The sequence below is a fragment of the Aspergillus novofumigatus genome (assembly GCF_002847465.1).
Source record: "Aspergillus novofumigatus IBT 16806 chromosome Unknown P174scaffold_1, whole genome shotgun sequence".
In the NCBI taxonomy this organism is placed as follows: domain Eukaryota; kingdom Fungi; phylum Ascomycota; class Eurotiomycetes; order Eurotiales; family Aspergillaceae; genus Aspergillus; species Aspergillus novofumigatus.
In genome coordinates this window covers 4,163,394-4,378,742 of record NW_020194274.1, presented here as the reverse complement: position 1 = coordinate 4,378,742, position 215,349 = coordinate 4,163,394, and the positions used below count along the sequence as shown (strand labels likewise).

Here is a 215,349-nt window from a genome sequence, read left to right as displayed (position 1 = left end):
CTCCCCAAATCGGCCCCATTTTAGCAAAAGTTTATGAAACTCTTTTCATCTGAGGATCGTCTGATATACATAACTCTGAAACAGGGACGCAAGTTCTATCGTTATATCCACCTGTGGTTGCAGCGCCATACTTTCTTCTGTTCCAAACGCAAACTATGTCACGTTGATTTGACGATTTATACACAAGTGTCTACACGTCTACCCCTTAACTACGCTGGCGCTTTGAACCGACAGCTATATACCTAATCTCCCATCTTCATCATGTCGAAGCCACTTCAAGGAACTGCAATCATTACCGGGGGCAATGGGACCCTCGGCTCAGAGATAGCTATCGCTATCGCCAAAACGCAGCCTTTCGTGCACCTGCTGCTTCTTGCGCGCGATATCAGAACCGACAGCGTGAAGGATCTGCTACAGAAGATCCGCCTCGTCGGGCCTAGATCTGTCGAAGTGGCCAAAGTCAACCTGGCCAGTTTCAACTCGGTCGTCAGCTTCTGTCAGAATACTGTGGAGAGGGTCCGAACTAAAGAGATCCCGCCGATAATGCTCCTGGTCAACTCTGCTGCCATGGCATCTTATGTCAGCGATCCAGTCACACCGGACGGATATGATCCGGTCTACCAGGTTAATTGCATTGCACCGTTCCTGTTGACGGTCAGCCTACTTGAAGCTTTCCGAGCCGGTAATGGCACGCCGGACGGGGGTGCCAGAGTCATCAATATTGGATGCTCTGCTATATCCAATGGCTCGTTGAACTATTTCGACGACAGCCCAGACAATGCACCGAAGCCTCCCGGCACTCCTCTGAGTGCAAAGGAAGGGAATGCTCGGTTTGGCAGCAGTAAGCTAATCATGAGTGCCGCCATGTATGCATTACGGCGGAGTCTGGTCCTGGTAAGTTTATTGCTAGCTTTGCGCGTGTGAGTAGCCGAACGATACTGACAATGCAATACGTAGACTGGCAACATGTCACTCAACATATACACTCTGGACCCAGGAGGATTGGAAGGGAATAGCCATCTGACGACAGATGCCCCCTTATCGGTCCGAATGGCACATTCAACCCGGTCTAGCCTCGGGCCATTCCTGAGAGTGTTCTCCAAGAGCGCTATCAACAAGGCCAGTGTTCCAGCCAAGGTCGTTGCGAAAGTCGCATTCCAGAGAGAAACAGTGGAGCTCTGGGGCAGGGAGCGCTATTATATCTTGGACAGCGACTACGAGGCCGGATCCGTCATTTTGGCACTGCGAGACCCGCCCCTAATGGATTCACTGCTAAAGAAAATGTTGCGACAGGTCGAAATTGGTGTCAAGGGAATGGGCTCGCCAGTCTCGAGGATCTCGCGGGTGCACGGCAATTGAAAGAAAAGTTCTTTAATTTGTATTCTCCGAGTTGATTCCTTTTTCTTATTCGTCCTTCTTTTATCTGCTGCAACACATGGCGATCACTGGCATCTGGTTTGGCATGAAGCATTCTTCGGGAGTTTGCCCTTGGGACAGGATAGGTATCTTTTTCAATGCTTTGCGTTATGTACATTATAACTGTAAAATAATTGGAACCTGAGGCTTGGCGATAAGCAATCACCAATGGTATTCTAACTTGCTCACTTCGCTGCGGAAAATAAGTATGTTGCACGGCCGCAAACGTCTTTGACGGTTGTACCTTATGTGTCCGGATGGGGCAACAGTGGCAGTGGACGGATGACATCGAATAATCAAGGCGGCGAAACAATTCGGCTGGACAGGAATACTTGGCCTGTGGTTTGGTTCTTGATCCAACCAGCTTTCCTACAGTACCTTAGTTTCACGCTTGTCTAGCACTCTCATGCACCTAATTAGTCTCCTTTGTTGGATTGATTAATTAATCTGAGGATACTACATTGATTTTGTGTTTTAAGTTAACCGTTCTTATATCGAAGTTGGCCCCTCCGGGACTCCGAAGATCTACATACCGTACGCATCCTCAATTCCACCCCTTCGCAGCCAAATCGCGACTACTTGCGTCTCTCCGCCTTGACACGTAATCGAGGCGGGATTTGAGCCACTGCCGTGCTGGTGTTCGTTTGTCTGCATCTCCAGGATCGAGGAGCCTTCTGGTTCCTGTGACTTCTGGATAATTGATCTGCGCCTACACATGCTGTGATACCCCGAGAAATGAACAGGCATCACGCCTTTTCCAATGGCTACTCTGCCTACCCCCGCGGGCAGAGCAGAGCATTTTCCATCTCTCCTCATCGGTAAGTGGGCTTTGGTTCCGTCATCTACGCGGGATTGCATTTCTGCAGATATATCAGAGTAGCAGACACGATTAGCGTTCTTAATTCGGGCTGATTTCTTGTCTGCATTGCTAGTTTTCAACCACGTCCGCAATCTGCCCTACGACGACGAAGACTGCTCATCCAGCGGCTATGTCTCATCGGTGGCATCTCTCTGCTAATACTCGTCCTCATCTTTCCTTCATGGCGCGCCGCGATTCTTCCCACATTATCGCTTGGACTTATACATTCCAGCGAAGATATACAGCTACAGACTGTCCGATATTATGACCTGTCTAAAGTACAAGGCACGGCGCAAGGATGGGAGAAAGGGGAGCGTGTACTCATGTTGACCCCTCTCCGAGACGCCTCGTCGCATCTGCCAATGTTCTTTTCACACCTCCGAAATCTCACCTACCCTCACAACCTCATTGATCTAGCGTTCCTGGTGTCGGACTCGAAAGATGATACGTTGGGAATGCTGACGCGTATGCTCGAGGAGGTCCAAAACGATACTGATCCCAAGATGACGTTCGGAGAAATTTCGGTCATCCAAAAGGATTTTGGGCAGAAGGTGCAGCAGGATGTGGAAAGTAGACATGGGTTTGCTGCACAGGCGGGACGGAGAAAACTGATGGCCCAGGCGAGGAATTGGCTGCTGAGTGCTACTCTACGTCCGACCCACAGCTGGGTTTACTGGAGAGACGCCGATGTTGAGACTGCTCCTCGCACTATCCTGGAGGACTTGATGCGACATGACAAGGATGTCATTGTACCGAGTAAGTTGTACCGTCTCGATTCCTGCGATTTTCGATCTAATGGGCGTTGCAATAGATGTCTGGCGACCACTCCCCGACTGGTTGGGTGGGGAACAGCCCTATGACTTGAACTCATGGCAAGAGTCGGAGACGGCTTTGGCTCTGGCTGAAACGTTGGACGAGGATGCGGTGATTGTAGAGGGATATGCGGAGTATGCTACTTGGCGGCCTCACCTCGCCTACCTTCGCGACCCTTTTGGAGACCCCGACATGGAGATGGAGCTGGATGGTGTCGGAGGTGTCAGTATCCTAGCCAAGGCAAAAGTGTTTCGCTCTGGAGTTCATTTTCCTGCCTTCAGTTTCGAGAAGCACGCTGAAACTGAAGCGTTCGGGAAAGTAAGTGTCGTCTTGATTCCTTGTGCTGTGCGCAAAATGCTAAATTTCACTAGATGGCTAAGCGCATGGGATTCTCGGTCATCGGTCTTCCTCACTACACGATCTGGCACCTTTACGAACCTAGTGTAGACGACCTTCGACACATGGAAGAAATGGAGCAGGAGCGGAAGGCTAGGGAGAGGGAAGAGAAGGAGCAAGCTGAACGAGCTGAGCGCATGAAGGCCCTCTTCGTAGAACCCGGGCCGCAATGGGATATCGACAAAGCCTTCGTGGAGGATTCAATTCAGATTGAGAAACAGGAGGCCGGCCAGACCAAGGCCGACGGAGTGACAGGGGCAGCAGAGGTTAAAGACGTGCAGGATTCAATTCAGATTGAGAAACAGGAGGCCGGCCAGACCAAGGCCGACGGAGTGACAGGGGCAGCAGAGGTTAAAGACGTGCAGGATTCTGCAAGTCACCCTGTCGCTGCTTCACCAAAGCCAAGTGTCAATGCCGCGCCAGTCGTGCGAGGAAGACCCGGGGAGGCGGAGCGGAGCATCTAAAGGCTTCCGTCGTCAATTTGATCTGTATTGATCTGCGCATCCTGGAGCCAGTCGAGCTGTTCTCCCGCCAAACCCTTTCTTTCCATGATCATCTTCCGGGCCCCCGGCACAGCTTCTCCCGGATCTTATCGTCATCTTCACTGGACACCCTGTTGCCTGCTTTTCCTTGATGATCAGGGGGCCTGTCATATGATACTTCCTGCATACTAACATCATGCGTCCTCATACTTGTTTGAGATGCATCAATCGCTGTACTGGTTACAGTGTGGTTTTCTTCCCTGCCTCCGGCCGGGCTGTTCTGCGGCCGGGCGCTTTTGTAAATCTACATAGACTGTTTTCTTTTTGCTTCATTCAGCCATGTCTTACTCCATCATATAGTCCAAATTTCGCGAGCTGGTGTGATTTCAATTAGTATGTTGGCTGCTTTCGAATACAAGAACAATCAGCGAAGAGAATACACAAATATTGCACATAAATCACTACCTACCACCTAGGAAAATCCGGTGAGCAATAAGAGAGGTACAGGACTTCATATTCCCATACCAAAGATGTTCTGGAATCGTGGATCTGGGTCCCTCATTAAGCAATGGTCTGTGCGCCCATCATTATCGCGGACATGGCGCGTACCGCGTTCAGGAACTTTTTGAATCCTGCTGTACAGCGTACCTCGACAGTTACACCCATGAGAACCACACATTACGGACGCTCTTCAAGTATATCTAACCGACAAGTAACTACCTTATCCGAAGCGACAGGCAGAGCTTCGAAGCGCCAGCGGCAATAAAACACCAACCAGCATGTCTACCCAAGCCGCCCGAAGCATCCTCTTCACACACACATCCCCCAGCAAGGGTTCAGGTTACTCGAGCTACCCTCAGAACTAGCGGAGCTCCTCTCTTCAAAAGAAGCACCAACGTATTTACCCCCATTACTTCATTCGTACGAGGAAATGCCTAACGCGTCACCAGCCTCGAGCTCAAATCCACCTCAACATCACACCTCCCGAACTCAAGCACGGACACCGAGAATCACGATTATGTCAATCTATGCACTCCGAACCAAACATACCGCATCCGTCAAGTCCAGTCCTCGAACTCGATCCATATCCTCCAACCGAGCGATGGCGACGCCCAGCGAGGCGACATCACCATGGTCGGCGCGGACGACGAGATGAACCTCGTGGAGACGGTCACCACAATCGCAAAGTGCGGGTCCACGCTGGAATTGCATACTCCGGCGGCAGGGTTCTCGGCGGTTTCGTTCCTTGAGGGAATGCTGACGGTGTATGATGGGGGTGAAGGGAGTGAAGATGTGGGCTTCGATCTAGAGCCGGCTGAGAAGGAGGGTGTCATACGTCGGGTTTTTGAGGATGTCCCCGTTTCGGGGGCGCAGTGTGAAGCCGGTTGGATTGAGATCTGCGCCTTTGTGCTTAGTCGGGCGGATAAGGGCGAAGTTGCTGCACGTTGTTGTCGGCGGCCTTCTGCGAGAGCGAAGCTGGAGGTGTGGAAGAGGGTTCTTGAAGGCGCGGTGCTGCAGGGTATTCGTCTCGACCAGCAGTTTCTTGTGTCGGATCTGTGGAAGTCGGTGCTGGACGATGGGGCCGAGGAGCCGTTTCCGCGGGCGCTGTTCGAGGCTATCGTTAGGAGAGTTTGCGAAGCAGATGGTCAGGCTCAAGGGCTTGTTGACGGGGACATGAAGTGTGAGTTACTGCCATGAAGACTTGGAAAATGGTCAATGTCTGACGGCGATACTCGCGCAGGGGCTAGCATCGACAAGGCCAGGTGCACACGATGGGTCGGCGAGACGTATCTGGAGGCTATGGCGCCTGCTCAGGGTTCGGCAATTGGGCGAAGCGAGTTCCTCAATGCTTGGAAGGATCATCTTCCTGATTCATGGCGGGATGAAGTGGCATTGTCCAAACTGACGGTATGTGTCCGGTTATAGTCAGCCAATTGTCTTTGTTTTGAAGCTGATTACAGAGTACTGATTTCCTACAGGAGAACTCCTACAGGCATCCAGACCACACAACAATCTACTTCGTCGACAACATCGACAGACATAAGATCAAGAAGAATATCTCGACAGATGCCAATACTGCCGCAGCTGCCAAAAAGTCACGAAACTGGCATGAACTGTTCAGAAACCAAAAAAGACAGAAGAATTGAAGAACAAATTCTATGTTCCATTGACATCTCTCGTGGACTTGTCAGGCTGTATCAGGCTCTATCTCTAGCGGATTCTTCACGAAGAAAACGATGACCACCCGGAACGAAAACATGAAACATGGTAGAAGCCAACATCTTTCAGCACCAGGCATACTTCTCGTTCCAGAGCCATTCGACCTCTTCGCCTAGGCCTTGTGCGGCGCCTGTCCACCTCAAGCTGGCGATGCTGCTTTTCTCTCGGTGAATCAGCTCTGCTGGGGAATCTAGCATGGCAACTGCCTTCTGCAACAGCGGAGTTGGATTCCAACAATCAACCTTTGCCATATCCCATTCGTGAGCCTCGAGTTGAGCCCTCCTCAGGATAGCAGCCATGGCCTTTGCTGTCGCTTCAGTCTCTTCCGGCGTGGTCGGTTCATCATACACCCATCGCAAAATGAACAAAGTGTTGTCCTGGGGTGACTCGCCGAAGTTCCTATTCCATGCACAGTACACTTGTGCCTTGTCCTCACCAGCACCCTTGATTAGCGGCGGGGCTCGGTCGCCATGAAGCTTCTCTGCATAGAACTCTTCCCTCGCCCAGTGCCAAACGAAATGGTCAAAGTCCGGAAGGATTGCTACGTGGGCGACTGGGGTCTTCTCGGAGGCAGCACGCAGGGATTCCCGTTCTTTCTGTAAGACTCGATCGCTACACATGCATTTGCGAACGTCATCGGCAACCAAGGTTCTCGCCTTTGGTAGATTTGCCCGTGAGGACAGGTCATATTCTTCCCTGGAGATAGGTGGAAGAGAGATGTGCGAAGAAGGAAACGGCTTCCACCCAAATTGCGCATAAAAGTTCTTTCCGATATCCGAAAACAACACGCTGAAGAGTGATCTACTTCTGGGCTCGTTTTCCATTTCCCACGTCTCCAGCTTCGTGCACAATTCCTGCATCATTCTCTTGGCGTAACCTTTGCCTCTGTGTTCAGGTCGACAATAGACGCTCCCGACTCCATGGGTAGCAACATCTTCCACCTTGCCGTGGTGAGCCAGCAATGCCTTCTTCTTGTATGTCTCACAAGAACTCAAGATCGTCCGCTGGCCTGCTGGCTCCCTACGGTCAACCAAAAGCCAACAGGTCAAGCCATCCTTAACCAATCGCTGCTGATACAAATGGTTCTCTCTTGCGATGTACGTCTCGACGTCTAGACGGCCCTTCCACGCTGCACTGTTGAGCCTGATGGACTTGATCCGTTCCTCTGGTGTGGCAGGGACCAGAACCAGCTCAGGCGAATCTCCTGGCGGCAACTCCGTGGGGTTAGCGGCAATCATTGTGTCAAAAGGCGATTAATTGAAAACACTCAAGTGTTTTTGAGCCGGTACCGAACAGGAAACTATCAGTTCTTTGAGTAATGACTCATTCAGTCCGTTATCATAAGGCGATGCACTAGTTACTGATAAGATAGACGACCAGACGCGGTTGAAATAGTTTGGAAGACAATGCCAATGAGGGCGAAATCTACGCACCGGGCCGGTCTGGGGGTGATATAATGAGCGGCCATTGTCCTACATTCCCATGGATGTTGTTTCCATTTGTCATGATTCCGATGGCAAGCGATGGCAAGCGATAAGCGCTCTAGTTGGAGGCTGTACCTGCCTGTCCTGGTCATGACGTATGGGGCCCTTAGAGCGGAACGGAGCAAATGCGGAGAGGATTCTCCATAACCCCCTAACTACTCGGACTCCGTAGTATGTACCAGAGTTATTCAGGACAATCAATGTAGACTATGTAGGTTAGGGCACAGGGTAGACCTGGGTCTGATGACCAGCGCTAGTTCGTCTTTGTCCTAGTCACACGCCCTTCATCGTGAAACATGCAGAGCCTATCATCAGGGATCATCCAACTCCTCGTGAAGCAGGAATACCATTCAGGATTCTGCTTGCTGGCATTGTCCAAACTACCAGAGTCCTCAAATGACATAACAATGAAGAAAATGTAATCGAGGACCGAACCCCAAGGGACTCGCAAGGGAGCTGTTAATGACGACACTATTCCTAATCGGACTAGCTTCCCTGGGAGCTCGAACCAAGGTCAAGGCCCCGCTAGCCCTCATTGGGAAAAGCAGATAAGCTCCCGACCAGAAAACGAGTCCAGCTTCGAGCCCTGGAGCCGTTCGATAGATAGATGCTTGTATTGCACAAAGGATGTGAAACTTTTTGACATTTAAGATCCTGATCTCTACCAGAGAAGAGCTTTTTCGTTCATAGTTCCATCATGGCCCGTGTCTCACCCAGGATTAGAACAGCTGACAGGCGGTCTCATACTGCCGTATTGAATCACGTGGAGCAGGCTGTCTTACTTTTGGAGGAGTGGTTGTTCGTGCCTTAAAAGATACACGCCCTGTCTTTGAAGTCTCTTCATATTGACGGCACTGGGCTATTCGCCGTGCTTGAGTTATTCAGAGGATCTTCATGGGGCCTTGTACGTGATGCAGCAGTCAAGTCCATTCCTCCTCGAGCCTTCGCCCAACCAGCGAGATTGTTTGGCCCAGGCTTGATCAGATCCTCAGTATCGAATCGAAGCGCTTCATTCGATGTTAGAGGGCAGACAGCAGAATTCCAGCTTAAGGAAATTTGGCAACAAGCAGTACGCATCAGCTTGAGGAATATTGAGTCTTCGTCTTGATGTTAAATGATGATGGTCTCTTGAACCTGAAGTTCTAACACAGTAGGTGCTGACTTTCCTTGGAGCCTCAGGCTTATCATCTCTCCAGTATCTCCATTGATAGAAGTCCAATTGCTCTATTGTTCCTTTTTGGACATTTGGCATCTTCTCTCCTATCTCCTTAGTCTTTCGTATAGATCACTGTTATTGTCATTCAAGAATGAATAATAATTAGTTTGCAGGACCGCCCGGTTTCGCGGAGGTCGATGTATTCACTTCGGCGTCCTGATTTCTTACCAGCCTCCATCATTGGCCTCATAAAACTTGGGAAACCCAGCTCACATCTGTTGTTGAAGTCTTTCTTCCAGCCTTCAGACCAGCCCCGATCTTTATTGGAGAACTCCTGGTGTTCATGCCCTCCTCTCTCTCCATCTCTCTCCGTACCCTCGCTTCGACAGAACTTCTCTACCTTCCTTCCACACTTTCACATTTCTGTCTAAGCACAATCTGCACGTACTTGCAAAGTAGAAAACTTTTTCTTATCTATCTTCTAGCTGTACTGTTTAAACTTCGATTGCTCCTTGCCTCTTTTCGTTGAGCCAAGATGGCCCAGGTCTCCATAGTTGCCGCAGAGGCTGAAGACAAATATGCCCTCGACCATGACATCCAAAGCGAATCAGGCTTGGAAGATCTTGCCAACGATTCCTCCTGGGACTCCGATGTACAAAACTACGACTGGGACTCTGACCGGTCAGACGTGGACGCCACTCCTGCTAGACCTGCGAAAAGGATAGCTGTCAATCGTGATAAGAACGCCAATTTCATTGACTTGACTGAGGAGCCATCCCTTTCAGTAGGAGGTACTATGTCAACTCCAACAATAGCTGCGCCTGTCTCACTCATGGCGGCCGCTCTCTGTCAATACTCTCATGATACAGCCGCATTGTCGGTACAGGTTATGGAACTTTTTCCAGATATCTGCCACGAATATCTGAAAGGACTTCTATCTCGCTATGCGGGCAACATATCTCACACTGAAGCGAATGTGGCCTCTGAAAAATTGATGGCCACCAAGGAGATGGTGGTCGAGGAAATCTTGGCCAACCCGTCATATCCCAAGAAACAGCTGAAGAGAAAGAGAGAAGAGACCAAAGACGATGCCGAAAATAAGAAATGGACATCTATAAACCACGACGGGGAGCTTTGGTATCAGGAAGCCGCGTAAGTATTCATCTGTGCCGTCTTCGACGTATGAGACTTGTTCCAAAGCTTACAACGCTGCTCTAGGACGTACCTACTCGGAGACATGTTCCCCTTTGTACCAGATTCTTACATCCGCCAGATACTCAGGGAGAAGAAGAATCTGTTTTCAGCTTGCCAAGCTCTGTCAACTGCAGAACATGCGCCTGCACCTACTCGGCGGCCTTACGACAAATTGAAACGGGCAAGAGTCCGCAGACATAGGGATATACGCTTGGACATATACAATCATCCGGCCTATGGAGAGTTGCAGATGGAAGTGAAAGATGCCAAGCTAAAGCTTGCCAGGGATGCTGGTAAGCTTTTCTGTCAATGTCAGCATGAGATTCGCTTGTTGCTGACCAGTGCATACAGAGCTCGTTCACGATCAGAAAAGGCAAGAAGAGGCCGAGAGAAGGAACCAAGAGCAGCACGCCCGAGCCGGAACTCTAGTAGAGTGCCAATGCTGCTATTCTGATGTTCCTCCAAACAGAGCCATAACATGCGAAGGAGAGAATGTTCATTTCTTCTGCTTCTCCTGTATCCGCAAGTCTGCAGAGACACAGATTGGCCTCATGAAGTACCAGCTTCAATGCTTTGACACTAGCGGTTGTCAGGCTGGCTTTCCCCGCTCCGAGATAAAGGAGGTGCTTGGATCTTCGATGATGGCAAAATTGGATGCTCTCCAACAGCAAGACGAGATCTCTCGTGCCAGCATTGAAGGGCTGGAAAGCTGCCCATTCTGCGAATTCAAGGCCATCTGCCCTCCAGTCGATGAAGACCGGGAGTTCCGTTGCTGCAACCCATCCTGTGAGGTGGTCAGCTGCCGGTTATGCAAGGATGTCACTCATGTACCCAAAACGTGCGAAGAAGCGAAAAAAGACAGGGGCGTTTCTGAGCGCCACCTGGTCGAAGAAGCCATGAGTGAGGCTCTGATTCGCAATTGCCCTCGATGCAAAGTCAAAATCGTCAAGGAGTTCGGTTGCAACAAAATGACATGTCCGAGTTGCAGGTGCTGCATGTGTTATTTGTGTAAGAAAGACATTACCCGCGAACAATATGCTCATTTCGGCTATGGTCCCAACGCCTGTACCGTCGAAGATGATCCCATGCGTGACCAGAAAGAGGTCGAACAAGCACAGAAGAAGACAATCGAGGAGATTCGGGCAGAGAATCCCGGCCTCAACAGTGAGGAACTCCAGGTGAAACTTCCGGAGGCGAATAACACAAATCAGAGAAGGGATCGGGCGAGGGCTCCTTTCCACTTTCATCGAGAACCGGCCTTTAATGTTATTATGCAAGCTCAGCGCCAAGCTCGGCTCGAAGCAAATCAACAGCGTGCACTGGAGCGAGAGCGACGGAATCCCTTCGCGCAGGCCATCGACGAATTCCAGGGATTCTTGGATGCTATACAATTTCCTGCGTTTGGATATCACGACATGCCGAATGCGATCAACAATCCCCTTCCGGTCGGCCAACCCCATCACCTTAACGCTCCCGTTGAGCATCGTGCTCCTGCAGGAGCAGGTTTGGCAGCCATCATACCCGGCTCTGGACAACCGGCGGGAACCGGTCTGCGCAATGATCCTTTCCTCGTCGACGACCCCGTGCGGATGAATCAGAATCAGAATCAGCCCGCTGGATACGCCCCCTATGATCACTACTTTCCAGCTCCGATGCCTGCGCCTGCTCAGCGAGGCATCATGCCTCCTGCTCCGCATCACCTGAACGCAGATCCGTACGGCAACCAGTACATTGGACAGCAGCCACTACCTGCTTACAGAAACGACTTCTACCCTTTTTTCTGAGCATGCCACCACCTCCAAGGAGTCTCTTCCCTCGGAAAAAGTTGACCTAGTCGCGGTTTTCTCAAGAAAAATCCAAATTCAACAAAACGATCCAGAGACTCCCTGTCGACGGACGACAAGCGCCTACGCGTTTACGGCTCAACTCCCCACTGGTTTTTGTGTGGCTCCTGCCTTCCTGTTTTAGAATTCGTACGTTTCATTTCCTACGCAGCTTGTGATTTTCAAATCGACTCGCCTTAAAAAACTGTTCTATACCCCCTATGTACTTGCCTATCCGTCTACTTTCTCCAGCTACACAGTGTTTTCCCTGGTCTTTTTAAGTTTTTAGCTACTACCTCCAAGCGCAGCGATCTGATTAATATTCCTGGCTCATACTGCTTTGTTCCCCCAGTCGATGGAAACCAGCGTATTAGGTTGAAATGTCAAATAATGATGAAAATCTTTACCACTTTATGTACTCAGTTGTGTAGAGTCAAACAGTAGTATCAGTGCCCCATGTCAGGTAACTACGGCGGATAACTTTGTACCCGAAGACTGGGTAGACTGACACGTATCCGTACACCTGCACTTGGTTGACGGTATATCGTGGCGGCGTTGCTATCGACTTTTTACTATTTTCCATGATATTTGTATTGGCTAGGATCATCTGATAACGCAACTCCACGCAAGAGATGAGAGAAGTACAGAAAGAAAATGGTATGGAAGGTCGAGACAATGATAGAAAGGAAAAATAAAAACGTGATCAAAGAGGGAAAATGATCTGAGAAAAAGAGAGTCAAAAGACAGCGAGAGACAAGCGAAAAAACGAGGAAAAATAATGAGAAATGGGAGAGCACAGTAAAGAAATGAGAGATTTGAGCTGTTCTATGTAAATGCCATGCGAGTCCCAGAAATCGTCCGCGCCCCATTTATGTATTTGCGCCACTCTTTTCAGACGACAGATATTTGCCCTCATCCATCATGTATGTTCGATCATCGGTCACGCTAATTCAAGAATGAAATGAAAAGGAAAGAGACAAGAAAAGGATCACAGATGGAGAACAGTAAGCGCAAGGGGAAGGAATGAGACACAGAACCCTAAGTAGACAGACCGATTAAAGCATCAAGAGACAGGCAATGCAATTCATGGCGGATGTTCGGAATCCACTGGTTCATTAAACTTCTGTCGCGCCTCTTCCACCCATAGTTCCAACCGAAGCTCGCCAGCTTCTACGCGTCGTACGGGTACCGTTTTGGCCCGACCATTCGACACTTTGGGGGGAGGTTGATGCAGGTCGCCGTTTTTCGATTTGGAAACGGAGTAGGGAGCAGTACACGACCTCAGGTGAATCTTCCCGGGTTCGGCAACAATCCAGGTCTGTTCTTCCTTTGTGGTGCCAGCCGGAGGTAATGCATCCTCCCGAACTTCGATACAGACGGTAAAGCTGAACTCGTCATCTCGAGGCAACGGGGTCAGCCGGGCGCAAGCAGAGGCCAGTCTTGCGAGGCAAGCACGGAACTGCGCTTCAAGGTCCACAGTTGTAGGAGCGGGACCCCGATCGGGAACGGGGACACCTGGCTTGGATGAATCTTCTTTTCTGTCTTCAAAAGTTGTATTGACATCTCCGGCAGAAACACGGGGGAACCCCGACAGATCAAAGGCATATCGTTCGAGGGGCTGATTTGTGCGGAGAGATGAAATGATGATACTGACAGCGGTGATAGTGCCTTTCAAAATCTCCGTCCCGACCGCAATTGACGCATCATTGATGTAGTCACACACCTTTGGGTGACGAGATTGTCGCACTGGGTAGTTGTAGGCCCGGACCGGTAAAAATGTTGCTCGTGGATAGACCGACCGAAGAAAGAGGATTTGGTGAATTGACACGGTGAGAAAGTTTGTGAAGGATGCCGCCAACGCAGATTGATTGTTTGGCATCGACATGGGCACTGTGACCGGAGCGGAGAAGGTGGTCATGGTGGTGGTCGCAGTACTGCTCTCACTGGCTATCGGCATTGCCGTCGAAAGCTCTGGTATCGTCGTTTCCACGGGAAAGATGAAGTTGACGGTATCTCGATTCTGAGTGTTGTTCCACCCTGAAGCTAATCATCGCTCTGCCTTGTGTTCAGACAATGTGTCAATCACTATTTCTCTGGCCAAATCATGGGAAATGACGTGTAGATCTGCCGAGTTCGAGTTGTCGCGACAAAGGACGGGCGGGGATGATGTGATATCGAGCAGGAAAGAAACGCAAACAGAACTGAGATATGAACACAGAAAAAGCAAGACCGTCTATAATAGAATACAAATTTTTTTGAGAGAAGACAAAGGAGAAGAGAATCAACGTGTTGTATGATGTTGAAAGCGTTGAGGAGGGGATGGCGGCGGGGGGAGGAGGGGCTTGGTGGTGGTTGGTGGTTAGGTTAAGTCTGAAGGTAAAGATTGGGAAGCAGAGAACGTGGATGACTGAGAAGGAGCAGGTGAGGAGTCAAGAAAATGAACATGAGTAAGTAGTAAATAACTGTAATGAAAAGAAGAGGTCCTTTTTAGCCTGTATTTTAGTGGGCAGAAAGATATGGATGACATGGAGGGGAGGGGCGGGAATAGTACGGAACCTGAACAAGGTGCAGAGTACGAATAGGTATTTCATGGGGGTCATTGATACTTACATACAGACAACAAATTTCGAAGACAAGGGACATGCAAAGAAAGCTCAAAACATTGGCATGTACTGTACTAATGGACTCGTCGATATCGTAATATAGTCGAATGGAAAGGGTCGAAAGATATCAATCAAATAGAAAATGATTATGACCACACAAGGGTGAAAATAAGGAGATCAAAGAGATATAAGTAGTGGTTCGATGACAACGAGAGTACTCAAAAAGGCGTTTCTGTCTTGTTTCGCTTCGTTTTTAAGGTACGGGAATGCCTCTTTTTGTAATTCCTGGTTTTTTTGCTGTTGTTTCCAGGTTCAGTTTACCCTGTACCCCCACTAGTTCGCGTTTGCTGAAAAACTTCAAAGATACTTGGAAAGGAGTATTATGCACAGATTGAATGTTGGCTTTCTAGAAAGGGCAAACAAGGGGTCCTCTTGTACCCGTTTGAACGTGGATAGATCCGTTAAGTGGATGACTTAAGAGAGACCCTTTGTGCGATGGAGGTGAGAGGGAGGGAGAGTATGAGGGCTGCTGCTCACAGGGATGTATCGGAATTAAATCAATCTGAGCGGCTCAGGCCCAATATTAATGCAAGCTTAAATGCGCCACACAAGCGAGAGTGGTAAAAGAAGAAGGCGAGGCGAGAAATCAAGTCAACAGAAAAGAAGGAAAAAAGTGGTAGGCAAACATTCTGGAGGGGAAAAGGCGCGGAAGGTCAACTACCCCAAGCCATCACGTGGTTGCGTCATGGGTGTGGGTGCCTTGCAGAACAGCTTGAACAGGAGTCTCAACTCCGTACTCCGTACTCTGTACGCACTTGACTATGGGCAGAAAGTAACGGAGGACATATGACTCGAGCTGACAGAAGAAAGTGAGTGTTGCTCCTGACCCAAATCTCAGTCCCAAGGAAAGGTCGACAGGAGAACCATTCCGTTCATATGGTCAACAATTGACCTATCTTATCTTCAAGCGAGATGATTATATTATTACATATTATACATTAGCACTTGTATATTGAGGTCAGCATTGAAGACAATATCCATGATCCGTCCAGTGCTGCTCTCGAAGTCCTCATCTCGAAAACTCTTTCGTTCTCCACCAGAATCAAGTATCGGGTGGCTCAACCGCTTAACACGCTCTGGTTGGTACACAGTATGGCCTCCATGGCGACTGATGGCCGATCATCTCTGTTAAAGCAAAGCGAAAAGACCAGGGCATTAGTAATCCCGCAGCAGTAACATCACGAGATTCAAAAGTTGGAATGACAGGAGAGGAACAAGGACTTTTGAAATGAGATGTCATCACTGCTTCCTAGGCGCGGTTGATATTCAACTGCATCCTACTGTTCAGACTGCTCATCGCTGTATACGAAGATCGAATTCTCCGAGCTGCTCTATTTGAGGTTCACAAGAGCAAGTCCACCGACAGGGGTCCTCTGGGTTCTAGCATGTCATCAGTATCCTCCTACGTCATGGCATGTATGTATGATGTTGCTTAAATTCTTTAGTCCTCTTTTCTTTGGCCCGTCAGCCTCTGATCCTAGCACCGTGGCGGCGACGGATGAAAAAGTACTAATGGCTAATCTTTTCCGCGTCATTTAGGTGTTCTTTGCCTGGCTAAGGATGGATACCTACTACGTATCTGCTCGGGTAAGATTGGGCATTGATCTATGGCGATCTGTGCAGTAAAGGTACGTACCTGGCTACTCACCTTACTGTAAGATCAGTATTTGTACTGTTGTACATTACGCTTTGCTACCTCCGGCTGTCTATTCTATCTTCAAAAAATGTGCTGTCCTGTACATTTGATGATTTCTATGCTTTAAGCTTATTTACTTTATTCTCCATCTCCTGTGTCCTGACTCCTGAGTACTCTCTGTTACGGCTTCATCTGCCTTTTGCCGCCTCTTTGGTGCCCTGACAGCTGTGTAAGAAGTGCGATTGTCTCCACATAGGACAATTCACCATTCCTACGGCAGTAGATAATTTAACTGGATCAATTTGCCAAGAGCTCCACTAATGATCAGCGTCTCTGTTTCCAGGGCTCTCTGTCTTGTGCTGATAATATCATCATTTCATTTTTGGTTTCTGATATTTCCATTGCAGTATCTTCAATAATATCTTCTTCATCAAGTTCCACAGCACTCTTCTGTCAACGTGTATCCCAGTACACAAGAAAATCTGCATGATAATCCCTGTCACACGCCTGCTAACTCCTATCGATAAGTTACTACTCCGTGTAAGTGTTTTAGTTTCTAAGTAATGACCTCCTCCGTTGAAATATTTGTGTTGGCATATTGCTACTGGGACAACAGTAAGTATGGAGTTAAGATACATAGCGCTTAGCGGGACAAGGAAATAAGGCAACTAGTACGAGTATCTAGTAACTCGTCGGTCCACAGTAGATCCTTCTCCACAATAGATTACAGGTAATAGAATGAAATGGCAAGGGTGGATTTCTCTACTTCGACTGTTGCACTGCAGCAGTGACAAAGGAGACCATTCTTAAAGAATATACAGAGTAGGCGCTTTATATTATACCAAGGACAAGATCCTTAAAGACTACTTTCTACCCGAAAGAGAGAACAACAGACTGTGATGTCGGGGATTGGGAGTAGCCATTGTCTATCTCCATTGTGCATTACAGTGGTGTATACAGCCGTCGAAATTTCAATAATTTGCAATTACCATAATAGTCGTTATAATGATTGACTTACTCACCGCCTCCCCTTTTGCGTTGTGTGCTTCCACCGTCTTCTGCCCCTCCTACGCGACAGAAATGATAATCATTCGCGTCGTATCAACTAATATCTTCAACTGCAGGTCAATTGCAGGCGCCATTGAACAGCAGGCGTTTCCTCTGTAGGTAGCTGCTCTGGGGCCTTAGCTACAACTGTGGATTCTCTTCCGGCAGCCTGCACTACCCCTCAAATCCCATCCGTCATGGAGCAACAGCTCTTGACACTACTTGCAGACACACAGTCGCCAGCGGCCGACACAAGAAAGGCCGCTGAGCTTCAGCTTCTTCGCCTCTATTCCAATGAACAGTTCCCCCTCTCTCTCGCCGCCATAGCCTCTCACGACTCCGTTCCTACCAACCTTCGCCAGTCCTCCCTGTCCGTCCTGCGTACCTTCATAACGGCCGCTTGGTCGCCGAATCTAGACGAATTCAAGGGTCAGGTTCTGATCAATGACACCAACAAGGCTCAGCTCCGACGTATTCTGTTGGAGCTGGCCACCACTGCGGATGTGCAAGAGCGGAAGGTCAAATCGTCTGCCAGCTATGCGGTCAGCAAGATTGCCAGCGCCGATTTCCCTGATGAATGGCCAGAGCTTCTCCCGTCGCTGCTTCAGGTCATCAACGATGCTAATAGCAGTGCGGGTGCATTGCACGGCGCGTTGAAAGTTCTGTTGGACCTTGTCGACACCGGTTTCAGTGAGGAGCAGTTCTTTGGTGTTGCCCGCGACCTCGTTACCACTCTCTTCAACATTGCGACTAGTGAGTCAAGAAAGCCGATGCTGAGAGCATTGGCCGTTGCCGTTTTTCGCTCTTGCTTCGATACCCTGGAGATGGTGCTTGAGCAGCACAAGGTGGCAGTCAAACATTTTATGGATGAGGTGCTGAGCGGCTGGTCCCCATTCTTCATTGAGACTCTGAAGGCCCCTTGCCACAGGCCCCCAGTGAGCAAGAGGAGTCCAAAGAGGGAGAAGTCCCTTCTCAATGGAGGGGTATAATTGGCTTGAAATTGCAGGTGGTCAAGGTAGGCTGTCTCAATAACTTAGAGACATCTCCAACTGGTACTGACGACATAATTCTTCGCTGTTAGACGCTTATGAAGATTAGAATGGTCTTTCCCGGCCTCATGACAGCTCAAAGCCCGGTCTACTTCTCGACTGTCTGGACAGAGCTTTCCAACATTCAGTCTGCTTACCACGAGTTCTATATTCATGACGAACGACAGGGCCGCTTAGAAGATGTTGACGGACTCCCTTACACGCTGGACTTCCTTGTGCTGGAAGAGCTTGATCTGATTCAAGCCCTTCTAAAGGCACCACCAGTCAAAGCTGAACTCCAGCAGCAGTTGCAGAACGCTGGTCAGGCTGCAGCAACTGCCAGTTGGCTTCCAGAGATCTTGAAGCTGGCCAGTTCATACGCCCAGATTACGACTGAAGAAGAAGGCTTGTGGGACATTGATGTGAATCTCTTTCTATCGGAAGAGACCTCTGTCACTGCCAATTACACCCCCCGAACCTGCAGTGGAGACTTGGTCATTAAACTGGGAGAATGGCTCAAGGTCACGACTGTTGAGGGTCTCCTCGCCTACATGAACAATCTTTTTGCCGACTCAACATCGACGTATGTATTCCAGTTACTACTAAGCTTGAAATCGCTAACATAGTTCTGGCAGATGGAAATCTCGCGAATCAGCTTTGTTCATTCTCAACCAGTTACTGCGAGACTTCAATGAAGTCTCACAGCAGGTATCTTCCGAGTTGGCGAGTGGCTTCCACAATTTCGTTACGTTCGCTATCCAGCAAGAAGAGGAATTTCTGCGAGCTCGTGGTTACCTTGTGGCAGGTGTCTTGGCTCAAGTTGCGAGCGACGCATTCCAGCCTACCGCCGTCTCCTACTTTGAAGCGACCCTCAAGGCGATCGCTGAAGACCCCTCGGAAGTGGTCAAGGTATCCTGCATTCGGGCCCTCCAGGATCTTATGGCTTCTCTTCCTGCAAGCACTACAGTTCCACTTCAGGTTCCCGTTATCAACGCCCTGTCGGAGTTCATCGCCGCGCACGACCTTCAGGAGCCATCTGAGAGCGACGACCTCAAGGTCACTTTAGCGGAGACGATCCGCGATACTATCATGGTTAATCCAAGTGTGGTCTTGTCATCTGTTGCCATTGATGTCCTGTTCAATATAGCCAGCAATGGGGCTACGAATTTCCAGCTGACAATGATCGTTACCGAGGCGTTCGAGGATATCGTACAGTCTATCTCCGAACAGGGTGCTGATGCTTTCATTCGTCTCTGTGAAAAAGTGCTCCCCTCGCTCATGGGCGCGGTTGATGTGGGCAACCTCACTCAGGAGAATGCTCTCACAAACTTTGCGGCTGATCTCCTGCGCGCCTTGACGGAAGGAGCCCTCCAGCCTTTACCTGCCGGATTTGTAGAGACTGTCATGCCCAAGCTTAACAGGTTGCTGTTGGACTCTTACGATGCTGAGCTAATTCGCCCTGCCACGGAAGCGGTTCGGCACATTCTTTCACATGACTTTGATCAGTTCGTGGCCTGGCGCGATCCCCAGACTGGCAAGGAAGCGGTTGAAATTGCGCTGATAATCATTGATCGGTTGCTGGGCCCGTCGGTCGACGATAACGCCGCAACTGAGGTGGGACAGCTGGCAGCCGAGCTGGTCGAAAGAGCTGGAGCCGAGAGACTTGGCCCTTATCTGCCACAGTTGCTCCGCGCTGTAGCTCAGCGTCTTGCCACAGCTCAACAAGCGCAGTTTATTCAGAGTTTGATCCTTGTCTTCGCCCGACTGACTCTAATAAACGCTCGTGAGGTGGTTGACTTCCTGGCGCAAGTCGACATTAATGGTCAGAGCGGACTGCCAATTGTTTTGAGCAAATGGCTCGAGAACTCGGTCAACTTCGCTGGATACGACGAGATTAAGCAGAACATCATTGCTCTGGCTACACTGTACAACCTCGAGGACCCCTGCCTGGCTCAAGTGCAAGTCAAAGGTGACCTCATCATTCAGGACACGGGTCGCATCAAGACTCGGTCGCAGACCCGCAACAACCCAGACCGCTACACGACGGTGTCGGCTCCGTTGAAAATTATCAAAGTGCTCGTCGAGGAGCTGGCCGCTGCATCCGGCAGCAAGGAGATTGATGCAGCTACCGCGGCCGCTCTAGAGGAAGAGGATAGCGACGACGATGGTGAATGGGAAGACATTCCCAGCAATACGCTGGATCTCAGCCTGGGTGTCACCAAGCAAGAGCTCATGGCCTTTGGCGAAGGTGGCTCTGAAGGAGTGTTTGGTGTGCGCAAGCGGGATGACGAGACTCAGGCATTCTTGCTGGACTTCTTCCACAATGCGTCCACTAAGCCCGGGTTCGAGCAACTGTTCGCCGCGCTAACTCCCGACGAACAGGAGAAGCTCCGCAGCTTGGGCTGATCGGATGTCTTCCCTTTTACCTTGTCTATTTCTTTATTCCCACATAATACGGTCAAGATTCTCGAGGACTACTTGACCAGACTTGACGACGTTATGTATGTAGCTGCTACTGAATAGACCCGTAGCACGGCCAAAAAGCGCCGGCTCTCGTCCGGTTATTATAAATCCATTGCAACACATGTATGCATTTAATACCCATGTGGCACTCGCACTTTGCGTTCCAGGAGGAGTTTTTGTTCCTTCTGGACGTAGGGCGCCGAGATGCATGGCGTACAAGCAGCGAGGGGACCAGTAGCCGGGCAGTGGTACTGTATGGCTGCTGAGTGCTGGCAGCACAACGGGCAAGAAGTAGTATGCACTCGGCATCTGCATGCAAGTACTTTTGCTGTTTCTGTTTTGTTTTGTTTTAGTTTGGCTTGGCGCAGGATTAATATACTTTGCATTCTCAGCGCCGCTGGGAGAACCTGAGAATGGGGTTAGGAAGAGACGGGGCTGCAGTGACGCTCCTTTGAATCGTTATAGCCATGGAGAGGGCCGATGGGAACCGCACTAGGTACATCGGGAACGAATCTACCGATATGTCTCCAAATATCTGTGATCAGGATATCTGCCATACCAAGAAAGCACACACTTGCTCGTTATGTCCTTCTAGAAGGCTGCCAGGCTACACAGCACAAAGCTTCCGTGCTGGCTGTTGATCAGGATACGCAGGAGTGCCTCATAGTCTAGTCTAATTTTCACTTAGCCTTGTTGATGTTTCTGGAGATAGCACTGGTGGAAGTGTGCTGCCCGTGTCGCTCACATCCAAAATTCATCCGCCCCGTGAAAAGTGTATCAGCGAGGGGTAGTCCGTATTTGATGTGAGTTACCAAGCTGCCGGTGCCATAACATAGACTAGATCATATCTAGATGGTAGATAAATACTCTCTGCTGAGGCAACCCACTTGACGAATGACCCATCATACGGAGTACTCAACTGTAAGACTGTAACTCTGAAGGCGACCCGACAAGATGGCTGATCGCCTTCCAGTGAGGGAATTTGATTGGATATTTCGGCCCAGATCGGCTCCAGCCGTGCGGGGCTTTGAGTTTGGTTGCGGATTTGGGATTTGGAACGGGACAGTGCGCTTACTGCCTGATTACCAGGTAGTATCTAGTAGGTTTCGGCCATGTGTTCTGTATTTTGTGTTCACTGTTCTCAAAGATGAAGAGAGACTACATTAGGATGATTGCATTAAGCTAACCTTGATGTTGGGGAGGTGGTACAACAGTCAATGACTCAGATCTCAGAAAAAATAGATTAGACCCAAGGGTACTGCGTAAGAGGGCACATGTGTACTCTGTACTCCGTCAGTAAGCTACGCCATGACCAACATTTGGCTTCTGCAGAATGGGTTTAAGCCTGATTAGGCGACTAGGCCAGACTCGTCAAAAACATCCATCCATACAGAGCGCAGTGCCCGTTCCCAGAACCACAGCGCTGGCTCTCCGGAGAGTCTAACGGACGCATAACAGTCCCAATAGCACACCGCCCGAATCACAATTGGAAACCCATCGTCCTCTTCCCCGGGCCTGGAACCCCCTGCAGCATTTTCCTTTTGGCGACATCGCTTAGTCTTGGACTAAGGTACCTATCTACATATTGAATTTAAACCATATTAATATTACTGGGCTTGTTTGGTTATGGTTTGTGGTTTGCTGTCGTTACTGTGTTTTCATAGGTCCTGCTGCTTTCTCCTTCCAGGATCGCCCTCGATGAGGAGCTCCATCCAGTCTGGCGGATGTCACCTCACTCTGTGCTCCGTAATTATTATTGCTACTATCTCGATTGATCATTATTTGAATTGGCCTCCATATTTAACCGGGGCTGTGTCCACCATCTACTGAAGTCTAGCATCCATTCTCATCTGGTTCTCCTTTTCCGTTCTCATAATTTCCTTCCTTTCATACTTGAGGAAGCTTCGTCATAATTATCGTAGAGATGTCGCGTCCGAATCTAGATGAGCATATCCTGGTCGATGTAAGCTACCACTCTCCTTGATCTCATGTGCCTGTCTTTACTTGGGTTCTCGCCTACCCCGTTGCTTGTTTTGTTTTCCCTGGAAGAAGACATTTGCCTATATTTTGCGGCCAACGGGCTGTTGTATGCAATGTACCATGGCTGTCGACTCTTTTGTCGGCAATAGCCTGCATTTCTTTCCACTGCAAGGGAATTCATAATGACGACGAATTTTGCGTCTAACTGTGGATTTGTCCTATTTTATTTTTCTATCATTCTGCTGCTGTTCATGTTACGACCATTGTATCAATTACCCCTCATCCGTCACGGATATCCCCTCTTCAACTCCCCAAACTTACGAGCTGAAACTAACCACTCATCCCCAGACGAGCGATGAAGACTCGCTATGTGACGCTCAATCCATCATTGACTCCAATTTCAGCCTAACCTCCACAACCCGTGACTACCTCTACGAGAATGGCCGCCGATACCACGCCTACCGACTGGGTCACTACCCAATGCCCAACGACGAGGAAGAACAAGATCGGCTAGCCTTCATGCACCATCTCTTCAAACTGCTCGTAGGAGGTGATCTCTACCGTGCCCCGATCCTCAATGACGGGCCACCGAAACGCATCCTCGACGTAGGCACAGGGACAGGCATCTGGGCGCTGGAGATGGCCGATGACTTCCCCGACGCAGAGATCGTGGGGACGGATCTAAGTCCCATCCAGCCGAACTGGGCACCGCCCAACTGTACATTCAATGTCGACGACGCCGAGAGCGATTGGACGTTCACGCCTGCCGAGGCGTTCGATTACATCCATGCTCGGAGTCTGGGCGGGGGCATTGGCGATTGGAACCGGTTCCTGCGCCAGGCGTATAGGCATACGAAGCCTGGGGGGTGGGTCGAGATCCAGGAGTATGAGACCTGGATCCGCTCGGATGATGGGACGATTCAGCGCGCGCCTATGCTGCTGGACTGGCAGCAGAAGATTGATGCGGCGAGTACGCGATTTGGCAGGCCGATGAACGTTGCGTCGAGTTTGGCAGGGTGGATGCAGGAAGTGGGGTTTGTGAATGTCACGGATGATTCTTATAAGGTATTTCTATCTTTCTCACTCTCTCTCGATGTGGCTAAGAGGTTGCTAACGACTGGCTGTAGTGCCCAGTTGGCTCATGGCCCAAGAGCCCCGGTTGAAAGAGATAGGGAGAGTGGGCAAGATCACACTGTACGAGGCCGTAGAGCCGTATACATTAGCGCTGTTTACTCGCGTGCTCGGCTGGAGTGGCGAAGATGCGCAAGAATACGTGGATAAAGTACGCGCGGACCTGCTGCGCCCCGATATACATGTCTACGTTGTGTACCATTACGTGTATGGACGACGACCGGCGAACAGTTGATGACGGTCTTATGATGATTACGAATAATTACGGCTCCATTGTATATAGTCCGAGAAAAAGTTCTGTTCCTATATCCGGACGTCATGGTCTGTTCATTGGCTTGTTAAAAGATACGATACGCCTCGGTGTCATTATCAGATGCACGAGTACTTGATTCCAGAAACGCTCCTATGACTTTATCTGGTTTCAAATGTAGCTGAATCGACAGACGACTTTAGCCCTGTAGAGAATATCCGACGCCCTCGCCCGTCCCGAGCGCTATCAAGTTCGCCCTCATCTTCTCCGCTCGCTCGCCAATATCAAACGCAGCATCCTCCTGGTGCACCCACGAACCAACACCGTGCTGCAGCACCGCAGTAGCCCGAACCTTCTCATCCGCGTCGGACCCTGACGCCGACACCTTCAACCCAATGCTTCCATGCAGCGTCAACCTAGTTTCCTCGACTCCCTGGGGCTTTGCCTTGTACACCCCCGATGGAGAATATTACTATCATAGAACACCGCATCCCCCGGCCGAAGCTCCACCACCAACTGACCCGGCAGTTCAGGCTCATATGGCCCAGCACTACGCTCCGTCTCCGTGCGTACCCGCCGATGCGACCCCGGGACCACAATCAGCGAGGAATCCGGACACAGTGCCAGATTATACTGCGCATGCGACTGCCGGCCCTGCGGGCTCTTGGCCTGCAGCAACCGTATCTCCTCCTCTGGCGATACGGTCTCAGGAATATCATCGCGGTGCCAGCGGAGCTCGAAATCCTTCGTTTCCGGCGCGACAAGCAGATTGAATAGTTCCATCACCAGTGGCTCGGTAGCGTCGATCGATGACCCTGTGCCCTTGACTCCGAGCAGCTCCTCCGCGACCGCTAGGACCTTCCCGGAGAAATAGAACCGAGCGAATTCCGTGCGGCCGGGCATCTGTGGGTGCAGGAGGTGCTGGACGCCCCAGATACCGCCTTCGGAGGCGGGGGTGCTGTTTTGGGCCAGGGCGGGAACTGCTTGGGGACGGTGCGGAAGTGAGGCCATTGGCCGTTGCGGGCGAGGGTTGTTGCTTTTGTAGCGATGGCGCGGAAGTGCTCGACTTCTTCGGCGGTGAGGAGCGAGGGGATGACGACGAAGCCATCCCGTTGGAGTGCGTCGAGGTAAGAGGTTGAGCCCGTCATTGTGGTAGATGGTTTTCCTGTCAATGGTGGCCCTGTACCGAATAAAGAATCTGGATGGAGTAGTTGATGTTTAGCTGTCGGGTGGGGTAGGTTGAGCAATCAGCTTATATGTGTTGTTGGAGGCTGCGTGTGCAGACTCATGGTATGATTTCCATTATCAAACAATGTAGTATATCAAATACTACCTTGTTGAGTCCCATGCCACCCTACATGCTAATCTTTTGTGATCTTTACTTGTCCATAACATTGTGTGGAGTCGACTCATGATAACAATCATACAATTGCTCTGAAAATAATAATAAGCATCAGCCCCGCGGCAGAAACAAAGCGGGGTTCTATGGTTACATTGGTATGACTAAAGCATGAACTGTGAAGTAAAGAAGTATCCGATAGAGAATATCAACGGCCGTGGAGTAATACGATCTACCAGACTATCTGCCTCTCAGTCAGGATTGAGCCGAAAGATTTCACCATCGAAATTTGCTGCGTAAAATACATTGATGATCATCATTTAGCTGGCTCAACTCCACTTCCCAGCATCCGATGGATAGTGGTGATGATGATCAGCAGGAGCGAGGACCGTCATAGGAGTTATATTTAGATCAGTCTAAAAAGTCGCCGGAGTTTTTTTTACAACACATATCAGACAGGACGAAGCAATCGCAATCTGTCGGGCTTGTTCCTCATCTGTCCTTCTACCTTTCCGTTGTACATCTTCCTATTTTTTCTACGGTAATAATGCGAAATGGGGTGCAAGAATGGAATACCCTGGTACTGTTGTTGGAGTCAGCCAAGGTAAATTACTAGCAGCAACCCCCCATGGTCCCAGTTATACAGCTGTGCTCCATATTAAGGCACCTACTGCTGTACTATGTTAGTCTAAGGCATTACTAGTTGATACTGTGGGTCAACAGAATCAGCTTGCCCCTCCTTGCCCTTGGGTGTCTGTGTTTTGTACTCCCTACGTCGTATTCCATTATTACCTATTGTTTACTGGTCTGGTACAAATACGCTCTGTCATTTCATAAATTTTCAAAAAATAAATAGGGCTGTCCTAGTTCGAACTAATTGTTGCCCAGTAGGCTAAGAAATTGTTCTCGCAGCTGGGCTGATGTTAGCGGGGCAACTGAAACAATAATCCGCAGCTTCAGCTCTGATCTCAGCTGTCATCATCGTCTTCTTACATGCAAACTAGTCAGGCAGTTTCTTGTTTTCCTGTTTGCATCTGAGGACGCCTTCCGTCTGATTGTTTTCTTTCCATATAATAAGGACTAGCCGAAAATTTGAAACCTGGGAGCACGATAGAGATACCCCGCGCTTTCGCCATATTCTCTGGTGCCTTGACGCCGTTTGTCTGTCACCGAGGTACAGAGATATATACACGTTGTTTGGGCCATGGCTCGCAGAATGAGTCTGGGCTTCAACGCCCTCATTGTGGTGGCATTACTACTGGTTTTGCTACCCTCGCAGGTCCATGCCTTTGGTGCTGGCAGTATGTCCACTTTCCCTCGTCTGCTTGATCACATACTGTTGTTCGTTGCTAAAATCAATTAGACATCGCTTCTATCTCAGCTGTTGAAGGCAAGAATTGGCGACATGGCGACATCGAAGATATGCTCAAGACTATTGCCTTTATCAAAGGCCACAAGTGGACGTCTACTATGGTCAAGCGCGTTTATTTTGGAAACTGGCTGCGCGATTAGTGAGTATTTCTTTTCTTTGGGTTGTGAATGCAAAGGCAGTTACTAACTTGCTTCTTAAGCTCTCAGGCAATGGACGTCGGTACCTTGAAGAGCCTTCCCGCCGATACCATCCGCATCCTGGTTTGGATCCTTTCTTTCTTGAGTTTCGGTTATGCGACGGCTGAGTTTGAGGTCACCTCCGAGAGACTCGGAGTATATCGCCCGGAGGAGCATATTGAGTATGTCAATCCCAAGTTGTGCTCGATGCGTCTACGTCTTTGTACTGATGCTTCTGTCCGACTTTTGTAGCAACCCAAAAGACTATGCCGATAATCAGGATGCACGTCAGTACGACGCTCGACTCCGTGGCCCCATCCGCCAGGTTGAACTTGACATCGACCCGCAGACTGGTATGAAGAACTACATCGCGAACGAACGAGGAGACTGGGCTACGAGTACTGCCTACATCAAGTATAGTCTGGCGAGGAGCATCCACTACGGAAGGTTGTATACCAGCGGTGGACACCACAAGGGGAAGGAGGAAGACCTTTGCGAGGCTCTGCGATGCCTGGGTCAAGGTCTACATACTCTGGAAGACTTTGCAGCGCACACAAACTACTGTGAGCTTGCGCTCCGTGAAATGGGCTTTCGAAATGTGTTTCCGCACACCGGCGCAGCCACAGAAATGAATATCCGTGGTCACCATGTGTTTCCGCTCGTGACAGGGACCTTTGGTATGGTGGACTTCTTCCATTCCGTGCTTGGGGAGGCTACAGATCACTTCACCCAGTCAGAGGTCAATGAGATGGATATCGCGCTGGGGGATGCTCAGGCGAATTCCTCGGCTGGATCTCTCTCTGCTTTCACCGGATTGTTGGGCAAAATCCCAGGGACAAAGGACCTCGTCGCCCAGGCTGAGGAGCTCAAACGTCGCTCTGAAGCTCAGCAGTATTCCAACCAGCACAGTGGCCAGAGGACGGGATATGCCCACGAGACATCGCGAGGATTAGATGATTATGGCTCGGCCATCGGTCGCGACCTGGGAGAATCGCTCAGTAGAGCTTCGGGCCCCAGCCAGCCCTCCACCTCCGGAGGCCCTGCTGGACCTGGTTTGCCAGGAATGCCAGACTTTGATCCCAAGAAGACCGTGGCCCAGATCTACCCCATTCTTCAGTTCAGAGATAATGTGGTGCGGAAGCTTTCGTCGATAATTGAGAAGATTCCGGGTCTAGAGACGCTGGTGGACAAGGTCATTGAGACACTGACTGTATTCGTTATGTCACTTCTTGCTCCGTTCATCCGTCCCATCATCAACTCCGCTTCCAATTCGTTACAGGCTGGTTCCTCGGGCGTCATTGATGCCTCTGGCAAGCACCAATTTGAACCATGGACGGATCCTCACTGCACCGACCCCACCCACTCGATGCTTTCCAAGGATCACTTCTCCAACATCCTCAACGAACCCGCTGGTCGAGTCGCCTCAGCTATCCTCAAGTATGTCGCTCCTCGGGTGTTGTACGCCTGGGAGCATCCCGAGGTCCCGGAACAACAGGTCCTGGACGACTGCCTTCGTGTGTTCCACCATCCTGCCCTGCGCGACATGCATAATGAGGCACACCGGACCATGTTTGAGGCCGTCCAGAATTGGGCTCACTCCAGGCCGGACCGAGGTGCAAGCCTCAATGATATTCTGAGCTCTGAGGGTGTCAGGACGGGCAAGAACAACGGCGGCGAGGTCGGACACTCGCATGCCAGCAGCGGCTTTGCTGCATTGGGAGGTAACAAGCCTAGCCATGCCGCTCACCAGCAGCATCCTACCCACCAGCAGCCACATCCCCAGCAACAGCAGTCCTCCTCCCTCCCCTGGGACAAGCTCTCAAAGCTCCCCATTCCAGGCATATCCAATCTGAGCAAGTTAGAGAGTGCCTTCTCTAGTTTCTTGCCGGGCGGCTCATCAAGGGAGGAACGTGTTGAGCATGCAGCTCCCCAGCATCAGGCTCCATTCCAGCACCAACAGCCTGATCGTCCATATCAACCACATGGCCAGCAGCCTTACGAATCACACTCCCAGTCACATCATCCCCAGTACTATCAACCGCCTCCACAGCAGCATCCCGGTGGTGGGTACGGTGAGCCCCATGATGGCTACCAGAGTAACCCTTATGGGGATCAATATGGTCACCCACCTCCGGGTCCTGGCTACAGGGCCCCGGAGCATCAGCACCAACACCATGAGCACCACGAGCATCATCACCAGTCACATGGGGCCAGGGACATCATGGTTATCCCGGGTCAGGCTATGACAATAGATACAGTTCTGGATATTGATGCCAATAAGTTGCGATTGTGAGGAGGGTGGATCGATATATAGATCGATCGCTCATGGCGGGAAATATATTTTGATCTCTTTACGAAGATGACATGTGTACTAGCCTTTCTACCTCCCAGTAAAATTGGAAACATATTAATGAACATCATCAAAAGACGTATTTATTCAGATTCAAACCCTCAACCGGCGATATCCTACATGTGTCGGAATTACAGTATGATCACTATTGTTCAACGGAAAATTCTCGACGGGAATTACCCTCCGTACATAAGGTATATAAGAGGACTGCCTTTCAACAAGCGCCGCCGGGCTAGCTCAATCGGTAGAGCGTGAGACTCTTAATCTCAAGGTTGCGGGTTCGACCCCCGCGTTCGGCTCTTTTTTTGCTTCGTATTTTGCCCCTTGGTATTTTTTTTATCGGTAAACCCTCTTTCCAGCTCCCGCTCTGTCTATAAGCTAGACCATCGCCGTGTTAGAACAAATTACGTATACGGTCCGTGTTATGTTTCTATGAGTCCATATGTCAGAGGTAGATCCAAAACTCCGAACTATTAACAGCTACCATACACGAGCATGCCATGACACGGAGAGGTCCAAGTGCTATTAAGCTCTCACAGACCAGCTGAAGACAAATGGAAAACAAACGACCGCCGATGACGACCAGTCAACTCCGAAAAGAATACTATATACAAGCATCCAGTGCAAGGTGAATGTCAGACGTTGCACAATAACCAAACCGCTATCCAATGTCATGGCTCGTCATAAGAGTATTATATTATATCATTATCATAATTTGCATGTTCAATGGAACAAGCAAGGACAGGAGGTCATAGTTTGGTACCCTCCCGTCCGCTATCGCTCGGTCTCCGGGGTCTGAGCAACCCTGAGGATGGACCAGGCGTAGACGATCCTAGCTGGCCAGCCCTGCTCTCATCATTGCTACTGCTGCCATTATTTCCGCGCATACCAACAGCTCGTTGGCCCTGGTGTAGGCGAGGATTCATCAGCCACTGGATCTGCATGCGAATACTGCTGACAGCAGCATTTGTGTGAGCCATGTCTTCCTTGATACGGAGACACTCATTCATGATGGCCATGCTGGCGCGAGCGTCTAAATCGGTGATTGCATGTGAAAGCTGACCAACTTCTTCTCGAAGAGACTCGTGTAGGGCGAGCAGATATGTCGTAGTGGCGGCATTAGAAGATATTGCACTAGAGTGATCAGCGTGTGAGGGATTACTCGATAGGTGCGGAGGGCTTGATGACCCTGACTGCCCCGAAGAGCTTAATCGTGTTTCTGTGTTCTGTCCAGGAAGGGCATGCGAAGCATCTAGTAGAGTAGAGCGAATGTTGGCTATCCCGTCCTCAAAGATCTCATTTCGCTGCTGAAGATGGCGGATGGTCAATTCCAGAGAGTCAAGCCGGGCATTCTGAGCTTCGAAATAAGGGCCCATAGCGATGAGTGGACAAGTTTGTTCATGTGTCGACAAGTCGGCCCGCTTGACTTTAACGGGGCATCCATATTTGGATGCGGCACATGCATGTATTGCCTCCGGGCAGGTTTCAATATGATCCCTCAACACTTTTCGAAAGACTGTTGTTTGGCAGTCGGGACAGGTTGTTCTCAAGCTGGGGCATAATTCCTTTACATGCTCCTGGATAAACCGGAAAAGAAACACGGTTAACTACAATATAAGACGATCGTCGGGGCATAGCACGAACCTCGTAATCCTGCTCCATCACCTCCTCCTCACAACGAGAGCACTGGTGCAGCTCATGCATGCATTTTTTATCGGGACTGAGATCCTTCTTCCTGGTCTTCTTGTCGCAAAGTGTCCCCGGGCAATCCATGAGCCTATACCCACAATATTTATCGACATGAGCCTGAACATGACCTCTCGGTACAATTTCCTTGCAACCCTCGCTCGAAAATGGGCACTTTACTCGTACGTCGTCGCACATATTTATCAACAGTCGAGGTACATTGAGGTAGACATCTAGGGTCGGCGTGCGGCAGCTCGGACATGTGAAATCATCTCGACCAGCGGCAAACGTGGTAATAGCGGAATTCAGGCATTTTTGACAGAAAACATGGTCGCACTGCAAGCGGACCGGTCGAATAAATGGACAGTGGCATATCGCACACATAAGATGGTCGTCATAATTCGAGACATACTCCAGAGCACGCAGGTCAACGATCTCCTCGCGGTCGCAGCTCGACTCCATCATCAGAAGCTCCTCGAGGTTCATAGTCGGCAAAAGCGTCCGGTATCTGTCACTTTCAGTCAAACGGCTCTGTTTAATAGGCGCATGCAAGACACCGCAGCGTTCAGGTATGGGGGTTATCGAGAAATGATCGTCTCTCGAGTTGCCGTGGAGGTCTGAAGATGAAACGATAACTATGACAGCAACCCATCAGGGTCACACGGTGGCTGCAGTTAGATTGAAGATCTCTGTGATACGTACAAATGCTGGATGAACTTGAGGCTTGCAGACGAGGCGAAAAAGGAATGTTGAGAAAAGGACTGAAACAGCGTCGGATGGATGGAAAGAGGGTGAGGACCAGCGATTGTCCATTATTATTGCGGGGGTAGATGATGCGGAAACGGCAGATCAATCCGTCGCCGGCCGAGAAGGCCTCATCCAGTCCATCATCCATCATTATCAACCACTACCTATCCTCGTCAACAAACGTACCCAGATCGCGACGTTTCCCCCTTTCACTCCCACCGTCTGTATCCACCGTCAAATCGGCTTCTCACCGACAGAGGCCCCTACGTGACCTGTCGCTGACGCCTGCGCCGCGTTCCTCCTTTCGCATTCCATTCCCCGGTACTCAGCCTCAGACCGTCTCCGCATTATTGCCTCATCAGCGCTGGGGTGTCCCGGTCTCATCCTCCAGGCCTCCCACGGTCGTTATACCTGTCACATACCTCGCCCGAATCGGGACCGCAACCGCCGTTTCAAGATGCCGAACCCATCTCAGCTATTCCTCCTTGCTGATCACATCAAATTGTCGCTGTTGGAGCGACAACGAGCGATCTCGCTGAATCTGGAGCCCAATAGTCAGGATGGAGAAATCTCCCGCTCTTTAGAGTCTCTACGGGAAGGCATTGAATCGGTAGAATCGGAAGTATCGCGTCTGGAGGAAGCGAAGGATGATGCCGCCACTGATCTCAAAGACCAGCTCCATCATCTGCAATCACAATATCGAGACCTTTCATCCCAGTTTCACGAACAAGACGATTCGGTCTTGGACTCGGGTTTCAGTAATGTCAAGAAGTCGTCTCCCGACCTGAAACAGCCTATTCCACAGCATCCGCCTTCCAAGTCTGTCCGATTCATGGATTCCGCAGCTGAAGAGGCTGATGAAAATCGTCGCAACCTCTTTCAGCCATACCGCGACTCTCCTTCTCCTCCAAGTCCGGACCACTCCGACATGTCCAACCAACAGATTTTCGACCATCACGCTGAGACCCTCCGCGAGCAGGATGAGCAGTTGGATCGGCTTGGGGAGTCGATCGGGCGACAGCACCAGCTCAGCATTCAGATTGGTGATGAGCTGGAAGGACACGTCGCACTTCTTGATGGCATGGATGGCGATGTCGACCGGCACCAGCGACGATTGGATGGCGCGAGAAAACGGCTGGATAAGATCCGAAAGAGGGCGGGCGAGAACTGGAGTATGATGACCATCATTGGTCTGATTATCATCCTAGTCATTCTGATTGTGATCTTGAAATAAGCGGCTGGCATATATATCCGGATCGTCTTATGGCTCATCTCCCACTACACGAATACTTGCTGTTCTAATATATGACCTGGTGTTTAAGGCGAACATGGCGTCTTGTGTGCTTCTCTGTGGACGTTTGGAACTCCCCCATACATGGTTTCCAAGCCTCCCTGGTGCGTTAGATGGGGTTGTCTTACCTCGAGACAATTTATTACGCTCCTTGACTGATGCTTTATCGATATCCCTTTGTCGTTGATATAAACTGTTGATCTGATAACGTTCATCGTTGCATTCATGGCATATTTTCTTAAAATACACGATAACATGCAAATTCCCATGAACTACTGAATCCCCCAAAACCCGAATGGAGAGTCGCCTTCCACAGCCAAATCACTAAATAAGAGGAATCTATTGAGACTTGTTCACAGGGCCACTCCTGTTCGGCAGATCCTTAGTGCGACTTTGGAGTGATTCGAAGTCCTTATCGTCGCTGTCAAGCTCGCCGCGGTCCGCCTTGACCTGATCTCAATTATCAGTCAATGTTCAACTACCAACGAAATCAATTGGCCCTTACCGATGCCTCACTGTTGCTAGCAAGCTCGCCCTTCCACTTGGCCTTGCCCTCCTTGGTACTCTTCAACTGATCTTGCTTCTCAGCCTCGTAGTAGGAGTCCAGATCATCGCGGTCTGCGCTCTCATATTAGTCATTTGCAAATTGAGGAGCAGATAGAAGGATGAAACTGACTCCGGTCCGACTCCTTCAAGCCCAGGCGAGCGGGGGAGTTGTGGAAGGCCGAGACGGCCCTGTAGCCTGGTCTGATGGCCACGCGGGGGCTGATCGATGCACGTACGGAGGTGAGGAACGACATGATGATGAGGTGTATGACTCTGCTTGGGAGGCTTGTTAGCGTACGCCTTTGCTGCTATATGAGCGATATAGTCTAGTTGTGTGGTGCGAGTAATATCCCAAAGCCGCTGTTCGCCATTGAACGATGGGAGGTAAGAGTATGGAATATTGCTTCAGTATCAATGGCTCTAACCCACCTTCAAGGTGAATTCGTCAAAAGACAAATATTTACTCTGCTTGCGTCGGATATATACTAGTAACAAAAGATGAATGTCACTAAATCAGAAGTGAAGCACACATCAGTAGCGGGAAACGAGACGACTTTAAAAGTAAAAGCGAGAACGCATACGCAACGCCAAAAGAATGCCATCCACCTCGGCCAAGCTTGACTGGATCCCTCGGGACGATGGTAATCACGATAATTATCACTGCAGCAGAATATGTGCTCCCCTGGGTCTTCTCCATAGGGGCAAACGAAAATGCCCACATCTTGCGTGTGGGTGTCAGTGATGACGTCACTGCTACTCAATCGACCAGCCATTTGGGATGGACTGGAGAATGGACGAAGGGAAGTTCATCATTAGCGATAATCTGTCACTCTATCTATAGCAGTCAGTTTGTTCTGGTATGGTAAGTAGATGCTCTTGTAGTCTAGTTATGTCTCTGGCTGAGAGCCATCTTTAGATATGTTCTTTTGCTGTTTAAACTGATAACGGCGATATATCCTGTCGGCCCAGCATCCTCAAACACCCCATCTATCCTGCTCTTTAATAATGTGCAGCGTCTGGCAAGTAACAGTATAGGCAATGACATCATGTATATGGGCCTGGAACTGGATTTCATGTCATGCTCCATGCATCAAGGCCCATATATTGTAGAATAGCCTCTGCAATCCCCATTCCTAGTACAATCTACACACTCTTAACTCCTAGACTTGCCGAAGCTTCGAAATGCAATCGCTCATGCCTTCTCCTAGCTGGTCATCATCGACATCGTTTCTCGCGGCTAATTAATTCCAATGTCGAGGTTTCGACAATTGTTGGACCTAGTTGCCCGTAGCACACACAAATCGGGCATCACATTCTCCTGCGTTGCTAGCCCTTCATACTCCCAATACCAATTACTGATCCGTACGCGGTGGTGACCTGATGCATGCAATCGACCGGCTCCGTGCCAATAACCTTGACCCGGGTTTGATGAAATAGTGCTTTCACCACTGTGCATGGGACGGGCCTTGAATTCGGCAGCAAAGACACGACCAAGGAGAGAAGGTGAGAATGGCAGCTTGAAGAGAGCCTTTTGAAAAGAACCATACATTTGATGATGGTAAGTACTCTTCGGGAGAAGTTATGACAGAAGTAACATCCAACGAACCAACATGGAAGCATAGGTAGAGAAGTTTAAGAAGTGCAGCATCGACCAAGACACAGCAAGGGAGCGAGACCTTTTTTTTCTTGAAAGGTAAGTGCGGCAGGTCAATGGCTTCCAGCCAGAGACCATCTAGGCCAGTTGGTCAATTGCAGCGGAGCAATGAGCACCGCCAGACTCCGACTCTCAATCAATTTACAGGAAGGAGAAGAGAAAATCCAAAGAAGCCAAAAAGAGAAAAATAAGAAACATTTGCAAGGACATATGGGAACAACGCCCGACGAGAGTATGGATGTCACCGACAGAAATCCCAATCAGAACCAAAGATATCAACCCAACAATGCAGACGTATATCGTTTCCGCCTTTCTAATCCCTTTGAAGCATGAGTATTCCGTCCCGCCCAAAAATCAATAACCCCAATAATAAGCAATATCCGAGGATGAATCGGCAAACTGAACGTATCTGACACAGTCGCCATAGCACACCGAACAGAAGCAACTCCGGACCATAGACATGGAAGCGCCAAGCCGCGCTTCTATCATCATCGCGGCCAAACCCCTAGGCCAAAAAGAATAGCTTTCCCTAACCGGAAGATAAAACAAGGTATCGTGTGTGAGTGTGAAAAGAATGCAAAACTAAAGTCGAATCGCAGGCGCCGTCGCTCGCAATAGGATGAAGCATAGCAGAGAATCTAATAGAAGTGCTGTAGGTCGTCATCGGAGAAAAGTGTATATACAGAAGACACTAGTTTATCCTCTTTAGGTTTCTTGCGCTCGTAAAAGAAACTTCGGTTGAGTCGTGATAAGATGCGATGGCCGTATGGAAGTAAGTACCAGAAGAATTATAACCGGCGGTTAGGGAATCGCGATGATGCAGAAGCTGAGACAGCAGAAGAGAAAACATGTGCCATGACCGGAGGTCTCTGTCACTGACATGGCGACCGGGCAGATAGCAGTCATCACCACCGCCGCTGAGCATTCTGCATCGCACCAGGCGAAATCGACGTGGGCGGGCTGGTCAATGTCATCCCGGTGTTAGGATTGACGATGGGAATGACTTTGCGAGTGCGAACCGCCGACGGCTGTTGGAAGCCCATATTAAGATTACTGGTAACCCCTGAATGCACGAACGAATTGCTAGATGCGGGAGACAAGGAGATGGACGGCGTGACCTGTTGGACAGGCTGAATCTGGTGCTGAAGAGGAGACGAGTCGGGAGAACCGCTAGAGAGAGACGACCGATCCGAGGAAGCAGAGTGAATTGAGTGTAGCTGTGATTTCGAGTGTTAATAAAATGCCTCGAACTTTAGCTGGTTGGAGGGGTCCTAGGCGCTCGGCCAATGTCTCGAGGGAACGGGAGGTCCGAGAACCGGGCTGTCATAAACATACATCGTCCTCTGTAAGGAGACCCGGACAGAACTCCAGGTCGTCGTCCAGGTCGAAAGACCGTCCAGCTTCAAACCGTGCGCGGAAGGCAGTCACAGCAGGGGCTTCGGCAAGTTCTCTCATACTTTTCACACCGCGGAATTGACGTTGAGCATTCTGAGAGGCCATCTTTGGCCCTCTACGGGAGCGGCCATTATGATGGTTGTTCGATGATGGCATGTGGCTAGTAGCACCCTGATGGTGATGCTGATGGTGATGCTGCTGGTGATGGCCGTAGAAGAAGGTAGACATTTTGATGTAATCCGTGGTGGCGAATAGAGGGACGGAAGTATGTTGACGTTACTGACTCAGTTTTTCGAGTTGATTTCAGAAAACAAGCACAACTCGATACCTGAAGACAACAATAATGTTTTCAAAGGCGAAAGGAAAGGGTATAGACGGAAGAGGACAGTTGAAATGCAAGTATATAAGACAAAAGATACAAAGGGGATGTAGTAATGATAGTACTAAGGAAGAAGAGTGGGAGTGAGAGTGAGAGCGAAAGGTCGGGTCGAATTTGTGTTTTAGTTGGTTGTGGGATGGGGAATCATGAATCGATGGGCGGGACAAGAGGTAGAATAAGAAGAACCGGGAGCGAAGGAAAAGGGAAGTCGATGCTCGGAGCGGACGGAGGCAACAGGCCAGGAGGGGCTGCAGTTGTTTTGCTGGGGCTGAGTGAGTCCTCAATCCTTAGGAGCTGGTGGAGCCCTTGCAAAGGCAGTACCAGATCAGTACAATGTTTACCATACAGCCAACCTGGCATGTAATAATGAAGTCAGTCCTGACGAGGGATTGTATGGTAATATCTTCGTTCCACCTTCGGCGCTAACAAGGTCACGCAGCACTCTTAGGGCAACCAGAATCCAACCAGAATCCAACCAGAAGTCCGTCCGCGGTATCTGAGTGGCAAGGTGGGGACTAGGAAGCGAATGGTAATCACTTAGAGGGAGCTACAAGTGGAGACAAAACAGCCACTTTGCATAAAAGCCAATAGTATTGCTTTAATTTTGCTAAAAGCGGTTAGTAAGTCGCCCTAAGTGACGTCTTTTTAGTTACAGGCTAAACTTATTATGGTAAATTTATTATCCTCCCGGTCTCTGCACTGAAATCTGGGTTTTCTTGATTGGGCTTAGCTGGCAATCCTGGGGTCGATGTTACGGAGTGCAGCTGTGGACGGCAAAGACCAGGAGAATTAAGGTAATATGTTATTCTGCCATTTATTTTCCTGCTTCCAGGTTGGTATGTGTATGACTGTAGGTATGAGCATCAGTAAAGTTTCTGCTAATAACTGTTATTCGTTAAATCCAGAGCCTGAAATGGTGCAGCAGCATCAAAAGGTACTTTGGCACTCTCCTCATGTAGACTTCGCGGCAGTCAGTACCTGCGCATGGGCTGCGCTGATGGATGTACAGGTACCATTCTGTAGCTTTCATGGAAGTTTTAGATCCTAAAAGCTATTATTGACGTCTGTTATTGTCCTTTGACTATTCTGGACGATTAAAGAAAGGAGAGAGAATGTAAGGTAAGGACCGTAAGGTACTGGTATGAGGTCCATTTCCGAAGACAGACAGGCATGCGTTGCAACTTGCAACCCAGAAAGCAGCAGCCAGCAAACGCCATTAACCCTCGATATCTGCGGGTAATGATTGCACTCCACCAATCCTTTGTACCTGGATTCGTGGCCGTCATGCTCGGCAAGGTACCATGACTTAATTTCACTCGAACCGTGCCATCTAGTCCTGGGGTAGCCTTAGCCTTGGATATCTGGTCAACAATAACAATGTCTGCGCATGCAGACAGACATTGTTCGCCGGAGATCCAGAAGGAACCCTTTTGGCACCAATTTGAGATATCCTATATGTCTTAGAGGAGGTCTTGAGCGGGTACCTTGCTGTCTAAGTAGATTCGACACAGCTCTTCCAGGCTCGAAGCAGGTACCACATTCCTTCCAGAATCGGATGGGATTAGCTGCCGTTGGAGTTGACCAACCATCGATAAGTGTTCATGATTCGTACAATCGACCCAAATTTCGAACATGCGTCTTGTTGGTAACCAATATCAGAATACGAAGAAGATCGTCGCAAAAGGTTGTACGGGGTTCTAAAATTAATCAATGCCCATCCTTGGATACTCCATAGAGAGAGATGTCTCAACTGATAAGAGCAGAGAGAATCGATTCTTCGAACAGAAATGTGTAGAATCATGCTGATTGTGGCAAACAGAAAAACATCTTTCCATGGCGGCTAATGAAGCACTTCACAGTGGTATATCTGCTCAAAATACAAACGGAGTAGGATCATGCATGCCATCGGACCATACAACCCCTCTCCTCTCCTTGCGCTAATGCACATGGACTCCTGGGGATCAGGATGCGTTTCTTCTTGTCTCTCCTGAGTGCATGGTTGGGCACCAGTCTCATTGGTTATTGGTGCAAACGCTCCCTCCTGCATAATGCATGAGCTGTTAACATTTCAAATTTATTAAGTCCATGTTCTCAGTGATGAACTCGGTCGCGGGTAACTAAGTGTAGGGACTCTCCAAGTACTCCAAGATCATCTCACCGCTTCTTCCATCATTTGATTTGGGAGTCTTACGATGGGAGTTTCAGCCTTCCTAAGGCTCTTTATTGAATGTGAGGGGTCCCAAGACAGGATGAAAGAGTTACCCCTCACACGGTTCAAACCTTGTTTGCTATCCTGCTTGTACTGCATATCGTTATGATCAATCCATGGCGATTGTTCACTCCATCCCTCTCAAATCCAGCTCTGACGTATTCGAGCCAATTTAAGGTGACACAGTGGGAGGTATCCACCTGTTTCATCAGAGCTCAATGCCATCCGTTTACTTTCCATGGCGGATGTCCATCAAGTCGGTTCTGTCGTTCTCAACATGCGGCCTGCACTTGGACACTGTTGTTCTTACACTAACAGAGCAGCTACCCTGATTCAAGATATCTGCGAACATAACTAGTATTTTCCGGATTCGCACGGCCTACGCTTCTACTGCTGCGTAGAAGGGGCCGCATAAATGTGTTCAACTCGAAGCAAATATTCTCAAGGACCATCCAAGGGTGATTCACACGTCTCACTGCCCTTCGGGGCGTTTTCAGCTCGGGAAGATGACAATCGCGATGGCAGTGACGGAACATGATATGTGACTGAAAGCGCAGCATCTTGTCAATGATCTTCTGAATGAATGAGTACTCCCTGTTGGCGGATCACTGGCTAGCGACCATTGAGATACATGGTCTGCTTCAGCTAGCAGTTGCACTCGATCAGCCAACTAGGCTAATCGCTTCGAATAGCCGGAAGAGCAGCCATTGGAACCAAATGAAGATACCAACTCCTTCAGAGAGTTGTGGGAGTAGAAGGAAACTCTTTAGTAGCAGTTAGCAGGGAGGGAGGGGAAAGGAGGCACTTTCCAGCTCTTCAAGATACTGTAAAGCTAGCAGGGTATGTTCTAGTGGTGATCGCCTACAAAGCAACAAGTCCATAAGGGCGCATATAACTTCTTCTTATCCGCCCTGTGAAGGCTAGGTGGCTTTAGTACGACGGAGCAGACGAAAAGCCCTGCTTTCCACACCCTGGGGCCCGCAAGTGCTAGAACATTGCTAAGCGAGCCACGAGATGATCTTAATTTGCATACCAAAAGCTATGGGCTAATCATGTCGAAATGAACGATATCTTTGAAATAGGGATAGTGAGCTTTAGAATCATTTTACATACTTGCGAGTGAGCAAGTACAGAACGAGTTTGTGGGTATATGTCCACGACCTGCTAAATGACCGAATAACAGAGTATGCCAAAACTGCACCTAGAACATGCAAATGCAGCAACTGAAGACCTTGAACGCCATTTCAATGCCCGTGAAACTAAGATTAAATGAAGACTTTATCGTCATTTGTCCAGATTTTTGGTTTTGACCATCCGCCCAAGTAGCTCCTTGCAAGTCTTCTCGCTGTACTGCTCCCAAACTTCATAAAGAGACACCAATTCCTGGGTGCACTCAATGACACCTTTGATGTCGACTTCACTCTCAGCAAGCCAGCTGATGAGTTTCTGTATTTTGGGAGGAGGCCCGGAACCAGTCCGGTCTCCTAATGCAGCCAGCACATTCATTCCACCATCCCTCATTGCGCCGGCGAGGACGGGCGCCGCAGACCCGTGGAAATTCCCCGAACTTGGCTTGAAGACGACTGCGACAATAATAGCCATGACTGCAATGACATGAGGGGCATATAGGAGAGGTAGGTCCGTCAGGTAGTGATCATTGATCACAGACCATGCAAGAGCAACCTCATCCGACGTGAGTGACAGTTCGGGCTGAAGCTCTGATAATGTTCGATATGGATGGTGCACAATGAGTTGCGAGTTCATCTCTGATATCAGGGAAAATTCGCATTCGCCTAGTTTTGAAACATCCGGAGTAATGAATTCTGATATCTGTTAGCGATGGTATGCAAACCGCAGGTCGGATGCTATACCTGGCCAGAGGCTCCGGGCTTCACCGACAACAAAACGGATATGTTGCGGACACTCTTCCATTTTGCAAGAGAGATAAAAAGCAGTCGTAAGAACGAGGTACGGGTTTGTATGCCTGATCTCATTCTTCGTATAGAATCGCTTGATATACACTTGAGCGGTTGCAAGAGCTTGCTGTCTGGTTGACATTCGCTTTCCAAGCTTTATAAGTTCTGCTTGTAATCAGCCCAATCCTATTCTTAAGACACATATATGACTCGCTTACGCTGACTGAAATAGATATTGAGTAGTCTCTGGTCCGGTAGGGGGAACTGGGAATGAGCAACTTTATCGCTTTCACGAAAGATTTCCCGAATTTCCGCTAATTTTTCTCTTGTAAACAGCCAATGTCGACGCTGCGTTGACGCCCAATAATTGGCCGCCATCTCCGAATCTGTGATCGAGCACCTGAATATTGCCTTATTTCTTCAGGTTGATAGATTCATCATGATGGCACTAGGGACAACTGATATGGGCATATCACTCGTAACCAGAGACCATATGGGTCGACTAGACACAGTGGAACAGCACAGACAAAGCTGTCTCGAAGGATCACTTGAGCTCAAGTATCCAAAGAACGATTCTAGGTATATCAGACAGCAAGAGATCTCGCATGCCGACGGCATGCAGTTCATCTAATATGCCGTTTCGAACATGTAATCGGGGGTGGAATCTTTCCTAAAGGGGACTAGTAGGGTTGGGCCCTCTGGTCCCGTGAACCGGGCCGGAACCTGCTTTTCTTCCGGCTGATGTCGTAAGGAAAGCAAATCATCGCGGCTGGATTTCTCATGGAGAGTTGTGTTGGGCTTGGTTTCATTAACAACTGCAATAATAATGCACAGCATATAGCGGTTTTTTCTACATATTGCAACATCCACGGTTTCGATGCACCAGTCATTGCGAAAATTTACGAACCACTGCCCTCACAGGGAAAGCTCCGATCTTAAATTTCTGTGACCTCTCTGAAAAGAATGACGGGTCCTCGGCTATAGTCGATAAACATCGAACATGGCAATCGGCGAGTCCAAAGATGAACGTGACCAAAGAGTCGCAAAACTCTGGGAAAGCCTGGACGTCCAAAAAAAAGGTCAACTCGATATCAATGGCTTAAAGAAGGGGTTCAAGAGGATTGACCATCGTGAGCATACTCCCTGACCGGATCCCGTGCGCCTTGAGCAGCTGACTGACCTGGGCTATCGCAATTTTGACAGCTCTGAAAAATGCGGATGACATGATACGAAATATCCTGCAGACGGTCGACACCAACGGCGATGGATACATAGACTTCTCTGGTAAGATCATACGGACTTTGTCAGGAGCTTTTCTCTCTCCTGTTGCAAACTGGTTTAATGCCAGTTTTTTTTACCCGCCTAATGATGATTAGAATTTCGAGCCTTTGTCGACCATACTGAACACGGGCTATGGCGACTGTTCGAGAGCATCGATCGCAACCAAAATGGAGTGATAGACAAGAACGAACTGAGGGCTGCCTTTTCTCGTTCTGGGATCACATTGTCTAGCGCTAAACTAGACGCCTTCTTTGAGGATGTTGACTCCAACAAGGATGGTGTCATTTCATATCCAGAGTGGAGGTACGTGCATCAAGAGTCAGATGAAGTTGCTAGTGATGGCTGACCGTTCAACTTCAGGGACTTCCTTCTATTTCTTCCCGCCCATTCGCCATCCGACCTGCACGCTGTTTTCTCATATTATACGGCCACGGGCAATCTAAACCCGGAAGGAGATGTCCACATCAATGATCTGCAGGGTTTAGGTACAGACCACTCGTTTCTTACGCGTTATCTTTTGGCCATCAAAGACATTTTGTACAATATCTTCCCTGTGCACGCTTTGACAGCCTTGGTTCCATCAGCTTACGCCGAAGCCGGCGGGACGTTATTGTTGGGCGCCGCATTAGAGCATGATTCTCTCCCTTTAGACGATGACTTCGAGTTGGAGTGGCTGCCCATTCCCAGGACTGTCGCCATGTGGATGTCCTTCCGATATTATGAACAGAAGTTGACCGAGAACACTCCTGAATTAGGTTATTTTCTTGCGGGCGGGATCGCAGGCGCCGTATCAAGAACAGCCACCGCGCCTTTAGATCGACTTAAAGTTTATCTTATCGCCCAGACTGGCGCGAAGAAAAGCGCTGCTCAGATAGCGAAGGATGGTGCTCCGTTGAAGGCAGCTGGCTGTGCTTCCAGGACACTCGTCGGTGCGGTAAAGGAGTTATGGCGTGCTGGGGGATACGGAGCTTGTTTGCCGGTATGTTAACTGCTTCTTGTGTCACGGAATCTACTGACAGCCAGAAGGAAACGGCTTGAATGTCGTTAAAGTTATGCCCGAATCAGCCATCAAATTTGGAGCCTATGAGGTATGACATGATTGTCCACCAAGGCGACTTTATGGCCAGCAATTAATGACGTGATGAATAGTCCGCAAAACGTGCCTTCGCTCGTTTTGAAGGACATAACGATCCTAAACGACTCCAGCCTACGTCGCAGTTCCTGTCCGGTGGATTTGGTGGGATGGTGGCCCAGTATGTGACGCTATCTCCCCACGAAACAGTGTTGTCTAACAGTGATGTAGATGCTTCGTCTACCCTCTTGATACGCTCAAATTGTAAGTCCTGGTGGTCCAGTAAGAAAATTCCACTTTAAAGCTAACTAACCCGTCTTAGCCGAATGCAATGTGACACCGTCGAGGGTGGCTTGAAAGGCAATCAACTCATCGCAGCTACTGCTCGGAAAGTGTGGAACAAAGCAGGCCTCGTGGGCTTTTTTCGTGGTTTGCCTCTAGGCCTCATTGGCATGTTTCCTTACGCCGCCATCGATCTGTCAACCTTCGAATATTTGAAACGCGTTCTCCTTGTACGGCAGGCCCGGATCAACCACTGCCATGAAGATGATGTTCCCCTCAACAACTTCACCACAGGAGCAATCGGTGCTCTGAGCGGCGGGTTCAGCGCTTCCGTTGTTTACCCACTGAATGTCCTTCGTACCAGACTACAGGCCCAAGGCACTGTACTCCACCCCACAACATACACCGGTATCGCTGATGTTGCGCGAAAAACACTCCAAACCGAAGGCCCCCGTGGCTTTTACAAAGGGCTTACGCCAAATCTTCTCAAAGTAGCACCCGCCGTGTCGATCAGCTACGTTGTGTATGAGAACTCCAAACGAATGCTTGGACTGAGATAACACCTCAGACCACCGGTCCGAACAGTCGCTCTTCGCTTCTCGCTATCCCTTCTAATTTCTTCACTTTTAGAATATTTTGTCAAGATACCCATAAAGCCAAGTCGCCATAAGTGGCAAACCCTTCCTCCCGGTTGGGAATCCCTCTGCCTGCCTTCTCCGTTTATCGGCTTTTGTCCCATCTAACCATTCGAACTCTCTCTTGTTTCTGAGCTTATATTTTGAGCATTGACATCTCGATGCGACTCATGCGACTCATGGTCCACCGCTGATGGTCATTTGGGGACGGTTTTGCATAGCGACCACCCTAGCATGGCAGGGCGTCGCATGGTAATGCATATGGTGGCGTTTGTCCATATTTGTTGCATTCTCTTTCTTCATTCTTGTAAAACCAAGGATACCTGCGGGTCCTACTGGAAAAATCTGGAACAATGTATCTACAGTTCACGCTCCACAGCGTCGGCTCTGACTCAGATAACAACAGAAATAGATTATCTGTCAAACAGACTTGAATTATTCTATCCAATTTGGAGTATGCTGTGGCACGTATTCCCATAAGATTGTCCATCAAATACAGTAATAGATCCTTCATTTACTGTCGTGCAGCAACGGCTCTCACTTCTTCGTCTTTAGGAAGAATATCTGGGACCGGCCCGACAGGAGTAATAGCGAACTGATTGATCTGCTTATGACTCTTTGTATAGTGTTTCTTAATGTGCTCAAAATCCGTCGTCTCCCGGAATGCGGGAACATCCCAGTAAAGGTGACGCACCCAGCGATGAATGGCTGGGTAGCCGGAGCGAATATCACGGATGTTGCACTTGAAATGCTGCACGTAGACAGGGTCAAAGCGGATGATGGTCGTGAAAAGTCGGATATCGACCTCGGTGATGGATGAGCCGAAGAAGTACGGGGAGTTGGCGTCTTTTGAGAGATGGGCTTCGATCCTGTCGAGGGAGGTGAAGAGGGTTGTCACAGCCTTCTCGTAGGCTTCTTGGGTCGTCGCGAAACCAGACTTGTAGACCCCGTTGTTGACGTCGTTGTAGATCCAGTCGTTGGTGGCGTCGATCTCGCTTCGGAGAGCGGGAGGATACAGGTCTACCTTCCTGTATTTTTCGGGAAGGAGATCATCGAATTCGTAGTAGAACATGCGAATGATCTCAGCGCTCTGTTCGAATGTTCAAATCAGTAAGGGTTTAGGCGACAGGGGATACAGTGGATATCAATGTACCTCATTGCTCACGATCCGTTGCGTCTTTTTATCGAATAGCACTGGGACGGTGAATCTGCCAGTATAACTGGGATCATTGGAGAAGTATATGGCACGCAGATGCGTGAAATCAGGATGCAACGGGTCTGGGGTGACGTTCTCTCCTGCAACCTCTTCGTCGGCTTTTGCAAAGCGCCAGCCTTTCCAGCAGAAGATATTAGCTTCGTTTCTTTAGTGGCTTCGAATCTGAAATCCATACCATTTTCGCCCAAATGCCAGTGGACGGATGTAAACGAGATGATATCCTCAAGACCCTTGAGCTTCCGGGTGATCAATGTCCGGTGTGCTGCGTTATGAGAAGGGTGTTAGCCGTCGTGTCTTGAGCTTGAGCAATCGGAGGGGTCTTCAAGAGAAGCGCACCCCAAGGACAGGCATATGAGACATAAAGATGATAGCGATCTTTCTCCGGAGGAAATTGAGCGCCAGGCTGCCTGGAGATGAAGTTGCGGAAAACCGATTGCTGCCGCTTGAATTCGCCGGACTTGTCTTTGGGGTCCACCCAATCGGTAATTTTACCTGTAATGCCTGTCTATTTGGCAAGGAGAGTATGTCAATCAAGAGCCCTTTGAGACATGTTGCATGAGATTCGAGCGCTTACGGCCATGTTGCGGATTGGAAAGATAGGTTGTCTGAGGATATTGGAGCTTCCGGGGAACTGCGAAATCCGGTAGTTGTTATGGACCTCAGGATATGCCGCGAGACCAGTTGGGTTCGGGGGAGCGCAGCAAGCATGAGATATTACCGAGAATTTCAGTGTGAACAAAGAGAGGAAATGACGCCTTTAATAGATAATGGGTTGCTATCTTGATGGACCACTGAATTGGGGTGCGGGGGACAATGACGTTTTTGCTTACTGAGTGCTTACGGATGGATCGCATAAAGTCTGACAAAGCTTCACTGATAGAACGGCTCCTAGAGGACCCTCATTTCTATCATTACTACTATGTGGAAGTCAGAATTATCACACAGTTTAATAATGACAACGAATTGCGTATTTTTGTTTCTAAATCGGTGACAGAGTGCTGTAAATCAGACTTCTAACATAGGTCGTGTCCACATATCGGTTTCTGCGCTGGAATTCCATCTACTTCTGAAGTTTCACCATAACGTAGGGAATTTCAACATCCTCCTCGTTTTGATCCTCTGCAGTCACCTCAAAAATGACGTTCTTCTGGTGATCCGGGATAGGCTTCTTGCTAATATGCTCCACGAGCTTGCTCATCCTAGGCAAATAATGTTAGTCGATTTTCGAGAGCGATGTGTAAAGGGTGATACATACTTCAAAGGAAGTCGGTCTTTGAGCTTAGATGGGGCGTAAAAACTGGCATACAGCAGACTGACGCCGGAGCTGACCATGCTAATCTCCAAGCCCAGGTCTGAGAAATGCTTGAGGAAGTCTTGTAGAGGAATGTCGTCGAGTTCGAAACGGTCCCAAAGTCGATCAATGGTCACCTCACCTTGCTTGCCCATATACGTGCCCTTTGGACTGGCTATGGGCTCACTGAAGCCAAAGAACGGGAGAGCGAGGTTCACGAAGCCGTTCTTGTATTGCTCAATATCATCCTTGCCATCGATGATCTTGTACAGCTCCAGAGCAACCAAGCCTGTCACCAATGCGGTAGTTGTGGCAATGGCCGGAATGATCTTACCGGCAATAAACTTGGTTTTGTGGCGGTCGGCCTGGGGAATATCATAGTTGTCCGCGCGGAGGTTGCTAGCGGCGGTGATGAAGTCGATGTGGTAGTTTGTATCGTCATCCTTCTCAAATTCAACGGGGTTCAAGCGGAATCCGGAGAGGGATTCGGGAGAAGGCAGCGACTCAACGAGGCGCTGAGTCTCTTGACTGTCATCAAGGGACGAAGACTGCTGAGCATTCGGGTCGGGCTCATTCTCATCGGCCTGAATCTTGACGCCGGAACTTGGTGTAAATTCAGGAATGATCATGTTGTCCACAACCTTTCTGTAGTACTCTTTGTCTACCCCGGGGTTCTTGATTCCATAGTTAAAGGCGTGGAGATTTGCGCCGGCAACGATGAAGGCTAGGTGAGTTGGGTTCGAGCTATCGAACTTGAGGGGCGTTGGGGCTCGCTTCGGCCCAGACCAGAAAGGTTGACCGGAAGAGGTCTTGGAGTCCCGGGGGAAGTTGTAGAGAAGTTGCTGAATTGCATTGTTGTACTGGGCCTCAAACTGCTGGCGAGCCCAGACAATGCAATCATCAAAGGAAGCTGGCTTGTTGGTTACCAAAAAGTCCCGGAGGTGCTCCAAAGTTTGCTTCTCATTTCCAGCCTGCTTGAGCGTCTGCTCGATGTAATTCGGCTGGGACAGATACAGGTTCACAGCCTCAGGGGGCCCGACAAAGAAGGTCTGGAAGAGATCCCGTGCCCAGGCAATTGTGTGTTCAATTCTGTTGGGGAAGCTCTTCAATGTGCACATCGGGAACGACTTTTCTGGGGGATCCTGAGAGCTCGAGTAGGATTCGGTGATATGGGGCAGAATGACCTGAGTGTTGCCCTTCGTACCAAGGGTACCGCTTTCAAGAAGAGGTTTGCGGAAGAAAACACAGCGACGATCAACATAAGTTCTTGCGTCAACGTTGTCCAGGGCGTTGGTCACGCCATCCAGAGCTTCCCAAAATTCTTCGTTGAAAATGTGTTCGGTGTCGGGTCCTACTCGGTCTCGAAGTGTCACGATTTTACCGTTAAGGTCGGGGTTCATCGCCTGTGCCGCAGCAGAAGCGCAGTCACTCTTGAGCTTCCCAACGTCTTTAGAGCGGAACAGGAATTGTCTGTTGAGGTTGCTCCTTTCGATCTGATCCATGTCGGTGACGAAGATCTTGCCCTTGGGACCAGTTCCAAGGCCCATCATGGCCCAGTTCTTCAAAGTCTCACACCCAATAGCTCCCGCACCAACAAGGAATTGAGTGAGATTGGCGATCTTGTCTTGAAATTCCTTGCCGAAGACAGCAATTTGCCCGTCGTAGCGAGTGCCAAGTGGCTTACAGCTCTCTTCGGAACGGGTGACAGATGTCGGCAGCGACTCCAAGGAGTCAAGGTAGAGCCATTGATGAATGGGATTGAACTTTCCGGAGACGGCTTTCAGAACTTCCTGAGCTGCAACACCTCCAAAGAAAGCGGCCAAAGGGTTGAGATCTCCGCGAGCCTGGTAGCTCAGCTCTCTAATAATTTTCTCGTCCAATTCCACCTTCTCTTCTTGGCTTGATGCAAGTTCATTCGCAATCTTAATCACTTCCTGGGCATCACTGTCATTGTGAGGCCGAGGGAATTGACCATCATGAGCTTCGGCGAATTTGTGGAGCGCTTGAACTCCGATGTGTAGCTGCTGTGGCCGGTCGAACTTGGCAAAGTCAGAGACCATGACCTCAGGCTTCTTGAGTTGCTCGCTGAATGGCTCGAAGTCGACGAACTTAGGCATCTTAACCTGCGTGAAGATACCACCGCCTTGATACGTGCCTAGGCCCGAGACGTCCCCAATTGAGAATGTATAAGGACCCTTGACAGTGATTTTCCGTGGGTCGCAATTGTTCAGCCCTTCCATACCCTTGACTTCAGTAAATGTCACGTAATCCCCGTCTTCGAGGCCATGGCGAGTCTCGTCCAATGCAGAAACCAAGCCATCTTCGTCAATGTCGGCAACGATACCGCTGACTGGCTCTTCGCCCGTAGCATCTCCAACGGTGAAGTTCTTCCCAAAATCATTGAAGATGTATCCAAACAGGCCAAATGTGTCGGTGATGGTGATATAGATGCCGTTCTTGTGGCAGAAGTCAGCGATAGCAAGCTGTTCCTTCAGAGGGGTCGTAGTGAGAACCACTGCCTGATACTGTTTCAGTTGCTCGAGATCATCCACCAAGTTGCTACCCTTATGAACAGTAACAGGCACGTACGAGTTCAGCTCTGCGACCCTCGGAGCTGTTACCTCGGCCCTTGGTTTCCCGACCTCTTGTGGTTGAAGGAAGAACTGTGAGGATAGGTCGGAGATAACGACTGGGGCAGGATCGTATAGCGTGAGGGATTTCACACCGGCAAGGGCAATGTTCTTGGCTGAAAGAGGGCGTCAGTCGTTGACCGTACTTCTCAAACCAGTTATTGTACTCACCAATCTCCACACCAAGACCCTTCAGACCAACAACAAGAACATTCGAAGAGCCCATACGCTTCATAGCCTCGTGGCCGAGGACGTACCTATAAAGCAATAAATATGAGAGAATTCCATTAAGGCGGAATGGGATCAATATACAGTTGACGACTGTACAGAGACTCATCGATGTCTCCCTGTTTGATCTTCTCCACCGTTTCCTGGGGGTTATCAAGCTGCATATTGGAGTCCTAGAGGCATAAATACTCAGTACTCTCTCCGTGCCGCAAAAGATCAGTGATCGTTGATGAGATAGCATACCGTCATGATCTTCTTCTCCGGCGGAGTTGCTGCTTGGTCGCAGGACGCTCTACGCTTTGCCAGCTTCGCAGCGTCACGAACAGGTAGTTCTGAAGGAATTGTGAAGGATTATAGGTGAAAGTCTTGCCTCCGAGCAAGACTTTCTAGCAGTATTAACTCGTGTCTACCACTCCTGGTGCAGACTAAAGAAATGCGGGAGCGCTTAGAACGTCGCTCAAGGTGGTAAGTACAGCTAGAAGGAACTTTGCAAAGCTTTCAGTCGAAGTCAAAAATGTGTCGTCTTGAAAATTTTGGAACAGTCAAGGTAGATGATGGATTTACAAAGCAGAGAATCGTGGATGACCAAGCAAAGAGGCAAGAAGGATGTCTCTCTCAGTTGGCGACGTAAGAGGGACAAGCTGTTGATGGCTGACTCAGCAGCTCCATGAGCTGTGATTGGCCATAGCCCCGCGAGGAGGACCTAGGATAAGGAAGCATTGCCAGTGGAACCTCTGACGAAGAGGAAAAGTACCTAGGAGTGATGGTGATGACAGCTGCGAGGGTGGATTCAGGCTGCCATGATGCGTATACTGGATGATTGACTCCTCCCAGCGGTGCCCACACTCATTTCTTGAGTGACATTGATCTGGCTCCTCCACAATCTCCGCGGTCACATCAGTCTCCGACGACGCGTCGTGAAACTCAGTATCAGGACACGCACTTGACCTTACTTTTGTTTTTATGTGTCGCTACGAGCTTCTGGGCCGAGGACTACTGTATTGGCAGCGTCGAAAGTCCAAAGCAGATACAAAGCCATCATCAAGGTCGGTCATACTTGTAGGCACAACACTCTCTAGGCCACTTCCTCTTAACCTTAAGATAGTGGACTCCAGGCAGAATGCTCCACGAGATCCTACTCTCACTCTCAGGCCAACCGTCCCCTCTCTTTGCTTTCAGTTCAGAAGAAGATGTCGTCTCTGAGAATACTTTTCCACTGTCCCCTCCGGAGAGAGCCCTCCTCACATCGCTCGCCCGTTTGAGTAGACTCCATGCCAGACTTCGAGAGCACACGTCTCTGATATCATCTTCACATCCTTCGACCATCTGCCGTGCTGTTTCCTCAGCTATAAACGCACATCATTTAGGAGGTTTTCAGAGGAAGATTTTGGAAGTCGAGAAGGCAGTTTTGGCCGAGGATAGTGCATATGTTGGCGGTTATGGCATCGTACCATTGTCAACCATCGTTGGGGAGTTTTCGCCTTGGACGAGGCGATTAGAATGGCTATGGGAGGTTGCCCGCTTCGTTCTTCCCGAAAACAGGACTAGTAGTGCACATGGTTGTACAGGCTCCGCCCTGATTGATTACCTTCGAACAGAATCCCAAACGGGCTATCTTGACCTCGAAGAAATCGCGCTGCACCTGATCACTGTGGCCGAATCTGCTTGGATGAGACAGCTATCGACGTGGCTACTGTATGGAAATCTCCCGGTCTTCGGGAAGGGTGACTTTTTCATTCAGGAGGATAATTCGAGCCAAATGGATGATTCGTCCATTGCAAACTTTGTGATGCAGACAAGCCTGCTCCCAAAGTTTGTTTCATTGCACACGGCGTCATCAATTTTATTTATCGGGAAGACTTTGAATCATATCACGGCGAAGCGGAAAGGTGCCACGACGGGATCGTCTGGTTCTGCGGCACCGCCAGTCACCCTTCAGGGAGAGCATATTGCGCACCTCGCCTCGTTGGGTTCCCCAATATCAGCCTCAAAACTATCTAGCGCGGTAGATTCTATTCGCTTGTCTTTGTCACAAAGTGTACTTTCGAAGCTACTGCCGTTACCCAAGATCCTCGAGATTCTTTCTGTGCTGCATGATTTTCTTCTACTGGGGCGCGGTGAATTCGCTACTGCACTTGTGTCTCATGCTGATGCCAGGCTGATTGAGCGACATCGAAGACCCGAACTCCTCGCTGGCCGGGTCAGAGCGCAAACCGAGCTTGAAGGACTTGTCGTCAAAGATGGGGATGTAATACATGCTCTGGCACACACATGGGCCGAGCTTTATTCTCTACAAAACGAGGAAGACCCTGTGGATGAGTCTCTTGATCTTGCCCGAGACCTTGTTCGCTTATCCATTACTGACAGTAAGAGTGGAAATACGGTTGCACCGCTCTCAGACGAAATTGGAAGTGATTTAGTAGCGGAAATCTCGGACGTCTCATTTGAGGACCTTCTTTTCCCAACGCGAACTTCCCTCTCGGTAGAAGTACGAGCACCCCTTGACCTATTTCTATCGACGTCCGATATCGCGGTTTACTCAAGGATTCATTCATATCTTTTGGGCATTCGACGCGCGCAAATACGAATTAATGATCTCTGGAAGCACTCTTTTCTCCGAAAAAGTTATCCTTCTCCATGGGGCCCACCACGAAGCAACACTCCCTTTGGACAGAGTAAGCTTAAGCTGGGAAGGCAGAGAGACAATATCCGACTTAGTCAGATGAGACCAGTATGGGCAACGAGTAGTGCTGCGCTCTTCGTCTTATCAGAAATTGGTAGCTTTTTCCAGGGTGAAGTTGTCAATGGCTGCTGGCAGCACTTTCGTGAGTGGATTCAAGGTGGACTGGCCACTGCCACGTCCTCGACGAGCTCTCGACCTGGAACATCTGCATCTCTGAAGAGCAGGTATAGCGACAGTCCAATTGAAGGCAGAGTGGATATCGATCGCTCAAGTCAGGCTGCGCCGCAACGACTCGACCCCGAAACTCTGACAGTCGCCCATCGTCGCTATCTATTTTCGCTTGTTCAGTCACTGTTCTTGACAGATAAACCATTCACCGAGGCCCTCCGATCCCTACTTGGCTTGATTGACCATTTCATCGCACTTATTATTCGCCTAGAAAGTGTCCAGAAGAATATGGACTTGGAAACAGACGAAGGTGTGGTAGACGCCTTGGCCGACTACCCCAGGGAGGAGACAGAGTTATTGGAAGCATTAAGGACTGCGCGGATGGAGGTCGAAGGGGGAATCAGGGACGTCGTCGCTCGCCTGCGAGACATTGATGACAGTCGATCGGGAGAGGGACGAAAGATGTTTGACCTTGTAAAGCATGCTCGCGCTACCCCGCTCGCTGACAGACAGAATGGCAGCGGCGTGAACGCTCAATTCTGCCAATACTTGCCGCGGAAAACAGCCGGGGTTGATCAACTTCTCATGAAGCTGGACTTTGGGCATGCCAATGGAAGCCTCGGACCTACAGCCCCTGTCGTAGGCGACTTCCTTGAGATGCAGTAGACCGCACGCTAGTCGTTTCTTTCTACTCTGAGCTGACCGCTGGTTTGCATCACTGGCGCTTGGCCGTTTGTGCCGAGTATACTGATCCTTATTCACCCTGTCATTCCTCGACTGTGTTCCTTTATAGAGATATAGGAGTACATTTTGCTATGAATGTATGAGATAGACAGCCAGTCATGTGTGCTTTACTTATGCCCAGAGAGCGCCTCGAATCCGTATATCTCTAATATGGATCTAGCTTGCTCGGCATGATGGACCTTCACGCCGGCTAGATCATGAACCAACATACCTGCTTACTGGCTATTGCAGATGGCGTGTTGGTGCAAATCTTCCAATTCCACAGAAGCTGTAGCTCTGACTGGGTCATCACTCATCACCAATCTGTCAGGTCTTATCGACTTTCAGCTGAATCATTTTGGCCCAACAGTGTTCATAAAATCATTACCTAGTATTCTTGAATAAGCACGATGTTCTCTTCTGACCTGCAACCCAAACCTGTGTTCATCTGTTTTCAAGAGACAAAGGGAGTACAGCAATGGAAGTTGCCCGAGAAGACTTGAGAGTCAAATGTAGTGATGCTGCTACTTACTAGTTGTCTTACTGCCATTGTTCTGAAACCCCTCTTTCCTGCTTTACGGTGTAGGGGCTTTTGCTAATCGCTAAGGGCTGTGGAGCTTAAGCATGGTGTGAATTTTTCAATCAATTCCTTCAAGCATGACGTTCATGGGGAACTCCCTGTTGTAAACTTCCAGAAGTGCTAGAAGCTATGTATGTCTACACTCTCCAAAGCCGAGGAGATGATTGGAGGGGATTGCATTCCGCAAAATGTCTGGTAGAGCTAAAGAGCTGCTACATAAAATACGTACTACCTTATCAAGTTATCAGTTCTTATCTTAGTTCGCCTCTTTCGCGTTAAGAACTTAAAAGGGTCCGAGATTCTTAGTACTGCTACTCCAGAAATGCTCCACTTTGGCGATTTCTGGGGCAGGAATAAGTCTGGAGTTCAATTCGCAATACTCTACGTCACCACCGAGCAATGAGTCGAATTATCGCAGAAAACAAGGCAACTTTTCGGGTCTGGTCTATAACCCATCTATGATCTCTATGAGAGCTCAGTATGAATTGCATAGAGTTTATGGTTATCCCCAATTGACAATTTCGCAGGACATGATCATCCTGCTGGAGCAGGACTAGATAGTCGATATGTATACAGAGGTATACAGGAATCAAATTGAGAGTAATATCTCCAGGCCCAGTATCTCGGACTCCCAGTTTTGGACATCCCGTGCAGCTAAAGTGGGCCATTCCAGGAAGAAACATGGACAGTCTCCATCCCTTCAATCTACTGATCACGTCTCTTACCGTCTTCGGCAATCAAGTAACTCCAAATGAACAGAAGTCACGATCCTGGCCCGAGTCCGTCGCCTCGAAAGCTATGGCAAGCTCTATCTCTTGGCGCCTGTCGTGCGTTTCCAGGGTCATCGTACCCTGGTTGTTCCCGGGCGATCCTGTGTCTGGGTCATATTGTATCATCGTGAAAGCAACTCTAGAATTTCTAGACTCTATCAGGGCCATCACGAGGCCATCTTGCTTTTTACCCCTTTGCCTTGCTTCGCCCGTATCAATGTAATATCATGCCTCTGTCTCAAGGATATAAACTTTGGACTCTTCTAGTATGGACCTCGAGTTATGTAGAATCTTGAAGTGTGCAACAACTGTATGCTGCTTGTCTTTTGACATTTTCCGTGGTCAATTGTTTCTTACCTCTGCACCTTGTTCTCGATTAATCCTTTTGAAAACTTTGATCAAGTCATGTCTTTCACTCTGACGCGGTCGCTGACCGCAGTGCGGTCATGCCTACCCTGCACTTCGCTTCATCCATTCCTACGATCAACATATTCCACCACGACAAACGAGCAACACATCCAGAGAAAGCTTCCCCTGGTGAGACCACATCGATTCAAAGAGTTTGATCTTGCAGACCGCGTCTACGCCGTCACCGGTGGCGGAAGAGGCCTGGGGCTGGCCATGGCCGAAGCGCTGATGGAAGCCGGAGCCAAAGGTAGAGATAATCCTCACTTGAATTGGAAATAGACACCATACACCTGAGCAACCCTGCTAACCTCTGTCACAAACCAGTATACTGTCTAGACCGCCTCGAGAAACCACACCCGGAATTCGAAACCGCCAAAGGCCAAGCCGAAAAGGAATACGGCGGCGCCCTGGAATACCGACGCATCGACGTGCGCAACGAACCAGAGGTCAACGATGTCTTCGCCGAAATCGCCTCCCGCGATAAGCGGCTGGACGGCCTCATCGCCGCCGCAGGCATCAACCACCTGCAAAGCGCCCTGGAGCACTCCCGGTCGGCCCTGAACGAAGTCATGCAGATCAACTACAATGGCGTCTTCAACTCCGCGACCGCAGCAGCACGCCAGATGTTCAAATACCAGCAGAAGGGGTCCATCCTGCTCGTCGCAAGCATAAGCGGGCTCATCGCGAACAAGGGCATGACCTCGCCCGTGTACAACTCGTCCAAGGCGGCTGTGATCCAGCTCGCGCGGTCCCTGGCGATGGAGTGGGGACGGCAGGGGATCCGGGTGAATAGTCTCTGCCCCGGACATATCCTCACGCCCATGGTCGAGCAGGTGTTTGAGCAGAATCCGGCTGCCAAAGCCATCTGGGAGGCGGAGAATATGCTCGGTCGGCTCGCGTGTCCGGAGGAGTTCAGGGGGGCGGCGCTCTTCGCGCTCAGTGATGCCAGTAGCTTTATGACGGGGAGCACGATGATCATTGATGGTGGTCATACTGCATGGTGAGCTCGGCGATCTTAATCACTGCCGGGTTTCGGAGTAAGTGTCTTCTGATTCCTTCCTGTATTTTTATGCCTCAGGGCAATCGGTTCACTGGGACGAAAGTACATGAGTCTTGTCCTTCTCTTGTACTATAAGCGACTTTCTTTCCGTTACGCTTCTTAGCAAACATATCAATAGTAATATTTAACTGGACTAAATACATACCATGACTTTTCAAGTACCCCAAGTGGTAGATGCAGCAGCAAAAACGAAACTTGCCTCATAAAATATTCACAAATCTCTCTTCAACACTATGATTGAACTGATTTCCATCCATAAGACCCTGTCGCGTCTCCATCTCAACATCAGCATCTTCTTTGCGATCCGCTGCACGATCCCCCCTTTGCAGCATAATCCTCAGCACGAACGCAAGGACAGCCACCACAACCATGAAGAAAGAGCACGTCGCCATCCCACGCACGTACCACGGCCCCTCACTGCGCGGGTACAGCCTCGTCCCGAGTAACGGCCCGCACTGCCCGATGAGGTTGAGGATCGCCATGCTGGCTCCCTTGCCTTCCTTCGCGGGGCGGTTATCCATCGTCCAGGTGATGATGAGGGTGATGGCAGAGAAGAAGCCTGCCGTGGCGGGGTAGACGCAGGCGTATCGGATGAAAGTCTGGAGGCCTGTGGATAGGTGCGCATGGTAGTAGCCTGTAGCTGCGATTGCGAGGTAGGCGAGCGAGGATATCAGCGCGTGGACTATGAGGTAAGGGCTTCGCGTTCTGTGACGGTCGGATAGGTAGGCTGTTGTAAGCACTACCACGAAGGCGATGAGGTAAGGAGGTGCGCAGAGGGCTTGTGCGGAGAGGGAGGAGTAGCCCATGCTGTGAAAGTGTGAGCGTATTGATCGACAGGGGTTTTGATGCCAGGGCTTACTCTTCTATGATGGTGGGCAGGAACACGGGCATAGAGCTGAAAGCGACATTGCAGCTGAAGAACATAAACTATAGCAGCTGCATGTCAGTTCAACCCAAGGCTGGAGAGATATGGCTTCCACAAACAGCTGTCACATAAGATTTGGGATCCGCCAACGCCTTGACGACTTCCCTCCAATTGAACTTCCTGGAATCGGGCCCACGATAGTCAGATCTGCTCTCTCCCAGCCGCAGCTTGGCTACCATTCTCTCTCTAGGCTCAAGAAAACGAGCGGTCTCAGGCGAGTCAGGGATCAGTATCCACGCAAAGACCGCAACAAGCACACTGGGAAATCCTTCGACCAGGAAGAGCGTCCGCCACGGTGCAATGGGGCCATTGCTGCTGACCTTGACAATCAGCCATGCGAGACTACTTGCGAATGAAGTCGCCAAGGGAGCCGCTGAGATAAACAGTCCGTTTCGTAAAGCGAGTTCTTCCCGCTTGTAGAACAGGGATAGGTAGAACGGCACGCCAGGGCCAAATGCCGCTTCCGTGATGCCTAGAAAGGCTCGCAGAACCACAAGGGTGCTGAATGAAGTAGCCAGTGACTGAAAGGATGCAACGAGACCCCATCCGCATACACACAGGGAGATGTAGATGTGCGGAGGAACAACCCGGTACATGAGGGTCATCCACTCAAAGAGGATATACGTGATGTAGAAAGCTGTCAAAAGCCATTCATACTGTGAAGATGAAAGACGCAAATCATCCATGAGTCCAGCGATTTTGGCATTTCCAATATCCGCAAGCAGTCAGCTATTTGATGTACTGTTCCGAAACAGTGAACAACTCACTAGAACGATCCAGGAACGAGAGCAGGTAGAGAAGGGCCAAGAATGGAACCAGCTTGCGGTCAAACTTCTTCACGATTTTCTTTTCTTCCGCTGCCGTGTACTTTGTACCGACTACGGCCCTTTTGGGCTTCGCTTCCTGGTCGTCATACGAATCGTAGCCTTCATCTTGGCCCTCATCGTCGGAAATGTAGTCCGCTTCTGCGCGAAAGTCCGTTTGCAATCTCAACGACCCAGCTGGTGGCCGTTTGGAACTCGAAGATACATTTTCATTGTCGGATGCTCCGGAATCTGGCGTATACTGCGCGCTAGCCGGTGTCCCTGTGCTGGAGCTATTGGATGCTGCCTCGGTCGGCTGCAGATGGTAGGAGGCCATCTACGGAGTAATCAATGTATGAAATGTCTGTGTTTTCTGGCTCAAGGATCCATTTCCTTTCGAGGATAATCTCGGCAGCCAAACAGAGATATCCGAGATTTGTGATGCACCAAAATCTATCACTTATCATAAGATCATCTGACATTGGAGGGTCTAAACCTGGTGGGATTAAGTACAGGGGTAGACAGGCACAAGGCGGTGCACGTGGCACACACTAGGAGAGATAATTTGCGCCAAGGACAGATGCTGCACGGCTAAGATCAGATCCACCGGCATCCTCTATCAAAGTATCGGGGCACCGGAACTCATCACGGAGCTGTGGACGAAGAAGGGCCGGCCTTCGATTCGCGTCGTGCCTCGGATATTGGTCATTGACAGTGGCCTGAGAATAATCCGGTCTTCACACTGCGACTCAATAGTCAACACTCAAACGTTGGTGCGACGGACGATTGATTGACGAACCATGAGTTAAGAAGAGGCATCACCTTCAGGAACCATGGGACTCCACCGCCGAGGTCTGTAAGAGTCGATCAGGAATCGTGAACGCTTCTTAGGGCGCAAGAATTTGGGGGCCGGGGAGGCTTCTCATCGAAATGGCGCCCTCGACCACCTGTAAGAGCAGTAGCTTTATCTCTCATGATGGCAAACCACTTTTCAAGGTCCGGAATAGCCTCATGATCCTTCATATTGTTGGCACGAAGGTATGTCAGAGCATTTTCGGCTGAGTCTCGCACGAATCGAACAGTGTTTAGATCGCTTGCTGTCTCCTTTCGTCTTCTGTTGATGTGTTCATCTCTGGCTTTGAAGAAGACGTCAAGAAGCCGCTCCACTCGACTTTGGACGCTCTCGTCGTCCCTCTTTCTTTTCAGGGAAGCTTTCGTATCTGCTTTGCCGGCATTGTAGTTTTTCATCGGCTCTTTGCCGGCCATGCGGGCTCCTTCATTCCGCCCGTTCCCACGATCATGTTTCCGGGTATGCGCTTTATCGGGGACAACATTTTTTCCTTCAGGCTTTACTTCACGAAAGTCTTCGGTCAAACCTTTGGTATCTTCTGAGTGAAGGCCAGACTCCTTTGTCGGCTCGCTGCTGCTGGCGGTAATGGCAGGGACTTGTCCATCCAACTTCAGGGTAGGCTCTTCAGAATTGGGCGACTCTGCGTTGGGAAACGTCGATGAGGGCGCTGAAATCATCAAACACGCAAGTCAGTATGATTGAATAAAGACTAGATAACAATTACTGTGGACAAACCTTTAGTCAAAGCCCGATGCAGCCCAAGACGGTTAGTGGCCACATTCAGACTGTGCGAAGTGTTGGCAATAGGCACAATCCCCAGATACTCAGTCAGGTAGAGCTCAAGGACACTCAGTTCCGCAGGCTCGTCTCCATTTTTTGACAGCGTCAACAGAGCTTTATCGTAGATGGTGACCTGACCATCATTAAAGTCCTGAGAGCGGCATCTGGCCAGTGAAACCTGAAGTCGGACAGCGCTGACGAGGAGATCGGATTTCTCAGTGCTTCTGAGGATATCGCGGAGGACAGGACTGGGACATTTGATCTTGAAGTATTTGTGCACGAGCTCATCGACCTTCCTTTGCAGGTTAATTCCCCTACGGCGGCTGCTCTTAGGGGACGAGTTTTCTGGTATCCAGGATGAAGCCATTGTGTCTCGAGATGCTCTTAGGGAAGGTTGGTTGGTGAGTCTAGAGGAGCTATGAGTACAGGTCTGATTGAAAGTAACGAATAATTAGATGAAGACCAGCTCCATGAAACAGACTGAGTGCTGTGTTGAGGTCGTAGCTCAGGTAGGAGATGAAAGGAGAGATTTGGTGGCTGTGGAAAGCGAAAGAAGATTTTACAGACAAGATGTGTTTCTCACAGATCACACATGGCTAGTGGGAGAAAGCAGATGCAATTGACTTAGAATGAACAATGAGACGAAGCCCTGGGACCCATCCTTATTGAGCAATCTACCCCAATGCTCAAGGCCTTACACAACAGAAGTCTTTGGAGGCAAACCTCTGTCAATGGGGACACTTTCCTAAAAAGGATTATCAGGAACTTTTGGTCAAATCAACATCTCTCTAGCTCATATTGTTCATATTGCTCACTCAAAAGGTATTGACTGCATCGATAGTTTACCTATTGCCTGACACCTTTCAATCAATAAGCCTCGTGAAAAGTCAATAGGGAATGAAAGCATCATTTTCAAAAATATAATTTCATTTCGTAAAAAGAGCAACGCAGAATAGTGAAAACGTATCCTATAAGTAACAATGGCATTATGGGATTAGTACGAACTGCAATGGGTCATGATTGACCTTGAGGCAAAATATCAAGTCAATTCCAACATTAGTTCATTCGCAAGCCAATGCTTAATTCCGCTCTCTCCAGATCTTCTCGATCTCATCAACAAGGACAGAAACCCTGCTACCTCTTCCTCCTTGGGCACAGTCTTTCCACACGCCGTCGTCACGGACACACCACACTTGCTCATCTAGCCGGACGGTACAGCTAGTTCTGACACCAAGCGCCTCGCTGTACAGGGCACTCTTGCGGAGCAGCGCGATACCGCTAAGGGGATCCTTGTCCCCTCCGTCATGGCCAGGGTCATCGTCCTGCTGGCTGGCACACTCGTTCAAGGCATCAAAATCGATGCCATGCTCCAAAGCGCATTGCTCGACGAATGAGCGCTCTGGGATCTTCTCATAGGAACTGATCAGGCAGTTGGCGAAGCCCAGGGAGCGGATCGTTGGGGTGCGAAGCATGCTTCGTCCCTCCGGTGGGAAAGGGAGGTTCGCAGCACAGAGAATGAGCATATCCCCTATGCATTCAGCAGGACCATGTTTGCATACTACATCTGTAGATTTGTTGGATACACTGTAGTTTGCTTAGCCTGCGGGCCAGTTCCGTCTTCCGGGCAGGAAGGTCTTGCACTAGCTTACCTTGCAATGAATGACAATCCAAAGTCTACTTTGTCGCTGATCTGCTCCATGACAGGAACTACCAATTTTTGCAGACAATCACGGGCGTCTGGGCATTTGCTCATGACGTGAGCTTCCAGCAGAACTTTGTTGTCGACCGCTGATACCTCAGGCTTGTGCTCCATCAGCGGCACCACATCACCGCTCGTGAAGGGCGAAGCAGAGAAGCCATCATCCACCGTTTTCGACGAAGGATGACATGAATGCAAGAAGAATTTAGGGATAGGTGTAGGGAACCAGCTGAGAACACTAAAAAGAACGAATCCAAGCGATATGACCATCAAGGAACGCCGCAGGAAATGGGATGCTGGTCGGTCGCGGCGGGAATGGCTGGAGGCAGCCTCAGCAGATTCGATCGCGCCAAGATCATGGAGACCTTCCTGATGATCCTGAAACTGTATCTTCTCCATAACTATCCGTACTTCACCGACTCTTATCGACAGGTATGTTATAATTGATGCGGGGAAGAGGTTAGATTCGGAGGCTGTGGGGGAAGCAGGGTCATTGACGGATTAATTAATCGATCGATGTGACTGTGGAGGCCCGTAGAGAGCGTCACTTGAGGACGGGAGCACAGAGTTGTGTACAATCAACGCCTAAAGCTAATTAGCGGCGTTGCAAGGCGGCCATTACCACATTCATTATTATTAGGCCAACTGCTAACTACCGACTCCTGTACGCATTATCTCATGGATCAAGACTGCAAGCCTCAACCTGTTCGTGGATCCTTCGATCTTCAACTATCTTATTTCTTGGCAATTGCAGGGGCAAACATCAACATCATCATCTTGGAATGCTCGAATAAGCTAGAGGCCAGATGCCACAGCTCTCAGTAGGCATGCAATGCTTGAATGACACATACCCCTGTTCGCGGTCCTATATTGAGATTGCAACGTTGTATCTGTTTAGATTAAAGCATACCTTAATATTCCTAACTAAGGCCCTGGCTCAGGTGTTACGTCGCCTGCTTCGGGGCACCCAACACCTTATGCAATAATAATAGTGACAATATCTGCAGATCCATCGTCTCATGTCAAGTTCGGCCGAAATAGTGCCGAAAACAGGCCATGGATTGGCTCATCAAAGCAACCAAGAGGCAGGAGAAGTCCTCCATTTTACATAAAAGCGTCATGCAACACTGACCGCTGCCTCTAGTGAAGAAAAAAGGACATTTTGGCTTATCGACTTCACCAGTAGGCAGCACAAGGTAGATACACAATTTAGAAGCCCAACTGTCATGCTTGCTGACACAAGCGGTATTGGTGATCAACAAATAGCAATTAGATACGCATTGAGAGATGGTTCCCATAAGCGAAGAGATATCTCGAGATCGTTGGAGGCTTGGAGCTATCGGCATCGTTTGACGCCCTATAGGCAGCTAGATCCTTGGCCTGAGCCCACGTATACGAGCATTTGGCTAAATCATCCCTGCTTATTCCAGCAACCAGTCACGGATCCCAGTATAATAAACCTTCGGTGCTATGCCTGGCACCATAATAGGGCATTCAAATGAAATCATCTATTCTGAGATCCGCACCACATCAGAAAACAGCTTCCCAATCCGAGGTCACCACATCAAGGGCCATGGCGGAAGATGTCTAGCCAGGCTTGTTCTCTGCTACGTTTGTAGTCATTAGTATGCTCAGATATTGACTAGGACATACCGGAATGGCCGAAACCCAGATTACCATCCGTGCAAAAGTCGAGACTCATGGAGAACAACAATTCCTTTAGCTTGCATCGGTTAAGCCAAAGCCCGAGGCATTTCCGAATGGCTCCAGTACCATGCCGCTGGCTTCAGCACTCAGACTTTTTGCAGTTCCTTTAGACGTCAAAGGTTGTCGCTACCGCTCAACACGGCACATCTGCACTTTTCGTGGTCATGCCTCTCATGACTAGCAAGGCACGACACTATTGATCATACTGGACAGAAGGTCGATAAGCTGAGAAAGTCGCCTGTGGTGAGCAGCTTCAGTGGGGACTGTATCAGAATGGCTCATGATGGTATTTAATAATAGTGAGCTGCTCATCCCCAAATCTCAAATTATGCAGCGAGATGTGCGCATCCTGTCGCAGATGTCACCGGACAGTTGGCCCAACTCCGGTGGCTCGAATGACACCAACGTCACTCCGATCTCGGAGTCTCGGCAGGGTCTAGCTTAGACACCAAGAAGCGCGATACGTAGTCTATGCGGGCGTGATACATTGCTACTGCCAACCAACTGGTACCTAATGTGATCACTGTTATTGCTATCGACCGGAACGAGGACTCTCAAATCGCAAGCCGACTATCGCATGTTCACTGAGAGAGCCAGTCGATTTTTGAACGGGATGCTAAGACGTCCATGAAATGGTTTAGGGCAGAAAGTAAAAAGAACCGATCGGGAGTCGTCAGTTGTCACTCAGAAATAGCATGTTTCATCAGGGACCTAAATCATAGCGCCATTGTGATCCACATGTAGAAGCCCTGGGTACCCTGGCGAATCGGGGTACTCAGTCTTTGAGATTCGAAGATAGAGAGACTCGATTCCTGGTCTCAATGCGGTCTTACAGGCAGTGGATGAAAAGAAATTTGGAGACTGGTCGCAGTGGACTTAATTCTTGATACTAACACGGAGTACTGATAGGAAGTTTGCATAATTGTAAGGAGACCCACCGTTTACTACCACATGGCTTCTTTGGGTTGATATAGATAATCCGTGCTCGTGTCCCGCAGCCAGTCTCAAGTGAGCAGTAGCTCGACTGCTCCGTAAATATCTAGTATTGCCGGCGATTTAAAGTTTTATATTCCTTTTTCTTTTCGTCTCGTGCTTTATTGGCTTTTCAACCATCGTTTGAATGGAGAAAGAGAAGGATGTGTCGAACCAGTGGGACCGCACTCAAGGAGGCCAGTGCTCCGGGGTCGTGAAGGCGAGAATAATGCTCTGTCCAGAGCTGACTCTCTTATGAAAGTCTGGGGATAGAACAGATTATCATAGGGGTAGATGGAGGAGTTGTGAATAGGTACTGGCAAGCGGAGAGGCATCAATATGAGGGAGATGACTGGACGGCGGAGAACTGGTAAAAATGGAAACATCAACAATCAATCAAACAATCAACAATATGCTAAACGATGAAGAGAGCGTATTTACCACTGTAGGTGTTAATCTAACCAGTGCCGGAGAATATCCGAGTCATCCACGGTTGTCGTCAACCACAAACGATGTCCCAGGCTGTCATTGCTCGGATTGATTCAGCAGGGTCACATCGTCTCGTGCCGAAGGTCGCATTTGCTCCATCTGCAGCGGCTTTGAAGCAAGTGAAGCTACTACGTACTACTCCTCCTAAGATCTTCCATCTTTCCCACTCTTATTCCTCTCCACCCCTCCCTCCAGCAGCACCGCACCGTTGAATAATTACCTTTCCTTTCCTTTTCCCGTGTTGTGGAGAATAATGGCTTCGTATCCACTGGCTGGTCCTGTTTAGACCCTTTTCTTACTCCCTCTAGCTAGTCTGTCTATACTTAATAGCCCTTTCTTTCCACATCGCATAGTCGCTTTTCCGACATAACCAGCTTCTGCCTCAACTGTGGAGAATCAGTGTTGATCACGTCCACATCTAAGGTATTATTGAGGATAGGTAATTTATTTTCCCCGTCCTTGTCTGTGCCAATAGTTTTCTCTTTTTACGCGCAATGACTATCCTGCTCTGTGGCCACTGCCCTTGCCATTATTCCTGCGGTTCCCGCAGATCCTTGCTGTCATTGGCACTTCAGGATGTTCTTGGGATTTAGGCAGTCCTCGCAACTTGCGGCTCACTGATTCCCATTTTACAGATACAAATCTTGCTTGTCAACTTACTCCCTTGATCCTTCGCCCTCGCACCGGAGCTTCCCCTTCTCCGCAATAGCAGCTTCGGAGGACCCGTTCAGATCCATGCGCCTTGACGATCAAGCCTCAATCCTGTTTCCAGCTCAAGCTCCTCATTTGATCGACCTGTGGCAATCCAAAGGAGCGGAATCAACAAGACCTGTCCCTGCCATTGAGACATGCGCGCGCTGTGCATGGCATAAACTTAAATACCTACATTCGCATCCTATGAGTCTACTCGAATGACCTTTTCCGATTTCATGCATTTCACTTGATCGGGTCATTTCGCATTCTCACACATCCAGGAGATTTACAATGGCACCGATGAACGTGATGGAGGCGGAGAATAGCAGGGATGAGGAACATGATATACATGAAGACACAATCGACGTCGAAGAGGATGAGGAAGAAAATGTGTCCGAGCTTGATCCTTCACAGAAGGAGTACCTAGAGTACCAACGTAGGCTTGATGATTTCCTGTCGCCTTTGGTTCTTGACGAAGCTGTCCTCTACAGACTTGCGCGTCGCTTCTCGAGCACATACCGCCACCTAGCATTACACTCTGACCAGCAGTTTTTGCCCACTCCCGTCACTAGACTGCCCACCGGTCTTGAGACCGGTCGTTATCTGGCTATTGATGTTGGAGGAAGCAATCTGCGAGTCGCATTCATTGAACTGTTGGGGGAAGCGGCCGACTCCGATATCCGTTCAACAGACGCGTCGGAAAGATCAAGGGATACCCTTCGAAAGGCACAGAGACAAAGAGTCAAACGAACACTAGAGAAAGCATGGCCCATACAGGAACATTTGAAGATGGATAAGGCGGAGGACCTCTTCGCATGGATTGGGGACTGCATCGCGGAAGTGGTCGCCGAAAGCTTGACATCGGACGCCACGAAGGGCAACATTCCCCAAGAATTAGACATGGGAATTACGTTCAGTTTTCCTATCATGTGAGTATCCTTGCCATGAAAAGTCGTGACCTGTTATTATTTTCTCTCGGGTGACTCTGGTGCAATTCCGTTTGACTGACAAAGTCATACAGGCAAGAGTCGCTCGCGGAAGCTACGCTGATGCCGATGGGCAAAGGGTTCGCTATCACCTCGGACCTCAATCTTCGTAAAATCCTGCTTCATGGTTACGAGAAGCACACCAGACGTCCTGACGAGGACGAGCCCTCGAGCAAGCGCCGGAAACTCTTTGCACTACCTAAACTGAAGATCGCCGCTATCACAAATGATGCCGTCGCTACTCTTGCATCTCTAGCTTACTCCGTCAAGTCCCTGCCCAACAGTCGTGTCGCAATGGGTATCATTGTAGGCACAGGCTGCAACGCCACTATTCCCATGAAGCTTGAATCTCTACATGAGTCTAAAGCGGAACATGTCAAGTCAAAGAACCCGGAAGCAAAAGAAACAATTGTCAATACTGAATGGACCATTTCGGGCGCCGCCCCTCCTTTGAAAGAGCTCAATATCATAACCAAGTGGGATGAAGAGCTAGACAAAGCATGTGCACGTCCTGGGTTTCAGCCCTTCGAGTACATGACCGGTGGCCGGTACATCGGAGAACTCATTCGGCTGATACTCTTTGACTACCTTACGAACATTGTTGGACTGGAGAAGAAACAGCTCCCCGCAACGCTCGTCCAGGAATATGCCCTGACCACATCGTACGTCTCAGACAAAGTCGCTCGCCCACAACGTGACGAAGATCTCACTGCGGAACTGAACCAATCGTTACCTCCACCCGAGAGTAGCGAATGGTGCTGGGATGCTTTGACTGCGGGCGCTTTTCGGAAGATCGCTCGAGTTGTACAGAGTCGATCTGCCGGGTTAATAGCTGCGGCAGTGGTTGGATTACTCGCCTGCGCACAAGAGATCGAGTTGAAGGTGGACAGCAATGAGAACTCACCGCAAAGTTCAACTGCCGCGTCGCCTCAGCGCAACGGTAGCGCTAAACTGCAGGCCATTTTGAACGAAACTACATCCTCGTCCTTGGAGGCAGGCGCTGCTAGGAATGGTCAAAGGCCGATTGTTCCAGTTCTACTGCCTACACAGACACCTGCAGATTGGCAGTCGGGCCCTGAAGAGCTTGTTGTTGCTTACACTGGCGGGATAATCCAACACTATCCCAATTTCAAGGAGACGTGTCAGCAATACATTGATCGGCTGATCATGAGAACGGGTCCCCAGAAGAGCGGTAAATCAGTATTTCTGCGAGAAGCTTCAGATGGAGGAGTCATCGGTGCTGGCGTGCTTGCTGGAATGGTCAACAACGGTTAGAAATGCCTGGTTCTCCAGTGAACGTTCAAAATGAAATTTTTAACGAGAGATTATGATTATCATGCGGTCTAAATCTATTTCTCGAACTGGCGCTATCTGCAGGAGCCTCGGTTATCTTGTTTTCCGAGATAGAGGGATTTTGGTGTTACTTTTCTATCCTCTGTTCAACAGGTCTTAAGAGTGAATTATTTGCTCCATCCTTTTGAAGCTGAGTAATTGGACTCATCGAATTTTCATTCCCAGCTTTGAATGCCGGTCTCCAGAGGTCTGTATTATGACCGTTTCTGTATGCACAGTTTTATTTTTGGTAATGAACTTCAAAGACGGTTCTTCCTCCTCGATCTTCTCAAACCAGCCCCGCAGGATGTCCGGGTTTGCTGGGGCGATCCTCCTCCATCATCCATCCAGACGTGATACCGAGTCTGAGGACATGGTCACTGTGGATAGTCTTCGCGAGACCGGGATAAGGCAATCGCAACATTGTCGTGTCAAGATCAGATTATCTCTGACGATACATAAGCCGATATGGAGTAACTGCAAGCGAAGGGGAAGCCCCGACGGTGTATGACTGCAATCCATCTGAGTTCAAACAACTGGTGGATACGCCGCAAAGCATATTTCACTCACAACAGCCTAAGTGAATAAACGATGCTATATGGCGCATATCAGACTCTCGCCCCTATGCCCAAGCACGCCAGGTCAGAAATTCGTGGACTTGGCCAGGTTTGCTCGCTCAGATGTAGCGAAACATGTTGTTCCGAACACTCCGTTTCATGGCGGTTGGTTTGCCATCCTCATATTCGATACCCGAGGCCCCACCCTCACCAGACATCTGCTCGAGGCGTTCACGAAGCTCCTCGTCCGCTTGAGCAACACTTTTGGTCATTTTGGGTTTCGATTCCTTGCTGCCGTCGCGGACCTTCGGCGGATCCTTGGACGGGTTCTGAACTTCGAGGAACTTTAGCAATGAGAGACGACAATCGCTTGGGGTACATCATGCACGAACCAGTTTTAGCATCTGACTTGGACGACTTTTGCGCCGTGTAGGATAAGAGCCGCTTTCCAGAGCAGAGGCGTGATGTACGCACACGCAGGCATCCTGCCATACACGAAATTCGTTGTACATTCATGATGTCCCATGTGTCAAGCAAAAGCTTTTTGAGATTCAGTTCCATCAGAAGAAGTAGATATTCCAAGTTTTTTACTTTCTGGGGTGTTATTCTGTTGACACTGATGTAATCATCAATACTCCGTAGTGATGTCAACGTCACATGACATTGCGATTAGATTATCACGTGATGGTTGTCCCCGCGATACGCTTCAACCGGCCCAGCCCGACTCTCACTGATTCAGCTTTTCGCCATCCCCTGACTTGATCGCTCACATTTAAATGACAACATGAGTGCTCAGGCATACTATGAGTTGTATCGCGGGAGCAGGTACTAGACACTCAGCAAAAGCTGTGTTACTTTTTCACTAACCATTTTACCCAGTCTCGGTCTCTCCCTTACCGATACGCTCGATGACTTGATCAACGAAGGCCGGATTGAGCCCCAGCTCGCCATGAAGATTCTCTCCACGTTTGATCGTGTTATTACAGAAGTGCTCGCGGATAAAGTGCGCGCAAGGCTTACGTTCAAGGTAGCTTCTTCCGTCTACAACTTGCCCGACTGATCTAGGAAACCGGGAATAGAACTGCTCTTGTGAGAACATTGACGGTGACTAACTTGCCCTTTCTTGTTCTGTAGGGTCACCTGGATACCTATCGATTCTGCGACGAAGTGTGGACCTTCCTTATCAAAGACGTTACTTTCAAGTTGGACAACCAGACGACAGTGACAGCAGACAAGGTGAAGATTGTGAGCTGCAATAGCAAGCGCCCTGGAGAGGCGTAAACACCTTCTTATGGATTTACTCATGGCGTTTTACTGGGATATTTTACTCGCCAGGCGTTTTCCTGTACAAGATGTCACCATTTGATTTGGCTGGGCACATGGTTTTCTTCATCTTTCGGGTTTTATCCTATCGGCGTTGGGGCAAGAACTAGATTTCGCATCACGAATACCTCGATAGTCATATCAAATCAAGATACCCTGATTCATCTACCTTTCTCCTTTTGCGATGAGTGAAACTTGAGTTGGCCCGCAGTTCCCTGCCACTTGCTAGATAGACTAAATACCAAGTGCGGAGAGCGGGGCGGAACGCCTCCCGCGCTCGCTCGTTCATCGATTGCGGAGCCAGAATTATAGTCAGATCTCGACATCGAAGACCTGACAACACAACGATACAAGCTCAGTGATGTCGCGTTTCGTCTCGGCCATAATCTTTAAGGATACGGTTCAATATGCCTCGGACTCTTCCATGGCTTACAGGCAGTGGTACCAAGGCCGAGGACGCAAAGAGTTCACCGCGTCGACGTGCAGTGAAGCACGAAAAAGGTTCGGACCACAGCGCTGAGGAGACTCCGAAGGCATCCAAGTCTACGTCTCGCAGAGAGAAACGAGATTTTCTTCGGTCTTGTAAGCAAAAGGAGACACTGGGGGTGTACGAGTCCTTTCTGATAAGATTTACGCAGCGCCGAGTCCTCCTACGTCTCCTATCCAGCGATGCCCCTCAGAAGAGTACGCACTGCAAATCAGCCCGGAGATTGGCGGAACTTTACTGATATGCAAAACACAGATATTTGATTGAAGGGTTCGACAAGGATGATATTTACATGATGGTCGAAGACGAGTTCTACGCCATGGCGCAGACGTTCACCAAGCACCTCCACTATGCGGAATACGTCAAACGCAAGAAGGAGGCAAAACTCCAAAACGCAGCAGCAATTAAAGACCTTGCCCGACCTACTGATGGTGTCACGCCGAAAAGCGAAGAGACGAAGAGGAAGGAGGCGGCCGCCGCCCTCTCAGCCCGTCAAAGGGCGGGCTTGGAGAAAATGGAGGGTAAGCGGCCGCAGCTGGACTCTGATACGGAGGAAGACGATACGGATGAAGACGATGGGCTTGCGGGTACCTCGCTAGGGTACCTTATGACGAGTCCACGGAAGGCTCGGTCGCTAGTAGGCATGCAAGGTGTCAAATCGTCCACTAGGGCGGCTGCTGGGTTTGTCCAGGCGTCTGGTTCGAAAAGGCAGAAAACGAATCCTGATGCGCATACCCATTCTTCACCCAAGGCTGAAGTTGAAGCAGTCGATCATGCGGCGGATGCAACTGCTACAGAGGATGACGACTTGGACGTACAGATCACCAAGACTTCCACAAGACCGACAGCAAAGAAACATTCTATTGGATCAGATCCCAGCTCACCGGTCTTAAGGACCAGTTCTTCTACTCCTCAGTATACTGACAATGACGATAGAGGAAAAAGACCCGTCCGCGTTATTCATAGAACTCCACCGTTGGGTAGATCGAGAAGAAAACTATTCTTCGATGACTTTGACGAGCTACCAGAGCCGTCAAATCCAAACCCTTCGGCACATGGCCGGCTCAAATCTCACACAGCTAATAATACAAAGGATCCGAACGAAAGTGGTGTAAATTCGAAAAAATCCCGTCTCAAAGAAGTTCCGACATTTTTGTTTTGAACATAGAACAGCGACAATCCCAATCTCCTAGAGGTATCCATTGGCGACATGCTTCGAAATGTTCAACGATCTAAGTCGGATTCAACATCTTTGTCAAGCGAAATCATCACTCATGGCAAGAAGACGGGCCCACGAGTTTAATGCTCAGCCTCCGGACATGCTCCTTGATCCTGTCCCGTGTGGACGGCTGACGCTGAACTCCCTTGATTGTGTCCTTCTCTAGTGCCGAGCCATGACTATGCAATGTCAGCGCGCTGGGTAGAAAGATCGTCAGAACTAGTTTCAATATTATGATTTAGCAATGGAACTAACTCATCGTCCGGGAAGAAGTTTGGCAGCTCTTCTTTGCGGAAGTTCGTTGGTGGGCCCTGCGGGCAATGTCAGAATTTCACTCGAGGAATACTGAGGGCTTTGGACTTACTATCTCCAAGACCCTATGTGTCTTCTTCTGAAATGGTGATTTCGCGAATCGGAGAATCTGTCTGAAGCACTCCATAGTTGGGACAAGTTGGTAATACAGTTTATGGGAAAGAAATGGAAAAAGAGTGCTGAAATCCGGTTGATCGATATATGCAAAGATTTTCGCGACGAGAATATCAGAAATGATGCAAAAACTAGCGGCAAGAGGGCACTTTCGCAGGCTGCTTTGAACGAATGACGTTTATACCAAACGATGGACTTTCGACTGAAACGCTTGAAACAATACAAAAATTCACGATAAATGAAGGACTGGTCGATGCTCTATGACATCAAGGCTATGGATTGGAGTCAGAAAGTCGAATTTGACATGGACATGGTGCATTCATATATAGTGAATGCCCTCTTAAGGAGCTGCAGCCTACAGTATGGCCTTGTTTGACGGTTTCCGGACTGCCGCAATGTAGGCTAAGCTGATCGGTAGTCTCTGTGGAACGACGAGCATTGCGATAGTTTCGAGGGAAAACTTTGTGAAGCGCGCTGTCACACATTCCTTTGGCAGCTGTCCCCTCGCAGCAGTGCTGCATTTGCGGGTTTTACCTGGGTGACTTGTCCCAATAAGACGGCCTCGACAAAGCCGTGGAATTTTCTGCCAGAGAGTTCTTGGGCTGTTCTTGACGAACTCTTCCTCATTCGATCTTCGCCGAATTTCGATGAAAATGCAGGGCAACAAATTTGTCAGGCCTTGCATACTTACACCGCTGTCATCGGCTCCTTGAAAGCGTGTCGATAACACTTCTACAGCAACAGACTTCCGCGTCTGGTACATGGACTGGATACGTGCAGCAAGCCCCCCTGCGCCTAGATTCCTGAGTACGCAGTTGTCACTCGCTTTGTCTAAATCGGTTACCGATTTGCTGGGCCTTTATTCCTAACTCCAGTGGCTTAAATCGACCTGTTCCAGTCCAACGTCCCAGATGTCTCGGAAAGCGGCATTATGCATATGCACCGTTTGACGTGCACAGAATGTGCCATCGCGTCTCTACGCTGATAAAAATAAGCCCATAGCGATAACAGCCAAAGGAAATTTGCCTGATACCTTTCCTTTACTTTGGAAAGGTCGACTTGTCTGTTTCTCAGTAGCATTGCGCTCATCATAGGCGCGCTCGTGGCACTATGCAGTTTTCCATCATCCAGGGAGCTGCATTAAACAGTGTTTCGTCGCTCGTAACTATTGCCGTTATCGCGATCAACATTCCTATGTCAGTCCATTTTCCGCCTCCACTCCTCCACAGGCGACATTGTGTGAGGGTCGGACGAGTCCAAAATTGGGCCGAAGACAGCACAGCACCACTGGACTCCTAACCTCCTTCTCTCGTGTACAGTCGTATGCTCTATGGGCGCTGCGCAATCCAGAAGGGGGGAACGAGGATTGTGCCTACGAATGTACATATCCCTTGCTTCAGCAACTATGCGGCCGCAGAGGCCCCCTCCTCAGCATTGACATTCCTGTCGCCCCATCTGGTCGATGAATTCAAACGTCTGGTTGACTGCAATTTGGATTATTTCTTGCTTTCGATTGGCCGATGGGAGGGATCCGCCTGCCTAAAGACTGTAAAGGAAGGTCTCAAAATGGAAGCATCCAATTATCCCTTGGCATGAGCAAAATTCCTTCGATGTCAAGGGAGATTGCAGTAGATATGCCCTCTGCTTTCTCGCCCTATCATGACGGTTATTACGGCAATTGATGGGAGGTTGATAATTGTCCTGAATGCAGCAGCTGCCTGGCACTTTTACTACGCTTCTGGCATCGCTACCTCAAATCCTGCATCTTCGGCCGTATCCTAAACCTCGCGGGAATTGAGATAAACTTCACTGGCTTAGCCGCAGAATTCAAGAGGTCTACCTCTCTATTCGGTGCGAAATCAGCATGACCCTTTTGCCGTTGGCGCGCAATCCTCACAGTCGCCCCGTGACAGGAAATAAAAGACAGGCGTGCCTCGTGAGGGTCGAGATCTTGAATAACCATTTCTCAATTTCTTGACCATTGACTGAGAGTGTCCAGTGATATTTATTATTACCTGGGTCTATATCAATAGTTCGCCGATAGGGCCTGACTCTTGGTATTTCGATGGTAATGGCTGTCAAAGGATAACAAGCCATGTATGAGTTATCTATTTTGGATAATCCTTGACATGATAGCTCTTGAGCTTGACGAATTGCTCGAATCCGAACCTGCTCAGCGTGACACCACGACCTGAGTTCTTCCAACCAGTCCATGCAAGGTCCTACAGACATGTCAATCGTCATCTTCGATGGAATATAAACCAGAGAGTGTGTGCTACTTACCGGACTAGGGTAGTCAGATCTGTTGATGAAGACAGTTCCCGCCTCGACTTGCTCAATGAGCTCCTCAGCCTTAGGGACATCCTTCGTCCAGATGCTTGCAGTGAGTCCGAACTCGCTGTCGTTCATGAGCTTGACTGCCTCCTCGTCGCTCTCAACCTTCATCACGGGAAGCACAGGGCCAAAAGTCTCCTCCGTCATGACACGCATATTGTGATTGACGCCCGTCAGCAATGTGGGCTTAACGTAATTACCATCGGCAGGGAGACTGTCGAACGTCTCGTTGGCAGGCGTCTCGTCCCGAGCACCCTTGTCGATCGCCTCAGCGATATGCGCCAAAATCGTTTCCTTAGCGCGCTTCGAGATGACGGGCCCAATCTGCGTCGTCTTCTCCGACGGATCCCCAACACGATACTTGCTCAAAACCTTCTTCACTTCGGCGACGAACGTCTCGTAGATGTTCTTGTGGACGTAGACCCGCTCAATCGCGCAGCAGCTCTGACCACTGTTGAAGATTGCCCCATCAACAATCTCCGCCGCCGCCCACGCCGCATCCACACCGTCCCGTACATAAGCCGGATCTTTGCCACCGAGCTCGAGTCCAACACTGACAATGCGATCTGACGCGGCCTTCTGAACCGCCAACCCACCAGCCACAGACCCAGTGAAGCAGATATGGTTGATCTGAGGGGACTGAACAAGCTTCTCAAGCATCTCCGGCGCTCCGCAGTGGAAATACTGGAGGACATTCTCCGGAAGACCAGCCTCAGCAAACGCAGCAGCAACCTCCTCCACGACCGTGGGCGTCTGAGGCGACGGCTTCAAGATAACAGCATTGCCCGCCAGAATCGCCGGAATCAAGCTGTTGACCAGAACCAGGTAGGGATACTATGCAAGTCACCGTTAGTAAGACTTCGTCCCCTCATTGGCACACTCAAACAGAATTGGAAAACCGCAAACATACATTCCACGCAAATATAATCAGCACAACCCCAACCGGCTTCCGCTTAATAAACCTCTTGAACCCCTTCTCCTCCTCCCCAGGAACAACCCCCTCCTCACCCAGCACCGAGGGCGCAATCCGATTCAAATACTGACTGCGCTTCACCGCCGTCGAGATCTCAACACCGGTGTACGAAATCGGCCGCCCCATCTGCTCCGTCAACTGGTGCGCAAGCTCATCTTTCCTCTTCCCGAGGACGGCTAGCGCCCGGTCGACAATCTGCTGTCGTTGCTCGAGGGTTGTGGACTGCGAGAAGGAGCGGAATGCCTCCTGCGCGAGGTCGGGGATGCGCTTGATTTCATCGGTGGAGATGCCGGTGCGGGTGAGGATCGGGCGGTTGGTGGAGGGGAGATGGTTGTGATGGTTTCTGCGGACATTGTGTGTTTCGTCTAGATTATGCTGGTTCGTATGTACAGGTCGGCGGGAGAGCAGTCGGGAGGAAAACTAAATAGTACATATATCGAGGGGTATCTCGGAGCGTTATCTAAGTATGCTGGAGGGGTGTCCTGTCACGTTATCGGGTGGACCTCTCCACTGGTGGCGGGATCCACTAATTTTTGGATAGTCTCCGCCGAAAGGGGGACTGATATCTATATTCCTGTCTTTGATGGCCCGAAACATATCCGGGTGGCGTTGCTAAGGTACCTGACGATAGGATTTACATCCTAGGAGGAAGAAATAGACATGTTCACTATCTCTATCAGCTTATCGCAACGTCGCATACAATTATACTACAATAGCATTTCATCAACTACGCTACTCGTCAAAAGACTCTGCTTGGAGGTTCTGGTAGATTTGTAACTGATAGTCTTCAGTTGTACCGAAGAATGGCATCAGATTAATTTTCATGAATCATCTCTATACAAAATTCTAGACGACGTCTTTCCTACTGACTGCGCACGAGACGTGCTCCCGCCCAAGTGTAAGGATAGTTGTGTTGATACCAGTTGACACTTTTCGAAACGGTCAGTGCAAATTCAGGTCGATATGACAGGAGATAACTTACAATGTTGTCCGCCCGGCGATTCTGGGATGCGTTGCCCACGAACCACCCAGGACAATGTTGTGCTTTCCGTCAAAGAAGTCGGCTATTTCCGGTTAGTTGAGTCTATAGAAATCCGTCGAGGTCAACAGCTTACCTGTATAACCTGGATAAATATCCATGGCCTTGAAGCCATCATGTGGCGTTAATGGCGTGCTGGTCCATTCCCAGACTCCTCCGAACTCGCCGTGACCGGCAAGTCGATCGCCGTTCTGGATGACCGGGGTAGGGTGCCAGTGCTTGAACCCAACGTTGCAACCGTGGAGGTCAACAAATACTGGCATTGTTCTTTGGGAAGGAGGTTGGACTGGCTGGTGTTCTGGGGTCCGAGGCTTATCCTGGTGGATCTTCGAGTGCCCGTTCGTCATAATATCACCGTTAGTGCCGTTAACACCGTTGGCACCGTTGACATTGTTACTACTTTTTGTCAGACGAGGCCAAGTTTCCAAACACAGAGTAGAATATACGAACCTTTCGTGACCTGATGGGTCATGTCTTGCCTCCTTCAGCTGAGCGGAGTAGTTGTAGATACTCTTGACCTCCTCATAAGTGGGAAGTCTGCAGCCCACCCATTCGGCGTATTGGGACAGTTCGTCATAGGAAGCCATAACAGGCCAGTCCTGCGCGAATTCAAGCGGAACAGGTCCAAATACGGTACGGACAGCGAAGTTGTCTATGAAATCCTTCGTGGCTTGGCTGCTCTCCAGAGTCACCCCCTTGGAGATTGGATAATTCTCATCCGAATGGGTTAGGACCCACGACTCTGGCCGCCGGCGCTGACGAGTCGCTTGCAGATATTTAGCATATTCGCCGTTTGTTATAGCACGAGCCTGTGCTTCGAAAGCACGAACTGTGATCGTTCGCTGAGGTTTCTCATTGTCCCATCCAAAAGACACATCAGGCAAAGATCGTTCGTCTGTATCGTCGAGCCCGATGGATAATGTCTGTTCAGGTATAGCAAACCATTCATTTGGTTTCGCGTTCGCTCTGGCCTGATGGAACAGCTTTTCAAAATCTGGTCTGTCTGCAAGCGGCGGTGGGAGGGTCTTGTCACTTTGCAAAAGCATATAGAGGAAGGTCTCCAGGTGCATTGCTTCATGCTCGAAGCCAATCCAGAGTGCTTCCCCAAGGCAGCGGTTGCGCGTTATGTCATCCCTCTGCAGGACCGATTCAAGCCTACTTCTGACTCTGCCCTGATAATCCAGAATCTCAGCAAGGGGTGGCCATTCCTCAGGAATTTCACTATGAGAGTGGCAGTGCTCGGGATTGTCTACGTCGGGGTCAATCCCACGCTCGAAAATCTGTCGATAGTTTCGTGGTTCTGTCGGAGAGCCACCAAGAGCCCGTGTCAAATGGATATCTAACAGAGCAATCAGTATCATGCTCATCGACATCGACTAAAAGGTTCTGGGATACCGACCCGTGAATGTGGGGATGTGTCCAAAGTAGAAGATCAATGCATTGCGAAGCTTGATAGGTTTCGCGAGGAGTTCCTCTCGGGGCACCATGGTCTTTGTAACAGTGTCCCAAGCGGTCCACAATGACTGGAATTCCTTGAAGCTCGGAACTGGATTGGCAGCATATTCGGACGGTTGGCTGGGAAGGCTGAGGGTTGGTGGTGACAGCAGATGGATATCTGTCAGTGAATGGTATTTCATTAGTCGACGCTTCTCCCATAATTTCTGCTCACAGCGCTGCGGGAGGCAAGGATCAACTTACGGTATTCTTCAGAGCTATTTCCAAGCTCCTCACAAAGGACGAGGTTCGCATCCCGCCAGAGTTGCTCCCGTTGTTGGGGGCTATACTTGGTTGCCTCCTCAAAAACCAATCTCTCGCCTTTTTGTAGAAGTACGCCATCGATCGTAACATCCTGCTTCGGGGAGTAGAATGCTCGATGTCGACCCCCGTCAGCATCATAGTCTGTCACCACCTCCCATTCAGAAAGCTTGAATGCCTCGTATCCAAGGATGGCATTCGCATGTAATAACCCATTCTCGTAGAACCTCTGGGTAATGCCCTTTGAATCGTTATATGCCTTATAGACCTTTTCCGGGTCCGTACAAGCATCTAGCCCGATAATCATCAGATCCGATGGCTTGAGCAGCCGAGCAAATTGGGCAAGAAACTCTGCTGCACCTTCACGACTGAAATTCCCAATTGAGGATCCCATGGACATCACCACAGTGGGACGCTGTAGGTTCTGGGGATTGCCCAGCCAGGCAAGGGCATCATCATAGGTCCCGTGAAGACCGTGGAGATCAACATGAGAGTACTCGTCAGGTGACACCTCGGCAAAGGTGCGCTGTAGCTCTGACAGGGATAGATCCAAGGCATAGTAGTCGACGTGCTTTCCAGTCCGCTCGAACTCTTGGAGAAGGATCTTTATCTTACGAAGGTTCCTGCACAGGTGGTTAGATACAGAAACCGTCGGAGTATTCTCCGGAACAAATCGTACCCACTACCCAGCTCCAATAATTGTGCGTTCTCGGGGACGCGTTCCACAATCTTCTTGGAGTAGTTCTGCAACACTTCGATTTCCGCGTTGGTCAGGTAGTACTCATCCACGTAGGTGATTTCTTCGAAGAGCTTAAGCCCTTGAGCGTCGTAGAGTAACATGGTGGGCAGTGATTTTGGAGTACCCTCGGGAGGGTTGAGGCCCTTGCGAATCTCGTTCACGAGCGAGAATTCCACGTCATTTTGATGTATATCGACAATCTCGACATTTTTCGAAGGGCACGGCAACGGGACATTCTGAGTATACTTTACAAAATTCAAGGGACAACAGGAGGAAAAGGAAAGACGAGAAGGATGTTCTCGGAGTAAAAGAATGAAGAATTAATTCAGATTGATATAGGGAGATTTCGACCCTTGTTTCGACAGAAGAAGAAGAAGTGAGTGAGGGGTACTGGAGGGGAATGCACTAGTTTAAATGACAGAGCTGAGCTGCTGGATTAGATGCAAAAAAAAAAGAAATAAATCGAGGGGAATTGGACGGAACATTCTCCAGGAACAGGACTACGAATAGTAAAATATGATGCAGCATGATGATTAGTCGGGGTGAGGTAGAAGGGCAGCTCTATGGGCCAGACCTCGAGCTCCTGCCCGGATGTAGGGGTAAGCATCGCCAGATCCAGCATCATCATCATCATGTTGGTTGCAGGGAACACGATAGGCCGTCCCTGAATAATACACTTCAAGCTAACAAATGAGAGACTGAGCTATATTGATGCAAACACCCCGCACTAGGCATCCTCTCTCTCACTACAAACAAGAGAGGGAATAATACCAAGGAGCCGCCAGAGGCGAGGATCGCGAATTGGATTATCAGATGGGGATGGAATGGGGAAATCCGCGAGGTAAGGTACGGGTCCGAGTGGTGTGACGTCGACAGCCATCCCACTCTTGCAGTAGTACCCTGTACCTGAGCGTATACCATCCCTGCAAGTCTTTAATGCAAGTCACAAAAATCACTATTGAGTTAGGCCGCCTGTTTCCTTCCATAATTTTGATGCCCTTTGCACCCGCGACTTCGAACTTTCTCTCATCACTTCTCAACGACGCCTTGTTTCACCGTCGTGCTTGGTGGAAACCCGACTCAGCCGGGGGCACTACGCAAGTAGTGACTCATGCAAACGGAAGTATTTACCCTGAGTAGTAACGATCCTGTCGTAGAACTGGGAGTCGCGTCGTTCAACAATCCAACCATAAGCGCGCAAGCTGCCATGGCTGCAATCCCGGTGGGGACAAGAGTTAAGATGGATGACGTTGGTGAGTTTGCATCTGGTTTGCACCGTTTGTCTGTCCCACTTTCTCCATATTTATGCTGTTTGTTAGGTTTGCTAGTTCCACAAATGTCCGTACTCTGTGGATCCACAGCGCTAGTCATCAACATGCTTACAACTTACAGCTTCTTCAAGTTTCTGGGCAGGATCCAAGATAGAGGTAGGTATTGGTAATCAAACAGCTCCTTGCAATATTGGCCATTATGTGAGAGAATTTTCAGCCGCCAGCAAAAAGGCTGGAGAGCCACAGACGAATTGGCGAGCTGCCTCAGGCACGACTATCTCACGTGACTAGCGCTTACAGAGTAATTTGTAGAGCTTCCTACCAGGTTCTCTACATCTCCCCTAAGCACTGCCTTTCCTTATGGATCATACCACTAGCCAATGTGGGGCACTGGATAACATTTCCGTAGATGAATTTCTCGAGGAGATTCCACGATGATTCTTGTCATCAAACTGGGGTCGTGATGATAGTTTTCTTATTGTTCCTGTTTCTAATATCTCTACTTAACAAGGGAATATCACTAAGTCTCATACTGTCATCAATCTGGTCCATAGCATAGGCCGTTGTGCAACGACATATCCAGCAAATGAATCAAAAGACGCCAATCGATCGTCCAACGTCACTGATGGAGAAATCCCACGCCCAGCATGCAACAAGCATACCGCCCACGCTCATCATGAAAGCCATCAAAACATTCACAGCATTATTATCCAGCACATCCCATCCACTCTCGACCCGCCGGCTCTCATGATGCGGCTCCGTGGCTCGCCCTGGCGACATGCCCCTCGAAGTCCCCGTAGCCCGAGTACCCTTCAACGCGGCAGCATTCGCAACCTTCTCGGTATTGCGGAGGTGCACGCTCCCGTCAGTACTGCGAGAGAAGCCTGACACCGGCGCCGTGCTGCCAGGTCGGGCGGAGGAAGGATGGACGAGGACCTGCTCCCGCATTAGACATATGCGAATGGCCGTGACAAGCATCGAACGGAACATACCTTTCCGCCACCAGTGCCCTCGACAATCTTCCCGCTGCGCTTATCCACCACGCTCGCCTGTAACAGCCCACCCAGGATACTGTCCAGCACGCTTCCCAACGCGCCCCAAACCGTCACAGCCAGGATCCACTGCACGCGACTCACCGGCCCAGACGCCTCCCCCGGGCAAAAAGGTATGAGAATGACCGACGTCACCGCAATCGTAAACGCCCCCAGCACACCAGCCAACAACCCCGTAGCCGTAACCCCACCGTTCGTACCGGGCGGCACAACCCGGAGCGTAGGCGACGTAATCAGCCTTGGCTTCGACTTGGAGAGGATCCCCAGCTCAGAGGAAAACGTATCCGCAGCGACAGCAGCGTAGTTCCTAAACCGCAGTCATCACATCAGTACAATCACCAAACCCCAGCCATTGACAATCAATAAATCCACAGGGCAAAAAACCATACGCCACAATCCCCACAACCAAGACATCCCCCGCCCGCCGACCAAGCGAGAAACACTCTTCCTCCTCCTTTGCGCCACGGGCCAGAACCAACGTATGCAGCAGGACCAACACCGTCGCGACGACCGAGTTCGCCAACACCTGGATATGAGTGCGCTGGCCCTCGCCGCCCTCGGCGCCCGTCGCAGAGAGTGTAAGACGAGCCTTGACCTCGTGTTTGACCTATCGCCCGCACCGCGCGGAATCAATCAGTCGATTGCGGAAGAGAAACGGGGGGGGGCATATCGAGGTGACATACCTTCGTGACCTTCGATCCACCCAGATAAAACACCGCGAGGAGCGCAAAAGGCGCGGGCCATGGATGTACGACGTGCGCGATCGCAGTCAGGACTGCGGCGACGATGCCCAGTGGTGTGAGGGTCTTGCGGGACCAGGCGCGGTGGGCGAGCGCCAGGACGGCGGGGACGGCGATGATGGGTTTCATTTTGTGATGGTTGACCCTGTTGTTGCTCTATTGAATCAAGTATGATAATGTAGTTGTAGAAAGCATGGTTGGAATGAAGGGTGCGTAAGCTGTTCAGCTGAGAAATAAGCTGTCGAGTAATCATTTAAAATCGAACCGGATTACCCCATCCGGAGTAGCGGATCTCAGCTGTCAACTGGCGTCATCCCGGCCAGCTCCACCCCAGAGATCGATCTATGGATAGCTTCAACAAGAAAGTCTCTCATCTTCATATTTCAACATTATCTTCTAGCCAAAGATCCATTCTGGTTTTACTGCCAGAAATAGTGATGCACATGTATCATTCAATACCGAGGATCGATATGTATATAACTGCTTTGAAAATCCAGTCTAGGCTAATCGACACGACCGGTCGCTAATATAAGCAAAGTGACCACGGTCTAATATACATCTACACATACAAAAGTGAAATCGGCATTCCTCCAAGATTAAAGCCCCAAGGGTATAAAACAACCTAAAATGGCTTATTAGCCTGAAGATCTCCGTGTGACTGTCGCCCCTCCAGGATAATACCGGCTAAATGGTGCCCAACGGGCCAACACAAGGATAAAGCCGGACATGGGTCGGAGTTCCCGCGAACTGGCAGGCAATACACTGCAACAGTAACACCCTCGATTTACGCGTCCTGCAAGTCAGCGCACAGTCAAAGCGTCAGACGACGAAAGAAAGATCGTCTCATAGATGAAACCCCCGTGTTCATTGACCTCACAGAATCGCCATAAGCCAGCCGCTACTGCAGCATCCTTGACCGAACCCAGTTCTTCATCGCGAACAGCCCGGTTGATGTCGGCATAGCGGACCTCAGTCTTGTCTTCCTGACTTGCATCCTTTGTGGTCCGCTTCTTCTTGCCAACATGTGCGTCAGGGTGGTACTGTTCCATGATATGCACATAAAGATCCTTAGAGACGTTCTCCGCGAGCCAGCGCATGATCTCACGGCCCTCGTCTTCTTTCCCCGGCATGACCAGATGCCGTAGTAGTACCCCTTTCTTCGCGATGCCGTCGGAAGTAAAGGACAGGTCGCCGACCTGCCTGTGCATCTGCTTGATGCTCTCCTTGGCGGTTTCAGCGTAGTCATCTGCCTTGAGCAGCCGCTTAGACGTGCTGCTCTTCCATACCTTGAAATCAGGCAGGTATATGTCCACCAATCCGTCCATCAACTGGAGAGACTCAAGCGAGTCAAATGAAGACGTATTGTAGATGATGGGAATCTTCAGGCCCATGTCACGGGCCGCCAGGATCGATAGAGCCACCTGGGGTACCACGTGTTCTGGCGTGACGAGGTTGATATTATGCACATTTCCCACCTGTTGGAGTTTAATGTACCACTCCGCCAGTTCTTCAGGGGTCAAGTCGAAGCCGTTCCGCTGGTGCGCAATATCCTAGTTCGTGTAATGTCAGCGACAGCCTCAACGGTGTCTGTTTCAGTCCTCCCGAGAACGTACATGGTTCTGACAAAAGACACAGCGCAGATTGCACCCAGAAAAAAAGACAGACCCGCTTCCATGGTATCCCTGTATACATGGCTCTTCACCTCGGTGCGGCGCAATGACATTGACCTTGGCTGTTTCCGCGCCGATCAAGCACACCCCCGTCTCTTCGTATCGATTCACGCCACAACGGCGAGGGCACAGATTGCAGTTCTGGAGATGAGCGTAGGCGAGGGACCGTTTCTTTGCTGCGTCCACGGAAGAAATAAGTTGATAGCGTGGGATATATTCGTCTAGGAGAAATTGAGGTGGGATGCCGAGGAATCGTCTGGGTATAAGGGGTGACAAAGGCGAGCCCCAGCGGACTTGGCGAGGAGCGAAGGGTCGTAAGGTTCTGCTGAGGCTTGCCATGATGATATTTATATCAGATACTCCATTTCCGGACGTGCTGGTTGAGGATGCTTAATCTTAGCGAAAAGGTGGAAGAACAAAGCTTAGCGGAGCACAGGAGACAGTGCTTATCGATAACAACCAGTGGCGTCATAACGGCCTGAGGCCGCAACTGGAGTGCAGTAATCGAAGACAAAATGGCCATGGTTTGATATTACCGTTACGAGCTTCTATGCTTGTTATCCAAAGATATAAGATGGTCGTCATAACACCAGGGGTTACATTCTGATTTGAACTTGGTTTCCAAAATCCGCTGCGTTGAACAATAGATATGGCTCTGCGTATTCGTGTGTACAGGGTATGAAACAACTCAAAATCCTAAGTGTACAGGTATTGGTATCCCTCGACTAAAGATTGAAAGCAACAATAAGATGTGTGGGTACTAATCAGGGTAATAACCGTTGTATTTCATCGACAGTCCATAAACTCAAGGTGCTCATGCCCGTTCTCTGCGAATCACCACAGCCAACTGCCGGATCGTTCGATTGAAGAGAGAGGCGGATCCAAGAGATACCTGGCGATGAAGACAGACGGACAGAAATGGAGAAAGATACGGAGGAAATTGTAAAAAAAAAAAAAGGTAAACATCCAAGAGATATGGAGATTATGTTGGATAAGGAGATATTCCACCAGGTCCAGTCGCTTCCGTTTGAACTCCCAAACCCAGGCCCGTGGGCCATGTCCCCGATGATGATTCCCATGGTATCGCATCACGTCGTCACGTTTGACTGCTGAATATATAGACTTTCGAGAACGCCAAAAGAAGAAGAACGAGCGCCGAAACACGAGCTCAATCTCAGAGCGCAAGACCACTGCCGTCACCGGTCCAGCGGTAGAGAGCGAGCACTTCCCGTCTACGTTGCTGCTGTTCGCCAAAGTCCTCGGGTAGGCGCCCGCGAACCTGCGCGAGAGCCGAGCGCATGACTTTGCGGAAGGTTCTCTATAGCAGAATGGCATTAGTATTCGAGGTCCAATCCAGAAGAAATTCCACTGCCGAAGCCTACCTGATATTCGGTATTGAGCGTCACGACGCAAGCTTCATGCGCCCGAACTATAGTCTCACACGCCCGGACCACACTTGGACTTGCGTCACCTTGTAATTTGTCGGCAGTCAACAGCAGCAAGAAGCTGCCCTGCAAAAGATAGATTCCGAAGAAGAACGGCATGAAGCTGAGATCCGGGTCATACTCCAGAATTTCTGCAGCGGCCTCCGCGGCGCCGACCGCATGGCCCATTGCTGCAACAAATGATTCGGAAGAAATCCAGAGATCGTTGTCATCAAGCAGATTGATCGGATCCCATTTACCTGCCAAGAGAATATGAAGAACATGCATGATATGTGTTCCATAGGCGACCACCATCTTGGTGTGCACGATTGACTCGTTCACGCGTGATTCAACTGTGCTGCTCGACCGGCCCGAAGGACTCACATGGTTCAGATGAGACCCTTCCATAGCAGCCTCAGTCTCTGCCGCGCCCAGAGCGAGACTGCTAGTGTATCGCGTCTCGAATTCCTTGAGGCTCTGTGCATACACATCTAGTTGGCGCGCAATCTCGAGGACCTGCGCCTCGCACTCGGCACTGTTCCGAAAGGCAAGACCAAACCGTGGATGATTCCTCGCCTGCTGCAGGTCGACAATCTCTCCGAGTATCGTCATCAACGGGAGGAAGTACCCAAACATGCTATGGCCTGTACACTCGACTGGAGGCCCTGCCTGGCGATAAGTGGCGAATTCGCCGGCCTGCCACAGGTCATCATTCATCGGTTGCAAGAGTCCCTCGCATTCCTTGTCTAGCAAGGTCAGAGGACGGTTGTAACAAAGCGCCAAATGACGGTCCGTCGCGTAAAGTATCCACCAAAGACGTCGGCGTTCTTCTCGTTCCTCTTCGGTAATGTTGATGACGGTGCTTCCAGGGCCGTGGCCCATGGACGTGATGAGAGGCGGAGGATGCCGCTTTGAAAGATCGGCGTCTGGGTCCCCGTCTCGCTCAGCATCGGGCCGTTGGTGAGGAGTGTTTGGTGGCAACTCGCGGCCAAGCTTCAACTCCCGCGCGAGAGACCACGCCGCTGTCCACCAACGCATACTGGCTGCCTTGTATTCGCTTGCAGAGATGACTGTCGCCAAATGGACGTAGGTGGCCACGTCGTCCACGGCTCCGGTCGCGCTACTTTGAGCACCCAGCTGATCCATCGAGACACCGAAGCCACCTAGAGCGACACCGTTGATGACCATGTTTGCAGCATAGTTGGGCGACGTTTCCCCGGGCGCAGGGCCGTGGATCAGCGGCCTGAGTAAACCGATAGTCAATTCGAGTAGCTTCTGGCAGACTCTGCCTCGCGCTGATGGAGGCGATGTGAGGAACGGGGCGTCGCTTGTCTGAGCTGCAACCCAGAGCATACTGGCCAGGAGGCCAGGTGTGCAGACTCTCGGTTTTGTCGGATGAAGGAAGGATTGCTTTCGGAAAATGTACCCAACCACATACGGCGACTGGGGGGATAGGTGAGACGAGGAAGAGCTAGTGAAGTAGACGTCAAGGAGATCGCAGGCGAGTGACTGGGGAATAATAGACGCAATGTGAGGCAAGACAGGATGCAAAACGGGGTATCTCAATGTCGTAGAAAACGAGGCCATGCTGAACGAAGGAAAATTCGCAGGAGATGGAGAAGGAAGAGGTAACCAGCCGGGCGACTGAGCTGGCGGAGAGAGCCCGAGGAACGAATTTGGTGGATTTTCTGTAGAACTACCGAGGCGGAAGTGGCTGATCGAGGTCGAGTTCGGCTCTTGTGGATTCATGAGCGAATATGCACTGTCATTGTACCCGCCGTTGTATCTGTGATGGGGCAGGATGGAGGACGGGGAGCGAGGGTTCGTATGCGAGTTATGTAGCATATGCAGTGATTGGAGTTCTGGTACAGGCATCGAGGGTCGGCTCGAGTCGTTCAACCCGTTGTAACCATTCAGAGGTAAGCCTTCCAGGCCACCGCCCATGGACGGCTGAGAATGGGGTGGCAGATGTTGAGAATTCTGCATACCGACCATGCCTGATGTCTCAGAGTGCTGTGCCGAGCCATTCAGATTCCGAGGCGCGTCAAATGCCGAGTCATATCTTCCATTGAGCGCCGGTCGCCTATCCGGAGAAGTGTGTCCTCCAACCATTGCTGCATCTTCCTTGCCTGAGTTGCCATCCGGCTGTCCAGGAGTTGTGGACGCCGCGGCCGCCGCGGCGAGGTCCTTCTTTGAAGCCTTTCCACGCTTCTTCCGTTCTCGCGCGTATTCGCAGGTCAACCCGAACTCTACTCATTACTGTCAGTATGGCGCGCGATCTGCAGTACAAGTTTTGGGTAGCTGTTGGGAACTCTACCGATACAATGAGCGCACGGGTTCTGCCCGTCGCATTTGGTGCGTAGCTGATTGCATTGGTCACAAGCGCGACTGATTCTCCGTCGAACAGGTGCCGAGGCCGAGTTTTTCCTGATTGTCGAACGAGCCTCGACGAGGGGATCTCGTTGTGAAGGATTCTTGAAGCTGGGGAGGGAATGATTGTTGTGGTGATTGCCATTATCGATTTGATACTGATCCTTAGGCTTGCCCATAGAGTCTGTAGCCTCGCCGCCGCCTGCAGCTTCTCGCGACATTTGCAGCTGCTCGAGCGCATACTGCGAACCCTCTGCCAGGGTGTCGAGCCCGGAAGTTTGTGATTGCGCCATTCGATTCGAAGAAAGACTGGAAGAAAAAGGAGAATAGGAATGAGGAAAATGCTGAAGTGAGGTGGTTGACATCCTCACGGGTGAAGCAGAGTAGCCGGCCTCTCTGTAGACATAGAGACGGAGAGAGGACCGCAGCAAAAACCTGGAGATGTGGAGAAATTCAAGGGCCCGAACGGCCCCAGAAGTCGATGTCGGAAAACGAAAATAGCGTGTTGAGAGCAATCGGATCGGCAGGATTACCACTTGATAAACTGAGCAGCAGCGCTGACCGTTGCAAAACAATCGCGCGGGGTGAGATGAAGAGGGGAAGAAGGTACCGAATCAGCAAAGTCAAGAGTTCAATGCCGAAAGACCACCAGTCCGTGATGTGAGAATAGAAGAATAATAGCTAAGGCAGTGAGAGAGGAGAGTCGGCTCGGAGGAGAAATAGTAGATAATAATTAATTTAACGGACGGAGAAGAAACGAATCAAGACACAGAAAGCAGCTAACCAACGAGATCCCAGTTAGTCCAGTGCCAGTCAGACAGGCAAAGGAAGGATCAGCTCTATAGCGCTTCCTGGAGGAAGAAGAAAGGCACTAAGAACCATGAGGGCAAAAAGCAAAGATGGAGAAAAACGAGCAAGAAAGAGTAAGAAGTGAAAGGAAGGGAAGAAAGGCTGAAATTTGAATAATAATAATAATAATAATAATAATAATTATAATTATAATAATTGAATGAATGGGGGAGGGGAGAGACAGACTACCATAGACTAAGACTAGAGGGAGCCCCAGGCTGGGAAGTTCCGGGGATGTAGACGAATCGAGTATGGAACCACCATCAACCAAGGGAAATAATAAATGCCTTTGCCTGGGTCGAGTTTTAGCGAGGAGAACTAGAACTGGAACGGGCCACAGCTCGTGCTGGTCGGCAGTGGGGAAAGACGAACGTGCAATCTTGGTTAGGTACGTAGTACTTACTGGCCTTATTATTAGCCAGTCAGCGAGGGGAATTCTGAAGTGAAGGATGATGAGGAGAGTTTCATGTGGGAAAAGACAAGTTCTTAGACTCGATGAGGAGTGGATTTGATGCAGCTGTGTAGGGACCCTTAGTATCGACATTAATTCCAGGGTAAAAATTCCACACCGGCCAGAAGGGAAAAAAGGCGGGGAAACCGAGAGTGAGGGTACTTAGTACTACTTAGCCTACTTCGGAGACGGAGTAAGGTACTCTGTAGTCATCGGCCTGCTCAGTCTTTTCCATGGTCATGTTCCCTTCGGACGGGTCTCCGGATCGTCAGAACAATCACTGCAGTACCAGTACCAGCACCAGTATTCAGAGATTTATTCAAAATAAAGAGATGGTACCGGGGGTGGCATGGTTATTTACTGGACCGATGAGTAGAAGCCGTCGAAGGAATAATATCTCACCCTTACCAGGGGTATGATTCTGAGCATACTAATATCTACACCACTGATCGCTGGCAAACACGATGATACGAGACCTCAAATTCACAAAAATCACAAGCTCCTACTCCAAACTTCGCTTAGAAGAAGGAGAAACTTAATCGACGATGATCACAGAAAAGCATAAAGTACGTAGACTAGATAATTGATACTATGACGGATGGTCTCCATTCCCCAAACTTAGCCCTAGATGTCAAACAAAAACAGTAGCGAAGCCCAACGATGTCAGAACGACGCATCGACCATCTCTAACCTCTGTACCTTGCCTTACTCCATACCTCCCTATAGGTAGGTACTTACAAATTCTCCAGGTGCCTGAAATGCGTTCCAGCCAATCCTCTTCTCCCCGTTGCAGACTGCATGCATTACCCGTGGAGTTTCTGCTGTAGGGTGTAAGCACCCCAGGTCAGGAGACATCCATAGATATTCTCTCCCCTGTTCTGATGCACAAATCAAATGGACAACCAAAGCAAAGAGGACGATCTGTCCTCATGATGAGAAGGAGTTGAGACCTTTCGTAGTTGCCACTGTCGCATTTATTCTAGTTTCATTTCATTTTGTTTTTGTTTTTGTTTTCTCATTGACTCCGGGGTCCTTCCCATTAGTCCGAGCCAGACCCTGGACGACAACCATGATGGACTAGGTATGCATACCCCCGACGCACTACTTGTACAAATGCCGGACTGCACGTCGCCACTGCACAGTCCTTAATTGGCCAGAGTCTTCCGTGCAGGATAGCAGGATACGGAATCCATCCAATCCAGGATCATTTCTGATCAAATCAAACTACCGTAGTCCCTACTGCATACCTGTGTGCCTTTTCGATGAGGGTAATTGTTGAAGCGTTCTCAAAATGCCGAAGCCTGCAGCCACACTGTTACCTCATGCGTACTCAGCTCTGGTGTCTCCTTCGCTAAATCTGGCGATACGCGGAAGTAAACAATATCCTGCATAACCTAACCATCGAGTCATGGACTTTTTGCTCTTTTGCCCTGGGTATACCGATACCCCAGGCCGAACTCAAAATCCTCCCTGGTGGCGTTCGTATTCTGCCTAAATGACCCCGGTCCGGCCAAGTCTGGGACACGACATCCCATCACAGCCATTTCCATATTGAGACAGTACGTATATACCATTGTCACCTTCTGTCTTTAGTGTGCTTTCAGAAGAGGGAAGAGAGGATAACGATGACAAATGCATATTGATATATACAAGCAATAGCTTTCCAGGTCATGTTATACTGTACATTTTCCCCATCATAATGCGGGCATCCATGAGATAATATACAATGAATAAGATGAAAAGGGGGAGAGGTGCACGCCACAAATAAATGTACATCGGGATATCACAATCGAATGATAATCAGCTCTCAGCATATGCAGGGGAACAGAATGAGCAAACGCCGTCAATAAGCGCAAAGAGATCTGCCCTCCCCATTGCTCTTTTTGCTTGTCTTGCTTTTAGTTTCATGAAAGCAAACGCCACCCAAACGCCAGCCCAATGCGTAAAACTCCTGGCAAGTCACCAACACAGACGTCTATGAAAAGAAATACTGGCTGTCTCGAATCCGAGTTAGATCCCAGGCACCCTTGGCGGGAACGTCGCGGAACCGCAGGGGTAGCCAGAGCCACACATGCTGCCGCGCCGCCTTTTTCTTCTTCTTCCCTGCACCGTCTTCTGCCAACACTTCATCCTCCAGCTCGGCCCCGGTGGCTTTGTCAGCCTCGCCGGCCCTCGGTTCCAGGTCCTGAAAGTCCGAAAACAAACTCTCGATCGCAGGATCCGACGTGTCGATCCCTAGTCCCGGCGTCTTCCGCTCCGCTGCGGCCAAATCCTCCGGAATATGTCCCACGGCTGATTCACCGAGCGAGCTCGCAATCGCCAGATCTTTATCGGTTCCACCAAGCTGTTCGAAGACGCTACCAGCCGTGACCATGGCGCGACCCTGCGCTTGCAACTCTGGGTCATCCGACTTCAAGAGCTGCTGCCTCCTGTACTCGTCCAGAAGCTCCTGGATTTTTCCCGATTTCTTCTTCTCGCCTTTTCGGAAGGCACGAATCGCACGTCCGATCTTCGTGCTCGCGTCAACCTTCGCAAGGAACAGGTTCTGCCCATACCGAACCTGAAACTCAGAAGCGAGTCTCCTGATGATATCGTCCGAGTGCATACGAACAAAGGCTTCCCGAAGGATCTGGTTCATGGAGTCGACATCACACGCGTGCGTCCAGAACGAATCGTGGACCGCAGAAAAGGTCAAGCCGGCTTGGTTGCAGGCGTTTGCAGACATGATCATGTGAGTGGCATCAAGAGAGTGGATGAAATTTGGCGGAAAAGCCTGTAACTGTTTCCGCTTCGAAACCACGTCTTCCGAATTAGTATCGACGATACTGAGATCCTGAAGAGTTGTGGTGATACGCCGAGCCTTTCGCACGCGGTACGGCTGGACCACAGGCAGTCCAAGAGGCGTGGTCCAGATAACTGTAGACCTAAATCTCTCAGACGGATCCTTGAGCTTCGCTGCGGATCCACCTGAAGACGAAGGCGTCAAAGCCTCCTTCGCAATTTGCTCAATCTGCTCGGGGGACAGTGACGTTGTGATGCGACTCGCGCAGTCTCCAAGCCAGTGCTGGATTTCATGCGCCCCATTGAACATCGTACCCAAAGCTTCGAAGATTTTGCGGGCAATGTACAAAGAACCATTCTTTTTATCGTCGTAGGACAGGTCGGGGTAATGGTCGATAAGTTGCTTGCGGACCTGCCTCATGGCTCCCATGAAAGTGACGCCGTACACATTGGTCATGACTGTCTGCTTTACAATCTTTCTTGTAATTCTTCCGTCAAGGATCTTAGCGATAGGGTGACCCTGGGCCGCCTCCCGCGCAACTTCTTGTTTGACGAACTCGGCAACACCGGTGTAGACGTCGGACGGGCGATCGGATGGTTCGAGATTGACCTGCTGGGCACCGACGCTATCACCTCCAAGTGCCGCATAATGCTGCAATCCATTGCACGAACCATCCTGGTGGATAGGCAAGCGGGACGGGTACTGGGTCGGATCCGGATGGCGAAGGGCATTTCTTAATTCACAACAGGCAGCTAAACATTGCCAGGGATCTTCCGCCTTGAGCCACCAGCGTCTGCCGTGAAGACCCTTGTCCGCCGAGTCAAGCACATCGTCCAAGTGATCCATGGTAAATTGTTCACGCTCAGACATGCTAGCCTTGTCAAAACCCGAAAGATTCGCGATCTGAATCTTTAACCACCTCAAACCACTGGCTCCCAATGGCTTCGCCTCGCTAAACAGCAGAAGACCTCTGGAGTTGTCTGCACCCATTTGATTAAGATACGGGGGAAGTGGGTAAGCACGACCGCGGAAGTCCATGTTATGCGGAAGGTAGAAGGTGACATTCCTGTACGCACGAGCGAGTTCCATTTGAAAATTCTGGAAACACCGCATCGAGTGCAATCCAGATCTCCTGTTTTCAACTTCGCGTACCAGAGTATCCCATTCCTTTTCAGCGTGATACCCCGCTTCGGGAGCTGGCTTGGGCGGAAGTGGTAGGTCGGGTTCTAGAGGAGCAAGGTTTGCGACCGCCTCTCCAGAATTCCATGCTTCGAGCATAACATTGAGGACGTCGCGATTGATGGTCCACCCTGTGCTGCCAAGATTATCCAAACCCCGGCGAATGTCCTCAAGGCCGTTGTTTACCAAGGCAGTCTTGATGTACGTGGGTTGGAGACTTTCACCGGGTGTCGTCCGCACAATATCGGATTGATACAACAAGAAACCCCCTGCTTCATGCCCTTCCAGGGTCGGGGCTTGCAGACCATGGGCAAATGCCGACCGAGAAGATCGGCAGTCGGTTCTTTGGCGATAATCTGGACGATTGCTGGATGAAGGTGGAGGTAGCCCGTACGCCTTCCCCAGGTGATCTGATAAGCATGCTGGAAGGCGGGTTGCATCGTGACCGTTTTCTTCTTGGTTTCGGGGTCTTCCATAGTCACCGGTGCCTTACCGACCTCGAATAGCAGACTCATCAATACCGCGCCGATCTTTGCAGTCACTCGTGGCGACCACATGATCGTCGCATCCTCTTGCTGCATCTTCTGAACGAGCGCATGCCATTTGGCACGACCGTCCTTCTTCTTGCGCCCCGCGAGGAGTTCCTTCAGTGCCTTGAGTCGCCGAGAGTCTGCGCCTGCTTCATTTTTGAGGGCAGCCTCCGCTATCAATTCATCCTGAAGATCTTTACCAATCGTCGAAACAACTGCAGAAACCTTCAAACCCTTTTCCATCCCACCGCGGCTGAAAGTAGACATGACAGCCAGAATGGTGAGCGCTGCCAAAGTGTCTGTATCCAGACATCGCAAGTACACGCCATATTCGCAGCGCTCTTTCTGCTCAAGAGTGCGAATGGGATTTGCCTCCGCTTCAGCAACAAGCTCAAGTTCCTCCTTGATCCTAGCAACGAGGCTAGAGTGCCACTCGGTCATAATGGACCCTAATTTCTTCCCACCAGCGGTGGCATCAAGGCCCAATTTCTGTCTGTTATCAAACTCCTGACGCCAACGATCCATAGCAGACCGTATCGAGTCAGCTTCCAGTTGACGCTGTTTGAGTTCATCAAAAGCCTGCTTCTGTTCGGGGTCGGTGGGCGCCGAGGAACTAGATTCGCTCAGAAAGAGGGAGAGAGATTGTTTGAGGGAGGAAAGCCCGAGACCCTTTTGCTCAACCGGTCTAACTTCCGCCAAGTTATCCATCTGCGAGCTGACGGCGACAGCGGGTGTGGGTTCAGATCCAATACTGCCGATGGCAACGCGTTGAAGGTCAGATGAGCAGATCTAAAGTAACCCGAAGAATCAGTAACTAAAACTGAAGGGAAGCACCGTAAGTAGATGTAAAGTACGAACCTCTGAGAGTTCTCCGAGCTCCAATTCCGAGAGAACAGGGACTGCCAGCACTTCCTCCTCGATATTATCCTTCTTGGCGAATTGCCAATATCTTCGCACTGCTCTGTCTCGCTTCGAGCCATGAAGCATGCGAAGTGCCATCCGTATCATAATTGCATATGTTGTTGCGTCCGGTTTCACGCCCCCGTTTGGCATATCAAGCTCAAACCACCTCTGCATCGGCAGTACCATATTATGCTGCCTTGTAACAATCATGTGTGATACCATCTTTTCCAAATAGCGATTGTGAATAGCCAGGTACTCCGATGAACCGACAGGGTAATGTTGTCCCAATCGATTAATGAGCGTAGCAGCCCGATCAAAGCGTCCAACCTTGAGAGACACATCCAAATTGGCCAGCATTTCATCCTCATCGCCGCCGATCCCTCTCACCTTCCGCAATACTTTGGGTTTCGTTTGTAATGACTCGCCCACGATGATCAGGGACGAAGGATCGAGTTCTTTAGCAGGCAGCGAAGGGAACAGCTGAGACCACTGCTGTGATGGGTCATAGAAGTTCTCTGGCGCATAAAGTGAGTCGTCGAACGATGCATAGGATCCTTGGTCGACGGCAGACTGATCGGCGGCAGTGGCAAGAGTCCGATTGGACTGAAACGAAGGTCGACGAGATTGTTCTTGTGGAGTGGTCACGGATGGACTTGCCAGCAATGCCGGTTTGCTGGAGTTGGCATGGGATCGCAGCGCTGCCACTGAAGGCAGTAGACGGCGTCCGTTCGACTGTCGCAATAGGCCGATGGCATTTTTCTGGCGAGCGACTCGGGACAACATGATGCACGAACACCGCTAAACGAACAGACAGACAGATAAAGAATGAATTATAAGGCAGTAAATCAAAAGATAGAAGGGAATCGGAATAGAGTATAGGATTAATGGCAAGTAAAGCGCGGATTCATTGGAGACGGAGAAGGCGGCCTGAGAAACGAAAAAATCAGACCAGATGGGAGAAAAGCGACTCTGCCAGGCGGACTGGGACAATCCGAACTGACAAGCCGTCCGGCAGCTCTTCTCGGATAAAATGGAAGAACGACAGGAAGAGGAATTGAATTAATTATGGGATGAGGGAAGGAGGATGAAAATCTGCAAAGAAGCAGAACAAACTGTCGGCCGCCTCCAGGAACACGGGAGCCCGGAGAGAAGAAAAATACCGGCTATTCCTAATCAGTTGGAGCGATGGGCGATAAGGCACGTGAGCTGCTACTTGGGTGGTAATTTTTTAGAGCTTCGTGATTGGGCGGATTAAGGTGGCAAAGATACTATGGAGCCTATCAAGGGGAGCATCGATAAAAAGATGATCTATAGGAAGCCACAATGGTTATTGTTTCGTTAGGGTTCTTTTGATCTCTTACGAATAATGTCGGCTCGTTTGTGGTTGCGACGGGAGCAATTGAATATTTCCTGTTTTTTTCATGTAGTTATCCTCAGCGAAAGTGCATGAGAAAGGAAGTGATTGAGGAGTGTCATACGCCTGGCGATTAATACCGCAGGTAGGTACTAGGTGTCTAGCCTTAGTGAGCTCGAAATACCACTTGTTGAATGGTCGAGTTATCCGAATTAGAAGATTAGGACGTAGAATAGCGGTAGCCACTCTATGATCCATAATGGCCAGGTTCTACAAATGGAATATTTATACATCGTGGCAATCGTACATTAATTCATCCCTTCAAGTGCAATATCGACGCTCACCCTTGCGCATTGACTCCGACAGAGCCAGCATGTTCCTTTTGCCTCTTCCGGTTCTGCTTCATCGCCCATCCCGTCATCTCTGGTCGAGCTGGGTCGATACGTGGTGCGCTCATCCTGTCCAGATAGTCTTCGCTATCAATGGCCGCCTCAAGCTGCGGAACATTCTCCAGGTCCTGCTGGATCATGTAGCTCTCGTACGTCTGCCATGCTTCCTCGGTCTGGTTGAGAATAAGTTAGCACATCTGGGATTCTCCCGGTATACAACAGTCGAAAGACCAACCTCTGCATCCACCCATTCATACGTAGTCCACTTCTCATCTTGCATCTTCTTAAGCAGTTCCAGGTTGCCCGCAACCATGACCGCTTCCGCATCCTCAGCCGCCTTGATCTTCACGTCAATCGCGCGAGCCTCAGTCTGCTCCTCCTCGCCCTCTTTCCGGGCCTTACCCCTCCCCTTCGCAGGGATCTCATCCAAGGCATCTATATGATGAAGCTGAGGGTGCAACTGCACGACAGCAGAAACAGGAGACAGGTGCAAATTCTCTGCAAATACCACGTCAGCAATTCCTCTTCATTGCAAGACACAGGAATAAGCAAAGGGGGACCACCCACGTCCACGGAACGCCGCAAGCATGTACACCGGGTCCCCATCCTCAGGACCCTTAATCCGCCCTCCAAGCGTCTGCACCCGCATAATATCAGACCCCTCCTTGCTATCCATCCCGCCCATTTCCACATCCACGTTCCCCTCCATCTTCACCTTCCCGCCGCCCGCAGCAGCCCCCGAGCTGAACCCGCCAGCCAAGCCGTGGGAGCCTCCATCCCGGGCGCTGCGGGACCTTCTCATGGCATCGCCATATCGCTGTCCCTTACTGACATCGTAGTTCACTCGTGTCTGGATCGGCACATCAACCTCCACGAGACCGGTGTTCGGCTTCAATCGGAACGCAGTCGGTTTCTGTTCGTGGCCCTCGTCGTAGGGATGTTCGGCGGATCGGTCTAAGTACTGGAGAACGAATCTGGAGATCTCGGAGTCTGTAAGGTACACATCGTAGGATGCGATGACGGGATCTGAGTCGTCCATGAGGGGTAAATTTGGCGGGTCAAATTTTCAAAGGGATTGATGCCTGGGCGCCCCGGTCACTGCGGAAATAAAGGACGATGTGTCCAGAAGTTCAACCAGACTAGAGGAGAAAAGAATGTTTGAACGGCTTCTCGGATGGCTCGAATTCCTGATCTGCAGCTTTCTACATTTGGAGAAGCTTGCAAAAGTGACTGCAGGATAAGCGGCAGAAATTAATTTTTGGTTGTACACCGCCTACTGTATGAAGCGTTGGCCTCACCTATCCAAGAGAGACAATAGATATGACCTTTGAAGGCCAGTTACGAAAGGGACTCCTGATTCATTAGTTCTTTACGCCAAGCGACGCAATTAAAGATGTATTTTGATCTAAAATGCAATGCAAAGGACAATGACAGGTTTATCTGGAGGCATGACGAGCATATCTCGGAGCGGGACATTTATCATCAAAGGTAAAATCAAAACAGTACGCGTCCTGTTATCCAACAAGGAGATTAAGCGTAACTTTTCATCATCATTCACTCTTCGTCCTCTTCATCCTCTTCAGCAACCTTTAGATGAGGTTAGTAACTGCTCAGAAGCCTTAAGAATAGTGAGTGATAGGTCAACATACCCCTTCGTGGAAGTTGGTGCCATCCGTGGTCTTCTTGATGACGCCAGCCCGGATACACCAGTCTCCGAAGCGCTCCGGAGTCTCACCGTCGGTGTTGCGCTCAAGTGCGTACCGCTTGAGCAGAACCTTCATGATCTCAAGGATCTCATCCTCCTTGATAGACTGGCGGTACAGCTTGTTAAGACGCTGTCCGTGGTAACCACCGCCCAGGTACATGTTGTAGGCACCGTAGGCCTTGCCGACAAAGGCGACCTCGGCGAGCCAGGGCCTGGCGCAACCGTTCGGGCAACCGGTCATACGCATAACAATGCTGTCACGGGCCAAGCCAACTTCTTCAAGGGTCGACTCCAGCTTAGAGATCAGCACAGGAAGGTAGCGCTCAGACTCCGCCATGGCCAGGCCACACGTGGGGAACGCGACACAGGCAGAGGAAGACAGACGCAGACCGCTGAAGGAGGTGTTGTCGAGCTTGTGCTTGGCCATGATTTCCTTGACAGCAGGCAAGTCCTCATCCTTGATGTTGGAGAGGATCAGATGCTGGTTACCTGTAAGACGGAACTCTCCCTTGTCGAGCTTGGCCAATTCACGTAAGCCCGAACGCATGGTGAACTCAGCTGTGTCCTCGATACGACCGTTCTCGATGAAAAAGGTGAAGTGGTTCAAGCCAGTCTCATCCTTCTGCCAGCCAAAGGTGTCGACATTGGAAGCGAACTTGAACGGGCGGGGCTCGGCAAAACGCAACCCATCGGGAAGGAGAGCCTCCACCTTGCCCTTGAAGGTCTCAACACCCATGTCGTCAATGGTGTACTTGAGACGAGCGTGCTTACGGTTCTTGCGGTCACCGAAGTCCCGCTGAACGAGCATGATCTTCTCACAGACAATGTGAGCCTGATCAGCTGGTACGTAACCAAACATACGACCGGTCTGAGGGTAAGTCTTCTTGTTGTTGTGAGTTGCACCCATACCACCACCGGCGAGGATATTGAAGCCCTCAAGGTGTCCGTCAGCACCCTTGATGGCGATCAGACCAATATCGTGCGCATAGACATCAGTATCGTTGTGAGGAGGGATGGCGATGGTGATCTTGAACTTTCGAGGAAGGTATGTGGGACCGTACAAGGGCTCGTGGTCCTGAACGGCATCTCCTGCCACTTGGACCTTGTTGTCGTCATCATCCTTCAGCCAAATCTCGTGATAGGCGGTGGTGGAAGGAAGCAGGTGGTCGCTAATCTTCTTAGCGACTGCGTGGGTTTCGCGGTGAAAGTAGGAGAGCTCGGGCAGAGAACTGCACATGACGTTACGGTTGACATCACCGCAAGCAGCAATGGTTGTCATGAGGGCCTTGTTGATAGCACGCATGGCGGAACGAAGGTTGCGCTTGATGACACCGTGGAACTGGAAGGTTTGTCTTGTGGTGAGCTTCATGGTCTCGTTGCCGTATGCGCTGCTGATGTCGTCCATCTGAATCCATTGCAAAGGAGTAGCAACACCACCAGGAAGCCGGCAACGGATCATGAAACTGTAGGCTGGCTCAAGACCCTGAGCCTTGCGCTCATCACGGACATCACGATCGTCTTGCATGTAGGTGCCGTGGAACTTGGTCAACTGTTGGTCACTAGCGGAAATGGCACCAGTGGTCTCATCCAACAAGCCCTCAGCAATGGTACCGCGCAAGTAGTTAGACTGGATCTTGATGTCTTCGTTGGTCAGGGGCGCGGGCTCCTCTGGAAGACCTTCAACTTTGTCGACACCGAGAGCTTGCCAAAGACGAGGCTCCCACTCAGAGTAGCCGGTTTGGTAAGCGTCTGGGTCCTGGTCATCACCGAGACCAATATCAGTGAGCTTGCGGCCTCCGAGGAAAGCGATACGCGCGTCGAGATCCTTGGCAGGCTTGTTGTAGTAGATTTTATCCTCCTTGCGAGGCCAGTAGTGGCTGTCACCAAGACCAAAGACAGAGTAGTTGATAGTGGAGAGATCCAAATCACCAGAGTTCTTGATGACTTCCCAGAGGCTGCGACCGTTCTGAGGGAATTCACCCTGGCCAGCAGTACTGGTAATGAAAACCACATTCTCCTCGGTCGCAAGATCCTCAGCCGGGTAATCATCCATGGCCATGACCATGGTCTTCAGTCCTCTAGCACGACCCCGGTTTCCGAGACGCTTGGCGAGGGTTTGAGCGTTGCCGCCATCAGAAGCAAAGAGGACTGTCAAAGGCGCTCCAAAAAGACCCTCAAGCAGCTGCTCATACGAATCCTTGGCCTTACGCTTCTGTAGGGCGCGGACTTCAGTGCCGTATGATTCGGAGAGAACAGCAGAGAACTTGGGCTTCCGGTTCATGAGCTGGGTGAGTTGGTTGTCTCTGCGAAGGAACTCCTCGAGCTCCCGTCTGAGACGGTCGGAGTCGAGAGCGAACTTGGGTTCGCCTTTCGCCTCATTCTCGGGGTTCCAGCGGTACAAAGGCCAGTACCCAAGGTCAATGGCCTTTTTCGTTTCTTGAAGAACAGTGAGAGCGGAGTCGTTTTCCTGGTTGTAGGGCAGATAGGCGACAACGACCGAAGGACCCTTGAATTGCTCGGCCTCGGCCATTGCCTGGAGAACCTGCGTGTAGGAGCCATAAACGGCAACAGAGGCGACGTAAGCATTGCCAAAGTTCATGGCGTACAATCCGATATCCTTCTTCCTGCGAGTCGGATCGGCGGCAGCACGCTCCGAGTAAGGTTGGGAGTCAATAATAAGCATGTTGACATTCTCTCCGGAGGCGAGAACATGGTGTACACCAGAGTTGCCGAGATCGTAAGCCCACGCGTCGGAACCGATGAGCCATTGGGACTCTTCAAAAAAGAGCTTCCTCGACTCAAGGAGCTTTTTGGCTAGCTGAGACTCGTCCTTGGAGAGAGTGTCAATCACTTCAGAAGCCAGCTTGTTCGCCTTTGAAGCGTCCTTGACATTCAGCGCCCAATTAGACAACGAGGATTTGGAGGAATCGGAGATGAAGTCAGCGGACTTTGAAGCTTCTTCGACCTCGCGGACGAAGCGCTGACGGCGCTCCTTCCTGGCGATCAGCGAACCGAATCCATATTCAGGGCTCGCGGCGATAGTGAAAGAAACGCCGGCATCCTGAGAGCCCAACTGATTGGCAATGTGAAGACGCTCAGCAAATAGTTGGTTCAGGATCTTCAGGTAGGCGTTCTCAACGTGAGGCTGCTCCAAGGAGGGCTCAGCGGCGGGAACCTTGGCGCTGCCGATCTCGAGGTTCTGAATAGGGGAGGAAGAGTTCAAGTTATGGACGATACCGCGCAGTGCCTGAACTGCAGTAGAAGGCTCGACATATCCAAGTCTGTACCCAACAATTTGAGGGGTCGGTCTGCCAGCAGAGGGGTCAAGCTGGACAATAGATCCATGAATGAGGGACCCCACTTGGTAGTCTTGCGAACCTGCTCGAGAACGGCAATCTTCTCGACAGAGCTCGGAATGGAATTCACAATCTGGCCTCCGATCCAGGGACGGTAAAGACGAGCAGTGATGAGTCCGATGTTCTCTAGCTCACTGTTGGCTTCCGCCTTTGCGAGAACATCAACGAATACTCCGGTAGAGCCAAAGATGAAGACGGCCGACTTGGCATCCGAGGGTCCAGTGTATTCAATCGCGCGGTAGGTGCGTCCAGTGCTCTGGGACAGAATCCTCCAGATCTGGGCGGTCCACTCGAAGATGTCGGCAGCGCTGACTGGACGGACGGAAGCGGCAGCATCAACGGTTGTGGCGGCAGAGCTGGTGGCATGGCTGTCCGTGCTGCTATCTCTCCGTGACGATCCGACGGATGAGTTATCAACACTGACGCTTGAAGGAGTCTGGGCTGGCGGCGCGAGGGTGGAAGCAATGCCACCTTGCGCAGCGGAGCTCTCCGCAACTTCCTCAGACACGGTGGCTACACGACCGGAGTCGGCATATAGTGTCTGTGCTCCAGACTGGGACGCAGTGCTTCTGCCCAGGTTGAGCAGAGACCTAATAACGTCCACATTTTCCGCTTCAATGGCATCCTCGTTTGCGGAGTTGGCAGGATCAAAGAAATGAATGACACCCTTTCCGGATCTGTGTGCTAGAGCATGGGCGGTAATGGCAATATCCTGTGCCTCATGGATTGTCTCGGAATGCAAGAAGGTGAAGCCACACTGGCGTATCGAGCTGATGACGGAGTAATCTGGGAATGGGGAGGGCTCCAGGGCGACATGGATGACAATGGGAGAGTTCGCTAAGCGGTATAGGTGAGGAACGGACGAGAGCAGGACAGAAGAGCCGGTGACGACGGAAACTGCGTCGCCTGCCTGCAGTGGATGGAAGGCAGAAAGTAGAGGGTCTTCATTAGAGCGTACCGCTACCACCTGTCCACAGTGTCAATCATAATTCTGCAAAATCTCCATGACTAGGCATGTTGCGAGTTCACTCACCTCGGGTGCAGATCTAGGGAGGATGCTACGAGCATTGCTCGCCTTCAGAGCCTTGAGGGGCTTTGAGAACAGAGAATCTGTCTGCAAAGATGGCTGAACAGAGAGGATAGTGTCGCTGACAAGGTAGGCAACTCGTGCAGCTTTTTTGAATAATTAGCTATTGATCGTAGGGAGAACGTTCCATTTGGAACATGACAATCAGCATGCATTGGAAAAGAAGAACTAACCTGCTTCCGCAGCAGATGAAATGGATGCCATATCTGGTAGATGTGCACTGCGCTCTTCACTGCGCAGAAGGTGGGATGAACTATATGTGCAGAAATGTAGATATCACCGCATAGGGCGACTCCCACTCAATGCAACCTTGACAGAAGAACAAACAGAATATGCGGAAGGAAAGAAAGGCACTCAAATGAGATTTAAGTAAAAACTCTCCTACTTCTTCACAATTATCTCCCAAAAAAAAAGCAGACAACGGGAAAAAAGGCACTGAGTACACCGTCCTCTCCGCCATCGGGGGTTGGATCATCAGCCTTCTGATTGGGCTACGATCACGACATCGATGCAAACACTCATCCGGCCCAGGAGCAAACTTGCCGTTTCGGTGGAAGTGCGGGGTCCCGTGACTGTCAGCTCGAGCACGTCAGTTTTTCTTCCTCACGTTTTGACGTCTTGGCGACGGTGTTTGAATCGGTCACCGAGCTAATGATCTGACGAGAAGGACAGTCAACAAGTATCGGGATTCTGTTATTTTTGAAGCAGAGCTACTGTCCGTCGTTGTCATATATCTAGTTTAGACTAGAGTAAAATGAATGTCTAATAGTGGAATTCTCTTAAGTAACAGACTGAAACGCTGAGATTCTTATGGATGATTAACTGTCGCGCCTTGCTTATTCTGCACAGTTCGCCGCTACCAAGGTGCCTCAGGCCAGTCTCTCGGGCGAGAGCTTGGTGTCATATCAATAAATCAGGAATCAACTACTAAGGTAGTGACTGGATGACCTCTCTCATGGATGCCATCACTTTCAAAACAGATTGGCTGCTTGGTCAGCTGCTGCGAAGTTATATGCAATAAGTTTGAAGACGGAAACTGTCTCAATTGATGATGATGAATTTCTCAAGACGCCCATATTAAATGCTAAACCCATATCGTTATGAAATATACAGGGCCTATACTCCCGAGCCATCCACAGCCGAGGGAACAGGCGTCCACCAGAGTAGATCCATGATCCCCTCTACTTTCTGATTCCACGTGTCAGCACCAATTACATCCGCATGCCATATCCGAGAAAACCTGACCCGAACGCCTCTTCCATTGAAGACATCATCAAAAGCGAAGGGGAAAAGACATGAATCATCAAGCAGTCACCCTAGAGCCCAAGTCCCCACCCAACCATGTTATGTAGATCATTTCGGCATATAAAATAAGTAACAGGAACAAATAACGTCACAACGACTTTGAGCCAAGGGTAACAAGGGATTATCAACAGTGGCGAGCCTTGTCGGACTGATTCTATACAAGGACAAGAGCGCAACGAGGGCCGGCCACGACCCCTAGCAATTAGGCAGGACGTGGGGTGGCAGGACCAGATGACATCACGTGTCACTATGTGAACAAAGTGTGCCGGCTGCTAGGCAGCGATATATGCTGGTAACCGAAGCGAATCACCGGCCGTCAGTCCAGTCATGCATCTTCAGATTCTCCGGGATCGGTTGCTGCAGTGCGGCGGCCTGAACTGTGGCTTGCGAGGGCTGTGGAGGCCCGGTGCCCGACCGGCGCCTTCTTTCTCGTTCCAAAGGACCAGGAAGCTCCTGACCGCGAGCACGAAACTTGCGACCCATGCTGTCCAACCAGGCACCGTCCTCGTCTTCGCCCAGCCAGTAACTGCGACCAAGGCCAATCATAAGGCGGCCAAGCTTGCCCTGCCAGCCTTGACCATCAGGACTATATGGCGAGAACGGCTCCCGGTCGATATCAGCAACACTAGCAACGCTAGCAACGGAGGTATTGCGGCTGTGCGTGGGAAGCTGTGTGTGGCGGGGGATTGCGATGTAGAGACGTAATGTCTGGCGGGCAAAGGCGAGCATGACGAACACGAAGTAAATGCGGATAATCCATAGCAAGCAGATGAACATAATGCTTTGGAAACTCTCGGGCTGGGTGACGGCGTTGGTGAGGCCGTCCGGGCTTCGTGCGGAGTTTCCATTGGTGGACGAGGAGCCGTATTTGGGGTTGGTGAAGCCGGCGGTTTGGGAGATTGTGTCGCTGCCCGGTCCCTTTGCGGTCCCGTTATCGTAGTGCTGTGAGATAACGAGGAACCATGTCACACCGAACGCAGCTGTGTATGCGGCATTGATGACTGTGTCGAAGAGGTAGAGCCAAGCGAGGGCGAGGCACTGCAGGGGCGACTGCTTCCGAATATGCGGGAAAAGATATGCTGTAAGACCGAGCGCAATAAGCGAATAGAGGTACATAGAGAGCTGGACTGGCGACAGATGGTAGCCGGTCAATAAGGCGAGCAGGCCATAGAGACCGCTGATCTTGTTCAGCAGCAGGGAAAGTGTGATTAAAGAAGCGCCTGTCTCCAGGCTCATCACATAAAGAAATGTCTATTGGAGTCATTGTTAATTAGCATTTGCACACTTGACAGATCAGTCAAAAGACGAATGCAAGAGTGTTGCAGTTCCTTCGTTTTGAGGTCATGCGATGAAAATTGACGTACCTCTGGCCGCGGCACGCGGAGGAAACGGGTTGAAAACCCCATGATGGATGCCGCCGATGAGGTCGGTGAGGGAAACCGCTCGTGGCTCAAGGACGGCAGAAAGAGGAAAGGGAATGGAATGACAGAAGAAGATGATGGTAGAACGACAAGTCGGGATCGGATGAAGAGAATGAAAGATGGCAGACGAGGCTGGTGCTGGGTTGTTGGAATGCCCAACCTAAGCGGCTGTTGCACAGGGGCGGGCTTGGTTTTCCGGGCGATCCGCCCGCTGATCGCTACCTTTTCGTATTCGTTTACCAGAGGCTAAGACTACTCAAGAAGACCGTAATGCGAATAATAGTGAGCCCTGATTGAATGGCAATGATGACAACGACATTATTATCTTATTCTCATAATCCTAAGTCTTTCTCGACATTACGATGTGGTAGATAGAATTAACTCTTCCATTTTCTTGCAACCAGTGTGTTACATTATTTCCAATCTCAACTCCGGATGCATCTATGGTCATTTTCAGCGGTAGACTACTCTGTAGTTCAGTAAGAAACATCAGGCAACCTCTATGGCTTGGCATCTGCCACAAAAAGGGTAAACACCAAGTCACATTTAGAGCTATTTTGTGGTATTGAGTAGGACGGCTGTAGTGCATCTGAGAGCGAATGTTTCTGCCTGCCCGACTAGATGGCCAGAGACTGGATTCAATTGTACTTGAATGTATGAGGCTTGGAAATATCAGCCTCCTTTTGTCAATTGACGAGGTCAATGCACATCGGCACACACAAAAGGGGTGGATAATCTTCCAATAATGCCGACGCAACAGAAATCCTTGACGATGAGTCCATGGGGCAATGATACGCTCATATGATGTGCATGTAGAACACCATTCTCTGCCTTGTAGCAACCCGGCGATGACCACTTTGAGACCAACACACTGGAGAGGCGCAAAATTGAAAAGACTTCAATCTAAAAACGCTGTTCAACCTGAAACATGGAATGGAGAAGGCAATGTACATGTTAAGAATGGTAAAATATTATGGACAATCTCAATTATCGTCATTGAGATCAAATCATCAAAGGAGCGAGTAGCAATTATAGACAGGTAATCAAAAGGTTGATATAAAACTAGCACGCGCATCCATCGTTGCTTGTCGTCTCTCTGGGGTTGATGTTGACGTCGATCACTGTACGAAGAGGAGTCAGTCTCAGAAGCAGCAAGCCAACAGTTGCGGAAAATCAACGCACTTTGCGATTCTCTGTTTGCTTCACCCTCCATTCCGGGAAGGGCTTGGGCTATCCTCCTGAAAAGTTGCTTCACATTGTGGCCAACCTTGGCGCTAGTCTCGATGAACATCAGTCCGTTCTTCTTTGCCTCCTCTTCGCCTTGAGCTGTAGTCACTTCCCGCTTATCATTCAAATCGGTCTTGTTGCCTACTAGCACGATGATCACATCGTTGCCCCGCTCACCACGAACGTCATCAATCCACTTCCGGGTATTTTGGAATGACTTGGCGTTTGAGATATCATAGACGACAACTGCGACGCTCGAGTCTCGAATGTAGGAAGGAATCAGAGATCGGAATCGCTCTTGACCGGCCGTATCCCAGAGCTGGAGTCGGACTGTTCTATCCTCCAGATACATCGTCTAATGCGCGAGGACAGGTTAGCTAACCCGCATATTCGGTGATGGGCAACCGTAAAAGTATTCGTGAACCCCGACGCAAAATGTCAGTGAGCGTGGTGAAATCTACCTTGGACAGAAAGTCGATTCCGATAGTCGCCTGGTATGTGTTGTCGAACGAATCATACATAAATCTGGTAATCAGAGACGTCTTCCCCACTGCAAAATATGTCAGAAGCCACCCTTATCGTGTCTTAACCCCGTGTGATCGCTCCCGGAAGGTTGTGCGTACCGCTCTGCTCTCCTAAAAATACCAGCCTATCGATCTGTTAGCGATTGGGGTCAGAGGACAATACGCTTCCGCGCCGAAAAACACACTTGAATTTCTTCAAGGGGTTCGAATATGACCCAACCCCGGAGGAAGCCATGGTGAGTTGTGTGAGTGAGGAGCGGTGACAAGAGAATAAGGGGTAGTAGAGGTAGCCGCGGGTTCAGTCTTTATACTTCAGCGGGGATGGAAGAGATCGAGAAGAAGGACGCTAGGCTAGGGATATGAGAGTATAAAATCAAAAAGCTTTTCCGTTTTAACACCGATGTGGTCGCGGCCAGATCAGCCGTGCGAGTCGTTCAGATGGTCGCCTGGAGAGGAGCTTGATCCATGGGTCAGTCTGGGGTACGTGAATAGCTGGTCTAAGGTATCTGGCTAAGAGCCTGCCTAAGACAGACCGGCTTTAGTCTCTGCTTTGACAGGCTAGAGCCAGTACGGTGAACTACGAGCTCCGCCGACCGACGGATTAAACTCGGGCCGAACCACCATCTCAGCCGACTGACCTACCTGTTTGGTGTTTCAGCAAGACGAACTGGCGCCAAACAGAGCTCCAACGTTATCGCTTACCAACTATCTGCAGCTCTATTTGAGACCCCTGCAGCTTGATATTCTTATTTCGAGTTTACAGGCTGCGCGAAAGGGTTGAAGATCGCCATGGTCCTCTATTATGGAGCTGGGGCTGCAACCGTGTCACTCCTCGTGATAGGAGGGTGTAAGTACACCATGAATCTCGCGCAATGTCTGGATGTACTAACACGATTATCCAGACATGCTATTTCATGGTGATGGTGAACAGTTCAATGTATGAATTGATACCTTCGTTTCCCCTCCGCATGACCTGGTCTCGTTGACATCTCTTAGGTTGGCCACTTCCTCGAGTCCGTTTCACCATACGCCTGGGCAAATATTGGTATTGCTTTGTGCATAGGGTTGTCTGTTGTCGGAGCAGCATGGTACGAGCCGCTATACAACTTCGGTTTTGGTAGCATTGATCCTGTCAGTTACTGACCTACGTCATCAGGGGTATCTTCTTAACGGGCTCATCCATTGTCGGCGGAGGTGTCAAAGCACCACGGATTCGGACAAAGAATCTGATCTCTATCATTTTCTGTGAAGTCGTCGCTATCTACGGAGTTATTATGGCTATCGTGTTTTCATCGAAACTCAACCTTGTCGAGGGCGACGAGATCTTTTCCGGCAGCAATTATTACACGGGTTATGCACTCTTCTGGGGAGGTATCACAGTGGGCGCATGCAATCTGATCTGTGGTATCTCTGTTGGCATCAACGGAAGTGGTGCAGCTCTGGCCGATGCGGCTGACCCGAGCTTGTTCGTTCCCATTCCCCTCAGGTCCCACCTTCGGAAGCATGGCTAATAATGTAATGTCTTTATGAACAGATTCGTCAAGATCCTCGTCATCGAGATTTTCAGCTCTGTCCTCGGTCTCTTCGGTCTTATTATCGGCCTTCTGGTTGGTGGAAAAGCGACAGACTTCGGGGCTTAAGTTCGGCTTCCAACAACAGTCTTCTTCGACAGAAGACTTCTCGTGAAACGAAGCTGGATTCATTCGGACCGGATTCACTCGTACCAATTTTCCCTTTCTTAAATTTCTTGTTTCGTCCTTTATCTGTCTGTTATATAAAGCATTAAGGCGTCTGGATTTGGGTTGACTGTAGAGCTTCTCCGGTATGTAGAGAGCTGCATTGATGATTTAGCTGTTCGCTGTGGTGATGATGTCCGCTATGATGTACAGTAAGAGTTGTCCAGGATTGATGGCAAATTCAGATATCTGAGGCAGTATTGTTTCCTTTCTGGCGCTTTGTGAATATGCGCAATTAATGGAGGATTCCTTATCATTCATTTGTTTGTACTTCCGCGGAGCGTGGACCTATTATGACGGTAGTTGACCACAAAAGCGCTCCCCGCTATCTGAAGCTTCGTGATATATCTCCGATTCCGCTTATCGAACTACTTAAGAGGTAAGGTATCCCCGCACCTCCAACAAGCAACGAATTAGTCACGCACTGCAGCATTTACACCCAAGATGGCCGACGGCAAACTGAGGGCTGCAATTCTGGTTGTTTCGGATACTGCTTCTCAGGATCCATCCACTGACAAGGTCGGCGATACTCTGACCGCTTCATTTACAGCCGAGGGGTCGAACAGCTGGGACCCTCCCGTCATCAAGATCGTGCCAGATAATGTGCTAGATATCCAGCGGACGATCTGCAACTGGACAGATGGTCCAGATTGGTTTAACCTGGTTTTGATTAGCGGTGGTACGGGGTTTGCTGTCAAGGATAATACACCCGAGGTCTGTTATGCTGTTCTGAGAGACCCAAACGAGAAGCTAATGGCTTGTGTAGGCTGTATCGCCTCTCATTCATCGCCATGCGCCTGGCATTGTGTAAGCCGGCTGTCGAAGTTACTTATTATGGACTATGGATACTGACGGCATGACTCAGACATGGCATGCTTGCCGCCTCTCTTAAAGTGACACCGTGTAAGGCTGGAGACATCATTCTACTCAGTGCAGTAGCTGACCATTCCTTCAGTTGCGATGATGTCTCGGCCTGTTGCTGGTGTCAGAGACAAGTCGCTCTTGATCACGTTACCAGGTTCCCCGAAAGGAGCCAAGGAGAATCTTGAGGCTATCATCAAGCTCCTACCGCATGCCTGTACTCAAGCGGCTGGTGCAAACTCCAGAGCTCTCCATGCAGGTGGAGTCAAGAAGCTAGAAGCTGAAGCTGGTGTCTCTTCTCAGAACCAAAGCTCTGAGGGCAAAGCACAATCGCATGACCATCACCACCACCATCACCATCACCACAATCATGGGCATTCTCATGGTCATGGACACGTAGTCCCAAGGGCGCATACGTCCCCTTCGGAACGACCTCAGTCTAACGACCCGAATGCCGGACCAAACCGTCGTTATCGCTCATCTCCTTACCCCATGCTTTCGGTCGACGAAGCTCTCAAACTGATCAGCCAGCACACGCCAGAGCCGGTTATCATCGAGGTTCCTGTGACATCTTCTCTTGTTGGTTATGTCGTCGCTGAGGATGTCTACGCTGGAGAGGCAGTACCGGCCTACCGCGCCAGCATTGTTGATGGATATGCCGTTATTGCACCGGATTCACCAACGGCCGGGCCTAGTACCAAGGGGATCTTCCCCGTAGCCTCCGTCACTCACGCGAACCCAGGAGGGACGCTGTCGCCTCTTGAACCTGGTACCGTTGCGAGAATAACCACCGGCGCACCCCTCCCACCCAACGCGAACGCAGTCGTGATGGTAGAAGACACCGTCCTGGTGTCCTCGACACCCGACGGTCAAGAAGAGGCCACCATCGAAATCCTCACAGGCGACATCAGACCTCTTGAGAACGTGCGTGAGCCAGGGAGTGACGTCGCCCTAGGCTCCAAAATCCTCTCCAAAGGCGACCTCATCACATCCGTCGGGGGCGAAATCGGCCTCCTCGCAGCAACAGGAACCAAGACCGTCAAGGTATACAAGAAGCCCTGCGTGGGCGTGCTCAGCACCGGCGACGAGCTAGTCGAACACAACGACCCAGCCAAACTCCACGGCGGCCAGATCCGCGACTCCAACCGCCCTTCGCTCCTCTCCTGCCTGTCCTCATGGGGATTTCCCACAGTGGACCTGGGGATCGCGCGCGACACACCACCCACGGAACTGGAAAACGCCCTCCGCGACGCCCTCCGCGGCGTAGGGCGCGCAAGTGCCAGCGTCGACGTGATCGTCACCACAGGCGGTGTCTCAATGGGCGAGCTGGACCTGCTCAAGCCGACCATCGAGCGCTCGCTCGGCGGCACTATCCACTTCGGCCGCGTCTCAATGAAACCGGGGAAGCCGACGACGTTCGCCACGATCCCATTCAAGCCTTCGTCGCTGACGGGCTCCGCGCAGCAGGAGCGCGAGTCGAAACTCATCTTCTCACTCCCGGGGAACCCCGCGTCGGCGCTGGTGACGTTGAATCTGTTCGTGCTTCCCTCGCTGCACAAGATGATGGGAATGGGGCAGAGACAGACTGCCCCAGGAGTAACGCCTGCGCTGGGGCTGCCTCTTGTGTCTGTCACGCTGGCGCATCCGTTTCCGCTTGATCCTAAGCGCACAGAGTACCACCGTGCCATTGTCACTGCCTCGTGCTCCGATGGCCGGCTGTATGCCACGAGTACCGGTCTCGAGGGTGTTGGCCAGCGGAGCTCAAGAGTGGGAAGTCTTGCGAGTGCCAATGCGCTGCTGGTGCTTCGGCCGGGAAGTGGGAAGGCGGAGAAGGGTACTCTAGTGGAGGCTTTGATGCTCGGCAATGTAGTGCCGGAGGCCTAGTCTAAGGCGATGAGTATGCTATGAACTTGTATGGTAGTCTCGTGGCTAAGGTACAATGATACTCGGAATGAACACAATAAAGATTGATATTTCCTCAGCACCCCCAGAAGAGGATGCTTCACTGCAATACGCCAATATGTAGGTATCTCCGCCCAACGCCAATGCCAGTCACAGAGTCATTATCTCTAATCTATCAACCTTTATGTATCTTCCATCCCTTCTTCTTAGCCCTGAATGCAGGCAATGTCGATTCCCTCCCCTGCTCGCGGGCTACCTCTATGACGACAAAGCGAACAAAATCTGCTAGGATCCAGTAACTGCTATGCGCACTCAGCATGTTCAGATATTGAATGTTCAGTGGTCCACCACCGCCGGAAATGAAATAGTCTATTTGGCCGTTATCGTTAAGGAGTACCATGCGTTTTTCTGCAATCTCCTCCCGTGTGAAATCATGTGTCTCCATTTCCACGTTGGAAGGGAGCTTGGTAATGGTGGCAGGACGAATGGGCGCGGAAGCAGTAGACGTGCTCCAGCGAAAGACACTGCCGAAGGATTCCCAGAAGGAGGATGAAGTGCCCGGGATTGAAGCGGCCTTTAGAGAATTGGCAAGGTCAACGTCCACTGCGGCATTGACACGATATGCGATTGCTGATGGAGTCAACATTACACCCAATTGCAATGGCAAATAAGGAGGGGCTTACGGTCTGTAGTATGCATGATGTTGTAGAGATTGTCAACGGCCAAACAACCATAAGTGTCTGCCTCGCCTGCAACACCCCGAAGTCGATCTTCGCCTTCGTAGCCGGGCTTATCTCGACCTCGTCGTGGCAAGAGGTTCGCTGGAGAGTTTGTTAGCAGGTGTTCCGTAGAACAACCTGTGTAATCCATAGATCCAACGTACCTTTATTCAAGAGTAAGAAAAAGCCGACAGGACTACCACAAAGGAAAAGATTCTTCGTGTCAAACTCGAAAATATCATTGTGAACGCTCGTCGTTGCGAAATCAATGTCTGGTAGCTTGGTCGGCTGATGACTGAGAATATCAATAGCCATAGCGCTTCCTAGAGAGTGTGCAATCAGGTGCACACGACCGTGCTTCTGGAACCCGGGGTTGTTCTTGCACCACAGTCGAAATATTCTATTCGCTTCTTTGACAACTGCTTGAATCATCTTCGGCTTGTGATGTGACAAGTAGTAGGGAATGTCGAGCATGACATCACTGATCAACGACCTGACAGCCGGAATTGTCTCTGGCGTGATGTCGTTCAGCGAGAAATGGTTTGCAGTTGGATCATCAGAAATCTCAGACTCGAGGCTGACATCCGCCAGGGATAACGTCGATCGCCAATTGACGGGTAGGGCCATAATCCCGCCATGGCCCTGGCGCACATGATGCCAGACCGGCTCATTGTTGAGCTCCATGTTGATATTTCTGCGGAAGGCATTGATTGCATGCGTAAAATGGAAGCTCTCCATACGTTCCGATAGCTTCTGACCTATGCCATGGATGACCAACACCAAGTCCGTCGGAGTAGGTCGCGATCCTTCCATTGCACAGGCATAGCAGACTTGTCTACCATCCGTCCTGGACATCGCTCGCGACTGGATTCGGAGGTAATTTCTTACATCTACAGGACTGGGTTTAGATGGATGAAGCTGTTCCCATGAGCGACGGCTGAAGCCACGAACCACGGGTATTCCAATATGTCGACCTTTGCGAATCGAACTGAGAGGTCGCCTCCCTCTTGAAACTGAAGGAAGCAAGCTGGGTCTGAGAATTTGAGCATTCCTACCATCGACATATATGACACTCGAATTCAAAAAGGGCTTGGCGGCTTCAGCATGTGCAGTCGCTCCACCAGCAGCTCGATTTTCTTCAAACGTTGGCGAGTCAGAATCCGGACCCGCACTTCTTACCTGAGCGCTAGATCCAGGGCGTGAAGTAGGTGTGCTGTGGGATTTTGTATCGGGTTTCGGCCACAGTTTGTGCACGATTTTCATTTCCGCGTCGGCTCCGTTCTCAACGCAGCTGTTGAGTTCATCTTGCCATGTGTCCGTCCAGGGTTTCAGATAAATGTATCCATCCTCGAGCTTGTTGGCGAGCTCTGTCTCTACTGGAAGCATTGTGTTCTTGTAAAACCAAGTAGCACGCAGAACATTCGATTCATCATGAAGAGGACTCCAGTATATGGGTTTCATCTATAGGAGAATCAGCGCCGTCAGATCCTGAACTCGGCTAATTGAGGGAAATGCCACCTTTAGATTCGGTAACTCCACCAGGTGAAGTCGGGAAACACCGACGGGGACCTTCAACTGAGAAGTGTCCTCCTGATCAACTGCTCCAGCTTCCATTATAGGTCCTTCTGACGAGTTGTCTTGATCAACACTGTTTCTCAGGTCCGAGGGCTTCGTCGCAGTATGATGCGACCCAACGTGATAGGGTTCAGCCAGGATATTCGCGCTTCCACCCTTTGAGGAGACAGTTTCAACCGAGCGACCTAGGGGGCTATGTAACTGAGCAATAGGAGCTCTGGCAAACGGCGAGCCGCTAATGCTCGCATCGTGAGATGATTTACCCGGTAGACTTCCACCGTCGAATCCCCCCATTGATGGATTTTCGCTCGCTGAGGGTGTACCTGCATCGCGTTTTGCAGCATGGGGTTGACCGCTTAAGGAGAGTTCCCTTTGTCTCTGGTTGTGATTGTCCGACCCATCGTCCTGTGCAGAGCCAACTTGCGATCTGCTCCATGAGACACCGTCACCCGCCCCACCGACTCCGTCATGGGATTCTCCTCTGCTACTGTGAAACAGTTGGTCATTGGTAGACGAAGTATGGCCATTAGGCGGACTCTCATCAATCCCAGTGAGGCTTCCATCTCCACGGCTGCCTGTATGCCTACTCCGCTCCGTGTCACTGGCCGATTCCTTCCCAGGTACAGCTATACCTGCATTTCTCGGGATGCTTGAAGTCTTCTTTGACCCGGCCGCCCTTTCCTTCATTGTTTGTCGAAGATGCCGCCACGCTTCCTCGAGCGCTATGTTGTCCTTGACAGAGAATGGCTGCGGTGGTGCCCGTTCATTCTTCGCATTTTGACCGCTGGACGGCGGAGGCAGTGCGCTTAAGGGATCATCGATCGGTAGAGACGAGGTGTAGAAAAACTGCGCCCGAACTTTGGGCGGCTCAGATAGAGAGTACCATGTCGAAGGGTCGGGGTCATCGTCAGCCAAAAGACAGGTCGGTCCGTAGGTGTGAAGAGGACCAGCCATCATGTGAGATGTTCTGGACAGCTAGTTCCGTGAACAGAAGGTGGAAGCGAGTAGAGAAGACCTAAGCTATCATCAAAGAAAGAATCTGCGTGCACTAGAGTTGGAGAATGCCGGTTGATATGCCAATGCCATAGCATCAAAGCCGACACTCAATTTCCCATTGGCTGGCCTCGTGTCAACAAGGGGACTGGGACAAAGGAAAGCTTCAAAAGAGTTTAATGTCCGGCAGCAACCGGGGAGTTGTCATGATAGGTGACAGATCTCATTACAACTATTCTCAGAAAACGACAGGAACGATAAAATCGTCTGCTGCGAAGGTGAAAAGCAGTCGATGAAGCTGCGCGAGGTCATTTGCTTGTGATCCTACGCGGGAGCCTATGACGTCGGCCACGTGCTTGGGCATGTTCTGGGCATTGGCAAAATAAACACGGAGACCGCAACGTTCAACTATTCAGTTTCTTTGGAGAGCAATGCAAAGAGAACTCATCGCTTTGGTTATGAATTGAGGGAGAGCTCAGATAAAAGGTTTCTGTCAGATCTGAACGACTTTCTCTGTGCTTTGCTATAAGAGGGTATCGAAGAAAAGCAAAGCCACACTAAACAGAGCCTAATAACGTGCATGCCAACATCAGGTTGGAAAAGAAGAGAAAGGCACAAATAAATCAGAGAAGACCTCGGACTCAGGAAGAGTCAACGGCTGATCTACTCGCAGTGTTGTCCAGCCCACAACTCCACTTGTTCAACGCAATTTCAGTTTAGTGCATGAGCCGACTGCTTTCTGTGGGTCCGCTGCTGGAGCCTGAGAAGGTGCTGTTGCTTCGCTCAAGATGATAGTTCATCTGTCGGCGTTGCCTCATCAAGGCTAATGTGCTCATCTGAAGCTCTTCGAAAGCAAGTAAGGTGGCATCGTGCGCACCGAGCATGTCGAGGAGCTTGTGGATGTCGTGCATGTGTTTCCGAATGGCACTGTCCGGGGCGCAGAAGGTGCGGACACTCATCTCCTTCACCACTGCTTTCCAGTTGTGAAGATTGGAGTGTAGAAGGATGGGGTTGGCTGAGCTCTCTCCATCGAAGCGCAGTGTTCGGATGTTAGACAAGATCAGTCGACGCTGAGTGGCCTGATCGAACTGAAATTCGACGACCTGAGGTCTGTTCTTGGAGCCCCAGAAGTTGGTAACCTTTTTGATTGATTCCTCTGAGATACGGCCGGCTTCGTATTGTCGAACGAGGAATGTATTTGCGGTCACGCAGATCATAACTTCCATCTCCGAGTACAGTCTGGCCTGTGTAGGAGGGTCCAGAGAGATGGGGACTGCTGACTCAGGAACAATTCTTGGCCGGCGTGGTGCACCAGCGAATGCCTTTGGGTAAGCCTTTGCCATATCCTCAGCCTGTATATCATATTAGCGGGCCTGTACGTGATCATATCAAAAAAGTTAACTGTGAGCACTTACCATCTCTCCCACCTGATGCTTGATCTTCTTTCCGAAATCCCGGAAGATCTTCGACTTTTGTCTCTTGAGCGGCGTAGTGTTCAAGTCATCGGCGTAGCCGAGCCAGCCATTTGTTCCGAAAAGCTTCTTGTGCGAGGATCTCACTTGCTGGGTCGTGTCGCCGAAGCGATGACGATCAATCGAATGGAAATCACATATTTCCGTTATTTCGTTCACAGGAGACAAGGAGTGGTTGCTGTACCCTTCAAGCACAAAAGTGGCTTGCTGACTAGCGGGAATATCCTCGTCGTAGACCCTAACAGATGGTTTGCGCTGAATCCCTTTATGCAGAGGGACATCGAGCATTGCGGAAAGGTGGAGACCAGCAGAAGGCTCGGCGCAGTGGAGTGAAGGAGAAGATGAGATATCAAGAGGAGACGGTGGTGCAACAGTGCTAGCGTGAACTGACTGCAAAGAAGGGGATCTGGACTGAGTATCCAGAGAAGAGAGTGTGGTGGCCGTGGTATCAGGAGAGGTATTCCAGAATTCCCTGTACTTTTCATAGAAGGGATTGAGCTTGGCGATATCCTCATACGAGAGATGGATACTTTGGGCGATTAGCATATGCATTTCCGAATGGGTAGAGGATCATACTCAGGGCTCAGCATGATGGGGACTTCGTAGGTTTCGTCACTCATGGTGATGAAGCGGTATGTAGGATGGGAGCGAATTGACAGCGAAGTACTGCTTGATAGCAGAGACGAGATACTGTACGTGCAAAGGATTACAAGAGAAGGCAGATGCAGAGAGTCGATGTAATTTTCGAAAGAAGGTGCATCGAGGAGAAGAAGGTGTAGGAGACTGATATAGCCTCGTGGCAGTCAGCCTCTTATTGTCTATTGATAAAGGCATCCTCTCATTTGGCTGGGATACAATGCTATTGTCAGTGCGATGGGTCTATTCAAGACAATCTGCTCAGGCTAAAATGATTTTGCTTGCTAGTCGCTCTCGCCCTATTCAGGAAATCCTGAGGTGAATGAGAGTGGACTCGCAACAATAGCATTCTGTCCATTGCCTAAATGGCATTAGGGAATGCTTATTCGGAGTAAGGTTGTAGTTTGATTGTTAACTTTTTCTTCTTTTCTTTTCTCTTTATTTATATTCAACAACTTCTCGTAGCAATAGAACAATTCTATTGTCCCATATTTTGCTGGCATTCAGCGCTGAAATTTCATCAATCAACAGGAACACATTCAGGAAAGACCATATGCTCAGAGAGCTGCCCGGTCACAAAGAACTAGTGGATCCGCATTTCTTTCTCTCTTGTTGCCAGAACCGGATTATGACTAGGTAGTTATTGAGGGAAGTACCACAAAATCGTGGTTTTGGCCGTTGTCTCGAAGAACCAAGATGACGCCACGAGTTGACATGACTCTGACTTCTTATTTCAGTAATTTATGGACAATAGCAATGTGACCTGATATGTTCGTTCAATTATTATGATGTAGATCTGGTACAGGGGTAAAGCCATTAGGGCCCTTTGCCTTTGAGTAGAGATGAATTCAGTGAGCTTCAGGAACTGCTCAGTTCCCACCAAAGGGCGCACTATTATCGAATAACACTTACAATAGATCCAACGAATACTAATGGATGTAGGCCTTGAGTTGCACAATCTGTACTTGCCTTGTGATTCATGATCTTGTAAATGCCCCAAAACAACAAGATGACGTCTGGAGTTCTTTAAGCGAAAGCGAGTCCAAAGTGAGCTTTGATAACGATATTCACTACGCATCTAAGATATGTATACCTTATTTGCTGTGAGCAAGTATTCCTATCTCCCGATGGCAGGAGACCCCAGAATACGACAGCTGGTAAGGAGGATGATGCAGAGATCTAGCAACTGCCACTGGATTAGCCGCGAATATCCAGCAAGCCGAACTCCATGCGGTAAAATGTCTCCCTAAAACGCAAAATACTCCGGGAAGCCGAACCACAATGCCTGGGGAAGAAACATTAGTAGAAAACACGGCTAGAGAGCTGCTAAATGTATGTTAGCACACGCCATACCCGCACATCGTAGAGAGGTAGGCGGTCTTCGGAAGTTCCCTCTCAATGGCCAATGGAGATGCCAGGATTGAGGGTGAATACCAGTTTATGTGTCCATATTCGGTCGATCCGATGCATGGTAATCGAGACGGTATCTCAAGGACGTCCGTGAAGGTTGCCAGTTCCCATAGTGCGGCCATTGAGCGGCATCTCGGGATCAGACGCGATTCCACTCAAGGCTACGTAGACTTTTGCACCGGAAATCCTCCTGAGCGTTAGGCCAACAGACTATAGAAAAGACCAATCGGGTTCAAGCTCCTCAGAAGTTATAGATATCCTTCGAAGCTCGAGCAGCTCATACGTCGTTTAGCTGAAGTAAATGGCAATAAAGTCGGGATTTCCATGGAGCCAATCAGAGACAAATGGTAAACCGCCCAGAAGTCCCGGGCGACGCTGCCGAGGGGTCCTAGTCACGTGAAACTCTCCACTTGCCGACCTCCTAGCCGCAGCCAGGGTCAGAGACTCGGAATGGACCACGGCATTCCTCCATTAGTCACCCCTGCTAACCACTCACCATCTGCCTTCCGGCCTCCCCGCAGACCCAGCTCCCATCCACGCCCGCACGTCCCGCAATCCCCAATTACAGGGAGTCCCTCTAGTTCGACTGCTGGACCAAACCCGCCTGTGCGTTGCAGCTTAGGGTCGCTTATGACTTGCTCTCTACCATCCAGCCGAAACTGAATGCCGTTGTGGTCCTCCGTTGCTTGACACTGTTCACCCGCTACCTCAGCTGCCTCGAATTATATATGAGCGCCTACTACCCTCTTGGAAATGGCTTATTTTACTTCTCTCTGTCTTTTCTATCTCACCTACTTAGATCCAGGATTACTCTTATACGGGTGATGCTGTGCTATTGATTATTAGCTATACATACACTCCTTGCTTGGATACGTCATTGGCGGACCCTCAACCTCCTCCCGCAAATTCAACAGTTTAAGGATATTCAAGTCAATTGACCAAGATGGCACACAGCCAAGAAAAATATGACATTGTCATCGTGGGCGCCGGCCCTGTTGGAATTCTGCTGTCTCTCTGCATGTCCCGCTGGGGCTACAAAGTGAAGCACATCGACAACCGCCCGGTGCCTACCGCGACTGGCCGCGCCGATGGTATTCAGCCTCGCTCAACGGAGATACTTCGGAACCTGGGTCTGAAGCGTCAGATTATGGCTTACAAGCCAGCTAAGGTGTATGATGTCGCTTTTTGGGATCCTCTTCCCGAAGGCAAGGGTATCCACCGCACCGGAAGCTGGCCTAGCTGCCCTCGGTTCATTGACACAAGATACCCTTTCACTACCCTCGTCCACCAGGGCAAGATCGAGAGAGTCTTTATTGACGAGATTGAGAAGGCTGGCACAAGAATCGAGAGACCCTGGACAATCATCGGTTTCAAAAACGACGGCGCGGACAAGAACTATCCCGTCCAGGTGGCGCTCAAGAGCATTGATACAAACGTTATCGAGACCGTTCGCACCAAGTACCTCTTCAGTGGTGAGGGCGCTCGCAGTTTTGTCAGAGAGCAGCTCGGCATCAAAATCCACCATAAGGATCCCATCTCTTATGTGTGGGGCGTCATGGACGGTGTCGTGAGAACAAACTTTCCTGATATCGAGGTAAGGACAGATTTTCACCCAATAGCGGGAAAATGGCTTCATTTGCTAATTCGTTTTATAATAGACTAAGTGCACCATCCACTCAGATGCCGGCTCCATCATGGTTATCCCGCGTGAGGACAACATGGTCCGTCTCTATGTCCAGATCGCCTCTTCCTCCGATCCCGACTTCAACCCAAGAAAGACCGCCACTGCTGAGGAAGTCCAGGAGACGGCAAAGAAGATTCTCAAGCCATACACTCTGGAGTGGGACCGCGTCGAGTGGTACTCTGTTTACCCAATCGGTCAGGGTATCTCCGAGAGATATACACTGGACGAGCGTATTTTCATGGGAGGCGATGCCTGCCACACCCACAGCCCTAAGGCTGGTCAGGGTATGAACACAGCGTTCCACGATGCACTCAACATGGCCTGGAAGCTCCACGCCGTCGAATCTGGATTAGCCGACCGTTCCATTTTGAGCACGTACGAAAGCGAGCGCAAGGACATTGCTGAAAGGCTGCTGGACTTCGACAACAAGTATGCAGCCCTCTTCTCCAAGCGTCGCCCAACAGCCGGCGAGGTCGGATCTGCAAGCCACACCCAGGCCGTTGCTGGCGGTGAGGAGGATGAGTTTATCAAGACCTTTAAGTCTTCCTGCGAATTCACCTCCGGATACGGCGTTGCTTACAAGCCCAATGTTTTCAATTGGAGTCCAAGCCATCCCGCTCAGTCGCCTCTGTTCAACATCCCTGGTGTTAAACTGACTCCTGGCCGCGCCTTCACCCCTACCACTGTGACCCGCTTGGCGGATGCCAACTTTGTACACCTCGAGCAGGAAATCCCTGCAAACGGAGCATTCCGCATCTTCATCTTTGCCGGTAAACAGGCAAATACCAAGAAAGCGATCACGGACTTTGGTGCCAACCTTGAAAAGGAGCGATCATTCCTGTCTTCTTACCGCCGCATCGATGAGATCTCTTTCTTTGAGCGCCATCTGCCTCACTCCAAGCTGTTCTCTATCTGCCTGATCTACGCTGCTCAGAAGAACGAGGTTGATGTGGAGGCCATCCCTCAGATCCTCCGCGATTACCACCACCACATCTACGCCGATGACATTCCTGACGTGCGCGTGCCTCTCGCCAAGTTTGCCGCCCATGAGAAGCTGGGCTTCGACCCTGAGAAGGGGGGTGTTGTTGTTACTCGTCCTGACAGTCACGTTGCCTGCACTGTGCAATTGGTGGATGGCAGCGGCACTGTTGACGCTCTCAACGCCTTCTTCAACTCCTTCTCCACAAAGCCCCTTGGCCAGGACCAGCAAAGCCGTCTGTAAGCGGAATTATTCTGTTGAAATCCTGTGTATCTTTGATTTTGTGTCCATTGTCTTTCCTTTCTGTCTTATGATTCGTTCCGGACGAGCGATGACGATTTGCATTACTGGCGTTGATATCCATGTATCCGCTTTTCTTTTCACTTTTAAATAGAAGATAGCCCAAAAACAAAGCTTTCAGTAAGATATGAGAATTCCAGCAGTGGTGCATGTAGGCGGTCAATCTTATCAGTACGACCGTACCTAAGGCAGTGGACCGAAGACGATGGAATTTCTAGAACTACATCACGCACAGAACACACCCACCTAAAGACTTCTGCATCGCATTTCTCCCTCGCTAGGTTCTGTTTAAGAAAAAGGCTGATAAGACTCAAATCAAATCAAAATGCTTTCGCTTCTCCTCTCTGCTGAGCTTACAGGGTAAGATAACACAGGCGAGTTACATATATCCTTCATCCTTCCCTCGATTTTGCCTTTTCTGCCTATATCACTTTCCCCGCACGCATCATGACAGTAGCTCATCACTGAATGTAGGGTCACCGACCTTCGGCCAAAGGACACGGAGCAAGAGCCATACTTTTACACCTTCAAGGTACAATGCACTTCTTGCCGCGAGGTGCATCCGAACTGGGTCAGCTTCAATCGCTTTGTAAGTCTGCGTAGCACACGACACCCCTCTTACAAACAGTGGTGAGCAACTGTACTAACATCTACCGATACAGGAGCAACACGAGATCCCCGGAAGTCGGGGCGAGGCCAACTTTGTGTGGAAATGCAAGCTTTGCCAGGTTGGTCATTTCCTAGCAATTATGTGCTCGGTTTGCCTTTACGAGCCATCTCGTCTGTTCTTGCGGTCGGTTCTACGGAGACCGAAGCAGATGATGAGATACCGGATGTAGGCAAGCTTTTTATAAAGCTATTCGTTAACCATGTTTGAATCAGAAAACCCATTCCGCTTCGATCGTCAACGGTCCGCATGCCTATGAAGGAGATGAGAAGCGCAAGGGCAGCAAAGTGATCGAGATCGACTGTCGTGGACTGGAGTTCACGGAGTTCAAGCCTGATGTAAGTTTATCATCATTCCCTGGGCCGGGCTAGATTTCTGACGAGGCTGCGCAGGGAGATTGGGAGGCAAAGGGCATTGATTCGTCCACGCCTTTCACTGGTATAGATTTGTCCGAGGGAGAATGGTATGATTATGACGAGAAAGCCGGGGAGGAGGTCTCCATTAAGGAAATCAGCTGGCAGGTGGGAAGAGGTTGAGATGTATTAGCCGACGATTTTACGTCGAGGGGATTATTTCTGTAGCATTCTGTGTCAGTATCTTCATTCAGCTCATTTCGAGCTTTCAATTCATTTGTCACGTGGTGAAGTGCGTCTCTTATGTAGAAGCCTGCGGCGGACACAGTACTCTTAGTCGTCTGTTCCTCCTAACAACGGGTAAGAGGACCATGAATCGGGTAAACTAAAATCAATTCAAGTTCCAGTCATTGACTTGTTTATTTCCATTCAGTCGACTTCTTCCCCTGTTGCTCAAGAGATGTTCTCAAGGCGGTGATGCAACTCGCCACGTGATTGGCTGAGAGCCGCGTCCAGCAGCATCACATTTTCGCGGTCTGGGACCTTCAGAGGTCGATTGGGCGTAATGCGGTAGCTCCAACCACTTTTCACCTCAACACGCGACCAGTCCAGCACTTTCAATTCGGATACTTCGTTCTTTCCAGCTGGTCAAGCAAGACTCCTTACACACTATACATACCATCCCCTTTTTTTGAAGGGCCTCCCTGTTTCGCACATCCGGATTCCTGGTGAATCAATCTCAAGGCGCTCCACATCACAACGATGAGTGTTCGTTCCTCCTCAATTCTTTCATTTGCCCGAGATTCGCGGAATCTGCTTATTGACATGTATTGACATAACTGCAGTTCCAACCAGTTAACCCCCGGCCCTTTCTGCAAGCTCGGTACGGCTTCTCAACTTACCCAGTTCCCCTCCGATTGCGCTTTTATCGCTATCCAGTACGACCGAATGAGCACACATGATTTCTAATACAGCATTCTAGGGTCGGCACTGAGGTTATCATCCGTCTCAAGTGGGGTCAGACAGAGTACAAGGGCAAGCTGGAGAGCATCGATTCGTACATGAATGTGCTCCTGAGGGATACGGAGGAGTTCATCGATGGAAAGAACACGGGTACACTTGGCCTTGTGCTGATTCGGTACGTTTTGGGACTGCGGAGCTTGCATTCTCTTTGCTGAAATGTCCTGACTGACACGAACTAGGTGTAACAACATTCTCTGGATGGGATCGGCAGACAGCGTTGAGATGACGGATTTGGGACTACGATAGAGAAGAGAAGGTGTCAATGGGCGTCATTGATGGAATACCGACTGAGGACGAGGATACCTATACCAACCGGAATCGCTCCTGAACGAGGCAAATGTCGCAAAAACGAGGAAGGGCTATACACCAATTGATTAACAGGTCTACGGCAAGCCTCGGTCTCTTGTTTATTCTCTGATCTCTCTGGTACAAGGCGTTTTTAACCACTGCTTTTGAATATGATTTGCAGATTCAGGCTGGACAGAGAACGAGAGACCTAATGTGTGGCATATTAGACATGGGCTTGCTCTAGTCAGTTCCTCCAGTTATGTATGGTAATACCATCATATAATCGTACGAATAATGCGAAGCCTCTGGACATCTCTCGACAGTAAGTAATGGCTGGATGATAAGTTCACTCGTGCTTCCAATGGTGCTGTAGCTGCAGATCTCGCTGGTATTCGGCTGGAAGATCTACACAGGATGTTCTTGACCATCGCACCAACGTGCGCTAAACCACCACCAGGTTACTCATCTCGACCTGGGCTTCCAATGTGCATACAAGGTTCACGTTTCTCCAATACTTCTTAGATGTGTAACGCAGCCTGTGCTTCAACTAAGTCTATTGCCTTGGACCACGGAGCGCTGTCTGCCACTTCGGTTGGAGTACGGTTCTGCGTGTAGAATTCCTCCAATGCATCAAGAGCTCTGAGTGAGACCTTACCGACATTGATAGCGTGTCTACTCGATAGGCGTATGGTTTCTGTGTTTACATATCAAGATGTCTAATGGCGCATTCATTTGCAGTGTTGGAGGGTTTCTTGATATTCATGGAATATTCCACCGTCAAACGGCATCGTGCAGTGCTCGAGCAATTATGTTGAACAGAAAGGACGAGCCAGTGAACGATTCTACCAGAATCCTGGGCATGACGAATTGCAAGCGAGAGCAGGGCAGGAAGTTGAAATACCACTTGGATCATGAGATGTTATCCCGCTCGAGTTACCCCACTTCCTACGACCTCGTTTATCAACACCGTCATTTGAACATGTTCGTATCAATGAAATGTTCTCCAAAATTTTGCGGTAATGGGTATTAAACTCAGCATCTGATCATAATGAACAAACAACGTGAACGATCTCCGGATGACACCTCCGACCCCTACTACAACCTCGGATCATATCACCGACGCGTGAGCACCGCTAATCATCAAGCTCAGCTATGGTTCGACCGGGGGCTCATCTGGACATACGGCTTCAACCATGAAGAAGCGGTCCGTTGTTTCGAGAAATCCATCGCAATTGATCCGAAGTGTGCCATGTCATACTGGGGCCTCGCTTACGCCCTCGGTCCAAACTACAACAAACCATGGGAGGTCTTCGATCAGCAGGAGCTCGAATCGACAGTGCAGCGCACTCGCAGGGCCGCAGAAGATGCTAAGGCCAATGCAAAAACAGCGTCGCCGGTAGAAGCGGCTCTGATCGACGCCCTGCAGTATCGGTACCCGCATGACCGGCCGGCGGGGACTGCTCATCGTGGAACCAGGGCTACGCAGATGCCATGGAAGTGGTATATAAACAGCACCCAGATGACCTAGACGTCGCGGTGCTGTATGCGGATGGCTTGATGAATCTTACGCCGTGGGCGCTCTGGGATATCAAGACTGGACAACCCGCGCCGGACGCGCGTACGTTAGACATTAAAACTGTCCTCGATCGTGCGCTGGCACAGAGGGGAGGGCTCTCTCATCCAGGACTGCTGCATTTGTACATCCATCTGATGGAAATGTCAGGATCCCCGGAGAGCGCCTTGACGGCCGCCGACCACCTGCGGGTCTGGTACCTGATGCAGGGCACCTGAATCACATGCCTACGCATTTGGACATTCTCTGTGGCGATTATCGCCGAGCAGTGGCCTCCAACTCGGAAGCTATCCGGGCGGACGAAAAGTTCCTCGCTCGTGCGGGCCCCGTCAACTTCTATACCCTCTATCGGTCTCACGATTACCATTTCCGCATCTACGCGGCCATGTTCGCCGGACAGTCAAGGGTAGCGTTGGACACGGCAGCGGAGCTGGAGGCCTCCATTCCCGAACAACTCTTACGGATCGAGTCCCCCCGATGGCAGACTGGCTCGAGGGCTTCCTCGCTGTGAAAGTGCACGTGCTTATCCGATTCGGGCGCTGGGAGGATATCCTTGCTCTGGAATTGCCACAGGACCAGACTCTCTACTGCGTGACTACATCAATGACCCACTACGCCAAAGGTGTAGCATACGCTGCCCTCGGCCAAGTAGACGAGGCAGACAAGGAGCGGGCAATATTCCAGAAATCTCTCGACCTTGTCCCGCCCAGCCGGGCACTATTCAACAACACCTGCCGTGATATTCTGGCCATTGCGGACGCCATGCTCGACGGGGAGATCGAATACCGCCGAGGGAATATCGACGCCGCCTTCAAGCACCTGCAACGGTCCATCGCGCTGGACGACGGCCTTCCCTACGACGAGCCATGGGGCTGGATGCAGCCCACCCGGCATGCGTATGGCGCTCTTTTGCTCGAGCAGGGCCAAGTAGAGAAGGCTGCGGAAGTGTACGGTGCCGATCTGGGGATGGACGACACTCTGCCGCGGGCCCTGCAGCATCCGAACAATGTGTGGTCGTTACATGGGTATCACGAGTGTCTGACGAGGCTGGGACGGTCGGCAGAGGCACGGATCATCCAGCAGCAGTTAAAACTCGCTGCAGCAACAGCAGATGTGCCGATTCGGTCTTCGTGCTTTTGCCGACTCGAGTGCTGTACATAGTCAAGCACACTGCACTCTTGTAGTGTAGCATCTGTCCATATCCCTTCTTCACTGAACAGCGTAATGATGAAATGATTGACCAATAACTGCCAAGGTGTAGATTCGCTCTGTCGATCCCAGATATCGGCCACGGGTGGAGTTATGATTCGCCGGACGATTTCCGAACTGCTGCTTAGGTAGCACACAGAGTAGTTTAGTTTTTTCTATCAGCATCTTCGTTCTGCGACCAGATTGTCGAATTTGCATATACCCAACAAACAATGCCAGGCCTTAAAGCGAACCTCTTCCTGTCCTATAATAACCACTGATCTGAGAGGTAGTTGTGGGATGCATACGGGAGTATTTCCGTGAATACCCCTGGTACTTTCCGAGGAGACGAAGATCTAGTGATCGCCAGATCAGTCTAGCTGGTGCTAAGAACAAATAAGTGCTGCAGATGCGGAAGATCCACATCATACATCCCAAAGAAGCAGGCTTGCCGAGGATGGTTCACGGTTCTTCTCATTGTCCGCCTTAAAACACATCCATTGTGATTACGATGAAGCGGAGTATAACTAACGCTTGCTTTCTGCAATGTGTGGTAATGCAGGTACACAGTGAATCATCAACTGCTAGATATCACAGGTGCAAGAGAGCAATACTAGGCCTAATCAGCCTGCCCCCTTCTGGCTACTGGTTCTGATTACTGAATACTGAGCAAGTCAGACCGTCAATCTTAGTCAAACAACTCTGTGCAGAGTAACTAAATATGATGATTTGGCAATGCAAACGATCCACAACACCCCCCACTATGCGGAAAAGAAATGATGAAGATTTTCCTCTTTCTATTTTTCCAGAAAACATGGATCAAAAAATTCCGCCCACATGTCCGCTGTTTTATGCCCATTGGCCAATTGCTCAGCGGACAGATCAAAATTATTGCTGCTCCGCTTCCCGAAGTGGTAATTCCAGGTAAGCTTCGGCCCACGGTGGATTAAATTTCTGAAGCTTAGTCAAGAAACTTGCCTCATGGCATCACATTTAAGGATGGATGTCTTCAGTACTTGTTGATTAAAGGACGTTTTAATCACTGGTGAATACTTGCAACATGCCACCCTCCCTCCCCAATGATGTCCTTCTTCTAATCGGGGAGTTCCTGGAGGATCACCAAGACCGCTATAATCTCCTCTTCGTGTGCTGTCATTTTCATGGCTTGTTCCGTCGACTAGTATACCAGTATGTGGCGCTGAAAGACTGTAACCAGACGCGCTCGTTTCTGAGTGCCGCGCTGCGACACCGCGAGCTGGCTCGGGCGGTTCGCACCTTGGATTTGAGCGGGTGGCGGACGCAGTCTGAGACGTATGAAAGTACCAGCGTGGCTGCAGAGGACATGCAAGTGTTTCGCAATTGGGCTCAAGAAATCAGCCACTCAGACGAGGAATACGTCCAGTGGGAGCACGATCTGCAGCAAGATGTCGGGGAGGCCTGGATGGCCCTTCTCCTGCCGCTGGTGAGGAACGTTCAGCAGCTGCGGTTGGTATATCCCAAGGAGAACAAGTATCTCGACCGGATGATGCAGCGGGCCGTTCGGCGCGAGAAGCCGTTTGACACGCAGCCTGCCTTCCGTGCTCTGCTAGACGTCTCCTTGGGTCATCTGGACGATACCCTGGACAGTAAAGGCACCTACGCCCCATCTCAGGTGCTTCCGTTCTTCCAGCTACCGTCAATGCGCACCATCACAGTCGATTCAATGATTGAATCGACCTCCGCGGACGAGCAGCCGCAACCAGAGCAAGATCCGCCGGCCTCGTCGATATCTGAGATTGTCTTGAACTCCAGCAGCGGCGCCAAAGGCATGACCAGCATTGTCGCTGCTTGCTCCGCCCTCCGATCATTCAAATACCAGCACTCAGACGGCCATCTGCTCGCCGAAGGCTACCAGCCTGCTGCCTTTTACCGCTCGCTGTCTGCCAGCAAACACACATTGCACACACTCTGGCTGGACACCTGCGGTGTGCATCTCCCCTTCACCATTACGGGTGCCAACGAGACGCACGACGAGTGGTTCGGGTCGCTGGCCGATTTTACGAACCTGAAGGACGTGCGGATCCGGTTGCCGAATCTTTTGGATATCCGGTACCAGGCTGAGCCGTCGGTTCCGCTGACGGAGGTCTTGCCGGCTGGAGTGGAGTCCTTGTATGTGGAAGGATGCAAGGAGAATTCGCTGGCGATCTTGGTGAATCAGTTGAGGACGCTGCTTGGCGCGAGCCACAATGGCGGTGTTGACGGTAAAAGTGGACAGTCACCTCGTTTCAAGGACTTGAAAAAGCTGGAGATCGAGGGAATGTTCCACGATGAGGAGGAATATGAGGATTCTGGATACGAGGGTTCTGCGGCTGGTGAAAAGGTAATCAAGCCGCGAGTTTATGAGATGGTGGGACCCTTGCGCCGGGATTGCGAACTCTCCGGGGTGGGCTTGTTCATTCGGGACCGTGTGTGCCCGGAGACTATGAAATGACTGATATGACATTGTGACTTGATGATACCCTCGCTTAGACATAGATGATAGACAGATTTTCCCTTCTTGCAAATACTACAAGACGAACCATGATTTCTCGCCCGAACATGATTTCAATCTAGATCTACTGTGAGCAGGGAATGAATTGAAAATCCGCCTGGTCGATTACCACAAGGACGCTTCGTTCGAATCTCGGTCAGATATAGATGCAAGGGCCTATCACCATCCACGCAAGGAGGAATCCAAATTCAGTCTAGAACACTCGCTGGCAACGTGATGTTTCATTGTGAGATTCCTTCGCAGTGGCCAAATGAATGGTTGCACTGCAATCTCTGGCTGATGTTACCTAGTCATCAATTTCACTTCTGGAGATATATAGCAAGACCAGATGCCATAGCCCCTCGTGGAAGCAGCTTTGCTGACTTGGTAAACAGCCCCAGAGTGGGTAACAGCAGGATGTCGCCCGATACATCCGACCTCGACCTCGAAACGCGGCCGGCGGTACCCCTCAATCGCGATGAAACGTACAAAGAGCAACCCGAAACTGCAGACAGAGAGCCATTCGGAGACGAAGAAGGTGCAGAGGTCAGGTACCGGACGTTGGAGTGGTGGTTTGTCAGCCCCGGTTCAGCAGAAAGCACACGAAGTCTGATGAATGTGGCATGTGAACAGGAGATGCGCGATAGGTTTGCGGCCTTTGCTGTCATCTTCTGCTTGGACTAACGCCGGTGGCTAGTCATGCTGGCTGGGGGAACATCTCTAGGCATCCTAACGCTTCCCTCAGCTGTGGCGACACTGGGAATCGTCCCGTTGGTCTTCCGTCTCCCGTCCCCGGCCCTTTATCAATGGCTAACTGTGAATTGACAAAGAGGCGTGATACTGATCGTCAGCATTGCTATCCTCACCGTTTACACCGGCTGTGTAATGGGGCAATTCAAGGCGCGATATCCCCATGTTCATAGCATTGCGGATGGGGGCGAGGTACTCTTTGGCTGCATCGGGCGCGAGGTCCTGGGGACGGGGCTGCTGCTCTGCCTGGTGTTTGTGATGGGGGGCCACATTCTCACTTTCACTGTCATGATGAACACACTGACCGATCATGGCACATGCAGTATTGTTTTCGGGGTGGTGGGGTTGCTGATTTCGCTTATATTGAGCTTGCCGCGGACTTTTAAGAAGATGTCATGGTTGTCAGTTATTTGTAAGATTTGCCTTATGATGAAGTGAAGAGTTGACGCTGACCGATGACCGCAGCGTTTGCCAGTATCGTCACGGCAGTCTTGGTCACGATGATTGCGCTTGGTGTCCAACGGCCGCGGAACGTAAAGGTTGAAATGACTAGGTCGACTAGTCTGTACAGAGCGTTTCTCGCAGTCACGGATATCGTGTTCGCATATGGTAAGTCTCTATTGATTGACTGCAGCTGAACCATTGACCAACAACGGCAGCGGCCCATCCAGCCTTCTTTGGCTACATTTCCGAGATGAAAACTCCCACCGACTGGCCGAAGACGCTGTGCTTTGTTGAAATCATCAATACGACCTTGTACACAGTCACTGGGGTGGTTGTCTACCGGTTTGCTGGTCAGCACGTTGCGTCACCGGCACTGGGCTCATCCAGCCCTTTGATGGCCAAGGTTGCGTATGGAATTGCGATTCCGACGGTACGGACTTCAAGCCGATAGCATTTTGATCTGCTGGAAACTGACGTTGTAGATTGTGATTGCCGGGGTGATTAATGGACACATCGCCTGCAAGTACATTTATGTCCGCCTGTTCCGGGGTACCGAGCATATGCACCAGCGCAGTCTGTTCTCGATAGGGACTTGGGTGGCAATCTCGGTGGTGTTGTGGACGATAGCTTGGGTCATCGCAGAAGCAGTTCCTGAGTTCAATAACCTGCTGAGCCTGGTTGTAGGTTTCCCATACCTGAGTGGTTGCATGTCTAACAATACTACAGACGTCACTGTTCTGCAGTTGGTTCTCGTGTGCGTATCCTTTTGAGAACAGAAGAGATGCCTTGCTAATTACGTAGATGGACTATGTGGTGCCTTCTGGCTCTTCATCAACAAGGGTCTTTGGTTCTCGTCGCCGAGGAAAACATTCTTGACCATTGTCAATTTCACCTTGGTTGGCATGGGGGCATGTCTGGTAAGTAGTCTTCATCTTCTCGCATCTCGTACTGATTGGTCAGTGTGGCCTTGGACTGTATGCGTCTGGCCGAGCAATCAGCGAAGAGTCAGCTGGTCGCAGTTTCTCCTGCGCCAGTAATGCATAGAGCTGGGGACATTGATGTAGGTGGATTGTTGGCAAGTTAAAGACAGTGATCAAATTGTTGTCTGTAGTTTGACATGACCCATATACCGAACCGGCGGAAGAGATATACAGAATCATAGTTTGGCAGGTGAAGTTTCCACGTCGAACTCTGTTGTGCAAAGCAAGAACGTATCTCGAAGAGCCTGGATGGCATTAGCCCGAGGGAGACCTTAAAAGAGAAGGGGCAACGTACAGACAAGCGATACTTCTCATTAATCGCCTGATAGTCCTCTCCAGCCAGCATATCGCAGAAGTGCCTGATAGACGGATAATGCACCAGCGAGATTTCGTTCCACCAGTCTGTCTCTGGTCGATCTACGCTTCCCCGCGAGTCGACCGGGGCGGTCGAAGCGGGTCTGATCACATTTCCTACTAGCTTTGCATTCCCGCCGCGCTTACTAGCGACAGGGATGAAAGCCTGTCCGTATTGGTAGTAGCTTTTCTTTCCGTTGGGGTGGTGGAAATGCAGCAGATTCAGCATGGTGACGGGACCATTGTGTGTACGCGCGAGAGTGTCCATGAAGGCGAGTAGATCTGGCGAGAGTTCCAGATTCTTCGAGGAAGACTTCTGGCGGGCATTGGCCAGGGAGCCTGTCAGAGGGATGGAGGAGGCGTCTCGTTTGAGAGACGTGTCGCGTTCATCGTAGCCGGATAGAAGTTTTGAGGGGATGCCAACGGCGAGACGGTACTCTTGTTGCACGAGGGGTTGTAGGTTAGGCGGAAGTGATTCAAGGGCTGCTTCTTTGGTCACCGAGGAAGGTTGAAGGAGAACAAGAAGGTCCCATTTTGTGGTCCTCAGCAGATTGGAGTCAATGAGGGTCGGAAGAATAACGATGTGTCGTGGACGAGAGGCGAGAATAACCTTGACGGCGGAGGATTGGCGGAGCTGGCGAAGGAAAGACTCGGCGGTGGTGGAGGGAGCAAGAGCAAGGAGATGCAGAGTAAGACCAGGCATGTTGATAAATCTGCTGTTAATATTCCAGACTTTGAATCTTGGTACTGTATTAGCTATATTTATTCAATAGAAGATATTCAATTTGATGCTTTGATCTCAATCAGACAGCCGAGGTAGATTACATCAAGAGAGTGCGGGGAATTTCCCGAGGCCATTCTATAGTTAGCTGAGGCAGCAAGCCAATCCTCTAGATAGTACGGATAGAGGCAGCCTTTGACAGGAAACCAGTGCGACCACATGGTGCAAACTCTGAATATAATCCAATAATTGCCGTAAGATCAATTTTCTTTGTCTTTGATAGCCAAATGCCGAATCGTCATGTTCCCGAAGATATCCCGTTGACCGGGATGAAGCGCACTATGAGTAGAGAAAGTTAGATGGCAGCAGATCAGAAGCAGATCAACAAGCAGATCGAATTAAACTGGGGTTTACCATATTATATTACTAAGTATTATTGAAGAATCGACGAAGCTATTGGAAAAATGGAATTGACATGATTCAGTGATCTGCAGCAGCAGTTTCATTCCAAGTATCTCGTATCGAGTCCAAACTGCATGTCACATTAAGTAATAAAACTGTCGGGACTGCTGGCGTTTAACTTTGTTAGATCCGGATGTTTTCCCCTGAAGAGCTTCCCCCGCTGCGGCTCTCAACGCCGCTCTCTACACAGACCAATCGACATCCACACAGGAACTGCTGGTCAAGAGGTGAGGGCACGCCTCTGACATCCATGGTTTGGACATCAATCCCCACTAGAAACGCGTTCATTCGTGGCTGGTTTCCAATGACTCGATCTGCAATATACCGACTGGGTAATGAACCAAACGAGGAGGGGATAGGGGATCGATCCCACATGGTCTGTTTCCTACCAAGTGCATGCCTCACTGAGGCAAGTTAGATCACTGCTAATGGCGTCGATTATCCAGATCCCAATCTCTCAGAATCGATACAAAACCAGCAATCTACTGAGCCCTACGCAGTAATCCGTATAGTGCGAGTCCAATAGTTGTGTGCATGACCCTACGACGGAGTACTCCGCTCTCCGTACCATAAAACCGCCAAAAGCCTGGGCCTCTGGGAGGAGGCGCATGTGGTGGCATGGCACCGTGGCACGCCGCACAACTCGCAATAATAAACTCTGGCTAATCAATTAGACTAGAATTTTCTCTCTGCCGATTATCAACAGATTATCCTTATTAATGACTCGGTCGCTCTCTATGCCCATGCTTTCTCTAAGCCGACTCTCTTCACGCCGGCCATCACCCATGTCTCGGCATCACCATGCTTAACGGTCGCAGTGAGGCGATTGTCGCCGCCACCTCTGTCTTTCTGGCCCTGTCGCTGGTCACCGTATGCCTGCGATGTTTCGTTCGTGCGCGAGTGGTGCGCGCTTTTGGCCTGGATGACTGGACGATGGTGGCCGCCATGGTAGGTTTTTTGCGCCACAATTGATTTCGCCCAGCGGCGAGCTGACAAGTAAGGCCCTCAATCTAGCATTCGCCATTTGCACTCTCGTTGGTTGCTCGTATGGGATGGGCCAGAAGACCGATTACTTTCAATTGCACCCGGACTATGCCCGTCGAGCTCTACTGGTATGATTGATGTTTAGGTCGAAGGACAACCACATATGCTAACAGGTACAAGTGCTGGTGGCTCGGTCAAGTCTTCTATATCATCACCTGTGTCGTCGCCAAAATTTCCATCATCATCTCCCTCCTGCGCATCACCATTAACCGAGTGCATATCCTCATCCTGTATGCCGCCATGGGGCTGGCCCTGGTTGTGGGCCTTCTCTTCTTCTTTTTCACCATGTTCCAATGTAAACCAGCCGACTACTTCTGGAACCGATCCACCAAGCCCACCAAGCCGGGCTCGTGCATCGATACGGATATCCTCATCGCCATTGCGTATACCTACAGCGTGGGTGCGGCCGTCACCGATTTCACGATTGGAATATTGCCCGTATTCATAATCTGGTCTCTGCGGATGAACGCCCGGACGAAGATGGCCATTGCGGGGATTTTAGGGATCGGATGCATTGCCAGCGCGGCAGTCATTGTTCGAATTCCCTTTGTTCACAATTACAAGGACCCCGACTTTTTCTATGCGACCTACCAAGTGAGCGATCACTCCTGAGGATGATGAAATAAACTCTGACTTTTATAGATCTCAATCTGGAGTAACGTCGAAGCCGGACTTGGTATCACGGCAGGTTCGCTGACGACCCTCCGTCCTCTGGTTCGCTTTCTTAGGGATGGCTCTTCGGCCTCACGAAGTCATCAACGAACACCAGGCTCATTTCCTCTATCCGGAAATATGCCCAAGGGGCTCACGCGACGGTCAAAGCCCGATGAGGGGGTTGACGATGCACGTCGGCTATGGACGGGAATGGCGGACGAAGAGTATCAGGGCATCACAACCACAATTATTACAGGGAGCCATCCTACGAAGCGGGGAGAAAGCGAGGACAGTCTAACCAGTTAGTTGATTTATATCTATCTGTATTATATACTTAATAGACTCTGGGTTACATAACGAGGAATATGCATTCCATCATAGGTTCCACTGTTCTGTCTGTTGGCCTGTTACCCCAACGCTGGTACCTATCTTACCCCTCTCCAACTCAATTCACGCTGGGTTCTTGGTAAGGATCACGCTTGCTTTAGGTAATAACAGCCAGCGAATGGGGGGACGAGTGCACCGTGTGCCAACGTGTGCCAACGTGGATAGGGCTTAGGAAGGATTGACTAAGACTTAGCAACCCCCTCACGGAGCAATCAGATGCATTAGAACAACAAAGGACCCATTAGAAAGACTTTCATCATGCCTTACTGATGCTTTACTGATGGCGATGAGGGGCAGCTTGCTAACCACGAAGGTACTCTTTCAGTACCCTGTCAGCCCACCTCATGACATCATCAATGCCATCACTGCTCCGCTCATTCCGGGGTATATAACTAACTACCCCTCTTCTCTCAATTCTCTCTTATTTTTACAACCATAACCATCCAAACATTTACCAGTTTTATAACGAGAATACCGTCAAAATGCCTATTCCCGTCCCCGCAGCCTCCTCCCTCCTCGACCTCCTCAGCCTCAAGGGCAAAACCGTGGTGGTAACCGGCGCCTCCGGCCCCGCGGCATGGGCATCGAAGCCGCCCGCGGCTGCGCCGAAATGGGCGCCAACATCGCCCTCACATACGCCTCCCGCCCGGAAGGCGGCGAGAAGAACGCCGCAGAGATCGCCAAAACCTACGGCGTCAAGGCCAAGGCCTACAAGTGCAACGTGGGCGACTGGGAGAGCGTACAGAAGCTGGTCGCGGACGTGATCGCCGAGTTCGGGCAGATCGACGCCTTCGTCGCGAATGCGGGGCGCACCGCCAGCGCGGGAATCCTGGATGGCTCCGTCAATGACTGGGCGGAGGTGATTCAGACGGATCTGACGGGCACGTTCTACTGCGCGAAGGCTGTGGGCCCCCACTTCAAGGAGCGGGGGAAGGGCAGCTTTGTGATCACGAGCAGTATGTCCGGCCACATTGCGAACTATCCGCAGGAGCAGACGAGTTACAATGTTGCCAAGGCGGGGTGTATTCACTTTGCCAAGTCGCTGGCGAATGAGTGGAGGGATTTTGCGCGGGTTAACAGTATCTCGCCGGGGTATATTGATACCGGCTTGTCGGACTTCGTGGACAAGAAGACGCAGGACCTGTGGCTGAGTATGATCCCCATGGGCCGCAACGGCGACGCGAAGGAGCTCAAGGGCGCCTATGTCTATCTGTGCAGCGATGCCAGTTCCTACATGACCGGGACGGACCTGCTCATTGACGGAGGGTACTGCATTCGTTGATGCTATCTATCCCCCTTCCATTCAATTCAGTTCCACTATATATAAGAAATACACCCCTATGTTTACGCTTCTGCGTCCCTTCGCTCCGCAATGAATCAATAATCACCAGGGCCCAGCCACATCCGTAGTCACCTTCCCACTCTCAATATAAACCCCCGACCAGAACCAATCCTCCGCAGGGGCGCTGGCCCCATTATCCAGCCTCAGCTCACCCACATGCCAATCCTGAGAATCAGTAAACGTATTCGCCCCAATATTCTCCACGACCTTCTTCAGCGCCTCTGCCCCCGTCGACGCCCATAGGCCCACCGTCTTCGCGTCGAAATCGACATCATACGCGAAATTGTACCACGTCCCGGGGACCAGCTGCGTCGCCCACTTCGTCTGTCCGCCCACCATCCAACGGAGGGTATTATCGTCAGCAGTACCGCTGAGCCGGCCGTATTTGAGCTCGGTGAAGTGATTCTAACATCTCATCAGCCTGGCTGCCTCGCACACACACACACACAATTAGACAGCTGGGGGAGAAGGGGGGAAGGGTTACCTCAAAGAAAGCAATCTGATGCTCCAGACTCGGATCCGGAGCGTTGGTTTCTCTAGTCGACACCGAAAAGTGATAGTACAAATGTCCCTGGCCTAGGTTCACGCCTGCGGCTTTCTGGGGGATGATCTCGCTGCGCATCATTGTTTGGCCGTTCCAGGAGGCGGTGTTGTCCTTTTTCCTCATTAGTTTCTCTTGAGATATAGAAAGGGGACAGGTTAGTAGGGGGGCGGGGAGTACAATGGTGATGCGAATGCCCTGGGCATCGACCTTGGAAGCCGGGTTCTTGAACTCAGCCGAGAGACCCAGGTAGTGAGGGGTTGGCTGCGAGCCATGGATGTACCATTGGTACGGGGGGATTTGGTTAGACCAGGACCCTATTTCATTGTCATTGTCAGTATACATCCATGATATGAGTGAAAGAAGGGGGGGGTGGAGGAGGTGTATATGTACATTTGTCAAAGTGGTCGACGGTAAAGTTGGCGTCGAAGAAGCCGTTCCAGATCACGTCGCAGCGGACGAGGGGGAGGAAGAATAGCCAGGCTTTCATCTTGTCTTGAGATGATATCTGTTGATTCAATTCAAGTTATCGATTAGCTGGATTGACGTGAAGTGATATAGAGAGTGATGTCTGCTTTATATACAAAGAGTCTCATGCTGAAACGGCTAAATTGACGCAATGACCAGACCACACCGGGGTTTCATCGAATCCTTCGGAAGTCAAATAAACTATAATAAAGTAGTCTAGAATGCTCTGCATCTGTCATACTGTTCGTCAATCCCATTCATCAAATCATATCATACCAGATGATCTGCGTCTCATATTCCCAAATCAAGTACGGGGTTAATATCCTCTGATTGATAATGATATATGTCCTGCATTTATCCAGCGGACCGCTGGTCCGACACTTGGAGAATCCCTCAGGATCAAATTCAATCAACCCGCGACATCAAGGCTGAAGGATCAGCCTTGGTTAATTTGAATTGGTCGTCCCCCGAGTCCGTCGCGACATCAACCACCTCGGCAAAATGCATCCGGGGCAGGCTGCGCGCGACGCGAGGCGGGTCGAAGATGCTCTTCGACCGGATGAAGATCTCGTCGATTTCCTCGAGTGTGCGGCCGTTGGTCTCGGGGAAGAAGAGGTAGACCATCGGCACAATGGCTGCGTTGAGCACCGCGAAGATGATATAGTACTGGTACCCGATCGAGTTGAACCCGACGGGCGTCACCTGCGCCAGGAGGAAGTTGAAGGTCCACACGGCGGCCGTGGAGACGGCGCTGATGGCTGCGCGCAGCTGCAGCGGTGCCACCTCGGTCGCGTACAGGAACGTCAGGCCCGAGTAGCCGACGGTGAAGATGAATTGGAAGACAAACAGGAAGATGACGGCGACGACGGTTGCGCCCGTGTTGTCCGTCACCGAGGTGGTCCCCGCCAGGATCGCCATGGAGAGGGACATGGCGGCTGCACTCCACAGCATCAGCGGCCGCCGGCCCAGCCGGTCGATCGTGAAGAAGGCCAGGAACCCGCCTAGTGGCTGTGTCAGGCACATGGCTCCCGCCAGGATGCGCGAATTGATCGCGCTCATGCCCAGGTACTGCTCGAAGATGGTGGTTGCGTACATGCTGATCAGGTTGATCCCGCACATCTGCTGGAACATCTGTCCGCCTGCCGCGAGAAGGGTGCGATGGAACAGCCGCTGCTCGCCCATTGTGAGCATGCTCTTGAACGAGCCATTGCCGCAGATTGACAGCGAGAGCTCAATGTCGCGAATGTCCGCGCTGATCGACTCCGAGTCCGGCTCCACATCGGCCAGCGCGGCAAGAATCTCTCGGGCCTCTTGAATCCGGCCCTTTTTGACCAGCCATCGGGGCGATTCGGGAAAGATCACGATGAACACCATCACAATCAACAGCAAGACAATCTGGAAAGCGAGGGGAAGCGCCACGACACCGAGTTGCCGGTGATGAAGTAGAAGCCAAAGTCGATCCAGAGGGATAGAGAGACGCCAATGCCAATGAAGATGCCGTCAGTCACCACATGGGCACCTCGTTTACTGGCCTTTGAGATCTCCGACTGCCACACAGGCACCGTTGCCAGATATGCACCCGTCCCTAAACCCAGAACCAGTCGGGCCACGATGAACTGAGCAAAGTCGAATGCTGTGGCCATCAGAACTGCACCGACGATCGTCACGCCGGATGCAAGAAAGATTACCTTTCGACGACCCAGGCGGTCACCAAGGTAAATGCATGACAGGGAGCCGAATATACCGCCAACCGTGAAAAGGGCCACGACGGTTCCTATGATCGTTAGTCCATATTCCACGTTTGATGCGGTGATGTACATACCTTGAATGGTGGAGTTGTAACGCTGCTGAGCCCCTGTGGTATTTACCGTATCAATCTGGGGAAAGGTCTTGACGAATGATTCGAGCGTCAACAAGCCCCGGCCACGCTCAGGTTGTATCCATAGGTGATAAACGCCGGGCACACGACCAGACAGATGATGGCCCGACTCAAATCAGAGCCACGGAGGCCAAAATAGGGCGCCATCTCAAGGGTGCAGTATATGCAAGTACCGCAGGTATCTCAATCTCAATGACGGGCGATTCTGAAACACAACAACTATAAGGCCTTCAATGCCCCGCTCTGATCGGTCACCCATTGCCAGAAATGTCAATTGCATTTATATACCGGATGTCCATTTGTACGGTCATCGGCGGGTGCCGGGGGGGGGAGGCGATACACCAAGTGGACCAGGATTCCCCAGCATCTCGCTTGGGGCTGTCGGCTGGCCGATCATCGGTGCTCACTTTTCAGCTGCCGCTAGTGTATTTCCCCAGATAGACGATGGGATGTCATGTCCATTGTGATGTTCTTCCCCGTCTTCCCCAGAGTTGAGTGGGGACTGAGTGGCCCTGCAGCATGATTCAGATAGGAGCCGCAAACAGACGAATCATTGCATTCGAAAGTGTAAGTCAAATTCCAGTCGACAACACGCCCAGAAGCGCATAGCAGATTCTCGGGACCCTCGATCCAATGGAAAGGCTGTTCCCCGCTTGTTAGTCCACTATTGTAGTTGATGCTCCACTGCGCTGGTTCGGGCTCTGCCATCGGACCCGGCCGATCTGAGAATGCCTCGGCCAGTCTTGAGCTGACGGAATGGCTGTTCTTAATGCAACTCCAGGCCATTGTGATGATAGTAATAATTATGTCTCCGGATGGAACAGCTGCAGAGTGACAGATTTAGGTAGAGACGCACCCCGCGATGCTGAGTACAAGGAATGATGTAGGGATGATGCGGGCATGTCCGCGCCAAGAGTATCACAACCACCGGGACTGACAGATTCATTAGAGCTTCAGCGCTGGATATGGACTTGGCTGCAGTGCCGGAAGCAATATGCATAAGCATGCAGTGCCGGCATAATTGCATGTGCAACGGGAGTCCGGGGTTGTGGGGATCTGGGGGGAGCATAGTTATATATAGCGGCTGTTTATCATTGTATTACCATATTGACATGTCAGATAAGCAAAAGGATATATATATATATATCATATATAAGAGTCTAGCATCTGTGCAGTCTATCAGTTAAGCGAAGAAAGATGATCCACTGGCCAAGAGAGTCAAGCTCAACTAACTCCACTGATATCAGTATTCCTAAACTCATGTGGCTCGCTTGTGGCTTTGTCCGTGGCTGAGATTAGTCTCTCTGAGTCTTTCAATCTGCTTTATTCCTGCTATATCATGCGTCCTGAACGGTTTAGCTTCTACACTTCTACATTTAGACCTGCTGCGGACCAACCAACTGATAGAACACTTACTGCTAGAGAAGCAGGCCACAACGGACACGCTTGATATAGTGGGAATGACGCCGCTGCACTACGCAGCACTAAATGGACATGCAACGGTTGTTCGCCAGTTGCTCTAGAGCGGTACCGACATCGAGTGCCGAGTGAGAAGATGATTACGACTGCACACCGCTGCCTCTGGCGGCGTGGACCGGTCGTCAAGCTGTGGTGCAGTCATTGCTGGACAGGGGCGCTGACTTACAGGGCGGAAGAGCGCTCGAATGGGCCTTGATAATGGACCCAAAATAAACCTGAGATTCTTGATTAAACGCGCGGACTACCTTCGTGATCCTGCGTCTTGCACACAGACCGACCTCCAAAGAGCGACACCAGGAGACGAACATCTGAAAGTGTTCGCCCTCCTAGGTAATGGTCGGCTCGATTATCGGTTAGACGAGATGTTTATCAACGTAGTGATGGACCGGCTACCGATTTTATGTGGTGTTTGGAGTAGGCAAGGCGATATGTTGAAGCAGTTAATGGAAAAGGGAGCATCGATTCTTCTCGAAGAAGACATTGAGTCCGACAAGACAGTCCTTGCCGTAGCTGCAGAAAGGGGATTCGAAGCATTGCTCAGCGTGCTCATTGAGCAGCGAGCTGATATAGAGGTCAGGGGCGCCGTTATGGCAAGACGCCGCTTCACTTTGCTGCGGAGAATGGCCATGAAAGAGTGGCCAAGTATATTGCTCGACAACGGTGCGGACATCGAAGCTCAGGACACACTGTTCGGACAAACCGCACTGTTATGGGCTTCTGAGAAGGCCATACCGCAGTTGTGAAGTTGCTGCTGGATAGAGGTGCTCAAATCGAGGCAAATGACGACGAGCACGGTCAAACACCCTTACTGTTAGCAGCAAAGAATAGACATAGAAACGTAGTCAAGTGCCTGCTGGAAATGGGCGCCAACACTGAATGCAGGGACAGCCAATACTCAGTGACACCACTTGATTGGGCTATAAAGAATGGCTATGGGGACGTGGAGAAGCTGCTCACGCATCAAAGCTAGAACTAAAGCACCAAGCGGCAAGGAATGGGCACTGGACGCATAAAACGTACAGGGTCAGCTCAACAAGAGGGGAAAATGGGGGCGAATAGAAGCAGGAGGAACAGTCATACGCACAAACAAAACAACAGCGGCGGGCAAAAGACCGCAGAATATTCTGCTCATGTCTGTCATGGGAGTTTGCTTTTAGATACTATCAGATAAGGGTAGTTGAACCTTGAGAACTCCGTCGCTGCATGGTACCTGCGAAGTATCTTACAACTCTTGAGTACTGCGCTCCATTCGCCACAGGCAGCCAGCCTCCCATAGAACCAAGACTGTCAACAGCCAACTGCGTTTTCTGCGCAGTCCGGCATCGTTCTTCTGTTGAAGCCCTCTATAATTTCACTTGTCAAAAGGCGGGCTGTCTGTTTAGTACCTCGCAATCAGCCAGTTCTTTCGATCATCCTCCGCCATCTGGCGCAGTATCTTTGCCTCCGTCCGCTTGACTAACACATAGGTGCTGATGATCTCTGGGCCACACAGTATGCGCAAAGCAAGGTCCCTCTCCAAATTAATCAAACTCTCGTCGAGTGATTTCGGCAGGATCGTATTGATCCCCAGTGCCTGCCGCTCGCCCGGCGACAGCTCTGATGCAGATGTCACGCAGTCACCTCCCTGCAGAGGTTCTTGACTCCGCATCCCATCGATTCCAGCGGCGATCATTGCGGACAAAGTGAGATAAGGATTTGCGAGGCCGTCAGCCAGCTTAAACTCGAAATGATTCTCCTCGATGCGACGAAGCGGAACCTCCTTGTTCTCCCACCCCCAGCAGGCGTATTCGCCGCCACTCCAAAGCCCAGGTGCGACACGACTATAGCTGATATCCTGAGGCAAGGAGAACGCCATGATGGCGGGCATATGGCTCATGATACCTGCGAAGAAAGATTCTGCCTTTCGGACCCAATTCTCTGGTTTGCCCACAGAATTTACTGACAAATGTACGTGACCCCCGTTACCGGGATGGACAGATGATGGGCGCGAATACACTGTAGCATGATACCCGAACGAGTTTGCAACTCGTTTGATTGTCTCACGAGCCCTGATCAGCATGTCAGCGGCCTGGATGGGCCACGCAGGCGGCAGGACAAACTCCCATTGACCTGGTGCTGCCTCGGCATGGAACTGCTCTAAGGGAACATCTGCCGTAGCCAGCGTCCGCGCAATGGTCTCCAGCATCTCCAGCATCGACTCGTCCTCGGCGGTCATACTGGACCACGAATGCTCGTAATTGGCCATGGAGAACCGCCTGACCCCATCGCTCTTCTCGACTCGCATGAACATCACCTCGATTTCAAAGCCAACCAATGCGGAGCACTCCAGCTCGCTCAACAGCGTCTCCTCCAGATCTCTCAGCCGCGACCTCGCGCACTGCAAGCCGGGCGTGCCATCATCGTCTACAAAGTCGCACATAATGACCGCTCGAGTTCCATTGGATCCTGGCTGGCAATACACAGTCTCAAAATCCGGCCGCAACCAGAATTTACCCGACGCGAGACCTCCTTCGGCGATAACATCGCCGGGACCCAGGAGGAGTGCGACCTCCGGGATGGTGATAAATTTGCCCTTCTGCACCATGGCTTTGAATTTGTCCATGGGGAATATGCGCGTATAAACTAGACTGCGATAGGACATGAATTGTAGCCAGACGAATTCGACGTTGCCATGTTTGGCGACGAAGTGGTCCCACTCGGACGTGTGTTGCTCGATGGCCATTGCGTCTTGCGAGTTGTAGACGTTGGTTTGATGATGAAGTGAAGAATAGCGAGAGTTGTGTGGGCGTCAGTCCATGTTAAAGACGAAGGGATACGATCCTAGACCGCCAATCTGTGTCGCACTGGCTGTGGCCGGGATACGTAGACGCATACGAAGTACGCCAATCAGAAGAACATATCATGGATTGTAACCATTGCTTACATTATTAGTGTTGATTTTGATGACAGGGTTCTATGATAGTGTGGCTCTATTCGTTCATGGCGTGTTGCTGGGTCATTCAGTCCGGAAGACATATATATATATTTGTCTTCAATGAAGGTATTCAGGTATGTAACTTGCAATATCAGGTACCTTAATATTACTTCCCGACTTCAGCAGACGGGACATCCTTAAGAGCGTGGTTGTTTAGTTGAGGAGGAAAGCAGCCTTCTGCTGAGGATGATTTGAGGTTGTCGTGTGGTTGGGGAGGGGATACTTTCTCGGCTCACCAGAAACTCCATCTCTTCTTCTACAATACATGTCCTTACCCCAGAATCCCAGATCAACTCACCGAAAATCATCAAACCATCATGTCTCTCCTTTGAATAAGGATCAGTAATCAAAAAAAAAAGGTGACTAAGACCACCTTGCGAAAGAAGCTTCAGTGTTTTACCCTTGACCCATCACAATTGTCCCACATTGGCTAACACTCTTTTCAGACGTCTCAGGAGCCGCTGATCTTTGAGTCCAGGTCCGCATTGCTTCGAAGAAAGTTCGACTAAACACTTGACCATAGACGGAGGGGATGCTCTATCTAGTTTTAGTATTGTTCATCGCCCGCACAGCCCCACTGCAGTTTCCAATGATCGATAGCTTTTATCGTTTCTTGGAATAGGGTCCCGCGTTCTGACTCGTTAAAGTTCGACGAGGGTTTAGGGGCCTGAGATGGCTCGGTCACTCTCCTCAGATCCACAGAGACATTGCCGGCAGCCTGGTACGTTTTCGTCAGTCGCCTAGTTTGACGAGGGAAGGAGAGGAGTGATATTGGAGGCGACCCGGAGTGACAACAGGACTATCTGCTTGCTTTCCGCCATTCTCTCACTTTTCAGTATCGGCAAATCAATATTAAAGGCATACTTATCGATTTGCACTCTCCGTTACTGCAAGGGATCATCAGTCCGAAACCCGCTGTCTGTTATCCGAGTGGTGGTTAAGACGCTAGGGCCTACAGACTCGAGTCCTAGACTACTCCTCTCAGCCTTTGAGGGTCGATTTCCGCGTTTCAGATTATCATCGCCACGAACTATCACTAACTACTTAGTGATCATTATGAGACCGTGTACCTGAGATGACCCCAAACCTCGGCTCTCCTCAGCAGTCTGATTTCATGCAGAAATAATGAGACTAAGTGGCCCGGAGCCTTTATCTAAACCCCCTTGGCTCTAGAGCGTTCAGATCTCTGCCCCTCCGTTCCAAGTTCACGGTCCTCGAGAGTCTCACCCCCTCGGCGTGGCCGCGTGGGTACCTTGGCCTACGGATTTGGTGCCATGAAAGGTTAGATCGCGGAGGTCGGAAGTATCACTCGACAACCCCAATGCGGACCCCAGGGCAGGACAATGGATCTAGAGCGAAAGATCTGCTCCCTCGTTCGCTGGTTACTTTGTGCCATATGCCATATAGCTAGCTTGACAGCTCTTCGGGCCTGCTCTTACACAGAGGCCCGGCTTCGTTATGACCTCCGAAAATCAAAATCTGTCGGGTTCCTAGAGAGGTACCCAGAAGCCATCTTCAGGCTGGTAGCGTCTTGATTCCTCCCGTTACTACTATGGTACTCGTCAAGGTACTTGGGCGTTCTTGTTCGATTGAATACCCTTTCCCTTTCCTATTGATAACGAAAAGAAAATTCAATCCGCGGTCAGCTGAAGGACTGGGCTGGGCCAGTGCCAAATTCAAAACGTCACAATGGGCAGCTCTCTGCCCCTCGTCGACCGGGCACTTGCGATCTTCGTGGTGTCTGTTGTGATGATGGTTATCTCGGTCGTGGCAGTTGCTCTACGTAGCTTTGTTCGCTTGTACTTGGTGCGAGGCTTCGGATGGGATGATGCTCTCATGGTTTTTGCCTTGGTATTGCGATACTGGAATATTCTGATGACGAGGAAGCTGACATTTCACCAGTCACTGTTCGTATTCTTGGGAATATGTTGTATGATTGGCTCGCTAAGCGGAGTCGGCCATAGAATGGTCGAGTTTGAGGTTCTGGGGGCATTAGATGAGCTTAAAAGGTCGCTACTGGTATGTTGTTTTCCGCATTACCCTGGATATCCTTGCTGATAATCACCTCAGTGGTGGTGGCTCGGTCAGATGCTCTATATTTGGTCTTCTGCTGTCGCCAAAGTATCAATATCCGTGGCGCTCCTGCGCTTAGCCGTGCGAAGGTTGCATCGTATCATCCTGTGGGCCGTCATTGCCCTCAGTATCACCATTGGACTCATGTTCTGGCTCATTCTGCTGCTGGACTGCAATCCCGTGTCTTATTTCTGGCTCCGCGTGGACCCTCGCAGTTCGGGAACATGCTTGTCCACAGACGTTCTTCTGGGGATTGCCTATCTCTACAGTTCGCTCACTATTTTGTGCGACTTGACTCTCGGTGTCATGCCCGCCCTGCTGGTATGGGGTCTGCAGATGAACAGGAAGACAAAGATCGCCCTTGGCGGGATTCTCGGTTTGGGAGCTGTGTAAGTATCACCTCGCAAACCATTTTCAGCTGCCAATGCCATCAACACAGACTAATCACCTGTTTTCAGTGCGAGTGTTGCAGTGATTATCCGATTCCCGTTCCTCCACTACTACAAAGATAGTGATTTTCTGTGTGAGTATACACTTGAGACAACCCATGGACCCTGCTAACGTCTAGCGAATAGACTCCACCTACCAAATCGCAATCTGGTCCATAATGGAAACCGGACTCGGCATCACAGCCGGCAGCCTTGTCACTCTCCGCCCCCTGTTCCGCTGGTTTCTGGATGGCAACCTGTCCGGTCGTCGCAGACGCAGTGCCAATCGCAGCGACAGACAATATCCGCTTTCCAGCTTGCCGGATGATCCACCGAAGAAGGATACTCGCGATCCAAGCTACTGGCGCCCCGACCTCCCGGAGGAATTTCCCAGCGTCGTGGTGACCACCATCTCGTCGCCAATGGCGCGAAGCCAATTTAACGAAGACCACAGCAGCCAGGAGGAACTGAGCCCTCCTGAGGACTCATGGGCCCGTTATCAGGTCAACATCCACAAGACGTTCCAGATGACTACCGCACCTTGATTCGATTGATCCTTGATCCTTACTTATATAGAAGAAACATAACAATTACAATGTATTATACGTCTCATAACGTGCCGTCGTTCGTATCAGTGATTGAACATGGGTACCAAAAAGCGACTCTGCCCTGTTTGCCTCCACATGAACATTCTCGCTCATCTCGGAGAACTCTCAGCTCCTGACAGCCGTGGAGCACTACCAGAGCTCACCAGAGGCGACGCGTCTTTAAGGCACCTTTGGGGATGCGGCCTACTGCGGTTGAGCTACCCCAAACCCTCTTCTCGATTTTCGTCGACTTTCAGAACCCAGTTCTCATGGCTGCGGCCATCTCATGGAGATTGCCTGGTAAAAATCTGGTGATTTTGACTAGACTTTAAAATTCAATCCAACGACCATCAATGAGCCATGACTGAGGCCTGAGAGCAGCATGAATTTGACTCGGAAACATGGTGGTTCAAAAGTAGTCCATATCTCTAAGGGGATCACTGGGATATGACTGTTCTATATAGGGTTCTATCATAATCATTATCATGACGCATAATCGATCATATATTGCGGGCCAGCAGTCCCTCGGCCTCTTCCGAAGGGCCTCCATACTCAGAGGCATGCTCTCCATGCGACTTTTCTAATATGTCTGCCATGGCTAACCCGTCCTGCCGTCCCTTCTCTGCATTGACCATCCAGATCAGCGGTATGGGGAGTAGGATCAAGATTGCAATGAAGAAAAAGCCCGACCGCACCTGACCAGTAGCATCAATCAGCAAACCTACAATCGCAGGGCCAGTGAACGAGCTTCCTTTATCCGTAGCCGCATACAGAGCGTAGAATGCGGCCTCGCTACCAGGGGGAATTAGCAGACCAAAAAAGGAGCGGCAGTAGGATGACAGTCCACCAGATACTAGGCCATGCACAATCCCCAGGGGGAAAATCTCCCATGGCTGCTGGAGCCCAATCACGCCCCATTTCTTGAAGAGAGGAATGTAAGCAAGCATGCCGTAAAGAGGAATAACCTCGAACAAGGCGATGCAGAGCATAATAGTATGATTGGATTTGAGTCGAAGCCGCCGCGAAACCACTGGCCACAGAAAGGCCCCGGCCATGCCTGACAGCGTAGCTGTGATGGACAGTAGTCCGACGGCTGTCGTGCTCATCTTTAGTTCTGTGCGCGCAAATAGAATGGCTGTACCGGATACCGTCGCCATCGCGTCTGAAAGGAGGAACCAGGCAATGAGGAAGATGATCACTTCTCGAAGTTTGACTGCTACTTTGACCGTCTTCCACAATGACTTCCACGCAAACCCAATCAGCCGCAGCCAGATGCGCCACCGGCTGTTACGCGCTGCTCCTTTTGAAGAAGCCAGCGGAGGCCCGGGTCTGTCCCGCAGCCACCGCCGAGAGACCATGGTGAAAGAGAACCACCAGATTCCAACCAGAAGAAGCACAAACCGCAGAGGCAGAGTCCCCGAAGTTTTCGGTAATGATGTCTTTGACAGCGCGAATAGCATCAAGATACTGAGTATTTGTACCAAAACGGCCGCACAATAGCCGAGTCCAACGCCTTTAGAGGAGATTCGAGTGGACAGTTGTAATTCAGGTGAAGCCGAACCCGCTGCTGTTGTCTTAGGTCCATGTCCGGTCGTAAAATGATCGTCAGAATCCCTGCCGTTTTCTTCGTCAAGATCTTCCGATCGCCCAAACTCTCGCCTTGAGTTGACGGGCGATAACTCTTCCCCTTCCTCCTTGTGTGCGGTCTGAATCGATGGGTCATTGGCTACCAGAACAGGCAGAAAGGAATTGAGAACGACGAATGATGATCCAAGACAAGTCACACCGACAATGACCAGAAGTGATCCAAGGATATAGACTGGTGGCGCGATGAAGACGAACAACATGCTCGTCATCGAGCCAATGAATCCGAAAGCGAGGAGGAGCGTTTTACGGTTATTTTCTGCGCGAGAGATAATTATCGTCAGCACAGTCATACCAATAAGATATAAAGCTAGTCCTCACCGTAGTCAGCCAGCGCGCTGAAGGAGATCAAGGTCAATGCCTGAACGAGAACCGCAAGCGAGAACGTGTACATGGCAAAACTGGCCGTGTTGACCTGCAACCCCAACACGCTGACCACACACTGATCATTATCCGTGCCATCGCGTCTGAGCGTTGCTGTAGCCGTTCCATTTCCAGGGGCTGTAGAAGGCGAGTTAGAGCCTACGCATGGTAGATGGCTCGACAGCAGGGTTCCGCGTTCGCGGGCCAGTTGCTCTAGTGTGAGTGGTAGGAATGAGCCTGTTTCATAACGAATTAATCAGAATTGAGCTCTCACAGACAGAGTAGATTGAAGAATAAGTCAGCGTACCTACACCACAAACAGCAAAGACCTCAGCTGCGATTCCGTACGCGTACCAGCCCCAGATCTCCTTCCGACTGGTCGGGGTTGTATCCTCCCCGGGATACCGAGCTGGGCGCTGTTGGGCCTCCGCGCCGGGAGACGCGGGCGGGGTGGAGGCCAAAACCATGAAGATATATTGAGTACGGAGCGAGAGAACTGGATGAGGATTCAATATATCTTCACAATGGCCACCATGGCACAGAGCGAGCGGAATACTGCGAAGGTGAATGCATGATTGCGAACATTCTTCTCATTCTTCTTGCTTGACTGTTGACGCAACATGTTTCTGTGCTGATTCATCATCAAACCGGATGTTGCGGAAGCTGAATTCATGCTGTGATTGGCTCGTCCGATCTATATGATGGAGACTCCAAGTATACGCGAAATAAACACATTCCGACAACTATCTCGAGACTGATCCATGGATATCTATGGCAGCTGCAAAACTCCAGTGGTGCCTTGGCCTATGTTTGTCTGAGGTTCAGATATTGCTCATCCTCATCGTCCGAGCACGTGTTCTAGAGCAAAGCTGGGGGCATCTTTCTGATTGCCAGAGACTCAATAATTATGCTCGAATATGTGTCAACAAAGGGAAAATCGAGAGCATGCATGGCAATTGAGTCGATAAAGGGAGTCATCAACGTTGTAGTTGCATACGATACTCCCGAAATCTCCCAACTGTACTTGAGGTTGGTTCTGGTCGGAGAGAAGTTCCACTCCACACAATCAATCCGACTGATCGTACATGAGAAGGGGTGAGTTTGCAAGATGCATTCCACAAAATTCTTGGCTGTTTGGTCTACTGGCAGAGAGACCGTATAATTCGCCGAACTCCAGTACTGTCGCCTCCCAAACACAGTGCCTCATGAGGTTATCGAGAAGTGGAAGCAGCACCCGCTACCGGGCCGGTTCAGGCCTTCCTCATTTTATACAAATAGCAAAACCCAGCAGTAGCTTCCGTATCCTTCCTCTCCCAGGTATTGTCTGTTTCCCTGACTTTATCTTATTTTTTTCACTGGCTCTCGGATCAGATTAAATCAAGCTCACGCTCGACTCTTCTCGAAGTGGTTGCTCAAAGTCAAGCACTCAATCTCCATTGCTATCCCGTCGTCTGGGTTGACTGGTGCTAGCCAGCAAAATGACCGGGGTCCTTGACTACCTCCAGTGTGCTCTGGGGAAGCTTCTATATCGCGTTCGTGGCCATGATTCGAAGCAGATCATCAGAAGTGCTGCTTTCAAAGACCTTCCCGAACCCAACATGACCCTTGAAGCGCCAGAATGTGGTCCCACCGGCTCAGTACTGCTTGAGTTCCATACTTGTCTCGCCGAGGACAGCAAGGGTAGATTCCCTGAGCTTCGCTGGACTCCTCCTCCTCAGGGTGACGTGAAGGAGTATGTGCTGATCTGCGAGGACATTGACCTTCCAATTCCACGTCTCGTGATCCATCATGGCCTGTTCTACGGTATCCCTCCCACAACCACCACCGCAACACATGCCGACATCAAACAGAAAAAAGACGCAGGAGAACGACTGACTCGCTCTAATTGGAAGTATGTTCCTAATCTGACCGGCAATTCTTATATTGGTCCTGCTCCACCTCTGGGTCACGGCTTGCACCGGTACATTTTCACCACTATCGCACTCAACGAGCCTCTCCAGTTCGACCAAGGAGAACAAGTCAACAAGCAAATGATCAAAGAGGCCATGGTTGGCAAAGTCATTGGCTGGGGTCAGTGGGTTGGACTTTGGGAGCGCCCTTGGCCCAAATAAGCATACGCCCAAGGTTCTTCATCGATCATGACAAATTTACGAGACTATCATACCCTCGATTGGAGACAAGGAGAGACAGGGAAAGCATGGGAAGGGTCACTGAATTTTATGATGAGCAGGGAAGTAATGAGGTTGAACCGGTAAACTGGTGGCTCCATGTATGCTCTTAGTTCTTTTCGTCTCATCCTTACAACCGAAAAAAGCACTTTGAAAACACATGAAACTCTATTCAAAGGCACATGAACCTCCGCCTCCCTCCTATCTCAAAATAGGATACAGCTGATCCCTCACGCAGGGTCGATAACCACGTCGTTTCAACTAGGTATGCCAGTCAGATTCCGCAAACGAGAAACAAGCAGGACGCAAGGCTCACTGAACTGGAGCTGAAACTGTTCCATGAATATCACTAGCCGGTGAATGATGGACTCTATTGAAGCGTCCCAGGATCGAAACGACACCGTCCCAGTACGGTGCGTATGCACAGTCTCTTTTGGTCGCGCTCGCATGACGTCCCTGAGAGCTTCCAGAAGCCCCAGCAGCCTCATGAGATTGCGACTTAGCAGCATCCGTACAAGCAAAACTGACTCCTCCTCGTTGAGCTCCGTTTGCCCTAGTAGCACGGCGCTTCTAACACAAATAAACGGAGGTAGTTGCTGTTCGAAGGCAAGAATTGTTGGGTCGAACAAGGTGTTCTGCCGGTTGATACTGTACGCCGCACAAATCGCCTCGAATACGAGGAGACATTGCTCTGCTAATGTAGGAAAGGTCATTATGGATGCTTGGGGGCTTCTCCTGCAGTCCTTGCATTTGATGATTGCTTGGCCTTGGCTGCAGACACGATGAATCAAATCAAAGACTGTTCCAAGTTCCACAACAGTGTGGATGCTACGGAGCTCGTTCATGAGATGCAGCACTTCCATGGAACATTGGCACGTATATTCCATCTCCATTGTTGATGCGATGTCGTGAAGACTCGGATGTTGAGAATTGCGAGAATACTAGAGAAGGAAAGTCGTCCGGGTCAGATATCTTGACAATGCGTGCTGACATTGCTAACCTCATCGGCACTGATGAGTAAGGAATCCCGTTGTACAAATCAAGGGACAAGTCCTCTTCAGAGCCGAAAGATCAATGGCTGCCATGAGGGTTGCAGTAACTCCCGTGGGTCCGTGCTATTCACATGCACAATCGCATTCTACCATCGAAGCCAATCCAAACAGCATTTGGAATACACTTCCCGTTAGAACATTGATAAGACAACCTCACCATTCTCTGCAGTTGACTGGACGGATCCGAATGGTCTGCTCCCCTGAACAACCGTGATTGAATGTCGTACACACACGTTTCCATGGTCAGCTGGAGGTCACACCAGTTTCGACAGCAACATTGCGAAAGTCATGTTTGCGAAGGATCAATGATAGAGTAGCGGTGGTACTCGGCGCAGGGACATCATCATGCTGACAGGTGTAAGTTTTGTTCTGGCTTTCTACTAAGCTGCACACTGCTGAGTGAGAGAGCTAGGAACATGCCGACTCAGGGTGATCACGAGGCTGATTCGATCACCCATTTCTCAGACATCGGCCTTGACGGTTCTTGAGATTGAAAATTGATATTAATAAATCATTCATTTAGGCATTGCTTGAAGAGATTATGCGACTATGTCTGCTGCAGAGACAAGTATATCGCTACAGAACCAAACTATCATGGTCACCTGGTGAACATCCTCATCCTCATCATAAACAGCTGTAATCTCCGATCCGTCTCCATCAACATGCTCAACCTTCCACGCGAAGCAGATATGGCCAGAATCTGCTGCGTACAATACCTTATGCGGCGGATGATGGCCAATAGTCCAGTCAGCCTTGCGTACAACACTTGATGTACGAAGAGACATCTCTCCTCCAGCGGAACACAGAAGCCACCGACCATTAAAGGACAATTTTCTACCTCGGCCCTGAAGTGGAAAATACCACTTGCGTGCCTTCGGTTGCTCCCATCCATCGCACTTTCCTGTCCAAAATCAGGCTGAAGAAGCATACGATCGTGCAACTCAGGCAAGACGCCTTCTATCAAACGACCATCCCCAGATATGAGGTCTTCAAGTGTTGTGATCAAACTATCAATGCTGACAACCACCACCATGAGGAGATTAACTCGTGTCTTGGAACAGAGAGCACATTGCAGGATAGTTTCTGCCAAGTGTTGCACGATTCGCTGAGAGCCCAAGACGGAATCAATCGTAGGTGATTGTCCTGTTCGAGAGATACAAATGTTTATACGGATGAGTTCTCTGATCATTTGTTCGGGGCACTGACATTGACACTGGCGACCAGTCGCAGTACTCACGGGCGTGAGGCTCGGAGAAAGATTATTACTTGAAGAACCAACGTCATGCGGACGCTTCCAAGCTCTTGAATGGGCAAGCAGATTGGCTTGTTCTGTTGCAGTCCACGATTTTCCAGACAGCGCCTCTGCCATTGAGAACTGCTGAGGTTTGAGGGAAGCGCCTTTCTTGAGGAGTTCAGGATAAGAGGCTTGAGTCGTCGCAGGGCACTGAGTACTGCTGGTAATTGTCTCGGCGGGCACGGGGGCATCTGCGAGATAAAGGCTCACTGTCGGCGGATGATTCTCTCCTACCGGCGACGACGTGGGAAAGCTCTTCGGTGAAGAATCCGAATCATTGTACCCATGCTTCAAGACAGCCAACGGCCCGTCATTCTTGGGATTTTCGAGGGCTAGTGCATCAAAGAGATCACTCTCCTGGGCAAGTTCGGGACCTTGCTGAGAGAGAAATTCTTGCAGCCAGCTGTCACTGGAGAAATCGATGGCATCGTCGACTATGATACATTTTTCGTCAATGAATTTGCCTGGTTACGTTTCTGAGAGAGTGTAGTCTACCTGCAAATGATGGCCCTTGATCCTTTTCGCCAAAGGTCGGCGTACTCAGATTAGTGTCATCGAGGGAGATATCGTCTAGCATAGTCTGGTCGACGGCAATGGCGTCATATGGTACTGTTTCTGCAAGTCTCTGTGGGAAGTCGACTTCGTCGTCCTTCTTATTGCGGACCTGGCCTTCTTTCGCTTTTCTCTTGGAAACAGGCGCCTTCTTGTCTCGTTGGTGACGGCGAGGTTCGACGCGTTGCGTATCCGGTGGGAGGCCGGCGTATTGGGACTCCCTCCTTTTGGCAGGTCTTCCCAGCCGTCGAGACATGCTGTAGATGCACTCGATGTTATGCTTCAGGCACCTTCGGCAAGACGGCTTCTCATGGCTACACCGTATCTTGGCCTGCTGACATGCGTTGCAGGTCGAACGCACTTTGACGCTCTTGGGAAGTCGATCAGGGGATGCCTTGGACTGTTTGTCTCGGTTCATCCCGACGAAAGAGAGGCACGACCGAGAATGTAGATACTGTTCTGGGCAGTAGGTGTCTTCCTGTTCCAGCCAACTCATTCTCTTGCCGTGGTTTGTATATACGAGTGGATTGCAATTTGGCACTGACGGTCTTCCGTGCGTCGATGGACTAGAGCATCTCTTGCTATTCCCATTCCCTTAAGCCGAGACAATTGAGGGCGCGAACAGACCATGAGGTAGCATTGGCACTGCAGCCCTCTAGCCATTCATGTTACATGGTTTATGTTTCACGGACGAGTGGATGCTGAGACCTGGACTACCGAGGTGAGTAATCCGATATTGATAGCGATACATGCATGGTCTGCGTGTGCGTTGCAATTCTGCTGTAAAAATTGCACTATGCTGATGTGTGCCTGATGGTTACACAGAGCAACGTCTCTACTTATTCTTGCATATTACGTTTGACAGGGCGTTCAGAAAACAGTGTGACTTGATCGCTTCTCGAATTTGATTCGCTTCATCGAGCAACGTAAAGTTCCAGCTACGGCCTTGGTACACGCTGACTGTCCTACATGGAATTATATGACCACCTGCTGTCGATCGACCCCGTCATATGCCTCCATGGGAATGAAGCCCGTGCTCTTCGGTTCCTCAGTCCTGCATGGGGCCGATCTGAACCACGTTGTGGTGGGCACCAATCCTCCCGACGCCGTTGTCGTCGTCGTTGCCGCATCATTGTCGACGTAGAAGAAATTCCCTGCCACAGGCGCTCTCAATCCAGCAACTTCGACGAACTGTTTGATGTCAAACCCTCCCCTTCCCTCTCTTGTCGGGGGAAAGATGTGCCCAAAACATTCTGGAAACACATAGTCTGGGTCTTGCTCGTAGAGAAGATAGACGTATCGATGGCGTGTATACGGTGGCGATTGGGGCGCGATGTATTCTGCTCCAGTCGAAGTCCTGTTGACTAGCCAGCCATTCTTATTTCCATTACAGTGACTCGTAGCAGATGCCGACATGTGCGGCTGGTACCAATGTAAGACTGTAGTTGAGCAGCTTTCCAAGACCACGTCGATGTCGACGAAGAGGAGGAGGTAAGTGCACGCGCCGTTGAGGTTCAAAGTGCTGATGCATGGTATTGGGAGGGCATCTGTTTGTTGTCACCCGCATAAGTTCCATCGTCTATGTCAGTCACTTGGAATCGTGATGGACGTACCTGGTTGTTTGATCGTATCGCCTGGGGAGATCCAGGGGGTCGAGGGGTATCGCATCTGGAGAGTGGGAGTTCCCGGAGGAAGCATCCACTGTGCTGAGGATATGGCTGTGAATAGAATAAACGTTATAAATCCGTTCATGGTGAATACAGGCTACGGGCAATATGCTCCAAATCTTGATAGATTGGCTACCTGTCTGCTCGAAGAGACGGAGACCTGACAGATGAATTTATACGCAGCAGGAGGCCAAAACTACCGAAACGAGTGCTGTGTAACTTAAACACTTCCGGGAAATAAACAATATCAATAAAGCCGTTCAAATGCGCTTTATCTCATCCAGCAATTGACATCTCCGCGAAGCGCCTACGTCTCCATAACAATCCTTTCCAGTAGACCATCCCCAGTAACGGACTCACACTCCACATCGCCCCCGCCACAGCCCAGTACGTAGTCCGATTCCCCCATTTCAGTATCATTGGATGGATGATGGCCGTTGCGGACGCGCCCAGGAAGCATCGCACGAGGTTATTGGCCGCCATGGCGGTGGCCGGCGTGCTGTAGTACAGATCCACGATGAGGACGTTCATCACGTTGTATGCGGCTGTGATGCAGAACGAGATGAGGAACACGAGGGCCAGCGCGACGCTTAGCGCTGGTTTCGCTTCGATCAGTGCGCCGTACCAGGCGACTGAAATGCCTGCTGCTACCTGCTACTTATCAGCACGTGAATTGCAAGTACAACCCTTGAAGTAAAAGAGGTGCAACGGCAACCGTACCGTCATAGGCAGCCCGATCTGCAACCTTGCCCTTTCGATAGGAAACGCGCCATGGTCTTGCTTCTGGTCTTTGGAGATGGGGTCGCCGGCTTTGCGCCGGAGGCGGATGTAGTTCCAGTCAACGATCAGGCCGTTGAAGGTTGCGCTGCTGAGGGAGCCTAGGCCTGCTGGGATGAAGCTGAGGCCGATGCCTAGGTCGCTTAGTCCGTAGATTGCTTTGAATTGGGAGGGGATGCCGGCTGTGACGGAGTAGTAGCTTGCGAAGACTATGCCGTTGGCGAGGACGAGGGGGCCTGTGGGGAGTTGGAAGAGGAGGCGGAGTGTGGATAGGGGATTTGGGAAGGTGATGCTCCTTTTTAGAGGCTGTGGGTGGGCACCACGGCAGGTGTCTGGGGGGCATTCGGGGTCATGGTTGGAGGTAGCAGTAGCATGTTGTTTGTGACGCCGGTTCCAGACTGATTGATTCCATCCTGTAGCTGGGATTGATCCGTCCCCGACAATAGCACGACAAGTCTCTGGGAAGAAGAGGAAGAGCGGTATGAAGAAGGTTACCGCGGCGAGGGCAAGAAACCAGAATATAGCCTGCCAGCCCAGGTACTGGCTCAGAAAACCGCCTAGAATTGGGCCAAGGGATGGAGCTAGGATATTGCCCAGCGAGGTGATCCCCATGTACATGCCTCGCTCGGCGGATGTGATGACGTCCGCTGCCACGGCAGAGGCGAGGGCGACGGTCCCGCTGCTTCCACAGCTCTGTACGGCACGGAGGACTAGAAGAGCAATATAGTTGTGTTGGAGCGCGAGGGCAAAGTTGCCGATGATGTAGATGACGAAGCAGAGGATGTATGATGGGCGTCGGCCGGCCTTGTCCGCGAAGGAGCCCATGAAGGAGGGAGCGAGGCCTTGACATATCTGTCTTCATCAGTGACCACCACTTGGAAAAAAAGGTAAAAGCCAGTGGATGGAGGAATACCATGTATGTAGTAATGGTCAGATTGATCTGAGAACTGGTGACATGTAGATCTGCCGCGATGGAATTGAGAGAGGGTAGTAGATGTTGGCCGAGAAAGGCGAAAAGCTCGAGGCGAGAGCAGCTGCAAGAATGATGAGGCGTTTCTGTCCATTGGTGAAGAGCGAGTACCGCTGTGATGCTGGATGAGAGGAAAGCAGAGGTGTCGATTCAGTGGCTGGTGGTTGAGAGATACTTGACGGGCCTGTCATAGTGTGTTATTCTGACAGCACATAAACACATGCAGTCCATATTCTTTGGCAGAATCACTATTTTTAACTGTTTTCGACCTCATCTTAAGCATAGTTCTCTCTATCTAAATGCTCAAAACTACGAGAGTCCGGCGCATTTCAGTCATATTACCGGGTGACTATACGTATTCTAGGCCTCGATCTCCCGTCGTTAGTCGGATTTAAAGACCTCAAACCATCTTTTCTGATTATGATAAACTACCCATAGACCTCGCTCACACTGACTATCTGGACGTCTGCAATCCGTCGTCATATCTTTGGCAGAGGCTTATCCTCTTTGACTTCCCCGGAATAGATATGAGACGGCCTGAACAACTTGCCGCGTTTCACTAAACGTACTCAAGTCAGAAATTCGCCGATATCTTACCGATTCTTGCAAAGACTTACACATATACTCCCGCCAGTGTGCCATTACTCCCATGATGCGCTGAGCCATCATGGCGGCCGGAATCATGTCTGGTTCGAACCCTCTGCAGACACCCTTAGCCAACGTGTCACCACTCCAGGCTGAACTCAAAGAGGACTCTTACATTCCTGTAAAGACGAAATTCCCGTAGAAGTCAGCATTGGGGTATAGTCCCCTACTCCTGAAATAGTCGTCGGCCGAGGCAACCTGCTCTATCCGCTCGGCGACTTTTAGGAGACTGTTCGAGGACGTATCTAGATCCTTGAGAATGGACCTGATTGGAGCAACTCTGGGGTCCACTCCCTTGTACGAGCGATGTCCGTATCCGAAAAGTCTTCGTTTGCCCTGTTTCACCTCGTCGATGAAGTTGGGGACCTTCTCTAGCGTTCCAATCTCCCGCAGCGCGAGGTTGGCTGACTCGGTAGCACCGAAATGAAGTGGGCCAAATGCTGCCCCTGTTGCTGTTATCAGACACGATATAGGGTCTGTGAGAGATGATGCTGTGACCAGTGCTGAAAATACAGACAGAGCCATGCCATGATCCGCGTTGAGCATGGCAAAGCGCCGGAAACATGATAGCTTTGTGGGGTCTGGGCGTCCGGTAATTTGATCCACCAGACCCGCCATCTGGAACAGATTCTCCAGGTAAGCTTTGTCGCGAGAGGGGTGTTCAAACGGGATTGCTCTTCGATGGCAGTTTACCAACCCAAAAACGACCGCGTAGGCTGCAACGGTTCGAATGATTGCGCGGTCGACCTCTCTGCTACTGCTTTGATATAGATCGGGCTTAGTTGATGCCGGAATACTCTCCGGGACGTATGCTAGACACGCTGAAAGCCCGGCTAACATGAGAGGTAGAGGCGAGGTGGTCCTTCTGTAGTGGTTTATATTGTTAGCCTGGGGCTCGAAGCTTCTGATGACATGGAAGAATCACGGCAGTGTTTCTATGGTCCTGTACACGCTTTTTGGAACCATAGTCATTTCCTCAGCGAGCTTCCGGCTCAATTCCTTCTTCTGCAATGCCGTAGGATAACTGCCCCAGACGAGAAGATGCAGCATATCCTCGAAATCGCTGTCCCATAGCTGCTCCAAAGTATACCCACGAAACAGAAGGAGTCCCTTCTCGTGATCGCTAAGAATCGCAGCTTGTTAGGTGCATCACCTCATATAGAAGCTCAGAGCTCCGTACGAAAAACTTATTCCTGTTTCCAGCACAGTAGTATTCTGCAACCCGGGGTCGTGCACGCGTAGTCCACTGGCGACTTGATCCGCTCGGTCTGCGCCAGCCGCTGGGGCTTTGATCCTCTTGAAGTCCATCGCTGAGACTGCATTTCGTCTGATTGGGATTTCATACTCCGCGTTGGTGCGCGAGTCTCTGATGTGAAGGGTCCCCGATGACATGGTGGCTGTTTTCTGGATCCATTTGAGATATTCCCCTGGTCAATGTGTTCCTTTTATAGTAAAGGTATGTTATAAATGTGCCGATCGGGCCATAGCTCAGGTGTGTTGAGCACGTCCTGAAGGAGGATGGGAGCAAGCAAGCTAAAGTTCCGCACTTTGTTCCGGGATTAGTAGGGAATTTACAGTCCGCCTTATTATTTTCCCCAAGCAACTTGTCACCCATGTTTGCACTGCTTGCTGAGTATTATCCACTGATTGACTGAACAAATTAGAGTGCCTTAAGTTCATACAATACAGCCTGAAGAGTTTACCTCAAGACAGAGTAGATTGAGGATGGCAACTGCGACACATGCGGTTTTGGAATTTGGAATATATATTTAGTTAATACAACACGCTTCCAAATATATGAGACCACTGTTTCGGTGAAAGTAGTACCGTCCCCTGTAGCAACAAGGTGTCTTCAAAACCCAAACTCCATTCTCGTATTGCTGAGCTCGTCGTATATTAAAATGGTGGTTCAGTCTGACCAAAAAAGATTCGTGTTTTCGTCCCATCTATTGGGGCATGTGCTCAAAAGGCTTGGCCAGGTGCTCCTGGCAGAAAGGAAGCTTGCTAACGGTCCAGATTTCGGTATCCTAGACAAAAACACATGTAGTTAGCATATTTAAGCCTATAGCAGCGCCTCCTGAATGCACATACCGGCTTCAGATTCTTCTTGATGTCGGTGTCCAAGGTCCCAGCCTTGATGGCGATGATCTCTGGGGCAGCGTCCGGGTCGTGGGCTATTGGCGAACCACATTCCGAGCAGAACACACGATGAACAGCCTTTCCAGAGCTTCCATTCTTAGCGAAGCTCTTGATGGGGCCATTGATCTTCAGCTTGTCTTTGGGAACGACTGCAACGAGCGCTGCAGAAAGGTGTAACCATTAGCAAACAACGATTATACGTTAATGTCTCGAGAATTAAGAAGCAATAAGAATAAGATTGAGAACGTACAGTAAGTCGAGCCAGTCTGACGCTGGCAGTCATCGCAGTGGTCATATCCCACTAGAGCGGGCTGATCCACATCAATAGTGTAAGTGACTGCGTTGCAGAGGCAGTGACCAGTAAGAGGCATTGTGGCTAGTTCAAATGATAATAACTAATTGGACGAAAGGTATCACGATAGAGTCAACAAGGTGCTCAAAGTTGAGGACCTTTGTAGAGAAATGGCGATGAAGGGGGTATTTATACCCCCAAATCTCCCCTCCTTCTCCTCCTGATGATTTGGAACCACCAGCCATTATTTTGTCAACCACTAGTGGCGTCCCCTATTCAATGATGAGCAAATGAAGCTTATGCCGCTGGGTCAATTGAGGATCGGTCATGTTTGGCTCTGGGAAGAATGATGGAGGGGTGCCGCGGGAGAAGCAGAGAGAGTTGCGTCACTGTCGCGCCCAGCTCATTTCTGCCCGCTTCTCTCCTACTAACCAAAAAGCTTTAGTAGCGCATTCTAGCTCCTCTGCTGGATTGCCATTTGGTCCTCTGATTCGGCCCTGATATTGAGCCATTTGACCAGTATTTGTCAGTGGGCATTTTTAGTTCAAAAGCTCCCATGGAGTTGCAAATTTGATCTGTTGGGGCTGAATGAGGGGCAGCGACCAACAATCGGCGGTATGGATCAGAATAATCAACAATAGACCACTGCGGGGACCACATTCTACTCGGACATTATGATATTATTTCAAATCGACAGGACAAAGTGCATTCTCAACTATCTCCGTTGACCCGACAATGAGCTCTGATTGGCGTCCTTTTGCCCCTGTCGGGATTCCTCAATCCTAGCCCGCCCAAAGATTTGTCACGCTTGCATAAAAAGACTCGGTGACAAGCAGTCCAACGAGCTGAAGCAAGACAGCAAAGCCACTAATACCTTATTCACACTTTGAAGTATCTGACTAACGATAGATTGAGCCGGTCCGCTTGGAACCTCATTTTCCGAATCGGGACCCTCTCGCTTCCTCCAGGTCAATTGGCTGGCAACCTAGCCCGGACGCAACAATGCACTACAAATTCTGTCCTCTTAAGTGACTCGCACCGGTCTATCTCGACTCTCAAGAGACGGAGAATCCATTGGTACGAACCGAGACCATCTGGATTTAGGCAAAGTCTGGGCTCGCGTATCGCCTATCCATACGGCTAATAGCTTCCTCAATCGGCGGGGTATTGCAAGGGCGAAAGTAAACACCACCATTCAGATTCGCACAGGCGTTTTCGACCAGATTTTGTCGATCTTGCTATTCCAATTCATATAGGGTTTTGCCCGGATACGACGATCGGCGCGAGTGCCTCTCCTGATTCTGGGATAGCCCTGTACGCTGCCCCGATATACTGGATTCAGACACGCCATTAATTTGAATTTCCGGTGTTGCCAGGCCCGATGGTTGTCCAGGCCGTAATGACCCAGGAAGCTCGTTGGATGATGGGAAGGGATTTTTCTTATTGGCTGCACCATTCGGTCCATGAACCTGCTGCCATTTTTCACGGGGTGAATGCATTGTTTGACCATACTCCGGCACTGGTAATTCAGCGGACGCTACTGAAAATCTATGCGAAGACGAGGTCGGAGAACCCAAGGAGACAGAGTTGCTTTCCGCACGTTCTTTCAGAAGGTTTGCTTTCATGATCAGTCGATCGACCAGCGTTGAATGCGCTTTCTTCAGGGTCCTCTTGACAAAGCTGGTGGCCCAGATCTGGCATCGCATCTGGATGTCCTCGCGCAGGTACAGTCCCTCCCGGGGGCCTCTGGTAAGCCCAGCTCGATGGTCTCGCGAGGTTCGCCTGGCATATTCCCGCAAACAGTCCATTTATCCCGAATATCGAGTCCCGTCGGTGCGTAGACGTGTGTTTGCAGGCCGCGTGGAAGATCATGGAAACAGCCTTTGTAGCTGACATTGCCCTGAAGAAGCCCTCCGGGTAGATATGAGATCCTGTCGGTCAACTCGTACCAAATGGTGTGGAACTCGTCTGCGGGCGCGAAGCTGGGAGGTTTGCATTGAGCGAAATTGATGACCAGAGGATTCAGCTCTATCATTTCCCTATGGTTGTGCAGTGTCTCCACAACTATGTCTCTGCTGATGTACGAGGGGAGGGGCGTAATGGTGGTGAAAACAGTCTGTTTGACCATTGTGCTGACTGCTGACGCCTTCCGGAGAAAGCTACTTGGTGCCTATGCGAACTTTGATATCAACAAGCAAGCAGTTAAGTCAGGTTGTATCAATACAGTGATCACAGTGCACTGGGGATTTGAAATCTTTCTGTCGTGGAATATAAATCAAGAAAGAGCAGTTTACACATAAAAGCATCAGAGGCCCAGATTGTTGGGTCTTCTTGAGCCTTTCAGCCTTAATAATAATTGCCGAGTACGCAATTATTATGTGGCTTGGATAATCTCCTATTTTTACCACTTCTGTGAAACTGAGTTTGGAGCTGGCGGTGCTCACATGGTCACAGACTCCCAGTGAGCTGCGCTTTTGGCCCCTCCCAACCCCGCACCGATCATTGATAGGAGAGTCAAGTCCTTGAACAAGCCACGGGCGTTCTGATCATCGAGTCATTACAAAAGTATACTCTCCGTTGTTCGACAGAATAATTCAGTTGGACAGTGCTTCGAGGCTTATCCATCAGCATCTGTGTCAGCTTATGAAGCTCACCAACCAAAACTTTTCTCCGTCTTGGTGCCCAACGCTAAGGCTTGTCTAGAATTTGCATGAGGTTATGAGACCCAAATTCTGGCATTTTTAAGGCTAAACTATAGAACTATATACTCCGCGATGAGATGAATCATTTTTCTTGCGAATGTTCCGAGGCTACATGTCATGCCGTCATATCCCGAATTCAAAAGAGGAAGCTTGAAAAGATGGCCAGACACCGCCTCTCCTGAAGCCACAAAACATCCGCATGGTGGAGTCTCCAGCCCCGAAGATCTCTCCTAATCATTCCTGACCGCTGACACTTCTGACATGCTCTATCTTATCGGCAGCGCTCTAGTAGCAGTTTGTCAGTCTGATTATCCAAAATTCAAACCGATATGTTCTGCTCACCTGCATCTGAGCCGCCATCCCGCCCGAGGGGTTCTGCCCTCCATACACAAACGATTCAGCTCTTTGCGCTTCTCGTGCATCATCCTTAGTCACATATGCATCAACGCCTGCGTTGACGGGTGGGAGGCCCAGGGCCTCGTTGCGGTTGGCAATGGAGCGAACCTGAGCGGCGACGGAGCCCGCACCAGGTGGCTTGTTGAATGCGCGACCCTTGGAAAATCCATCAGAACCATAGAACAACAACATCAGCGAGTGGGAGACTAACCTCCGTAGCTTGTATCTCTCGTGCATCCTCCTGGGTGATATGGCTCTGCGGCTTCCTCGAGACCTCATCCAACTTCGTGTCAAAGTTCATCTGCCGCATCGCCAGACTCTGCGCCGTTGCTAAAGTGCAATCAATACCGGATGTTTTCATCTTTTCTACGATCGGGAGAGCTAACCGGCAGGTCCTCCTCTCACAGGCCCTTTGCCTGTCAACTCGCTCTCTGCTTGTGCTATGACGGAGACATCTTCGGGTGTGATGCGCTGGCCAACCTCGGCCGCGCGTTTGAGTTCGCTAACAGAGGGGAGATCGAAACTCATGCTTATATTACAGTTAAACAGGATATTGACCTGTACAGTGAATTTTGGAATAGACTTGGTAGTTGTACGTTATTTGGATCTATCTGTCGCCTCAAGTTGGGATGAAGCGACTTGTGATGTCATGGTGAGTACATCCCGCCATAGGGTAAGAGACGGCGACAATTGCATAACAACAGCGATGATAATGCACCATTTGATATTATGCTTGCCACCTTAGTCATAAAGGCAGTTCAGAGAAAATCGGTTCGTTTCTGATGAGCCCTTCGTCGAGAGTACAATTGAAGATATCCATCTACCCAATCGGCTTCTAGCGCTTGCAAAAGGTAGTTATTGATAGTCTAGATAGAGTCTAGCAGTGCACTATGTACCGGAGTCTAACAAGGTAAGCAGTGGCGGTCGCTTATTCCAATTGGCGGTTGCTATTCCAAGATCGTATCAGTAGATCTCTTAGAAGAACGGGCATATAGAGTACTGAGACGAATAAGAAAAGCTTCGATCTATTCTGAGCCATCGATAATGATTCTTGATCGAGATAACCTAGACAGCAGGTGTCTCCATGGCAGTATGCCAGACGGTCCAGGTATAGCAGACGTACTGCAAATGCCACCACTTAGGCCGATAGCAGCCAAGATTGAAGATGTCTCTGATGATCTGCCATTGGAGGCCCTTTGCGACGAAGCCCCCTCAGCCACGAGAATAAGTAACCTGCCCTCGCAGTCGGTACCAAATTTCGGCACGACGTAGGCAATTGCAACAGCTATAGCTGTGAGGATCTAATGTTCCTCAATTGTCGAGATTGCAGACCCAAGTTCTATTTCTGGAGATGAGAAGTAGGATGTACTCCTAATATGCATAGTGAGTTGTCGATTGCGACACGGCAACACGGTGTCCGGTTCATGGGACAAGCTGAGCTGAGACATCCAACCTGTGAATCAAGTTTTGTCCGAGCGCGAATTGTTTTCATGTCACTTGCTGGACAATAGCACCTAATGCGCCTCTGGTCCACGTGTGGGACTGTAGCATCCTCAGTCGTAAAAAGAGGTTCCAAGGTCTTTGCAACCGTGATATCAACATTGCTACCCTTGAGGATCTCCGCGGAGACTTGCATCGCCTATCACAGCGTCGCAGGCTGAGAGCGAACATTTGATGGTATGTCAACTGTATTGAGGATTTAATGTGATTGAGGTGTGCTCATCCTACACTGGACAACCACACTCTTAACATTTTAGACGCATCGGGTATCTTAAAGCCATGTTGTCTAACATGTCCTGTTAACAGATGTAGGGCTTGTGTGACAGCTGAAGTTCTGCATTTAGACATGTGACGGGTGGCCGAGCTGTATCCATTCAGCAAGACAGAGGAGAACTTGGAAGTTCAGGTTACCTGCACATTTGGTTGCGAGTTCCTCTTTAGAGCAGACATCTAGCGGTCTCAAGTAATGCAATCTTCCTGGTGTCCTTTGGACATGCTGGGAACAAGATTGCTCCTGAATCGCAGGATCGTAGAGCGTCAAAGCCAGCCAATTTGTGTAAGCATGGCAAGAGCTTAGATCTGGCCGTTCTATACGCCATTACACTGTAGAAGCAAGATCGTCGCTATAATAAGCGAATGGCCATAGGCTAGCGAAAGGCCCAGTCACGGCGGCTTTGAGCTGGGAGATGTGCAGATCAGTAGACACAATATTGAATGGCTAGACGGGTGGTCAGCCTGATGTTCCTTTCATACATTTTCCGAGACGATTAATAGCGAGGAAATGTAACTTTGCTATAAATTCGTTCGCAATTGAGACTCATGGATCCCAACAGTACTTCCTGATGTTGCTCGGTGCTTTTTCATCTGGGGTCAAAGCCGGGCGACATGATATGGAGCCAATCGGAGTTACATATACCCGGGCCTGATTGCTTATCTCCGTGCCGGTTCCGGGCCTGGATGCTAGGGTATAACTATAGCGTCATTGTCAACAAGCCCCGGTAGAAGTTCGAGAAGAGGGATACCTATGAATGAGATGGAAGGCCGAGTCATGGCTGAACTATGATATTCAAGACGAGTTATAATAGGCTTTTAGAGGTCAGGTCTGAATCGCGTAGACCGTAAGATCCGTAATCACCACTTATATCCCCTATTCCTCGTCTAGAAAACATCTTGTGTTACATGACTCTCTCCCATAACCAGTAGTAGCCTCGCTAAAGGGTGGTATGAGTCGCGAGCTGCTAAGTGAATACTCAATCTCTATCCTAAGATTACCTTAGCCTCAGCTCAAAATCTCGCCCAAGCAGCCTTCTTCCCAGTTAATGTCAATCGTCGCCAGCAGTCCTGAGGCTTACTTTCTCCACCAGTTACGGACATTATGGCACTATCTCCGAAGGCCCAAACCTCTTCAACTCGTAGCTCTTCTCACCAGTCCAACCGTCATCGCGAAGAGTACCAGGGAGAGAGCTCCTTTACACTATCAGTGCAGGAGCAGAATGCAGAGTCTCTGCTACGTTGTTCTCGATACATGCGAATGATTGCAGATGAAATGGACCCCCAGTGAGATTCATCACCCCTTCTCGAACATTCCAGGGTGGTTCCATGAGCAACGCTAACAAAGAAGCTTATCTTAGATCTTCGCTTAAGCGAGCCAAGAAAGCATGCACAGAGTGCAGACAACAAAAGGTATGCCTCTGCTTACTGAATGCTGGAGTGCATAGTCTACTTCAAATGTTTCTTCATGACTAACTATCAGTCAACAGCACAAATGCGATGCGTACTTGAACCCCGATCAGCCATGCACAAGATGCCGAAAGTCCCAGATTAAGTGTGTCATCTCAGACCCTTTCCGAAGGGAGCATAAACGCCAGTATGTTTTGCGCCACTGGTGTGGTTTGTGTTGACTGAAGGCTGACCAGATCTACGCAGGCGTCGAGCCGAACTGGAACATGAGGCGAATGAGCTCCGTCGACAATTACAAGCTGCACAGGCCCCAAACCATCATGCTTCCCCCATAGCTCTGCTCACAGCTGCAGCAGAGATGGGAGTGCACTCTGCAAGCAGCGAGGTCGCATTAAGTCTTCCTACTCCTCCTGCCCCTGCTCTTCCAACTCCCCGGTTTCTGGTCCTCCTTCTTGTGCCGCTGCTCTTCCTGTTCCATCGTATGCCCAGCAGCTGCTATCCTCGGCAGGTCTAGAAGAGCCTTTAGCCCAAGGGGATATCGAGCCGGACAATCATCGTCTAGAGCCGACTGTTCCTCGTGCCTTGAATAATGTAATGGTCAAGGCAGAGGAGATCGATGATCTGTACCAAGTGTAAGTCAATGGCAGCAGTTTGGATGATGGCCCACCAAGTCTATTTTAAAGCTGATTGTGCTGCTACAGGTTCTTCCGTGAATATTCGCAGTTCCTTCCCATCCTCGACGTCGGGCTGACACCCAATGCATATTACACACAATCTCCTTTTTTGTTCTGGGCTGTTATTGGGGTTGCGTGCAGGTCTTACCCGAAAAATCCAACTTTACTGACAGCCCTCTCGCGGGCATTGTTGAGATGGCTTTACTCTCAGCCTTGTCAACCACACCATGGCACACAGTTCAGGGACTGCTGCTGCTTCTCACTTGGCCCTTTGCAAAGGACAAAACTCGTTCGGACGTGACGTTCACCTTGAGCGGCATGATGCTCCATATTGCCATGCAGAACGGCACGCACATACCCATGTCCAGCCATGAGTTTTCCAGGTTTAAAACTCCCGCACCGACCGAAGCTGATATGGTTCGGCGATCGGAACTGTGGGCACATTGCGTGATTGCATATCAGAAGTGAGTTGTTAAGCACGAGGCTAGCTACCGTTGCTAACAGTGATATAGTTCCTGCATTGTCAAAGGGCAATTGGGTCGCACTCTCAACGATATGCACCAGGAACTCGGGCAGAGCCATCGCTTGTTCCAGAGAATTGCTCCAGGATTGGTGCTGAAGCTCAAATGCTTGGATCTGGTAACCAGATGCAGCGCGGCAGTAGTCGAAAACGGGGTGCGAAACTTATCTTTGGAACAGGAGCGCTCGTTGGATATCATTCTCCGCACATATGAGAGCCAAATCACAGACTTGGAAACCCAGTTCACTTCCGGTATGGCCTGGTTGATCTATTCAAGGACGAACAGCGCTGACGCACATACAGCAGTCGACAGGTTCCATGTAGCTCTGTGCCGCTTGAGTATTCAAGTCTTTCATTTCTACAAGACCGGAACCCTACCTTCAACCGGCGCCTTGCCTCGTCTTTTGGCCGCAGCTTGCCGAGTCATTGACTTCGTCCAGTCTTTAGGTCAAACACCCGGCCGCCTGGTGACTACCCCCGTCCAGATAAACTTCGGGCTCCTCCTCGCTTCAGTGTCCCTGCTCCGCATACTCAAGCTATACACATCGTGCGATCTGGAACTCGAGCGAGCCAGGGCCTCGTTCTTCGCCGGAATCAATCTCGCCAAGGAGATGTCAGTCCAGCAGAACGATAGTGCCGCCAAGGCCGTCTTCATCCTGAACCAGCTCTGGAACAGCACCAAGGCCTACCGCAAGCCCGATGGCAGCGCGTACACATCCCTCCGAGTGCGGGGCCGTCTTGTTCTCAGTCCCGTCCTCGACGCAGTCTGGTGGTGGCGAGACGAGAATGAGCCACAATATCGTACTATGTATCTTCCGCAGGGGGAGGCTGCGGATGGTATTATACCTCCCATGCCTGAAACTCATCCCGCAAAGGCTGATGACCCCATGATCTCAGGAGCTGAGAGCACCCGCAACCCCTCCAGTTCGGCCGCCAGCACGATGGTCAACTCCGCGGAGAGACAGGACTCAGCTTGTGCCGACGACCACTTCCTTGCTGATTTCGAATGGGCCTTGTGCGAAGATGAATTCTTCCTGTCCACCGGCCCGTATACCTAAGATTATCAACAGGGGCCCGAGACGTAAGGTGAACATTTGCGGAAGGATAGTGAACAAAATCCCCTTGGCATTGGTCTTCAGGATTTACAAGTTCGCAGCATTGCCCTGAGGGAGCATCTTTTTGCAATCGGCGGAGCCTTTTTCTACCCAGGAAATCTTTCTGTCAGAGTAGTTGTCAGGGTATTTCCATGTCGATAAGACTACTACTAGCAATAGCAACAGTAATAGTCAATAATGCTAGAAAAAATTATTTGCTCTTCTCCTTCTCGAGCTCCACCTCCATAATAATGCCGAGTAATCTCCGTCGGAGTCCTCTCAGATAATCCTGCGTTTCTAGCGCAATCCTTTCTGAGATCGAAGCCAGATCTCGCCAGAGACTGCGATTGCCAATCAACCAACCCGAAAGCGATTTTTGGTCTTTTTGTAGATTGTAATAATGCTTGATCAGAGCGATACCTTGCTGACACATACTTTGACTTCGTCGCCGACGTTGTAGATAAAGACCGGGATAGTTAAAAGAGGTCTCCCCGTAGCCCGCATAAATGAGACTATCCTACCCTACACTTAAGCGCAACCCTGATAAGACGGTCCACAGTGTCTCGCCCAACTTTGGCTGATTTAGTCCGCCTGAGCTAGCGCAGATAAAGCAGGAGGTTAACAGGCGATATATCCAGGATGAGAATATGGGTCTGTGCCTTATCTGCCTCCCATGCCTTTAGAAACGGCGCTGTAGCGGCCTTAGCGCCGGGCTAGACCTCCCGTCCTATTGGGAAAAGGCAAGCGTAGAGCTTAGAGACAATCTACCAGCGCAAGAGATACCGCTGTAGAAGGTCTAAGCGATTATTGTTCTTTAATCTGGGCAGAACAGTGCCGATTATGAAGTGACGACCGAACTAAAACTAGAATTTATGCTGGTTTGTGAACTTGTGAAATTACTCGGACCTTTGACAGAAAAGGCACGGAGACAGGCGCGCTTGCGAAACTTACTGTCTTACCTCGGGAAGTCAATGATTGGGAGGGGACTCAGGGGAAATTGGTCTGGAATCGAACAACAGGAGTGTACAAAGAAGCATAACAATCAGGAGTTGTCCTTGTCTCAGCTGCTGAACCAAGGGTCAAGTAACACCGGGGACGTGGCCATCTGAGAAATCGCCATAAGGTAAGTAATACTATCGCATAATAAATTCCTTGGTCATATGGGGGAGGTTACAGCAGTCGAAGATCCCAAGGATTTATCCGCTGCGGGCCCATTTGCCCCCTTTTCAAGCATCGAACGGTCAAAGGCCAAGTTCCTCGGGCTTCTCCGCTCCTAATTCTCAACCATCATTGGTGGCGGTTATCGTTGGCTTATCACGGACAAGCCTCAAGGGTGGCCCTGGGCGAGCGCCGCAGCAAGCTTATCATCTGTCTTCTTCCAAACCAATCCTCCGCATCCTCCTCTGGTCCTTCCCATGATCCCATCAATCGATACCCAGTGCCATATCTGATACACTCTTGGACTTCAGATAAGCGAATGTTGCCACCGGAATCAGCGATTCTGCTCCCCATGCTAATCTCGTCTGTCCAGAAGCCACATGATCCTTTGCTGTGTGGGTATGGGAATGTTCAGAAGCAAGCCAGGGGCTACTGTGTGATGCAGAAGACCACGCTACCCCGGATTTGGCATATATGGCCGGCCCAATATAGCCCCAGCCAGCCCCCACCATCTAGTCTTGTCGTTGGTCGCTTGACTTCAGTGTAATCAAGGATAGCCCCGAAGTATTGCCTTCTGCTGATGTCGATCGGGGCTTAAGCGACAAGACCGCAAGAGGGATGTAGAATTCGATCGGTCCTGGCTTTTACCCCACGGTCAGTAATTGGAAGGCAACCTGGGAAGAGGGGAGAATGTGAAAAACCAATTTGATTTGAGCAAAGACGCCGTCGAGTATCCCTGAGACCTTGCACGACCTGGACATGGATTCGGACTTCCGGCGGGGCAATTAGAAGTCGTTCCAACATCTAATGAACTGCGGAGCGATACTAGGGCTCCCGCACGCTGCTATCAGTATTGGACAGCTTCTGAGCGTTCTCATTTCTCCCTTAGCCCGTCAGTTTCTCTGGCGCCATCAGCGTGGTGGGGCACTGCCCTCCAGAAATAAGAAAGACGAAGCTCTGGTTGCGCCCGCTTTCCGGCCATGGCAACAGGGGCGCTAGTGTAGCTCCGTGACTGTCTCGCCGATAACTTGCAGTCTAGGTTCATGTCTTTCATGGATGGAACCCAAGACTTCCAACCGGTCGGGTTCCTCCAATGGGAAGATATCATTGTCGAATCCTTCGTTTTTCACACGTGTCGAGACTCACTTTGGAATCGCCCATCATAGAGCTAATAATCGATCAGACCATGCGTTTATTAACTGGTTACCTATCAGGGTAACATCTGGCAAGAGCAAATGACTTACTCTCTCGGTGGCGGACGGCGGGACCCATCCCTCCTTGAGATATGATCTTTGAGTGGCTGAAATCATAGTAAATGAAAGTATCCAGAGATAACATGGCGGGTTACCGTCGGATATCTGATTGGAATGGGGATAGCGAGTCCTGCTGGGGTGATGGTTTCCAGTCAGTGATGGTTCTCAACCGCGCACCACTCTCACTTCCTTATATAACGTGACCCGCTGCATCTGCTTCGCGTCCGACCTTCCTCCCCCTTCTCTTCCCCCTCTCATCCTTCTCTGATCATCCAGTTCTCTCCCCTGTCGATCGTGTATGGGAACAACCTGAGGTGGATCCTTCTCACGACGGCGTTGCTCCACTATCACTGCTTCTCTTATCCATTGCAGACATCCTGCATTGAAGATCCTCCTCTGTTATCTGCCACAGACTCCAACCGTTCGATCATCCTCTCAGGATGAAGGAGAAGATCGTCGAGCCCACCGTCGCCGTCAGCGACAATTCCCTGGCGGACGAGACGGCGCCCGATGAGGTCTTGAAGCATCTCAAGCATATCAAGGAGCAACATCAGTGGGATCCCAATCTCCCTGACGACGTGGTTGAGGAGCTCGATGAGGCCCTGAACACGGACGACAAGGGCACTCGTGCTGGCGTTGCCCACGAACTTATGGAAAATTCGCCCTACGTCGAGGTTCGCTCCGCGGTTCCAAACTACGATGAAGGTGGACACACAAACACAATCCGTGCCTGGACTATTGGCTTGGTGTTCGCGACGCTTGGTTCAGCTCTCAACATGCTGTTTTCTATGCGCCAGCCATACATCGTCATCCCCTCGTACGTGATCCAGGTCGTCGCCTACCCGGTTGGGGTGGCTTGGTATAAGGTAATGCCCAGCAAGCAGTTCAAGTTCTTTGGCATCGATTGCAACCTCAACCCTGGACCGTTCAGCAAGAAGGAGCATGCTCTTATTGTCATCATGTCCAATGCTACCTTTGCTGGTGGTGCTGCTTATGCGACGGATGTGCTGCTCGCTCAGAGAGCCTTCTACAAGCAGCGGTTCAGTTGGGCCTTTGAGCTTCTGTTGTGCATATCTACCCAGACTCTAGGATTTGGCTTGGCTGGTTTCTTCTATCGGTTCCTTGTCACGCCAGCCGCCATGATCTGGCCCTCTACCCTCATTAACTCTGCGCTCTTTACTGCTTTGCATGATCGCTCAAAGCCCGATCCACGAAAGGTTTCCGGATGGACAATTGGAAAGTACCGTCTCTTTCTGTACTGCATGATCGGATCATTCGTTTGGTACTGGTTCCCCGGATACATTGCTCCGTTCTTGAGTGCCTTCGCTTTCATCACCTGGATCAAGCCCCAGAACCCGGTCATCAACCAGCTCTTTGGTGGTTGGACCGGGCTTTCCCTCGTTCCCATCACTTTTGACTGGACACAGGTCTCTGGTTTCAACTTCAGTCCCCTGATCTCTCCGTGGCATGCGCACATGAATACTCTGATTGGTATGGTGATATTTTTCTGGATCACCACAATGGGCCTGCACTATAGTGGTATGTGGTACGGCAAGTACTTGCCCATTAGCGACTCGAACAGCTACGACAACACTGCCCACCGGTACCAAGTGTCTAAAATTCTCACCCCAAACTATGAGTTTGATCAAGCCAAGTACGAACAGTATTCGCCCCTTTTCCTGTCCACCACATTCGCTCTGAGCTATGGTTTGAGTTTTGCTTCCATGATCGCCGTACTCCTTCATACTGGGCTCTTTCATGGAAAGGAGCTGTGGGCCCGGTTCCGCAAGTTCGGTGAGGAGGAGGAAGACGTCCACGGGCGTCTCATGTCCCGATTCAAGACCGTCCCATTGTGGTGGTATGCCGTGCTTTCACTGGTCATGATCGCAATGGGCCTAGGCGTTGTACTGGGCTATCCGACTCATTTGTCCTGGTGGGCCTTTTTCGTCTCCTTGATCGTCGCCGCTGTGTGGTTTGTGCCCATTGGTCTCGTACAGGCGACGACCAACATTCAGATCGGACTGAACGTCATTACGGAGTTCATCATTGGTTACATGCAGCCGGGACGCCCTATGGCGATGATGCTCTTCAAGACCTACGGGTACATTACCATGTCGCAGGGCCTGTATTTTTGCCAGGACATGAAGCTGGGTATGTCATTTGTCAAAACAGAAGAGACGACAAATTTAGCATGATCATAGAGCTGACTTGAGTACAACTTAGGTCACTACATGAAGCTCCCGCCTCGCGTGACCTTCGCCGGACAGTTGGTCGCCTGTTTGTGGTCCTCGATCGTCCAAATATGCACGATGAACTGGGCACTTGGAGCAATCAACAACGTCTGCGACCCAGAACAGGCCAACCACTACAGCTGTCCCAACGGCCGCGTATTCTTCAATGCTTCCATCATTTGGGGTGTCATCGGCCCCTCCCGCATGTTTTCTCCCGGTCAGATATATTCCGGCCTCATGTGGTTCTGGCTCGCTGGCGCCATTTTGCCCGTCGCCATCTACCTCGGGGCTCGCTACTGGCCTAAGAGTCCCATCCGGTACCTCAGCGCGCCCGTCATCTTCGGTGGTGCAGGACTGATTCCCCCTGCGACACCACTGAACTACATCAGCTGGGGTATCGTAGGTCTTGTGTTTAACAGATACATCCGCAACCGTTTCCGCGGATGGTGGATGCACTACACCTACGTTTTGTCAGCAGGATTGGACGTCGGCCTGGCGCTGTGCACCATCCTGATCTTCCTCACACTTCAATTGACTGACACGAGTTTCCCAAGCTGGTGGGGTACCAACATCGCCGCGGACACCATGGATGCCTCTGGTAGCGCCGTCCAGGTTGTGTTGCCAGACGGTGAGAAGTTCGGTCCCACCTCTTGGTCTTGATGCCGTGCACAGTGCACATCGACTCAGAACATGCGACCTGTTTAAATACAGGTGGAGCAGTGTTTGTCTGAGCCGTGAGGATGTTTGTGGAGGCTCTGTAGTGTTCTTGTTTGGTTGTTATGTCGTCCTGCTGGGACTGGACATGCAACCCATGGCAATGATAATAATGTGATGACTTACGTTAATGGTTGTATGGAGCTAGTTCAGGGTCATAATACTCATAATCTGACAACAACTTAAGCCTTACTGAGACGGAAGTTTAGATTACTTTGTAGGACTTCATATTTTTTATACTGCCCTCTGCACCAGCAGGAGCGCTGCTCAACGGCATCATGCAGATGACGGAAAAAGAACCCCCCCAAAACCCCACCTCGAAAGATATCAACAATGCGTAAGCGAATGATCACACCGAATAGAGTGAACTGTGTATACAGAAACAAGAGAGAAGAAAGGAGAAAGGTTCTTCTTTTACAGCTAATTCGTTGCATTATCGCGGGCCCGTTCCAACAGTTAATTCCTCCCAAGTCACATCCTAGAATTCCACCAGCCAGCATATTGCTCGACTCAACTGGTGGTGTTTAAACAGAAGCATGCGCAGCCCGCCGCTTCATCCCGACAATCAAACCAAGAGGCTTGCGCAGGAAGCCCTCACGCGTCTCCATGGGTTCATCCTGCTGCATCTCGAACTCGAAGAGCCGGAAGATAGTACCGGTCATGACGAGCAGTTCCATCTCGGCGACGTTGCGGCCGACGCAGGCGCGCGGACCGGTGGAGAAGGGAATGAAAGCGGCCTTTTGGCGCGCGGTAAGGCGGGCGGGATCCCAGCGTTCGGGGACGAATTGCTCGGCGTCCGGGCCCCAGATTTCCTTGGAGCGGTGGATGGTGTAGCTGGGGACGGAGACGACGTCGCCGGGGTAGAAGGTGTGGCCGGAGATGGTGACTGGGGGGTTGCCGGGGGAATCTCACGGGGAAGGCCCATGGCGGAGGTGCTGTGGATGCGCATAGTTTCCCAGATGACCCATTGCAGGCTGGAAATGATAGTTAGCAAAGTGACAAAAAGTAAAAATGAAAAGATAAGGAGGAATAGGTGGGATGGGACGTACTAGGGAATATCTTTGACCATGGCGTGCGTGGGAACATCGACGTCGTCGGGAATAGCCTCGTCGAGGACCTTCTGGAGCTTGGGGATGACGCCGGGGGTAGACATGCACCAGTAGAGGATCGCGCAGGTGGTGTTGGAGGTAGTATCCGAACCAGCGATGAGCTGTGTCAAGGCCTCGGCAGTGAGTTCCTCGCGGCCGAGCTTGTTGCCGTTGCAGTCCTTGCCTTCCATCAGGCGAGAAAGAAGATCGACACGGGTGTTCTTCGCCATGACTTCCGGCTTGAGGCGCTCATTGACACGGGCAACGGCGATACCGGCCAGATTTTCAACGGCTTGAATGCCATCCTTGAAAAAGCGGTCGGGGAGATACTTGGCATAGGGGATGAGTCGGGGGAGACAGCCGAGAGTAGCAGAGACCTCACCACGGCGGTTGAGAACCTCGACAGCCTGTACGTAGGTGGGCTCCGAGTCAGGCGTCTTGCGCATCTCGGCAATATCCCTGCTCTTCTCGAGCATTCCAAAGGGAGCACCAAAGGCAAGGTCGCCAATGATGTCAAAAGCCAGATAGTTGAACCAATTGAGAGCGTCGATGGTGGCATAGCCGGACCGGGGGTTACCATTGAGCTTGGCGAGCTTGGTCCACTGCTGAACGAACAGCTCGACGTTTTGGTGGATGTACTGCTCGAACTGGCCAATGGACTTCATACTGAAGGTATGAGAGACAGTCTTGCGCTTGCGGGTATGTTCTTCACGGTCGCGAGTATTGAAAAGACCGCGACGGATCGAGACAAAGGCATCATAGAAATCGCTATAGAGGTAATAAGTAGAAATTCGGAAGAAATCATGGGGATACCACATACGATTTGAGGAAGCCATTTCCGTGCCCGTAGATAGCTTGAATTGCAGCGTCGTCCGCAATGGAGACCTGTCTTGGCGCAATGCGGACGAGTTTTCCATATTTTTTGTGGGCCTCGTCCACCTTCAGGAACCGATGACCTCTACGGGCCTGCAGGAGCAGCCAGAGGTTGCTAAAGGCAGCAAAGCTCGGAGAAGGAATATCATGTAGGTGCCATTTCTGCAGGTACGGAACGATGTAGTAAGCGGCGAGCAGACCCAGCAGGATAAAACCTGTGGTCTGCGGGGTGAGGAGCTCGGTGATCATAGTGGGCCGATCTTAAATTTCAATCTGCAAATCTGCAAGTTCCAAGCAGGATTGCTTAACCATTAGTCAGTGCCGATGTAGATGCTATGCTGTGTTGCAATGGTCTGATAGGGCTGCCATCAAATTGCAGCTAAGCGCACATCGACGGCTTCAAAACCGGGCGGACTAACCTTTTTGGTAGCTAGTTCGGACAAACACTTTTGCACGCTAAAGAGCGATAAACGAAAACGGCCAGGATTCTCTCAAAGACAGACTCAACTCGATCACAAAGAGCCAAAAAATCTAATCCATGGCACTCTGCTGATGATATAGTCTGCCAACAAACCATCGCAGACACTGCAGTGATGCGGTCTATTTATGGATTGGAAGATTGGAACGGAAGAGGGGAACCCCGAGGCTATCCAAATGACGGATCTGGGGTTCGGGAGTCTGGGGTTAGGCCAACAGCCGATCTTCGACCCCGACACTGCGCTCCCCACCGCTTCACCGCTCGGTTATTCTGTTTTTGACTCTTGGTGCTAGTATCAAGAGTGGGGTTGACGATCATCTTGTTGGCGGTGGTAAAAGTGGCTAAGACAAACCTTGTCTTGTAATTGGAGGTTCATATTGGTGATGGAGAGGAGGAAGAACAAGTGGTCTCGTGGCCGGCCTGCCTGCCTGGATGCCTGATCCCAAATGTGTCAAAGATGCAGACGATACAGACTACTCCCAATAAATTGCAGATCTTTGCATATTTACAGCTGAGCTTAAGGGGACTTGTACTGGTAGTAAATGGTGTGGAGCATCTCAATCTATATATCCAAATATGTACATGATATATCAGAGAGTAGAGAGACCGGTCATATATGCAGCCTAGGACTATGTACATCTCTTAACAACAGTAGGTGCACATTTACCATCGTTCTCCCTCTACTCGGTACAGTCCACTCTTCCTCTTTTCGGCCTCCCACCGTTCGAACCATGCCTTCATTCGCTCCCGACTCTTCCGGCTACCCACATTCACGGTCGGGATAATCCGCCCTATCCGTAAGGCGCAGCAGAACATAGTCAGCTCACGGAAAGAGCTGTGTTCACTGTAGGGTACCCCGTAGCACGCGCTCTCCCGCGTACTCCCTCTTTGAGGTGTCAGATCGCGTGCCGAAAACGGCGTTTTCCACTGCGGTGAGTGCAACACTGTGGAGACGGGCGGGTTGTCCAGCATTCGACCTGCCGGCGGACGGTAATTCCACCCCGTCGGCCGAAAGCCTACAATGCGCGAGAAATGCGGCTTCATTGAGTCCAAGTAGTCGGCCAAGGTTTCTGCACGAATCTCAAAGAGCGTCTGCATATGCACCTGAGCCTCAGTCGGATCATCGGTGAGCAGTGAGGATAATTCCGGGTCTTCTAAGCACGCGCACACTCGTTTCTTGGCTGGAGTGGCGTATATCTTGCTTTTGAGTGCTCGGGCAATGCCAAGACATATCCGCTCCTTGCCGATACTATATGTCCCTATAACGACAAGCAACCGTCCCTGAGCCTGTGCGGCCTGTTTCTCTGAGTTGCCACGGGATCCGCTCATCGCAGAAAAGAATCGGCTCATAACCTTCCCTGCACCAGAGCTTTCCTTCTGCAATAGACTCTGACCGACACCCCTTTCCGGATTCTGGTCGAGACTGACACACAAATTCGCGCATGCTTCGATGACATCCTCCTGGCTGGGGAACGCATACTTAGGACTCATATACGTCGTGTCAAGATAACAAACGTCAATTTTCTGTTGACGGCGTTTGCCCGTAGTAGGGTCATCTATTTCCGGACGCAGAAGCGCATGTTGCACATGTGTGGGAGATGCTCGAAAGTCTCCGCAGTGCAAGATTCGTTGTACTCTCGCACATGGTCCGGATCCCGTCTGTTTCTCGAAAAGGAAAATGGCACTCCCAGGGCAGTGATTGGCCTCGATCATGGTGACATGCACGCCATTCGTTTCAAGGACCTCTGTCTTCTTTTCGAATTGCAGGTCTACCACCCATTTGGGGTCGACTCTGAGTTGCTGGCGCAGCAGATTAGCCGTAGCCCTGCTACAGTAAATAGGGCCATGTCGCCAGGACGATGTGAGACCCATATAGTGATCACTATGGTAGTGACTGAGAAAATAGGCGTTACAGCCCTCCACGGCGCCATAGCGAAACGCATCCACGCAGATGGAAAACCCAGGAAGAATCTTGTAGAACGGACAAGTCCGTTGATAGGCCTGCTTCCCGCGAGACGCAATCTCTCCTGCTGCAGCAGTCGCCCAAGCGGCATCTTCAGCGTTTCCAGCCATAATCTTCGAGAAAGCTGAGTTTGGCTTTGTACCGTCTGACGAGAATGGGTCACCTTGAGCTGGTCGTGGAACTGCAGCCCGATCGGACCGCGATAGGGGGGCTTGCTTCGGAGCGTTCGAAAGTGTTTCCGCTGAGTTAGCCGTAGGCTTCCCGTCGAGACAATCGTTCACATGCAGGCTCACATCCTGCAACAATTAGTCCAAGGTTCGACAAAAATAGGAATCCAAGACCGGCATCTTACCGCCTCACTTAACCCTGATAGATCTGACTGGCATATTGGACAGATAGGGCCTTCATCACCAGAACATTCGCTAACATCGTTGATCCCTAAGGAATCATCCATGACATTTGAGTCAAGAAAATCTGCCTTCTCGCCGGCATCTTCGTCCGCGTAAAATGGATCAAGGCTATTGTCGTCCTCTAGGAAATTATCGTCTTCTATATCGTCAAAATTTGCGAATTCATCGTCTCCTGCGTAACTCGTGGCTTCTCTTACCAATGAGGGTGCGGCGACAGCGGACGGTTGCTCTTTAAGTGCCGGGTTAACATCAACACTGCTTGTGGGACTCTTTTCCTCGTCTCCGGCCACGGTCCTCTTAAAGCTCGGTTCCCCCTGGTCTATTTCTCCGAAGGCACCCAGATCGTCGTCCAGATCCTCATCGCTGTCTGATTCATCGATAAAAGGACCACTGACTTGCCGGGCTTTGGTAGGTTTGGATGGACGGGAATCATCGCCCTGATCAACCGCTGGGGACGAGTCCACTTTTCGTCGCTTGACCGAGTTTCCGTTCTCATTATACCTCTCATTCTCTGGCTCTAGCACATCTTCCTTTCCGTCCTCATCTCCCCAGATATCATCCGGTGTCCTCGACCTAGACTCGCGAGAGTCCAGAATACCAGCTCCCGTCTTCAATGACCTCGAACCATTCTTATCTTCCAGAAAGAGACTCCCAGCCGTATTACTTGCTTGAGAGCTACCTTGCCTGCGTAAGGAAATGGGACTATTACCGCTGCCATTCGAACGCTCGACCTTGGTTGTAAACTGCGTGATTCGAGGCTGGCGAGAGGTAGCTTGCGGGGGTCCGTCGGCTTTCTGGAAGAAACTCAACAGACTGGCATTCCGTTTCACCTGCGTTTTCTGCTTTGAGCCAGATGGTGTCTTCGACGGAGTAGATCCTTTTCGCCCCTGGGTGCCCGCCATTGTCGATCTTCAAACGGATACTTGAGAGGACTTCGGGGAAAATTGGCGGGGTCTTGCGGGCACGTCGTCGTCGGTATAACGATGACAATTCGTTTATCTCGCTCCAGGGGCATGCCTTCCGTATTCACATAAAGCAGGGAATTTTCCCGTCACTCTTGTTCAGGAAAGACACAAATTCGTCTCGTCATCAGTCATGAAATTGGCGGTTGAAGGAGCCAAAGCAGAAGGGCGCGGCCGGCGCGGCGAATCCTGATTCTCGCGACGCGAGGTCACGTGCATATATGGGCTTGAGTGCCGGTTTCTGTACGTTCTACAAGACACCCTCAGATCCAACTACATTTGCTACCATTTGACAGAAAGTGTACAATAAGCATATGTGTTTCGTGGGTTAATGAACCTGATTAACAGATTTAATCTTGTTGGGGCATTTCGGACTCCCTTCCAAAGTCTGAGAGCTGTTCTAACGTCCGATCACCATTGAGGATATAAGCCAGCTGTCAGAAGGCAACTGAAGCATATAATAACCGCTCTTTCGCCCGTTGAAATCATTAATACGCCCTCGTGTGGTATCATATTTCTCAACCACTATCACCGGTCCAACTTGTAGCACTCGCCCGCAATCGATTCGTTCGTGGAACATAAGTGAGATCGCATCGTGAGCGATCATGCAAGAGTTAATTGTGTGATATGCATCATCATAGACAGATAGCCTCGAAGAAAAGCAGACTTCAATCACCGATCACCGAGCTTTTCCGGCTTGGTTCGCGGCCTCTGTTGAGAGATTACCAGTTAGCATCCGTTTAACAGAGATGATATGGTTCACCCAGGCTAGAACCCCAGAGCCCAGCAGTGCAAAGAAATCGCCTCAGCTATGCCGAACCCGCAGTATCTCACGACGTACCTCTCCGCGTAGCGTCTTCTAAAAGACCAACATCGACCTCTGACCGAGGCAGCATGACATATCGGACCACGCTACCACGGATGAACATGTTCTTCACCGAGGAGAGATGAGGGTATTTGTCCAAATCGAGGACGTCGACATCGTCGAGCTTAATGTTGAGGTATTGATCGACCGACTTCAAGGTTCCGCGGATACGAATGTCATTCTTGAGCTCGATGGTGACGGTCTGGTTGGTGAGGGTCTTGAAAAAACTATAGAGCCATATAATGTGAGCTATAGGTCCAGCCAAAAGGTGGTGACGAGCCAGGTATAGCTCTTAGTGGCATACCTGAAGAAAAGCATGGTTGCGATGTTAAGGCGATGGAGGGGTAGTCAAGGGAAAAACCAGGCGCTATCGCATTGCTTGACAGGCTTTGTTAATGGGTGGTATACTGCCTCCCGTGTCCCTCTTTGATGAGGACCAGAAACGCGAAGGGTGAAATGTTCTGAAGTTGGGGATTTGAATTTCATGTCGCATTGCGTTGGTCGGGTTGAACTCAGCAGTCGCATCACGTGATTGTATCTCTGGTTTAGCAGCAGGCACACGAATAACACCAAAGGTATTTGTCGATGGGTAACAGCCAATTCGACATGGTGATTAGGACTTATATGACGACTAGTTGTACAATGGAAATTTTTATCAGCAAAAACATATGGCTGAGGTCTTACACAGCAAGCGTGTCTACATCTCTGCGCTGATGATATACGTAGCAGGTGGCATAAATATTCAATTGAGCTAGAACAGATCCCGCGGGACAAGATGTATCAGACATGTGTTACAGGAAGTCCTCAATCATTATTACATTATAGACCGCCACCAGGGCAGTAGGGGTATCAACTATAAGACCGATCCAACTAACATAAATCATCATCAAAGGGAGTGTAGTCCGAGAAACCAGTTCTCAGATCAAACAAAACAGTTAACCGGTTCGAAGATGCGAGGGCGGCGTCTTGCGTTTCGGCTTCATCGCCCATCCAGACAGGCAGGTCCAGCCTGCGCCGTTCTTGCGGCCCTCATCAAAAACACTACCGATACCTTCGAGCAACCGGTGTCGCTCACGACCCATCTCGACTTGCAACTTGAGAAGCCATTGCTCCCACATCCAGCCTCCAAAGAGACCTGTCACGCTGGCGATGTCGGCCGTGCTGCCCACAGGCCCGTGCACAGCTTCGTATTCGTCGACCCAGCTCTTGACTCGGGGGTCTGGCGTCTCTCTGGGAAGTTGTGCTTTTACAGGCTCCATTCCCATAGGCAGAAACATCCATGCCCTCTTCATGCCTACAAAGCCCCCGGTGCGCAAGCGCCCGAGGAAGCTCTTTGTTGGCAACGGGTCATAGCCCCTAGTTTTGAGGTTGAAGGCGAACTCAACCGAAGCAGCCGTGGCATACGGTCCTGCGCGGGAAATCTCGGCGTCCATGACGAAAAACTCCAGATAGCCGCCCGGCTTGAGGCAGCGGCGGCATTCCTGTAGGCAAAGGTCGTACTCATCTTGCGTCTCCCCGACCGGGCGCTCGTTCTTCAGCAAGGCAGGCAGTGACCGGGCCGAGATCAGGTCAAACTTGTTGTCCGCGAACGGTAGTTTCCAAAGTTGCGACACAGGAATCTGACAATGATTAGGCGGGCCTTTGATGCCTTGGTTTACTGCTTGGTGCTCAGTAAACACAGTATAGACTTTAACGTTGGGATAATCATGAGCAAGCTGCCATGCCCATTCGCAGGAGGCGTGTCCGCCCAGGTCCAAAACCCTCACCCGGCGTCCTCTAGGTCTTTGGGGAGGCGCGGGTTGTGCAGTTGCTGTGGAAAGACGCCTTCTGGCGGGACTGGTGACCAGGTGGCCGCCATTCAGGTACCTGAGAGCATCCATGGCCCACATGGGCGGACGAAGCTGAGATAAGACCAATTGCTCCTTCTCCAGGATGGAGAATTGCGCCTTTTCTGCCAATACCGACGTAAGTACAGAATTGCGAGGAGCCTGTGAGAATGGACCCTTGTAGGGAGGTCGTTGAGGGCGCACAAGCTCATAATTCCCCAACAAACAGTTGATATGCATGCTGAGCAAACCTGATCGAATTGACTGCGCAGCGTCAAAGCGCGTGCTCCGATGAATGAAACTGTCTCGACGAGTCGAAAGCCCAAGCACCGATTGGAAGCCTCGCCAATAGATCGAGTCTTTACTCGCCAGGGCAGAAGGTGGTCTGGCTGCTTCAGATACGGACTCGGCGAAGCGGACAGATTTTTTGCGACATAATCCAGGGTCGTTCTGCTCACCATCATCTCGAACCCCTTCGAGTGCGTCCGAGTCTTCATTCTCCAAGGAGTTGACAGGATTAGTTTCGCGGAGCGCAGCAAGATAGGTCTGCTGCGCCGCCAACCAGACACTCGTCCGATCCAGACTCGACATTGCCTTTCTTTTCAGTTCTTCCTCGTAGTCTTCGTCCCGATCCTGGCTTTCGCAATAGGTGACGGGTCTTGAAATCTCGTGTACTGCATCCGCTACTGGGCTCACAGGGCTGTCTCGATGGTCCAAGGGGAACGATGACGCCTCCGACGGTATCTTGATTGCAGTTGGAGGTCCCTCGGGTACATAGGTCGCAGTTAATTGCTCCTCGGTGCATCGCTCGGGACATTCAATGATTTGTTCGACTACTTCTCCATCATCGCGGCCAAAGGGCAAGTTGTAGAAACTTTCCGCGATGGCAGAAGAGGGCGGCATAGCAGTTCTAGGAATCGACCAAGTGTGACGAGCTCGAGCACCAAGCGACGCAAAGAATCCTCCGGGAGAAGGTATACTGAGCCCACTGAAGCTGTATCCGGAGAGGGCTGAGGCTGGAGTCGCATCATCAGCGCTGCGAGGACGCTCGACATGTAGCTCGAGCTGCCACATCTCTTCGTTCTGCGCAGATGTTTCTGACCAGGGCTCCGGTGTACCACCCAGTGGGATGTGCCTCAAAGTTGCGAGGGCATCTTCAGGGAGGAAAACGCCACCATCCGACGGCAATGTAGCCTGGCTGGGAATGGGTGGAAAGCTGCCGAGAACGTGTTGCCAATCTTCATCCGGGTTCTCAATGGCTATCTCAATGCTTTGAACTTCGGGGTCGATCCCATCGGTGTCAATGTCCGCATGTCGACTGTCTATCATTTCCGGCCGCACCTGCACGTCTGCGTCCCAGTCGGTATCTGGAAGGGACTGCAAGTCTGGAGTTACTGGCTCGCTGCTATTGGAGACCTGGTCCGAAGATACACTGCCATCCAAAGATGGGGGCGCATTCAGAGCCGGTACAGTTCTCGCAAGCATGGACAGAGCAGCAGGTGAGACTGGTATCTTCGGCGGCGGCGTTGGGGAACTGGAGAACTCTTTGGCGCAGTATGCAGCGAGGGCCACGTGGTCGATGAGGGTATTGTGAGGCTTGGGTACCGATTCCGATTCAGTGGAGAGGTCATTGAATTCCTTGTAGTGGGAGTTGTGAGGCTCGTCGGTCGGGAGCTTGAGAATGAAGTGCACTCGTCGCTCAACTCGGAGTCCTCATCCGTAACATCATACAGATCATCCAAGCTCTGCATCTGTCGCTGCCATTCCGTGTCCGAGCAAGATGACATCGTCCCTGCAGATAACGGCGAGCGAAGACGATTCAGCCTTGAGAGGGAAAGGCTAGAAAGACCCGCGGTCACGAGCTTCAGCTGCGGACCTGAGGTGATCGAATGAAACCCAGCACCATTGTTCTCAACTTTGTCCGAGTCCGGACCCTCGCTTACTTCCTCGATTATGGTATTAAGTTTCGTCCCTCGGACCTGCCGAGAGGGCGGGCATCTCGCTGAAGCCCGAGAAGCGTCAGCCATCTCGTGCTGCAGTATTGACTGTTGATTCCGCTATCAGATTAAACTCCTCCTTTCAATGATTATAATCCGCGGAAGTGAGAGAAATCAACCGGTACTTCTAGGGTATCTCAATCACAGGCGACACCGATCAACGGGTCTGCCCAGTATTAATAAATCAAAGGAGGATGTCAACGAACGGAGCCCAAGCTTCCAGAGCTCAAGGCACGATCAAAACACGCAGAAAAGAAGAAGAGCGCAACACGACTGAGGACCAGGCGCAGAACATGAGGTTGTAGCGAACGACGCTGATAAATAGAACCACATACCCGGAGGCAGGCGCGGGGATCTGAGGATCTCATCATCATTTCACACCAGTAGTAACCCGTGCAGAAACTACTGCACCATCGCGCACCTTGGGACAGGGAATCCCTGAGAAAGGCTTGGTAGAAGTACCACTATTGGTGGTTGTGTAGCAGGCGCGTCGCCGATAACAACAGCCCAGGCATCTTTGACCGAATCAGGGAGGATCTCGGAGCTATTGAACCTTGAGCACACCAATTAGGATGATGATAAAGTTCGAGTGCTCTGCAACGAAGCGCTCAAGGTGAACTTGCATATTGTTCACATGAGGAAGGGCACTGATTGGTGCGACGCAAGCGCCGAGTGGCTATGTTTAGAAGGCTTCGAGCAGACGGACAGGCAGAATGACGACTCAACAATCAATGCCTCCCTGATGGAAATTGTTCCCTGATATTAATTCCTTCCAGTGGTCTACCGCAGGTTTTCTGCTTGAATTATCCTTTCCCCTCATCATAGTCTGAAAGGGCGGTTAAAATCGGAGCTATTGACTCCAAGAAGACAACAACAATACCAGCTCATTGGGCCATAATCCTAATGAAGAGCCAATGATGGATAGAAACTATCGACTTCGAGATGAAGTGGCAGTCGACGTTCCATCGTGATGCTTTCCCGTGATCATTTGTTGATATGGTTTAAGTCTCAACCCCGGTTCAGGCATCCAGGCTGGAAACCCCCACGGGCGGATCTATCCCACGTCCCACGTGAAGGTCACGACCCTAGCCCTTATCGGCGACCAGATTGCCATCGTCGGACTGACGTCGACCGGCGGTGATATCAACGCTACTTATGTTATTTTTCCCTTCTTGTTTAGCTAGCTAGGACTGCAACTTTCCAGAAAGCTCTCCCTGCTGTAAATCACTCTGTACAGCTTTACCTCTACTACAATTTCCCCATACACTGCTACTACGCATCTTCCCTCTCCCAACTGCTCAGTAGCATCTACAGCCCCTCTATCACTTACCCCACCATGTCTCCTCCAGCGATCATAGCTCCCTCCATCCTGAGCGCGGACTTTGCAGTCCTGGGCAATGAGTGCTCAACGAAGATCGCGCAGGGGCCGATTGGTTGCACGTTGATATCATGGACGGCCACTTCGTCCCCAACATAACTTTTGGCGCCCCCGTTGTCACCAAGATCCGGTCCCATGTGGACCGCCCAACCCAGGCCCTTGGAAAGGGTACCTTTGACTGCCACATGATGATCATGGAGGTGAGCGAGCACCCTTCGTAATGAAGTTCACCCCAATGCTTTCAATCTCGCGAGAGAAACATGCTGACATGCCTCGACAGCCCCATAAATGGGTCAAGGAGTTCAAATCCGCCGGATGCGATCTATACTGCTTCCACTACGAGGCCGCCGTCTCCTCCGTCGCCGCTACGACCCCGGAAGACAAAGAGACCACTCGTCCGACAAGCCCGAAGGAACTCATCCGCTATATCCACGACCAGGGCATGCAGGCGGGCATTGCCATCAAGCCCGATACCCCTGTCGACGTCCTATGGGATATCCTGGAGAATAAGGATGAGAAGGAACGGCCAGATGTAAGCTTCCATTGTTCGGATACGCATAGGCTACTGTACTTCATACTAACGAGTTATTGTTGCTTTAGATGGTTCTCGTTATGACAGTACACCCCGGTTTCGGAGGTCAGAAGTTCATGGCCTCCGAGCTTCCCAAGGTGAAGGCTCTCCGTGAGCGGTACCCGGATCTGAACATTGAGGTTGATGGTGGCTTGGGGCTGGGAACAATTGACCAGGCTGCGGATGCTGGTGCCAATGTTATCGTCGCTGGTTCGGCGGTGTTTGGCGCTCAGGACCCCGCCGACGTCATTGCGAAACTGCGCGAAGCTGTTGACAAGCGCCGCCAGACATGAACATAAACCTTTATATAGAAAGATCATAATTTTTTATTTTCAATATTGTTTACATTCTCTAGAGGGGTACAGTGTGCAATTCCGATGTGATTGGGGCGCAGTGGTCGGGCTGGGAAAAAAAAAGCCGGTAAACTCGGCATAAGATAATCTAAATTTGAAGCATTCATGGATATTATCACGCATTGTATGAGACAGACAGCGAGTAAGAAATGCAACTTGGTATCATACACGAAGGAATCACGCAAGGAAAATTCTTTTGAGGTTGAACCATGTTCGAAGAGACTGTAACCATGCCCTAATCTTCAACGGTCACTGTCGCCTTAGGTGCATCCTTAATATCCTGATTTTGGGTTTCCTTGCGATGACTCTTCTCATCAGGCTTGTCATCCTCGCCATCTGACTCTTCCACGATTGTCTCGTCCTGTCCTGCTCGCTCCGCATGTTCGTTCTTCAAAGCCGCCAATATTTCCTCGTGCCCGCCAGATATAGATTTGCGCAAGTCCTGAGCCACCTTCTCCATTTCCTCTGGGGAAGTTGCGGAGACAATGGAGCCGCGGTGATGTTGAACCAATCCTAGAGCTTCAGCATTATCAGCATGGAAATTGGCAGATGATTCTGCGGCGCACTCGGGCACCCTCAAAGGTGGACGGCCTCCAACGCCGCCGACAATTTCCGCAGGAACCACCGATCGCCGACGTACAGTTTCTTCTCCTCCTTTGTTCTCCACGCTGCTCGAGGATTGCCCCTTCTGCTGTTCAGAATCTGCGGCGGTGTTGTCCTTCTTGACTTCTGCGCCCGTGTTGCCTTTGGCCTTTGCCGCAGCCTCCTCGCCCGCCTGTCGCAAGGCGAGCGTCACGGAATCATCCTTTTTCTCCTTCGCCGGTGGGCTCTGAATTTTGATTGTGCTTTGCTTCGGGGTTGCGCTCTGTGCTGGAGGCTGTGGGGTAGCAGGGGTGGTAGATCCAGTGTTCGTCTGGGAGGTAGAGACAGGGTAGCTGGTGGCAGGAATGCTGTCGAAGTCTTCCACGCTATCAATGTGCATCCTCAGCTCACCGTACTCATTCCACTCCTCGATGTCCTCTAGATCCTACATGAGCGAAGACTATTAGTCACGTAGCTCCGTCGATAGCTGTGTCTCCTTTCATCAGGGGGTATCAGAATGACCTACACCGACAACAGTGCCAAACTTCACCAGTCCAGGCAATTTTTTACCCTTGGAACGACGGCCCCACAGTTTACGAGCGGCCTCATCAGTAGCCACGTCAATTGCGCGAAAGGGAATTTTGTTGGCCTTCAGAATCGTCTCCAACCGTGCAGTGGCGGTGACAATGTGGGATGACCCCGCAGTGAGGGAGGTGTAGAGATAGAGAGTAGAGTCGGACATGTCGAGGTCGCAATGTGTAAGAGAAAGAGGGGAAAGTGATGGTCGATACGAAAGGGGATGTTGAGAATTTGGTATCTGGTGGTATCGAGGCGAAATGTTGCTCCTCCTTTTCTCCAAGAATCCGTTATCTCCTTTTCAGAAGCGGAGCGGAAAAGGGCCTATGACGTGGCTGGAGCCCGCAACGCCTTAAATTTATCACGTGTTTCTGTGCTGTTTGCAAATGCGACAGTTGATCCTCAACTGAGGTCAAATCGTAATTACCATCGGAATTATCCCAGCTGCGATAGATGAAGAAGTGATGATCAGAATGAAAGAGCGATGGTTCTCTTAAATATTGCCTGCGAAGGACCCAAGCTGCTGCTATCCGTAGTTCCCTCCCGAGTTAATCTCCAGCGGAAACTGCGATTGTATGGAAGACCCAAACTTAAGGCGTGGCGATCTGACGTCAGGCAGACAGTTCCACCCATTTCCAGCATGATGGACGTCTGGGTATCTATCCTTGGATTGCTCTTTCTGGTACACCTTATAGTCGCTCGTGGTTTGGATTGAAGGCGATTGTCTTAAAAGACAGGCACCCTTGTCCTGGTGGCCAACTGAGATCGGCCCGCCAGAAGTATATAATTTGACTTACATACCCGTATCATTCAACTGTCAACTCTGAATCCCATTTGGCCCTTCGAAAATGAGTCCTACTTTTTTCGCTACTTCGTGTCCCATTCTTAATAATCTGATTTCGGGTACCGTTGACGATCTATATTTGAGTTCCGAATGTTGTGATGAACTGGAGTCGTTTGTACAGGGAACTGGCCGCGGGGAGTGCCCCATAGGTCCTATAATATGACGCAATCTATCTGCTCCGCTATGGAGTGAGTACTGGGGATGCTGGAAGTTGTTATATTGACACTGTACGGGCATAACTCCTGTCAAAATCGTTCATCGACGGCAGAGAGGCTTATGGAAAATGTTATACAGTCGAAGGAGAGGCACTCCCCTGCACATAACACAAAGCACGAGAAAAGTCGGCACCATTAGCCATCAGATAAAATGGCAACCTTCTCCGCGTTGATCCCTCCGAGATCCACTCATCGGGGATTTGTATCCGCGATGGATGCGTTGTCAAATAAACTCCTCTGTATGGATGCTCAGTCATTCGTCCGTCATGCGAAGCGACGATGGCAGAAGATCTATCACAGGATCAAGGACATCTTTGAGCATCCCATCACGGTTATAAGGGCGAGTCGACAGTCGAGGGGTTTTTCGTCCTAGACGAGTCTGACCAAGCCAACTCATGATGAAGTTGTAAATTTGACGTATCCGCACAAAGACGAATTCGCAGGGGTTTCAGATGACCACGAGAATTTGTATAGCCGAACGAAGGTACTTCACTCTGTACTGCCTGAGTCCGAAAAAGAGATGACTTGATTTGAATATTGTCTAGGTATTCATGGGCTGATTGCAATATCGCCGCAACCCAAGTTTGACCAATGAATGAAAAGCGCGAAAGAGTCCAAGCATCAACCGGTCGCTTAGTCCCGACAATGGAAAGACCACGATGCTTAGACGAAAATGCTACCTTCTCAAAAACGGAATTTGCCAAAGCTCTACCTGTTCACTCAAGTAATAGCAAGTCTTCAGGGAGAGTCGGAAACATCACAAACCGACTCTCCACAGGCCTGAGCGCAAAACCCTGGGCTCCTTAGCACGGTGTCACTTTGCATCACGCCCTGCTATTGCAAGGATGTTGTCTTAATGCTCGAGCCCTCGCCGGATTGCCTCTCAACCCTCAGTTAGACGCGTCATCGATAACACGGTAGCCTGAGCCTCACCAAGACGAGACGGGCTGAAGAGGTGTCTGTCGACACCTGACCCTGTAGATACCCATTGGGCAAACATGAAAAAATGGTGCCTTGCCACTTCTTATATGAAGGCGAACTTTGCGACAAGGCCAGAGCTGAGCCATATGTCAGCCTTCCAAATCTGTCTGCCGACATAGCCTGCTAAGTCAGAGATGAACCTAGACGAAGGCGAAAGTTGACCAGTTCATCAGAGAACAGAAATCCTACACCTTATGTACTTCGCCAAAAGAAGATGGTCGACAGATTGGGACACCAGCATAGCCAAACTAGGCGAGGAACTCTAACTTATTGATATCATGTAGACATGGAGGATTAGTTCCATGTTGATGATGACCTGTTCAACCTTGTACTTTGAGGCCTTCAGGCAGAAAGTTCTGGTTCGGGCATTTGGCTTTGCACATGCTCAAGCTGGAGGCTGGCTGAGGCACTTTACAGCCCACGACATTATGAGCAAGATCTGAGTTTGTTCTTTGTCTAACCCAGTGTCCTGAGGTAAGATGAGGCTTCGCTCTTGTGAACATAATACTCAATTATCTCGTGCGCCCTGCTCAGTAGTTGATTCGAGCAAGATGTGTCATAAGCCCCCTGCCGCCGTGGCTTTACCTCTCCGTGTTTGCAAAGATTTCTAGCAAAATGATCATTGTATGGGCATGCGCACTTGAAACTGCTATGATTGATGGATGGTAGTAGCCATAGAGTAAGTAGCCAAATGTGAAAGGGGATGCGATGGCCAACTGATTTCCGTCTACAAAGGGTTTCTGATACATGTGTGTGATCTACGCCGGATGGTGGCCCCACTTGGCCAAGGAAGTCACTTCTGGTCCAATGTACAGAAGTTTAGCAAAGCCACCACGAAAGTAGGTAGAGAATAGCGTCACCGTCGAGCCTATTTTTGGCTATCTCTAGAAAGTAGGCGCTCCGTAGATACCCCTTGTTGACTGGGACCCTTTTGTTCTAGATACCAACACGGGAGAGTGTGTACCATGTTGCACCACTGTCAGCAACAAATTACAACGCTGTACTACTGACTCCATTCATACGACGCTCCCCCGATCATGGTCGTTACGTAGCCGTCAGGCCGAATCAAGGCCAACGGTGACCTCATCTACCTGGCTCGTGGCTTGGCTTTGTGCTCCATATTTGAGATCTGGAAGATGAAACGAAATTCCCCGGTAGCCGAAACAGTATCCATCAGAAAAGGAGAAAGACTTGCAGACCATACACCCACTTGGATAGCGGTGACTGTGAGGAAAGCAAGACGGTTTACTAGAGAACAGGTAGTACTAAGAACTCGGCCAAATAGTGAAGTATCGAGCCCCTTTGGCCGATTAGAGTAGTCGCAGTTAGGTTGTGGTTGTTGCAAAGCATCTCCGAGACGGCATACTACCGAGTACGAAAAAACAGAAATATGGACCACGGAGACCATGACAGCAGATGGACCTGATCACGTGCAACACGTGAGAATGTTTGCTGCTCAGGATCTCCACTTCAAACCTAGAATTGTCAGTCGGTCAATAGTGGCAGGATCGCCATCCGATGTGCTTGTCAAGAAAGAAGCGATAGATGCGACTTCCAAGTTCCAGGGACATCGTGAGCACCGAGCACATACCCCGTAATTTAGTAGAGAGTCTCCCAAAATGTCCTTGGAAATGGCCTGAAGTTGGGGACGGCCGCCACGCGTAGCCAGGCATATGACCCTTGGGAGCCTTCCGAATGGTACACGGGAAAGTTCCGTGGTCGGAACGGGTTTATTCTCGCGACCGCTCAAGATGACATCTCACCGCTGTAAAGGCATGGGTGACGACAGGTAAATGATGCAAACTCAAGGGTGGAGTCATTTTTGGAGACTGCTGTGCCTTGCACACAAGGGTCATTTGGGCAGCCAGAACAATTGATGCCTCAGGAACTAAATTCTCGTTTAAGTCAACTTTCGCATCGTCGCCATCTTAGTCCTTTCGAGGAACAACACTTCGCAATACCGCTCCTGGCTTGACTTCAAGCGCCCGAAAATACTCAGGGTATGATTACCATGTCTGCCCACCGGCTAGAGCGTCATCTGAACGCAGAGTTGGCCTAAAATGCCCGGCGACTGGCAGCAGGATAATGACGGATCCCGATACGGTGTAGTCTAGCAACGTGGCAGACCTCGAGTCGAAGGGTACAGTCAAGTCACTTCCGGCTGGTCTGCAAACTGTGGCAGTACTATGTGCTCGAAGGGTTGCTGACACTGCTGAGCCTAACTACGCTGGCTCGGAGGTGGCCATGGAAAGGACTTAACCCAAAGGCTCTGCGATACTTTGCGATCTCGTTGGTACCGCTGTAGGCGCGCTCAGGGACAATGGAAGTATTTCCAGCCATGACGGCTATCCGCTGAAGGGGATAGCCAGAAAGAATCATGAAGGGGATATAACACACTTTCATCATCATCTGTTAACACTTTGATAGGGCACATGAATCGAAGACTACACAAAATGTATCTAACAAGTAATCCTGGCCACTACAACAACAACAAATCTTGCTGGATCTTTTGGTGGTCTCAGGACACCATAATAGTGATGACAACCAATCACACTGATGATAGTAGCAGTAAATGTCTCTTATTGTATTTCTTCATTTCAAGAACTGATTTTTGAGAGTTGGAGGATTGGACAATACTCTGTAATGCATCCTGTTTCCTTTCCTGCTGTCCTGGTGGCCCGGGTTTGGTTGGCGTAATCCGTTTGGCTGCCTCACTTTTGAAAGACACCGTGTTCACCCTGTATTTTTCGAGGATAACATTTTCTGACCACTGTCGTCACCACCTGGGTCTTTCAAGATAGGTTAGACACTCTAAGCCTAAAAGGGGACCTAATCATTTCACCGCGAACAACTGGAGCTTTCTTTTTCTGGATCCCTGCGCTATGGACGTTGGCCAGTTAGCAGTGATCAGGTACTGTGAGTTTACCTAACAGGTCACACTCCCCTTTTCCGCCGATCGAGGACGGGACAATTCACACTCCATATCTGTAGTGCTCCGTACTCCGTCCTAGATCCTGAATCCATTTGACCTGAACTAGACCAAGCAAGTTAGTGCCTTAGGCTCTTGGGTACCTTGCCCTGATAAAGTAGCGATCAACTATCAACTAACTATAGTTAGGAGTTGAGCTTTCCTTCTTCTGTAACTCCCAAGCTTACCTTATCCACCTTTCGATGGCGTCCTGCTCATCGGTTGGCTTGGACGAGTTAATGTGAAGTGACGACGTCAAACCGATATCTGCATAGTAGTAATTTGGAAAATAATGGGGAAAAGGAAAAAAAAAGAAAAATACGCGAAACTTTTGGCTTCTTCTCTAACCCAATTGTATGAAGCCAAAGAAGCCAGAAGTGTTCCAGACCTTCGATTCTGCCAAAGTTCGTGGACCTCATCGTCAATCTCCATCGATGATTGCCTCTGATCCACCGACACATGATCCATATGATCTATCACCCAAGTAAGTATCGTAGCTTGCTCCTTAGTAGGGAGTAGTAGCAGTAGTAGTCCATAATACCAACCAACTAACTAGGTACCTATCTATTATTGTTCTAGTATGCTCTTTAGTCTGTTATCTCGAAAATAAATCCAGATAAACCATCTATCGAATTACTCCATCCATAGTCCATCCCATCCCACCCAGGTTGAGCTAGGATCTCCACCCTGGTCGCTCCCCAAGTTTCAACGTCCAGATTCAGACCTTCTCTTCTGACAGATCTTCCGTCCCTTTTGACTTTTCAGAAGATTCCATTACTGCACCTCCGAGCCGTGGGGATAGTTCGCCATCAAATCGATCTTACCCTCCCATTTCTGTTCTCATTTAAGTTCCATCCCTCCCCTTCGCCATCTTCTTCTCATTCAATACTCAATACTCAATACCCTTTCTTTCATCTTGGCGATAACCATCCCCGACTCAGTCCTGGTATACATCTCGAGCATTATCGCATCTTTGGCAATCCATTATTGTCTTCTCTTCCTCACAGCCACTGATCCCTCATCGCCGCGCCTGGATACCAAATTGCCTGTTCATAGCCTTTGTCTATCTATCGGTACATTTAGCCTTTCCTACTTCCCCGAACCCCGTCAAGCGTCTGCCCTGTCTCGTCCACATTTCACATTGCTCATTCTTTGTTTTATTTGTGGTGCTAATTGCTCATCATATAGATTAATTCCCTCTTCCTCAACCTTGTGTGATACTGATAGCAGCTATCCCCCCATGAGCTCTGTTGGAGAGGCGCTTGCAAAGGAGCATCCCCCTGCCATGGCAGTCACCATGGCCGACGACGAACTCTTCACAAGGGCCATCTCCGGGTATCGGGACGCTTTTTTGGATCGACACTCTCACCTTCCGGAATCAGAGCGCAATCATCTTTGGAGTCAGCGGTTGAGCCAGTTCTTACCGGCAACGGCGTCATCCAGTTACCGTCCAGTTCCCGGCTCTGGCATTCCCGACACTGGTTCATCTCTCGAGAAATCTGGGAAACGGACTCGACAGGATACTCCTCGGACTCTCCCTGGTTCTGGTCTTCCTCCGACAAAACGACGAGTCACCGTATGTGATCTATCTTGGTCTCCTGCTCCCGCCTCTTCTCCACCTTCCGTTCATAACCCACCATGTTTCTCTTGCGCTACTCCACCCTCTTTCTCTTGACTCCCCGCCCGGCAGTCCATGGATTGACACTTGGCAGACTCCGGAGCCACCAGTGACCGTTGACCTGACTCGTGAGCTTTCTCACGTGTCTTCGCCAGCGGCTCCCGAAACCGATCTGAAATCTACTGGAATGGCTTCTCGGACGGACGACTTCTCCCTCCCTCCATCGGTTACTGGGTCCTCTGTCCGGCACACAGCCATGGTTAGATCGCAGAGTCAGCAGACTCCGGTCTCTCACCGAAAACCACTGGCCCCAGGTGTTTTGGGACATCGGCAATCCTACGGACCTCAGCATTCGCAGCTTCGACTTGACCATGTCAACGAATATTCGCCATCCGAATATGCTAGGCAGTGCTTGGACGACTTTCAGGACCGGTCAAACGTATCTACGCTGTCGCTGGCCCTTTCTGCGGATCCTGCTTCGAATGGACTCCAGCATCAACTGCAAGCATCAATACCGGAGTTTCCGACAGACCCTACTGATTTGTCGAATCAATCTCTGGCCAATCAACCGGCGCCACTGCCATCAGCAGCAGTTGAGATGACCAGGAGTACTACTACCGACTCCATATGTGGTGGATTGGGCATGATCAGATTTGACTCCACCGGACCAAATCTAAACCCCAGCTTCCCCTTCTCCATGCCTTCTACTGAATTCATGCCCTCTGTTTCCCCTATTACTGTTCCAATCCATGACTACTCAAGTCAGCAAGCCTTGCAACCCGTCACCTTTCCCTTCACTGACTCTGCTCCTCTTCCATTTTCCTGCTCAGCACCCTCCTCGACTTCATTCTACCCCCCTCTCTCCTCAAATGTGCCAGAAACCCCTGCTACAGAGATGAAGCCTTCCATGTCTGCTGAAAGCAACAGTTCGGCTGCCTCTCAGCAGTCAAGAGCGGTGCGAAGGACTCAAGAACAAATTGTGCAGGGTACGCGACCTATTGCACCGAAACTTGAGTCGCGCAATACCTCTCCAGCGAAGCTGGTGGAGCAGCACAAGATGATTCGTATCTCATCGTCCGACGGCACTTCGAAAGAAGTTGCGGCCATCCCTAAGGCCTCGATACAACGGCCTCCGCGCCCGAAAACGTACTGCCACATGTGCAATGACCAGCCAGATGGCTTCCACGGGGAGCACGAGCTGCGAAGACACATTGAACGGGTGCACTCAGTGGTCCGTAAGGTTTGGGTCTGTGTGGATATATCTCCCGGCAAGACCTTCCTGGCCAACTGCAAGGCTTGTCGGAATGGGAAACGGTATGGTGCTAATTACAACGCCGCTGCCCATCTCCGTCGTACTCACTTCAACCCGTGCCAACGCGGACGGGGAGGACGTGGGAAAGACAGTGAGAAGCGAGGTGGTAAGGGTGGCGGCAATCACCCGCCGATGGAAGTATTGAAGCACTGGATGGTGCAGCAAGAGGAATTTGTTCTTGAGAATGCCCAGAATGCTGTTGACCAGGACACAATAGGGGAAGATGTGGCTGCTGCGCCATTGTCAGTATCTGCGGATGAGGTGGTCTTCAACGGGTTGCCTTCGGCACCAGCTGACAGCCACCCTCAAGTAGGCATGGAGGCCGATATGGCCCACGGGTACGACGGCTATTCTGACCTCCACACGATGACTGTGGGCCCGTCTCTTGAGACGGCGTGTTATTTCGATTCTCAGACTCTACCGCCTGAGATCGACTCGTATGTATGATGATGACTTGTAATGACTTTGCTCTTTCCTTCAATTCTTCATTCATCATTTCGACTTTGGTAACCATCATGATCACTTTTCTATTTTCATGTGATTTTACACATTGACTTGATCTCAATTTCTCTTCATAGCTGTATATCTCTTCTTCAGCTCTACGTTCCTCTATACAGGTCTCCCAGCTCGGAGTGATGAATGAGCTCGAGTCATCTTGCTCCACCATATACTACTAATGTACCAATTCTTCTTATGTCCTGTATTAACAAGTAAACGCGCAGTCTAATACAATTTATGGCCAATATTGGGAGTATGACCAAGCCGATACCCTACTGTTGAAAGGTGTTGGTCTGGCATTGGCTTAGGCAAACTGCCATGGATTGACTATCTGGAATATGGTACCCGGACGGCTAGGCGGACAGGATCACACTTCCCATGCTAGCAATTTCTCGTGTGCTTTTGTTTGTACGATACTCTATGGACAGTTCCGTATCCCGATATGCTAATGACTACTAGCGAACTAGGCTCGGTGCTCGGGTACCAGGGAAAGTACCAGGAGGCGGAAGTGTCGAATCGACAGGTGCTATCAAGCTATGAGAAGAGGCTGAGGGCCAACCATCCAATGAAGTTGGCAGCTATGAACAACCTAGCCTCTTCGCTCATGGGGCAACGGAAATATGAGGAAGCTCAAGGACTACTTCAGCAGATACTAACAGGCAGTCAAGAAGTGTTTGGGGGCCAACCATCCTGGCATCTTGACATCCGTTGACAAGCTGGGCTTTGCGCTCGCTGGCCTTGGGAAATACAAGGATGCTGAGACGATGCATCAGCGAGCACTGGCAATGAGACAGAAATTCCTAGGAACCGAACATCCTGACACGCTGGTGTCCATGAGGCATCTCTCCGATAACTGGAAGCACACAAGGCCGAGATATTGAAGCAATAGAACTCCTTCAACGGGTTGTTCGACTCCAATGTCAGTCTTTGGGTGCAGAACACCCGCAAACTAAGTCTTCTAAGATTGAGCTGAACAAATGGAAGGTATCTTGCGGTAGTTCCTTCTTATTTGCTCTACCGCGACCTCACTTTGACACACTACAGAAAAAGCATAATCGAAGGCAGGTTAAAAAGAGGCCGAACAAAGTATGCATCGTATCCTAGCAAATGTTGGGTTTTAATGATACAGAAGCGCCGATCAATTGAAGTGTGACGATATGGTTACTTCTAGTGACCTGGTTGCATTCCTCCTCGAATATCTTCAGGTCTTCCCAATTAGGCAATAGGGAGCCTTGTCGATATTGGCGACAATGGATCGTCCACATAGGTGGCTGTGTCCCGATATGTTGCCGTGGGACTTGTGTGAACCAGGGACAATTTATGGTGAGGGTACCTAGGACCTAGGTACTCCGTACTCCGTACTCGTCAATAGAGTACGTATGTAGGTATTTAGGCAGCAACGAGACATGTTCCACTTTAATTATTGGCGAATTGGGATGGTGAGTCTGGCCACAGAGTGGCTCAGTTGGACACCAGCCACGAGTGCCGCATTAATCTCAAGAAAATCCAGCGACTATTGGTTGATATGATGATAGTTCAAACTTGCGAACCAGATAGTCTGTCAGATCATATATTTCATTGGTTATCATTTCATGATCATGTTCAGCTGGAGCCACTAAAAGCTGTTCTAGTGGCACACCAGCGCAATCAAGCAGCACGGGCGGCCGATTGTGGGCCGCGGGCAGCCAATCAGTCTGGTAGGTGAGAGGTTTCGGCCAACCATGACCTCATTTCGGACCGCCGGCCGTGGCTTAGTTTTTGTTGTAGATAGTAGGGCTGTGACCAGGCTGGTAGTATTATTAGGAATATTGCTGTGGCTCAGCTCAACGAAGGGCGGCTGTTGTTTCGAATTCATTGGCACCTTGTAAACCAAAGGATTGATTGTACTCCGTATGTTTAGGCATGAAAAGCGGATTCTCTAAGGAGGTTCTAGGCATCCTTGTTACCAGAACCACGATTGAAGGGGTTAACAGTAGATGGCTCGTGGGAAGGCGACCCAGTTCCGCGGTCCGGAACACCAAAGGATTCGGGCGATTCGGGCCTAAGAGAGGATGGGCAATTTTAAAGTCCGATCCCTGGATGAGTTGTTTGAGAAGTCAGTCGAATTGTGGAAGGATTCAGAGAGAGCTAATAATAATAGAAATCATTGGGTTGTCAAACTTGTCATCTGGAGGCACTTAGTCGGAATCTTAGCTTGCCTAGCTCCTCCGATCCCTTCTCCTCCTTCTCCGCTTCTTCGTCCCTTTTCAGTTTTCAAAACCCCCAGCCACTGTTTGAGCCCTCATCTTCTACTCTTATTTGACCCCTTTCCCATCCCCTTATTGCCCATCCACGAACCGTTGGCACTTGGCATTTGCTTAGGTACGCTTTCTCCCTTGTTATTGGCTCTCCGCTGCGTAGATTCTTTTCTCGCAAACGATCGCGTCAATTCTCCTCCTCTATGTCCGCCATTTTGATTTTTACTATCCATACTGACTGTTCCACTCTCTCAACGTTATAGCACATTCTTTATCGCCATCATGAGTTCCCAGGACTACTACAATCAAGGCCATCAGCCTCAGTAAGTGATGTTGGACTCCTTTACCTCTATACTTCCAGCCTCCTATGGACCTTTTCGTTCGTTCCTTTCCGGCTTGGGGTTTCGAACTTCGCCGCGCCTTCCTTCTTGGACTCAAGGCAGTCAGAGATCGCTTTGGCTGAAACCAGCCGCTGTCATCATGCCTTTTGTCCCACGAAGGACACGCTGCTGAAGGGGGTGCTGGAGCAATTAGCGGCCGGGAAGAACGAAGACAAAACGATTTCGTTCTCATGTTGTGCTTGGATTTTGCGCTTGAAGGTGGTGTCTAATCTGTTTTTTTGTGGATATAGTTACCCCCAACAACCTCCCCAAGGTTATTACCCTCCTCAACAGGGACAATATCCGCCAGGCTATCCTCCCCAACAGCCGCAAGGCTATGCTCCACCGCAGCAGCCGTATCAACCTCCAGTACGTTACAACAAAGTCGCATTACTACAAAGAACAAAGAACTAATAGACTCGGCAGCAGCAAATGCCTTACCAAGAACAGCCTCGTCAGAAGAAGGACCGTGGATGTCTAGGTGCTTGGTGAGCTCTACTCGTTTTCCTCTCTTGACCTGAATCGCGTTGGATATGATGTTTGGATGCAGTCACTAACGCTGCTCTTTTTTCTGCTAGTCTTGCTACCCTCTGCTGCTGTTTCCTTTGCGAAGAGACCTGCGAGTGCTGCTTTGATTGTATCGAATGCTGCGAAATGTGCTAAGCCTCACGATCGATTACCTCGATAATATCCCCAAATCGCGTGCCGCTGGAAATGTGGACACGCCGGGAGAGATACCCTCCCTGTTCATACACTCATCCGGTCCTTTTATCTATTACGATCTATACTTGGGATGTCCTGCTCGGTGGTTTTCGTTTCTATACATTTTTGTGTATGCCCCTTGTTTTGTTCATGAAATACGACTTTTGAGGAATCGGTGCTTGCAAATGGAGATACTATTCCTTTAGTACTACGCAGTTTATAATCTGACTTCGATTCTTGAGTTATTCTCTCGGAGAACAACCACCTGCAACGATCAAATGTGACAGTTTGGACGGTCTTTCATCGCGCATGAACAGGACATCTTGCATGGCAGAGCCGACTCTTGTGGCGCTGCCAAGTGGTGGCTACAGCCTCGTCATAGCATAAGTACTGATTCAATGGTCTCCAGAGTCGATTCCAAGGTGACGCCAGTCAAAGAGCAATCTGTGATGGTTTGTATTGAGCGGTATTGTAGGCATGGTCGTCCTGATAGTTTGTCAACACACCGTCAAGCATAGGACAAGAGAGAAGAAGAAACCAAGAGACGGGGGCCCTTAGTTGTGCTTTTGTCGCGTTTTGCCTTCCTTGAGACATCCTTGGTCAAGCACTGTGTACATTGTACACACAGATCATCAATGAGGTCACGCCGCTCAGACTGATCAGAACATGAAGGTCTGACTCTCAGGACACGAAGCTAAACTTTTATCAATACCTCGGAGGCCTCTTATGGACTTAAACCACAACCATCAAGTTGAAATGCGAGGGGCTTCCGGGGGCTTCGGACGGAGAAATGGAGTCCGTCAACCCCACATCTAATCTCCTCATTTCTTCATGCATTGCTCATATTCAGACTAGCCATCATCTAAACACGCAGTCTCCGGTGTTTCTCCAGGCTCCAGCGGCACCTATTTAGCTTTTGATTCTTGTCTCGCACGTTCCATGGCAAGCAAACTGGGCCGTCGATGCGGGGAACTTCCGTCCGTGTCTTTGCCTAAACTCCTCCCATGGTCAACGACCATTTAGACTACTGGGGATGACGAGAGTTTATTTTCAGCCAATATTCAGCCACGGCTCTTGTTTACAGGAAGTATTGGGCATAAGTCCAATGGGACTCTCCTCGATGTTCGAGCAATTCACGTCTTTGCTGAATCATCTCAAGAGATACTTGACTGGACCGAGTTGGCAGTCTGTGACGAATCTACGTGCTCGAGATGATTTAGCATCTAATCATGCAACCCGGCTAATTGCCGCTATGAACTTGGAAATGCCCTGACGATCACCCATGTCCCCCTCATGGGATTTTGCCAGAACGGGAAGCTTGAAAACAGTCGCTTGTGGGCCTCTCGTTCTCGTCCCTTGCAATTCATGCAAGCTTTAATTAGACAGATCCTTTGCTCAAGTTAACCCCGCAAATACAGCTTCAATTGAGGGGTAGACTTACGCTTCAGCAAGGAGACATCCTTCCCTGGCCCGCCATGGACGCATATATAATGTCACTGCGATCTGCAGGATCTGCCTCATAACCCTGCCAATTGACCAGGTATAGGACCTGCAGAGAACTACCACAGCGTGTCTTCCTGCAGAGCGGAATACCATGCTGTTGTCCAAGTCTCTTCTCCTGCCGCTTCTGGCAGCGTGCACTGCCGCCGTTGAGATCTCTGTTGCGTCGTCCGGGGGCAATGTCACGACTAACTTGCAGTACGGTATCATGGAAGAGGTGAGTCCTCATCGAGCACCAGTGAACCTTTTGCACAGATGCTAATGATAAGTGCAGGAAATCAACCACTGCGGCGAAGGTGGTCTCTATGCGGAGTTGATCCGCAATCGTGCCTTCCAGGGAAGTTCCAAGTACCCATCCAACCTGGACGCGTGGACCGCTGTCAACGGAGCTACGTTGTCTCTCAAGAACCTCAGTGATCCACTGTCATCTGCGTTACCTACCTCGGTCAACGTCAAGGGTAGCAAGGGCCAAGCTGGTCTCACCAACCTGGGCTGGTGGGGCATTGATGTCAAGCCCCAGAAATATACCGGCTCTTTTTATGTGAAGGGTGCCTACAATGGCAGCTTCACGGCTTCCCTTCAGTCTACACGTACAGGCAAGGTCTTTGCCAGCGCTAAGATTGCGTCGCATAGCGTTGAGGATAAATGGGTGCAGCACAGCTTTACCCTTGTTCCTCATAGCGCTGCTCCGGATACTAACAATACTTTCTCCCTCACTTTTGATACATCGGTTAGTAGATCAAAAAATATAAGACCAAAAGACTTTCTGACCCTGTGTATATATAGAAAGCCGAAGACGGTGCATTGGACTTCAACCTCATTAGCCTGTTCCCGCCTACCTGGAACAACCGCCCGAACGGATTTCGGAGAGATCTGATGCAAGCAATGAAGGACCTTGGTCCGGTAAGAATTCTTGTGTGTTTTATGACGCTAGTTGCTAACGACACAGAAATTCTTACGCTTCCCTGGTGGCAACAATCTTGAAGGTGAAACCATTGACGGCCGCTGGAAGTGGAACGAGACCATTGGGCCCCTCAAGGACCGTCCTGGCCGTGCCACTACTTGGGGATACCAGGAGACTGGTGGAATGGGTCTGGTTGAGTACATGGAGTGGTGTGATGATCTTGGAATTGAGCCTAGTGAGTTATACTGTCAGGGACATGGCAACTCGCTAACCAAGTCCAAGTCCTTGCGGTGTGGGCCGGTCTCGCGCTGAACGGCGACCTTGTACCCGAAGACGAACTCCACGTGTATGTGCAGGACGCCCTCGACGAGCTTGAGTTCCTTACCGGCTCCGTGGACACCAAATATGGGGCATTGCGCGCTTCCGTGGGCCACCCCGAACCCTGGGTCATCAGATATGTCGAAGTTGGCAACGAGGATAACCTGAACAACGGACTGGCCTCCTACACATCCTACCGGTTTAAAGCCTTCTACGATGCGATCAAGGCCAAGTACCCTGGCATTACTGTCCTGGCATCGACCATTGATATGACCCTCCCTGGTGACGCTGGTGGGGACTATCATTTGTACGATATTCCCGACAATTTTATCACTCGCTTCGGCTTCTTCGACAACATGTCCGAGGATCACCCAATTCTGCTTGGTAAGTATAACAAAGCCCAGCCTATACCTGTGACTAACGCTTGATAGGCGAAATCGCCGCGGTGCAGTATAACGGAGTCGAAATCAACTGGGCCAACAGACAATTCTCCCTCTACCCATGGTGGATTGGAAGCGTCGCGGAAGCCGTGTTCCTTCTGGGTGCCGAAAGAAACGCCAACAAGATTATCGGGACGACCTACGTAGGTTTGCCATGCTTTGTTGAAAAATGACCGAAACTAAACCAAATAGGCACCCATGCTCATGAACCTGGACAACTACGAGTGGTCCCCCACGTTCCTGGGCTTTAATTCCGACCCTGATCAGACAGCCCGCTCCACCAGCTGGCACGTTTATGATGTATGCCCTTCCTCATTCGCCATCTTTATTCTACACCATAATACTAATAAGCATAGCTCTTCTCTCACACCCACATGACCAACACCCTCCCCACCAAATCCTCCGACAAGTATGGTCCCCTCTACTACGTCGCCGGTCTCGACAACAGCACCAACAGCCATATCTTCAAGGCGGCCGTGTACAACAGCACCGCCGACGTGCCGGTCTCGCTGACATTTGACGGCGTCAAGGCCGGCTCCGCCGCTGAACTAACCGTGCTGACTGCGCCTGACCCATTCTCCATGAACGAGGTTGGCGGTGCCAACCAGGTCCACAGCAAGGTGTCGACCCTGCGGGCTGGCAAAGAGGGTGTTTTCAAATTCAGCTTGCCGAACCTGAGCGTGGCTGTCCTGAAGACCAAGGGTAATAAATGATTTGCTACTCAGCATATTGAAAGGGGAATGTGTGAGGAGTACTATGATGTAGATAGTGGGTACTAGAACAGATCCCTCCAGGGAACTTAACAAATTGTGCCCCTGCATTGAAATTTACATCTCCAACCTCGGCCCATGGTAATGCCTCTTCGCATACACGAACCAATTCACCAACCCTATAACCAACATTACAGCCAACACAACAGACGCATAATCTACCACCCGTTAGCCCCAACCTTCATCGACAGCAACAAATACCACAACGAAAATGGAAAAAGAGACGTACTCATATTCCCCCCAGTAACCGGAAATGTCGTCGGAAACGTAAAGAAAACCGTAGTCACCACCGCCCACACAATCGTCATGACATTACACGCGTAGCCCACCGTACGCGGGACCTTGAACGGCCTCGACGGTGGAAGATACTCCGCCGAGCGACGGCGGTAGATGAGCAATGCGGCGGGGACAGCGAAGGAGATCTGCGCGACGATGACGGTTGTGCCTATGAAGGCGTTGAAGGCTGGCATCTATCAGTTTTCTATCTCCGAATAATTGAAGTGGGAGCTGCTGAGGAGACATACCGGTCGTCGAGCAGACGTATACAATCCCGATCAGCAGGACGAGGAGACCGTTCAGGAGGAGGGCGTAGACGGGACGTTGAGGGATGGATGGACGGATGCGAGGCGGCGCGAGAAGAAGAGGGCGTTGTCCCGGGCAAAGGACCAAGTGAGTCTGGATGCTGTCTGGTGGACTGCGTTGAGGGCGATGGAAGAGACGACGACGAGGGCGGCCATGAAGATTGTGGCGGCAGTTGGGGAGCGGGTGGCTTTTTCCCAGATGAAGTAGATGGGGAATCTAGACAGAGCGTCCATCAGTAAAGTGGCTGTGTTTGTGATTTATGGAGGGAAGAGGGCAACAAACGCACCCTGTTGGCGAGGACAGGGATGACTCCACGTCGCGGTAACTGTAGATGGTAGCGATGGAAAAAGGGAACGCAGTGAGGAAGCCGATTACGACGGTTACCAGCACGGCCTTGGGGACGATACGCTCCGGCTCGAGACACTCTTCTGCTAGATGGAGGGTGGCGTCGAGACCGGAGAGCATGAACTGCGGCGTGGAGAGGCCGGTCAGGAAGGAGATGCCGTTGGGCCAGCCGCCGGAGCCGTTGGTGAACTGCGTCCAAATGGCGAAGGAGTCAATCTCGGTGTGGGAGCGGGCGGGACAGGCGATGGTGATGGCGAGGAAGGTTCCGAGGGAGAGGAGAACTGTTGGATGCGGTGTCAGTATGTAAAAAGTATATTCCAGGAATGGCGAGGGAGAGGATGGTGGGGAACGTACAGCCCGCATTGTAGACCCAGAGGGTTCTGTTGGTGAGAAAGATGTTGTAGACAACCATGGCGACGTTGAAGAGCTGATACACCAGGAAGTAATGCCACGCCTGAGGCACATACCTAGGCTGCCAGCGGATAACTATCGCCATGAGCGCCTGCGTCGAAGCCACCGCAATCGACGCCGCGAGGGTGATCCACGAGAACACGGCCGCAAGGCCACTAAAGTACGAGAGACTGCGGCTCCATCGCTCAGACGCCAGAATAGAGGTGAAATGGTACTGTCCGCCTGCGGTGGGATAGACGCTGGCCAGCTCCGCCAGTGTGACACCCGTGCACAGCATGGCAACAGTGACGGCGATGATGCCGTAGAGCAGCGACACCGCGCCTCCAGACTGCACGGCAACAGCAAAGCTGGTGGCGATGGCGACCCAGCTGTTGGAGATGTTGTAGCCCACGGCGATGATGCTGAGGATGCTGAACTTGCGCTTCATGGGCATGTCCGGCAAGCCCATGACGACCTGGCCGGTGGCCAGTTCGATTTCTGGGGGTCCATTGTCGTGTGGTTTGGAACACGAGCCTGCCCTTTTGGCCTTTGTCTCCATGATGGATTGAAAGATGTAAAGATGCAGCGTGGTGCGAGCCCCTTGGCGAGGAGGCCAGTGACTTCTATATGGACTTCGAGTTACGCTTCCCAGACAACCCCCTCCGACAAAGCGCCTCCACATCCTTGAGATTCATATCTAACAGAATAGTGCATCCATGGCGTGAGTTACAGTGATAAGTATGATCTTACCCTTACTGACATCTCATGATGCAATGGCTGATTCCACTTGACCAGCTCAGATAGGCACCAGAACTATGTCGGAACGCGCTATTAAATTCCGAGCCTGTTATCAACGCTATCTCCAAAAAGCCGTGCCTACCGGGAAGAAACTCTACGTACTCTGGCAAGAAAGACTGCATTGGACGGAACGAAGCGGAATTCAGCCACTCGCCTGAAAAAGGATTGTCAACGGTTTTGCAGGGGAGGGTAATAGATAGCGAATTCAGATGACGATTACTGGCTCAGCGACAGCTGCAGTCTGGACAAAAGCCAATTTCCCCGCAAATCAGGGCTGGTCCATGGTGCCGACAGCGATTGTCAAGTCAAGCCGTGGCTATGGTCACCGAAATTCAGCTTTCAAGGTTACAGTTTGGTTCCGAGTTCTCATCCCAACTGATCCGTACCCTGGCTATTCAAGAGATCTAGCTGATTGCGAGGAATGAATGCCGTCTGATAAACCGGGGAGAGCGGATGCATAATCTCGATCTTGAATAAATCGATAAGTTAGTCGCCCAGCTGTTGGATTCTTGGGATGTATATACAAGCATGACCGTTCTTTCCGCCGCAGGACCCATCTTTATCTCGATAGGGCTATTATGTGGACAGCGGACAAATACCAAACCATCGCTTCGAGATCTACTGAGTACAAACCTTTAAAACTCATCCTTTCCAGTGAAACAGGTCAATTGAGGCCACACCTCGGAAACAATGCGGGTCATATGCTTCGTGCTATGCGGGGTTACCACGCCTTCGGGATTGCTCCGCACAGCGGAATCAAACCTTTTCGCCATGATATCATCTTCGGATGCGTAAAATGTCTTTCACTCGAGCTTGTGAACAGTTGTATTCCATATTCACGGCGACTAGCCTCATACATGGCTACAAATGCCGTTATCTTCTCTTCACATCCGAATGGATCCTCCATCTTGTTTCCCAATCCAACGAAGCTTCAACTAGTCGACGGCGTACTGCAGAGGCAGAACCTACCTTTCCCCGTGCATTTTGTAAGATATAATAGTCCGAGGTAGAGCATTCTTGGTTCTACCCCGGAGGACGCTGAAGGCTCATGCGGAGCTGCCCCGGTGCAACCCCTTACCCTTGGAAAACAACGCAGCAATGGTCGCAATAAATGCGAAGCCGGCAGACGCAGCAAAGGACAATCTGATACCTCTGTAGTAAACCAGTCGCGCAGCCATCTGGATGTCAGGGGGCAGGTCCTGTATGGCGGAAACGGAGTGTCGAATCTGCTCGATAATCTAGCACAACATCAATTGCGAGGGTCAGCCAATGTTTCATCTCACACTGAAGCTCCATTTGAGGGATGTTACTTTCCATTTGTCTGGTATTCCACTCAAGGCCTTCGAAAGGCCAGAGTGTAATGTATTTTGAATAATGGCTGAGGTAATGGCAACGCCCCAGACAGTCCCTAGAGACCGAATCAGGTAGACAGTGGATGCAGACACAGCGTGATCTAACCGAAGCTTATAAGCCCGCAATTTCCGACGAGGTAGATTCCCCAACTTACCGGTGTGGTCAAATGCAGCGAGAAACGTAAACAAGATTCCGGGGTAGACGATCCCCTGGCCGAGACTGGCTGGAATCACATAGGTGATGTATTTCCACCCAGCATCGTGGAATTGGAAAGACATCACGAGCAGATTTCCAACGCACATCAGTAAGCATCCTGCACGTACAAGGTATGCCAATCTGCCCCAGCGGGACATGACGACACCAGAGATCAGGCTGCCAATGGGAGCGGCCAAGGAGGGAATAGCCAGTCTTGCCCCGGCTTTGGTAGGCGTGTCTTGCAGTATCACCTGAAATAAGAGCGGAAGGGTGAAGAGAAACTGCCTCTGGTAAGCTGTAGCCTAGACAAGCCGATAGGAGAGGTCCACTCACTGCATACGCAGCCATTCCAACACAGACGTTGGCAATTTGAGTGGATACAGGCATCAACCCCCGGAGCATTCTTGACGGGATCAGAGGAACTGCCAGCGTCTTCGCTTCGACGACCATGAACAAGCCCAAAAGGAGCAAGCTGGCCACGAGTGAGAGGATGACCCACATGCTCGACCATGGAAGCTCATTCCCGCCCAGGCTCAGGCCGACAAGTTGGCTTGAAAGGCCAAGAATGAGCAGTAGAGCTCCTGATAGATCGACATGTCGCAGTATCGCTCGAAAACTCTGCCCTTGTCCAAAGGCTCGACTATGCCGCGGAATATGCAGAACAAGATGGCCTGTAACCAATGCGAATAGCCCTACAGGCACCTGAACCAGAAAGCACCATCTCCACCCAACCGTATCGACAATCGAGCCACCAAAAGACGCACCACAGATGGAGCCGAAGCCATGCATGCCGTTTTGCAGAGCTTGATACATACCCCGACGTCTGAACGGGATGAGGTCCGAGTTGATAATTGTAGCTGGATCGTGTGAGAACTGTCCTCCAGCTTTGGAATGATGCGACTTACCCACAGTCATTAGACCACCGCCGCCAATTCCCGTCAACGCCCGCATCGTATTCAGGAAGACAATATCCCTCGCAACACCACAACCCAAACAACCGATAACGAATGTAATGGTAGCGGTGAAAAAGGACACTCTCCTGCCAAATATATCGGAGAAGCGACCGTACAGAGGCTGAAAGGCGGTGCTAGTGATGAGATAAGAGGTTGTGAGCCACGACGCAGTGTTGGCGGCATTGAAGTCCGAGCTAATCACTGCGTATGTTGAGGCCGTGATGGTGCCATCGAATCCAGAGAGAAAGACATTTGACATGATTGCTGACAATGACTGTGAGTTCCTCTTCAGCAGTGATTGCTCGCGATGTACTTACCGATCTGGACCCACAGAAATCCTTTGGGTGGTGCCCAAATTTCATCCGTCGAGTCCAGCAGTGGTCGCTCCTCGTACAGGGCAGACAGGGTTGATTCAACATCATCCTCTGATTGATTCCGTACGGTTGCACTGCCTGCGGCTGAACATACGGGAGATGACATGACGAGAATCAGCAGGTGCTGTGACCCAGGAAACAAATGCAGCGTGTGGGCGGAAGGCCGGCAGGATTTATTCGCAAAGCACTGCTGTCCGATTGAAACGGCAAAGAGTCTCGATGTCGTCAGGCTCGAGGAAAATATCATGCGTTTGAAGACAAAGGACTATTTGAATAGTTTTGAGCCCATCGATATCGATAAGCACGGAATCGTGCTCCACTATTGAGCCATGTTGCCAAGATCGCTTAATGTTGATCCTCGTCGGACTCTCGAAACGGAAAAGAGCTGCAGTTCTCCGGAGAGGCATGAAAAATGTGCAAAATATGTAGTATCGCAACAATGCATAGTTACTCGATTGGCTGTACGCAGAAAAAGCTGAAAACCACCGGACACAGCTAAAATTAAGAAGTAATTCCGATCACGCACTAGCCATATCAGCAAGCACCGAGGACACATTGCTGAATGAAGGAGCTGAGATCGACTCCTGCTGGTCCAACATATTGGCAACACTTCAGGGCTGTATGTTGTTCTCCGCAATATCAGACCAACTGCCCTCATGGTTTAACCAGCAGCTATATCTCTATTGCTCTAAGAGATCCGCAATCCACTTTTCTTCATACACCGTTGGTGCTATTCCCTGTAGACTACCTTATCGGCACCTCGGTGATCCAGACAAGCCTATTGCCTAAAGAGGTTAGTACGTACCTAGTAGGACAACAGCTCGGGTGAATTTGCGAATACGCAAGCAATACGAAGCCAATCAGCAGTCATGGAGAATACGCCACCGACTGCAGCCCGGAGCAAAAATTGCCGTTTTCGGTGGCTAGCCCTGTCCTTAGTCCAGGGTCATGATAAATATCCGATCTTCATCTTTTGCGTGAGGCCATTGCTCAGAGAGAAAATGGATTTACATGTGCTTCAGAGTGTGCAGGGTTACCTAGGTGCCTCCTGAGTATAGTTTCCGTACTGCTGAGCAGTTACTATGCAGCACCATTGATCCCAGGTTCCAAGTTCGGACTGCCAAGTTTCTGATAACCAGCTACCCCGGAAATCGTTGACGGGACCCCACTACTCTAGATCCTGTCATAAACATGCAATCAAGAAACCGGGGTTGACCGAGAACCCACATGATCCATGTTCAGTTTGCTGACTTGCCAAGATGATTCGATGCCCCTTGTCGACCACTGAATGGCAGGGGCCGGTGGCCTGACGGTCGTGGAGTCATCGCTATGATGCTGATGATACCTTAGCAGGAGGGGCCTGACCATCCAGAGTAGGGCCAGGGTCGCGTATCCGGGTTCGCTTACGTCCTATTCTTGAATTTGCTCTCTCATCGGATTCCCTTTTTTTAATGCTACCCGGGCTCGGATATCTCTGTATCCGCTCTCCGTGCGCGGCTTATGGCTACCTTATGTTTCTTGGATGATGACATGTATGCCACCTGTGTACCTGGTTGTCTCCTGAGGATGACTTGTTTATCGTTCGCTCCTTCCTTTCATTGCCCTTTCAACCATCGCTCTTGATCTTTTCGGATTTGTCACAAAGAACGGACGACACGCGAAGTATTTTAATCCCTCATCGTCTTCTTTCTTTCTTCCTGTCATGACCAGGCAGCCATCTCGGAGGTTTGTGTGAGTCTTACAGCGATGGCGATGCAACCGACCTATCCAGCTCCTTTCGGGGCGGCGGCTGTCTCATCTAGTGCGGGCCAGGAAGTCGCAAGTACAATCCAACGGCAATTTACTCATGCTGAAGAGGATCGTATCGTGGAGACCCCACTAGGAGAGAAGGCAGACAGTTCAGACACGGCAGGGCCAGATTCTGAGGACGGCATTGATCAGGAAGGGCACGAAAAGATTACAGCTCTTGCGCGGAGCCTCTCGCAGATATCTCAAAAGAGTGCAGACCCAACCAACACCTTTCTCGACCCCTCCAGCGACCCCGAGCTAGACCCCAACTCCGACAAATTCAATTCGCGCAAATGGATGAAGAATTTGTTGCACATTAAGACGCGCGATCCAGACCGTTATCCCCGTCGTACCGCAGGCGTCTCATTTCGCAACCTGAATGCCTATGGTTACGGAACGGCAGCCGACTACCAGGCCGATGTAGCCAACATGTGGCTCAAAGGGTTCGGGTGGCTTCGAAGTATGCTCGGATGTAGGGACAGGGTTCGCATTGACATCTTGCGCAATTTTGAGGGATTCGTCCGCAGCGGCGAAATGCTTGTTGTACTTGGCCGGCCAGGCAGGTAAGTTTTGCCAGATGGAATGTCCTCGATTGGTCCTAACTGTTCGCGCACATAGTGGATGCTCAACCTTCCTCAAGACGATTGCGGGAGAAACTCATGGTTTGTGGCTGGACGAAGGAAGTCACATTCAATACGAGGGTGTCTCATGGGATGAAATGCACAGTCGCTTCCGCGGCGAGGTCATCTACCAGGCAGAAACCGAAATTCATTTCCCACAGCTCACTGCCGGCGAGACTCTGCTTTTCGCCGCCCAGGCTCGAACCCCAGCAAACCGTTTCCCTGGTGTCTCCCGCGAACAATATGCAACTCATATGCGGGACGTCGTCATGACCATGCTGGGTCTAAGCCACACGATGAATACACGCATAGGAAACGAGTACATTCGAGGCGTCTCTGGGGGCGAGCGAAAGCGGGTCAGTATTGCCGAGACTATTCTCTGTGGCTGCCCCCTGCAATGCTGGGATAACAGCACCCGAGGTCTTGATAGCTCTACGGCTCTGGAATTCGTCAAGAACCTTCGCCTGTCCACGAATTATACTGGGTCAACAGCTATAGTAGCCATCTACCAGGCTAGTCAGGCCATTTACGACATATTTGACAAGGTCATTGTGCTCTATGAAGGCCGCCAGATATACTTCGGCAAAGCTAGTGATGCGAAGCGCTTCTTCATTGACATGGGGTTTGACTGCCCAGACAGGCAAACTACCGGTGACTTCTTAACATCTCTGACGAGTCCTTCCGAAAGATTGGTCCGGAAAGGGTACGAAGCCCTCGTCCCGCGCACACCGGACGAGTTTGCTGCTCGATGGAGGGAAAGCGCAGAGCGGCAACAGCTCCTGGCTGACATTGAAGCATTTGAACATGAGTTTCCGTTGGGTGGCAGCAAATACAAGGAGTTCACTGTCTCTCGCGCAGCGGAAAAAGCCAGAGGTACCAGGGCGCCTTCGCCCTACACTCTTTCGTACCCGATGCAAATTCGTCTGTGTCTCCGCCGAGGCTTTCTTCGTCTCAAAGGTGACATGAGCATGACGCTGGCAACCGTCATTGGCAATAGCATCATGGCATTCATCGTCTCCAGCGTATTCTATAACTTGGACCAAACGACCAACAGTTTCTTCTCCCGTGGTGCACTCCTCTTCTTCGCAATCCTGCTGAACGCCTTTGCAAGCTCGCTTGAGATTTTGACGTTGTGGCAGCAACGGCCGATTGTAGAGAAGCACGACAAATACGCGCTCTATCATCCTTCAGCAGAAGCCATCAGTTCTATGATTGTTGACTTACCTTCCAAGTTTCTGGTTTCCGTCGTGTTCAACCTGATCCTTTACTTCATGACCAATCTGCGCCGAGCCCCGGGACATTTCTTTGTCTTCTACTTGTTCTCCGTAACAATCACTCTGACCATGTCCAATATTTTTCGCTGGATCGGAGCAATCTCACGCTCGATGGCACAGGCCATGGTGCCCTCCTCTATTTTCATGATGATTCTCGTCATCTACACGGGTTTCACGATTCCAGTACGCGATATGCATCCATGGTTCAAATGGCTGAACTATTTGAATCCGATCGGTGTAAGTTTTCATCTCCTTGTTTCGACCTCTTGGGCTCAGCTAAGCACGAGATAGTATGCGTTCGAGTCTCTCATGATCAACGAGTTCAGTGACAGAAAATTCCCTTGCGCTCAATACTTGCCCGCTGGGCCGGGTTACGAGAATGTTCCCCTTAGCTCAAAAATTTGCTCTCAGAAGGGCGCCGTGGCTGGACAAGACTACGTTGAGGGTGACGCATTTATCAATACTTCATATCGGTATTTCAGCTCACATCTCTGGCGCAATTATGGCATTATATTAGGTTTCTTTTTCTTCTTCCTGGCTGCCTACATCATCTGCAGCGAGCTAGTCCGTGCGAAACCTTCCAAAGGGGAAATCTTAGTATTCCCTCGAGGGAAAATACCTGCATTTGTCAAGAAGTCCCGGCGCGATGGTGATCTGGAAGGAGGTCCGACCTCAGAGAAGCAGCAGCTTGATACTGCGGGTCATGACAGCACCGCTGCAATCGCCAAGCAAACCTCGATCTTCCACTGGCAAGATGTATGCTACGACATCAAAGTCAAAGGAGAGATACGCCGAATTCTGGATCATATCGATGGATGGGTCAAACCAGGAACGTTAACAGCCTTGATGGGTGTGACTGGGGCTGGGAAAACGTCGTTGTTGGACGTCCTAGCTAATCGTGTTACCATGGGCGTGATCACCGGCGAGATGCTAGTTGACGGTCGCATGAGAGATGACTCCTTTCAACGGAAGACTGGTTATGTTCAACAGCAGGACCTGCACTTGGAAACAAGTACTGTCCGCGAGGCTCTTATCTTCAGCGCTACACTCCGGCAGCCAGCGAGTACACCGCACAAGGAGAAGCTAGCCTATGTCGAGGAAGTAATCAAGATGCTAAACATGGAAGAGTACGCGGAGGCTGTTGTTGGAGTTCTTGGTGAAGGCCTTAATGTCGAGCAGAGAAAGCGGTTGACGATTGGGGTTGAGCTTGCCGCCAAGCCGGCGCTGCTCTGCTTCTTTGACGAGCCCACTTCTGGTCTTGATAGCCAAACAGCCTGGTCCATTTGCACTCTCATGCGGAAACTGGCGGACCATGGGCAGGCCATTCTCTGCACCATCCATCAGCCATCGGCCATTCTGATGCAACAGTTTGATCGTCTGCTCTTCCTCGCCAAGGGCGGGAAAACGGTATACTTTGGCGAGTTGGGTCCCAACATGGAGACACTCATCAAGTACTTTGAGAACAAGGGTTCTTCCAACTGTCCTAAGAACGCAAACCCTGCCGAGTGGATGTTGGAAGTCATTGGTGCAGCTCCCGGCTCGCATGCGGACCAGGACTGGCCGGAAGTCTGGAATAGCAGCCCGGAACGAGCTCAAGTACGTGCAGAGCTGGCACAGATGAAAGAGGAATTACTACAACGACCTCCGCCGCCTCGGACCAAGGAGTATGGTGAGTTCGCTATGCCTCTCTGGGCGCAGTTCCTTGTTTGTCTCCAGCGCATGTTCCAGCAATACTGGCGAAGTCCGTCGTACATATACTCAAAGGCTGCAACGTGTATTATTCCGGTGAGTGGCATTCCTCCCTGAGAACACGATGGAGTCGGCATGTCTGACTATCAGCGCCCAGCCCCTGTTCATTGGCTTCACGTTTTGGCGGGAGCCGACTAGTTTGCAAGGCATGCAGAATCAAATGTTCGCCATCTTCATGCTGCTGGTCATCTTCCCCAACCTGGTCCAACAGATGATGCCGTACTTTGTAACCCAGCGAGCCTTGTATGAAGTGCGCGAACGACCCTCCAAGGCATACTCGTGGAAAGCGTTTATGCTCGCGAGCATCCTGGTCGAATTACCCTGGAACATTCTAATGGCTGTGCCAGCATATTTCTGCTGGTACTACCCAATCGGCCTCTATCGTAATGCGTATCCCACGGACAGCGTAGCTGAGCGCGGTGGCACAATGTTCCTGTTGATTCTCATCTTCATGATGTTTACATCCACGTTCAGTTCGATGATCATTGCAGGCATTGAGCAGCCAGAGACGGGTGGCAACATCGCACAGCTGCTGTTCTCACTTTGTCTCATTTTCAATGGGTGAGAAAATCCCTCGAAGCATGAAGAAGACACCTATGACAGCACTTGCTAACGTTTGACTCAGTGTGCTAGCAAGTCCGTCGGCCCTTCCGGGCTTTTGGATTTTCATGTACCGGTTATCCCCTTTCACGTACCTTGTGTCCTCAGTGTTGTCGGTGGGTCTAGCTGGAACCAGCGTCAAGTGCTCAGATATTGAAATCCTCCATGTTCCACCCCCGCAAGGCCAGAATTGCTCGAGCTTCCTGGACGCATATGTACAGATGTCCCACGGCAGATTACTTAACCCGGAGGCAACCGCGAATTGCCAGGTGTGTCCAGTGGCAGATACGGATACTTTTCTGGCACAACTGAGCATCAGCTACTCAGATCGCTGGCGCAATGTGGGGCTGTTGTTCGTGTACATTGTGTTCAACATCTTTGCCGCCGTCTTTCTGTATTGGCTCATTCGGGTGCCCAAGAAAAGGTCTCGCAAGATCAAGGAGGAGTAGGGGAGGCGCTTGTCTTATCGCTGTTCGTTAGCTGTGCTTCTGTGATGTTTAAGTACCCTGCATGACTTGCAGCACTGAGAGCAGCTTTATCTTGCAGTATATATGCGCGGCCGATTTGATAGATGACACCTTATGTACGCAGCAAGGCAATAAACAGGTTATGTTTTGATCAGGTGGGATCACGTCAGTGACCTTGGGACATGTTTCAGTCTGTCATCAATTCGAGGATTGTATTCTCCATGAAAATCCTGGGATATGATTCTGTCTAAGTCCCTGCTCCAACACGTACGAATATAGGAGGGACAGAGGTATGCAATCAATGACACAATACCCGACTGAACAGCGGCCTTCCATTTGACCTGGAAAGAATCGTCCGCTGCAAATCACCCATCTGTTGTCAGAACTACCTCCTGCATCTCTCCGATGAGATCTCGTAATTCCTGCCAACTGCAAGCAAGTCCATCAAGTGCAGATGGTCACATGACAAGAGGGCAGATTGCGCCTTGTCAGGCTCAATCCACCATCACCACCGCAGCAACGGTTGGCTACAAAGACCTGTTTTCAACACTTGAAGAAAGCAAAGCACAGCCCCGAAGCTTCTGATGTCGTCATGCTGTACCAGCGTAGCAACGCTCTCCGACATTATTTTGAAGACTACACTAGACCTGTGATCTAGAACGAACAACCTTGTTGAGGCTTGTTGAGGCTTGGAGCAGAAACTTAAGGGATGTGGAGTCGGCAAATTCGACTAAGGGAGATCAACAGGATCAGGAACTCCTTCCCAATAATAATACCTTGGCAGAAAGACGATATGCATACTTGTGAATGGCATTCTGTTCAGCTGTGACGCACGAATAAGGAGAAAATAGCTCCATGACAGGGTGGGCCGAACCTTAGCGTGTCGGCGATATGACCGCCCAGAAGTACGAAAAACAGAAAGGAGGGAAGGAAAAAAAAAAAAAGACACGGAGACGGACACGAGGGATCTGGACGGAAAAGGCAACGACTTGATCGCGAAATGTGATTGCGATGGCCCTCCATTTTTTCCTCATCCAGTCAAGCACTCGCACTGTCCTCGAGTCATGGGAGAGTGATTTGGCCCCCGCTGGTCATCCCGGGCCCCAGCGAGCTAATGCAGCTCTAGACAACACCGCCTATCGCTGAGGTTAATGTATTCTCTCACTGGCTATGATGGCTTCTTGTTGCGGTCTGCCTCCCTTTCCCGCCGTGAATATGGCGGGCGCTGGGCAACTGCAGGGCAAAAGAAGAAAAAAGCAAATAACTCCGTACCGTTCTTTGACGGTGGCGACTGCGAGTCGTTTGCACACCTCCCCTCATCCAAATCTTGAAGTGGACTGTGAGCCGTTCTTGCATGCATAGTGCACTCCCGGTAGACATACGGCATCTACACAATGGTATCCACCTGGAAGATGGCTTGGATGTCCAGATTCCAGAATATGGATCTTCAAGCGCTAAACTGGTCTATCTGACAGTATCCACAACAGTTGCCCAAAACTAATTTAGACCATGGTTTAGCGCCATCCA

The 215,349-nt window shown here is 50.5% G+C and overlaps 80 protein-coding genes and 1 non-coding gene across 81 annotated transcripts; 36 read left to right on the top strand and 45 right to left on the bottom strand.

Moving 5' to 3' along the window:
- Window positions 1-261: 261 nt before the first annotated feature.
- Window positions 262-3,948, top strand: P174DRAFT_361852 (Anp1-domain-containing protein; the record flags this gene model as incomplete). The annotated part of the gene is made up of 5 exons (XM_024821816.1): window positions 262-894; window positions 958-1,283; window positions 2,349-3,031; window positions 3,087-3,406; window positions 3,460-3,948. The coding sequence occupies 5 exons, from the start codon at window positions 262-264 to the stop codon at window positions 3,946-3,948; spliced, it is 2,451 nt and encodes an 816-aa protein (XP_024688015.1).
- A 797-nt stretch (window positions 3,949-4,745) lies between these two features.
- On the top strand, window positions 4,746-6,182 carry P174DRAFT_469197 (putative sister chromatid cohesion protein Dcc1; the record flags this gene model as incomplete). The annotated part of the gene is made up of 5 exons (XM_024830570.1): window positions 4,746-4,800; window positions 4,827-4,863; window positions 4,917-5,647; window positions 5,708-5,874; window positions 5,946-6,182. 5 exons carry the CDS (start codon window positions 4,746-4,748, stop codon window positions 6,111-6,113), a joined length of 1,158 nt encoding a protein of 385 aa, XP_024688014.1. The 3' UTR covers window positions 6,114-6,182.
- P174DRAFT_437875 (uncharacterized protein) lies at window positions 6,045-7,594 on the bottom strand. Its single transcript, XM_024826407.1, has one exon. It carries the CDS (start codon window positions 7,422-7,424, stop codon window positions 6,252-6,254), a length of 1,173 nt encoding a protein of 390 aa, XP_024688013.1. The 5' UTR covers window positions 7,425-7,594; the 3' UTR covers window positions 6,045-6,251.
- Window positions 7,595-9,361: 1,767 nt separating this feature from the next.
- Window positions 9,362-11,804, top strand: P174DRAFT_427612 (E3 ubiquitin-protein ligase RNF216; the record flags this gene model as incomplete). Its single annotated transcript, XM_024825452.1, has 3 exons — window positions 9,362-9,978; window positions 10,045-10,313; window positions 10,372-11,804. 3 exons carry the CDS (start codon window positions 9,362-9,364, stop codon window positions 11,802-11,804), a joined length of 2,319 nt encoding a protein of 772 aa, XP_024688012.1.
- A 1,123-nt stretch (window positions 11,805-12,927) lies between these two features.
- P174DRAFT_363553 (putative mitotic spindle checkpoint protein (Mad2B)) lies at window positions 12,928-13,761 on the bottom strand (the record flags this gene model as incomplete). The annotated part of the gene is made up of 1 exon (XM_024821932.1): window positions 12,928-13,761. One exon carries the CDS (start codon window positions 13,759-13,761, stop codon window positions 12,928-12,930), a length of 834 nt encoding a protein of 277 aa, XP_024688011.1.
- A 3,486-nt stretch (window positions 13,762-17,247) lies between these two features.
- P174DRAFT_437872 (putative importin beta-5 subunit) lies at window positions 17,248-20,755 on the top strand. The gene is made up of 4 exons (XM_024826406.1): window positions 17,248-18,061; window positions 18,118-18,204; window positions 18,271-18,800; window positions 18,853-20,755. Exons 1-4 carry the CDS (start codon window positions 17,387-17,389, stop codon window positions 20,621-20,623), a joined length of 3,063 nt encoding a protein of 1,020 aa, XP_024688010.1. The 5' UTR covers window positions 17,248-17,386; the 3' UTR covers window positions 20,624-20,755.
- A 1,741-nt stretch (window positions 20,756-22,496) lies between these two features.
- P174DRAFT_509376 (class I SAM-dependent methyltransferase) lies at window positions 22,497-24,026 on the top strand (the record flags this gene model as incomplete). The annotated part of the gene is made up of 3 exons (XM_024831547.1): window positions 22,497-22,643; window positions 23,009-23,725; window positions 23,814-24,026. The coding sequence occupies exons 1-3, from the start codon at window positions 22,605-22,607 to the stop codon at window positions 24,024-24,026; spliced, it is 969 nt and encodes a 322-aa protein (XP_024688009.1). The 5' UTR covers window positions 22,497-22,604.
- A 211-nt stretch (window positions 24,027-24,237) lies between these two features.
- On the bottom strand, window positions 24,238-25,450 carry P174DRAFT_437870 (phytanoyl-CoA dioxygenase family protein; the record flags this gene model as incomplete). The annotated part of the gene is made up of 3 exons (XM_024826405.1): window positions 25,023-25,450; window positions 24,494-24,999; window positions 24,238-24,470 (listed from the first exon to the last, which is right to left on the bottom strand). Exons 1-3 carry the CDS (start codon window positions 25,187-25,189, stop codon window positions 24,241-24,243), a joined length of 903 nt encoding a protein of 300 aa, XP_024688008.1. The 5' UTR covers window positions 25,190-25,450.
- A 773-nt stretch (window positions 25,451-26,223) lies between these two features.
- Window positions 26,224-29,353, top strand: P174DRAFT_500908 (Het-C domain-containing protein). The gene is made up of 4 exons (XM_024830999.1): window positions 26,224-26,681; window positions 26,744-26,891; window positions 26,952-27,110; window positions 27,181-29,353. The coding sequence occupies exons 1-4, from the start codon at window positions 26,585-26,587 to the stop codon at window positions 29,219-29,221; spliced, it is 2,445 nt and encodes an 814-aa protein (XP_024688007.1). The 5' UTR covers window positions 26,224-26,584; the 3' UTR covers window positions 29,222-29,353.
- Window positions 29,354-29,504: 151 nt separating this feature from the next.
- Window positions 29,505-29,577, top strand: P174DRAFT_t15. The gene has a single exon. It is a non-coding gene; the product is annotated as a tRNA-Lys (tRNA).
- A 450-nt stretch (window positions 29,578-30,027) lies between these two features.
- P174DRAFT_383165 (putative TRAF-like signal transducer) lies at window positions 30,028-31,450 on the bottom strand (the record flags this gene model as incomplete). Its single annotated transcript, XM_024823149.1, has 2 exons — window positions 30,028-30,843; window positions 30,866-31,450. 2 exons carry the CDS (start codon window positions 31,448-31,450, stop codon window positions 30,028-30,030), a joined length of 1,401 nt encoding a protein of 466 aa, XP_024688006.1.
- A 718-nt stretch (window positions 31,451-32,168) lies between these two features.
- On the top strand, window positions 32,169-32,945 carry P174DRAFT_417088 (syntaxin family protein; the record flags this gene model as incomplete). The annotated part of the gene is made up of 1 exon (XM_024824572.1): window positions 32,169-32,945. The coding sequence occupies one exon, from the start codon at window positions 32,169-32,171 to the stop codon at window positions 32,943-32,945; it is 777 nt and encodes a 258-aa protein (XP_024688005.1).
- A 255-nt stretch (window positions 32,946-33,200) lies between these two features.
- Window positions 33,201-34,109, bottom strand: P174DRAFT_437865 (uncharacterized protein). Its single transcript, XM_024826404.1, has 4 exons — window positions 33,978-34,109; window positions 33,679-33,821; window positions 33,508-33,620; window positions 33,201-33,452 (listed from the first exon to the last, which is right to left on the bottom strand). Exons 2-4 carry the CDS (start codon window positions 33,800-33,802, stop codon window positions 33,342-33,344), a joined length of 348 nt encoding a protein of 115 aa, XP_024688004.1. The 5' UTR covers window positions 33,803-33,821; window positions 33,978-34,109; the 3' UTR covers window positions 33,201-33,341.
- A 205-nt stretch (window positions 34,110-34,314) lies between these two features.
- On the bottom strand, window positions 34,315-35,104 carry P174DRAFT_437864 (uncharacterized protein). The gene has a single exon (XM_024826403.1). It carries the CDS (start codon window positions 35,095-35,097, stop codon window positions 34,786-34,788), a length of 312 nt encoding a protein of 103 aa, XP_024688003.1. The 5' UTR covers window positions 35,098-35,104; the 3' UTR covers window positions 34,315-34,785.
- Window positions 35,105-36,107: 1,003 nt separating this feature from the next.
- P174DRAFT_427603 (DUF4452 domain-containing protein) lies at window positions 36,108-36,825 on the bottom strand (the record flags this gene model as incomplete). The annotated part of the gene is made up of 2 exons (XM_024825451.1): window positions 36,108-36,419; window positions 36,538-36,825. The coding sequence occupies 2 exons, from the start codon at window positions 36,823-36,825 to the stop codon at window positions 36,108-36,110; spliced, it is 600 nt and encodes a 199-aa protein (XP_024688002.1).
- Window positions 36,826-40,272: 3,447 nt separating this feature from the next.
- ssn8 (cyclin-dependent protein serine/threonine kinase regulator SSN8) lies at window positions 40,273-41,738 on the bottom strand. The gene is made up of 3 exons (XM_024831546.1): window positions 41,320-41,738; window positions 41,057-41,266; window positions 40,273-41,008 (listed from the first exon to the last, which is right to left on the bottom strand). Exons 1-3 carry the CDS (start codon window positions 41,477-41,479, stop codon window positions 40,470-40,472), a joined length of 909 nt encoding a protein of 302 aa, XP_024688001.1. The 5' UTR covers window positions 41,480-41,738; the 3' UTR covers window positions 40,273-40,469.
- A 363-nt stretch (window positions 41,739-42,101) lies between these two features.
- Window positions 42,102-44,296, top strand: P174DRAFT_427601 (calcium-binding mitochondrial carrier protein; the record flags this gene model as incomplete). The annotated part of the gene is made up of 8 exons (XM_024825450.1): window positions 42,102-42,231; window positions 42,305-42,385; window positions 42,478-42,685; window positions 42,743-43,361; window positions 43,402-43,470; window positions 43,532-43,635; window positions 43,686-43,718; window positions 43,777-44,296. 8 exons carry the CDS (start codon window positions 42,102-42,104, stop codon window positions 44,294-44,296), a joined length of 1,764 nt encoding a protein of 587 aa, XP_024688000.1.
- A 416-nt stretch (window positions 44,297-44,712) lies between these two features.
- Window positions 44,713-50,320, bottom strand: P174DRAFT_509370 (ubiquitin-activating enzyme E1). The gene is made up of 11 exons (XM_024831545.1): window positions 49,980-50,320; window positions 49,821-49,909; window positions 49,680-49,765; window positions 46,843-49,624; window positions 46,666-46,786; window positions 46,325-46,423; window positions 46,162-46,218; window positions 45,924-46,092; window positions 45,763-45,849; window positions 45,525-45,703; window positions 44,713-45,461 (listed from the first exon to the last, which is right to left on the bottom strand). The coding sequence occupies exons 1-11, from the start codon at window positions 49,983-49,985 to the stop codon at window positions 44,886-44,888; spliced, it is 4,251 nt and encodes a 1,416-aa protein (XP_024687999.1). The 5' UTR covers window positions 49,986-50,320; the 3' UTR covers window positions 44,713-44,885.
- Window positions 50,321-50,502: 182 nt separating this feature from the next.
- On the top strand, window positions 50,503-53,305 carry P174DRAFT_437853 (putative gamma-tubulin complex component GCP4). Its single transcript, XM_024826402.1, has 2 exons — window positions 50,503-50,782; window positions 50,842-53,305. Exon 2 carries the CDS (start codon window positions 50,857-50,859, stop codon window positions 53,251-53,253), a length of 2,397 nt encoding a protein of 798 aa, XP_024687998.1. The 5' UTR covers window positions 50,503-50,782; window positions 50,842-50,856; the 3' UTR covers window positions 53,254-53,305.
- Window positions 53,306-55,065: 1,760 nt separating this feature from the next.
- On the top strand, window positions 55,066-56,072 carry P174DRAFT_361491 (putative short chain dehydrogenase/oxidoreductase; the record flags this gene model as incomplete). The annotated part of the gene is made up of 2 exons (XM_024821789.1): window positions 55,066-55,315; window positions 55,393-56,072. 2 exons carry the CDS (start codon window positions 55,066-55,068, stop codon window positions 56,070-56,072), a joined length of 930 nt encoding a protein of 309 aa, XP_024687997.1.
- A 95-nt stretch (window positions 56,073-56,167) lies between these two features.
- On the bottom strand, window positions 56,168-58,459 carry P174DRAFT_47607 (putative MFS transporter). The gene is made up of 5 exons (XM_024830664.1): window positions 57,821-58,459; window positions 57,113-57,768; window positions 56,988-57,055; window positions 56,272-56,935; window positions 56,168-56,217 (listed from the first exon to the last, which is right to left on the bottom strand). Exons 1-4 carry the CDS (start codon window positions 58,191-58,193, stop codon window positions 56,329-56,331), a joined length of 1,704 nt encoding a protein of 567 aa, XP_024687996.1. The 5' UTR covers window positions 58,194-58,459; the 3' UTR covers window positions 56,168-56,217; window positions 56,272-56,328.
- A 22-nt stretch (window positions 58,460-58,481) lies between these two features.
- On the bottom strand, window positions 58,482-59,853 carry P174DRAFT_447900 (uncharacterized protein; the record flags this gene model as incomplete). Its single annotated transcript, XM_024828715.1, has 2 exons — window positions 58,482-59,373; window positions 59,442-59,853. 2 exons carry the CDS (start codon window positions 59,851-59,853, stop codon window positions 58,724-58,726), a joined length of 1,062 nt encoding a protein of 353 aa, XP_024687995.1. The 3' UTR covers window positions 58,482-58,723.
- A 712-nt stretch (window positions 59,854-60,565) lies between these two features.
- Window positions 60,566-61,584, bottom strand: P174DRAFT_427594 (GILT family protein; the record flags this gene model as incomplete). The annotated part of the gene is made up of 2 exons (XM_024825449.1): window positions 60,566-61,070; window positions 61,136-61,584. 2 exons carry the CDS (start codon window positions 61,582-61,584, stop codon window positions 60,566-60,568), a joined length of 954 nt encoding a protein of 317 aa, XP_024687994.1.
- A 3,753-nt stretch (window positions 61,585-65,337) lies between these two features.
- On the top strand, window positions 65,338-67,307 carry P174DRAFT_427593 (hexokinase family protein; the record flags this gene model as incomplete). Its single annotated transcript, XM_024825448.1, has 2 exons — window positions 65,338-65,975; window positions 66,068-67,307. 2 exons carry the CDS (start codon window positions 65,338-65,340, stop codon window positions 67,305-67,307), a joined length of 1,878 nt encoding a protein of 625 aa, XP_024687993.1.
- Window positions 67,308-67,489: 182 nt separating this feature from the next.
- P174DRAFT_437845 (uncharacterized protein) lies at window positions 67,490-68,058 on the top strand. Its single transcript, XM_024826401.1, has 2 exons — window positions 67,490-67,875; window positions 67,935-68,058. The coding sequence occupies exon 1, from the start codon at window positions 67,582-67,584 to the stop codon at window positions 67,873-67,875; it is 294 nt and encodes a 97-aa protein (XP_024687992.1). The 5' UTR covers window positions 67,490-67,581; the 3' UTR covers window positions 67,935-68,058.
- On the bottom strand, window positions 68,041-68,453 carry P174DRAFT_447897 (uncharacterized protein; the record flags this gene model as incomplete). Its single annotated transcript, XM_024828714.1, has 2 exons — window positions 68,314-68,453; window positions 68,041-68,255 (listed from the first exon to the last, which is right to left on the bottom strand). Exons 1-2 carry the CDS (start codon window positions 68,435-68,437, stop codon window positions 68,041-68,043), a joined length of 339 nt encoding a protein of 112 aa, XP_024687991.1. The 5' UTR covers window positions 68,438-68,453.
- Window positions 68,454-68,693: 240 nt separating this feature from the next.
- P174DRAFT_447896 (transcription initiation factor IIA subunit gamma) lies at window positions 68,694-69,202 on the top strand (the record flags this gene model as incomplete). Its single annotated transcript, XM_024828713.1, has 3 exons — window positions 68,694-68,746; window positions 68,801-68,948; window positions 69,056-69,202. Exons 1-3 carry the CDS (start codon window positions 68,706-68,708, stop codon window positions 69,200-69,202), a joined length of 336 nt encoding a protein of 111 aa, XP_024687990.1. The 5' UTR covers window positions 68,694-68,705.
- A 449-nt stretch (window positions 69,203-69,651) lies between these two features.
- On the top strand, window positions 69,652-70,893 carry P174DRAFT_427592 (uncharacterized protein; the record flags this gene model as incomplete). Its single annotated transcript, XM_024825447.1, has 3 exons — window positions 69,652-69,826; window positions 69,883-69,928; window positions 69,987-70,893. The coding sequence occupies 3 exons, from the start codon at window positions 69,652-69,654 to the stop codon at window positions 70,891-70,893; spliced, it is 1,128 nt and encodes a 375-aa protein (XP_024687989.1).
- Window positions 70,894-70,999: 106 nt separating this feature from the next.
- On the bottom strand, window positions 71,000-71,389 carry P174DRAFT_417072 (uncharacterized protein; the record flags this gene model as incomplete). The annotated part of the gene is made up of 3 exons (XM_024824571.1): window positions 71,000-71,147; window positions 71,206-71,261; window positions 71,315-71,389. 3 exons carry the CDS (start codon window positions 71,387-71,389, stop codon window positions 71,000-71,002), a joined length of 279 nt encoding a protein of 92 aa, XP_024687988.1.
- Window positions 71,390-73,373: 1,984 nt separating this feature from the next.
- On the bottom strand, window positions 73,374-75,280 carry P174DRAFT_509365 (aldehyde dehydrogenase family protein; the record flags this gene model as incomplete). The annotated part of the gene is made up of 4 exons (XM_024831544.1): window positions 73,374-73,598; window positions 73,660-74,544; window positions 74,621-75,026; window positions 75,195-75,280. 4 exons carry the CDS (start codon window positions 75,278-75,280, stop codon window positions 73,485-73,487), a joined length of 1,491 nt encoding a protein of 496 aa, XP_024687987.1. The 3' UTR covers window positions 73,374-73,484.
- Window positions 75,281-75,479: 199 nt separating this feature from the next.
- On the bottom strand, window positions 75,480-78,850 carry P174DRAFT_437842 (DUF323 domain protein; the record flags this gene model as incomplete). The annotated part of the gene is made up of 8 exons (XM_024826400.1): window positions 75,480-75,612; window positions 75,666-75,747; window positions 75,799-76,118; window positions 76,173-77,061; window positions 77,122-77,337; window positions 77,421-78,100; window positions 78,157-78,452; window positions 78,791-78,850. 8 exons carry the CDS (start codon window positions 78,848-78,850, stop codon window positions 75,546-75,548), a joined length of 2,610 nt encoding a protein of 869 aa, XP_024687986.1. The 3' UTR covers window positions 75,480-75,545.
- Window positions 78,851-79,950: 1,100 nt separating this feature from the next.
- Window positions 79,951-81,499, bottom strand: P174DRAFT_437840 (DUF92 domain-containing protein). Its single transcript, XM_024826399.1, has 4 exons — window positions 81,223-81,499; window positions 80,929-81,146; window positions 80,480-80,846; window positions 79,951-80,423 (listed from the first exon to the last, which is right to left on the bottom strand). The coding sequence occupies exons 1-4, from the start codon at window positions 81,406-81,408 to the stop codon at window positions 80,079-80,081; spliced, it is 1,116 nt and encodes a 371-aa protein (XP_024687985.1). The 5' UTR covers window positions 81,409-81,499; the 3' UTR covers window positions 79,951-80,078.
- Window positions 81,500-81,896: 397 nt separating this feature from the next.
- On the bottom strand, window positions 81,897-83,339 carry P174DRAFT_383144 (putative pyruvate formate lyase activating enzyme). The gene is made up of 2 exons (XM_024823148.1): window positions 82,893-83,339; window positions 81,897-82,829 (listed from the first exon to the last, which is right to left on the bottom strand). The coding sequence occupies exons 1-2, from the start codon at window positions 83,286-83,288 to the stop codon at window positions 82,080-82,082; spliced, it is 1,146 nt and encodes a 381-aa protein (XP_024687984.1). The 5' UTR covers window positions 83,289-83,339; the 3' UTR covers window positions 81,897-82,079.
- Window positions 83,340-84,155: 816 nt separating this feature from the next.
- On the bottom strand, window positions 84,156-87,450 carry xlnR (putative C6 transcription factor). Its single transcript, XM_024830625.1, has 2 exons — window positions 86,691-87,450; window positions 84,156-86,622 (listed from the first exon to the last, which is right to left on the bottom strand). The coding sequence occupies exons 1-2, from the start codon at window positions 87,106-87,108 to the stop codon at window positions 84,284-84,286; spliced, it is 2,757 nt and encodes a 918-aa protein (XP_024687983.1). The 5' UTR covers window positions 87,109-87,450; the 3' UTR covers window positions 84,156-84,283.
- A 2,214-nt stretch (window positions 87,451-89,664) lies between these two features.
- On the bottom strand, window positions 89,665-94,550 carry P174DRAFT_437836 (DNA-directed RNA polymerase). The gene is made up of 4 exons (XM_024826398.1): window positions 93,393-94,550; window positions 92,327-93,323; window positions 90,069-92,276; window positions 89,665-90,041 (listed from the first exon to the last, which is right to left on the bottom strand). The coding sequence occupies exons 1-4, from the start codon at window positions 94,218-94,220 to the stop codon at window positions 90,019-90,021; spliced, it is 4,056 nt and encodes a 1,351-aa protein (XP_024687982.1). The 5' UTR covers window positions 94,221-94,550; the 3' UTR covers window positions 89,665-90,018.
- A 438-nt stretch (window positions 94,551-94,988) lies between these two features.
- Window positions 94,989-96,385, bottom strand: P174DRAFT_500889 (uncharacterized protein). Its single transcript, XM_024830998.1, has 3 exons — window positions 95,748-96,385; window positions 95,416-95,678; window positions 94,989-95,353 (listed from the first exon to the last, which is right to left on the bottom strand). The coding sequence occupies exons 1-3, from the start codon at window positions 96,217-96,219 to the stop codon at window positions 95,132-95,134; spliced, it is 957 nt and encodes a 318-aa protein (XP_024687981.1). The 5' UTR covers window positions 96,220-96,385; the 3' UTR covers window positions 94,989-95,131.
- A 349-nt stretch (window positions 96,386-96,734) lies between these two features.
- P174DRAFT_427586 (sulfite reductase (NADPH) subunit beta) lies at window positions 96,735-101,532 on the bottom strand (the record flags this gene model as incomplete). The annotated part of the gene is made up of 5 exons (XM_024825446.1): window positions 96,735-96,767; window positions 96,830-100,213; window positions 100,264-101,208; window positions 101,275-101,414; window positions 101,502-101,532. The coding sequence occupies 5 exons, from the start codon at window positions 101,530-101,532 to the stop codon at window positions 96,735-96,737; spliced, it is 4,533 nt and encodes a 1,510-aa protein (XP_024687980.1).
- Window positions 101,533-102,630: 1,098 nt separating this feature from the next.
- Window positions 102,631-104,069, bottom strand: P174DRAFT_437833 (inositol phosphorylceramide synthase regulatory subunit KEI1). The gene has a single exon (XM_024826397.1). The coding sequence runs from the start codon at window positions 103,867-103,869 to the stop codon at window positions 102,940-102,942; it is 930 nt and encodes a 309-aa protein (XP_024687979.1). The 5' UTR covers window positions 103,870-104,069; the 3' UTR covers window positions 102,631-102,939.
- Window positions 104,070-105,116: 1,047 nt separating this feature from the next.
- Window positions 105,117-106,040, bottom strand: P174DRAFT_456855 (Rab family GTPase YPT6; the record flags this gene model as incomplete). Its single annotated transcript, XM_024829478.1, has 5 exons — window positions 105,117-105,175; window positions 105,237-105,636; window positions 105,743-105,831; window positions 105,905-105,930; window positions 105,991-106,040. The coding sequence occupies 5 exons, from the start codon at window positions 106,038-106,040 to the stop codon at window positions 105,117-105,119; spliced, it is 624 nt and encodes a 207-aa protein (XP_024687978.1).
- A 428-nt stretch (window positions 106,041-106,468) lies between these two features.
- On the top strand, window positions 106,469-107,735 carry P174DRAFT_437828 (H(+)-transporting V0 sector ATPase subunit c''). Its single transcript, XM_024826396.1, has 5 exons — window positions 106,469-106,652; window positions 106,708-106,742; window positions 106,802-106,893; window positions 106,962-107,270; window positions 107,340-107,735. Exons 1-5 carry the CDS (start codon window positions 106,595-106,597, stop codon window positions 107,443-107,445), a joined length of 600 nt encoding a protein of 199 aa, XP_024687977.1. The 5' UTR covers window positions 106,469-106,594; the 3' UTR covers window positions 107,446-107,735.
- Window positions 107,736-107,917: 182 nt separating this feature from the next.
- Window positions 107,918-110,359, top strand: P174DRAFT_383133 (bifunctional molybdopterin adenylyltransferase MobB/molybdopterin molybdotransferase MoeA family protein). The gene is made up of 4 exons (XM_024823147.1): window positions 107,918-108,255; window positions 108,308-108,348; window positions 108,407-108,444; window positions 108,497-110,359. Exons 1-4 carry the CDS (start codon window positions 107,986-107,988, stop codon window positions 110,284-110,286), a joined length of 2,139 nt encoding a protein of 712 aa, XP_024687976.1. The 5' UTR covers window positions 107,918-107,985; the 3' UTR covers window positions 110,287-110,359.
- P174DRAFT_400431 (DDHD family phospholipase) lies at window positions 110,307-113,861 on the bottom strand. The gene is made up of 4 exons (XM_024823898.1): window positions 112,542-113,861; window positions 111,188-112,484; window positions 110,988-111,125; window positions 110,307-110,934 (listed from the first exon to the last, which is right to left on the bottom strand). Exons 1-4 carry the CDS (start codon window positions 113,553-113,555, stop codon window positions 110,480-110,482), a joined length of 2,904 nt encoding a protein of 967 aa, XP_024687975.1. The 5' UTR covers window positions 113,556-113,861; the 3' UTR covers window positions 110,307-110,479.
- On the bottom strand, window positions 113,830-115,683 carry P174DRAFT_417059 (uncharacterized protein; the record flags this gene model as incomplete). The annotated part of the gene is made up of 4 exons (XM_024824570.1): window positions 113,830-113,927; window positions 114,325-114,943; window positions 115,007-115,592; window positions 115,640-115,683. 4 exons carry the CDS (start codon window positions 115,681-115,683, stop codon window positions 113,830-113,832), a joined length of 1,347 nt encoding a protein of 448 aa, XP_024687974.1.
- A 1,993-nt stretch (window positions 115,684-117,676) lies between these two features.
- Window positions 117,677-120,186, top strand: P174DRAFT_383126 (putative FAD monooxygenase). The gene is made up of 2 exons (XM_024823146.1): window positions 117,677-118,703; window positions 118,768-120,186. The coding sequence occupies exons 1-2, from the start codon at window positions 118,053-118,055 to the stop codon at window positions 120,013-120,015; spliced, it is 1,899 nt and encodes a 632-aa protein (XP_024687973.1). The 5' UTR covers window positions 117,677-118,052; the 3' UTR covers window positions 120,016-120,186.
- A 112-nt stretch (window positions 120,187-120,298) lies between these two features.
- Window positions 120,299-121,382, top strand: P174DRAFT_437821 (CXXC motif containing zinc binding protein). Its single transcript, XM_024826395.1, has 5 exons — window positions 120,299-120,432; window positions 120,547-120,661; window positions 120,735-120,800; window positions 120,955-121,077; window positions 121,132-121,382. Exons 1-5 carry the CDS (start codon window positions 120,398-120,400, stop codon window positions 121,273-121,275), a joined length of 483 nt encoding a protein of 160 aa, XP_024687972.1. The 5' UTR covers window positions 120,299-120,397; the 3' UTR covers window positions 121,276-121,382.
- A 268-nt stretch (window positions 121,383-121,650) lies between these two features.
- On the top strand, window positions 121,651-122,724 carry P174DRAFT_437818 (small nuclear ribonucleoprotein F). Its single transcript, XM_024826394.1, has 4 exons — window positions 121,651-121,860; window positions 121,938-121,975; window positions 122,075-122,230; window positions 122,295-122,724. The coding sequence occupies exons 1-4, from the start codon at window positions 121,855-121,857 to the stop codon at window positions 122,359-122,361; spliced, it is 267 nt and encodes an 88-aa protein (XP_024687971.1). The 5' UTR covers window positions 121,651-121,854; the 3' UTR covers window positions 122,362-122,724.
- A 616-nt stretch (window positions 122,725-123,340) lies between these two features.
- Window positions 123,341-125,307, top strand: P174DRAFT_437817 (TPR domain protein). The gene is made up of 4 exons (XM_024826393.1): window positions 123,341-123,869; window positions 123,890-124,100; window positions 124,127-124,382; window positions 124,472-125,307. Exons 1-4 carry the CDS (start codon window positions 123,452-123,454, stop codon window positions 125,135-125,137), a joined length of 1,551 nt encoding a protein of 516 aa, XP_024687970.1. The 5' UTR covers window positions 123,341-123,451; the 3' UTR covers window positions 125,138-125,307.
- An 804-nt stretch (window positions 125,308-126,111) lies between these two features.
- P174DRAFT_447879 (uncharacterized protein) lies at window positions 126,112-127,634 on the top strand (the record flags this gene model as incomplete). The annotated part of the gene is made up of 1 exon (XM_024828712.1): window positions 126,112-127,634. The coding sequence occupies exon 1, from the start codon at window positions 126,225-126,227 to the stop codon at window positions 127,632-127,634; it is 1,410 nt and encodes a 469-aa protein (XP_024687969.1). The 5' UTR covers window positions 126,112-126,224.
- Window positions 127,635-128,090: 456 nt separating this feature from the next.
- Window positions 128,091-129,911, top strand: P174DRAFT_456849 (putative neutral amino acid permease; the record flags this gene model as incomplete). Its single annotated transcript, XM_024829477.1, has 9 exons — window positions 128,091-128,259; window positions 128,371-128,443; window positions 128,504-128,835; window positions 128,889-129,032; window positions 129,083-129,297; window positions 129,350-129,547; window positions 129,594-129,621; window positions 129,669-129,784; window positions 129,828-129,911. 9 exons carry the CDS (start codon window positions 128,091-128,093, stop codon window positions 129,909-129,911), a joined length of 1,359 nt encoding a protein of 452 aa, XP_024687968.1.
- Window positions 129,912-130,023: 112 nt separating this feature from the next.
- On the bottom strand, window positions 130,024-130,904 carry P174DRAFT_456848 (uncharacterized protein; the record flags this gene model as incomplete). The annotated part of the gene is made up of 2 exons (XM_024829476.1): window positions 130,024-130,092; window positions 130,143-130,904. 2 exons carry the CDS (start codon window positions 130,902-130,904, stop codon window positions 130,024-130,026), a joined length of 831 nt encoding a protein of 276 aa, XP_024687967.1.
- Window positions 130,905-132,185: 1,281 nt separating this feature from the next.
- On the top strand, window positions 132,186-133,388 carry P174DRAFT_456847 (putative integral membrane protein; the record flags this gene model as incomplete). The annotated part of the gene is made up of 4 exons (XM_024829475.1): window positions 132,186-132,332; window positions 132,386-132,496; window positions 132,549-133,022; window positions 133,071-133,388. 4 exons carry the CDS (start codon window positions 132,186-132,188, stop codon window positions 133,386-133,388), a joined length of 1,050 nt encoding a protein of 349 aa, XP_024687966.1.
- Window positions 133,389-133,873: 485 nt separating this feature from the next.
- On the top strand, window positions 133,874-134,960 carry P174DRAFT_47013 (SDR family oxidoreductase). The gene has a single exon (XM_024830581.1). The coding sequence runs from the start codon at window positions 134,047-134,049 to the stop codon at window positions 134,749-134,751; it is 705 nt and encodes a 234-aa protein (XP_024687965.1). The 5' UTR covers window positions 133,874-134,046; the 3' UTR covers window positions 134,752-134,960.
- Window positions 134,854-136,050, bottom strand: P174DRAFT_509348 (glycoside hydrolase family 131 protein; the record flags this gene model as incomplete). The annotated part of the gene is made up of 4 exons (XM_024831543.1): window positions 135,746-136,050; window positions 135,533-135,669; window positions 135,296-135,466; window positions 134,854-135,216 (listed from the first exon to the last, which is right to left on the bottom strand). The coding sequence occupies exons 1-4, from the start codon at window positions 135,840-135,842 to the stop codon at window positions 134,854-134,856; spliced, it is 768 nt and encodes a 255-aa protein (XP_024687964.1). The 5' UTR covers window positions 135,843-136,050.
- P174DRAFT_469078 (putative MFS sugar transporter) lies at window positions 135,931-138,485 on the bottom strand (the record flags this gene model as incomplete). The annotated part of the gene is made up of 6 exons (XM_024830569.1): window positions 135,931-137,215; window positions 137,245-137,594; window positions 137,643-137,808; window positions 137,873-137,918; window positions 138,107-138,211; window positions 138,247-138,485. 6 exons carry the CDS (start codon window positions 138,483-138,485, stop codon window positions 136,226-136,228), a joined length of 1,896 nt encoding a protein of 631 aa, XP_024687963.1. The 3' UTR covers window positions 135,931-136,225.
- An 878-nt stretch (window positions 138,486-139,363) lies between these two features.
- P174DRAFT_417049 (uncharacterized protein) lies at window positions 139,364-139,921 on the top strand (the record flags this gene model as incomplete). Its single annotated transcript, XM_024824569.1, has 1 exon — window positions 139,364-139,921. One exon carries the CDS (start codon window positions 139,364-139,366, stop codon window positions 139,919-139,921), a length of 558 nt encoding a protein of 185 aa, XP_024687962.1.
- A 176-nt stretch (window positions 139,922-140,097) lies between these two features.
- P174DRAFT_437812 (FluG family protein) lies at window positions 140,098-141,447 on the bottom strand. Its single transcript, XM_024826392.1, has one exon. It carries the CDS (start codon window positions 141,421-141,423, stop codon window positions 140,557-140,559), a length of 867 nt encoding a protein of 288 aa, XP_024687961.1. The 5' UTR covers window positions 141,424-141,447; the 3' UTR covers window positions 140,098-140,556.
- Window positions 141,448-144,368: 2,921 nt separating this feature from the next.
- P174DRAFT_437811 (uncharacterized protein) lies at window positions 144,369-145,220 on the top strand (the record flags this gene model as incomplete). Its single annotated transcript, XM_024826391.1, has 3 exons — window positions 144,369-144,614; window positions 144,684-144,748; window positions 144,801-145,220. Coding segments are annotated over 3 exons (709 nt in total), but the record flags the coding sequence as incomplete, so codon positions are not given.
- A 55-nt stretch (window positions 145,221-145,275) lies between these two features.
- P174DRAFT_437810 (MFS transporter) lies at window positions 145,276-147,821 on the bottom strand. The gene is made up of 3 exons (XM_024826390.1): window positions 147,555-147,821; window positions 147,206-147,484; window positions 145,276-147,143 (listed from the first exon to the last, which is right to left on the bottom strand). The coding sequence occupies exons 1-3, from the start codon at window positions 147,712-147,714 to the stop codon at window positions 145,741-145,743; spliced, it is 1,842 nt and encodes a 613-aa protein (XP_024687959.1). The 5' UTR covers window positions 147,715-147,821; the 3' UTR covers window positions 145,276-145,740.
- A 769-nt stretch (window positions 147,822-148,590) lies between these two features.
- Window positions 148,591-149,708, top strand: P174DRAFT_46978 (YbhB/YbcL family Raf kinase inhibitor-like protein). Its single transcript, XM_024830574.1, has 2 exons — window positions 148,591-149,516; window positions 149,654-149,708. Exon 1 carries the CDS (start codon window positions 148,726-148,728, stop codon window positions 149,356-149,358), a length of 633 nt encoding a protein of 210 aa, XP_024687958.1. The 5' UTR covers window positions 148,591-148,725; the 3' UTR covers window positions 149,359-149,516; window positions 149,654-149,708.
- A 1,298-nt stretch (window positions 149,709-151,006) lies between these two features.
- On the bottom strand, window positions 151,007-152,809 carry P174DRAFT_456839 (Zn(II)2Cys6 transcription factor domain-containing protein; the record flags this gene model as incomplete). Its single annotated transcript, XM_024829474.1, has 3 exons — window positions 151,007-151,257; window positions 151,329-152,195; window positions 152,302-152,809. The coding sequence occupies 3 exons, from the start codon at window positions 152,807-152,809 to the stop codon at window positions 151,007-151,009; spliced, it is 1,626 nt and encodes a 541-aa protein (XP_024687957.1).
- Window positions 152,810-153,288: 479 nt separating this feature from the next.
- P174DRAFT_447870 (YbhB/YbcL family Raf kinase inhibitor-like protein) lies at window positions 153,289-154,065 on the bottom strand (the record flags this gene model as incomplete). The annotated part of the gene is made up of 2 exons (XM_024828711.1): window positions 153,289-153,860; window positions 153,927-154,065. 2 exons carry the CDS (start codon window positions 154,063-154,065, stop codon window positions 153,289-153,291), a joined length of 711 nt encoding a protein of 236 aa, XP_024687956.1.
- A 191-nt stretch (window positions 154,066-154,256) lies between these two features.
- Window positions 154,257-155,918, bottom strand: P174DRAFT_417042 (putative MFS efflux transporter; the record flags this gene model as incomplete). Its single annotated transcript, XM_024824568.1, has 3 exons — window positions 154,257-154,631; window positions 154,701-155,609; window positions 155,706-155,918. 3 exons carry the CDS (start codon window positions 155,916-155,918, stop codon window positions 154,257-154,259), a joined length of 1,497 nt encoding a protein of 498 aa, XP_024687955.1.
- Window positions 155,919-156,126: 208 nt separating this feature from the next.
- Window positions 156,127-157,764, bottom strand: P174DRAFT_447869 (putative citrate synthase; the record flags this gene model as incomplete). Its single annotated transcript, XM_024828710.1, has 5 exons — window positions 156,127-156,286; window positions 156,345-156,427; window positions 156,488-157,237; window positions 157,298-157,495; window positions 157,553-157,764. The coding sequence occupies 5 exons, from the start codon at window positions 157,762-157,764 to the stop codon at window positions 156,207-156,209; spliced, it is 1,323 nt and encodes a 440-aa protein (XP_024687954.1). The 3' UTR covers window positions 156,127-156,206.
- Window positions 157,765-158,318: 554 nt separating this feature from the next.
- On the bottom strand, window positions 158,319-158,882 carry P174DRAFT_456837 (GFA family protein; the record flags this gene model as incomplete). Its single annotated transcript, XM_024829473.1, has 3 exons — window positions 158,319-158,399; window positions 158,464-158,672; window positions 158,762-158,882. The coding sequence occupies 3 exons, from the start codon at window positions 158,880-158,882 to the stop codon at window positions 158,319-158,321; spliced, it is 411 nt and encodes a 136-aa protein (XP_024687953.1).
- A 1,159-nt stretch (window positions 158,883-160,041) lies between these two features.
- Window positions 160,042-161,135, bottom strand: P174DRAFT_447867 (uncharacterized protein; the record flags this gene model as incomplete). Its single annotated transcript, XM_024828709.1, has 2 exons — window positions 160,605-161,135; window positions 160,042-160,536 (listed from the first exon to the last, which is right to left on the bottom strand). The coding sequence occupies exons 1-2, from the start codon at window positions 160,929-160,931 to the stop codon at window positions 160,042-160,044; spliced, it is 822 nt and encodes a 273-aa protein (XP_024687952.1). The 5' UTR covers window positions 160,932-161,135.
- Window positions 161,136-161,739: 604 nt separating this feature from the next.
- On the bottom strand, window positions 161,740-162,700 carry P174DRAFT_447866 (uncharacterized protein; the record flags this gene model as incomplete). Its single annotated transcript, XM_024828708.1, has 4 exons — window positions 162,288-162,700; window positions 162,113-162,231; window positions 161,848-162,057; window positions 161,740-161,790 (listed from the first exon to the last, which is right to left on the bottom strand). The coding sequence occupies exons 1-4, from the start codon at window positions 162,427-162,429 to the stop codon at window positions 161,740-161,742; spliced, it is 522 nt and encodes a 173-aa protein (XP_024687951.1). The 5' UTR covers window positions 162,430-162,700.
- Window positions 162,701-165,439: 2,739 nt separating this feature from the next.
- Window positions 165,440-167,485, top strand: P174DRAFT_509339 (fungal specific transcription factor domain-containing protein; the record flags this gene model as incomplete). Its single annotated transcript, XM_024831542.1, has 6 exons — window positions 165,440-165,523; window positions 165,571-165,713; window positions 165,783-165,896; window positions 165,929-166,219; window positions 166,268-166,527; window positions 166,579-167,485. The coding sequence occupies 6 exons, from the start codon at window positions 165,440-165,442 to the stop codon at window positions 167,331-167,333; spliced, it is 1,647 nt and encodes a 548-aa protein (XP_024687950.1). The 3' UTR covers window positions 167,334-167,485.
- A 2,412-nt stretch (window positions 167,486-169,897) lies between these two features.
- On the top strand, window positions 169,898-172,913 carry optB (small oligopeptide transporter, OPT family). Its single transcript, XM_024828707.1, has 2 exons — window positions 169,898-171,931; window positions 172,004-172,913. The coding sequence occupies exons 1-2, from the start codon at window positions 170,221-170,223 to the stop codon at window positions 172,669-172,671; spliced, it is 2,379 nt and encodes a 792-aa protein (XP_024687949.1). The 5' UTR covers window positions 169,898-170,220; the 3' UTR covers window positions 172,672-172,913.
- A 28-nt stretch (window positions 172,914-172,941) lies between these two features.
- P174DRAFT_437798 (cytochrome P450) lies at window positions 172,942-175,427 on the bottom strand. Its single transcript, XM_024826389.1, has 4 exons — window positions 174,634-175,427; window positions 173,775-174,581; window positions 173,638-173,699; window positions 172,942-173,611 (listed from the first exon to the last, which is right to left on the bottom strand). The coding sequence occupies exons 1-4, from the start codon at window positions 174,933-174,935 to the stop codon at window positions 173,250-173,252; spliced, it is 1,533 nt and encodes a 510-aa protein (XP_024687948.1). The 5' UTR covers window positions 174,936-175,427; the 3' UTR covers window positions 172,942-173,249.
- A 271-nt stretch (window positions 175,428-175,698) lies between these two features.
- P174DRAFT_383106 (DNA cross-link repair protein PSO2) lies at window positions 175,699-178,638 on the bottom strand. The gene is made up of 2 exons (XM_024823145.1): window positions 177,480-178,638; window positions 175,699-177,423 (listed from the first exon to the last, which is right to left on the bottom strand). The coding sequence occupies exons 1-2, from the start codon at window positions 178,437-178,439 to the stop codon at window positions 175,828-175,830; spliced, it is 2,556 nt and encodes an 851-aa protein (XP_024687947.1). The 5' UTR covers window positions 178,440-178,638; the 3' UTR covers window positions 175,699-175,827.
- A 179-nt stretch (window positions 178,639-178,817) lies between these two features.
- Window positions 178,818-179,831, bottom strand: P174DRAFT_437796 (Sm-like protein LSM2). The gene is made up of 3 exons (XM_024826388.1): window positions 179,669-179,831; window positions 179,341-179,591; window positions 178,818-179,210 (listed from the first exon to the last, which is right to left on the bottom strand). The coding sequence occupies exons 1-3, from the start codon at window positions 179,680-179,682 to the stop codon at window positions 179,179-179,181; spliced, it is 297 nt and encodes a 98-aa protein (XP_024687946.1). The 5' UTR covers window positions 179,683-179,831; the 3' UTR covers window positions 178,818-179,178.
- Window positions 179,832-180,299: 468 nt separating this feature from the next.
- On the bottom strand, window positions 180,300-183,682 carry P174DRAFT_447860 (uncharacterized protein; the record flags this gene model as incomplete). The annotated part of the gene is made up of 2 exons (XM_024828706.1): window positions 182,915-183,682; window positions 180,300-182,864 (listed from the first exon to the last, which is right to left on the bottom strand). Exons 1-2 carry the CDS (start codon window positions 183,215-183,217, stop codon window positions 180,300-180,302), a joined length of 2,868 nt encoding a protein of 955 aa, XP_024687945.1. The 5' UTR covers window positions 183,218-183,682.
- A 954-nt stretch (window positions 183,683-184,636) lies between these two features.
- P174DRAFT_417031 (ribulose-phosphate 3-epimerase RPE1) lies at window positions 184,637-185,429 on the top strand (the record flags this gene model as incomplete). The annotated part of the gene is made up of 3 exons (XM_024824567.1): window positions 184,637-184,765; window positions 184,846-185,097; window positions 185,166-185,429. 3 exons carry the CDS (start codon window positions 184,637-184,639, stop codon window positions 185,427-185,429), a joined length of 645 nt encoding a protein of 214 aa, XP_024687944.1.
- Window positions 185,430-185,539: 110 nt separating this feature from the next.
- On the bottom strand, window positions 185,540-187,261 carry P174DRAFT_437793 (uncharacterized protein). The gene is made up of 2 exons (XM_024826387.1): window positions 186,598-187,261; window positions 185,540-186,516 (listed from the first exon to the last, which is right to left on the bottom strand). The coding sequence occupies exons 1-2, from the start codon at window positions 186,811-186,813 to the stop codon at window positions 185,725-185,727; spliced, it is 1,008 nt and encodes a 335-aa protein (XP_024687943.1). The 5' UTR covers window positions 186,814-187,261; the 3' UTR covers window positions 185,540-185,724.
- P174DRAFT_46424 (uncharacterized protein) lies at window positions 186,973-187,413 on the top strand. The gene has a single exon (XM_024830360.1). The coding sequence runs from the start codon at window positions 187,132-187,134 to the stop codon at window positions 187,360-187,362; it is 231 nt and encodes a 76-aa protein (XP_024687942.1). The 5' UTR covers window positions 186,973-187,131; the 3' UTR covers window positions 187,363-187,413.
- A 5,482-nt stretch (window positions 187,414-192,895) lies between these two features.
- Window positions 192,896-195,032, top strand: P174DRAFT_361254 (uncharacterized protein; the record flags this gene model as incomplete). The annotated part of the gene is made up of 2 exons (XM_024821771.1): window positions 192,896-193,231; window positions 193,368-195,032. 2 exons carry the CDS (start codon window positions 192,896-192,898, stop codon window positions 195,030-195,032), a joined length of 2,001 nt encoding a protein of 666 aa, XP_024687941.1.
- Window positions 195,033-197,354: 2,322 nt separating this feature from the next.
- On the top strand, window positions 197,355-198,340 carry P174DRAFT_437785 (uncharacterized protein). The gene is made up of 4 exons (XM_024826386.1): window positions 197,355-197,444; window positions 197,584-197,643; window positions 197,952-198,188; window positions 198,279-198,340. Exons 2-3 carry the CDS (start codon window positions 197,603-197,605, stop codon window positions 198,112-198,114), a joined length of 204 nt encoding a protein of 67 aa, XP_024687940.1. The 5' UTR covers window positions 197,355-197,444; window positions 197,584-197,602; the 3' UTR covers window positions 198,115-198,188; window positions 198,279-198,340.
- A 1,656-nt stretch (window positions 198,341-199,996) lies between these two features.
- P174DRAFT_361388 (alpha-L-arabinofuranosidase A) lies at window positions 199,997-202,277 on the top strand (the record flags this gene model as incomplete). Its single annotated transcript, XM_024821779.1, has 8 exons — window positions 199,997-200,119; window positions 200,177-200,632; window positions 200,689-200,805; window positions 200,852-201,041; window positions 201,089-201,508; window positions 201,556-201,725; window positions 201,757-201,864; window positions 201,921-202,277. The coding sequence occupies 8 exons, from the start codon at window positions 199,997-199,999 to the stop codon at window positions 202,275-202,277; spliced, it is 1,941 nt and encodes a 646-aa protein (XP_024687939.1).
- Window positions 202,278-202,391: 114 nt separating this feature from the next.
- P174DRAFT_417027 (putative choline transport protein) lies at window positions 202,392-204,210 on the bottom strand (the record flags this gene model as incomplete). Its single annotated transcript, XM_024824566.1, has 5 exons — window positions 202,392-202,492; window positions 202,564-202,797; window positions 202,859-203,132; window positions 203,199-203,542; window positions 203,616-204,210. The coding sequence occupies 5 exons, from the start codon at window positions 204,208-204,210 to the stop codon at window positions 202,392-202,394; spliced, it is 1,548 nt and encodes a 515-aa protein (XP_024687938.1).
- A 1,285-nt stretch (window positions 204,211-205,495) lies between these two features.
- Window positions 205,496-207,430, bottom strand: P174DRAFT_362455 (MDR family MFS transporter; the record flags this gene model as incomplete). Its single annotated transcript, XM_024821861.1, has 6 exons — window positions 205,496-205,687; window positions 205,733-205,902; window positions 205,957-206,278; window positions 206,331-206,854; window positions 206,903-207,214; window positions 207,268-207,430. 6 exons carry the CDS (start codon window positions 207,428-207,430, stop codon window positions 205,496-205,498), a joined length of 1,683 nt encoding a protein of 560 aa, XP_024687937.1.
- Window positions 207,431-209,070: 1,640 nt separating this feature from the next.
- P174DRAFT_362820 (pleiotropic drug resistance family ABC transporter) lies at window positions 209,071-213,804 on the top strand (the record flags this gene model as incomplete). The annotated part of the gene is made up of 5 exons (XM_024821881.1): window positions 209,071-209,675; window positions 209,731-211,243; window positions 211,298-212,791; window positions 212,853-213,316; window positions 213,381-213,804. 5 exons carry the CDS (start codon window positions 209,071-209,073, stop codon window positions 213,802-213,804), a joined length of 4,500 nt encoding a protein of 1,499 aa, XP_024687936.1.
- Between the last annotated feature and the right edge of the window lie 1,545 nt (window positions 213,805-215,349).

Coding starts and splice junctions, on each gene's coding strand:
- xlnR (XM_024830625.1), bottom strand. CDS start 87,108: ATGTCAACCACCTCACTTCAGCATTTTCCTCATTCCTATTCTCCTTTT. Junction 86,623..86,690: donor CCCGTGCGCTCATTGTATCG/GTAGAGTTCCCA, acceptor AGTAATGAGTAG/AGTTCGGGTTGACCTGCGAA.
- P174DRAFT_437810 (XM_024826390.1), bottom strand. CDS start 147,714: ATGGTTTTGGCCTCCACCCCGCCCGCGTCTCCCGGCGCGGAGGCCCAA. Junction 147,485..147,554: donor CTTTGCTGTTTGTGGTGTAG/GTACGCTGACTT, acceptor GTTATGAAACAG/GCTCATTCCTACCACTCACA. Junction 147,144..147,205: donor CAGCGCGCTGGCTGACTACG/GTGAGGACTAGC, acceptor TCTCTCGCGCAG/AAAATAACCGTAAAACGCTC.
- P174DRAFT_437798 (XM_024826389.1), bottom strand. CDS start 174,935: ATGATCACCGAGCTCCTCACCCCGCAGACCACAGGTTTTATCCTGCTG. Junction 174,582..174,633: donor GGAAATGGCTTCCTCAAATC/GTATGTGGTATC, acceptor TTACCTCTATAG/CGATTTCTATGATGCCTTTG. Junction 173,700..173,774: donor ATGGTCAAAGATATTCCCTA/GTACGTCCCATC, acceptor TATCATTTCCAG/CCTGCAATGGGTCATCTGGG.
- P174DRAFT_437793 (XM_024826387.1), bottom strand. CDS start 186,813: ATGTCCGACTCTACTCTCTATCTCTACACCTCCCTCACTGCGGGGTCA. Junction 186,517..186,597: donor AGTTTGGCACTGTTGTCGGT/GTAGGTCATTCT, acceptor TCGCTCATGTAG/GATCTAGAGGACATCGAGGA.
- P174DRAFT_437872 (XM_024826406.1), top strand. CDS start 17,387: ATGGAGCAACAGCTCTTGACACTACTTGCAGACACACAGTCGCCAGCG. Junction 18,062..18,117: donor TCAAACATTTTATGGATGAG/GTGCTGAGCGGC, acceptor CCCTTGCCACAG/GCCCCCAGTGAGCAAGAGGA. Junction 18,205..18,270: donor TGAAATTGCAGGTGGTCAAG/GTAGGCTGTCTC, acceptor CTTCGCTGTTAG/ACGCTTATGAAGATTAGAAT.
- P174DRAFT_47607 (XM_024830664.1), bottom strand. CDS start 58,193: ATGGCCTCCTACCATCTGCAGCCGACCGAGGCAGCATCCAATAGCTCC. Junction 57,056..57,112: donor CCAAATCTTATGTGACAGCT/GTTTGTGGAAGC, acceptor CAGCTGCTATAG/TTTATGTTCTTCAGCTGCAA. Junction 56,936..56,987: donor CTGCCCACCATCATAGAAGA/GTAAGCCCTGGC, acceptor ACACTTTCACAG/CATGGGCTACTCCTCCCTCT.
- P174DRAFT_437828 (XM_024826396.1), top strand. CDS start 106,595: ATGGTCCTCTATTATGGAGCTGGGGCTGCAACCGTGTCACTCCTCGTG. Junction 106,653..106,707: donor ACTCCTCGTGATAGGAGGGT/GTAAGTACACCA, acceptor ACGATTATCCAG/ACATGCTATTTCATGGTGAT. Junction 106,894..106,961: donor TCTGTTGTCGGAGCAGCATG/GTACGAGCCGCT, acceptor CTACGTCATCAG/GGGTATCTTCTTAACGGGCT.
- P174DRAFT_383144 (XM_024823148.1), bottom strand. CDS start 83,288: ATGGCAAGCCTCAGCAGAACCTTACGACCCTTCGCTCCTCGCCAAGTC. Junction 82,830..82,892: donor GTGTCTTTTGTCAGAACCAT/GTACGTTCTCGG, acceptor TACACGAACTAG/GATATTGCGCACCAGCGGAA.
- P174DRAFT_437817 (XM_024826393.1), top strand. CDS start 123,452: ATGAACAAACAACGTGAACGATCTCCGGATGACACCTCCGACCCCTAC. Junction 124,101..124,126: donor CATCCAGGACTGCTGCATTT/GTACATCCATCT, acceptor TGGAAATGTCAG/GATCCCCGGAGAGCGCCTTG. Junction 124,383..124,471: donor TGTTCGCCGGACAGTCAAGG/GTAGCGTTGGAC, acceptor GACTGGCTCGAG/GGCTTCCTCGCTGTGAAAGT.
- P174DRAFT_500908 (XM_024830999.1), top strand. CDS start 26,585: ATGGCTCGCAGAATGAGTCTGGGCTTCAACGCCCTCATTGTGGTGGCA. Junction 26,682..26,743: donor CCATGCCTTTGGTGCTGGCA/GTATGTCCACTT, acceptor AAAATCAATTAG/ACATCGCTTCTATCTCAGCT. Junction 26,892..26,951: donor GGAAACTGGCTGCGCGATTA/GTGAGTATTTCT, acceptor TTGCTTCTTAAG/CTCTCAGGCAATGGACGTCG.
- P174DRAFT_500889 (XM_024830998.1), bottom strand. CDS start 96,219: ATGGACGACTCAGATCCCGTCATCGCATCCTACGATGTGTACCTTACA. Junction 95,679..95,747: donor GCTTGCGGCGTTCCGTGGAC/GTGGGTGGTCCC, acceptor TGGTATTTGCAG/AGAATTTGCACCTGTCTCCT. Junction 95,354..95,415: donor ATGAATGGGTGGATGCAGAG/GTTGGTCTTTCG, acceptor ATTCTCAACCAG/ACCGAGGAAGCATGGCAGAC.
- P174DRAFT_437818 (XM_024826394.1), top strand. Junction 121,976..122,074: donor CGGCCCTTTCTGCAAGCTCG/GTACGGCTTCTC, acceptor ACAGCATTCTAG/GGTCGGCACTGAGGTTATCA. Junction 122,231..122,294: donor CTTGGCCTTGTGCTGATTCG/GTACGTTTTGGG, acceptor GACACGAACTAG/GTGTAACAACATTCTCTGGA.
- optB (XM_024828707.1), top strand. CDS start 170,221: ATGAAGGAGAAGATCGTCGAGCCCACCGTCGCCGTCAGCGACAATTCC. Junction 171,932..172,003: donor TTGCCAGGACATGAAGCTGG/GTATGTCATTTG, acceptor AGTACAACTTAG/GTCACTACATGAAGCTCCCG.
- P174DRAFT_383133 (XM_024823147.1), top strand. CDS start 107,986: ATGGCCGACGGCAAACTGAGGGCTGCAATTCTGGTTGTTTCGGATACT. Junction 108,349..108,406: donor CGCCATGCGCCTGGCATTGT/GTAAGCCGGCTG, acceptor GGCATGACTCAG/ACATGGCATGCTTGCCGCCT. Junction 108,445..108,496: donor CTCTCTTAAAGTGACACCGT/GTAAGGCTGGAG, acceptor CCATTCCTTCAG/TTGCGATGATGTCTCGGCCT.
- P174DRAFT_400431 (XM_024823898.1), bottom strand. CDS start 113,555: ATGATGGCTGGTCCTCTTCACACCTACGGACCGACCTGTCTTTTGGCT. Junction 112,485..112,541: donor TGGAGTTACCGAATCTAAAG/GTGGCATTTCCC, acceptor ATTCTCCTATAG/ATGAAACCCATATACTGGAG. Junction 111,126..111,187: donor TTTCTTACTCTTGAATAAAG/GTACGTTGGATC, acceptor CAAACTCTCCAG/CGAACCTCTTGCCACGACGA.
- P174DRAFT_437853 (XM_024826402.1), top strand. CDS start 50,857: ATGCTCCACGAGATCCTACTCTCACTCTCAGGCCAACCGTCCCCTCTC.
- P174DRAFT_437833 (XM_024826397.1), bottom strand. CDS start 103,869: ATGAGCCTGGAGACAGGCGCTTCTTTAATCACACTTTCCCTGCTGCTG.
- ssn8 (XM_024831546.1), bottom strand. CDS start 41,479: ATGGCGGCCAATTATTGGGCGTCAACGCAGCGTCGACATTGGCTGTTT. Junction 41,267..41,319: donor CAATATCTATTTCAGTCAGC/GTAAGCGAGTCA, acceptor GATTACAAGCAG/AACTTATAAAGCTTGGAAAG. Junction 41,009..41,056: donor AGCCCGGAGCCTCTGGCCAG/GTATAGCATCCG, acceptor AACAGATATCAG/AATTCATTACTCCGGATGTT.
- P174DRAFT_437865 (XM_024826404.1), bottom strand. CDS start 33,802: ATGTCGTTCCTCACCTCCGTACGTGCATCGATCAGCCCCCGCGTGGCC. Junction 33,621..33,678: donor CTTGAAGGAGTCGGACCGGA/GTCAGTTTCATC, acceptor ATGAGAGCGCAG/ACCGCGATGATCTGGACTCC. Junction 33,453..33,507: donor CTAGCAACAGTGAGGCATCG/GTAAGGGCCAAT, acceptor AATTGAGATCAG/GTCAAGGCGGACCGCGGCGA.
- P174DRAFT_509370 (XM_024831545.1), bottom strand. Junction 49,766..49,820: donor TCTCTGTACAGTCGTCAACT/GTATATTGATCC, acceptor ATTGCTTTATAG/GTACGTCCTCGGCCACGAGG. Junction 45,462..45,524: donor AACGGATCGTGAGCAATGAG/GTACATTGATAT, acceptor ACATTCGAACAG/AGCGCTGAGATCATTCGCAT.
- P174DRAFT_437845 (XM_024826401.1), top strand. CDS start 67,582: ATGACCGTTTCTGTATGCACAGTTTTATTTTTGGTAATGAACTTCAAA.
- P174DRAFT_437875 (XM_024826407.1), bottom strand. CDS start 7,424: ATGATTGCCGCTAACCCCACGGAGTTGCCGCCAGGAGATTCGCCTGAG.
- P174DRAFT_437864 (XM_024826403.1), bottom strand. CDS start 35,097: ATGTATGGTTCTTTTCAAAAGGCTCTCTTCAAGCTGCCATTCTCACCT.
- P174DRAFT_437785 (XM_024826386.1), top strand. CDS start 197,603: ATGAGTTCCCAGGACTACTACAATCAAGGCCATCAGCCTCA. Junction 197,644..197,951: donor AATCAAGGCCATCAGCCTCA/GTAAGTGATGTT, acceptor TTGTGGATATAG/TTACCCCCAACAACCTCCCC.
- P174DRAFT_46424 (XM_024830360.1), top strand. CDS start 187,132: ATGGTTCTCTTAAATATTGCCTGCGAAGGACCCAAGCTGCTGCTATCC.
- P174DRAFT_437836 (XM_024826398.1), bottom strand. CDS start 94,220: ATGTTGTCCCGAGTCGCTCGCCAGAAAAATGCCATCGGCCTATTGCGA. Junction 93,324..93,392: donor AGCTCGGAGAACTCTCAGAG/GTTCGTACTTTA, acceptor GGGTTACTTTAG/ATCTGCTCATCTGACCTTCA. Junction 92,277..92,326: donor ACCGACTGCCGATCTTCTCG/GTCGGCATTTGC, acceptor AAGGGCATGAAG/CAGGGGGTTTCTTGTTGTAT.
- P174DRAFT_437821 (XM_024826395.1), top strand. CDS start 120,398: ATGCTTTCGCTTCTCCTCTCTGCTGAGCTTACAGG. Junction 120,801..120,954: donor GGAAATGCAAGCTTTGCCAG/GTTGGTCATTTC, acceptor TGTTTGAATCAG/AAAACCCATTCCGCTTCGAT. Junction 121,078..121,131: donor TCACGGAGTTCAAGCCTGAT/GTAAGTTTATCA, acceptor GAGGCTGCGCAG/GGAGATTGGGAGGCAAAGGG.
- P174DRAFT_383106 (XM_024823145.1), bottom strand. CDS start 178,439: ATGGCGGGCACCCAGGGGCGAAAAGGATCTACTCCGTCGAAGACACCA. Junction 177,424..177,479: donor TATCAGGGTTAAGTGAGGCG/GTAAGATGCCGG, acceptor TAATTGTTGCAG/GATGTGAGCCTGCATGTGAA.
- P174DRAFT_437840 (XM_024826399.1), bottom strand. CDS start 81,408: ATGAAACCCATCATCGCCGTCCCCGCCGTCCTGGCGCTCGCCCACCGC. Junction 81,147..81,222: donor GTGGATCGAAGGTCACGAAG/GTATGTCACCTC, acceptor TGCGGGCGATAG/GTCAAACACGAGGTCAAGGC. Junction 80,847..80,928: donor TTGGTTGTGGGGATTGTGGC/GTATGGTTTTTT, acceptor ACTGCGGTTTAG/GAACTACGCTGCTGTCGCTG.
- P174DRAFT_46978 (XM_024830574.1), top strand. CDS start 148,726: ATGACCGGGGTCCTTGACTACCTCCAGTGTGCTCTGGGGAAGCTTCTA.
- P174DRAFT_437796 (XM_024826388.1), bottom strand. Junction 179,211..179,340: donor AGAAGACGCTACGCGGAGAG/GTACGTCGTGAG, acceptor ATCTCTCAACAG/AGGCCGCGAACCAAGCCGGA.
- P174DRAFT_437812 (XM_024826392.1), bottom strand. CDS start 141,423: ATGGCCAATTACGAGCATTCGTGGTCCAGTATGACCGCCGAGGACGAG.
- P174DRAFT_383126 (XM_024823146.1), top strand. CDS start 118,053: ATGGCACACAGCCAAGAAAAATATGACATTGTCATCGTGGGCGCCGGC. Junction 118,704..118,767: donor CAAACTTTCCTGATATCGAG/GTAAGGACAGAT, acceptor GTTTTATAATAG/ACTAAGTGCACCATCCACTC.
- P174DRAFT_47013 (XM_024830581.1), top strand. CDS start 134,047: ATGGGCATCGAAGCCGCCCGCGGCTGCGCCGAAATGGGCGCCAACATC.